Source organism: Schistocerca americana, chromosome 2, assembly GCF_021461395.2.
Source record: "Schistocerca americana isolate TAMUIC-IGC-003095 chromosome 2, iqSchAmer2.1, whole genome shotgun sequence".
NCBI classification, from domain to species: Eukaryota; Metazoa; Arthropoda; class Insecta; order Orthoptera; family Acrididae; genus Schistocerca; species Schistocerca americana.
The window spans coordinates 770,412,139-770,700,496 of record NC_060120.1 but is presented as its reverse complement, the minus strand read 5'-3'; the positions used below and the strand labels follow the sequence as shown (position 1 = coordinate 770,700,496).

General features: G+C 40.9%; 1 protein-coding gene across 1 annotated transcript; it reads left to right on the top strand.

Moving 5' to 3' along the window:
* The first annotated feature begins 79,840 nt into the window (after positions 1 to 79,840).
* On the top strand, positions 79,841 to 278,365 carry LOC124595138 (piwi-like protein Ago3). Its single transcript, XM_047133737.1, has 18 exons — positions 79,841 to 80,125; positions 95,671 to 95,803; positions 110,144 to 110,460; positions 110,806 to 110,952; positions 124,872 to 125,070; positions 152,532 to 152,731; positions 154,605 to 154,718; positions 164,722 to 164,887; positions 182,546 to 182,650; positions 189,410 to 189,575; positions 204,264 to 204,445; positions 211,349 to 211,633; positions 211,716 to 211,832; positions 232,106 to 232,300; positions 239,732 to 239,920; positions 250,508 to 250,612; positions 253,574 to 253,714; positions 274,418 to 278,365. Exons 2-18 carry the CDS (start codon positions 95,687 to 95,689, stop codon positions 274,502 to 274,504), a joined length of 2,832 nt encoding a protein of 943 aa, XP_046989693.1. The 5' UTR covers positions 79,841 to 80,125; positions 95,671 to 95,686; the 3' UTR covers positions 274,505 to 278,365.
* The last annotated feature ends 9,993 nt before the right edge of the window (positions 278,366 to 288,358 follow it).

Here is a 288,358-nt window from a genome sequence, read left to right as displayed (position 1 = left end):
TTTTTGCTCCAGTATCATGTCGTTTTTGGAAACCCAGAATCTACTATGTAGGAATCAACATGGATTCCGGAAACAGCGATCGTGTGAGACCCAACTCGCTTTATTTGTTCATGAGACCCAGAAAATATTAGATACAGGCTCCCAGGTAGATGCTATTCTTCTTGACTTCCGGAAGGCGTTCGATACAGTTCCGCACTGTCGCCTGATAAACAAAGTAAGAGCCTACGGAAAATCAGACCAGCTGTGTGGCTGGATTGAAGAGTTTTTAGCAAACAGAACACAGCATGTTGTTATCAATGGAGAGACGTCTACAGAAGCTAAAGTAACCTCTGGCGTGCCACAGGGAAGTGTTATGGGACCATTGCTTTTCACAATATATATAAATGACCTAGTAGATAGTGTCGGAAGTCCCATGCGGCTTTTCGCGGATGATGCTGTAGTATACAGAGAAGTTGCAGCATTAGAAAATTGTAGCGAAATGCAGGAAGATCTGCAGCGGACAGCACTTGGTGCAGGGAGTGGCAACTGACCCTTAACATAGACAAATGTAATGTATTGCGAATACATAGAAAGAAGGATCCTTTATTGTATGATTATATGATAGCGGAACAAACATTGGTAGCAGTTACTTCTGTAAAATATCTGGGAGTATGCGTGCGGAACGATTTGAAGTGGAATGATCATATAAAATTAATTGTTGGTAAGGCGGGTACCAGGTTGAGATTCATTGGGAAAGTCCTTAGAAAATGTAGTCCATCAACAAAGGAGGTGGCTTACAAAACACTCGTTCGACCTATACTTGAGTATTGCTCATCAGTGTGCGATCCGTACCAGATCGGGTTGACGGAGGAGATAGAGAAGATCCAAAGAAGAGCGGCGCGTTTCGTCACAGGGTTATTTGGTAACCGTGATAGCGTTACGGAGATGTTTAACGAACTCAAGTGGCAGACTCTGCAAGAGAGGCGCTCTGCATCGCGGTGTAGCTTGCTCGCCAGGTTTCGAGAGGGTGCGTTTCTGGATGAGGTATCGAATATATTGCTTCCCCCTACTTATACCTCCCGAGGAGATCACGAATGTAAAATTAGAGAGATTAGAGCGCGCATGGAGGCTTTCAGACAGTCGTTCTTCCCGCGAACCATACGCGATTGGAACAGGAAAGGGAGGTAATGACAATGGCACGTAAAGTGCCCTCCGCCACACACCGTTGGGTGGCTTGCGGAGTATAAATGTAGGTGTAGATGTAGATGTAGACAAGATGAACGTGATCCATCATTCTGTGACGTTTCGTTCGTGATTCTGGTCTGCCAGTCTCACTGATCGTGGGTCTCGTACCAACAGCACCTACATTTTGTTCTGCTGCGGTCTCCCGTTCACTTTCGTCACCTGACTAAGGCAAGTTGTCAAACTCTGCAGATTCTACGTTCGACATTTCTGCCCGGTCTGCATCTGCATTTACCTGAGAATCCGTTGTAATATCTGCCTGGTCACCGCTAATAATCTGACGTGGATCCATGGTTAACAAAACACAATTACTTCCGCTACTCTGTAGCAAACATGCCTTGCTTCTTGTAAGCATGAGCTGTAATTCTGACACAAACGAATTTAAAAACTACACATTCCTGTGCCACACAGACTCTACTCTAAATTACACTCCCTTGAACTACTGATTCCTAGTTCCTGACAACGAATTCAAATAACAGCACTCTTATCTATGCTCCCAAACGAAAATCTCAATCTATCCTAACAAATCAGTACAACGCCATTTGCCCTCAGAAACAAACATTTAAGTGACACAGCAGTACCAACTAAAACATGAATATGCACAATAATTAAATATTAGTACGATGCCTAGAAGCCAGCAACGCGAATATACTCTACCCAGTGCACCACATTAAACATGGGGAACGGAAACTTCACTATTCAACACTATCTGCGATCTGACGGTCGCACAAGGTGCAATCGATTCAAAATTCGGCGCTAGGGAAGTTAAATTGAATGACTACGCTAGTTAACACGATCTGACAGTCACAGAAGGTGCCATGAATCTGAGATCCTGGCAGGGGACGCCACAAAGAAAGTTAAACCTTGTGAACATGTGAGCGCTACTCTGTCATTCTGTGCAACGGATTAATCTGAGATGTACCCTTTTCCCTGTGGCTCCTGCAAGATGCAATTTCCAGCCCCACACTACTATGGAAGTCAGACAGACGCTCCTAAAGCTCTAAAGAGAAATGCCTGAAAAACTTTCAGCAATAAATATCTTCTGGAGTCGTCCGCTGTAAGGAAATGACACAAAAATTCACAAAATTTCTTACGTAACTAGTGGGATACTTGGGTACTGGAGTAGTGCTAGTTAGTGCAAGAAAAACATGAAACTAACGAAAGTTAGTATTTATTTTTGCAAAAATTCTGATAAATCACAACGGCACTTTTAGTTATGAACTTAACACGTTATTTCTGGGTTCTTTTCGGAATGTGAAGTTACCTCTTAAGGATAGGATTCGCGAATGAAATTTCTATACAAAGTTTAAGATTGTTATTGACTTGGCAGAATGGCTGAGAGCTGCGCCTACTCAGCTTGAATAATTATCCGTTAGAATTTTGCTAGGTACGGTCGAGGCTGTCGTGTGTGAAATGCAGTGAAGTGTACTGTCGTGGAGGAAATATGGGGCTCGCAAGAGCTGTAGCACACAATACTGTAAGCTGCGATGACTGCTGTCTGCGCTGTTGGCTGTTGACAAAAAAGATAACTCTTGTTCTATCTGGATTGACCTTCGCCAATCAAACTCTCCCTACGCCTTGATGAAGTCAAGGACTCCTATTCACCCCTAGTCTAACTATTGGTGTGGTACACCGGTCAGGTAACCAGTCCACCACGATGCCACTCAAAAATTCTCTTGCAGGCGTTTAACTATAACTCTGTCCGTTCACACTGCACAATAAGTGTGTCGGCCAACACTTAATCGCAAGGACTCAATATAGAGTCGCACTTCGATTCGCTCTCGACAGAGGTGCTCTCCCAGTGATGCAGTGAGGAGAGACTTGTTCCTTAGTCTTTGACTACACGTACGAGCGCGCACGCACTCGTTACGTGTTCTCGCTCCAAGAGCGACATCGGAACGGCCCCTCTCCACGCCAGACGTGAAGGGGTATATCTTTCGGTCTCTTCCATGACACCTTCAGCTCAAGGCGACAGAAATATCGTCTGCCATTCAACATTGCTCTTGTAAAATGGGAGAATGACGTTTCGTTTAAGGCAACCAATCTGGAAATCCATTGCATTGGCGTTTGGCGTTTTCTGTCTCCCTTTGAAAATCCCTGAAACTGCGTGCTATGTTTAAAGCATGTGTAGGCTGGCCGCTCCCACACAATGTAGCAGAATTTGCTTTTAAGCCGAACACGTTGGTTGTTGCCCTTTCACTCGGGCAACCGCTGTCTGCTCTATGGGCAGTCACCAGCCGACATAGATAGGCTGGGTCATCCTCTGAAGGGACCGGCCCCCTGCCATGCGGTTTGGCTATCCCGAACTAAAAGCAAGCCCCTGTGACCGTTGTGTCTTGAATGTGTGTGTGTACGCCATCCTCGAGTATTTCAACCACGGTGCACTTACTTGTTATTTGCATATCGTTTACATTAATTCATACAACATTGACTTTATCTTTTGGTTCGAATGAAGCGTCTTGATGTGCGGGATATGACTGTGAGGGCGGAATATGTAAGCAATGAAGGTCAGGAGACCACGACGTCTTACATACCTCCCTCCTTCTGACAAAATTTTTGTCTGGGGTTTGTCAATGCTGAGGAAAACATTGACAAAGTCAGACAAAAATTGTTCTTTTAGATTTTCCAATAAACTTTTCTCAGCCATTCTTAACAATTTTTTCTAATGATTTCTTTATAGCTATTGTTTCAATTTTTTTAAATTCTGCAATTTATGTTTTGTTGTTAGGCAAATATAGACTTTACAAAGGTTGTTATCTTTGTCGTTGCCAGTACGTGTCTCAGTTTTTCTTTTTCATTTCCAAACATTTTCTCTTACAATATTAATTTTTCTATACTCGTAAGTGTACAGTTTATTATGTTTTGGTGTGGTTATTTCTTTTCTTCAGTTAGGCTTTGCGTAAATGTTCACAAAAGCTCTGTTGTGTGACTTTGTTTTATTTATTTAGGCATTATCTTTTTCTTTATGTGTCACTGTTTTATTTTTGTTTTTTTGTTTTGGTAAGAATGAAGAAGCATTTCCTCTTAATTCTATCCTTGGTATTAATAATATTACCCCAAAAAGGTGTTTTTGAATGTTGCTTAAAGAAGCAAAATCCTGCATAAATCCTTTTCTAATTTTACATATAAAAGAAATAAATAGACTTTCCATGAGTTTGTGAGATTATATAACTATACTAAGTTTCTTTACAAAAGGTTTTAAGGTACGTATAAATTATGGACTTAACATTCGTAATAAAAATAATTGCCTTTACAGAAAACGAAAAAAAAATATTTTTACAAACATATCATTTTCTTTACTCTACATTTGTATTTTATGAGTTTTTTTGTTTTTTGTTTTGTGCTGTATCGGTTTCTGAGCTCAAAATCCCCACTGAAATACTGGTAGGCGTCGACTCATTTGTATGGGTGTCACAAATCATGAAAGAAGCACTCTAGCATGCGATGCCGGGTCTTAGTTTTTGACATTGTCATCATTGTACTTTTAACCGATGATGATGACTGTGGTTTAGTGCATAGCATGATGTCTTGGTTCTCCCTTGCTGTCACACCTGGGATGGTAGGGCAGTTCGATGATTGTAGTTGACTACCAACGATAGTCACCCAATATTGTGCTGTGATGTCTTGGTTCAGTATGGCAATTTGATGATGTGGTAGGGAGAATACTGTTCATTTTGCTGAATCTATTTCTAGATAATGTTGGTTGGTACTACGTAATATTCCGTTTGCCATTCGCTTGTATTTGTTTGACGATTCAGGGTTTATTTTTGGAGAGGTGGTTGTAGTAGTTTGCATGCCTCAAAGTTCATGGAAAGACGTTTGTAGCAATTTGCTTTGTAGGATAGGAGAGAAAGGTATCTTGCCGGCCGAAGTGGCCGTGCAGTTAAAGGCGCTGCAGTCTGGAACCGCAAGACCGCAACGGTCGCAGGTTCGAATCCTGCCTCGGGCATGGATGTTTGTGATGTCCTTAGGTTAGTTAGGTTTAACTAGTTCTAAGTTCTAGGGGACTAATGACCTCAGAAGTTGAGTCCCATAGTGCTCAGAGCCATTTTGAAAGGTATCTTGCTATCTTCTGCCCTTCATCATCTTGCATCTTCTGTTCTTCTCTTCTTTCTTGCATTCTTCTGTTCTTCTTGGGCTAGGAATATGTGAATTTTAGTGTAGGAGTGATATAGGATTTGTAGGATCTGACTGCCTTTCCAAATGTTACTTGATGAGTTTGTAGGTCTTAGTAATGTTTGTACCGTCATTGTCGTCTCGTCGTATTATGATTCTACCCACGCTCTTCTGTTGTGTAGCAGTGTCATGACATGAAATGTCCAACCTAGTTGCAACCTGCATTTCCAGTGTGGCATTGGTCTTCATGTTGTTGTTATCGCCCTAAGTGCTTTCCACAACATGTCTGTACCCTCTCCATCGCTATCGCAAAGCATCTGGTGTTAAGGGAGCTGGTGATTGGTGTTGGTGGCGATGTCACTCTGACGCGTAGGAATATTTACAATTATTGTTTTACATATATTTGTTATTTACAAAAAAACTCTGATTTTATATAATGCAAAAATTTTGTGATAGTGGTAAAAATTATTGTATATATATGATTTCTTTTCTTTATTCTAATTATGTCCTACCACTTCTTCATTCTTTTAACTGCTATGTACCATTTATTGTTTGTGTGCATGTCGTAGTGTACTTGATACTACAAGAGATTGTTAGTGTGTATTGTGTCTCTTTTTCTTTTATTTAATGTGTTATTTTGTTGATTTTCAATTTATTTTTTGATTTAGTGGTTAGTACACGATTTCCGATTGCCCTTTGTCTGTTTACCTTTCTTCTCTTTCACCATTTCTTTCATTAACATTCTTTTAGGAGGCTCATGCGGTCGATGCCAACACTTTTACCTGTTTTTGGCTTCGTTAGCTCTACGGCATTTTCGTGAGCGATCCTGGAAATTATCATTGGCCCTTTATAGATTGCAAAAAATTTTCTGCATTTATTTTGGCTCTTATGTGAAAGGTAATGAGTTTTTACGAATACCTTTTGGCCAGTGTGAAGTGTTTCTTTGTGGCAGATTTGTCTTGAGTGAGCTTACGTCTCATTGCTGCTGAGCGAATGTTTTGTAGGGCTTTCGGGGAATAACTGGAAATTTAATGATTTTTTTTTCTGGTGGATTTATATTCTTTAATACTGTAATTGGTGGATAAGTCGTGGTACTGTGTGGTGTCTCATTAATTACCTCTTGGAAGTCTCGTAGATATAGGTCCCAAGTACAATGGTTCTTTCTACAAAACAGTCTACTGAGTGTTCCCAAATCTTTCATGGTACATTCGGCCGGGTTTCTATATATGGAAATAAAGGTGGGTTCGGTTTTTAATTTGTCTAATGTGTTTTTCCAATGCACTGATCTGTATTGGGGCCCATTATCTGAGATGATTGTTTCCACTCTCCCAACTTGTTTTATAAAGCCCTTTTGAAGTGCTTTGCTAATTGTAAATACAGTGGCTTTCTTTAAGGGAGTAAATGTAGAGTATTTTGATGTTAGTTCAGTCACAACAAATTAGTAGGTGAAACCTTTCCTTGTTCGTGGAACTGGACCATAAATATCGGTTGGAGCAATCTGTCTTAATTTATCAGGGATAATTGGAAACATTGGGGGTGTGGTCCGATATGTCACATGTTTTGACTGTATGCGTTTTTTACAACTTTTAGAACGCGTCGAATACGTCGCTCCATATTTGGGAAGTGTACTGTGTGTTTCATTTTTAGATAGCATTTCTTGGGTCCAAAATGTCCACTGCTAAAGTGGGTACACCAAATGTATTTATTAATAAGTTCGTCAGGGATGCATGGTAACCATTGTGCAGTATCATTATTACGTTTGAAAAATAGGATATTATCTTTTACTATGTAATTTTTTTTCTGTGTTGGTTTTATCGGTAAGTTGGTGTCTAATCTCGAGGAGGGTCTGATCTTTGTTTTGTTCGTCAGATAATTTTGTGATAAAATTTTCGAATGGTACGTTTTTTAGGTAATGGATAGGCCGTTCCTCATCTTCAATGTTGATTTTCTGGTCCTCTGCCATTGCCTGTGGTCATGGTATGTATGTGATTGAAAAGTCATACTCCTGCAGTACTTGCATCCATCTTGCCAAACGTCCGTGGGTTAATTTGGAGGAGATTAAAGACTCTAATGCTTTATGGTCTGTGTATACTTGTGTTTTTCTGCCAAACAGAAAATGTCGAAATTTTTGAAATGCCCATACTATGGCTAGAGTTTCTAATTCTGTTATAGAATAATTCATTTCTGCTTTCGATAGTACTCTACTTGCAAAGGCTACTGTTTCATGTATTTTCTTACCGTTTTCCTCAATTTGTAGAAATAGTACCGCCCCTAGCCCGGTCTTTGCACTATCAGTTACTAGAGAGAACTCCTGACTTAAACCTGGGTGTGATAAAATTGGAGCATTATTCAATGCCTCCTTCAACTTATGAAATTCTTCATCTGCTTGTTTATCCCATATCCAGGGCGTGTTTTTTCCTGTCAGTGCACACAGTCTCGGTGCTGCAAGTGTGTCTATCCATATAAATTTTTTGTAAAAATTTATCAACCCCAAGAATCCCCATAGACTTTTCTTGTTGTAGGGAGTAGGAATATTACGAATAGCGTCTATCTTCTTCTCGTCTGGCGTTATACTATTTGCACATATGTTATGTCCTAAAAATTTGATTTCTGATTTTCCAAAATGAGATTTAGTAATGTTGACGACGACCCCATGTTTTTTTCATAAATTGTAGGAAATTATCCAGTATATAATTATGTACTGCCCAAGTTGCCCCAGCCACAACAACGTCGTCCACATAGCAAGTAATTTTCTGAAGTATGTCGAGATTCAGTATAGAATTCAGACTGCGAATAAAGGCAGCTGACGAAATTTTGAGGCCAAACGGTAAACGTCTGAATAGGTAGCAACGACCAAAGGCAATAAAGGCTGTGTATTTTCGACATGAAAGCCCCAATTCTATTTGCCAAAAACGCAAATCGATGGATGAAAAAATCTGTACTTCATGAAACTTCTGAATCAACTCTTCCAATTTCTCTGGTCTATCTGTTTCCGAAATTATAATTGTATTTATTTGTCTTGAATCGAGTACCAAACGTATGCTCCCATCCTTCTTACTTACAACGTGTAAGGGTGAATTATATGGTGACTTGGCGGTTTCAATTATGTCATCATCCAACATATTTCTGATTTCAAGAAATACTTGCTCTCGATAACTATATGGTATGGAATAAGGTGGAACACAAAAGGGTTTATGATCTTTAACCTCAAATTTGTATTGAAAATCTTTTGCAAATACCTCCGCATGTGATCTCAATATGCCTTCTAAATTTTTTTATCGTGGAGTGAAATATCATCTATCTCCTCTATCTTCTTACTAATCTCTTGATGAATTTTTCTATTACTTCTGGTGGGAGTGGGTCAAGGTTTCCCTCAAACTTATATCTAGGGTGTCTCTCCTCCTCTATTTCATTCCCTTCGAGACTTAAATGCAATTGCTTTACTTTTACCTGTTCTTTTTCATCGTTCAAAGTTTGAATAAAATATAGTATTACATCATCTATTGTTACGAAGCCTTCTGGTATGCAAATGTGAACCTTACGCTCATTAATGAAATCTGCACCGATTATCATATCAGCCGCAAGTTTTGGTACGATTATAAAATTGTTTTCAGATTCGTAACCTTGGCAGTTCACTGAAAGACGTGTTTCGTGTTTCACCTCTGTTGCATTTTTCCTAAGGCTCCATAAACTCTTATCCTTTTTGTCCTTAAAATCGGCTTTCTGATATAGCCGTCACTTGACTCCCACTATCTATGATTGCTTGTGTCGTGATTTCACCAATGTTTACCTGTAATATGGGTTGTATAATTGTGGGTGTTACGATTTCCTTTTCTTGCATCAAATCCTCTGCTGTAAATTCATAGCTTAACCTGTGGACAATTGTACCTTACCTTTGTGTTTGTGCTTGCTTTGGTATTAACTCCGTGAGCAAAACCGTTTGCGACCTATCTACCTCTTTTCGTCTGTTTTCGAGCTCCTGTCTCTCCTTTTCCTTCATTTCCAAACACTCCCGAATGTACTCTCTCTCTATCGCCTCATAGTCACCCATGTTGTATACATTATACGTCTTTTGTGTTCGTGGCGTCTGTGTTTTGTTTTTATCTAGGATACTCTACTCTGTTTTATCGTGTTCATTTACTTGCTTCTCGTCAAATATATTGCTAAGTCCGGTTAACAATTCTTTGTCGCTTACTTCTTTAATACACGAAAGTGGTGGCAGTTCATCCTCACTTTCAGAATTTTCACATTCTATGCTGTTTTTCCAGGCTATGCAGCGTAATTCAAGTATATCTGGTTCTGACTCTTTATCGGAAATTTTCGTGAATCCCTGTTTGTCTGAATTTTTGCTATTTTCAGTTTTTTTCTAATTTTGATCTAGCTACTTCCAAAACATGAATGTCCTTTTTTGATTGTTTTAATGAATGGACGTCAGTTTGCCTAACCTCTTCCGGATTTTCCCGTCAATTTTTACGTTTTTCAGGATTTAGTGGCCTAATTTCTACTTCTTGTTTCCCTTTGCTGTGTTGTTCTTGTCTCTGTGGACCATAATTTCCTCGGTAATTATTCGCGCCCTGGTCTCGCCAGTTGCTGTTTCTAACATCGTGACCTCTTTCAAAGTACCCTTGACCGTTGGCATTTTGATTCCTAAACCCATATCCGCCACTATGTGAGTGTCCATTACCGTTTCTATTTCGGTACCAATGATTCTGGTTATTGTTTCTATGCCAGTTGTCTCCACTGTGCCACTCTCCTTGTCTGTTAAATTGCCTGAAATTATTGGTGTTAGGATTACGATTATTATTATTAGAATATTCGTTCCTGGTTCTCTCCTTTTGCTGTTGCCTTTCCTTTCTTTTTTCTTTCACCTCGTCTTCTTTAAACACAAATTCAAGTTCCCTTAGAACCTATTTGAATTCTTCGGTATTTTAACTTTTTCCTACTGTCGCCTGTTGATACTTTACCGGTATTTCATTCTACATAGACGTATCATCTCTCCGTTACTGTATGGTTTGTCTAAGCATTGATTCTTTTTGTCCATTGTGTCAAAGAATTTTACCACGCTTTTCTCTCCTGAGCTTTCATATGGTGTCATCTGAAGTAACTCGTATTTAATTTTGTTTTGCGCCTCCTTAGACCGATATCTTTCGAGAAATGCTGTTCTGAACTGTAGGTAAGACGTACAGGTAGCCGCGATCTTTTGCATCACTTCTGCTACTGTCCCTGACATGTGTGCACAAATGAAGTCAAGTTCGTGAGCTACGCTCCAGTGGTTTGGTAAGCCTACTTGAAACTGATCGATGAATGTGCGTGCATGCAAGCTACCGTCTTCTTCCTTGAAATGTTGAAATTTTCTAACTGTAAGGAAGTGGTCTGTATCATATCTACTCATAAATACGGTTTGTGGCTGATTCATGGACTCAAATAATCTGCCACTGCTTGTGTCGTCGTGTTTATTCTCTGGTAACCTCTTGCCTGTCTGCTTGTTCTAAATTTCCTGACCAGGGTACACGTGGTCTAGGGGTAGCCGGCACGGTAGCTCAGCGTGTTCGGTCAGAGGGTTAGCTGCCCTCTGTAATAAAAAAAACTGAGTTAATAGATCAACAACTAACTTAAAAGGGTGTCTTAGGACATCCGCTCCGATCAGATTCAACGAACAAAAACGAACAAAAACGAACAAAATGAGATTAAAAAAAAAAAAAAAAGGGTAGCGTCTTTGATTCATAATCAAAACGTCTTCGGTCCCGGGTTCGATCCCCGCCACTGCCTAAATTTTGATAAATTATCTTCCGGCATAAGAAGCCAGCCTCATTCTGCCAACGGCCTTGTCAAAGAGGGCGGAGGAGCGGAAGGGGTCCAGGGCACTCTCTTGTCCTAGGGGTGGAAAATTGCCCATAAAGGCGGAAGAATCAGCAGTGATCAACGACATGAGGATGCAGAAGGCAATGGAAACCACTGCATTAAAGACACGTAACGTGTATCCACAGGACATGTGGCCTGTAATTGAAGAAGTGTCATGATGATCTCTCCATTGGCAAAAGATTCCGGAATAGTCCCCCATTCCGATCTCCGGGAGGGGACTGCCAAGGGGGAGGTTACCATGAGAAAAAGATTGAATAATCTATGAAAGGATAACGTTCTAAGAGTCGGGGTGTGGAATGTCAGAAGGTTGAACGTGGTAGGGAAACTAGAAAATCTGAAAAGGGAAATGCAAATGCTCAATCTAGATATAGTAGGGGTCAGTGAAGTGGAAGGAAGACAAGGATTTCTGGTCAGATGAGTATCGGGTAATATCAACAGCAGCAGAAAATGGTATAACAGGTGTAGGATTCGTTATGAATAGGAAGGTAGAGCAGAGGGTGTGTTACTGTGAACAGTTCAGTGACCAGGTTGTTCTAATCAGAATCGACAGCAGACCAACACCGACAACGATAGTTCAGGTATACATGCCGACGTCGCAAGCTGAAGATGAACAGATAGAGAAAGTGTATGATGATATTGAAAGGGTAATGCAGTATGTAAAGGGGGACGAAAATCTAATAGTCATGGGCGACTGGAATGCAGTTGTAGGGGAAGGAGTAGAAGAAAAGGTTACTGGAGAATACGGGGTAGGGACAAGGAATGAAAGAGGAGAAAGACTAATTGAGTTCTGTAACAAGTTTCAGCTAGTAATAGCAAATACCCTGTTCAAGAATCACAAGAGGAGGAGGTATACTTGGAAAAGACCGGGAGATACGGGAAGATTTCAATTAGATTACATCATGGTCAGACAGAGATTCCGAAATCAGATACTGGATTGTAAGGCGTACCCAGGAGCAGACATAGACTCAGATCACAATATAGTAGTGATGAAGAGTAGGCTGAAGTTCAAGACATTAGTCAGGAAGAATCAATACGCAAAGAAGTGGGATACAGAAGTACTAAGGAATGACGAGATACGTTTGAAGTTCTCAAACGCTATAGATACAGCAATAAGGAATAGCGCAGTAGGCAGTACAGTTGAAGAGGAATGGACATCTCTAAAAAGGGCCATCACAGAAGATGGGAAGGAAAACATAGGTACAAAGAAGGTAGCTGCGAAGAAACCATGGGTAACAGAAGAAATACTTCAGTTGATTGATGGAAGGAGGAAGTAAAAACACGTTCCGGGAGAATCAGGAATACAGAAATACAAGTCGCTGAGGAATGAAATAAAAAGGAAGTGCAGGGAAGCTAAGACGAAATGGCTGCAGGAAAAATGTGAAGACATCGAAAAAGATATGATTGTCGGAAGGACAGACTCAGCATACAGGAAAGTCAAAACAACCTTTGGTGACATTAAAAGCAACGGTGGTAACATTACGAGTGCAACGGGAATTCCACTGTTAAATGCAGAGGAGAGAGCAGATAGGTGGAAAGAATACATTGAAAGCCTCTATGAGGGTGAACATTTGTCTGATGTGATAGAAGAAGAAACAGGAGTCGATTTAGAAGAGATAGGGGATCCAGTATTAGCATCGGATTTAAAAGAGCTTTGGAGGACTTACGGTCAAATAAAGCAGAAGGGATAGATAACATTCCATCAGAATTTCAAAAATCATTGGGGGAAGTGGCAACTAAACGACTATTCACGTTGGTGTGTAGAATATATGAGTCTGGCGACATACCATCTGACTTTCGGAAATGCATCATCCACACAATTCGGAAGCCGGCAAGAGCTGACAAGTGCGAGAATTATCGCACAATCAGCTTAACAGCTCATGCATCGAAGCTGCGTACAAGAATAATATACAGAAGAATGGAAAAGAAAATTGAGAATGCGCTACGTGACGATCAGTTTGGCTTTAGGAAAAGTAAAGGGACGAGAGAGGCAATTCTGACGTTACGGCTAATAATGGAAGCAAGGCTAAAGAAAAATCAAGACACTTTCATAGGATTTGTCGACCTGGAAAAAGCGTTCGACAATATAAAATGGTGCAAGCTGTTCGAGATTCTGAAAAAAGTAGGGGTAAGCTATAGGGAGAGACGGGTCATATACAATATGTACAACAACCAAGAGGGAATAATAAGAGTGGACGATCAAGAACGAAGTGCTCGTATTAAGAAGGGTGTAAGACAAGGCTGTAGCCTTTCGCCCCTACTCTTCAATCTGTACATCGAGGAAGCAATGATGGAAATAAAAGAAAGGTTCAGGAGTGGAATTAAAATACAAGGTGAAAGGATATCAATGATACGATCCGCTGATGACATTGCTATCCTGAGTGAAAGTGAAGAAGAATTAAATGATCTGCTGAACGGAATGAACAGTCTAATGAGTACACAGTATGGTTTGCGAGTAAATCGGAGAAAGACGAAGGTAATGAGAAGTAGTAGAAATGAGAACAGCGAGAAACTTAACATCAGGATTGATGGTCACGAAGACAATGAAGTTAAGGAATTCTGCTACCTAGGCAGTAAAATAACCAATGACGGACGGAGCAAGGAGGACATCAAAAGCAGACTACTAATATCAAATACTGGCCTTATTTTGGGGAAGAAATTTCTGAGGATGTACGTCTGGAGTACAGCATTGTATGGTAGTGAAATATGGACTGTGGGAAAACCGGAACAGAAGAGAATCGGAGCATTTGAGATGTGGTGCTATAGACGAATGTTGAAAATTAGGTGGACTGATAAGGTAAGGAATGAGGAGGTTCTACGCAGAATCGGAGAGGAAAGGAATATGTGGAAAACACTGATAAGGAGAAGGGACAGGATGATAGGACATCTGCTAAGACATGAGGGAATGACTTCCATGGTACTAGAGGGAGCTGTAGAGGGCAAAAACTGTAGAGGAAGACAGAGATTGGAATACGTCAAGCAAATAATTGAGGACGTAGGTTGCAAGTGCTACTCTGAGATGAAGAGGTTAGCACAGGAAAGGAATTCGTGGCGGGCCGCATCAAACCAGTCAGTAGACTGATGACCAAAAAAAAAAAATCCGCGTCATATCGTATCATTGGTGAACAAAAGTGTTGTTCGTGTGTTTCTACTCTCGTCGTTCGCGGTATAGTACCTGTGCTGTTATTATGTTGTGTCATTGGATTTACTGGTTCAGTTGCCTGTCTTTCGATTGGTATCGGCTGAATGTATGTGTTCAGTTTTTCTAGATACTGTGCCTCGTTCTGTGGCATGCCATGTATTACTTTAATCGGGGTTTTCTGTTTCGATTTCTGTGCGAGTGTTACGTCTAGCCTTGGTTCTACTTGAACTTTCTTAGACGGCGCGTGTTCGTGTACTGAATTAATGCTTGGCGTGTCAGTTGTTTCGCTACAGGTGTAATCGGTCTCGATCTTTTCTTCGATAGTTTGTATCAACTCTGTTCGAAGCTTTTCAAACTGATCTTTGTTTTAAGTTCTATTTTATTCATCCGCTGATCATATTTTTTCAGTGCAACCTTTGCGATCGTGCTTTGAATTGCTTGTTCTTCCGAAATTTGTATTGCTGTTCGAGTGGCTTGTTTCGTAAAACATTCCACCTTTTTCTCAACGTTTACGATGTCCAATAGGACCTTGCCCACGTCAGTGCGTAATTGCTGCTGACCTTGTGTTAGTACCTGAATTCTTTCTCTAGATTATTTCGCGTCTTTGTTTGTCTGAGTGATCTGACTATCAATTCTGGCCATCCCTTCTTCCATCTGGATTTTAACCTGTTCGATCTGTGTCTTAATAGCCTGATTATCCTGTTTCAATTCCTGATACTGTTTTGTTATCTGTGTATTCTGTTTCGATATCTGTGTATTAATATCCTGATTCTGTTTCGTCATACTACCGTTCATTTTTTGTAGCATCTCCATGATCGCGTCCTGTCCTGTAACACTACCTTCTGCTAAACTACGTATTCTCGATCTATTGTTTTCCACTCGGTCAGTTACGTCGTTTACTGGGCTATGCTGTGGCGTTTCTAAGACTGATAACTGCAATAACCCGTACTGTCTGTGTTGAGGACTACTTGCGTTTGTCATTGAACCATTACGTGATGCAAACAAGTCCGCATTCTGCTCTCTCTGTTGTGTATGTCTTGTGTTGGCAGGTACAGTTGCGTCTGTTACGGAACCTTTCCGTGGCGCTCGTAACTCCGCAAAATTCTGTGTCTGTTGTTGGAGCATATTTAGAATGTGTACGATAGGTTCGACGTATTCTAAATGTTCCCCTCTTATATTTAGAATGTGTGCGATAGGTTCGACGTATTCTAAATGTTCCCCTCTTCCTCACTGTCTACTTCTCTTTGAACGTTGGCTAAGTGCCGGTTCATTGACTGTATTGACGCGTATTCTGTCCCCGTATATGCGGCAAACAAACGCGTTTCCTGTGCTCGTTTCGCTTCTAATCTTTGCCATTTCTGGCTGAGAATGTGCCCTACCTGGTATTTCATATTCTGGAAATTCGATATTCTCGTCCCTTCGATTCCCATCTGTCTGATCTGTCTCAATCCTATCCCAGTCTAACTGAGCCTGCTGATTCTGCAGCTGCCCGACTGTCCTATTCTCTGATTCACCGTCTGTTCTATTCTCAGTAAGCTCGTTTACTTGCTGTCTATCTGGTCGATTCTCCTCCATCTCGTCTACTTTCTGTCTCTCACGTAACCTTTTGATTTGTGCTCTCGTTATCATGCAAATTCTTTCAACACACGACAACCCTATCTACAAAACTGTACGACCACTTACCAGTTGGTTGAATCAACAACAACGAGAACGTCGTAACTTCTTGGCTGATGTTCTGTGTGCTCTGCTACAGTTTCCAATCTCCACCTGTGCGCTTCCAAAGGGAGAAAAATGTTATTTCTTAATTCTAACTTATATGATGCTGCGTCACACTGTGTCTCTGCATCACTCTGCGTCTATGCCTATCACCTGAAAATCCTATGCCCTAACAGCTACACAAAAATCGTAAAAAATGCAAAATTTTCCAACACAATAACACATGCCCTTTTCCCTACAATTCTGCTTTCTTCACTACCTGTATCTATTCTGGTCCCAGTCTTTGCAAATAGCTATTTAATACATGAAAGAAAGTTCTTCAAAGTGCTACTGCTGCGACTTGCCGTACCTCACTATCCTGACATTTTCCTATCCTGGTAACTTACCTATTTTACCTATCCTGGCAGGTTACCTATTATACCTATCCTGGCAGGGTCGCCATTTTCTGTGAGCATGTGGGTGCTATTCTGTCATTCTGTGCAACGGATTAATCTGAGATGTACCCTTTTCCCTGTGGCTCCTGCAAGATGCAATTTCCAGCCCCACACTACTATGGAAGTCAGACAGACGCTCCTAAAGATCTAAAGAGAAATGCCTGAAACACTTTCAGCGACAAATATCTTCTGGAGTCGTCCGCTGTAAGGAAATGACACAAAAATTCACAAAATTTCTTATGTAACTAGTGGGATACTTGGGTACTGGAGTAGTGCTAGTCAGTGTAAGAAAAGCATGGAACTAACGAAAGTTAGTATTTATTTTTTCAAAAATTCTGAGAAATCACAATGGCACTTTTAGTTATGAACTTAACACGTTATTTCTGGGTTCTTTTCGGAATGTGAAGTTACCTCTTAAAGATAGGATTCACGAATGAAATTTCTATACAAAGTTTAAGATTGTTATTGACTTGGCAGAATAGCTGAGAGCCGCGCCTACTCAACTTGAATAATTATCCGTTAGAATGTTGCTAGGTACGGTCGAGGCTGTCGTGTGTGAAATGCAGTGAAGTGTACTGTTGTGGAGGAAATATGGGGCTCGCAAGAGCTGTAGCGCAGAATACCGTAAGCTGCGATGACTGCTGTCTGTGCCGCTCGCTGTTGACAAATAAGATAACTTCCGTTCTATCTGGATTGATGTTCGCCAATCAAACTCTCCCTACGCCTTGATGAAGTCAAGGACTCCTATTCGCCCCTAGTATAACTATTGGCATGGTACACCTGTCAGATAACCAGTCCACCGCGATGCCACTCATAAATCCGCTAGCAGGCGTTTAACTATAACTCTTGTCCGTTCTCACTGCACAATAAGTGTGTCGGCCAGCACAGTGAACAACACTTAATCACAAGGATATAGAGTCGCACTTCGATTCGCTCTCGACAGAGGTGCTCTCCCAGTGAAGTACTGAGGAGAGACTTGTTCCTCGCTCTTTGAGTACACGTACGAGCGCGCACGCTCTCGTTACGTGTTCTCGCTCCAAGAGTGACATTGGTTTAAGAATTCAATGGACAAGGATCCTGGGTGACCCTAAAAATGTGGATAACGCAATCTGATTTGATCTGACGCTGAGCAGACTTTGATCGATCAAATATACTGTAATTTCACTACATAGGCAAGTGGCGATTGTGATCAGTACGCGCTGACAATGCCAGAGTGGCAGTATATTACCCTGTTTGCTTCGTGCCTCAATGCAACTTGCAGCTGGTGAGATGTGTGTGGTGGAGGTGAGATGCGAGGCGGCACATGTAAATCGATCGCGGCTACGAAAGAAATGCAAAAATCTCACGGTCTAGCGATCAGGCAGACAGATCGCAATTTGCTCTCTACCAGAGACCTGAAATCATGGTAGTTTTCATCATGTAACACACCTGTTCGCTGGTCGTACCAAGGACCAATTTGGCTCACTTATACGACAGAGCACACAAGGATACCAAACATCAAGACTGGTAAACCAAAAACGAGTAAGTGTGCCCTCGGCAAACGAGTAGTCTGAGACATTTGAAGTCACACTGTCAGTATGATAAGAACTTCACCACAGGCTCCCCAGTCTAAACTACTCGCAAGTGAAGTCAATCTCAAAACAGGTCCCAAGCACATCAGACTATCGTTAAGATAGGAGTTCGTTGCAATGTTATACTCGACTCGGATTGTGCTGACGGTAAGTATGTCCACTGTCTGATCTGACTTGTAAAATTTACTTGGATCCTTCTTCAAAAGCTGCCCTTTTGTGAAACCCAGCAGGCGCCTTATTTAACCTCCCTGGTTAAAGACAATCGTTGCATTTACAGTGTATTGATGTTTGCACTTAGTTCAATACCCTTTCTAGACTGTTTTAAGACTTAGTTTAAATCGTCGCTATCGTATGCACCCAGTTCTATTTCCACAATATCTTTTTCACCATTAATATCCAGATGCAGTTTGTTATTAGTCTCAGTGATATTTGGGATGCTGTTGCACGTCTCCAGTCCAGTCAATGCAATACTCCATTCACCAACGCTCAAATCAATTGGCGGGAAGTAATCTGCACGCAATGCAGACGATCGTTCTTTTAACTTCAAAGTGTACAATATTGCATCTGAACCTCAACTGATGAAGGAATGTTTAAAGCTCCTCCTTATATAATGTGCTTCTTCTTCCTTGCAAACGTCAAGAGAAACATGAGGCTTAGATGTCCACAGAGGTATGCATTAAAGTCCTAATGGCGCGGATAATTCTAGAACACACGTCTTCTGTAAGTGAAGTATCGTTGTAATTCTTCTGGTGGTTGCGGGTCACCAAATGAGTCCAAACAGTAGACGGTATCCGCATTTTTCATAACATATGATACCCAGTGGGTGCCGGGGCCTCCAGCAACATCTAAATTCACAGTGGCACATTAACCAGTTTTCTACATAGTCTTTGGTGATGTATCCCGCATAAACACACCACGGAATCTTGGTATGCTGAATTTGTTTCTAACAAACTTAAAAAGATCAGTATTTGTGAGTGGTCGATCTGGTAGGACCGCTAATGGTTTTTTTTTAAAATTTATGAACAGACGAAGCCCTTTCCTGTACGGTTTCAAGTACAGTCCTTTTCCGATGGCTGCGGCTTCCATCATGCAGTTATGTCTTCTTGCCTCTTCTAACTGCGCTTGGGAGTTTTGCGCGTTCTTGACCGTTCGAGCGACAGTTGCAACACCACTAGCGAGGGAACCTACCGCCGAGTGCGCGGAGAGGGCCGGGATGAGAAATGGAAGAAAACCGCCAGATGTCTTGGGTTTTGATAGAACTCGATGTGATTTAACCGATCCTCTTTTTCTTCTTCTTCATCTTCTTCTTCCCGCATCTTTCTGCTTCAGTGTGTTTGTAGCTGCATACATCGCTGTCAGGATACAGTTCTTCAAACAGCTCTGCTTCCCACCCTTGTCTTTCTTCTTGTTTAGTGCACAACGTGCAGCATTCATAACTCGCTTGAAATTCATCAGTCCTAAACCCAACTTAATTTTTCCTCGCATCGTTTTATCAACTGCAAATGCTGCGATGCGTTGACCTATACCAATATCTTTTCTTCCCCGTATCGCCTTAGCCTTATCAGCTAAAATTCTGTCTGCAATATGTCGGCTTGATAGATCTTTATTTGCAGCGTATGCAATGCCATGTTCCATACACGCCTCGTCGAGCATATTAACTCCCTTATTACCTCGTGCCAGGCGTTTCTGAAGCTTTGTCCCAGGTCCACAGTAGTTATACCCAGGGATGTGTAATTCCACTGGCAGTTTGTCTGGAATAGCACCACCTCCCCTAATGCGTCTCCTAGCACGCATGTTACGCTACTGCGGTGGTTGTGAACCATGCGCCCCCATTATATAGCAAATCGTCGGCATCAGTCCAACTCTTCTGTGTAGCAGGAAAACCAAGCCTTTGACTAGTGCTTTATTTCCACGACGTGTTATGACTCTCTCCACGAGAAATACACTCCTGGAAACTGAAATAAGAACACCGTGAATTCATTGTCCCAGGAAGGGGAAACTTTATTGACACATTCCTGGGGTCAGATACATCACATGATCACACTGACAGAACCACAGGCACATAGACACAGGCAACAGAGCATGCACAATGTCGGCACTAGTACAGTGTATATCCACCTTTCGCAGCAATGCAGGCTGCTATTCTCCCATGGAGACGGTCGTAGAGATGCTGGATGTAGTCCTGTGGAACGGCTTGCCATGCCATTTCCACCTGGCGCCTCAGTTGGACCAGCGTTCGTGCTGGACGTGCAGACCGCGTGAGACGACGCTTCATCCAGTCCCAAACATGCTCAATGGGGGATAGATCTGGAGAGCTTGCTGGCCAGGGTAGTTGACTTACACCTTCTAGAGCACATTGGGTGGCACGGGATACATGCGGACGTGCATTGTCCTGTTGGAACAGCAAGTTCCCTTGCCGGTCTAGGAATGGTAGAACGATGGGTTCGATGACGGTTTGGATGTACCGTGCACTATTCAGTGTCCCCTCGACGATCACCAGTGGTGTACGGCCAGTGTAGGAGATCGCTCCCCACACCATGATGCCGGGTGTTGGCCCTGTGTGCCTCGGTCGTATGCAGTCCTGATTGTGGCACTCACCTGCACGGCGCCAAACACGCATACGACCATCATTGGCACCAAGGCAGAAGCGACTCTCATCGCTGAAGACGACACGTCTCCATTCGTCCCTCCATTCACGCCTGTCGCGACACCACTGGAGGCGGGCTGCACGATGTTGGGGCGTGAGCGGAAGACGGCCTAACGGTGTGCGGGACCGTAGCCCAGCTTCATGGAGACGGTTGCGAATGGTCCTCGCCGATACCCCAGGAGCAACAGTGTCCCTAATTTGCTGGGAAGTGGCGGTGCGGTCCCCTACGGCACTGCGTAGGATCCTACGGTCTTGGCGTGCATCCGTGCGTCGCTGCGGTCCAGTCCCAGGTCGACGGGCACGTGCACCTTCCGCCGACCACTGGCGACAACATCGATGTACTATGGAGACCTCACGCCCCACGTGTTGAGCAATTCGGCGGTACGTCCACCCGGCCTCCCGCATGCCCACTATACGCCCTCGCTCAAAGTCCGTCAACTGCACATACGGTTCACGTCCACGCTGTCGCGGCATGCTACCAGTGTTAAAGACTGCGATGGAACTCCGTATGCCACGGCAAACTGGCAGACACTGACGGCGGCGGTGCACAAATGCTGCGCAGCTAGCGCCATTCGACGGCCAACACCGCGGTTCCTGGTGTGTCCGCTGTGCCGTGCGTGTGATCATTGCTTGTACAGCCCTCTCGCAGTGTCCGGAGCAAGTATGGTGGGTCTGACACACCGGTGTCAATGTGTTCTTTTTTTCCATTTCCAGGAGTGTATATCCGGTTCAGAGCTTTTCTGCAACTCCTCGGTGTAGAAGCAGCCTGAAATTTCTTCATCTTTACTATCCTTCAATATACAAGTTCTAGGATTCGTTCTTTGCACCTTTGAAACTGTAAATATCTCTGTTGACCAGTTTGGCAGGTATGATTTCTCAAATGCCGTCTTGTGTTTTGAGATACGTACCAAATCATCTACATTAAATTTCCGTCTGCATGGATCCAGCATTTTAATGCGATAGTACATCGTATCCATGAGTCCATTATCGCGAACATCGATTGGTCTCATTTTATTGTGCTATGTTTGGTTCGATTATACTGAGTAATTATTTCTGGGAGGATATCTGTCCATTTATATGAGTCGCGAAGGTTAAAACGCATCCACATTCGGCTTCTTATTGTTCTGTTCAGACGCTCCACCATACTTACCTTCAGGTGAGTGAATGTTGAGTAGTGATGTATTCCGTACCGCTACATCACCGTCTTGAAATACCTATTGTATAACTCCCCAACATGATCGGCTTGGAGGTTGTCCGGGCATCGATTCGTCCCTGTCTGTAGCAAACGCCTCGATAGTACGCTGACCAGGACGACACGACGAGCGGCCCCTAGACGAAAAGGTAATAAGCGCCGCTCCGCCTAGCCGCGGCCGCATTAGAAGACGAGCCGTGATAGAAACGCTTTAGCCCTGACTTGTGAACTGTATTATTTGCTTGCATGGAAATTGTACCGGGTGATCAAAAAGTCAGTATAAATTTTAAAACTGAATAAATCATGGAATAATGTAGATAGAGAGGTATAAATTGACACATATGCTTGGAATGACATGGGGTTTTATTAGAACAAAAAAAAAAAATACAAAAGTTCAAAAAATGGCGCTTCATCTGATCAGAATAGCAATAATTAGCATATCAAAGTAAGACAAAGCAAAGATGATGTTCTTCACAGGAAATGCTCAATATTTCCACCATCATTCCTTAACAATAGCTGTAGTCGAGGAATAATGTTGTGAACAGCACTGTAAAGCATGTCCGGAGTTATGGTGAGGCATTGGCGTCGGTTGTTGTCTTTCAGCACCCCAAGAGATGTCGGTCGATCACGATACACTTGCGACTTCAGGCAACCCCAAAGCCAATAATCGCACGGACTGAGGTTTGGGGACCTGGGAGGCCAAGCATGACGAAAGTGGCGGCTGAGCACACGACCCTTCACCAAACGACGCTCGCAAGAGATCTTTCACGAGTCTAGCAATAAGTGGTGGAGCGCCATCCTGCATAAACATCGTATGTTCCAGCAGGTGTTTACCAGACAGGCTGGGGATGATGCGATTCTGTAACATATCGGCGTACCTCTCACCCGTCGCGGTAGTAGTTACAGAACTAGAATCACGCATCTCCTCGAAGAAAAAAGACCCGATAACGGTAGATGTGGTAAATCCAACCCATACCGTGACTTTCTCGTCGTGCAATGGAGTTTCCACGACAGTCTAGGATTTTCGGTAGCCCAAATTCTGCAGTTGTTGGCGTTGACAGACAGACCCTCGGAGCATGAAATGAGCTTCGTCGGTCCACAACACGTTACTCAACCAATCGTTATCTTCCGCCATCTTTTGAAACCCCCACACCGCAAATGCTCTCCGCTTCACTAAATCGCCAGGTAACAGTTCATGATGCCGATGGATTTTGTACGGATAGCATCGGAGGGTAAGCCTCAGCGCCAACCAAACAGTAGTGTATGGAATGCAGGTGCGACGTGCGACTGCACGAGCGCTGACTTCCCCGTGCATAAACGAACCCGCTACAGTCTCCATTTCTTCCTGAACTGTCTCAGCAGCATTACGCCTTGTGCTCGGTCGGCCACTACGGGGTCTATCGTCTAAACAACCCGTGGCTTCGAAATCATTCTCGCCACAGCTGCATTTGTCAGCGGACCTTTACCCGTTCGAATCCCCTTCCTAGCCGGCCGCGGTGGCCGTGCGGTTCTAGGCGCTGCAGTCCGGAACCGCGGGACTGCTACGGTAGCAGGTTCGAATCCCGCCTCGGGCATAGATGTGTGTGATGTCCTTAGGTTAGTTAGGTTTAAGTAGTTCTAAGTTCTAGGGGACTGATGACCTAAGATGTTAAGTCCCATAGTGCTCAGAGCCAATCCCCTTCCTATGGCGATAGGATCGTAACGCTGAACTAGCACATTCCCCATTCTGATAATACAGCTTCACTAAAAGCGCCTTTTCAGGTAACGTCAACATGCTGCGACTGCTGGGGCATCTGATTCTCTCTCTCTCACTACAGCTCCTTTTATACACGATTGTCATGTGCAGTCACTGACGTTTTGCTGTCCAGTCTGACATTTTGTGAACTTTGTTTTTTTTGTTCTAATAAACCCCCATGTCATTCCAAGCACGTGTGTCAATTTTTACTTCTCTATCTACATTATTCGGTGGTTTATTAAGTTTTCAAATTTATACTGACTTTTTGATCACCCTGTATATATCGAAGGACATTAATTATTTGCATGTCGCCATTTACCTGCGACCCATCTTCGTAAATACTGTATTGGCAATTTAATTTACTGTAATAAACTCCATTAATAAGATTTGCTTGAATTGTTGTCCTGCTATCCGAGAAAACATCTTCCTAGGCACCCTATATTCGACGAGTGGGCCAGACACGTCAATTCCGCTGTTGATAAAGTTGGGTACTGCCACAGGCTCTTAGTCCACCACAAAATACAGGGTGTTTAAAAAAGAGTATACGTATTTCTAATGCATACATTTATTAAACTTTAAGACATACGAATATGAAACTTTACACTCACATTAACGAACCTCTCGAGTTGAGATTACAGATGTTCAATATGTCCTCCAACAGCGACACGAATAATATCACATCGATACTCAAATTCCTCCCATATTCGGGCAAGCATGTCCTTCTTTACTGACCTTATGACAGAACGGATCCGGTTCTTCAATCTTCCAGGTTCTGCGGGAGTGGTGGTAAATAAACGTTGTCTTTAACGAAACCCCACAGGAAGAAGTCAGAGGGTGTCAAATCTGGTCACCGTGAAGCCCAGCTGACACATGCTAAGTCGCCAGATCCTTGACGACCAGTCCAACGGTTTGGTAGAGTTCCATTCAGATATTGACGAATTTGGCGACTCCAGTGAGGGAGTGCCCCATCATGTCGAAAAATGAAGTTGTCTTCAAGCAGCCTCGGAAACAACTAGTTTTGTAACATAGCGAGATACTGCTGACAGTTAACCATGTTTCCATCAAAGAAGAATGGGGCGTAAACAGATGATCGGGATATAGCACAAAACACATAGACTTTGGGCGAATCTTGTACATGTTCAATGTCTGCATGTGGTTCTGTAGGCCCTAAATTCGAACATTGTGTTTGTTTACCTGACCACTAACATGGAAAGTCGCTTCAGCACTGAATACCATGCATTGTGAGAAATTGTTATCATTGTCAATAGCATCAAGGATCTCGTTTCAAAATGCCACACGTTTGCGTCTGGCATTAGGGCACAGAGCTCGTAACAGCTGTAGCTTGTACGGCTTCATAACCACCCGACGTCTCAACACACGCCAAATTGTTGTGTAGACAGTTGTAACTCCTGACTGTCACGACGAGTTGATTTTCAAGGACTACGTTCGAAAGCAGTTTGAATTCGTGCAACATTTTCCTCAGGAACACGAGGGCGGCCAGGACTCTTTGCTTTATAAACACATCCTGTATCTAGAAACTGTCGATACCATCTCCGAATGTTCCACCCATTCGGAGGATCAGTTTGGTACCGCAGCCTGAAACGTCTTTGCACTGTAATCACAGAATTGCACTTCGCAAACTCGAGAACACAAAATGATTTCTGCTGCGGAGCAGCCGTTTTAAACATACAATGATTACCAAGGAAAACAGAAGACAATTGACATCTAGCAGCAGACAACTGACATCTAGCAGCTATTAATATAAACTGAACTATGTATACGTTTCTCCAATAGCCGAGACGAGGCGCAGCGATCGATATTTTTTACAAAATAATACTTCGTAATACGTATATTCTTTTTTTTACGACCTGTACAGACCACACGTCTCACCCACTACAAACAGACCTGAAGAATCACAACCACTTTCTACTTAGCCTTGGTTGTTGTTGTTGTGGTCTTCAGTCCTGAGACTGGTTTGATGCAGCTCTCCATGCTACTCTATCCTGTGCAAGCTTTTTCATCTCCCAGTACCTACTGCAACCTACATCCTTCTGAATCTGCTTAGTGTATTCATCTCTTGGTCTCCCTCTACGATTTTTACCCTCCACGCTGCCCTCCAACACTAAATTGGTGATCCCTTGATGCCTCAGAACATTTCCTACCAACCGATCCCTTCTTCTGGTCAAGTTGTGCCACAAACTTCTCTCCTCCCCAATCCTATTCAATACCTCCTCATTAGTTATGTGATCTACCCATCTAATCTTCAGCATTCTTCTGTAGCACCACATTTCGAAAGCTTCTATTCTCTTCTTGTCCAAACTATTTATCGTACATGTTTCACTTCCATACATGGCTACACTCCATACGAATACTTTCAGAAATGACTTCCTGACACTTAAATCAATACTGGATGTTAACAAATTTCTCTTCTTCAGAAACGCTTTCATTGCCATTGCCAGCCTACATTTTATATCCTCTCTACTTCGACCATCATCAGTTATTTTGCTCCCCAAATAGCAAAACTCCTTTACTACTTTAAGTGCCTCATTTCCTAATCTAATTCCCTCAGCATCACCCGACTTAATTAGACTACATTCCATTATCCTTGTTTTGCTTTTGTTGATGTTCATCTTATATCCTCCTTTCAATACACTGTCCATTCCATTCAACTGCTCTTCCAAGTCCTTTGCTGTCTCTGACAGAATTACAATGTCATCGGCGAACCTCAAAGTTTTTATTTCTTCTCCATGAATTTTAATACCTACCCCGAATTTTACTTTTGTTTCCTTTACTGCTTGCTCAATATACAGATTGAACAACATCGGGGAGAGGCTACAACCCTGTCTTACTCCCTTCCCAACCACTGCTTCCCTCTCATGTCCCTCGACTCTTATAACTGCCATCTGGTTTCTGTACAAATTGTAAATAGCCTTTCGCTCCCTGTATTTTACCCCTGCCACCTTTAGAATTTGAAAGAGAGTATTCCAGTCAACATTGTCAAAAGCTTTCTCTAAGTCTACAAATGCTAGAAACGTAGGTTTGCCTTTCCTTAATCTTTCTTCTAAGATAAGTCGTAAGGTCAGTATTGCCTCACGTGTTCCAGTGTTTCTACGGAATCCAAACTGATCTTCCCCGAGGTTGGCTTCTACTAGTTTTTCCATTCGTCTGTAAAGAATTCGTGTTAGTATTTTGCACGGGACCCAAATTAGCAAAATGAAAGTGCCCCCTCATTACACAAACCAATCGAACTGTATTCTGCTCATTGATCTCCCCTCTTGACTGTTCTGCTGGCCTTGTAGCCAGTCTAAACACAGCACCAGGGTTCCCACACTGAGGGGCCAATCAACGCCTTCAAATCTCTGTTGTATCAAAAAGGAAAACTGTAGACGGGGGAAACGTCGTTCTCATGGTAAAAATGGCCATGTTTCGGCAAAAAAATCTAGCTAGACGGGACAACAGTCCCTCATTTATGGAGTGACCTAATCTTTCCAGGCTGACCGCTTCCAATTTCTGAATGAAGGCTGTTAAGCTTCCAAGACAATTGTGCCCGCGAAATATGGGGGGGGGGTTACAGTCCTTCCTGCACTAGACACGAATGCCAGCTGCTCTGTCCATATCGTCTCAGCTTCGAACATGAGAATACATGGAGTATTATGACCTTACTACCACTTGCACAAAAGCTCAGTTTACAGAAGTCTCTCCTAAATAGCTTCCTCAGATGTTACGTCCCATAGTGCTTAGAGCCATTTGAACCTAATAGATAAATATTAATCTGACCGACAAGGTTGTCAAAGTGAGAGAGTGGCATGCCATCTCTCAAACTTTCTTTGGACTTAGTTGCTACTAAGGTCTTCTTACCAAAATTTCAAAACTTACGGCGCTATTATTTTGTTATGGAGGCATTTACAGATATAAACCAAGCATGTCAAACATTTATCTGGATCCGTCTATGCTCCATTTCTACAGGGATAATGGAAAAGCTCTCGTCGCTATGACGGGTTCTTGAAATGTCACTATCACTGTTACTGTCATTGTTGTCATTATCATCTCCTCCACTGAATTTTCCAGAAGAGCTTCATTCTAACACGCTATTTCCATGATGCTCTGCGTATGTTTGATGGCCTTCTTCCAATCTTCAGTGGTGACGTTGCTGACACCGTCTCTTGTGAGTACTTTGATTGCAAAGAGGGTAAATTTATTATTATTCCTGGCAACGTAACCTTTAATTTGGGCCCATATTAACTCTGTTGTGTTGAAATGACAGTCCTAAGATGGTGGCCTAGCAATCTTATGCCCATGTTTTTTTGCCAGTTTGTCGATTTTGTATAGAGGGAACTGTGGCTTATGGAGAGATATTTTTCCCGTAAGCTCCACCTTTTTAAGGTCATCACTTACATCGACGTTGTGACTCTGAAGCCAATCAATCATTTCTTCCACGGTTTGCCAAGGTGCGTGCAATGTTAATAAAAATTGAATGGTAAGGAGCATCACATAGAACAATTGTTGACGGTTTCTCAAGATTTGGTATTAGTGAATCTTCGAACAACTTTCTAAATGTGACATAGTTAATTTATTTGGGATAATCTCGTGTTTTCTTTTATTTAAAAAAGAGGAGACTGTTTGGGAGGGTTTGCGAGGTGCCTGCATGAAGAAGAATGAGTCTGCTCCTTTGGAAGAAGGCATTTGTCAATGTTCCTTTAGCCGTGTCATTTGTCCAACCTCGCTTGGCAACGTTACCAGAACTGACACATGTTTCATCAAGCCACACCTCTTTGTCGATATTTATGCTATGGATGTCCCTTAAAAATTAGCATCACCATGCAGCTATATCCGCCCTCTCCAACAACTGCTTATGGCCACAGAAATGTCTATAGTGAAAGCAAGTAGTAGGGCAAGGGTGGCACGACCCCACTCTGCTTTGTTGCCAAATTCATTCAAGATGACGGATCCAAAATGGCGGTCATAGGTGTGACAATGTCACAATGACACCATGGTGGGAAGTTCAAATTTTGGCAGGAAAATAGGAAAATTGGGCTGCCTCCACCAACCAAACCCCTCCCCTCCCACCTCCTTACCCCAAGAAAAAAGCGGGAAAATTATGGTGGGAAAACAGGTCAGTTGGGCTATCTCCACTAACCTAAGTCATCCAACCACCACCTCTTCCTTGGAATTAGTGGGAAAAGGACTCAATCTGTGTCCACTTACTGGAGAGGAAGGAGTGTACTTTATTTTCGGTGGGAAGCTGGAACAATTAATTTAAGGATGGATTTCACGTAGTTTACTTATTACGTTGATAAAAAACACTCGCCCTGACGTACTTGAGGTCACAATACTAGCCTACAGACCTGCGAACTGCTGGTAAATTACCGAAATAATGCACACTGATGTACAGATCCGCAAACAACTCGTAAAAGATCAAAATAATGCATGTAAAAGGCGCTGAAAACACGCTCACTAATTGTAAACTGTCGAAGTAATGCATTGCACAACCTACAGACCTGCAAACTACTGGTAAATTACCGAAATAATCCAGTACACTGACGTATAACAATGCAAACAACTCATAAATTGTCAAAATAATGCGTGTAAAACAGTATGAAAACAAGCTCATTAATTATAAATTGTCGAAATAATGCATTGCACAGCCTACAGACATGATCACAAAATAATGCAGTTCACTGATGCATATACACAATCACTACATGTAAAACTGTCAAAAAATAACGCATGTATAATGCTCTGCAATCATGCTCACAACGCTTAAACAGCCGAAACTAAGGCAGTGGACAAACACTCAGTGCATGTGAAAGCGCTTTCAAGTTATCGTTAACATATTCGACCACAACATATCAGTGAACTGTTCCCTACAGACGCCCAGGATGGCGAGCGTACGTCACGTCTGTGGTATACTGATGGCACATGTCACTGTAAATAACAGCCTCTTGTCCCTCTGGATGCGCCATAGAAATCTTTTGCAAAGCTTTCAGAAACTGTTTACAAAAATATCGCTGTATAATACAGGATGTGTTCTTCCTAGCCGGCCGTTGTGGCCGAGCGGTTCTAAGCGCTTCAGTCCGAAACCGCGCTGCTGATATGGTCGCAGGTTCGAATCCTGCCTCAGGCATGGATGTGTGTGATGTCCTTAGGTTACTTAGGTTTAAGTAGTTCGAAGTTCTAGGGGACTGATGACCTCAGATGTTAAGTCCCATAGTGCTTAGAGCCATTTGAACCATTTTTGTTCTTGCTGGCGATCCTAATAGGACAGCCTGTCCCACATGTGAGATGCCTCTGCCTAGGCACTTGTTTACGTAGCTGCTCTGGGTACCTACGAGTTCAGTGCTGGCCGAGTGAGATGTTTCCTTACAACGCACCCACGCAGCCACAGATAAAAGGTTGTCAGTGTTATACTGAAATCTCATGTCTGTGTAAAAAAAACACCCAAGTCACCCTCTGGATGCGCTATAGAAATCGTTTGCAATGCTTTCAGAAGCTGTTTACGAAAATATCCCAGAATAATGCAGGAAGCATTCTTTCTAGCGATTCTAAGGGGACAGCCCGTCCATTGTATATCAGTCCCTTCCCAGAAATCGTAAAGTGCCACAGAAAAAGTTAACAGATGCTTTTGTTGTTGTAGGAGACTACATGATATCTCAACTTGTCTGCATGGAAGATCTTGTCCTGACAGGACCTGTTTACGAAAATAGCCCAGAAGAACACTGAACGCATTCTTCCTGATGGTCTTAATGGGGCACCCATTCATCATGTGATACCCTTTCCAGAAATCGTAACGTCCTGCTTTCAACATACATCACAGAAACGATAAACGTTAGCTCATGTTATCACCGCTAAAACCGTTCATCACGTCTGTGTGTGCTTGCGAAAACACCATGAATCATAAAAGCATTATTATTGTTTGGAAAGAAGGCACAGTCTAAGCACAGACGGGAAAATCAGAACAATTACGCATACAGATTTCGAAGCACTGTCCTACAGAAAAATGGCTGGAATTTTCGCTGTCCCTGAGCTGCTGATCTGGAGATGTCGTAATGCCACAATGGCGGGTGAGGGACAGCACCATGGCAGAGACGGATGGTCTGCTTCAACTTGTCTTTGAACACTTGAACGAAGAAGACATCACATTACTCTCAGAACTTCTTGCCCCCATCTTGTTCGAACCAGTCTGTAGAGGCTCCTGTGTCCAGGCACAAAGGACATCTTGTGAACAAATGGAGCATTCTGATTGGCTCTTACTGAATTTACCCACCAAAATGCAGTGGCAAAACTATTTTGCATAGATCGGCATATCGTACTGACAGTTAAATCTGGACAAAGTGGTCTACAGCTCATGAAATATGGGAAGACACTTACGGCAAGAAAAAGGGAATAAAAGTGAGATAGTATTAATACTTTCATCCTTCTTTACCTCCTCTGCGTTACTGCAGATGACGTGTCACTGAGCACGTTTGTACTGTGCATGCAGTACACGTGAGGTGCCTAGTTGTTTCCACTGCCCTGTGTGGAATACGTAAGTTCTTGTACACTTCACTAACCTGCTGTCTTCATGATGATGATGTCCCCAGCGCAGAAAACAGCACGCAGGTCGTGGATTCTTTTTCTTGAGGCTGAAATTAACTTCGCGAGGAACTGCTGCTACGAGTAAACTATAACTCATTTGGGATGCCACTCGCGTTTTTATTGATATAGACACGAGAAACCTTGATCACGACGTATTGGACATATCTTTCCACAGTCATTATATCTGGCTAAAATAACATGAAATACATCCTGCCACAGACAACATGTCTGTCTACTGGAACCGTCAGAACTGGAGAATAAAATTACATGAATCAAATACTATTATTACAGACAACATGTCTGTACCTAGCGACGGTCGGAACTGTAGTAAATAAAATTGCATGAAACAAATACTGCTATAACAGACAACATGTCTGTCTACTGGAATGGTCAGAACTGGAGAGCCGGACTGCCCGACACACTTCGCGCGCCAAGCCAGCAAGGCGTGACCAGAACGCCACCGAAGTGCATCGGCAGTAATATCGTCAGTCTTTTGTTTTAGTAATACTTTGATTTTAATAATTTTGAAATGACTGGTTGATAGCTGGCTGTTGAGAGATGTTTATTTAAGAAATGAAGTAATTTGGATGACAGGTTTAATTAATAATAGCAACTAAAGTTTAACGTTTTGGCGCCCTACCGCCGAACACAGCAGCCAATCACAGAGCAGCAGCATCATGCAGGCGGTCTTTCTCACGGGAATGGTACCGAATCTAACATCTGTCACCGGTACCTCAACCCACATTGCATCATCTCTACGCTTCTTGCATCTCCACTGCCCTGGGAATAGTTCCTGGAGCCTAATATGACTGAATAAGCCAAAAATATTACACACTTCCAGTTACCCCGCTCTGCTACTGTCGAGGAAAGTTCAGTATTTCAGCATGAAGTCAATTTCCAACCCATATATATCACCACATACCATATCGATGTAGTTAACACACAATTCAGAGTCCATGCCATACAAAATCGCCACTTCTGCATCCTGCATATGGCTATCGACCACCGGACACTCGCACTTATACCACGAAGGCAGATAGCATAAGCACATCCACCGTATCCAGGGTGAGTCACCTAACGTTACCGCTGGATATATTTCGTAATCCACATCAAATACTGACGAACCGATTCAAATGGTTCAAATGGCTCTGAGCACTATGGGACTTAACTGCTGTGGTCATCAGTCCCCTAGAACTTAGAACTACTTAAACCTAACTAACCTAAGGACATCACACACATCCATGCCCGAGGCAGGATTCGAACCTACGACCGTAGCAGTCGCGCGGTTCCGGACTGAGCACCTAGAACCGCGAGACCACCGCGGCCGGCGAACCGATTCCACAGACCGAATGTGAGGAGAGAGGCTAGTGTAATTGTTTACTACAAACCATACAAAAATGCACGGAAGTATGTTTTTAACACAAAGCTAGGTTTTTTTAAATGGAATCACTTCAGTTTTGTTAGCACATCTGAACATATAAACAAATACGTAATCAGTGCCATTTGTTGCATTGTAAAATGTTAATTACATCCGGAGATATTGTAACCTAAAGTTGACGCTTGAAACCTCCGACGTTCAGTTGCGTGTTGTAACAGCTGCAACATACATCGCGTTTCTACAGAATGATCTGCCAACTTTGCTCGAAAATGTCCCACTGGAAACGCGTCGACGTATGTGGTATCCGCATGATGGTGCACCTGCACATTCCGCAATTAACACTAGGCTGACTCTTGACAGGATGTTCGACGGGCGTTTCATAGGACGTGGAGGACGCATAAATTGGCCAGTCCGTTCTCCTGATCTTACACCTCTGGACTTCTTTCTGTGGGGTACGTTAATGGAGAATGTGTACCGTGATGTGCCTACAACCCCAGAGGATATGAAACAACGTATTGTGGCAGCCTGCGGCCACATTACACCAGATGTACTGCGACGTGTACGACATTCATTACGCCAGAGATTGCAATTGTGTGCAGCAAATGATGGCCACCACATTGAACATCTATTGGCCTGACATGTCGGGACACACTCTATTCCAATCCGTAGTTGAAAACGGAAACCACGTGTGTACGTGTACCTCACCCCTAACTGTAATGTACATGTGCGTCAGTGAAAAAGACCAATAAAAAGGTGTTAGCATGTGGACGTAATGTGCTGTTCCAGTCTCTTCTGTACCTAAGGTCCATCACTGTTCCCTTTGGATCCCTACGTAATTCGGTGCTCTCCGATACACACGATCGAACAGCTGAGGAGTGGTACTCAAGCGTCAACTTTAGGTTACATTATCTCCGGATGTAATTAACATTTTACAATGCAACAAACGGCACTGATTACGTATTTGTTTATATGTTCAGATGTGCTAACCAAACTGAAGTGGTTCCATTTAAAAAACGTAGGTTTGTGTTAAAAACATACTTACGTGCATTTTTCTATGGTTTGTAGTAAACAATTACACTAGCCCCTCTCCTCACGTTCGGTCTGTGGAATCGGTTCGTCAGTATTTGATGTGGTTTACGAAATATATCCAGCGGTAATGTTAGGTGACTCACCCTGTATACTTCTCGCAGTACTAGATATTTTCCACGTCGTCGGGCGGTCAGTCACCGCAGCTGACATTCACAAGTCATCTGCCCCCACACACACTGGCCCGAAGCGTGACCAGAGCACCCTCAGCAGACCAAGGCCACTCTCCGAACTGTTGTACAAAGGTTGACTCGGTTTTCTTCGGCACAAAGGTGTTACTGTTTCTGATCAGACCTGCTTATATGCTTGGTTTCTACACCCACATCCAGGCTCTGGGATTACAAGAACATACGTATTTTATAAGGTTTGCCAGAATATCATGCCATTTTCGCGATGCTTCTCGATATCAACATCGCTTGTATAGCAGTATCGCTTGCACAGTATAATTCCGAAGATATAGACTTGAAATTATTCCTCTACAAACCTGAAACTTTGGCGAGGTGGAGCGTGCTGTAAAACACAGAGTAACTACAAAACTACAACTGGATCTCGTCTGCGAAGACCTTTACGTGAAAACTCGAAAAAAATAGAGGAAACTGATATTTCCTCTCGCGAATACCGATGTCGGGCATATAACACATTCCAAATCATCCTTGTAATTTAAAAAGTCAACTAAGGTGCTTCTCATGTCTAGAGAACCAGCAAACGTGTCTTCCACCCGTCTTTGACTTGCCAGATGAACACATCACACACCACAATTGATGTTCTGTCGACCCAATAAAGACAAGAAATGTGCTGAAGCAGTCAATCAGGCAATTTACATGGGAAGGAATAACAGTTCACCGCAATCACACGTCCATATAGAATCTTCTCAAATATCCACGGAGAACACACGCGATCACGAGGGCTGTCCAACATATACAGAGTATTAGTTCGCTACACAGCCGTCTAGAGGGCGACACGGTTAGGTCAGCTACATTGCTGTACACCAATTTGCCTTTCCATTCGGATGGTTCCTGCCGTTAGCCGGAACCGTGGATCATTCCCGCCCCAGACCATCACCGCCGCGCGCCACGCAGCCCCAGACAGCTGGTCGCTGTACTTACTATTAAATATTACGATTGCGGTCTCAATTGGACGACATGCGACAATGAGAGAAGTATCAGAAGTACAGCCTGCTGACGACTGTGGTTCTGGAAACAGAAATATTTGTACCATTCTTATATCTTGACATACTTTTTTAAGTAAAGCAAAAGTCTTCCATTACCTTTGCGGCTGTCACAATATTCCACGTCAAATCTATACCTTCCTTACGACTGGACACAGTCATTTCCTTTGCACATGTCGGAACACACACACATACCTTATAAGCCTGATGCTCAAGGTGAACCTATCACGCACCCCCTACCACTAAGTATGGTGCTTCGCCAATAACTGATTGCTGGTGATAAGAAACAATACTGAGCGAAAATCAGGGATGGATGGACATGTCTCATACGTTTGTCTTGCCAATGGTGACGCAGTATCTTAGAAGAGAAACGTAAGTGTCTTACAAGCCATCAGATGTTAAAAACGCTATCGCAACAACTATGTTACTGTCACAAGTGTTCTTGGTTTTACAGTTGCTTCAGGTATCGCAAAGGAAATCCATGTTGAAAACTATACAAGCCTTATAAGTCGAGGTATGGCATTACCTCCGAATGAAGTGATTTTTCCAAACAAATAGGCCTACTGCGTGATTCTATATGGACGGTGATCGCCCGAGTGTATATTAACAGACCGAAAGTGCGGTTACATATCACTGACGGTGTAAGTTAGTAATAAATTCACCGAATTTAGAAAGGAATGTGGTAAGAAGCCGCCATTTGCATAGTCGTCTTGCGGCAACTAGACATTTCTTCAGTATTCGTAACGCATTCTGTCTCGACGCCATGTCAGAGGTTCTGCAATATATCCACTGGTCTGTAGTCGATGGTTGGTTGAGAATGATCACATACAGTAGATGGTGTGCTGATTGAGGTTGTAAGAAATGTTCACTGGCTTTTCAGATCTCTAGTGTTACGCTTTCCGGTAGAAATAATGTCTTCGATTTGGAATCAAGTTTTTCCTTTCAACCACATACTTGAGTTGGATCCTACTGAGAAGTCCTTTAATGATTACAGCCACTAGTGAATCATATTCCTGGCACTCTCATATCTTTTTCGAACCTTTCGGTGGATCCTGGGAGCCGTGTGCTTCACATGCACGGACACAGACGTACAGAAAACAAAGAAAACATCCAGAAAATGTAGAATATGTGGGTGGAGGCGACTGGATGTATTCGAGTACAGTGCCAAACTATGCCTGCCGAAAAGAAAAATAGTGCTAGGTGTTAGCAGCTGTACTACATTTACAAGCAATTTTAGAACACGGAACGAGAAGTGATTTCACGTTTGCATGTGTAGAACTGACATGAAATCTACGGAATTACGAGAAATGACGGAAAATACGTGTAAATTGAGGGGAAAAAACACGGAAATTGAGGAAGTACTTGCGTGTCTTCTGGTTGGTTCAGAACAATTCTTGTACATGGGAACAAGTATGCGACTGCAAGAGGAATCCGAGAAAACGTCGACATGGAAGCGGAGGGAACCGGGGAAACAGTCATTTTTTCCGTTGAGGAAACATTCCACTGCATGCCTATTGAGGTAACAGTGCTACACGCAAGTTGACTACTGTATTGACGCTTTCCAGGAAAAGAGAGGCCGGCCGCGGTGGCCGTGCGGTTCTAGGCGCTGCAGTCTGGAACTGCAGGACTGCTACGGTCGCAGGTTCGAATCCTGCCTCGGGCATGGGTGTGTGTGATGTCCTTAGGTTAGTTAGGTTTAAGTAGTTCTAAGTTCTAGGGGACTGATGACCATAGATGTTAAGTCCCATAGTGCTCAGAGCCATATTTTGGAAAAGAGAGAACCATCTGCCTTTAAACTTACTTGCATCTGCATTAAAGGATGACAGAGAGTGGATGGAGTGATTGGCTGAGATGGGGCTGTAACGAGATACGATTTAATAGTAGACTGATGATGCATTCTAGAGAGAGAGAGGGAGATGCTGCTGCAGGTCATTTGACCATTTTTTCCGTTTTTCTGTCAGGATGCATCAGTTGTGTGATGTAGCCTGCATTCGACTTGTATACAACCTCGTATTCTGCGTGTGACTTACAGTACTGTCTACTTCCGATAGTTAACATCAAACCTCATCAAAAGACTTCCATCTCATGTGTGACTAAACGTGACCATCCTGTTTCCACTCATTCCTCTAAACGAACGAAGATTTACGCAGCGTACTCCATTCGCCTGTCGTATCTTGGGTATAAAATCGAAACTTCAGTATCATAGCTAAGATGATGCTAAGTTAGCAAGAGGTGTTTTTGAGGCACTGAAATCCCCTTGTATACATCCGTTTGACAGGTGTCCTGTTTATAGTGTCAGTGGCGGCATGAGGTGTAATTTCACATGTCAAACGCCGCTGCTGTGCGTTTATCTGTTTCCTTGTAAGAGGTGTTTTCCGTTACTAACGATCACTTTATGCAGGACTGATGCGACCATAGTATAATTTATGAACCGTGATCGGATGTGAACAGTGGACGCTATACATCTCTGGAAAACTATATTGTGCATGTATCATACAGAATCGATGTTTTAAGGAAGTAGTTTTTCAAAAATGGTTCAAATGGCTCTGAGCACTATGGGACTCAACTGCTGAGGTCATTAGTCCCCTAGAACTTAGAACTAGTTAAACCTAACTAACCTAAGGACATCACAAACATCCATGCCCGAGGCAGGATTCGAACCTGCGACCGTAGCTGTCTTGCGGTTCCAGACTGCAGCGCCTTTAACCGCACGGCCACTTCGGCCGGCAAGTAGTTTTTCGTTTTACAGTTTGTTACCATAGTTTATCGTAGAGAAACCTGCAAGAAAGATATATGTCATGCGCTGGAAATATGTTTCTTACATTGGAATATTAACAGCGTTGCATTCCGTACGATTAACAGGTCGGAAACTGCAGTGATCTAACGTTATAGAATGTTTCAAGTGCAGAACAATTTAGTCTGAGGCGTGCGTGTGTTTATGATCCCTCCTACCAATACCTTCCTGGTACTGATCCCAGACACTAGAACAATACTTTAGAATTGATAGCGTAGTTGCTATAAATAAATGCTTCGAAGTCCATCTGTCTGGAGATTCACCATTCATAAAAACCACCCGTTCCTTGTTCGTCTTAACCGTCTGCTATTAAATCACAAAACTTTCATATGTAATAGTACACATCGATAAGGGGTGCCAACCTCCTCGACATGTGGGCATCTGGAGAAATCTTGTGCACTTGGATGGTAGCGGAACAGCAGGTACGCACTTAGCACACTCCATTCATTCACGAGACGCTGAATGTAGCTGTCTACTTCTGCAGATTAAATCGGTAACAGTGCTGCAAGGCGGGTTGGTCAAAGACAGTGCGAGGGAATCTTTCAGACTCAAATGGTTCAAATGGCTCTGAGCACTATGGGACTTAACTTCTGAGGTCATCAGTCCCCTAGAACTTAGAACTACTTAAACCTAACTAACCTAAGGACTTCACACACATTCACGCTCGAGGCAGGATTCGAACCTGCGACCGTAGCGGTCGCGCGGTTCCAGACTGTAGCGCCTAGAACCGCTCGGCCACTTCGGCCGGCTTTCAGACTCACACTTTATCCTAAGAATGCGAGAATGCCCTGTGACTTCCATATGAATAGCTAAAGATTGTAGATTACGTGCTATGCTCAAGGTGCTAGAAATATGTAGATCGCTGTCTGGTATAGTTTGATGATGTATATGTTCTAGAATTAACAATGAATGGACGTACAGCACAGTCATTTATATACATTCACAATGGTACTCGCAAACTAGAGAAGGGGCGATTTAGCAATGATACTGAAACTGGGAAGCATGCTGTCACATCATTGGTCAGAGTTGAAATTACTGTAAAACTGCTAAAATTGTTCGCACTATCAACTGTAATGCTTATTATTATAGTACATCCGTGGTGTCTTTTCCATCCCATCTGTCCACTTGTATGCTGTTGATTACCCCATAATGAATGACTGACATCGCTTGTTTGAGATGGAGGAAGAGTCTTGGTTTCATAACTAAGTTAGCGATAGGTGTTTGTGAGACACTGCAATCCCCTGTGTTTACATCTGCTTGACAGATGTGCTGTTTACAAAGTTAGTGGCAACACGACTTGTAATTTCGCATGTCGGACGCCGCTGCTATGTGTTTATCTGCTTCCTTGTAAGAGGTATTCTCCGTTACTAACGACCATTTTATTTTGGACTGATGTGACCATAGTATAATTTCTGAACTGAGATCGGATGTGAACAATGGAAGCTATACATCTCTGGAAACCTATATTGCCATGTACCACACTGAGGCGATGTTTTAAGGAAGTAATTTTCCATTTTACAGTTTGTTACCACAGTTTATCGTGGAGAAACCTGCATGAAGGATGTATGTCCTGCGATGGAAATATATTTCCTACAGTGGGATATTAACACCACTGCATTCCAAACTACTGATAGGTCGGAAACAGAAGGGATCTAACATTATAGCCTGTTGTAAGTGCAGAAACGTGTAGCCTTAGGAGTGCGTGTTTAATGTTCTGTCTTACCAGTACCCTCTTGATACTGATCCCAGACTCTAGAACAATACTTTAAAACTGATAGCATAGTTGATTTATGTAAAATACCTTGAACTCCATCCATCTGGAGCTCCATCATGCATAAAAACCACCCATTTCTTGTTCTTCTTAATTCTGTGCTATTACAACACTTCCAAATCTGTTATTATACACCGATAAGGAGCGCTAACATCCGCGACATGGGCGCATCTGGAGAAATCTTGTGCACTTGCATGGGCAAGTACTCGGCAAGGTCCATTCATTCACGAGATGCGGAATGTAGCAGTCTACGTCCGTTCAGCTGCAGATTAAATTGGTAACGGTGCTGCAGGGAGGGTTGGTCAAAGACAGTGAGAGGAAAGGAGACCTTTCAGTCTCTAATTTTACCCTAAGACTGCAAGAATGCTTTGAGACTCCCGTCCACATACATATAGATCATAAATTATGCACCATGCTCAAGGTGCTAGAAATATGTAGAACGCTGTCTGGTATACTTTGAAGATGTATATGTTGGTGAATTAACAATGAATGGACACACTGCACAGTCATTTTTCTCCATTTGCAATGACACTCGCATAGTAGAGAATGGGTGGTTTGGTGATGGTACTAGAATTGGGAAACATGCTGTCGCATCATTGGTCGGTGTTGAAATTTCTGTAAAATTGCTAAAATTGTTCACACTATCAACTGTGATGCTTATTATTACAGTAGGTCGACAGTGTCTTTTCCATCCTATCCATCCACTGGTACACTACTGGTTACCACATGATGACTGACTGACATCGATTGTTTGAGATGGATAAAGAGTTCTGGTGAAGGGCCAACACCTCCTGGGGACGGCTAGCACAGAAACATAGATGGCGTACATGACTGCAATATGAGGAATCAGTCAAAACGGAACGCAGAGACATCAGCTATTCCGTTACTCAGACCGATCGTTTAAATTTAGAAGACGGCAGTCGCCTCTGGACAGCAGTTTGGAAACGCTCCACAACGCCGCCAAACTCTTCCAGTTTCCTAATGTTGTAACAGTCTTTTATTTAAAATCATCCAGTGTGTGTGGTGTATTATGGTACAGCAGTAACAACATGATTTACATCGTGCGACGTCTAGTTTTCTGCGTGAGGCTATGGGTCAGAACGTGTTAATGTTAGTTTAGAACCTGATACAGACCTCGAAGTCGTGGCGGTAAAACAAAATGTATGAACAGTCTACAAAGCATGTTCCAGTAGGAAAAAAAGCAATGTTTCAAACAATGACACAGGGTCACATGGCTCGTCTCTTGAAACTTACAGAGTAGTCTGTGGGATACAGTCATCCTCCTACACTACAGGTGATGAAACTTTAAACTGGTCTGTGCAGTGGATCAATACCTGTACATTTAATAGAATTGCCACATACTCTCGGTGCCGGCACGCATACGGTATATGTTTTCAATACAGGGTGAAAAGTATTTAAACCGACAAACTTTGGGAGGTTGTAGGGGACATCAAAACAAATATTTTTCCCTAATGTCATTTTTTCCTCCGAGGAGTATTTAAACCGGTAGAGGAAGATTTCTCTGGCGACAAATTAATTAAAACAACAATCACTTTTCCATTTTTTTATGACCAAGAGACAACACATTAACACAACACAATTTCAATTACAGTAGATTTTCAAAAATATCTCCATTGACACGAAAACAAAGATTACACTGCCGGATCATGTTCTGTCTGACATGGGCAAAAACATCAGGAGTGTCCTGAATTGTTCCCCACACAAAAAAGTGGGAATCGAGCAGGCCACAGTACAGGACCACCTCTGCCAATCCAGGTGTCTGGGAACTGTCGGTCCAGGAATCGACGCACACGACGACTGAAATGTGCCGGCGCCCCGTCATGTTGGAACCAAATGCGTTGTCTTGCAGGGAGCGGGAAGTCTTCCGGAAATTCTGGCAATGCTCTGGCGAGAAAATTGTAATAGTGCCTGCCATTTAATGGCCTAAGTAGCAGATACGGCCCAATTAAACAGTCCCCAACAACACCGACCCACACATAAACGAAGAATCGCACTTGATGAGCGCTAGTAACTGTGGCATGCGGGTTATCCTCACTGTAAACATGCGAACTGTGCATGTTGAAGATTCCATCACGCCCGAACGTTGCTTCATCGGTAAACAACACAGAGGATGGAAATGTAGGATGCATTTCACACTGTTCCAGGTACCACTGCGAAAACTCTGCTCTGGATGGATAATCAACTGGTTCCAGGTTGTGGACACGCTGTAAGTGAGATGGACGTAACAATTGCTCTCGAAGGACTGTTCTTACACTCGTCTGATTCGTCCCCATTTTACGTACAATTGCACGAGTGCTGATTGAAGGATCCCGCTCCACATGCTGCAAGACAGCTTCCTCAAATTGCAGCGCTCTTACCGTGCGACGGCGTCCCTGTCCAGGTAATCTTCTAAATGATCCGGTCTCACGCAGACATTGGTACACAGCAGCAAATGTCGTATGATACGGGATACGACGATTAGGATATTGTTGTTGAGAAACCCGGTGTGCAGCTCGTCCGTTGTGGTGTGCTACGTAGTACGCACCAGCCATATCAGTGTACTCACTCCAAGTGTATCGCTCCATTAGTAAAGAGAGACAATACACTACTACATTGGTGGACAGCAGTTGCCTACAACTGAAGGTCGTAATAGACCTCTAACAACTGAAGAGCGTAATACGGCCTACACCGGTTTAAATAATCCTCATAGGAAAAAATGACATTAGGGAAAAATATTTGTTTTGATGTCCCCTACAACCTCCCGAAGTTTGTCGGTTTAAATACTTTTCACCCTTTATATGGGAGGAGAGAGACATGGAAAAAATCTTATCGAGTTGTCTATCGGATAAGGTTAGTGGAGCATCAGTAGTTCGTAATTTTCTCTGTTGGATGGTACAGAATAACGATAATAGCATGTTGGCGTGATAGACGTGAATGGGCCCTGTGGGACACAAATCTGTAGTACCTGTATGTAGTTTGGAGAAGCACCACAATACAGTAGCAAAATCCTCATTCTTCTCCCAATTCCCATACTGCCTTTTACATTACCTTTTATTGGAGGAGCGGCCGGCCGTGGTGGACGAGCAGTTCTAGGCGCTTCAGTCTGGAACCGCGCGACCGCTGCGGTCGCAGGTTCGAATCCTGTCAAAACACAGTCCTTTCACACTAACTCAGCTTAGCCTGTTTCTTCACGGGTCGAAGAAGGTGGTAGATATAGCTTTCTCCGCCTTCTGCTCAGTTCCGAATTGGAACGACCACAAGCACAAAACTGCGAGGATGGTAGCACAGAGTCTGAGGGGCAGTTGCAAGATGCCACGATGGAAATTTACTGTAGCAGATAGGTTCGAGGAAGGTGTCTCCTTTCGATATATGAGAGTGCCAGAAATATGATTCACTAGTGGCTGTAATCATTGAAGGACGTCTCCATGGGATCCAAGGCAGCTATGTGGTTGAATGGAAAGACTTGATTCGAAATCCTAGACAGCATTTCTACCAGATAGCGTAACCCTAGAGGCCTGAAAACCCTGTGTACGTTTCTTATGACCTCAATCAGCACACCATCTACTGTTTGAGATCCTTCTCAATCAATCTTCATCTATAACTCAGTGGATATATCGCAGAACCTCTGACATGGCATCGAGGCAGAATGCATTACAAATACTGTAGGAATATCTATCAGCGGCATCGCGGAAGGGGTTGCTAATATTGGTTTCATACCGCTTTTCTCAGCTGAATCACTTTCTAAATTCGCTGATCTTATCACAGCGTTGCATCGTTGGCGACGTGTAACCGCACTGTTGCTCTCGTAATACACACTCCAGTGATCACCGTCTATATTCAGGGGTATTTGGATGGAAAACCCTCTTCATTCTGAGGAAATGCAATACCTTAATTTATAAAGCCAGTATAGCTTTTAACATGGATACTTGTGAGGACCTGTAGAACCAAGACCGCTTGTGACAGTAACATACGGTAGTTGTTGTGGTCGAGTTTTTTAACATCTGGTGGTTTGTAAGAGGATTACGTTTCTCTTTCTAAGACACAGTGGTACCACTCGTAACAAAAATTTATCAGACATGTCCACCCATCGCTGATTTTCGATCAGTATTGTTTCGTATCGCGAGCAATCAGTTATTGGCGAAGTATTACGCTTAGTAGTAGGCTATGCATGATAGGTTCGCCTTGCGCATCAGGCTTGTAAAGCATGTGTGTGTGTTCCAACATGTGCAAAGGAAATGACTATGTCCGGTCGTAAGGAAGGTATGGATTGACGTTGAATACTGTGATAGCAAAGGAGAAGTATGTCGAGTCATAAGAATGGTACAGATATTTCTATTTCCAGAGCCACAGCTATCAGCAGGGTGTATTTCCGATACTTCGCTCGTTGTAAATGTCGTCCAATTGATACTGCGATCGTAATATTTAATTGTAAGTACAGTGATAAAATACATATGTGACCAGTTTCCTAGGATGATGCTGTCTGGGGATGCATGGCGCGCAGCACTGATGGTCTGTGACGGGAATGATTCACGTTTCCGGCTAACAGTAGGAGCTGTCAAAATGGAGAGGCCTGTTGGGACACAAGAATGTAGCTGACTTAAAAGTGTTGTCCTCTAGACGGCCGAATAGCGAGCTAATACTTAGTATGTGTTGGATAGCTTTTGTGATCGCGTGGAAATTTGAGGAGATTCAATATGGATGTGTGCTTGCGCTGGACCAATATTCCCTCGCATGTTAATTGTCCGGTTGATTGCTTCTGCACATTTCGAGCCTTTGTTTAGTTGAGAGAACATCGATTGTGGTGGGTGCATCTAGCAGGTAACAGGGTGGGACGCGCGGGATTAGCCGAGCGCTCTAAGGCGCTGCACTTATGGACTTGAGTCCCCCTCGGGCATGGGCGTGTCTGTTTGTCATTAGGATAATTTAGGTTAAACAGTGTGTAAGTTTTGGGACTGATGACCTTAGCAGTTAGGTCCCATAAGATTTCACACACATTTGAACATTTTTTCAACAGATAGGTGGAAGACACGTTTGCTGGTTCTCTAGACATGAGAAACACCTTAGTTGACTTTGTAAGTTTTTGGGATGATTTGGAATCTGTTACATCACTGATATCGGTATTTGCGAGTGGAAATATCAGTTTCCTCTATTTTATTCCAGTTTTCACGTAAAGGTCTTCGCAGACAGGATAAGTTTCTAGTTCCTCAGTGGTTTACTGCACCCTACACCTCGATAAAGTTTCGGGTTTCTAGAGAAATAATTTCCGGTCTATGTCTTCGGAATTATACTGTGTAAGCGATCGGTAGCACACTGCTGTGTGCTTGATATCGAGAAGTATCGCGTAAATGGTATAATATTCTGGCAAACCATGTGAAAATACATGTGTTCTAGTAATCCCAGAGTCTGGAGATGGATATAGAAAGCAAGCAAGCAAAAAAACAGGTCGGCGACAGAAACAGTGATGCCTTTGTGCCGAGGGGAAACGGGCCAGCCTTCGTACAACAGTCTTCGCGGTATATGTACGATTGTCTGGTGGTCGCTACTGCGTGTCCTATCGTGAGGGAGGTATAGATTCAGCACATCAAAGCCATAAGGGGAATGAAAGATTTTTTTTTTTTTTTTTACGTGGAAAATTAACTGCTCTGTAGATACTGATATTCATTCCAGAACTATGACCGTAAAGAGGAGACGTATCCAGTACATGCTCGGTGTTAGACTGCAGCAGCAATCCTAATATTTAATGGTAGTTACACTGATAAATTTGTGCCTAGTTCCCAATATTCTTGTGAGTCTGGAGAAGGCAGTAGAAAGCACAGCAGCAAGCAAGGAGGTCGAGGCCAGAAACAGCGTCTCAGCAGACGCCTTAGTTGCGAGCTGGGGCCTGCCCATTCTTTGTACATCGGTTCAGAGAGTTCGAGAAAGCTTCTGGCTTATGACGATTTGACTCACGGCTCCCCCTGGGCTGGCGAATAGTGAACTAATATCCAGTCGCCTTTGGGACCGCGTGTGTCGCGTGTATACTCCTCGGAAATTTGGGAAGATTTAATACGACGAGTGTTTGCGATGGGAGTATTGATAGCGTTCTAACTCCTACCACTCAGGTCCTCCTGGGGTGTGGGGATTGTCCACGGCCGGCTGGCCTCTCTCTGGCTGAGTTGCACTTCAGCAGCAGCGGTCAAGGGCCGCGTTTACAGCGGCAGCTTCCTCTGTCGGCCCTGCACAGCAGCACGGTGAGTATGTGGGATGTATTTGGTGATATGTAGACCACTTTTGCAGGGTTTAACTGTCAGTGTAACATGGCGATCTGTACAAAATAGTTTTGCCGCTGAAAGTCTCCTCTGCAGAAAGAAAAAGGCAGACAGAACTTCCACACCTGCAGCATCAGTAATTTGACGGGTAAATTGAATGAGATTTACATCCATACTCCGCAAACCACCTGACGGTGTGTGGCGGAGGGTACCTTGAATACCTCTATCGGTTCTCCCTTCGATTCCAGTCTCGTATTGTTCGCGGAAAGAAGGATTGTCGGTATGCCTCTGTGTGGGCTCTGATCTCTCTGATTTTATCCTCATGGTCTCTTCGCGAGATACACGTAGGAGGGAGCAATATACTACTTGACTCCTCGGTGAAGGTATGCTCTCTAAACTACAACAAAAGCCCATACCGAGCTACTGAGCGTCTCTCCTGCAGAGTCTTCCACTAGAGTTTGTCTATCATCTCCGTAACGCTTTCACGATTACTAAATGATCCTGTAACGAAGTGCGCTGCTCTCCGTTGGATCTTCTCTATCCCTTCTATCAACCCTACCTGGTACGGATCCCACATTGTGAGCAATATTCAAGCAGTGGGCGAACAAGTGTACTGTAACCTGCTTCCTTTGTTTTCGGATTGCATTTCCTTAGGATTCTTCCAATGAACCTCAGTCTGGCATCTGTTTTACCGACGATCAACATTATATGATCATTCCATTTTAAATCACTCCTAATGCGTACTCCCAGATAATTTATGGAATTAACTGCTTCCAGTTGCTGACCTGCTATTTTGTAGCTAAATGATAAGGGATCTTTCTTTCTATGTATTGGCAGCACATTACACTTGTCTACATTGAGATTCAATTGCCATTCCCCTGCACCATGCGTCAATTCGCTGCAAACCCTCCTGCATTTCAGTACAATTTTCCATTGTTACAACCTCTCGATATACCACAGCATGACCCGCAAAAAGCCTCAGTGAACTTCCGATGTCATCCACAAGGTCATTTATGTATATTGTGAATAGCAACGGTCCTACGACACTCCCTTGCGGCACACCTGAAATCACTCTTACTTCGGAAGACTTCTCTCCATTGAGAATGACATGCTGCGTTCTGTTATCTAGGAACTCTTCAATCCAATCACGCAATTGGTCTGATAGTCCATATGCTCTTACTTTGTTCATTAAACGATTGTGGGGAACTGTATCGAACGCCTTGCGGAAGTCAAGAAACACGGCATCTACCTAGGAACCCGTGTCTATGGCCCTCTGAGTCCCGTGGACGAATAGCGCGAGCTGGGTTTCACACGATCGTCTTTTTCGAAACCCATGCTGATTCCTACAGAGTAGATTTCTAGTCTCCAGAAAAGTCATTATACTCGAACATAATACGTGTTCCAAAATACTACAACTGATAGAACTTAGAGATATAGGTCTATAGTTCTGCACATCTGTTCGACGTCCCTTCTTGAAAACGGAGATGACCTGTGTCCTTTTCCAATCCTTTGGGACGCTACACTCTTCTAGCGACCTACGGTACACCGCTGCAAGAAAGGGGTCAAGTTCCTTCTCGTACTCTGTGTAAAATCGAACTGATCAGAATGCTTCATTCATCCACAAAACATCCTTTGTGCTGGGACATGGGTGCCTCTACAAACTGATTCGAACAAGATGGGCCGGCCGCTGTGGCCGAGCGGATCCACGCGCTTCAGCCCAGAAACGTGCTGCTGCTGTGGTCGCAGGTTCTAATCCTGTCTCGGGCATGGATGTGTGTGATGTACCTAGGTTAGTTAGGTTTAAGTAGTTCTAAGTCTAGGGGACTGATGACCTCAGATGTTAAGTCCCATAGTGCTTAGAGACATTTTTTGAACAAGATGGAGGCAAAGTATCTACGGGAAGTTCTGAAACAAGTTGATGCAGCCTGGTGTGGACACCGTCTCTCATCCACCACTGTGACATTAGGACACCACCAGACCAGTAGCTGGAGGACACCGAAAATTCCAGCCATTTGTCTCTTCTGTAGGACTGTGTTTCCAGCTCTGTTTGTGTAATTGTTCTGCTTTTCCCGTCTGTGCTTAGACAGTGCTCTCTTTCCAAACAACTAGAATGCTTTTATGATGAACGGTGTTTTTGCGAGTGGCCACAGACATTATGAGGGCTTTTAGAGGTGAGAATGTTTACCGTTTCTGAAACGCATGTTGAAAGCACGACGTCACGATTTTCAGGAAGGGAACACTTGATGTCTCGTTAGGACCATCAGGAAGAATGCATTCGGTGTTATTCTGGGCTATTTTCGTAAACAGGTCCTGTTAGGACGAGAATTTCCATGCAGACAAGCTGAGACATCACGAAAGCTCCTACAAAAGAGACCGTTAACTATTTCTAACTAACGCGTATTCTTTACAGACGAATGGAAAAACTGGTAGAAGCCGACCTCGTGGAAGATAATTTTGGATTCCGTAGAAATGTTGGAACACGTGAGGCAATACTGACCTTACGACTTATCTTAGAAGAAAGATTAAGGAAAGGCAAACCTACGTTTCTGGCATTTGTAGACTTAGAGAAAGCTTTTGACAATGTTGACTGGAATACTCTCCTTCAAATTCTAAAGGTGGCAGGGGTAAAATACAGGGATCGAAAGGCTATTTACAATTGTTACGGAAAGCAGATGGCAGTTTGAGTCGAGGGGTATGAAAGGGAAACAGTGGTTGGGAAGGGGGTGAGACAGGGTTGTAGCCTCTCCCCGATGTTATTACATCTGTATATTGAGCAAGCAGTAAAGGAAAAAAAGAAAAATTCGGAGTAGGTATTAAAATCCACGGAGAAGAAATAAAAACTTTGAGGTTCGCCGATGACATTGCAATTCTGTCAGAGACAGCAAAGGACTTGGAAGAGCAGTTGAACGGAATGGACAGTGTCTTGAAAGGAGGATATAAGATGAACATCAACAAAAGCAAAACGAGGATAATGGAATGTAGTCGAATTAAGTCGAATGTTGCTGAGGGAATTGGATTAGGAAATGAGACACTTAAAGTAGTAAAGGAGTTTTGCTATTTGAGGAGCGAAATAACTGATGATGGTCGAAGTAGGGAAGATATAAAATGTAGACTGGCATTGGAAAGGAAAGCGTTCCTGAAGAAGAGAAATTTGTTAACACCGAGTATAGATTTAAGTGTCAGGAAGTCGTTTCTGAAAGTATTTGTGTGGAGTGTAGCCAGGTATGAAAGTGAAACATGGACGATAAATAGTTCGGACAAAAAGAGAATAGAAGCTTTTGAAATGTGGTGCTACAGAAGAATGCTCAAGATTAGATGCGTAGATCGCATATCTAATGAGGAGGTATTGAATAGCATTGGGGAGATGAGGAGTTTGTGGGACAACTTGACTACAAGAAGGGACCGGTTGGTAGGACATGTTCTGAGGCATCAAGGGATCACAAATTTAGCACTGGAGGGCAGCGAGGAGGGTAAAAATTGTAGAGGGAGACCAAGAGATGAACACACTAAGCAGATTCAGAAGGATGTAGGTTGCAGTAAGTACTGGGAGATGAAGAAGCTTGCACAGGATAGATTAGCATGGAGAGCTGCATCAAACCAGTCTCAGGACTGAAGACCACAACAACAACAACAACAACAACAACAACAACAACTATTTCTGTGACACTTTACAATTTCCGGGAGTGGACTGATATGTAATGGATCGGTCTGTCCCGTTAGGTTCGCTATGAAGAATGCATCCGGTGCTGTTCTGGGGGGCATTGCAGAAGATTTCTATAGCGCATCCAGAGGGAGATTTGGCTGTTCTGTACATAGACGTGTGATGTCAGTATAACACTGACAACCTTTTTAGCTGCACCTGCGAGGGTGAGCCTCTATGCAAACATCCCACTTAGGGTGATCCACTATGGAAACATCTCTCTGGACCACTGGGACAAAGGCTATGCGACGTCGTGCCAGCAACGGTGTCTAGGTAGACACATATTTCGACAGGTACTTCTCAGGTGTCTTGTATGAAAGGGATGCCGCCGCCTCATCCTTGAGGCAGCCGAACTGACACCTGCACGTGGTTCGGCAGCTGACCGTCGCGTCGTCACTTCGCGGGGTCCGCCGCTGCAGCCCGAATCCTGGCAGCATGTGCGGTGTCGTTCTGTGCGGTCCAGTGGAGAGGGGGTGGCGGGCGATGAGTGCTTCGTGATCGAAACATTTTTAACTGGGTAACTACATGAGGTGTGAGTTCCATGATGGTATTCCTTTTGCAGTCGGAATAAAAAAAGGAAAGCGATCGATGTAATTACTTCTTACAAGGCCTGAAAGGCCAGCATCGAATGATGAGCAAGAAAATCTAGCTCCTGAAAACTGAATTTTTATGAATAAACAATATTCCCTTGAATTTCCTGTCATTAGATCCTTCCTCTCCAACACTGAGCAGCTAATTTTCAGGCAGGGGAGGGGAGAGGGGTGGGGGAGGGGGGAGGGTGGGGGTTTACCAGAGGCGGAGGGGTTAATTAATTGATCAATTTAATTAAGTAGTCAATCAAACTGATAAGAGTGAGATGCTCTATTCCAATAACTCAGACCCGAAAGTGTACCCTTAGGGGCTAGGTGGGAAGGGAGTGGGTGGGTTGGAGGTTTCCTGTGGGGGAGGGGTGGGTTGGGGTGTGGGGGACAGTAGGTTAAGGACCTATCAGTCGAAAGGAAGGTTCGTTTTAGGAGAAAAATAGGTTAAGTATCTGTCAGTCAATGGAGAACAATAGGTTAATGACATGTCAGTCCAATGGCCAAGATAATGAAATCGACGCAAGTGCTACTGAAACAAACTAGGATGAATTTTGACATGGTCTGAAGACTCATTCCCTACGTTCCACAGGCACCATATCGCCTGTCGGAACAGACATTTATATGTAAACGTTCGAAGAAACAGCACTCCAGTCTGCACCGTTACGCCCATAATGATGGCTGTGATACATTGACGATATCTTTGTCATCTGGTCACATGAAGAAGAAGAGCTTCAGAACTTCCACCAACATCTCAATCAGCAACACAGCAAAATTCACTTCATCATGGAGACAGAAAAGAACGGGTTATTGCCTTTTCTTGATGTGGAAGTTTACTGTAAGCCAAGAGAGCCTACACGATCAGCTGAATATCTGTATCAGGTCCATTTTTGGAATTAATAGCTACGACATGAGGATGATTCATAAAAATATAGCGCCAAAGGAGGAGGGCAATAGGGAAATATAGAACGAAGCACGGAACACCGTCCTGCTACCAAACGTACAAGGGGTCACTCAACGTCTGGGCAAAATTCTCCGTTGGGCAGGTACTAAGCCGATTTTTCGTAGCAACAACAAAATAAAAGACTGGGCTCAACGAAAGATAGAATTGACAAGTTTCATGCCACCGGCGTTTACGAAATCAGGTGCGAATGTGGAGTGGTGCATGTAGGCGAGACGAGACGTCCAATAAGCACAAGGTTATCTGAAAAGGAGAGATAAACAACAACAATACAACAAATCAGCGGTGGCAGAACTCCAGGAACAGTGCAGGATGAAGACTGAATTTCGAGAGGCCCGCGTACTGGCGAAACAGCCGTTTAGCTTGAGGAGGAAGACCAGAAAAGCTATAGAAACAGCCAAGCGACCCGACAGCATGTATAGAGAGGACGGGTACCCGCTCCCAGCGTCTTGGCTGCCAGCAGTGACAGCCTTGCGGAAGGACAGCTCTCGCAAAGCAACAGGCGTGCGATAGTCCACAGCGACGGAGGGTACACAGTGTGCTGACGCACCCTAGTTGATACTAGGCAGTTAGTAAACAGCGCTACGCTGCAGTAGCTGCTCAGTTTCCTATTCACCGATTTCCACCAATGGCAAGCAATAAAGGAAACTCCAATGGTAAACCCCTATTTCCGCCAATGACAACACTTAATGCAAAGACCAGTAAAAGAACACCTAATACTCTTCCTCATCTCCCTCATATCCAATGACAGCACTCCTCCATACTACACTACTGGCCATTAAAATTGCTACACCAAGAAGAAATGCAGATGATAAACGGATATTCATTGGACAAATATAGTATACTAGAACTGACATGTAATTACATTTTCACGCAATTTGGGTGCATAGATCCTGAGAAATCAGTACCCACAACAACCACCTCTGGCCGTTATAACGGCCTTGATACGCCTGGGCATTGAGTCAAACAGAGCCTCGATGGTGTGTACACGTACAGCTGCCCACGCAGCTTCAACACGATACCACAGTTCATCGAGAGTAGTGACTAGTGTATTGTGACGAGCCGGTTGCTCGGCCATCATTGACCAGACGTTTTCAGTTGCCGAGAGATCTGGAGAATGTGCTGGCCATGGCAGCTGCCCAACATTTTCTGTATTCAGAAAAGCCCATACAGGACCTGCAACATGCGGTCGTGCATTATCCTGCTGAAATGTAGGGTTTCGTAGGGATCGAATGAAGGCTACAGCCACGAGTCGTAACACATCTGAAATGTAACGTCCACTGTTCAAAGTCCCGTCAATGCAAACAAGAGATGACCGAGACGTGTAACCAATGGCACCCCATACCATCACCCCGGGTGATACGCCAGTATGGCGATGACGAATACACACTTCCAATGTGGGTTTATCGCGATGTCGGCAAACACGGATGCGACCATCATGATACTTTAAACAGAACCTGGATTCATCCGAAAAAATGACGTTCTGCCATTCGTGCACCCAGGTTCGTCGTTGAGTACACCATCGCAGGCGCTCCTGTCTGTGATGCAGCGTCAAGGGTAATCGCAGCCGTGGTCTCTGAGCTGATAGTCCATGGTGCTGCAAACATCGCCGAACTGTTCGTGAAGATGGTTGTTGTCTTGCAAACGTCCCCATCTGTTGACTCAGCGATCGAGACGTGGCTGCACGATCCGTTACAGCTATGCGGATAAGATGCCTGTCATCTCGACTGCTAGTGATTCGTGGCCGTTGGGATCCAGCACGGCATTCCGTATTACCCTCCTGAACCCACCGATTCCATATTCTGCTAATAGTCATTGGATCTCGACCAACGCGAGCAGCAATGTCGCGATACGATAAACCGCAATCGCGATAGGCTACAATCCGACATTTATCAAAGTCGGAAAGATGATGGTACGCATTTCTCCTCCTTACACGAGGCATCACAACAACGTTTCACCAAGCAACGCGGGTCAACTGCTGTTTGTGTATGAGAAATCAGTTGGAAACTTTCATCATGTCAGGACGTTGTATGTGTCGCCACCGGCACCAACCTAGTGTGAATGCTCTGAAAAGCTAATCATTTGCATATCACAGCATCTTCTTCCTGTCGGTTAAATTTCGCGTCTGTAGCACGTCATCTTCGTGGTGTAGCAATTTTAATGGCCAGTAGTGTATATAAGTAATCAAACTAGAGCCCATTCAGCAGTAAGCAATACACCCTGAAGAAGGCGTCTTACAATTGCCGCCTTCAGGTCGGAATTTTATGGTTGACAATGCGCTCATAAAGCCAAAAGAATGTTATTTGCTGTGTTAACGTTGGTACACGCCTGGGTCGTCGGCTGTGGAGGCCCATCGTTAATGTTCAGTGCACTTTGCGTTCAGACACACTTGTAATCTGCCCAGAATTATAGTCTGATGTCCGTCCGATCACAGTTCGCTGCCTGTTCTGTTTTACCAGTCTGTTCAAATCAAATGGCTCTAAGCACTATGGGAATCAACATCTGAGGTCATCAGTCCCCTAGAACTTAGAACTACTTAAACCTAACTAACCTAAGTACATCACACAAATCCATGCCCGAGGTAGGATTCGAACCTGCGACCGTAGCGGTCACGCGGTCCAGACTGAAGCGCCTAGAACCGCTCGGTCACATCGGCCGGCTACCAGTCTGTCCAGCCTACAATGTCCGACATTTGTAGTGAGAGGTGGCCATCCAATCCCACGACATCTGGATGTGGTTTCCCCCGTTGAAGACACTCATCATAGCACTCCTCGAACAGCCAGCTAGTCGTACAATTTCCGAAATGCTTATGCCAAACCTCTGGGCCTTCACAGTCTGCCGTTGGTCAAACTCAGATAGATCGCGCGCTCTCCTCATACAGACAGCACACTCATTGACGCTACATGCATCGTTCGTGTGTCTGACAAGCAGACTGGCTGATCTGTGTGTTTGATTCCTTAATAAGAGCAGTTGTCACTATGACAAACACAGACACTGTAATTTTATAAGTTGTGTTTGCTTCGAGCTTAGAAATTTCTCACATTGTGTTGATGCAAAAGATACTGCTAGAATACTTGCACACGATTCTGGCCCATGCCATAATCTTTCATGGTAGTGTAACTAAAATAAAAAAGTATTTATTCTATGGAATAATGCAGTCAGAATATTGTGTTAAATTGATAAAAGAACCTCTTACAGCACTGCCTTCAGGGATATAGTGATTCTTACACGTCTGTGTTAATTCATTTCCTCCCTAATGTAATATGAGGTTCATAACAAGGATGAATTAAAAGTAAACTGTGCAGTTCATTACAACAATATGAAAAGCAAATCTTTTCATATAGACTAAGAATCCTCGTCTAGCGTACTGTATTATCATGCACAAACTTGCAACAGGTTGCTGGTTGGTAGGGGACTGAAAATCCCCAGATAAAAACAGTGTAAAAGAAACCTCATTGGCCAGTCCTATAATTTATTAGACTGTATGGAGCTCAAACAGGTCTAAAATGGAACAGTATTACCAGTGACATGTCACAGTTGATATATTACCGATCTGAGATTCCTTGCTTGTCTTCATGAAATTCATAGCCAGGACAATGTATTTACGTTCACATATGTCAGGTATTATTTTGCACAATGCTTATTTGGGCACTAGCATCGAAAATTCTAAAATCTTATAACTTCTTCCTGTCACCAGGAATCGTAAAGTCACTATTAGCAATTAATGTGGTGAAATCACTCTTCACATACAAGTAATATGCTGTGTTACATGAGGAATTACGAAATTCAATAGATTTTTATATGCTTCCATGTTCATTGTAAATAATTTTGTCAGGTGCCGGTTTCGCTGTGTAACTAGCAATGCAAACTAATTTGTGGAAATTGCCTTTGCTTAAGGATCCACTGCCTTGACCATTTATATAATTCTTTCCGCCTGTGACACTTTGTTGTATTTTGAAGTACAGTTGCATACACAGAGCACAGTAGAATTTTCTGCTTTACGAGCCGGAGTCCTGAACCAACAATCTGGGAGTTCACAGGCACAAACTACTTAGACACACATCTGCACCACCGCTCGTGTAAGCCAACTTACATGCGAATGCCCTAATCGTACACCGTCAAGCAAAGTTACGTTAAGATATGCATGTTAAAAGGCATTGAACTTTCTTCCATAAACTTGCTTCCCTCACCATCGCCTACGAGCTTCAGCAACTGCCGCTAAATGGATCTACTCTCATTCCACCTTAAGCCAGTTTTACATGATCTGCTTTCTGATTACGAAGTACATGCAGCTTTCATGCCTGTATGTAAATCAACAGCCATACACATTAAGAGTGGAGCATGCCGTGCACATTGCATGCACAGAAACAGGTGACTATGGTGTCATCTGCTAACCTCTGCAGTTAACCTATTCTGGTCAAGCTCGCTCCTATTATAGAAATGGGTTTTGTGCTGTCCTTATGCTTTGTTGTGTTGTTTTCTATGGTTTCACGTCACGCTGAAAAGTGCTGAACGAGGTCCTAGTATTTTTACTTGCAGTGTTCTGCTACAAGAGAAACGAAATATCTGAAAACAAAGAGATATTTACGTTTTCCAGATAAAAGTTTACACTGTGTATAAGTAAAGCCAGACATAGATAAATCAAAATTATTTCAAATATGAAATTACGGAATTATTTGACGAGAAAAATAATTTTTGGAATTATTTGGCACTTAGCAAGAAGATAAGAAACAAAAGATACAGTAAAAAGGTGCTTTCATTCTAGATAGTTTGTCGAGGAAAGGAACACGTAATTATACTTGAAAATGTTTTGACGACACTTTTTCTATTCTCACAGTTCTCAGGAGTGTACAGAATTTACGACGTCAGCTTTGAAAAGAACACCCATTATTAGTTTCACTTTGATTATGAATGAGTTGCGTTATCATGGCTTCTTTCTAGATATTATTACTGTATTTCGATTTTTTCGTAAAAAGTGTAGTTCCCTATAACCTCACTTTCGTTTTCCAGTTGCCAAACAGCACAGAAGACATCTCTCTCAACGAGCGCAATTTAGTCACAGATGTGCAAAGAAAAATGACCACTCGAGACAGGAATAAAGGCCTGATGAGCTACAAAAAGAGCTTCAATTTCATAGAGTGGCTAATAACTCTATGTCCCTATACTTCTACTGGATAAGGAAGAGATTAAATTGTTTATAAGAATTAAGTTCATAAAAGTTGTACTAACTATTTTTCCTTACAAGTCTTCATCAACCCTGAAAGTGAGACGACATCCTGGTTCACTGAATACAATGATGCATACACTGATCAGACAGAACATTATTACCACCGACCTACTATCAATGTAAACTCATCCAGGCAATAGCACCGTCACATGGCGAGGACTGACTGCTAGTCAGACACATGCACAGCGCATGTATATTCAGTGAGCGTGTTGTCCATGTGTAGAATGGGGGAGGCACGCGATCTGTCTGAGTTAATCGAGGGCTGATTGTGATGGCCTGGAGGCTCGGGATGAGCATTTCATAAACTGAACCACTTGTTGGGTGTTTGAGTGTCTCCAGCACGTGGCGAAACTAAAGTGAAACCACATCCAGACGTCGTGGAACTGGACAGTCACCACTCATTATAGATGTCAGATGTGATGGGCTAGCAGACTGGTAAAAAAGGACAGGCAGTGAACTGTGGTGAAACTAACATCAGACTTCAATGTTGGGCAGAGTAGAAGTGTGTCTGAACACACAGTGCACCGAACATCAACAACAGGACTCTGCAGTCAACAGTCCACGCATGTGCCAATGTTAACACCACAACATCGGCAACTATGACTGAAACGGGCAAGTAGCCATTGGGACTGGAGATAGGTGCAGTGGCAGAGTGTTGAATGGTCTGATGAATTCCGATACCTTCTTCATCTTGCTGAGGAAAGGCCGCGAATCAGTCGTCTTCCAGGGGAACAGTTCCTTTACACCTGCACAGCAGGATGGAGACAAGCTCTTGACATCTCCATTATGCTCTGGGGGAACATTCACGTGGGTATCCATGGGCCTAGTGGAGCTCGAGCAAGGCACCATGATGGCCAAGGAGAATCGTACACTGGTTTCAGACCAAGTACGTCCCTTCTTGACAATCATATTACCCAGTGGCATTTTTCAACAAGATAATACACTATGTCACAAGGCCGGGAACGTGATGGAATGGTTCAAGGAACACAGTGGCGTATTGCAATTGATGTGCTGGCTCCCCAACTCGCCAGATCTGAACCTGATTGAACACGTCTGGGATGTGATTGAAACTGGTGCCAGAGCTCATCGCCCCCATCCTCGGAATTTACGGAAATTAGTTGACTTGTGTGTATAGATGTGGTGCGAACTCCCATTAGCGACCTACGAAGGCCTTATTGCTGCCATGCCACGACGTAGCACCGTTGTTATCCGTGTCAAAGGTGGACACATCGACTATTAGGTACGTGGTCATAATGTTCTAGCTGACCAGTGTATATTCAACAGTGTTCGTTATGGCATCCCAACAACATGAGTTTATTTTCAGAAACTCGAAAAACTAGTTTAGAGTTAGTATGTAATTAGAAAGGATGGACAGCCATTCTAGCAGCTGAATTACAGCAGCAGCTCATTTATCTTATGTCATATGAATAAATCCTGTTTCAAAACACCAGTTCACTGAGAATGTCTCTTAAACACGTCGGTATTGGTAAAATTTGCTGTAGTAAAATGACGAAAAACGTAATTTTTGTGGCTGAAGATGTACTTTAGTTGAAGATGTTCTTGTTTGGAAAAGAAGTGTCCTAAATGAATTAGCTTGTAAGTGTTCATTTTTTATATTATAGAGGGCGAGACTAAGTTAATATTTAATTTTTTTGCAAATGTGTCATTCTTTTCTATGCTTTACATTCTGAGTGGTAGTTCGTTTTAGCAAATTATCAATGTGTGTTGAATACTTGTTCACATTTGCATATTTCGTTCTTAATTTTTAAATTATTGACACGGTCCGCTCACTCCTGAGAGAGAGGGAGAGAGAGAGAGAGAGAGAGAGCCCTCTCTTATATGTACATAACATCAAATATACAGAACATACTTATATTACAGTATGTGATCAAAAGTATCCGGACACCTGGCTGAGAACGACTTATAAGTTCGTGACACCCTCCATCGGTAACGCTGGAATTCAGTGTGGTGTTGGCCCACCCTTATGCTGGATGACAGCTTCCGCTCTCTCAGGCATACGTTCAATCAGGTGCTGGAAGGTTTCTATGGGAATGGCATCCCATTCTTCTAGGAGTGCTGCTCTGAGGAGAGGCATCGATGTCGATCGGTGAGGCCTGGCACGAAGTCGGTGTTCCAAAACGTCCCATAGGTGTTCTGTAGGATTCAGGTAAGGACTCTGTGCAGGCCAGTCCACTATAGGGATGTTGTTGTCGTGTAACCACTCCGCCACAGGCCATGCATTATGAACAGGTGCTCGATCGTGTTGAGAGATGCAATCGCCATACCAGAATTGCTCGTCAACAGTGGGAAGCAAGAAGGTGGCTAAAACATCTGTGTAGAAATAAGCTGTGATAGTGCCACGCAAAACAACAAGAGGTGCAAGCCCCATTCATGAAAAACACGACCACACCATTACATCACCGCTCCGAATTTTACTGTTAGCACTACATACGCTGGCAGATGACATTCACCGGGCACTCATCGTACCCACACCCTGCCATCGGATCGCCACATTGTGTACCGTGATTAGTCACTCCACACAACGTTTTTCCACTGTTCAATCGTCCAATGTTTACGCTTCTTACACCAAGCGAGGCGTCGTTTGGCATTTACCGGCGTGATGTGTGGCTTTTGAATAGCCACTCGACCATGAAAATGAAGTTTTCTCACCTCCCTCCTAACTGTCATAGTACTTGATCCTGATGCAGTCTGGAATTCTTGTGTGATGGTCTGGGTAGATGTCTACCTACTACAGATTACGACCCTCTTCAACTGTCAGCAGTCTAAAAAATGGTTCAAATGGCACTGAGCACTAAGGGACTTAACATCTGAGGTCATCAGTCCCCTAGAACTTAGAACTACTTAAACCTAACTAACCTAAGGACATCACACACATCCATGTCCGAGGCAGGATTCGAACCTACGACCGTAGCAGTCGCGCGGTTCCGGACTGAAGCGCCTAGAACCGCTCGGCCACCGCAGCTGGTGTGTCAGCAGTCTCTGTCACTCAAAAGACGAGATCTGCCTGTACGCTTTTGTACTGTATGTGTCCCTTCACATTTCCACTTCACTATTACATTGGAAACAGTGGACCTAGGGATTTTTAAGAGTGTGGAAATCTTGCGTACAGATGTATGACACAAATCACATCGTATCACCTGACCACATTCGAAGTCCGTGAGTTCTGCAGAGGGCCCCATTGTGCTCTCTCACAATGTCTAATGACTATTGAGGTCGCTGGTATGGAGTACCTGGCAGTAGGTGGCAGTACAATGTACCTAATATGAAAAACGCATGTTTTTGGGGGTGTCCAGATACTTTTGATCACATAGTGTACATTAATAAGTAAGTCCAATAACATTTTAGCAACGTGAAGACACTGCGGGAAACATAACAGTTACTTAGCTACTTTACTTTGTAACTACGTGCTTGATATCCTTATAGCTCAACACCACAATGAACATTCGAAATTTTGGCCTTTGTGCTACAGATTACGCATTGTTTAAGCTTTAACTCTCAGTGGATCATAATGTGACGTTTAATTATAACAAATCGTAAGAAGAATGACGCATTTTGCGAGGTGCCTGGGCTAGCAGTGTATTTAACACTAAATTCTTCTCGAATCTTCATACGGAAATGATGCTCTAAGGCCCCCCTTTTCTAACTCCTACTTTTGCTGTTGCACATGGATTAAGAACAAAAGCGAACTGACTGTAATCGACCCTGCAAGTGGAGTAGAAAAGAGTTTGGCACCTGCAATAATTTAATTTGATAGAGATTAATTAAATAAAGGAAAGTTTCAGTAACGTAGTGAGAAATGAAAGGGTTGCTCTACTGATTAACAGAATGAAAGTTCTGTCCAAAATAACAATTTGATTTATTATGAATAAACTCAAAATCATAAACAAAACACATGAAACATTTACAATACATCAAATTGGATCAAATTGGATACTCAAATAAATGCTGTGAAGGTGAAGTTGTCCATAAACTAGATTGTGACATTTATGACGAAGTGGTATGTGAAGCCAATCCCTTGCAACTCTAATCTTAATAGAAACACCCAGCCAACCCAACATTAATTGCTGCTACAGTAGTGAGAACTCAGGCAATGAACATCCAAGACAGAACCACGTAAGAAAAGACGGGAACAGGGCGCGCTCTGCTGAGCTCTGATTATCACAGAACAAGTTCCCTAATCTGCCGATGCTGCGGACATACATTACCCAACTGTCTTCTTAACTGCAAGAACACGATCTGGCGTACCGGAAGCGATGGTTGGTCGCTTTGAAGTCCCGTCGTGGTGATGATAATGTCTCGAGTATAGCCCGAAACAAATTGTCCTGGTCTGGTTGTTCCAGACTAAATACTTCCTATCAGTACAAATGCGCCTCTGAGGGAGATGAAGAAGGCTCGTCACACAATCACTGACGGTACAGTGATTGATTTTAACAAGCGAAGTCACACAGTAACTCCGATACAGTCAACTTTAGCCAAAACTGCTCAAGACAGACAACATAGGCCGCTTGTACGCAGAACGCTCAATTGTTAACTGTACTCGGAAAGTTACATTGAAGTCGAAACTTCAGCAACTTCGTCAAACAGTTACAATCAAATAAAAGTATATTAGACAGCCAACGGAAAGCAGGCTGTCCAGAGCAGCGAGAGCTCAGTCTTGTAACCTACTCTGACCGAAAGGCGAGAGCCGACTCTCTCAAGAGCACCTGTACAAGCTGAACACAGAACATTCCCGCCCCCACAACAGTGGCCGTTGTTAAACGTTCCAATCAGCAACTCGAAAACCGGCGGAAAATTCCACTCTATTGCCGAAACACTACCATTCTACCAATGGAGGTTCTTGGCGCCAATTTCTGCGCCGATTTTGATATGTCACGGAGCTATGCCCTGAGCAAGCCAATCACAGTTACGATTTTGCAGAAAACGCGGGAATTTGCCCGCCAAGACTGCCTGGGAACACAAGTCATTCCCACGCCTCGCTGGTAGCCCGCCAGAGACGGTTTTCACTAAGTTTCTGCGAAGTAACGGAATCTCTAGCCCAGCCGCCCCTTCAGGCGCATCTGGGCGTGTCGCTCCCGCTCTTATGACAATGTCAGCTTCTGGAAAGCATCCACTTGACTCCCTCACACCCGTCGGCTTAACCCCTTCAAGCTCAGCGTAACTCGCCTGTCACCGGACCATCCGGGTGACGAGAGACGCGGCATGGGATGTCCGCGTGTGAAAGAATAGCAACTTTTCACCACATGCAATTAGAGAGGAAAATCGAATTACTCAGAGTAAGATAGAAATATGAGAGGGGGCTTCTGCCACCTCTCAATTTTTGTAAATCTTTTACGTGCTGTTGCCTTGAAATGGCATACTTTCGTAGTATACAAGTTATAATACGAAAACTGTCAACTCTGGAAACCAATATGATACTCCCAAGCGCCTCACATCATACCTTAATGGAAGTCGATAGCAATTCCTGCGGTCTTCAATAATTGCAAGATATATCAAAATGATGTCACTTGTGCACCAAGTCTTGTGAAGTGTACATTACTCCCTAGCCTTGCGTAGTCAATTGAGGGAAGAAAATAGCATAAAAGGGGCTTTAATTCATTCAACAGGGCAGCTCTTGAACAGTTTCTTTATGAAGATGAATAGTTACCATCTTCATTTAAGCAATAAATATTTCATAAAGTGATAAAATGTTTTTAAATTTTGCAATGGAACATAGTTGTGGCATCAAGCAATTCTTATAATCACTTGTTTGTAATAAAGCAACACAGAATCATTTGAAGTGAATTCAGAAAGTGATGTAACTGAAAGTGTAGACTTTCTGAGGCTCATATTAGTTTAGAACATTCGCTATAGTAAAGATATTTTTAATTTCAGTACAAAGATTTTTTTGCTGTAGCCACTGAATCTAAATATAACAGTAGTGTGGAAATACAATATTTATTTGTGCTCTTAGAGATTTAAAGCTACTTTTGCACTTAATAAAAATTATATGTAAGTACAACAGTGTTTGAGTTGATGCAATACTGAATAGTGGTTGTTCTGCACAGTAGTACTAATTTTGGTTACAAGATTAATTACCGAACCGAGTAAAGAAAATGTTATATTTACAGCACCTGTAACCTTTCAGAACATTGACAAACTCTTAAAATAAAAACAAATTTGAACTGTTAAGACAAAACATTATTTTCTAATATACCTTAAGTTTTGCTACAGACAACATCCAGTACTTCACATGAAAATATATAATTAATACTCTTTGTAATGTGATATGTGTATTGCAGAAATGACAAAGGGTCGCCACTTGCCACATATCGCGATATTACTTGTAATTTAATGTGAGCTAGAATCTTGCATATGTGTAATACACTTATATACAGAGTTAGGAATGTAGCTCTAAAGGATTTCAGAATTAATTTTACTGGTTTGAGAAAAAATTTCGAACGAAATTCGTCCTCAGCAAATAGTTCCTTTACTAGTGTACTGGGTGACCCCAAACGATCCCTGCAAGATACTCTCTTTCCATACCCATCATTTGTGTGACCATTTTTTCTTCATTGACATCACTCTAAGTCTTATGGTATAAACTCTTCCACTAAAAGTTGCGTAGCCGTATTAATCATGGGTGACTGGAATTCGTCAGTAGGAAAAGGGAGAGAAGGAAACATAGTAGGTGAATATGGATTGGGGGGAAGAAATGAAAGAGGAAGCCGCCTTGTAGAATTTTGCACAGAGCATAACTTAATCATAGCTAACACTTGGTTCAAGAATCTTAAAAGAAGGTTGTATACCTGGAAGAATGCTGGAGATACTAAAAGGTATCAGATAGATTATATAATGGTAAGACAGAGGTTTAGGAACCAGGTTTTAAATTGTAAGACATTTCCAGGGGCAGATGTGGATTCTGACCACAATATATTGGTTATGAACTGCAGATTGAAACTGAAGAAACTGCAAAAAGGTGGGAATTTAAGGGGATGGGACCTGGATAAACTGAAAGAACCAGAGGTTGTACAGAGTTTCAGGGAGAGCATAAGGGAACAATTGACAGGAATGGGGGAAAGAAATGCAGTAGAAGAAGAATGGGTAGCTCTGAGGGATGAAGTAGTGAAGGCAGCAGACGATCAAGTAGGTAAAAAGACGAGGGTTGGTAGAAACCCTTGGGTAACAGAAGAAATATTGAATTTAATTGATGAAAGGAGAAAATATAAAAATGCAGTAAATGAAGCAGGCAAAAAGGAATACAAACGTCTCAAAAATGAGGTCGACAGGAAGTGCAAAATGGCTAAGCAGGGATGGCTAGAGGACAAATGTAAGGATGTAGAGGCTTACTCACTACAGGCAAGATAGATACTGCCCACAGGAATATTAGAGAGACTTTTAGAGAAAAGAGAGCCACTTGTATGAATATCAAGAGCTCAGATGGAAACCCAGTTCTAAGCAAAGAAGAGAAAGCAGAAAGGTGGAAGGAGTATATAGAGTGTCTATACAAGGGCGATGTACTTGAGGAGAATATTATGGAAATGGAAGAGGATGTAAATGAAGACGAAATTGGAGATAAGATACTGCGTGAAGAGTTTGACAGAGCACTGAAAGACTTGAGTCGAAACAAGGCCCCGGGAATAGACAACATTCCATTAGAACTACTGATGGCCTTGGGAGAGCCAGTCATGACAAAACTCTACCATCTGGTGAGCAAGATGTATGAGACAGGCGAAATACCCTCAGACTTCAAGAAGAATATAATAATTCCAATCCCAAAGAAAGCAGGTGTTGACAGTTGTGAAAATTACCGAACTATCAGTTTAATAAGTCACAGCTGCAAAAAACTAACACGAATTCTTTACAGACGAATGGAAAAACTGGTAGAAGCAGACCTCGGGGAAGATCAGTTTGGATTCCATAGAAATGTTGCAACATGTGAGGCAATACTAACCTTACGACTTATCTTAGAAGAAAGATTAAGAAAAGGCAAACCTACGTTTCTAGCATTTGTAGACTTAGAGAAAGCTTTTGACAATGTTAACTGGAATACTCTGTTTCAAATTCTGAAGGTGGCAAGGGTAAAATATAGGAAGCAAAAGGCTATTTACAATTTGTACAGAAACCAGATGGCAGTTACGAAGAGTCGAGGGGCATGAAAGGGAAGCAGTGGTTGGGAAGGGACTGAGACAGGGTTGTAGCCTACCCCCCGTTGTTATTCAATTTGTATATTGAGCAAGCAGTAAAGGAAACAAAAGAAAAGTTCGGAGTAGGTATTAAAATCCATGGAGAAGAAATAAAAACTTTGAGGTTCGCCGATGACATTGTAATTCTGTCAGAGACAGCAAAGGACTTGGAATACCAGTTGAATGAAATGGACAGTGTCTTGAAAAGAGGATATAAGATGAACATCAACAAAAGCAAAACAAGGATAATGGAATGTAGTCAAATTAAATTGGGTGATGCTGAGGGCATTAGATTAGGAAATGAGACACTTAAAGTAGTAAAGGAGTTTTGCTATTTAGGGAGTAAAATAACTGATGATGGTCGAAGTAGAGAGGATATAAAATGTAGACTGGCAATGGCAAGGAAAGCGTTTCTGAAGAAGAGAAATTTGTTAACATCGAGTATAGATTTAAGTGTCAGGAAGTCGTTTCTGAAAGTATTTGTATGGAGTGGAGCCATGTATGGAAGTGAAACATGGACGATAACTAGTCTGCACAAGAAGAGAATAGAAGCTTTTGAAATGTGGTGCTACAGAAGAATGCTGAAGATAAGGTGGGTAGATTACGTAACTAATGAGGAGGTATTGAATAGGATTGGGGAGAAGAGAAGTTTGTGGCACAACTTGACCAGAAGAAGGGATCAGTTGGTAGGACATGTTCTGAGACATCGAGGGATCACAAATTTAGCATTGGAGGGTAGCGTGGAGGGTAAAAATCGTAGAGGGAGACCAAGAGATGAATACACTAAGCAGATTCAGAAGGATGTAGGCTGCAGTAGGTACTGGGAGATGAAGAAGCTTGCACAGGATAGAGTAGCATGGAGAGCTGCATCAAACCAGTCTCAGGACTGAAGACCACAACAACAACAGCCGTATTAACTCCAGTATGACAAACTTCTCTTCTCGCCATCTTGAAAATCGCGTAAGCAGCGTTTCCAACTTAAGCGTGTGGAAACCTTAACTTGGACTTAAATGCAGTGGTAGGAGGACACACATGTGAGTAATTCATGCCACTGGAAATCCAATTTGAAATATACATCACAGTTTTCGAAAGGATTGTCGCTTGCCAGTGAAAGTTCTTTCCTAGATCGACAGATGACACACCAACAGTAGACTGGAACTGTGTCATGTGGACACATGACTTCAGCGAAGATTCATTGCATGCATAGTCGTCTGCACAGACAGATCATTGCATGTGGATCAGCCTTTCTACTGGGGTAAGCGATCTGACGTCTTGACATTCGTTCTAGTGTGAATGCACACCATTTGATGGTGACGTCACCTGCTGTTCCTTTGACATCTAGTGTGAGCCTTTCTTAAAGGCCAGTTCACACTCCCCATATGTCACGTCACATCAAAACGTGTCACAATAAATTTCTAATGGTGGCGTTCATAGGGGCCGTCAACGGACCGTCATATCACGTTACATCAGAGTTCCTAAAGAAGAACTGCTATCATTGCACGTTAACCTATTTTTGCCGCACTCGTCGTGTAGTGGTAGTAGATTTTGTGCTTCTCTTTCTTCTAAACCTTTTTTTTATTATTATCGCGTTTGTTTTCTTGAAAAAATGTCAATGTTCTATGATGACGTTTTCCATTGAGTGTTCTTCCGCAAAACATGTCAGACATCTGAAAGCGAAAAATTATTTGGATTTAACAACAACGAAACAGAGCTGACACACACCACTGTATATAAATAAGAATATAAGCTGATGAAGCAGTCATCATTAAACAAGATTTTTAAGTAAAAATATCAGCTCTTATGATGGAGTAAAATATAGTTGTCTATGATGTTACTAGACACATAAGGAAAAACCATCATGGATAAGGTAAACATACTCTATTTACACTATTATAAATATTGTTTGATGTGTTTATACATACATATTTTCGCTAGCAAGTAAGTGTCGATGTTTTGAAATGCTGTTTCACTTCTGAGCACTCTGCCATACAAAATTGTTCAAAGACATACATTATGAATTTTGCATTGGACATTAATAACCTATTAATAAACTATATTGTGGTTCTTTCCTCAATTCTGATACTATGACTTTGTGTATCATAGATGATAGATCGCAATCTCACTGTTAATATTCTGTACTGGATTGGGCGAACTGACTTGACATGACAGACAGTGTGAATACACTGTCAGGCATAGCTTTGATTCCTGTTGGTGCTATAGGTAGGGGGACTTCACAAGGCATGGCCTGTATCTCTGCAGGAAAGGAAATGGTCAATTGGCTGGGACGATAGCAGACTCTTTAAGGGAACCACAGAAACTCATGGGAGTACCTCTTTTTTAGGCTAAGGCCACTGTCCAATGATTTAACACTGAATGAAGTTAAGCTTAATGAGAAGCTGCAGACAGGCAGGTACTACTGATGTTAAAATATCACAAGATTATCATAAAAGTACAGTGAAAAATAATGTTAGTACATTGCATCAGAGTATCAGGGAAATAGAAAACAAAGTAGATGAGCTTCTTGTTTGTTTAAAAGATTTAGAAACTGAGGGTGCAATAGATGTACTATGCCTGTCTGAATGTCATATAGTCACAGTAATGGAAAAAGTAAATATAGATGGGTATAAGCTTTCAGCGCATGTAAGTAGAGGCACTATGGAGAGAGGAGGAGTTGCCATGTATGTTAAAATTTATCCTAGTGAGAAAAATTTAGAAACTAAAAAATTTTCTGTAGAGCAACACATAGAAGCATGCTCATGTGAACCTAAACTAAGTAATACTACTTTTATAATTGTAGCTGTGTGTAGGTCCCCATTGGGAAATTTTCAACTATTTTTGAAAAACTTGGATTCTTTGTTGTGCTCTCTGTCAGACAAAGAGAAGCAAATTATTGTATTTGGGGATTTCAATGTAGAGTTTTTGAAAGAGTCCGATAGAAGTATTGAAGTATTACTTGGTTCTTTCAATTTGACATCAGTTATTGAGTTTCCTGCCTGGGTGGTACGGGAAAGCAGCACAATGATAAGACCAAGATAAATTTAAATAAACAAAAACTGTCACTGTTAAGAATGGTCCCTCTGATCACGATGTACAGCTAGTTACAGTATATGACATAGCTCCATACAGTAATGCAAAACAGTCCTCCAAAATTGTGTGATCAATTAACGATGTAACAATTATAAATTTTATCTTGCAACAGTTAGACTGGGATGAAGTGTACAGGAAGCCTGATGCTAATTTAAAATTTAACCTATTTCATGACACCTTTATGAGTGTATTTGAAGACAGTTTCTCCGAGAAAACAGTGAAATATAATGGTAAGAAACCATCTGGAAAGCCTTGGCTTCCTAAACGAATAAAAATGTCCTGTAGACAGAAAAAGGAAATGTATCTTATAGCTAGAAGGAGTAATGATCCAGAAACAGTCCAACATTATAGAAACTACTGCTATGTATTAAGAAAAGTTATTGAAAAGTCCAGAAGGATGTGCATTATGAAACTTCCTGGCAGATTAAAACTGTGTGCCCGACCGAGACTCGAACTCGGGACCTTTGCCTTTCGCGGGCAAGCGCTCTACCATCTGAGCCACCGAAGCACGACTCACGCCCAGTGCTCACAGCTGGCAGAAGTAAAGCTGTGAGTACCGGGCACGAGTCGTGCTTCGGTAGCTCAGATGGTAGAGCACTTGCCCGCAAAAGGCAAAGGTCCCGAGTTCGAGTTTCGGTCGGGCACACAGTTTTAATCTGCCAGGAAATTTCATATCAGCGCACACTCCACTGCAGAGTGAAAATATCATTGTATGTGCATTATGTCTGAGATTAGCCCCTCTGATAATAAAATTACAACAAGTGGAAATATTAAAAGAGAAACAGGGCCACTGAGAGCACAGCTGTTGAACAGGTTGCAGCTCGACTTCCGCCAGAATCAGCCGAGGAAATACGTCGTGAAACTTGTCGTGCGTTGACGAAATCCAAGCCGAAGAAGTCAAATATCAGCAGTAAAGAGAGGGCGGCCATTCGTGATCTGAGGGAGCGCTCTGAAATTGTTGTCTTACCGGCTGACAAAGGCAATGCTACAGTTGTTGTCTCCCATAAGGACTACACTGATAAGATGCAGAGCCTGCTAAATGACGATTCCTACCGGAAGATCAGCGTTGACCCTACAAAGAAGGTAGAGAACAAGACGAGGGCGCTTCTCAAGGACGCAGATTTACCGGAGGGTGACGCTAAGAAATTGTTACCCCAAGGTCCGGTACCGCCTAGACTATATGGACTGCCGAAGGTTCACAAAGAGGGGGTACCATTATGCCCCATTGTCAGCAACATCAGGGCACCTACATATTTGTTGGCCAAATACCTGACGGGAATATTAAGTCCTTATGTGGGTAAATGCCCTCATCACATCCGTAATTCCGTGGATTTTGTTAAACGCCTTGATAGCTTCAGGTTGGATGAGTCAGATATCATGGTGAGTTTTGACGTCGTTTCCTTGTTTACGAGGGTACCCCTGCGAGAGTCACTAGAATTGATTAGTCAGAAGTTTGACGAGAAGACCACTGAACTTTTTAGGCATGTCTTGACTTCCACGTATTTTCTTTTTAATGGAGAATACTACGAACAAACGGAGGGAGTCGCCATGGGTAGCCCACTCTCACCGGTGGTAGCGAATTTGTACATGGAGAACTTCGAGGAGGAAGCCCTGTCGTCATCCGTATAGAAACCCACTTGCTTTTTCCGTTACGTGGATGACACGTTCGTCATCTGGCCACATGGTATGGATAAACTCCTTGACTTCCTTACACATCTAAACTCCATACACCCCAACATCAAATTCACTATGGAGACTGAAACGGAGGGTAAATTACCTTTCCTTGACGTCTTGGTCAAGAGAAGGGCTGACGGCACCCTAGGTCATGGGGTGTATCGGAAAGCTACGCACACTGATCTGTATTTGCATGCAGACAGCTGCCATCACCCTTCACAGAGGAATGGGGTACTTAAAACTCTAGTACATAGGGCGCGCACTATCTCTGACGCAGAGAGTCTACCCCAGGAATTGGAACATCTGAGAACTGTATTTCGAAAAAATGGGTACTCAGAGTGGCAGATTCAACGTGCTCTCCGCCCAACCACTGCAGCACAACCTGTTGAGATGGATGAAGTCACGAGGGAGGAGGTAGGCACTGCATTTATTCCATACACAGGCGCACTCTCGGGGAAAATCGCCCGCATTCTGAAGAAACACCGGGTCGGAACTGTGTTTTGTCCTCCAAATAAAACTCGTGCACTGGTGGGGAGCGCCAAAGATGACCTCGGTTTGAGGAAGGCCGGCGTGTACCAGATTCCGTGTCAGTGCGGCAAGTCGTATATTGGTCAGACGATGCGTACCGTCGAGGATCGATGCCGTGAACACCAGAGGCACACTCGACTGATGTATCCGAGCAAGTCGGCGGTCGCTGAACATTGTTTGTCGGAAAATCACGCCATGGAGTATGACCGCACGAGGATTCTGGTACAGACGTCGAGATACTGGGACAGCGTTGTTAGAGAGGCCATCGAAATTCGCACCAATGACGACCTCATAAACCGTGACTGTGGCTATAATCTTAGCAAGGCTTGGGAACCAGCGATCGGGTTAATCAAGAGTAAATCGAGCAGACGTATAGTTGTGACGACCACGGCGGACAGAGCCATCACACCGACGACATCTCAGACGCCGTCGCAATCTGTTCCACCGCGCGACCGTGGCGCTGGGCGCGGACGGCGGAGGGAGCGCGCCGCGGGCGGAGGGTATTTAAATCGGCCGCCGCCGCGACCGAACCCAGTTCCCGCTGAGCAGCCATAGCGTACGGATCTCCGTGCCGGCACGTTCACAGGAGCTCAGTCCGTCAGTTCACCTGATGATGGCGACATGTTTGATCGCCGAAATATTGTACCCGTTGGACACTATAGACCGGCAGCATACCCGTGGATATTTTGATTGTTTAATTCATATTTAATTGAAAGAATGCAGAAGGCTGAAATTAACAGTACAGAGTTCACATAGTCTGCAAAACTCAGCAGAGTCCTCTAACTGGGGAGGTATCAAGAATAGTGATCCACAGAGTTCAGTCTTGGGTCCCTTGTTGTATATATATATATATATATATATATATATATATATATATATATATATATATATATATATATATATATCACTCTATATTCATGAAGATGCAAAACTCATTATTTTTGCTGATGATGCAAGTATAGTAATCACACTCAACAATCAAGAATTATTTGAGGAAATTATAAACAATGTCTATCAAAAAGTTATTAAGTGGGACTCTCACTAAATTTTGAGAAAACTCAGTATATCCCCATTGATAAATATAGACTTTGGACAGAAGTCTGTTGCTAAGTCCGAATATTTAAAATTTCTGGGTGTGTGCCCTGATGAGAAATTAAATTTGAAGAAACACGCTGATGACCTGCTGAAACTGTTGGATTTGGCTACTGATGCTTCTAGGGTTACTGCAAATTTACTATGTATATTTTCATTCACTGCTTTCATATGGCATCATATTTTGTGTAATTTATCGAGGAAAAGTATTCATTGCACAAAAGCATGTAATCAGAATATTAGCTGGAGGCTACCAAAGATCACCTTGCAGACATTTATTTAAGGAACTTGTGATATTCACAGTATCTTTGTAATGCATGAATTCATTTATTAAATTTGTCATTAATAACTCATCCCAATTCAAAAATAATAGCGAAGTGCATAGCTTCAACACTAGAACAAGGCATGATCTTCACTATTCTCGGTTAAATCTTACTTTTGCATAGAAAGGGGTGAATTATGCTGACACAAAAATCTTTGGTCACTTGCCAAATAGCATTAAAAGTCTGATAGATTGACAACCAAAGCCCGAAAACAAATTAAAAGAATTTCTAAATGATAAATCCTTCGACTCAATAGATGAATTTTTAGATATGAAGTAGTAAATGTAAAAAAAACTATAATATTGTGTAATGAAAACTTATGTTCGATTGACACAGTCCACAACATTACGAAATGTCGTATTAATGATCTATTGAACAAGTACTAAAGTAATGTACTCCCTGGCGAGATGATGACGTATCATGATGTGACAGCCAGTGTAATTTTGCTAAATTGGACTTTATGATTAATTCATGACGTCACCTCTGTTATTCTGTATACTTTGACTTCTTTTAAGACAGATGATATCATGTAACTTCATTTTCGCCGTTTCGAGAGTGGTTTTTTCACTTCTCAGATGTGATGTATGACATGTCTGAGTTGGTCTAATTTCTCATGAATTTTTGTGGACATGAGTTTGATAATTTCTACGACAGGTTCCATATTGAGCTCTTTATCCAGCATCTGGATGTGTATGTATCATGAAGCCCAAAGTATTCACTGAAGGACTTTATTTTATAATACCTGAATGTGCTGTGTTTGGCTCTTGCAAGTGAGATGTAATCCTGTAAAGATTTTTTGATAGTACAGCTGCTTCATGGAGTATAACTTTTCTTGAGATTCTGAACTCGCTACTGTGGAATGGTGGCATCAGTTGCCACGCCTTGCCACAGGCCTTAAGTTTTAAGTTTTGTATGTGGCTATGACTCCCAGATACTTGGCAGTTGGGCCCATGGTACCTCTTGCTCTTGGATAGTAAGTTATCCCTCTAGTTGTGGATTTTTTTTGCTAAAGTTTATTGCTGTAGTTTTGCATGGTTTAATTTTAATCTTGATATGTGTGCACCACTCTGTGGTGAGGTTTAATTGTGTCTGTAGTGTTCTGATGTTGGCGTCCACTCGTAAAGTATGCAGTGTTGTCAGCGAAATATGCCAGTTGAAAGATTGCAATTGTTGGCGTGTCGTTGAGGTAGATCGTGAACAGGAGTGATGACAAGACCGAGCCTTGTAGAATTTCAGCCTCTATGAATTTGATGTACGATCTGATGCCTTCAGTTCGCACTCGCATTTTTCTGTTGGAAAGAAACCTGGCTATGAGTTTAATATAGTCGTCGTGGGCTGCTGTTTGGTCTCTCATTTCCCATAAAAAGTTCTCACGCCAGACCTTATCATAGGCCCATTCACGTTTTGAAAAACAACAGTGAACCGATTTGTCATACTGAAATTCTGTGTGATATGTTCTGTAATTCTCAGTACTTCGAGCTATGCAGAAATCTTCCACTGAAACACATATTGTTCTGGTTAGGTAATCCCATCTGCAACTAAAACGTCTTGTAGTCTTTCCTTAATGATCATTTCCAAAGTTTTCCTGGATTGCTCAGTAAACTGATCGGTCTGTGATTGGCAGGTTGAATTAAGTCTTTCCTAGGTTTTGGAATAGGAATGATGTGTACCACGTGCCATTTTTCCAGGAAATAGCAGTTGAGCAGGCAGTTGTAACAACTATTCAATTGGACGAGTGGTTTCGTCTATAGTCTCTTGAGGTGCTCATTTGTTATTGCATCCGGACCAGGTGCTTTGTTGTTCTTAAGATTCTTTAAATTGGTCCTCACTGCACTTTGTGTCCAGTGATGTTAGTCAAGGAGCAATTCCGGTTTCTTTTATGCTTATCCGACCCGCTGTTTGGTTAGTTGTCGATAGTGAGCTAAGTGGCATAACTTTATTTCGTTCCATTTAGTGTGAAGACATCGTTGTTTGATGATGTAGTTCTCATCAGTGCCTTGATATTCCGTTGACATCCAGTGAATCGATCTTACCTCTGCTCGCATTCGGAGGGAAGCCTGAGGATTTATCCCGTTGTGTGTAATAATATCTGCGGTTGTGAATCTCACAGGCGTCTAAAGCTAGCGAAATGAGGGATGCTCAACTACCGGACCTACCGATAGATGGCTCTACCAGCTTATTACTGTCGTCTGTATTGCCCGCCATATTCGAATTTGGCAAGAAGTTTTCTCGGTCTGTACGGTGTATAAGGAATTACGGATTATCGAAATGGTGATTTCTTGTTCCGCTTTCAATTGTACGAACCGATGGAGTAAGGAGAGTGACTTACCATTTCCCAGGTAATACGACTACCGATACAATACGATGAAAATACAGACTTAGTGCGTTGGCTAATTCGATGTTTTTGAACAGGTTTCCTCTAAAGCACCCAGAGCTACTAAAGACGTGGATTACTTCCGTGAAGCGGAAAGATTTTAATCCTACGTCTTGCAGTTTTCTTTGCGGAAAACGTTTCCGACAAGATGATTACGTAGTGAGCCCTGGAACGTGGAAGAAACGTTTCAAACCCGAAGCAGTGCCATCAGTTTCCGACACATTTGATGCACCAAATAAACAGCCACGACGACATGTTGTTAGGATTTTGAGTGACAACGATGATTCTACATTTGACGTAGCTGATTACTTTCCTTGCTGTGTGTGCGCTTTTTACTTTTGTGAATTTATTTCGTACGGTACATAGGTCTAAGCAATGTTGTAATACAGGTCCATATTTTTGTTTTTAGCGTTCTGTCATGGAATCCGGGCTCGATTTGCCGATTGCAGACGCTGCTGATTGCGTGGAGAATGTTGTCAATGAGAATTCTTCCGTGGAAAGCATGTCCCACTTATCCAATGCAGAAGCTGCGAATTGTGTCGAAAACGTTAGTATAAGGATGTTTTCACACCCCCAACGTTTTCTTATAATATTTTTTCATCAAGCCTTGAGTTATTTCAATCGTATATAACGAAATTATTTCCTTATTTAGAGTGCAGTTGGTTCTTCAGTAATTGATTGTGGTATACAGTCGAAAGTAGAAATTGAAGACAAGGCGACCGAAACTTGCATTTTTTTTTTTTTCTCAGACATTGTGCACGAAATAAAACGTAAACTGAAGTGCGTCCGTGAAAAACTTCGAAGAAGAAAGTGTTTTCCGTGGACGACATCATAAGTTCATTGAGGGAGAAGGGGCATCTTTCTGAGAAGTTACATAACTTCTTCAATCATCAGAAAGGAACACAAGTGGAATTAGTGTGCAATTTAGTGAACAACTCTGTCTCATCAAAGGGTAATAGATACACAACAAATGTGAAAATGTTTGCAATGACTGTGTACTTTTATTCACCAGCAGCATATGAATACCTGAAAAAATTAATGCCTCTGCCCCATACATCATTGATTTCAAAATGGGTGGCAAGTGTAGACTGTGAACCTGGCTTCTTAAAAGATGTTTTCAAGTACATTGTAAGGGACCAGTTCAGCGATTCATGTCTAATTGTAGACAGTATGGCAATTAAGAAGCAAGTAGTTTGGTACCAAGGAACTAAGCAGTACACAGGTTTTTTAGACTTTGGTGGGGAAGTGCCTCAGTAAAAGAAGTAATAGAGCCATCTGAGGTTCTGGTTTTCATGATTGTCTCTATTAAAGGCAAATTTAAATGCCTGATTGCATATTTCTTTATCAACGGTGTACAGGTAAATAATCAGGCCACACTGATAAAATCTGCTTTAGAGAGGCTGCATAGATCTGGCATTAGGGTTTGGTGTGTTACATGTGATGGCTGTAAGGTAAATATAAGCACTTTACGTTCACTTGACTGTACTTTAAATTTTTCCAAGGGTGAATTTAAAAGCTACTTTCCTCATCCTGTGGAAAAATACAATGTTTAGTGTATCTTGGACATGTGTCATATGATTAAGTTTGCCAGAAATGCTCTAGCAGAAGTATCTGCTATTGAGTCTCCAACTGGCATTATTAGATGGCATTTCATTGAGCAATTGAACAAGGTACAACAAGAAGAAGGTATGACATTTGCCAAAAAACTCTCAGGACAACATAAGTAGTGTAAATAGAAAAATGAATGTTTCATTAGCTGCACAGACTTTGAGTTCTAGCGTGGCAGATAGTATAGAGTTTTTGAGGAGGGTTGGTGATCCGAATTTTAAAGGAAGTGAAGCAACAGTAGAATTTTTGTATTATGTTGATAGGATTTCTGATATTCTGAACTCCAGAAATCCATTAGGTAAAGGGTATAAGAGCCCCCCTGAGACTTGACAACAAATCTTATTGGCTTGGTATTTTCAGACACTGAAAATTATATCAAAAGCTTAAAAATCATTGGTGTTCCATTGCTGCTCCATGCAAGAAATGTTAAATCTGCATTAGAATGTATTTATCTCTATGCTTTTCCCAAAATGGCCAATAATGCATTTGTAAATTTTGTTAACTAGGGAAAACTGTTTAAAACAAGTGACTGCATGTACTCTGTTGTAGAATCCTCAGAAACTGTTTCAGATGTTTGTGATTGCTGGGGATATGCGTCAGAAATATATACAGGCCAAGATTTTGCATTGTGTTAAAATTAAATTTGTAGATTACCCATTTCCTGCTCCTGCTCATGATTACCATTATGAAATTGGGATTGAGGATTTACATCAGACTCAACTTGTTTGTAAGATTGCATCCCTGTACTCCTGCACATGCTTAAAAACATATGGGAAAAAAGCCCGCTGAGAAAATTTTAAACAACAAATCAAGTATAAGGCAGAAGTTAAATAAACTCATATTGTTTAACCATGTATAGTGCTCAAATTGGAAAAGATTATGTATTGGGACATTTCATGCAGATGGGTGTGACATTTTGACAGATTTTTTAAAACTATTTTGTCCATAGATTTGTTGTTGTATAATGATGAACTTCAAACGATGAATCACATTGAAGTAAAATTAACTCTTTACATCCTGTGTAGATATTGTAACAAAATTATAATTATTTATTATATAAGCTTATTTTAAGATGTTGGGTGTTACAAAATATGCACTTGCATTAAAAACAAGTGATTTGTGTGAAATTAAAGTTCTGAGACTTATTTGACAGTTAGCTTTCAGTGTGAGAAAATATTTCCCTCAATAACTATGTTAACTTGAATTTTTCACTTTAAGAAAACAGTTTAATCACAGAATGGGTGTGATCTAATGGAGTATGCAGTGGCCCTATGTTTCAAACAGTAATGTTTGTGGATACTCTGAAACATAAGAGCAATAAAATTGTTACTCCCTTAATTCTTGTTTTAATACTTTTTAGAATGAACACAATGTTCCAATTGATCGTAAGCATTCTTATTACTTTAGAACCATTCTAGAATAACGGGGCCTGATTCAGGCAAAACCTAATTTTCTTAATTTTGTCTTTATTTTGCTAGGGGGTCTTTCTATTATATTTTCCTGTGTTGAGGGAGGGGGGAGGGGAAGAGAATGCAAATAATCATATAGAATTATCTTTCTAGCACTACAAAGTACTGAATACAGTGATTACAGTTACACTTGGAAATCTAGGAAATTTCAAAAAATGGTTCAAATGGCTCTGAGCACTATGGGACTTAACATCTATGGTCATTAGTCCCCTAGAACTTACAACTACTTAAGCCTAACTAACCTAAGGACATCACACAACACCCAGTCATCACGAGGCAGAGAAAATCCCTGACCCCGCTGGGAACCGAACCCGGGCGCGGGAAGCAAGAATGCTACCAAACGACCACAAGTTGCGGATTAGGAAATTTCAGTACTCATGTTACATGCCTAATTTTCATCAACATTTACCTTAATTATACAGTTACACTTTTTGCTGATTTGAACTGTGTACTACATGTTAAAAAGATTTTGTTTGGTCATAGTAATAAAAGCATTTCACTTTTTTTTTTTAGGTCATGTCCCATATGGAACTGAAATTATCAAGTTACAATGACAAAGGAAGGAATTAACATTAAGGAATCTTACTTCACAGAAATTATGTAACAATGGTTACACTTTTTGCAAGTTAACTTTAACATAAACCATTTAGTTTTCCATTAAGAGTGAAAGCAGTTGCACGAGTCATGTAAAGAACAAAGTTTCCCATAGGGAACTAAAGTATTTTACATTTGAGTTATTGCAGACCCAAAGTATTGTGATCTTCATATTTCTATTTAAAAAAGTTTGTAACTCAAATTCACAGACATTTTGGAATCTGTACATACATGTGTGTAACAACGTACTTTTCATGTGTCATGTGGAACCTTTAATTTTCTGGTTTAAATATAATTTATTTCATGAATTACCTTTAATACCGACAATGTCTGAATGCAATATTTGCCATTTAGAAGAAGAAATATTAGTGTACAGAATAACAAACCTCATGAAAAATGCGAGAGATTGTAATGTACCGAACCTGGAATGGCTCTTTATCAATAGCAGGTAAAAAGAAGGCTTCTATTAGATGTTCAACGAAACCAGTCGGTACCTCTTAATTCACCATACAGGTGATACAGTAATAAAAGAATTTACTTTTTTCAGAATTTCTGCTAAGTATTGAAAGTGTGAAGACCTATTCAATAAGTATTTTCTTTACCAATAACCTGTAGTACAAGCACATGTATAAGCAGGTAATTAAGGGAGTCAAGACTTATGTTAAAATTAAAGATACTGACTGGCATTACTTGCTCACAAAACAGTATAGCTGCTGTTCAGTTTATGCTGTAAGTGGTGTACCCAATGCGATTCCTGGAGGACATAATATTCTGTTATCCTATGGGAATGCACTGCTACCACACCTGTTGAAAGTAAGTTATGCTGTGGAATAGTTGTATCAGACGTCTGTACCAGAAAACAAATCTCCACTGTGACACCCTCATGTTCTTGGTATGCTATTAGCTATTATTACAGGAATACTCTTCACATGGAGGAGGGGGAGAGGGAGGGGGAGGGGGCGAGAGAGAGAGAGAGAGAGAGAGAGAGAGAGAGAGAGAGAGAGAGAGAGAGAGAGAGAGAGATGGGAGAAAATCATGTTCTTAGGAGGAGCAAGCTTTACAGCAGCATATGCTGTTAAAAGCATAGTGAGATTCTCTTTTTCATCATTTCCAACGTTGTGCACAACTTTCTTGCACTTTTATTTTATCACATTTTTCCCTTGAGAAGAGAGAGGAAGAAGAAAAAAAAGAAAAAGTAAGCGAGCGTTCATAAGAACTGAAAACTCTACTTGTGTCATTTGTTATTTTCAAAATGTTACTCTCTTTCCAAATGCTGTTCTATTTTTTCAAACCAATTCTGAATGTCTTAGGTTATTACATATTATTTACTGTCCATTGTCCAGCAATACTTCTGTTGTTACTGGATAGTTTGTAATTTGGCACTACCTTTGTACCACTGGTATTGGCTAGTGTACTTTTGCAGATAAGAAAATCGACTGGACTAGAATGTCCTGTCAGTATAGGACAAATTCAGACAATATGGAACTTTTTACACTAAATTTGCAATATAATGTCACCCTTGTCTAACACAGATTGTAGCAGCCATTGGGGTGCCTGCGTGGCCAGCTTCTACAGCTTTCGCTTTCAGGTTTGTTTTTTGCTTGGGCCATATCATGACAACCACTCATTCCAGTGATTGACACCATGTCAAAGACTGGAACCAAGATTCACAGAAATAAAATTCCATGGTTGTAATTCATAGTGTAATTAATTTTGCTCACTGACATGTTTTGAATTCAATTTTAAAATAAAACCATGATACCAGTCATTATTTGGGTGTCAGACTGGAAAACTACAGTTTTAAGACACCCCAACCTTAAAATTAACAGCTGTGATCAATGTTATTTTCAACAAGTTCCTTCACTTCCTACATCATCATGGATCAGTCCAATATAATATTATTACTACACTTAACTTCCAAATGATACCAGTTATGCATTTAAGAGGAGCCTTAACGTTGGCCTTTCTCATTTAAATGTATTTCTAGTCTCGTATCAAAGACTGAAGCACTGTCAAAAACTGGTGCTTCTACCTTATCACTCAGTTAAAATACACTGTGACATATACAGGCGTTAATAAAATCATGGCATTTAAATTTCTGGTCAAAGAGAGAGCCAAATTCGTAAGTGAATGTTGCAATTACAGTGTCAGCATATATGGAGATCGGTAATGCATCACTTCAGATAAAGAAAAATAACAGTTTTTCCGTTTAGAACTAAGTAATACTTTAATAGTTCAGTTGTAATTTCTGTTGTCAGTAAAGATACGCCAAAGCAAACGATGTCAACTTTTTTTCAAGACACGTCTTCACTATTTTCCACACTTGATTTTCCGAATTATACCTGTAGTTAAAAGCTTTGGCAACCAAGGTAATTTGTTGAGCTCCATTGAATCTTAAATAGTATTTTAAAACGGGCAAATAAGTAAAGCACTCATAAAATTAATAGTAAACAATTTATAGGTCAGCTTGTCAAACTTCCAAAACACACTCGAATTTAGGAATTTCATAGCAGAACTGTCACTGTTTTTTCTCACTAGATTAGAAACACTTCATTATGTTGATGTGTAGATATCTAGAACATCCAATATAAAAGACTTATCAGGGCGCAGAACGAAAAACATTTTCATCCGTGTTTTGACACTTCGTTTTTCGCCAAATTCAGATATGGCGGACACTCAATGATATGATCTTTGGCTGGCACGCGCTAGAGCCATCTGTCGGTAGGTCCGGTAGTTGAGCATCCCTCATTTCGCTAGCTTTAGACGCCTGTGTGAATCTCAAACAGATTGTGGACGCCATGAGTGGTGGGAAGTTAAGTTGTGGTGTTGGTGGTGGTGGTGGTGAAAAATTGGATATTCGTTAGTATTTTTTTTTGGTGTTTTGTTTTCATGACTTGTACAAGGTAGACAGTGGAACTGTATTGATTTTCAACATATGTTGATTATGCCGAAACGGAGAACCTGTTACATTCAAAGTATGCACTAGAAAAATATTTTTTGCTTTGTTGGTCGAGTGACACAAAAGACAAAAGGAATTTCACCCAAAGTCTCCGATATTAGACACCCAAGAGAGAGTAAGTACTTGCAATTTTTCTAGACACCGCCTTTAATGTTATTTCGTAACGTGTTATTTAGTTTGCCAGACGCTGTTTTAGATTTAGTTACGTGGGATTACTCAAATTTTTAGATAACGGAAGATTAAGTACATTAGTACTTCACACTAGCAAGTGTTCTGCTATTGGTACATACTTTGGTAACCAAGGAAAGCCTAATAGAAAATATTTATGAACTTTGAGGAAATCAAAACAAATTAGGATAACATTTCCGTACCGCACACCCCCTCTCCATCTCCCAGTTATTCTGTGATTTTATGTAAATGCATGTATATAACATGATCCAAAATACATGTTGGAGATTTGTGTGCTAACTAATACTGTGTTCTGTAATGTACGTAGCATATACAGTTCTTGTAAAGTGCGTGCGTTAAGTACGCCGGAAAAAAGTCATCGCTGCCTTTATTCCTCTTTCGCATTATTTAACTTCTCCAACACAAATCTAAATGATTATGATTAAGACTATCTAGACCTCTGGTAAGGTGGTTGGGATTTGCACTAACTCTTTAGCCTGAATTTGTCGAAATTATTAAAGATGGCCCTCTTTCATACTTATAACGAGCTATTTGTGCAGTGATTAGATTAAAAAAAACATTTTAAATGTGTTTTATTGTGCATCAATTGCCATTATCTTTTTCTCCAAACAAAATTGTTAGTTAGGCTTATCTTTGTAGTATTCACTAAGAAAGCTTCTTAAACCGTATGTTTTATGACTTCTGGTTATTTTAATGTAACTATATACAACAGTAGAGCTCGCAGTATTGTTTATAGCAACTGAGAGCAATCTTGCAGTATTAGCAGTTTGCTTAGACAAACAATATATAACCATTTCTGCCCTGTCTCCCTTCATCAGTCTGATGTGATTTCTTCGTATGCTAGAATACTTTAATTCTTAGAATATATCATGTGCCACCCAGTTACTCTAGTAAATGGATAATCACAATCAAAATTTGCTTCTCAAGAAGTTCCTATTTATTTACAAGCATCTAGGGCAAGTTTTTAGATGCTTGTTGTATTTAAAGCTTCCCGTAAATGCTGATCCACAGTAAATTCAAAAGCCTTTTTCATTTCAGCAAGTTTCCTAGTCATTCTTTTAGAGACAGCTCTTATGTCTGGCAGACCCTGAAAACTGAAATTAATGATAGGGCCACTGTCATTTAGAGTGCATTGCCAAAAGGAAGTTAATTCTAGATACTATTGAGGAGAGAGTGTTTCTCTTCCCCTGGCATTGAAATTGAAATTGTTCCGTATATTTACACCTGAGAAATTTTTGTTTATGGCTCAACAGCTCCTTCCTATTTGCAACTGCATGACCCTGTTGACCATTGTTGGGTGTGACTGGCTATTGGTGCCTTTCACATTAGGCCCATTGACAGTCTCCACAACAAGTGGGGATTCCCCCTCTGCAAATAAAACGGTTTCTTTTGCATTTGCCATTTCCCTAATTCCCTGACCATACCGTGTACTTTGCCCTCTTTGCTAACGTGGGATGTCTCCCTCCTGGGACCCACCCACAGATGGGATTGCCAGTTGGCATGAGTCTCACTAGAATGCATCCTTTGTCTTTCCTTTCATATGTCCCTTGGATGGTGCCTAGACCGCATATTAGGACAGATCTATTCCAGTGTCCTAAGATCTAGTATGTCACCCCTGTGTTCCAGTGTGCCACCATCTTCCACACTGATGCTTCTAAGATAATCGATAAGGTGGGATACACTTTCACATCTCCTACCAGTTTAGAACACCATTTATTGCTGGGATCGTGTAGTGTGTTCACAACAGAGCTTCTAGCCATTCACAGAGCCCTCCATTTTGTTTCTCAGGCCTCCCTCCACAGTGTTTTAATTTGTTCAGACTGAATGAGCAGTGTGCAGGCTATTGAATGATGCTACTCATCACCCTTTGGTCTCTGCTATCTATGGCCTCCTCTATGCCCTTGGCCATGCCGCCTACTTGGTTTTTCTTTCTCTGGGTCCCAAGTCTTGGGCATCCCAGGGAATGTTCTGGCTGACCATTTGGCTGGAGAAGCAAATACTTACCCCGCATTTTCTTTTATGATTCCAGCTGCAGATCTACGTTAAATCTCTCTTTGCCCAAAAATGGAATGGTGTCTGGTGCACTACTGCTCATAGTAGTAAGCTCCACACAGTCAAGGAGTCTTCTGCAGTTTGGCACTCTTCCTTCCACTCCTCTCAGGAGCAGTCAGTACCGAGCACCTTTATATAGGGGACAATTGGCCTTCAGATCCACCAATTCTGAAACTTACAATTACCCTTTCTCCACGTGCGAGCTGGAATCGACCCTGTGTGAAACTCATGATACTGCACCCAGCCACGACCCAGTCTGGTACTGCATGCTTCGTCATTTTCCAGCAGCATCAAAGAAAATCCTCCTTGAATATTTTAGTTTTATATAGCAGACAGGTAATTCTCAAACTCGTGGAGAGAGGCACTTCTGATACTTCTCCTCAAACCAGGAGAGAAGCACACGTGACCCAGTAGTTATAAGAGTTATTATCTTAATGAGCTGTGTAGGAAAGTCGCTGGAGCAAATGGTTAACTGTTGTCTGATCTGGCTGTTAGAGACCAGACAACTCTTTAGCCGTTCTCAGTGTGGCGTCCGGAGATTTTGTTTCACTGTCGACAACCTGACTACTAGAGGTGGCTATTCAGTGCGCTTCCATACGCAAACATCACTATATTAGCATATTCTTCGATACCATAACGCATATAATACTACTTGTAGACACTGTATTCTTGCACAACTGCATAAGTGGGGCTTCCATGGCCACCTCACCATCTTCATAAAATCTTCCCTGTCTCAGAGTTTTTTAAGACCCGAGTTGGTGCCTTGCTGTCAGCTTGTTTTGAGGAAGAGAATGGTGTTTCTCGGGGCAGTGTTTTAAGTGTTACCCTCTTTTGCCATAGCCATAAACAGTATCACATCTATGACAAGTAGTCCTCTGTACACTGCTCCTTATTTGTGGATGATTTTGCTGTTTTCTGATCCTTCTCAAGTGTTTCAACGGCGAGCAGTTGCAACTTACAGTGCGTTGGTTAGAGGAGTGGACTGTGAAGATGAGGTTTTAGTTTTCTGCAGAAGTGTGTGTGTGTGTGTGTGTGTGTGTGTGTGTGTGTGTTCATTTTAATTGTTCTTGTCATACTTTTAATTTAGCTGACTCGGATGTGGGGGACACCATCCCACATTTTAGAGATTCAGTGAGCTTTCTGGGCCTCATTTTTTACTCCAAATTGTCGTGATTGGCACACCTGAGAGACCTGAAAACCAGAACCATCAAGGCAGTGAAAATCAAGTGCCTTAGCTACAGGTCTCTTGAGTGCAGACAGGGTGCTTCTGCTCCAATTTTATAGGGCTTTCGAGTGTTTGTGGCTGGACTATGGGTGTATGGAGTGGTTAGGCCTTCTTTTTTGAAGATCATTGACACTGTCCACCATGAAAGGATTGACTGGCCATGGGTGCTTATAAGACCAATGGCCCATACCCAGTCTATGTGCTGAGGCTGGGGCACCATCTCACACCATCAGGCAGCAGCTCCTCATGTTGCAGCAGGCGTGTAAGTTCACCCCAGCTCCAACTTAATCCGCATACCATACTGTTGCTTTTCCACCTGCGGAATGCCTTTTCTCCAACCATCCGCGAGCTGCAAAGCCGTTTGGTACCCGTGTGCAGTGTGTGCTGCAGTCACTCGGTGTGAATCATTGATATCCACAAATCCAGGGTTTTAACTGTCTGCCAGTTTGGTTGCTGTAGAAGCCTAGCGTCACTTTAGATTTAGTGCAGTACAGGGGAGATTGCACTCCTACTTCTGTTTTTAATGGGTTTGTTTTCTGACATTTTATTTCAACACCACAACTGTGTAGCTGTCTTTACGGATGTTGTTAAGCAAGGGGACTTTGTTGGTTGCTCTGTGGTTTTCCAGGATCATGTCATGACGGTCCAAATGCCTTAAAAATTTACTGTCTTTGATGCAGTATTGTATGCAATCTTGCGGACCCTGTAGTAGATGGGACGTTCTTCCAGTGCTAAATTTATTTCCTGTTCAGATTCTCTGAGCACCATTCACTCCCTCCAACATTTTCACCCAGCAGATAAGGTAATTCAGAATATCCAGGATGCACTCCTCCAACAATAACTACTTGGGAAGAAGGGTTGTTGTGCTGGGTACCAGGTTACATGGATATTTGCAGGGGAACGAAAGGGTGGATGTAGCAACCAAGGAGGCATGTCGTGATCCTCAGTTATTTCATTGCGTCGTCCTGCTACATGTTGTCACGTCGCTGTTCAGGTACATGGCGTACCTCCTTCCAGCCAGGTCGTTGGGACAAGGTACATCTTACTCGTCTTTTCATAGACCACAGTCCCATGACGCATGGATTCTTACTCTGGTGAGAGGACCCTGCAATGTGTGGTGCTTATGGCATGCAGATCAGTGTGCACTATGTTTTAATTTCTGTCCAGCAGGCCACGGCTAATTTACTGACAGATGTGCCATTTGTTTTAAGTAACATTCAGACGAATGTGGTTCAAGTTTTAAAGTTTTTGAATTTTCCAGTATTTTCAGTATTTTAAAAAGATTTTAACATGATGACTGGCTCATGCAAGCTTTTTGTAAGTTGCCAGCCAGTCTCATTGTCCTGTGCTTTTCTTGTAACTCTTCGGTGTTTTGTTTTCTATGTTTTAGTTTCGTGAGTATCTACTTTCCGTCATTCTAATTTGTTTTAGCAAATGTTGTAAGATAATGTCTGTGAGGTCATTTCGAGCGCGTGAGTGTGCAACAGTTTTAGAATTTGTCTCTACATTCATTTTTTAATGATGATGCCGCCTTTGAGTTCCCTTAAAATCCAAACACACACACACACACACACACACACACACACACACACACACACATACATGAGATGTCCAAGTGAAGGTTTTATGTTTGACAAGGGTCATTCCATGTCAGATTGCCCAGTAGTCTAGGATTCGTAACCTTCCGTCTCAACTTTTCATGAAATTTTGTATATTTGCATATACCTATAGAATAAAAACTACTGGAAATTCTTTTTGGTCTCACACTAAAACTTTTTTGTGTTGAATTTCAGTATAGTGATGTTCTGATAATTTGGCTCTGTGAGAATGTCCATGCAAGAGGTGCTTATCTACAGAAATACTCATAACACAGTTGTATGTGAGACTTGTGATTTGGAATTTTTTTCAGATGTTAAGAGAGGCATGTAGTTAACAAGGACACATATTCAAGCAGGAACGTTAGAAAAAAAAGTAGGTAAGTTTCTAATTTCTGGAAAAATCATGACGGCATTGAAAGACACTTATCACATATCTCCAACCTTCTGGCAACCTAGTTTTGATCTTAAAAAATTCCTAAGGTCATAAGCCTCCTACTAAAATAAAAATATTAATGGGTTTCCTGTGAATGGACACACGAATAAATCAAAGAACTTTTTACTGTAATGAAAAAAGTCATTCCAGGTAAGTTCAGCCATGTCTGACCCACTGCCTCAGACACAGGGGTCTCAAATTAGCATATTTAAATATAAATTATTCTAGGCAGACAAATTAATCTTACGTGTAGTAAATTTATTCATTTTATTAATTAAGTGATTTTGAAAAAATGTAATATACAGCATTTATGTGTGCAGGTAATCACCAGTTCACAGTTATAAACTGTTCTGTGCGTTTGTAGTAGCTCGCTTGAAGCCTGCACATAAATGAAAACTCTGTAGCAATAACTGTCATGTATTGTTGAACACCTCTGACAGCCCGTTCGGCCCAAGGTGCTCTTTTCTTAGTGAAGGTTCATATTTGTTTGTTGTGCAGCCATTTACCATTCTGTTCGTAATGTAGTGTGTTTTTAACTGAAGTAGTGCTCAGTTACTTACAGTATTACTGAATTCGTGTAGTGTCAGAAAATTTCTTACAATGCCATGTCATTTGATGACTTAGATCTCGGTAAAAACTGAGCTGAATGAAGACCAACAAGATTTGGTAATGTTAAGGTCCAATATTAACTTTCCAGATGAACAAGAAACAACTATATGTGGACATAAGTTATTATTAAAGGTTTTTGAAAGCCCTCAAATAACTTGTTGTCCATTCCGGGTTGTGAGTAACTGAATCTACTTTCCCTTCTTCCCTTTCTTTCCCCTCTCTCCTCCCTGATGAAGGAACATTTGTTCCGAAAGCTAGGAACGTAAATTTTTGGTTCTGTTTTTTGTGTATCTATCGGCTGTACTGAGCTGAGGTAAGTACTGGCCAGCCCCTCTATCTCTTTGTTAGTATTTATTCAATATACACAGGCAGACAATTAAAAAAATCCTTGAGGTCAGTAAGTTTGGCTTTGTCTAAATCATTAAGTGCATGGAAAAGTGATGTCAAACCAGGCAGAAAAGATTTGTGAACAGAAAAGTGAAATCAGTGATGGAAATGAAAGTGATGCCAGTGACCTGGAGGTGACATTACGTAAGTGCTAAAAAGTCAAAGTATCAAGAATGCCAATAAAACTTTGTGCGATTCGCCGTGCTCTCCCTTAAAACTTCATTCCATTCCAAATCACAGTAAGGTGTCATATGGCAAACAGGAGCTAGAAAAAGTAAAGCATGTTTTGGAAGAAAAAGTGTACCAGGCATTGGACTGTAGTGTGAAATTTCTGATAGTATGGTTGATAAAATGGATGATGAAATTTTTAAGAAAGCCAAAGATTTTGATGCCACACTGTTGTTAATTAAAGAAAAGTTGGTGCTATTGTAATGAGGCATGAAAAAATTCAGGTTTTAACTTTAGCTCCTCCCTCTTGGTTGAAAGAAAAAAAAATGTCAGAATTGAGTGTTTGTGAGTATTTAGTTTGGCAGGCAAAGAAAATGAAAACAGAGCTGGGTATTTTATCAGTTCCTAAGCCAAAAAGAGATAAAAGATCACTGATGAAGTTGTAAAGTTTGTCACTGATTTTTACCGAAATGATAAATATACCAGGAGCAAAAGACAAAGCTGGCATTCAGAAGAATGCGTATATGCAAAAAAGATTTATTCCTGACAATCTAAGAGCCGTATTATAGCTTAAAATGGGAGAACCCAATCAACATTGGTTTTTTTTGTTCACGAAGAGCAAATGGTGTATTTTCGCTGTTACTGCAGGCACTCATTCTGTGTGTGTTTATGGTATCTGCCAAAATGTGAAACTGCTTTTGGATCCAGAAAACATTCAAGAAAAATATAAATAACTAATAAATATTCTTACAAGTTACTCAGAAAACTATGACTGCATGCTTAATCAGTGTGGTGATTGTCCCAGTGATGAGACATTAGAATTTTTGAAAGAAAACTTATCTTACAAAGATGTTGATGATGAAATTGAGCAAAGCCAGTGGATTAACACAGACAGTCGGACTGAATTGGTAAAACAATCCGCTTATTTGTTGGTAACAAAATTACAGGCACTTAAACCACACTCAATCACTGTAGATTTCCTGCAAAAGAAACTTGAGAAGGGATTTTTGACAATGCACACAACTGCTACCAGAAATTTTCACAGTTACAAACCGCTTTTCTGTGATTCATTAGAAATTAGAAAAGTGGCTTGTTCTGAAAAGCCTTCATCGATTTCCTCAACAAAACGCTCTTGTGGCAGCTGTATATAACAGATGGTACTTTGGCTTTGTCAGGGATGTATTTGATGAAGGAAGAAATTCTGAACTACTTTTCTTCTACCCATCTGGACCATCAGTGTCATTCTTTTGGCCTGAGGAGGAAGGCTCTTGTTTTGTGCCTTTGGAAAACATTTTATGTACTGGTGGTGTTACTGAAGCATGCATATTAGGAATAACTATAATGCAAACTTAACAGAATTTCTCAACACGGATTAAAAACAGGGATACTATAAAAATTTTCTCTTGAGAATTCCAAAGGTCTTCATTGCTGAACATACACATTTTAAATATAAACATATGTCTGCGTAGAATAATTTTCATTTAAATATGCTCATATGATACTCCTAAATAAAGTTAATATTAGTAATGAAAATATTTGGTTAAAATTATAGTTCTTGGCTCTGTACATTAATTATTTTAACAGAATGTGAAATATGTACTAAAGCTTAGCAGTCTACGTAATGTGCTTTAAAAGATCTTTTGAACAATGTTGCAAATACTTTAATATATAAATGAAAATCACATTAAGAGCTCACATGGATAACCAGTCCTAAGCAAAGAAGGGAAAGCAGAAGGGTGGAAGGAGTATATAGAGTGTCTGTACAAGCGAGATGTGCTAGAGGGCAATATTATGGAAATGGAAGAGGACATGGATAAAGATGAGATGGGAGATATAATACTGCATAAAGACTTTGACAAAGCACTGAAAGACTTGAGTCAAAACAAGGCCCCAGGAGTAGACAACATTCCGTGAGAGCTACAGATAGCCTTGGGAGAGCCATCCATGAAAAAGCTCTTTCACCGGTGAGCAAGATGTATGAAACAGGCGAAATACCCTCAGACTTCAAGAAGAATATAATAATTCCAGTTCCAAAGAAAACAGGTGCATACAGGTGTGAAAATTACCAAACTATCAGTTTAATAAGTCACAGCTGCATAATACTAACACGGTTCCTTTACAGCAGAATGGAAAAACTGGTTGAAACACCTCGGGGAAGATCGGTTTGGATTCTGGAGTAATGTAGAAACACGCAAGGCAATACTGACCCCTCGACTTCTCATAGAAGAGAGGTTAAGGAAAGGCAAACCTACATTTGTAGTATTTGTAGACTTAGAGAAAGCTTTTGACAGTGTTAATTCAATAAGAAGCATGAAGTTGCTAGTATTTTTCCAACTGGCTGCAAATCCTACAGATATTTTTATCGTCAGTTTAAGAATTGTACTTGTTTTGTGTTGGTGTCTTTAATATAATAAAATGAATGTTTTAGGTGCCCTGTTTGAGACAGCTTCAAAAAAAAAAGAAAGAAAGAAGGGATGAAAACAATGAATTGAATGGACTGAGACTTTCACATTTATTCAAAACTTAAATGGTCTTCCAACTTGTCTTATTTCTCAGGAAAAATAGACTGATAGTAAAAAAAAAATCAAACTTAGGCACATACTTTACAACCAAATATGCGTCATTTTGTTCTGAATATCCTGTTGGTGATGGAAGGAAGAAAGCAGTTTAGGGTCTTCAGGAGAGAGAAAAAAGTTATAGGTGTAATTACAGGATGCAGTATTCCTGAAATGTTAATACTGCAAGTTTTGTGGTTGGTAGAGAGATTGCTAAGAGAGGAATAATATTTAAGCAACAAATGCATGAATAGTTGTTGTTATAAATGCATCCAAGCGTTATTTTAGGATTTTAAAAAGGAAGCAGATACTCTAAAAAGAAATAGTTATCATGTCTGCCAAAACAGTGAAAGATAGAACAGTCAAAATGTCTTCAAATGTCACAAAGTCAAGCATCTAAAAGATGTTTCATCTTTATCAGTAGCAATTGATGAGTCTTCCCATGTAAAGGGACACCAAAAGTTCCACTTTTGTACAAAAATTTATTTCATCTACAGGTCCTAAAGAACAGCTTTCAGGATTATTGGCACTTAAAGGACAGACACAGGGAGAGGATATAGCAAGTGCTGTAGTTGAATGTATTGAAAAACCTTATTTTCACTCAGTAAAATTCTCAATTTCAGCAGATGGAGCGAAAAATATGACCGGCATAAAAAAGGGGTTTCTTGCTGTTTTGAAAGAAAACATTAATCTCTAGGTACTTACTAACTTATCAATTATTTAGAAGCACTGTGTGCGCCTTTCCGGAAGAAATTTTCTTATTTAAGGAATTAATGATTAAGATTCTCAACTCAATTATAGCTAAAGCTGTCAGTGATCACCAGTTCAAAGATTTTTTTTTATTTTTTTTTTTATTTTCAGTGGAGAGTTAGTATGCAGATTTTCTGCTGCAGGTAACAGAAATTAAAACACCTCTCCTTGGGAATGATAAGCACTATAAAGAACTATTATAAGATGATCCAAAAACTTCATTTCATAGTAGATGTTAAGCCTCTTGTAAATCAGGTTAATAGTGAACTACAGGGAATTTTTTTGTGTTAGAAAGGTTTATTCAAAAATAAATTCTCACTCATTTTCCAAGACTGTTTAAACGAAAATAATTCTGATATTGACACTTGTTATTTCGAAACCACACTTTTCACATGTGATTCAACCTTCTCTGAACAGGTTTCAGGAATTCAGAAAGTGATGTTAGCTTATGGTAGACAACGTCTTGAGGCTTGAGAAACAGAATTAAAATTTTCTCTCTTTAATATTTACATTGGCAATTTTGAAATGCACTTGCTTGATTTAAAAAACAAAGAATTGTGGAGCTTGAAATTTGAACAACTTTGTACTGATAGACAAATATTAGAATAATCAGCAACCAGTTTCATAAAAGAAATTTTGTTTCCTTAATTGGTTTCAGGCACTTCATGCACTTCTACAGAAGGTTATAACTACCACATTATTTGCGAGTGTATTGTGACAGTTGTAACCTGAATGAGGACACTAAGTGCTTGAAACTGAGTACAGAAGTAACTTTTATGTAACTGGTTGCAGATTATTTCGATATATACAACTACAGTTGTTGAAGATGGGTAAAATACTAGAAATAGTGGTGGAAAACAAATGCAAACTCAGTTCACAGCATGAGTGGTCCGCTTTCCAAGACCTCGAGAAGGTATATATATTGATTTCAACACTTGGGGATCTACATACTCATGCAAACAATCATTTTCAAACATGAACCTTGTTGAGAGAAAATTGTGTAGTTAGTTGGTTGCATGTTCCATAGATCATTTGAATTAGTCTTCTATCAAAATGATGTTCAAAAAATTAGTGTACAAGATATGCTTACATGATTAGTGTTAAAATTCATGAAAACCTTGTTTTTCAGTCCTAATCATGGAACTACACTTGAAAACTGTTTTTATTTTTTTATTTTATATAATAGGCTATTGGTTTTTAAAGAGAAAACAACCATTGAATAAGAGTTGTCTAGAAGAAAAGATTTTAAGTTAGGTTTGAAACTTGCCTTCCTACATTTCAGATATTTTGTGATATTGGCAAATAGTCAGTTCTTCTACTTCCTTTTCTTTAAAGTCACTGGTAGCATTAATAGTGGATAATAGAGGTCATTTCTTCCTGTAATGTAGTAAGTATGGATATCATTGTTCTTCCCCAATTGTGATGAATTATTTATGACAAATTTCATTAGGGAATGTGTGTTTTATGGTTGTGCAGTTAGAATGCTGAACTCCTTGAAGAGATACCCACACAATGACCGTGAGTGAACACCACTTATTTTTCTTGCTGATTGGTTTTGTGCAATCAGCTCTTCATTTCTAGGTGGTGAGCTACCTCAGAAAATTACTCGGTAAGATGTTAACTGCATGGAAATATGTAAGGAGGTTGATTTGTTTGTTTTCAAGCCTAGCAGTTATACGAAGAGCAAAAGTAGTTAAACTTAATTGTGTGAAATGCTCATTAATACACTTCTGGTTTAAGTTTTCAGCAGTATGTACACCTAAAAACTTCAAGCATTCTGCCATATTCACTAATTCTTGTTCATGTGGTCCATCAGTTGTTGGTAAGACACTCTTTATTGTACAGTGATTTTTTTTTAAAGGATCTACTTTCAGAGAACCACTTCATAATTCTTTGTAAAACATCATTATCAGTCCCTTCCGTTGCTTTCTCTGTAATGTGAATCATTATAACACTAGTAAAGTTTGCAAAAAGTACCAGTTGTGCTTTGATGAATGTTACGAGGAAGGTCATCCACATATACGGGTTCTCTCTTGTAAGAGTCATCAGGTACACACTTTCTGGTGTATCAGCAGGTATTTGCAGTCTTGTTTTGTCATTTTGTAGCTGGAGTCAGTCCGAAAAATTACTGCTCATCATGTCTTTCATACAGCACCTAGTCCCAGCAAAAAGCGTCAGTTTGTTTCCATTGCGAACAAAATTATTTTTAAATCAGAATTTTACACACTAATTCGATAGATCACTCCCAAATCAGTTTAGTCCCATATTCATTTTGCCAATATTTATTAACAGGGACAGTAAAACTTTAAGAATAAACATCAGGTCAGCAGTGACTCAGTGCCGCAAGCTTCACAGCAGCAGTTAGTGCGCGCCAGGGCACTGCTGTTACACTGCTGGAGTTTTGATTATTCTTAGTGTTTTACCATCCCTGTTAATACATATTGATAAAATGAATATCGGACTAGACTAAGCTGGAACCAATTAGAATTCCAAATTAAAAATCATTTTGTTCGTAACGGGAAACACAGATGCTTTCCCTTGACACTGGGTGTTGCATGAAAGATGTGATGAGCAGTAATTGTTTGGGCCGACTCCAGCTTCACAGTGGGGGGGGGGGGGGGGGGGAAATTGTAAATACCATCTAAAACAGCAGAGAGAATGCAACTGATAACTAAGGAGAGATACCTTGTGCGACTCCCTTTGTAATTTTTCTTCAGTCACTACAAGTTTCTACCTTTCCAACATTGTTTGAATTATTCAGCACAACTTTTTGCATTCTGCAGTAATGATGCAGGCTGAAGCAATGAATCAAAATTTGTACCAGCACCGGGATTCAAACATGAGTCTCCTGCTTATTAGGCAGATGCACTATCCGTTACACCACACTGACACTGTGGCTACCACAGCTGCACAGAATACCTTACTATGTCTCCCCAATACAAATTCCAATTTGCACTTCAGCCCATTGCTACTCCCCTTCTATAAACTCCCATCAGTTTTGCCGAGGCTCTCCAATATTGGAATAGCACCTTAGCAATGAGAAAAATATGGTTGATTCTGCATGTACCTCAGGCGTAGGTCATATATTAATCATATACAGTTAATATTCCTCCTCCTCCTCTCTGTGTCCATTTCCTCCCCTCCCCCCCCCCCCCCCCCCCCCCCTCCTGCCTCTTTGACTTTGAGCCTTGTTTATTGGTGTTGTAAGGGAAACCTGGCTTGGCCACAAGTCGGTTAAAATGAATCAGTAAAATGGTAGGGATCATTGGTATACAAGGTATGAGAGGGACCTCTCCAATTGCTGAATCCGTGAGGGTAGCAGCTTCAAAGACAGTATTTTACATGGTTTTAATGCCAGAAAGGGTAGGACTACAAAGTAGTATTCTAACCATAAGCTGATAAAGCCATATACAACTTTCTGGTTTTCTGTTGAGCTGGCTGCAAGGAATAAAACAAAACTGTACATTGTTGTGTACACTTATGATTAAAAATTGACAGCCAGCAAGAAAACTAATCTGCACGTTTTCACAGCACAGTTTAACTTTTTTTTCAGTTAGTTTTAACAGAAAACCCCTACAGCGTTATTTAAAACATACATTACATAGCCTATGCTCATCTCAATGGTTATTATAGTATCATGCAAAAATTTGAAAGAAACTGGTCTAGAACTTATTGAAATTTTGCTAACAATGTTTCCCTTTTATAAGTGTTTATATAACATATATATTAAAAATATGTAGTCTATGCCCATTTGAATGTGTACTGTAGTGGACTAGTGTATAAGAATTCGAAGTAATCGGTCAAGAACGTTCTGAGATTTTTGTTAACAAAAGTTTCTCTGTTATATGATATATTTATTTGTCTGTTGCAAACATTATAAGGGATGTGGCCTATGTACATCCAAATGTTCATCAGAGTATCTAGTAAAAATTGAAGTAAATCAGTTGAGAACTTTTCAAGATTTTCCTCAGTGACTTATCCCCTTTGTATAGTGTATAGATATTTATGTATTATATACATTAAAATGTGTAGTTTATGTCTGTTGGAATGTTTATTATAGTATTGTGTAAAACTATGAAGTTAATGAGTCAGGAAAATTCAGAGGTTTTTGCTAACTACATTTCCCACAGCCTATAGCCTGAGTCTGTCTGAACATTTATTAGAGTATCGTGTAAAAATTTGAAGTAGATCGGACATGAACTTTCCAAATTTTTGCTATCAAAATTTCATGTAGCGTATATCTGTACATTTATTAGAGTATCATGTAACGATTTGAAGTGAATTGGACAAGAATCGTCAGAGTTTTGGTAACTAAGAATGTCTTTAGATAGAAGCAATTAATTCAAAGTTAATACATGAAAATAAGTAATATCACATGTGTAAAGATTCCAAATGAAAAAGGAATTGGAAGACAAGCTAAGAGCAAATGAAATAGTTAATGATGATTAAAATTATGTGATAAAGGATTAAACATTAGAAAAAATAACAATTAGACCAATTAATTGAAAAAATAATTAAAACAGAATAATAAAGCACCTGATGAGATTCGAACCCACCACCTTCTGTACATCAGGAACGTACCTCAACCACTATGCCACAATTCTACTCTGTGTATTTTTCATCAGTTTTAAGGTTTGGAAAGATGGCGCAAAATTCCAAATTCTTCTGTCAATTACTTGCAAACATGGGTCCACCAGAGTGATCAACTGCAGGGTGCTGTACCTGGGACCCTAAACTACATCACCGTGTAGATGGTTTAAACAGTCAGTCGCACTGCTTGGGTGTTATCCTTGTAAGACTTGTAATATTTGGTGGGTGAATGTGTAGTCGTCTTACTTATGAGAAGCTGGACGTGTGCCTAAAATTAAAATCATCATATTTCCAAGTATATGTGTGGCCAATACTCCTTGTTAGTGTTTGTAAGTCATATCATTATTTTTAATTTTTTTTGTTTGTTACCCTGCACTTTAGTTTTATCAAATAGTAATTCTGTTGTTATGAGAAGTAGTTATTGTACGTACGTGTAGTTTATCTAAGGTTAAAGCTAATAGTTAATTTTAGGGAGCATTGTGGAATGAAAAAAGATGGTACTGACTGTTGACAAAGGTATGTTGAGTTGGTTTGTATGGATAAAGAGGATGAATAAAGAAGATAGACAAAAAATATAGATGAGTGTGAATAAGGTCAATGTCCATGTATGTACATCAATTACATTGATATTTTAACCCAACTTAGGAATACCCCAATGTACCTACTATATAGTTTATTCAAGAAATTAGGTTCTCAAAAAAAGTTCAATTGTTGTGCTGTTGATACTTGATTAACGAGTTGATTTTTTACTAACGAGTTTGCTGACTACTAGTTTAGACCACGGGAATAACATTTAAATTAAGAATATTAACACCAAATAAAAATTTTAAGATTTAACTTCAGTTCTATTTCTTGGAGAACTATTCTCAGTGTGTATTTCCAAGCTTTTCTCATTGCTGAGATTTATGTATTATGTAAATTGTAATTTTAAAATGAAATTAAAACTGTCGATTATGAATATTGTGTACAACTTGTATAATTTAACTCATATCAGCTAATAATACCATGTCAAAGTAACCCATGTAAGAGTTTGATTCTTAAAACTCCTTTGCACTTGCCCATTAATTTTGAAATGTGCTGATGATCATCTTTTTTCATCCTCAGGCTCTATATAAATAATATGGAGGGCATTGGGAGAGGTGGTCGTGGGGCCAAGCTGCTGGAGGCCCTAAGGGCACAGCAGCGCAGACCTGGCAGTGAGGAACCCGAGAGTTCCCAACCAGTTCCAGATGTTAAGGTACAAACATTTTTATAGAAAATGTCTTGTTCATGATTTATAATGTCCTGCCACGATTATGGTTTTAAAATAATGTCGCTTTTCTTAATAACAATATGGAAAGCATAGATCGCTACTCACCACATAGAGGAGGCATTGAGTCACAGACCTTCACAATAAAAAAGACTGCTCAAATATTATAGCTTTCATATAGTCATCTTTCTGCAGTAGAAAACACACACACACACACACACACACACACACACACACACACACACACACACAAACATTCGGCAGGTTTTTTTTACAGAAAAAAGTAGTCTGACTGTGAAGATACATAGCACACAGTGCTATGATTCTTGATGTAATTATTTATCACGAAAATCAACTGGAACAGACGCATGAAGTCCAGAAAGTTTTTGACAAAGAGAAACCCATGGGGCTTATAGTTTTCTATTCTGGAAGAGCTCTATAGTGAAGACAGATGGGATTTCAAGAATTTTGTCAGAAATGCATGCGAACAGAGTTGTGCTGCAAGCATTGGTAAGCACACATTACAATGGAATCAGTTACCAAGTAGCTATGCAAGGAGTAATTCAGATGGTGATGTCTTTAACCGCTTTCAGATGCTTGAGTGTTTTACTAGGGTCTTTTCTTAGAAGACATAAAGAAAGTGCCACATTTACTAACCAACTGGCAGTATTTATGTGAAGGATCCAGAACCAGGGCAAGGCTGCAGATGAGAGTTGCAGAACATCTCCACAAAATAAATGTCTTCAAGAGAAAGGGAGGAAACACAGGAAGAACTGCAAAGAATAAAGGCATGAAATTAAAAGCTGCTTTGTATCAGATGGTGGTGATTTGAAGTGTCAGGAGCAGCAAATAAATATGGGGGGAAAAGACAGTTGTAATTATAACCTTTCGACCAAAAACCTTATAGCTTTAGTTAAGATTTTAAATATTTTTCTCCTTGGCTTGTTCACGCCTTGGAAAAACTTTACATATTTAAGAAACACCCATTTTGTAACACGATAAATCAGCTGTGCTGGACCCACTTTTAGTTTTGACCATTATAGAATGCTCATGATTGTATTGCATATTCACATTGATCCCTTTTCTTCTGAATTCAGCAAGTGGTACAACATTTTTTTTCTGAAACTCCTTCAAACAAATCTTTCCATTTGTATCAGTCTTTGTAGGTGGAATGAGAAAGATCCCACAGTAGTTTCGTAACTTCAGTTTCTTATAAAAACTAAATAGTTTCTTCTGTAAAACACTCTAGAGTTGCCAATATGTAAACACAAGAAAGAAACAAAGCAGACAACACAGCAGTGCACATGTCCAGTAACTCAACTCTGCCATGTTTTTGCTCACTGCCACAAACTACAAACTTGAGAAAAAACTTCTGTCTACCAGTTTATCAAACTCACAGTTTCAACCAACTGTTGACCACAGTTAAAAACTAAGTCAAACAATAAGTTGAAAACACTTGTCAATAAAGTTCGTTGGAGTTGGTTTTTAGTGTGAAGGTACCTCATGCTGGAGTGCATCTGTGTCTGGTATGTCAGCAACTCACTGTCGGACTCCAGCACCCTGGAATGGTGGCTCCTCCATGTGGTGGGTTGCAGTTATCCTTTCAGTATTGTAGTTATTCCATCCTGAACTTGCCTTTGTTTGATGATGCTTTTCTTAGCATCTTTGACTGTATTGCTTTCATGCAGGATAGTTTCTGAAAACACTTACCAAATGTACTTTCTAGGTGGTTTGATGTCCTATCTGAAGACTAACTAAGCTTGTCAGTTGTAGCTTTATCAAAAGGAAAATTTACTTGAGAAAAACTATAAAATTACAAGGAGACAGAATGGCTGGCCAGTACTAAACTTCAGGAGGCAAAATGCAATGATAGACTAACTTTAAAAAAATTAAAAGTACTAATGATTGTCACAAATAAAAGTGGAAAATATTATGCAAACTTTTGGAACTGTAAGTGTCCTGCTCAGGGAGGAAAGGCTCCTGAAAGTGTAGTTCCGTTTATTGTTATGTTGATGACAATTTCGTTGTCTGGTCTCATGGACGTGAAAAGCTGGTAGAATTTGTGGACCACATCAGCGACATCCATTACAGCATCAAATTGACGATTGAAGTAGAGATGGGTAGAGCCTTGCTGTTCCTTGATGTCCTCATCTGCTGTAAAGCAAGTAGGTGTTCCACCTACAGTGTTTACCGGAAACTCGGCCACTTGGACTGATAACTGCATGCTAAAGACTATCACCACCCGCCACAGAAGTGTTTGGTTCTGAGGATCTTGTGACATTGAGTGGAAGCCATCTGACACTGAAAATCTGCCAAAGGAACTAAGCCACTTGCAGAAATTATTCGAGAAAAATGGCTACAGCTACTGTCAGATTTTGCAAGCCATCTTTTGGAAGACATGTAAGCAGAAGGAACCTGTGGCTCAGTAACTGGAAAGATTATCCAGCTACTAAAAAGACAAAAAATCCATTCAGCCTTCAGGGCTTCAGCAACCCAGGTGACCAGTGAAAGACGATATAGCCTCAGAACCCCAGGATTATATAAAATACTGTGTGAGAATGGACGGTTTCATGTCGGTCAGACTGTGTACTATTGAACAGTGCTGTGTAGAACAAGGTGCTTCTCCTTTTGGTTCCCTGAGAAATCGGTCTTTGCTGAGCAAGCTCTAGAAAATGGGCATTGTTGGGTGAGACTTTTGTTATTGCACGGGCTAATAGTTTCTGGGATAGCATCATAAAAAAAGCATTTGGTATAAAAATTTGTGACAACACCCTTAATAAAGATGGCGGCATGCAGCTAAGCATGGCTTGGAACTTGGCCACCCGATAGTTGAAGTGGGGGTGCAACAAAAACATTACCTTCCATGACGCTGGAGTGAGCATTAGTGACATCACAGAAGGCAGTGTGGCTATGTAAGGATGGTAGCAACAACTAGAAGACAGTCACCATGTGACAATAGCTGAGATGTACTGTGTAGAAAGCTCATGGGTCTTAAACTGCTTATCATGGCTGGAATCTGCAGGGAAATTTTCATCAACTCTGGTGTAGGGATTAATTAGTAGGGGCGAAAGACTACATTCCTGTTATACATCTTTTCTAATCTGAGCACATTCTTGGCCTTCCACTTTTTACCCTCTTGGGTCTTGTACACATTGTATATTACCAGACCTTCCCTATAAATTACTTCTACAAAATGAAAATAATAGGTTACTACTCACCACATAAAGGAGGTGGTGAATCCCAGGCAGACACTATGAAAAGACTGCTGAACATTTAAACTTCCCAACAAAAAGTTCTTCAGAAACACACACACAAGCACAAGTGCAACTCAGACACGTGGCTACTAGCTATGTTTGTTTCATAATATTGTTGTCACTCCTACTTATCTCAGAATTTCAAACATATTGTACCATTTTAATTGTTAAATCCTTTTTCAGGTCAACAAATCCTATGAATCTATGGATTTTTCTTCACTCGTGCTTCCATTATCAAGTGCAGTGTCATAACTGCCTCTATGGTGCCTTTATTTTCCAAACTCATCATCATCTAACAGATCTACAGTTTTCTTTTCCATTTTTCTGTATATTATTCTTGCCAGCAACTTGAATGTATGAGCTGTTAAGTTGATTATGTGATAGGTCGCAAACTTATCTGCTTTTGCTGTGATCAGAATTGTGTGGATGACATTTTTCCAACAGTTTGACGGTACTTTGTCTGTATCATACATTCTACACACCCACTTCAATATTAATTTGATTGCCACTTTACCCATTGATTTTAGGTGTTCTGATAGAATGTTCTCTACCCCATCTACCCTATTTGATCTCAAGTGTTCCATAGCTCTTTTAAATTCTGGCTCTTATACTGGATGTCCTATATCACTTTATATCAACTTCAGGTTTCTATTCTTACATGCCATCAGACATTTCATCCCTGTTAGATTATAAACTGACAGTGTAACCAGTCGTTACAGAATAAAAGCTTTTTAAGGCACTCACCATCTTGACATGTGTCAGCCACAGGTCTTGGGGGGAGGAAAGAGCTCATCTGCCTCAGTTTTATAAGGCTTTTATGTGGTCCCAGTTACAATATGGTTGTCAGGTGTACGGATAAACAGTCTTTCAATTTTTGAAGATCAACAATACTATGAGGAACAAGGCTATCCAGTTATGCGCAAGTGCCTTCTCAACCAGCCTCTGTGCTGTAGTTAAGTCCGTACTTATCCATATGGTGGCAATTCATTGAAATGTTATTCACTAATTGCTCATGGATGAAAGTCATTTAGATGCACTTCCTGTATTGGCACTTCCTGTAAAGCTATTCCCAGTAATAGAGCTGGCAGCCACTCAGAACTCTAAAGAGCTTAAAGATAATTTTTTATTTTATGGAGCACAAAAGAGATGATGACTTCAATAATAAAGTGAAATGTAAAATAATGAGAATGGCAACCACTTACTTATAGTGAGTATTGCATGGCCAGAGGAGTGTGCGTTTGGATGCCTATGTGGTTGTGCACTATTGCTGGAAAAAGAGCTAATGCCTAAAAGCTAGTGGGAATGCTGTTTTCTGTTGTGTGTTACTGTCCGTCACAATTGATTGCTATAGGTGAGGGTTGCCTTTCCCTTATTTTACATATTGCTCCATCCAGAAATTTCCATTTTTGCAGTAATAAAATGAAGTTTTATAACAATTTGTGCTAGCGCTGTGATCAACATTATAAACACATGGTCCCAAAAAATGGATACCTTGGCTGCCCTGTAGTTTGTCTAAATGGGGCCCTCGAAATCATACTCTGAAATGAATGTACTCTGTATTGATGTTGAGGTGAGATGTAATTTTGGGGGAACTAGAGCAGATAAGATGTACAGGGTGGGTGACAAGTAAGTGTCCGTTTGAAATGGCTAGTATTTCCCAAAGTAAATGGTGATCTATTTTACTGAAACAAAATTTATTATGATCAGTAGAATGGAAGAAAATGTTTTTACAGTGTAAATTCCACATAGATGCCAGCATTTTCCAACCATTTCTTTACTTGGGATTGTTCTCAACTAACGTCAACTGGAAGCTTTGTGGAATGTTGGTGAGAATATGCAGAATGAGAACCTCATAAGTCATCTAGTGCACTTGGCTTGATCCAATAAACTTCTTTCTTTGGCCATCCCGGCAAGAATTTGCATGATGCAGCTCAGGGCTGTGCACGTGCCACTCATGGGTACTGTGGTGATTCATCCAATATCCTGGAAATGATAGTCTATACATTTGCATGCACTAATTTCAAAATGTGGTTGGCCACCATCTTGCAAGGAAAAAAAGGTCATTGATATTGTAGAAAGTGGGCACATTTGGCAAATCTGATTTTTCAGCATGACTAGGCACTCGTCTGAGTTCCTTGTGTTCTGAAGAAGGAATGAACAGGTAAGTTGATTTCATCTCACAACACACTGAACCACTAATGTGGGGTGATATGGCATTTACTCAGTGGCGGCATGCAGAGAACTTCTTCTTACCTAGTAATGGGATTTATGGTCATTTGTAAATCTTTCATATGAAACACAACTTTGTCATTCTAGATTATGGTTAAAAATAATGGAGGGAAGTTTCTGAAAAAGTCTAGCGCAGTTTCTCTATACTTCTGATGGTGAGAGTCTGGTGCATACACACAGCAGTAATGAAATTTCCATGAAAGAAATTCCACCTCTATCTACATACATACTCCACAATCCACCATATGGTGCATGGTGTAGGGTACCTCGTACCACAACTAGCATCTTCTCTCCCTGTTCCACTCCCAAACAGAACAAGGGGAAAATGACTGCCTATATGCCTCTGTACGAGCCGTAATATCTCTTTATCTTATCTTTGTGGTCTTTCCTCGAAATGTAAGTTGGCGGCAGTAAAATTGTACTGCAGTCAGCCTCAAATGCTGGTTCTCTAAATTTCCTCAGTAGCAATTCACGAAAAGAACGCCTCCTTTCCTCTAGAGACTCCCACCCGAGTTCCTGAAGCATTTCCGTAACACTCGTATGATGATCAAACCTACCAGTAACATATCTAGCATTCCGCCTCTGAATTGCTTCTATGTCCTCCCTCAATCCAACCTGATAGGAATCCCAAACGCTCGAGCAGTACTCAAGAATAGGTCGCACTAGCGTTCTATAAGCGGTCTCCTTTACTGATGAACCACATCTTCCCAAAATTCTACCAATCAACCGAAGACGAATATCCGCCTTCCCCACAGCTGCCATTACATGCTTGTCCCACTTCATATCGCTCTGCAATGTTACACCCAAATATTTAATCGACGTGACTGTGTCAAGTGCTACACTACTAATGGAGTATTGAAACACTACGGGATTCTTTTTCCTATTCATCTGTATTAATTTACATTTATCTATATTTAGTGTTAGTTGCCATTCTTTACACCAATCACAAATCCTGTCCAAGTCATCTTGTTTCCTCCTACAGTCACTCAACGATGACACCTTCCCGTACACCACAGCATCATCAGCAAACAGCCACACATTGGTATCTACCCTATCCAAAAGATCATTTATGTAGATAGAAAACAACAGCGGACCTACCACACTTCCCTGGGGTACTCCAGATGATACCCTCACCTCTGATGAACACTCAACATCGAGTACAACGTACTGGGTTCTATTACGTAAGAAGTCTTCGAGCCACTCACATATTTGGGAACCAATCCCATATGCTCCTACCTAGGTTAGGAGTCTGTAGTGGGGCACCGAGTCAAACGCTTTCCGGACGTCAAGGAATATGGCATCCGTCTGATACCCTTCATCCATGGTTCGCAAGATATCATGTGAAAAAAGGGCGAGTTGCATTTCGCAGGAGCGATGCTTTCTAATGCCGTGCTGATGCATGGACAGCAACTTCTCTGTCTCAAGGAAATTCATTATATTCGAACTGAGAATATGTTTGAGAATCCTGCAACTAACCGATGTTAATGGTATTGGTCTGTAATTTTGAGGATCCGTCCTTTTACCCTTCTTATATACAGGCGCCACCTGCGCTTTTTTTCAGTCGCTCGGGACTTAACGTTGGGCAAGAGATTTGCGATAAATGCATGCTAAGTAAGGAGCCAATGCAGTAGAGTACTCTCTGTAAAACCGAATTGGAATCCCATCAGGACCTGGCGATTTATTTATTTTCAACCCATTCAGCTCCTCCATACGGTAATCTGTACGAGACTCAAACGGCGGTATGTTTGTACGATCATCCTGCGTGAAAGATTTCTCAAATGCTAAATTTAAAATTTGAGCTTTCGTTTTGCTGTCTTCCGTTGCCAGGCTAGACTGACCAATGAGTGATTGGGTGGAAGCCTTCGACCCGCTTACCGATTTAACGTAAGACCAGAATTTCCTTGGGTTTTCAGCAAGATCTTTTGCTAAGGTATGATGGTGGTAGTGATGCTTCGCGCATCGCTCTTTTTACAGCAGCATGAACCTCTACTAACTTTTGCCTGTCCTCATTCTCCCGATCTTTCTTGTACCACCAGTGCAACTGTCTTTGCTTCCTAAGCATTCTCCGAATTGTGCTGTTAAACCACGGTGGGTCTTTTCTGTCCGTAACCCACTTTTTCGGCACATACTTGCCCAATGCGTGATTTACAATGTGTTTAAAATTTGCCCATAATTCTTCCATGTCCATCGTACCGGAAGTAAATGAAGTTGATTCATTTACTAAGTGGGATGCTAACAACTGCTTATTTGTTCTTTCTAGTAAGAATACTCTCGTAGCCTTCTTGACCTACTTTTTAACTTTCGTAACCATAGTCGTAATGACAACATCATGATCACTAATCCCTGTCTCAACACTGACACCGTCGATGAGGTCTGGTCTGTTCGTGGCTACCAGATCTAAAATATTTCCATTACACGTTGGCTGTCGATTTAGTTGCTCAAGACAGTTTTTGGATAATGTGTTCAAAAGTAATTCACACGACGGCTTGTCTGTACCACCTGTAATGAATCCATAGACATCCCAGTCTATACTAGGTAGGTTGAAGTCGCCTCCAACTAATATAGCATGGTCCGGGTACTTCTGCGATACAGAGTGTAGACTCCTTTGAATGATTATAGAACTGTCACGGTGAAACCTGGTGGCCGGTAATAACACCCAACAATTAACTTTATTTCTCCTAGCCCTGTCAAATGTGTCCAGATAACTTCACAATCACACTCTACTTCAACCTCACTCTACTTCAACCTCAGTAGACACAATATTTTTGTCAACTGCAATGAAGACACCACCTCCTACGGTGTCTAATCTGTCTTTCCAATACACGTTCCAACCCTCACTAAATATTTCAGAACTTCCTATCTCAGGTTTAGCCAGGTCTCAGTCCCGAGAATAATTTGCGCGCCACACGCTTCCTGGAGGACAGTAAAATCAGGAACTTTATTCCGAACACTCTGAAAATTTACTGCTAATATCTTGATAGCTGAAGTGTCTTTACACTGAGCGCGTCCTGATTTCCCTGCCTGCACGTCGACTGGTGAGTGTTCATCAGGACACCTCGCACTACTGCCTAGTCTAAAAAAAACCCATGTGCATGCCACAAGTACTCTGCTACCCGAGTAGCCACTTCCTTTGTGTAGTGCACCCCTGACCTATCTAGGGGCATCCTACAATTCCCCACCCAGTAGTGCAAGTCTAGAAATCTGCAACCAAGACCGTCACAGAGTCGATGAAGCCTCTGGTTGAGACCCTCCACTTGGCTCCAAACCAAAGGACTCCGATCCACCCTGGGAACAATGCTGCAAATAGAGAGCTCCTTTTGAATGACATTCTGGATAGTGTATAGCCTTGACCAGTTTCACGGGCTGCCTGACGTGTTGATTTTTTGGAGCTTTATGTGAACAATTCCCACACCAATTGTGCATTTTCCTAGCACTGTCCTGGGATGACCACTTCTTATGATGTCCACCACATATCCTGTGGTCGTCAGTTTTTATGGGGCAATTCTTAATTGTCTTTGGATTTGAAGTAGTTTGAGGCCTACATACAGTTCATTACCATTTCTGTACAAATATCACAGAATGCCACACTTGGATGTTAAGAGGCCATCTGAGTCCACTCACACAAACTTAAGTCTAGCCATGAATAACTCCCATCCAGCCTGAATTTGAACAGTGAAATTCCTCATCTCTTCCAGCACACTGTTTGCAGTGCACCTAGCAGAGAAAAAGAATGCTTGCTGTATGATTGACTGTATCTACAGATTTTGACTTCCCAATAAAGTTATTATATTTAGTATTGAGGTGTATGCAGCATGGAAGACACTGAACAAATGAGGCATCACCAAGGGAAGAAATTTCTTGTGATCAAATTCCCTCAAAACTGCAGATGTGCTGCAACTAATGTGAGCAGCAGAGAGAATGGGCTCTTCGTACACAGGAAAATAACTAGTTCGTATGGAGAAGCGGTATGCTACTGTTGTATTCACCAAAATAGTTTTGGTGTTCAAGATAATGGGTAGCAGTGTGGTGTTCGCTGTTTTATTCAGTGGTTTGGTATTTAACTAATTTGTAAATGAAAATGATAATCTTATTTTATTACATTGAGTAATTACTAAATAATTTTTCTCCTGGCTAAAGATTTGGTCAAGTTGCTAAAGAACTCCAAGTTAATGTCGTGTTAAAGTTTTGTCTGTAAGTTGTGTAAGTGTCACTAAATCACAGTTCATACAACAGATTCTATACAACTATTGATTATGATGGAAATAGTTATCTTCAGCAAAATGATCATTAAAACCACTGAATATCAGCCGTGCACAACACTGACATATGTTACCTGAAACAATATTCTTCGCAACTCGTGCGTAATTAATTTCAGCTCCATACACCAGCTAGAAAAGTTTCTTATAAGGATCGTGCTATGAGCACTGTTTTTAAAGAACAAATCTGATTCGAATTATTTTCATTAAAATGAGTTCGGGACCACCGGTGCACATTTATTTTTACACTTTTGTATTACGTTTGGCATTTATGTCTGCAGAGTTGCGTAATTTGAATTTGCCGCTGAGATAATTGTAAAGATGGCGGCAGACAATTGATAGAGACTTTCTATTGTTAGAGCAAATAAGGAAGTATTTGAAATGCTTATTAAACTCTATAAACTCTACTTGCACTATTTAGACTTCATCAAGCAAACATTTGATTTGTTTCTAAGGAAAACACAGACAAAAATGCGATACAAATCGCTATCATCAATGGCTGCGCTCGTTGCAGCGGAAAGAAATAATTAACACAGATAATGCTTACTGAGAGAGGAATTAAAGTTACAAATAATTATTCACTCATATTTATAATAATAATGAACTCTATTTTCAAGTAATAATTAACAAATAATTACAATTTCTTAACAGACCTCAGTTTGATATGCGTCTGCAACCTACAAAAGCCAACCAACAAAAGGTAAAAACAAAGGAAGACAGACAAACGCAGATCATAAAAGGAATTTACAGTTATCATTGTCTTTGTATTATGATACACATCGATATATCCAATTACATCATAGAATATTATATAAATAATTAATATTTATCATTGTTTTCATTATTTTTTTATATGTCGAATAGATAATGTTTATTACTGTTACAGGCATAATTTCTTCTCGTCGCACTGTAGCTAAAATTTATCTCGTTGATGTTACAGCAGGAAGTGAATCCCCAACCATAGAAGAATAATTGCTGTATTTGGGTGGTGTGCTTGCAAACTTGGTATCAGTCTAGTCACAGTGCACACAATACTAGAACACAAATAATGTGGGCAACACAATAAGCAACAAATTAGTCATATATTAAAAGTATAAACCATGTAAATAATCATCTTTGGTTTCATGCCCAGGCACGGCATTATTGCAAAATTTCTGCACCTAGTTTAGCCTAACTCAGTGTACACTGGCTAAGTAATCTAATAGCTGTTCAGTCTGGACTGCTCATGTTGAGTAGTGATAAACACTGTGACACTCGGCATTGACTATCTGATTTATCGCTCGTTGATAGTTGCTGGCCAATAACTACAGAAACTGTAGATAACGGGATGGCAACTGACACTCTGTGACAACTGATCGGGAACATGTGGCCACGTGAAGCGGCACATATGCGTTTGTCCACAAATGATAGAAGAATGTCCATCTGTGAACTGTTTGACCAATGAGGTAGTTAGCCCTATGTAGCAGCTAACATATGAGGGCATGCTGGAAATTAGTGCCTCTGAATTTTTTATATGAAAACTCTTAAAGCTTCTTTAAACAAAACAAACATTATTAACATATTTATTTTTCATGCCTACGTATTTATTGCTCACAACAAGCACATTTCTGCCAATGAGAGACTACTCTGTTAATACTGTCACTGTAGAATGGTTGACGTTGACAGAGCCACAACCTGACCTCTGCTTACACGGCTTCATCGCTATCAAAGTGAAGTTTCCCAAGGTGCTCATTAAGTTTGGAAACAGATGAAAATAGGATGGGGCCAAGTTAGGACTTGAGGATGCTCAATGACAAAGAATCCAAGGTGACGAATTATTGCAGATGTTGCAGTGCTTGTGTGTGACCTGACATTGTCATGCTGAAGACTAGGGTGCTCGATGTGTGGACAAATTTCATTGAATTTGAAACTTGGTTAAAGCAAGCATTTTCTCACGCAACGACATAGTTAAGTTACACACCACCAATTGTGTGCCACTGTTCAAGCCCTCTAGTGGTAGGGGGTTGCAGATATGTAGACATGATAAATAAAAAGAAGAATGTTAATAACATTGGTTTTCTTTTAAATAAGATTCAAAAGTTTTCACGAAAGTATGGAGGCACTACTTTTCAGCATGCCCTCATAACTAGTTGTGTGATGGAAGTATCAGTAGGTTCCTATTAAGTGCACCATGTATGTGGCAACTGATCATAACTGTGTGGCACCATTCTTGAAACTGCTTGCCTTGTGGTACCCTTTGTTGTTAGAGCTGTGCCCTCTGTGTGAGTGGATACAGGATCAGTGAAGCCAGCAGGGAGTTGTGGCTTGCCTCATAGCAGTCACTTCAGTGAGTCATGAGTTGCCCTGACCTATCTACAAATAGGACCTGCCAATTAACATACATTTTGTTGGGTTTGTGGCCTACTTATCACCATATGCCAAAATATATTTTGTATTTTGATACAAGGATTGAAGAAAATGTTTGGGGACTTGCACACTACGAATGGGTGTGACCATGCTTATAAATTTTTGTTATCTGTTTCAAAGCTGGAAGTTGTTGTGCATTACATAGATTGGCTGGATCTTGTTTAGACCTCCTGTGATTTGTCATGGGTGCTGTATATGACAAGATCTTTTGTGTTCAATTTATCATTTTTAGTGAAAATTTCTTAATTTTATGTTGGGGGGGGGGGGGGGGGGGGCGCATGTGTGGTTCAAATTCCAGTTGAAATCTTCAACATTTCCACTTTTAATCACATTTGCCACACGATTTAATTGTGCACTAAAATCTTCAATATCTTTTACCCCAGCATACCACAATCTTCATTATTCCATGTGACTGTGAAAGCCAAATTTGTTGTACAGAAATAAATCATGAGTCTTGGATTGTGGAACCATTGGAAACATCAAATGTTATCATCAACATTATCGCATCATTTGAAGCTGACAGAAGATAAATATGCAAGCAGCAAACAAAAATGCAGCTAAAGTTTACTTATATGTAAAAAGTTTCTTTGGACGTTAAATTAATTATACATTTCTAGTGAATATTTTGATTTTGATACTAACTACTGTAGTAAATTGGGGAAAAAAGTTCTGAGAAATTGTCTTACTTGTTTTACTGTCATTGTATCCAATGAAGGATGTACAGGGTGGAGCAGAGGAAATGCATGTTTTTTGAACCGCCAGTAAGTGATGACGGGAGAGGGGTATTGATCTTGAATGAATGTTGGCAGACTGCCCATACAATGCAGTTTCAGTTGCTATGGAGCGTTGGAGTGTAGAGCATCATGTGTTCGTTATCAAGCAGTACTTTAGAAACGATGATTCAGTAGTCACAATGCAATGCCTTTTCCGTCAGAATGTTAGAGTTGGATGTCGAGGTGCAGTGCCTGATTGAAATACTGTACTCCGATGGGTTGCAGTGTTTAGAAGTTCTGGATCTGTGATAAAAAAGAAACCGCTTGGTCTTCCCCATTCAGTTTGTATTCTGGAAAATGTAGACTGAGTGAGAACGGTAGTTCTTGCTAGCCCGAAACGATCGGTTAGATGACAGGCTGTAGCGCTGGGTATGTCACGTCGTTCGCTTCACTGCATCTGACATGGGTATCTTAAGTTTCACCCGTACAAGATAATGATCGTCCAGCAGCTTAGTGAAGGGGATTTTGTGCAGCGCAGGGAGTTTTGTTGCGTAATGGACGAAATTGTTACGGAAGATGCAGATGCTATGGTCTTTGAGTGATAAGCACATTTTCATGTAAATGGTTACGTCAATGTTCAGAATTGTCAGTATTGGGTGCCGGAGAACCCACATGGATTACACCTAAGACTTCTCCACAGTTTAAAAGTAACAGTGTGGTGCTGCATTTCAAAGATGGGGATTGTTTGACCCTATTTTTTTTTTGAAGTGGAAGGAACTGCAGTTACTGTGATGTCAGCACGCTACGTTAAAATGTTAAACAACCAGAACTTAAAAGGCGTCAAGTGAACATGAGAGAAATATGGTTTCAGCAGGACAGTGTCACAGCCCACACAGGGAGAGCATCCATGGATGTGGTTCGACAAACGTCCCCAGGACATGTTTCGAGATATGGTGATGTTTACTGGCCCCCTCGTTCACCCGATTTGTCTATATGCCACTTCTTTTTGTGGGAATATTTAAAATCAAAAGTCTACATGATCAAGCCTCGCACAATCGATGACCTGAAGAATTCCATTCGTCAGGAAATTGAAGCTGTGCTGAATGAAATGTGGGACAGAGCCATGCGTAGCTTTTGAGAGAGGATCCAAATTTGTATCCAGCAAGAAGGACGTCATCTCCAAGACATTATTTTTCGAACCTAATTAAAATATGTATATTTCAAAACTGCTTTAAAAATCTGTCACTTAATGCTCTTTTTTATTACTTTTATCACACTGTTTGTCCCGGTCATTCAATACTGAAAAATCTGTTTTTCCACTGCTCCTCCCTGTACATGCTTCCTGGTGTGGATATCACTGTTTAAAAATTTACAGCTAACAAGCTGCATATTGACACACACACACACACACACACACACACACACACACACACACACACATATTAATTCTGAAATTATTGCATTGGACAGTCTGGATTTTCCCGTGGACGTGGAGTGTTGCTTCCTGAACAGCATGTTGCATCTTCACAAGAAACTGCCGAAGCCTCATCCCGTGAAGCACCATTAGTGGGAGGTGGTCGTGGACAAAAACTAATGGCACTTATAAAAACATCACAGCACAGAGTACAAAGTACAACACCAGGACCAGTGTCAACACCTGTTGTTTCTACTACTACTACTACTGCTGCTCCAGCAGCAGCAGCAGCAGCAGCAGCAGCTCCCACTCCTGCAGTAAGGCCAGTGGGCAGGGGTCGTGCGGCACTGTATGAAGCACTTCGTAGTATGCCGTAAGTACATTTGAACTGGCAGTGAATGGAATGTGTTACTTCGTAGGATTTGTTCTTAGACACTGTTGAAAACCTATTTTTTTCCTTTTGAGATTGCTACTTTGTAAGTAGGTAATAGAGAGAATAGAATTGCTAAATATATATGGCTTACTGATATTTAAATAGGCTGTTACTCGGGGTATTGAACTTGCAAAACCAACGAAAAGATGTTCCAAAATGCTAGCATATAGCCACACAATAGATATTACTGTCTGTTCTTTCCAGTTTTCATGTTTGGTATTTATTCAGTTTCTATTAGTTTATGAAAGTGGAGCTATTAAAAGTAATATATTATACAACTTGCAGTGGAACCTCAAGAGGCATACCTGCTCCTGTACCTACACAGAAGCCTCCAGAGACAGCCATACCAGTGGAATCTCTGGCCCAAAAGATGGAGCAGGTGGAAATAGAGCGGAAACCCCCAGTAGTTTGTATGGGACAACAGGGAGAACGGTAAGAATTCATTACAAAGCCTTTTTCTTGACTGACTTACTTACTGTGCAGATTTTCTGTGTATTCATTATTCAATATATTTTGACTGCTTAAAGTTCTTCATATTTTCTGAAGCCTTCAGTTTAACATTAAGTTACTCATGAAAGATTTTTGATACTTGTGATGAATGCAATTAATGACTTTCTTCTGCTTGACTAATAATACCTTTGTTATGGTCACCTATTTCCTACAGTGTGATCTGCAAACATCCACCAGGGCTTAAATATTAATAACCTTGTCTCTTCACTTCTCATATCAGGAAATTTTAGGAATAACTGTGTTTGCTCATCAGCTTACTGAATATATTCGGGGAATGGATCTGTGCGAAACTTAGATTATTACTGCTATTACACAGGTCTGTTGCTTTTAGTGGTAAGGTAGCCACCCACTCCCATTCTATCAGCTTTTTTCTTCTCCTCCTTGTGATGGACACACCTGCTTTCTTTGTCAGTACTTAAAGTACCTGGCATGGAGTGCAGTAAATTCGGTCTAGTATCCAGTATCAAACACTGTTGCCTTACTTAATGCTAGTTGGTTACCAACAAACTTATTTCACTACCTAGATAAGGAAAGGTCATGTAATAAGTCGTGACTGGATTGTGTGTACAGATACTTGTAGTTTTTCAAGTTGGAGAATAAAACACATACAAACACATTTGAGGAAACTGTAACACATGGAATGAATGTTTCAGACCATTCTAGTCAGCAAGTTCATTTATTAAAATGTGCCAGCATTATTATTATTATTATTATTATTATTATTATTATTATCATCATCATCACATCACTGAAAGGTGAATGTTATGTTAAAAGGCAGACTGAGAAATCTGTTATCAACTGTGATTTGTTTCCAAATCACATATTTTTTCAGGCACTTGCTTTACTGCTATACCACCAGGCCCAAGCCTTCAGATTTGCTGAGATAAGCATACATGCAGGTCCAGCAGTGCACCCTGTTGTGCGATCAGAAAGGCCAGTGTTATGACAATCTCGGTCTGTGAAGAGCTCCCAAAAGAAGTGGAAGCATTAAAGCAGGTGTTGCAATGCCTCATAAATATCAAAAGATTCAGTGTGACTTAAGGGGATAGCCCTCTTGGAATGCGTGAAAAATTGATGATGTTCGTTTTTTTTTTTTTTTTTTGCTAAGGTAAAATAAAAAGTTACGCTAAATCTAATTATATAGTTTTATTCCTGATACTTTTGCCTTTAACGAATCCTTTTGTATCTACATCAGACACTCCATATAACCACTGCACCATATTGAAGGACCCCTTGCAGCCAGAACACTGGCCATTGGTGACAATTCCCAAAGCCCTTCCACTGGACTTCTAACAAATTAATTTTGTACAAGTAATTTTCAATCTATTTTCTATCAACATGCGTAGGATAATTCAAAAACATGAAGTTCTAACCAAATGGTGGTATCTTCAGACAAATGTCATTTTGAAACTTCCTGGCAGATTAAAACTGTGTGCTGGAACAAGACTTGAACTCAGGACTTTTGCCTTTCATGGGCAAATGCTTTGCCAACTGACCTATCCAGGCACGACTCACGACCTGTCCTCACAGCTTTACATCTGCCAGTGTGGAAATGTCATTTTCTTTACCCACAAAACCAAGCAGTGAAAGATACCATAAAATGGGTATGTATGTTGATAGAGGACTCAGTTTAGAATGCCGGCATCAAACTGTGATCAAAATGGTATGTACAGTTTTCAAGGTCAGTTACCAACCAATTGGAAAAATAAGGTTATGAAGGAAAAGTGTTTAAAGTTATGGATTAAATTTTTTGTTGTTAAGCAGCGAAACTGAGAACTAACACCTGTGACTTCATAATTTGTATAAAGGCTTTTCTTTTTGACTTTCTGATAACGGGCAGTGCCTGAAATGTGTCAGTGTAATAAATAAATCTTGAACAACAAGTCACCAGTTCATTCTAGTAACCTATTGACCATTGGCATAAGTATCCTCAAGTTTGTCAAGGTCGTAGGCCTCCTACATGACTTTGTCTCCTCTTAAAGGGGATATTAGACAATAATCTGCCACAAATGGTAAAAGTCCAGCACAGCAGCCAGCTGGCAGTAGAGTTGATGTAGCTAAGAGAATTAGCTTTCACATTATCCATGCTCGAAAATAGAAAGCAATTCTAAACTCCCGTCAATTTGCTCAAGTACAGAAGGGTTTATTCAGAGTATGTTTTGTGCTTTTTGTTGTTTATGTTTTACTATTATTGTTGATATTGGTGATAAGCAGATAGCTCAATGTTTTCATATTGGAGATCTGTTGCACATTTTTTAGTGATTAAATTTTTATAAAAGGCAGTAACTAAAGAGGAACAATACTTTCTGCCAACAAACTTACTATACAAGCTGTTTGTGAAAAGCATTTGTTGTACTGGTAGCTTCATGTTCTAGAAATGGATTGGACCAAACAAGCGTTAATTCACGTGTATAGCAAGGAATGGCGTTACTTCCAACTGGGTGAAAATGTCTCATTCATTACTTTGTCACCTAAATAAAATACTTCCTCTATCACTGACAGTAGGTTGTTGAAATGTCATGTCTGTTCTCATGAAGTTCCAGAATTCCTGTGGATCTTGAGGGCCTCAATTCCTTCATTAATAAGAAATATATGCCACTGTCTTTGTCCCTTCTTCCCAGCCAGGGTTGAACCCAACATCAGATTTTTCATCGTCATTATCGTGCCCTAATGCTAAGGGTTACAAACACTGTTAGAGTAGTAGCTTCAAAGTAACAGTATCCTTCATGTGCAGAATGCTGTATAAACATAAATTTATAGAAAGATATAACAATAATTACTTCATCATCACCATCTTGGACAGTTTCCATCATTTGGCCTGGTCTGTATAGAACATAGGCCTTTCAGCCATCTGTCTCTCAGTCTTCCTCTTGGTCTCTTTCCTTCCAGTTTCATCTTGTGTATCCTCCTGGGTATCCTCTTCTCCTCCATTCTCTTAACGTTTCCATACCATCCCAGTCTTGATTTCTCTATTTCCTCCTGTAATGGATCCACCTCTCTGATCCTCTCATTTCTTAACCTGTCTATCTTTGTCACTCTAATACTGTTTCTCAAATATTTCATCTCACTAGTTTGTACTTTGCTTTTCTCTCTTTCTTTCATAACCTAGGTTTCTGATGCATATGTCAGGATCTGGACGTAGTATGACCGGTATATAACCTTTTTACTGATTTGGGGTACATCCTTGCTCCTATCAGGCTTCCAACACTCCTCCGAAATGCATCTGCTTTTCTCCCCCACTCGTTTATGTCTCTGTAATTTTTTCCATCTTCCTGTATCAGGCTTCCTAGTTAGTTGAAACTCTCCACTCTCCTCAACCATTCTCCACCAGTTATTGTTATTTAAGTTGTTCCTTTCTCCATTGTTCTTATTGTGATAATCATCTCACTCTTACTTATACTAAATTTCATCCCATATTCTTGTACTGTTCATTCCCATATGTCCAACTGCTCTTGTACTTCCTTCTCCTTATTCCCCCAAATCATCAGATCATCTGCAAACACCATAGCTCTCATCTTCCTTTCACCAATTACTTGTGCTACTGTACTCATTATATCAACCATCAGTACAGTGAAGAGTAATGGTGAAAGTGCACTTCCCTGCCTCAAGCCATTCTTCTGTTCAATCCAAGCTGATCTCTCTCCTCCCACTTTCACACAGCTCACACTTCCATGGTACATTTCCTTTATCCTCCAAATAATCTGTTTTGCTACTCCTCTGTTCCCCAAGGCTTTCCACACTTTACTTCTACGTGCACTATCATAATGCTTTTTGAATGTCCATGAAGGCCATTAGTAGATCTATTCCATATTCATAGTGCTGTTCCTGCAGTTGTCTTACAGCAAAACTCCGTGGACCTTCCTGTTCTGAATCCATTTTGCACAATGACTCATCAGTGTTATTCCCTGATAGTTCTTGCAATCTTTTCTATTTCCCTTCCTAAAGATTGGGACAAATATTCCCTTCTTCCAGTCTTCTGGGATCATTTTCTGTCTCCAACCAGTTTTCATTGCACGATATCCCCATTGTATCCACACCTCTCCTGCTGCTCTCACCATCTCTACACTTAGCTCATCCTTATCTGTTGACTTCCGTCCCTTCAGTTTCCCCAATGCCTCTTCCACTTCTCCCCATGTAAGGTCTTTTTCTATTTGCGATCCTCCTCTTTTTCTCCTCGGCTCGTTTCTCCTTATCAAGGTCTCCATTCGGGTTCAGGAGTTCTTCAAAATACTCCTTCCACATAGTCTTGAGTTCCTCCTTGTTGTCTACATCTTGTCCACTTTTGTTCACCATTTGAGCATAAGCTGTCATACCATTCTTCCTCTTACTTTTACTCATCCCATATAACTTTTTTTTTGAGCCTTCACTATCCTCCTCCATGATTCTGGTCCACTGTTTCATCTGCTTTCTCTTTCCTTCACCACCACCACTCTTTATGCTTCTTTCTTTCTTACCTGATACTCTTCTTTTGTCTCTACTGTTCTCTTCTGGAACCATACCCTAAAGGCTCTATTCTTCTTCTGTTCTATATCCTTTGATTTCTCATTCCCCCAGGGTGTTTCTTTCCATCTCTTTTTGTTGCTTGTCCTCCCACATATTGCTTCCACCGCACTTATAATGTCCCCTTGAATCTACCCCATTCCTCCACTACCATTTTTGGTTCATCATTTGGGGTGCTTTCCTTTACTACTTGTAGGTACTGTAGCCTGCTTTCTTCCTCCTTCAACTTCCATACCATTATACGTCTTTCCTGGTCATAAAAATTGCTTAATAAATAATAACAACAAACATTTCCTTAATAAATAGGAACCTTGAGCCCTCAGAAATTCGTAATTTAAATGAACAGTCAGCCCCCTTAAGAGATTTGTGCAGTATTTCCATCCAGTGTGCATGTGTGGATTCGCACAAGAAATATGCAGTGTATGTCATGTAATAGAGTGATGTGAACCAGCCTGAGGTGTCAAGCATGTTAGCTTTGGGTGCTGCTGCTTAGGTGCCTATCTTGAGTGCATCGGGTTTGATTACATGTGGTAACAGATGTGCCCTGTGACTGTATTTATTTAAAGTAGTAGAGGGTACAGCAATCAGTTGCAAATAATGTTTATTGCAAATCCAATTTCCGGTCACTGTTTGACCATCTCCTGTGCAGTAATGTTTTAACTTAAATTTACTACAATGAAGGTGGCCACACTGTGACCAAAATCTGGATTTGCGATAAACATTATTTGCAATTGATTGCTGTACCATTTACTATTAGGAAAAATCTTAGCTTCCATTGTTAAATGGAATCAGGCAAACACCAAACATAATAAGCAGACTTCACTAGTTCCCCGGTTCCGCTTGAGATGACACTTGATGACACTTGCGACGTAAGAAAGCACGTGGTACAAAGCCAATTGCAACACAACTCATTCATATATGGCCATAAACTTACATAATGGACAAAAGTGTAGGTTATCTTAACGTACCTTAGTGAAAATATAACCTACTCCAGATTCTCTCTGGGCAGACCTGGACATTTTTGAGGATTTCAGCACCTTTCAGATTTGTTTTCTTTGAAAAACTGACATTTGATGTACCAGTAATGAAAAATCAATAGAGGTGACGTCAATCACATTATCTTTGTGACACCTTACATTGGAAATTGTTCAGATTTTCGTAAGCTGTTAGTAGTAGTTTTACCGTGATGTCATTTTCCATCTGCATAAGAAGATAAAAGACCTCTTTCACAGACACATGTTCATTTCTTCTTCTTCTTCTTCTTCTTCTCCTCCTCCTCCTCCTCCTCCTGGACATAGAGGTTAGGCACTTATGCCTATTCTGTCTTTATGCAGTATATTTTGAAGAGAGCCAGTTTGTATGAAATCCACTGGCCCATTTATTTGTTTCTTTGCTGCCCATACAACAATCAGTTTTCAGACATTACCATATTTTTAGTTCACATATACAAAGGCTTAGTTAACATAATAGGTGAACACATTGATATAAATAGTGGAGGTTGGAAATTATCACCACCTTCTTCTTCTTCTTCTTCTTCTTCTTCTTCTTCTTCTCCCCCCCCCCCCCCTTTTATGCTATATATATAGTTATACGTAAAAGCTTTACAACTTGAAATGTAAATGCAAACATTGGTATAGTGTGTGAAGATCACGAATTACCAATTTTGTGTTGCAAAAACAAATTTACGCTATATACAGTGTTTTACAAAAGGATGTTGTTGTTGTTGTTGTTGTGGTCTTCAGTCCTGAGACTGGTTTGATGCAGCTCTCCATGCTAATCTATCCTGTGCAAGCTCCTTCATCTCCCAGTACCTACTGCAACCTACATCCTTCTGAATCTGCTTAGTGTATTCATCTCTTGGTCTCCCTCTACGATTTTTACCCTCCATGCTGCCCTCCAATGCTAAATTTGTGATCCCTTGATGCCTCAGAACATGTCCTACCAACCGATCCCTTCTTCTAGTCAAGTTGTGCCACAAGCTCCTCTTCTCCCCAATTCTATTCAATACCTCCTCATTAGTTATGTGATCTACCCATCTAATCTTCAACATTCTTCTGTAGCACCACATTTTGAAAGCTTCTATTCTTTTCTTCTCCAAACTATTTATTGTCCATGTTTCACTTCCATACATGGCTACACTCCATACAAATACTTTCAGAAATGACTTCCTGACACTTAAATCTTTGCTCGATGTTAACAAATTTCTCTTCTTCAGAAACGCTTTCCTTGCCATTGTCAGTCTACATTTTATATCCTCTCTACTTCGACCATTGTCAGTTATTTTGCTCCCCAAATAGCAAAACTCCTTTACTACTTTAAGTGTCTCATTTCCTAATCTAATTCCCTCAGCATCACCCGACTTAATTCGACTACATTCCATTATCCTTGTTTTGCTTTTGTTGTTGTTCATCTTATACCCTCCTTTCAAGACACTGTCCATTCCGTTCAGCTGCTCTTCCAAGTCCTTTGCTGTCTCTGACAGAATTACAATGTCATCGGCGAACCTCAAAGTTTTTATTTCTTCTCCATGGGTTTTAATACCTACTCAAATTTTTCTTTTTATTCCTTTACTGCTTGCTCAATATACAGATTTAATAACATCGGGGAGAGGCTACAACCCTGTCTCACTCCCTTCCCAACCGCTGCTTCCCTTTCATGCCCCTCAACTCTTATAACTGCCCTCTGGTTTCTGTACAAATTGTAAATAGCCTTTCGCTCCCTGTATTTCACCCCTGCCACTTTCAGCATTTGAAAGAGAGTATTCCAGTCAACATTGCCAAAAGCTTTCTCCAAGTCTACAAATGTTAAAAACGTAGGTTTGCCATTCCTTAATCTAGCTTCTAAGATAAGTGGTAAGGTCAGTATTGCCTCACGTGTTCCAATATTTCTACGGAATCCAAACTGATCTTCCTCGAGGTCAGCTTCTACCAGTTTTTCCAATCGTCTGTAAAGAATTTGCGTTAGTATTTTGCAGCTGTGACTTATTAAACTGACAGTTCGGTAATTTTCACATCTGTCAACACCAGCTTTTTTTTGGGATTGGAATTATTATATTCTTCTTGAAGTCTGAGGTTATTTCGCTTGTCTCATACATCTTGCTCACCAGGTGGTAGAGTTTTGTCAGGACAGGCTCTCACAAGGCCGTCAGTAGTTCTAATGGAATGTTGTCTACTCCGGGGGCCTTGTTTCGACTCAGGTCTTTCAGTGCTCTGTCTTCATCTACATCCCCTTCCATTTCTATAATATTGTCCTCAAGTACATCGCCCTTGTATAGACACTCTATATACTCCTTCCACCTTTCTGCTTTCTCTTCTTTGCTTAGAACTGGGTTTCCATCTGAGCTCTTGATATTCATACAAGTGGCTCTCTTTTCTCTAAAAGTCTCTCTAATATTCCTGTAGGCAGTATCTATCTTGCCTGTAGTGAGTAAGCCTCTACATCCTTACATTTGTCCTCTAGCCATCCCTGCTTAGCCATTTTGCGCTTCCTGTCGATCTCATTTTTGAGACTTTTGTATTCCTTTTTGCCTGCTTCATTTACTGCATTTTTATATTTTCTCCTTTCATCAATTAAATTCAATATTTCTTCTGTTACCCAAGGGTTTCTACCAACCCTCGTCTTTTTACCTATTTGATCCTCCGCTGCCTTCACTATTTCATCCCTCAAAGCTACCCATTCCTCTTCTACTGTATTTCTTTCCCCCATTCCTGTCAATTGTTCCCTTATGCGCTCCCTGAAACTCTGTACAACCTCTGGTTCTTTCAGTTTATGCAGGTCCCATCTCCTTAAATTCCCACCTTTTTGCAGTTTCTTCGGTTTTAATCTACAGTTCATAACCAATAGATTGTGGTCAGAGTCCACATCTGTCCCTGGAAATGTCTTACAATTTAAAACCTGGTTCCTAAATCTCTGTCTTACCATTATATGATCTATCTGATACCTTTTAGTATCTCCAGGATTATTCCATGTATACAACCTTCTTTCATGATTCTTGATCCAAGTGTTAGCTATGATTAAGTTATGCTCTGTGCAAAATTCTACCAGGCGGCTTCCTCTTTCATTTCTGAACCCCAATCCATATTCACCTACTATGTCTCCTTCTCTCCCTTTTCCTACTCTCGAATTCCAGTCACCCATGACTATTAAATTTTTGTCTCCCTTCACTACCTGAATAATTTCATTTATCTCATCATACATTTCATCAATTTCGTCATCCTCTGCAGAGCTAGTTGGCATATAAACTTGTAATACTGTAGTAGGCATGGGCTTCGTGTCTATCTTAGCCACAATAATGCGTTCACTATGCTGTTTGTGGTAGCTTACCCGCACTCCTATTTTTTTTTTTATTCATTATTAAACCTACTCCTGCATTACCCCTATTTGATTTTTTATTTATAACCCTGTATTCACCTGACCAAAAGTCTTGTTCCTCCTGCCACCGAACTTCACTAATTCCCACTATATCTAACTTTAACCTATCCATTTCCCTTTTTAAACTTTCTAATCTACCTGCCTGATTAAGGGATCTGACATTCCACGCTCTGATCCGTAGAACACCAGTTTTCTTTCTCGTGATAACGATGTCCTCCTGAGTAGTCCCCGCCCGGATATCCGAATCGGGGACTATTTTACCTCCGGAATATTTTACCCAAGAGGACACCATCATCATTTAACCATACAGAAAAGCTGCATGCCCTCGGGAAAAATTATGGCTGTAGTTTACCCTTGCTTTCAGCCGTTCACAGTACCAACACAGCAAGGCCGTTTTGGTTAGTGTTGCAAGGCCAGATCAGCCAATCATCCAGACTGTTGCCCCTGCAACTACTGAAAAGGCTGCTGCCCCTCTTCAGGAACCACACGTTTGTCTGGCCTCTCAACAGATACCCCTCCGTTGCACCTACGGTATGGCTATCTGTATTGCTGAGGCACGCAAGCCTCCCCACCAACGGCAAGGTCCATGGTTCATCCTATTGCATATGGACTACAATCTGCAGCTTCCCCCATCCCCCCTCCCCCAATCCCCACCCCCCCGCCATGTATTGTACCTATGTACATTACTGTTTGTTACATTATATTTTGAATTTTGTTTCACAAACATTATCACCTGTAGGATTTACATAGAATAGATGGTTAGTATTTTATATTGTCTAAAGGCTTCTCTTCAGGGTTCTCTCTAGTTTACCTTAGCTACTACTCTTACTGCCTTTTTTTTGTGATCTGAAGAGCCTTTCCATACAGACAGCTGGTGCCCCACCCCATATCTCCCACTGAAGAAGTGAATGTCTCACTCCAGAGTATATTTATCGGAAGCTATCATGGTCCATGAAGGCTGAAACCTTTTTCAGCAGACACACATTTGTACTGATTTTCATACAAATATGGTCTACGTGTTCTTTCCATGATGTACATTCATTAACAATTATACCCATAAAGTGGTGTTTGTGTAGCTAAGGGCCAATGGAGGTGTAAATAGCATTCTGTTTATGTTCTGACTGTAGCTAAGCATGAATTGCATTGTCTCTGACTTCTTGTTATTTATGAGTAGCTTACTTGCAGTAAGATAACTTGACCGAAAATTATAATTGATTTCACTACTGTTTGCATATCATGGCCCAACCCAACAAAAGTTGTTTCATCAGCATACCTTAAAACCCTGCAGTCTTGGGCTTCAATTAAATTGTTAATGTACACAAGAAATAGAAAAGGCCCTAATATACTTCCGTGGGGCACACCACATTGAAGTATCTTGTGTGATTTGGTTGTTACTAACTGAGCCATTTCTTTTATATGTTAACTTGACACACTGTATCCTGTCTTTCATTTAGGAAGTAATTAGTTGTAAGACTACCCTTCTCATCCCATATGCTTCTAATTTATGCAATAGAATTGTATGATGCACAGTATCAAAAGTTTTACTCATATCCAAGAAGGTGCCAGTCTCCTTCGTTTAGCTGCATTAATGTTTTATGTATAAAAATTACTGCTGCTGTTACAGTAGCTCTTCCTTTTCTAAAACCATGTTCTAGATTTTTAAATAGATTATGTTTGATGAAAATGCCTTAAATTGATTTAATATTACCTTCTCTAATAATATCCCAAGCTGTGAAGTTAATGATATTGGCCTATAGTTTTTCATGTCAGATTTTATTTCCTTCATGTACACCAGTAGGATTTCAGTGATTTTCAAAAGATCAGGCAATTCTCTGTGGCAGTAAGAGAGATTTATTAGATGTGTGAGAGGCTTCACTAACTCTCCTTTGTAGTCTTTTAACAGCTTAGGTGAAATGTGATCCCAGCCACGAGACATTTTAGCTTGAAGTAAATATGTATGTTAATTTCCCACACACTTCTTTTGGGTCATTTGTTAATTTCCCACACACTTCTTTTGGGTCATTTGTTGTATTATCATTTTCTTTTGATGTTATGCTGGTGTGTTCATGAGACTGCTGTTTTCCACATTCTCTATACATTATTTTCCAGGCTATTTTGGTAATACAGGTTGAGTTGCTTATTTGATAGGCATATTTCTGAACTTTAAGGTTAGTCAAGCAATCTCTGTATTTTTTTCTGAGCAGTTAGTATTTTGTTAAATAATAATGTAATTTAGTATCTCTAAAGAGTATGTAATGGTCTTCCACATTCTTTCTCTGTTTATTATAATAAAAATTTCTTTTATGCATAAACATATTGCTTTTATTCTAACTGCATTCCCTACATAAATTTCCATAGTCAGGACTGTGTGGTCAGATATGTAGTTTTCTACTGTGGTTAAGTTTATGTTCTCCTTTACGTTTGTGAGAATGTGGTCAATGCATGTCTGTGTCTCTACAGTAATTCTTGTAGTTTCTTAGTTTATGTGATAATAGCTATAACACTGCGGTAAGTCAATGCAAATAATTATTGCTGTTATTTAGTGTGTCTATGTTGTGGTCTCCAACAAACAGTACATGTTTTTTATATGGTGATGTCTTCTCCAAAAGGTCCTCCAGACAGTTGAAAAATTCTTCATTACTGCTTTCAGGTGACCTATACAGAGCTGGTGCAATCAGGCTATTGTTCCCTAATTTAAAATTTTTGCTGCAACCTCAAGTACCATTTCTGTACTCACATCATCAACCCATTTGACTTTTTCACATGCTACTTCATTTCTGCTATAAATGCTTACCCCTCCATCTTTACATGTTGTTCTACAGAACAAGTTTATGAGTTTGTAATTTGTTCGCCTGTATCTATATGCTTCGTCTTCCTGGCAAACTAATTCCCGAGGGCATGCAGCTTTACTGTATGGTTAAATGATGATGGCGTTCTCTTGGGTAAAATACTCCGGAGGTAAAATAGTCCCCCATTCGGATCTCCAGGTGGGGACTACTCAAGAGGATGTCGTTATCAGGAGAGAAAAAACTGGCGTTCTACGGATCGGAGCGTGAGAGTTTGACAGAGCACTGAAAGACCTGAGTCGAAACAAGGCCCCCGGAGTAGACAACATTCCATTGGAACTACTGACAGCCTTGGGAGAGCCAGTCCTGACAAAACTCTACCATCTGGTGAGCAAGATGTATGAAACAGGTGAAATACCCTCAGACTTCAAGAAGAATATAATAATTCCAATCCCAAAGAAAGCAGGTGTTGACAGACGTGAAAATTACTGAACTATCAGTTTAATAAGTCACAGCTGCAAAATACTAACGCGAATTCTTTACAGACGAATGGAAAAACTAGTAAAAGCCGACCTCGGGAAAGATCAGTTTGGATTCCGTAGAAATGTTGTAACACGTGAGGCAATACTGACCTTACGACTTATCTTAGAAGCTAGATTAAGGAAGGGCAAACCTACGTTTCTAGCATTTGTAGACTTACAGAAAGCTTTGGACAATGTTGACTATGGACGATAAATAGTTTGGACAAGAAGAGAATAGAAGCTTTCGAAATGTGGTGCTACAGAAGAATGCTGAAGATTAGATGGGTAGATCACATAACTAATGAGGAGGTATTGAATGGAATTGGGGAGAAGAGGAGTTTGTGGCACAACTTGACAAGAAGAAGGGATCGGTTGGGAGGACATATTCTGAGGCATCAAGGGATCACCAATTTAGTATTGGAGGGCAGTGTGGAGGATAAAAATCATAGAGGAAGACCAAGAGATGAATACACTAAGCAGATTCAGAAGGATGTAGGTTGCAGTAGGTACTGGGAGATGAAGAAGCTTGCACAGGATAGAGTAGCATGGAGAGCTGCATCAAACCAGTCTCAGGACTGAAGACAACAACAACAACAACAACAACAACAAAGAAATGTGGTTTTGATTCATTTAGGTATATTCAAAATGCTCTGTTTTATTTGTTTTATACTGAAAACTGTGGTATGTAAGAGTGGTGCACAGATTAAGCTTGGTGGACTGTCATCTGAAAAGTGTGCATGCGTGCAGTTAAAAAAATCACTGTCCTATGCTACTTGTAATGTGTAGCATGTCAATACACTTTCTCTCTTCTGCTTGGTATTAATCAAGAATGATGGCTTGAGGCTCCATTGAACACAATGTTCAATATTAACTCTTAAAATACTGCAGATGATTTGAACGCCAATTGCTGTTTTTAAAGGATTTGGAGCTATGTGTGTACGTCCATCAGCAAACTTTACATCCATATTTCAATAGGATAATGCCTTGAACCATGGGATTGACTTCTTTGATGAATCAAATTCCACTACGCAGAGTGGCTGCGTAGTTAGAGGTGCCATGTCACGGATTGCATGGCCCCTCCCGCTGGAGGTTTTGAGTCCTCCCTCGGGCTTGGGTGTACGTTTTGTTCGTAGTATAAATAAGTTTAAGTAGTGTGTAAGTGTAGGGACTGATGACCTAAGCAGTTGGGTCCCTTAGGAATTCATGCACATTTGAAAATTTTTAATAAAATTCCTCTGCGTCATTGTCCCTAATGTTCACATTAGATGTCCATCAAACATTTCGGAGAATTTTCCGTTTGATTTACTGTATCAGTGGAAAGAGAGTGCAGTGTGTCCACTTGTGAAACATCTTGAATTAAAACTGTTGACCACATTAGGGCTCATACCTTGTGTCTGGGTTAGAGTGCCAGTGGCCCAAGGTTGTAATCTATGAACAATTTTCAGTTGAATAGATACCTGGGATTAATAAAAATTTGCTTACCTCATTGGCAGTTGTATGGGATACTTTTCACTTCCTTCCCTGTTCCTTAAACCTTATTGCTCACCATGTCCCACAAATTTAAATTGCAAGAGAAGTTTATAAAATATGATATTCATCCTAAATGTTTCACTTTTAGTTGAGGAAGACAGTATATTAGATTGCAACAATTTATATTTTACAGTATACCAGCAACAGCGAATTACATAAGGTTAGCAGTGCAACCAGACAAAGGAGTATTTGAATATGAAGTACGTTTCTCTCCTACTGTTGATTCCAAAAGTATAAGAAGCAAGATACTGAACAGTCTTGCAGATAGCATTGGGCGCTGCAAGACCTTCGATGGTGTAACACTTTATTTACCCATAAAATTGACAGAAGAGGTAAGTGAAATGTCAGCTGATGTTTCAGCTATACTTAAGATACAAATCTGATAAGTCTGTTTTAAGAGATTCAGGAAAAAATAGGTACATGTTCACGTAACATTTTCTGCCATATATGTGGGATTTATGTGTGTGGGGGGCATGGGGGGGGGGGGGGGGGGTAAGACGCTGGCAGTGCACCAATGATGCTTGAATATGGGAAACAAATAAATAACATCTCTCCCCCCTCCCCCCCCCCCCCCCCCCCCCCCCCCCCCCCCCCCCCCCCCCCCCCCCCCCCCCCCCCCCCCCCCTCCCCCCCCCCCCCCCCCCCCCCACCACACACACACACACACACACACACACGCGCAAACTATCTCCATATTTGAAGAGTTGAAAAAAAATCACTTTCATGTCTGTACTCCTGTTCTTGCCATGCTGCAGTATAGATTTTGTTAAGCTATCCATATAATCTAGCTTTGATTAAAACCAGCACTTACTGAATGTTGACACTCATAGTCCGCCTGCATTAAAAAGGGAGCAAGTTTATGCATCATCATTTACAGGGGCCTGCACACCATCAGTTAAACTAAGCTGGTAACTATCAAAGTCAAAATCCTTACGGTATCTGAATTTAAAGGTGTGTGCCCTATGTTCAGTTTTCCCTTCAGTTCCATTCCTAGTTCTCTCAATTCTTGCATTCCATGCAGTGTTTGTGACAACAGAAAAATGAGATCTTTGGATTGCTGTGATGTTGCGCAGCTGTGTTGCTTCTTTCTTCCTGAAAAATGGATTGAATGTTATTTTATTCACTACACTGTCACAAGTTGTGTAAGGCCCCAGAAAGTTGTGGCTTGCAGATTAAAACATAGTACATGGCCATTTTTTAAATACACAATCAAAATAGGAAACACATTTTGTATCCCAAGGTTACAGAAGCCTACAACAAAATTAAAAAGCACATTTTTTTTTGTGACAACTTGTTGAGATTCAGGTAACTGGTGATGACAAATCAATGAAAAAGTGTACAATTATTGGACAAAACTTCACAGTATATCATTATTAAAGACTAGTAAATCATGCACATGAACAACCTGCCGGAACTGTACAGTTACATCTAATGATTATACAGTTTCCCTCAAACATGACATCATGTGATAAAACTGTGCAGTTAAACTAAAGGTACGTATTTCCTTTGAGGGGGAATGTGCGAAAAATTTGTCAAATTTTGAAATTATTTTTACCACCACATAGTTCTGTAGCATGTTAGAAAATTGCTTCCAATCTTCGGAGAGTAATTCATGCTACAAATGATGTAAAAGCCATCTTGCTTCAAACAAGATAGTGGCACATCCTCTTTACTATGTGACTCCATCCTTGTTTATGACGCTTTTAATATTTCCTGCTGTCAGAGAAGCATCTGGAGAGTATAGAAGGCTGTGAGCCTGGGTACGATATGATCAATGATGCTGTATTAAAGAAACTCACACATGGCGGAACACAAACCTGAAAAAAAGCTTTGATAACCTCTTTTGGAAGAGACGCCCAAAGACAACATACTATTGTTAAAATTGCATTATACAATGCTTGTCTGGTGTTCAGTGATGGTAACATTGGAAGTATGAGGCCCTTAAGAGACAAAGATGTGATGCAGTTTGCTTCCCTGCAAATGCATTGAAGAAGATTGATAATGTGCTTATTGCTAATTATGAAATGCCGGTGATGGATGTGTCGAAAGAGCATGCCAGCAGGATCGTGCTAGAAGAACAGAGCTGCAGAAAGTCAGTTCAACCACATATAGGGCTGTGATTATCATTAAATATTGGTTTATGGTATAAATGGTGATAAAATCTTATTTTGCAATTCCCACAACTTTCATTAATCAGTGTGTAAGGAACATTTTCTGTTGAATCATTGCAGTACATTAACGTGGGTTCCTGTGATATGAAATATTTCAAAGTACATTACTGCTAAGTTTATTTAAATTTTTGTGAAACAAAAATTGCTCTGTATCATGCACGCCAATCTAAAAAATTATGTTGTGAGAGTTCTAAGGCTGATACTAAAAAACCGTTACATAGATCTGTTTATCTGATTACTAAGAATAACGTACCTCATTATGTAAGTGATAAGTATTATTATACTTTTCGAGGAAGTGTTCCTCAGATGATAGTGCATTTTAAAAATATCCAGCAACATCCAGATCAAATTATTTGACATAAAAATTGAAAAAATCTAGATTGTAACCAGTAGCATGAGGATGACAAGTGCAAAATTTGGTTCAATTCTGTCTGAAAAGTTAGATTAGCTTATGCATACCTGTGTATTGTCTAATATTTCCCTCTTTAAGGACATTGAAACTATGCACCTTCATGAAATGAAATGAAACATTTCTGTAGGTGGAAACTGATCATGAGAGAATCCCAAAGCAATCACCCTGAAGCTGAGATTGAAAGATTCACAGTCTTGAAGGGCTGGATAGATTGAAATATGATGGAGAGACGAAATCTGTAATGTCTTGCCAAACTTTGGAGAAAGTGTGACAGTGGAAGTGGAAAGTACTGAACACTGTAAGAATGTTTTCTAACCGTTGGTAATGGATACAAGCTGAGAGTTATTTTCATTGCTGATGAATCTGGGTTCTTAATCTACTTCCCTGATATACATATTGTGTTTGGGAGGAAATGCCAGGAGAAAAAAGTGAAACAAAATAGTGTTCAGGTCCTGCTGTGTTTTAAAGTGACAACGTGATACGGTGCCACAATGAATACTGGTAAAATTTTAAACTCGTAATGTTTTAAAGAAACAAAACACCGCTGCAAGTTTCAGATTTTTGTGGCAGTGACTGCTGAAACTCTGTACAAAGTTTAGCTGCCGTGATGTAGGTATCATTTGTTTCTTCCTGCCAACTGTCCAAGCCACCTGCAGCCTGTAGACATGAGCATAATTCATCCCGTGAAAGCCAAATATAGAATGACTGTTGTGCAGAGGTCAATTTCATTCCTTGAAAGGACATATTGAGAATGAACGTTATTACAATCTATGCCCATGTTCGTTGTTGCCTAGCATGTTGTAACCCAATAAATTGTGTTGAACTGTTTTATAAGTGATAGCACGTTTAGTATCAGTTGCCGTATAAAAAAAATAATGATTAAACTGAATATTGGCTGAGATATTCCACAACTGAGTTATTTCAGACTTTACATGTTCATGTTTTAGTGGCAACTTCTGACACCAAATGTAACAGCAACACCAAATGTAGTGGGAAGAGGTAGAAGGCACTGTGTTAAAACTCGTCTGAGCTTTCCAAGCGATTTATTGTTTCCAACTACAGTGCTGGGTTCCCCTCTGTCTGCATCACTGGGTCCCGCAATGCTGAGGACACGACTTTGCTGACTGTGAAATGTCTTGGCGTGGAATGGCTGCCTCAGCGACCTGTGCACACACTGCTGTATGTCAGCCTTGTATGGCCGTGACGTCAGGATGTGCCGACAGTCGACTCGGCGATCTTCACCCCTGCCGCCTCAGTGCCACTTGCCAGGCCGTCGTGGTTCAGATTGCGGATGACAACAAGCGCCTGCAATGCGACATCCGAATCTGCAGCCCTCGCCTCGGGATGCCTCTGGCGTTTTTTGGGATCCAACAAGTCTGCCCGCAGTAGCGAGCCGTGGTGTGGCCCGCGTTGGCCTCAGAGGTTCGAACCAGCAACCTGCCGTGGACTGAAACGCTGGCGCCCCATCTGCTGCTGTGTGTAGCCAGTTGTGTTACATGCCCCGCCATCCAGGAGAGCCCCCACACTTGAATTATTTGTTAGTGAACCGGCACCTATTTATATGCGGCTGTGTGCTTCTGTTTTGCTAAACGCACTGCTCTGTGTCACGTACTCGTATCACTTAGGTTGGCCACTGGGCCCCTTCTGCCTGTGACATGGCACAATGCAAACCACTGCGTGTACTTTTCCCGGCGGTTCTATGCCCCTGTGGCCTCTAATTTACTTCGCAACTGCTGGTGAGTGCAACTCACTGTAAAGAGGCTCGCGCGTGGCTGTAAATATTGCACCGAAGCTAACCTTTTCCCATCTTAAACGGTGGTGCCTCTACATTATTCCCCCCTTCGGAAAGACCCGGTCCCCGGGGTGACCTTTAACTAATGCTTAACTTGTTTGGGTTGGCACCTAGGACATACTCCTTTACTTTTAGAAAACCTAGATGTGGTCTAGTGCCCCTTAAAACAGGACATGAAACAAAACATAAAAATTCCCTACTGGATGACCACTGCTCGGTCAACCACTTACCTACTTGTCTCACGCCCTCCGTATCTAATCCACTGGGACTTGGACTACCCTTGGTTCCTTCTTGGAATTGGCTCTCTGCCTGATCAGAATGAAAAAAACACATAACAAAGTTGAGACTGCGGAGACACTTGGCACAGAAGTGCTCAAAATGAATGTTATTTGCCGTTGCTTTTCCCTATACTCAGCGACATGTTGCACAAGCTGTTCAGCTGATATGCACCCCTATTGCTCTAAAATGAACAGGTTTACAGGTCTCAACAGACCTGGCTCCAGAGTTTGATTTAATAAGGTCACATTCTGCCTTGACAAAAACTCTGAAGTGGCTTTTGGCCATTACAGCTGTGGCTGCGAAGCTCCTGAAATTGACGGTGGCAGATGGAAGATTGGTCCTATTATGTTACACGCAATTCCATTGATTAAAATTCTGGTCCTCTCTAGCTCTATACATTTCGCTTTGGCAAATACTCCCTGCTCAAAACAACTTACTACTACTATCAAATTTCTGTAGGTGAAGAAGATCCAATGCATTCCGACCCGTTGCAGCTAAACTTGGGGCTCCACGATGTTACTTGGACAGTCTATTCCGTCCGCCCTAGCTAAAAATAACCATATCATGCACGTGTCCGGATTGGTGCTTACCATCCTGGCTGGACACACCGTTACCTTTCCTCTATGGCAGCTTCGTAATTCCTCCCTTGTCATCTCGGCATACCGGTTGCTAGATGCCGAAATCAGCCAGGCCTCTTTAGTTTTCACTTCCACAAACTTGCTCAACGCTCCCTTTTTCAGTGACCTGAGGACAGGAATCACCATCACCCTTCCTCCCTCTTCAAAAGACTGCTGTCCCTAGCAGGCTCACAATACTCGAAAACACATTCAACATAAGAAAATACAATGCCTAATTAATCTACGCAAATGAATAAATGGCACATAACAAGAAAACAAAAAAAAACTACAAATACTCCACTACTTTCTGGATCGCAAAGCATACGGTACTTCTTGCTCTACTCTATTTTCCTGGTTTTCTCTGTGCTTAGCACCTGCCTTCACTCTCTCTTTTTTCCTCTTTCCTTCCTGCAACACACCTGGTATCACATTCAGGCAACCCTTAAATTGCCGCAACCGCCCAGTGTGTACTATCATTGTTCTAGTTGGCAGCTGAAACTTAACGTTAACGGAGGATGTGGTGTCAACAATTTGGTATGGCCCTTGATACCTTGTGATGAACTTCATTTTCCCTTTTTGCGTACAGGGACTGGACAGCGTTACCCATTGCCCCCACTCTATACTGTGGTAAACTTGCTTTCCACTTCACTGCATCTTCCTGCCTCTCCAAAGCCTTCATATTTGCCTTTTGTACTCGTTTTCTAACATCCCGAATTGTTCTCATGAACTGACATACAGAATCACCGGTCCTTCCTTTCTGTGGCCTCACTAAATCAAATGGTGATGGCATTTTTTGCCTGCACATTACCTCATATGGAGATAAACCAGTATTGGTATGGACTTTTGCATTGTATGTGCATACAATATGCTTCAAATACTTGCCCCACTGACAGTGATGAGAATCCACATAAAAACTCACTATCTTCTTGATTGTTCTGCGTACCCGCTCTGTTCTTCCGTTCACTTGTGGATGCAATGCACTCGTCCTCAACTTCTTTATGTTCAACAATTTACACAGTTCCTTCATTAAACCCAACATGAAGCTGGTCCCTTGCTCAGTAATTATTGTCTCTGATACAACAGACTACAAAATTGAGTTGTTTACTAATGCTTGCACGACCATTGCTACCTGTTGATTTGGGATAGCCACCATCTCCACATACCTCGAAAAATGGTATATTATTGTCAGAACAAATCCGTTCCCCGATGGTGTTTGCCTGAAAGGTCCTAAGACATCAATACCCAACATAGGGAATGGACATGTTGCTTCCGGTAATCGTTGTAGCTGTATCTGTTTCCGATTCAAATCTGCTCTCTGCGCACATGGTATACAATTCTTGACGTACTGATCCACATCTAGTTTCTTACCTCTCCACCAATACGTCTCCACCACTATCCTATTTGTCTCTATACACCCGCCATGACCAGATAACACGTGATCATGTGCTTCCTTTAAAACATAAAACCTCAGCTTCGCTGGCCTTACTACCCTCGGCCCTAACTTCATTTCTCTGCACGAAGACTGTCATGCATATTAAATTGTGGCTGTGTCCGATACACTTTACAATCGTTGTCAGCATCCTGTAATTATTTCCATACTGCTATATCACAACCTATGACTTCTACTTTATCCACCTTCCTACTCAGTGCATCCCCATTGCTGTGCTTCTTCCCTGGCTTGTGCGCCACCTTGTAGTCAATTCCACTAAGCCTCACAGCCCATCTAGTGACTCTAGTGGATAGATCCTTCAACCTCAACAACCACTTCAATGCAGCGTGATCTGCCACTACCCGAAATCTTATCCCATATAAATAACATTTAAAATATGTGATTACATAGATTACACTAAGCATTCCCCCTCTGTTGTTGAGTAATTCTTCTCTGCTGCATTCAACCACCTAGATACATAGGCTACAGGCTGTTCTTTCCCATCAATTTCCTAACTAAGAACACACCCTAATGCTCGATTCAATGCATCGCATGCTAGTATAAACTCCTTCTCAAAGTCTGGAAACACAAGAACTGGACTTGATGTGTACACTTCTTTCAGTTTGTCAAATGCTTTCTGGCACTCTTCTGTCCACTGAAATTTCACACCCTTCCGTAACAATCGCGTCAACGGCTGTGCTAAATCTGCAAAACCCTTCATGAACTTCCGATAGAAATTGCAAATTCCGATGAATGACTGCACTTCCTTAACTATTTTCTGTTCCTGAAAATCCCTTACAGCTTGTACCAACCTCAGATCTGTTCACACTCCATCCTTACTAATAATATGACCCAAATATTTCACTTCTTCCAACGCAAAATGACACTTCTCCAGGCTCAACGTCAAACGAGCTGCTCTTAACCTCATAAAGACTTCCCTTAACTGCTGTCTATGTTGCTCCATACTACTTGAAAACGCTATAATGTCATCCGAATGGACTAGACACTACTGTGGTTTGTTTCAAACCCCTCAAGACACTGCGTGACAACCTCTGAAATGTTGCCGGAGCATTTTTCAAACCGAATGGCATTCTGATGTACTGGTAATGGGCTCCAGGAGTAGAGAAAGCAGTTTTTGGACGATCCTGTGCAGCCACTTCTAACTGATGATAACCACTTGTCAAATCCATCGTAGAAAAGTACTGGCACTGTCCTAAGTGATCCAAAGTCTCCGATATGTTATGGAATGGGGTATACATCCATTACTGTCTTATTATTGAGGTATCAGTAGCCACAACAGAACCTGTATTTCTTAGTTCCATTCATAGATTTTTTTAGGCACAAAGACAATGCCCACTCCCCAGCAACTATTACTATGCTCTATAATACCGCCCGCAAGCTGCTGATCAATGAAATCCTCCACAATCAGCTGCAAATACTTTGCTATTCTGTATGGTTTACGGTAAACAGCTGCTTCATTCCCTGTTGGTATCCTACGTTGAACTAATGGAGTTGCTGGCAACGGCCCTTGCGGAAAAAACAAATCCTTAAATTCCTACAATAATTCTTCCTTTTACTCTCTTTCTCCTTCTTTCAACTGCTTAATTTTGTCACGCAATTCACACACACACATGTGAATTAAGCCCTAATGCTACTGTACGCGGTTCAATTGGTTTGTTCATTACGTTGAACACCCCTCATGACAGCTCTGCTTTGACAACAGTTTCTAGTTTCTCCTAGTGGAAATAACATTCCACTAAGTTCCACAGTTCGTTGTCCAAGGTTAATTTTGGCATCATGTTGATACAAGAAATCTACTCCTAGGATCATGTTGTAGCCCTCGATTACCCATGGTACTACTTCCATGCATGCATTAAGTCGGACTTTCCCTATGCGGAAGTCAACTTTTTAGTTCCTACGGATCCCACCACTGAACATTCCACCTCTGCATACATATTTGTTGTATTGAAATTAAACAAGAGCTCCCTTAGGTGGGTCTTGGGCCCCCTCTGTCATTTAAAGATTGTCCACCTCTCCAATTTCCACTTCTCCATCGTCCACACTGCTGATTTCCACCCCTTGCTGTATTCCTGGGTGACTGAGTACATTGCCTCTGCATATGTCCCATACGACCAGACTTAACATTTTATACCCGCTGTAAACACTGTTTGTCTATCACGTACCCCTGTTGCCACGTCTATTTCCTCACATTGGATTGCCAGCTGAATGGCTGAATCCAAATCTTTCGGGGTCCCTTCATGCACTTCCCACGATATATGCACCAGTAACCCCCTCAAAAATACATAAGTGCCCCTTGCTCAGCTTCCTGCAACAGAACACCATTTGCTTCATCGCTCTGACTCAACTCTCAAGTGTACTCACTGATTTCTATTATTCTGTCTTTAAATTATCTACTGTCTCCCTGTCTCTTCGTCATTGTACTCAACCTCTCCCTGAAGTACTGAGTGCTATTCTGTTTCTTGTACCTCTGTAAAAGCCCCTCCTTTGACTGCTTAAACTGTCCTGCCTTGCTCAAGGCCTCAGAACACCTTACATACATTTTTGCTTCACCTGTTAAGCTAATCTTGGCTACATGTAACATCTGTTCATCCGACCAGTCATTCATCACAGCTGAAGTTTCCAAGTCCTCCACAAACGAATGCACATCCTCAGATTCCTTGCCAGACAACAGAGTAATCAAACTCGCGGCAGCTGGATCAGTTTCCTGCTGCGGCATGCTGCTTGGCAACAATGACTGATCCGATGCGGTTTCCCGCTCACTTCTAGATGTTAATTCATTTCTCAGCTGTATATTGTCCGCTGTCAACTGTGCTACCTTTTCCAACAAAATGCGTGCCGCTTCCAGTTCCGACACACCTCGCGTTCCTGACTCTGCCATTGTGTTGCTTTCTTTCCCCTTTAATCCTGAAACAAAACAGTTAAGTACAAAAATAACCTGACTACCTACACCTCAGTACCATCATACTCAAACCAATACAAAAGTAATTACGTGCCATGAAAAAAAATAAATAAATAAAAGAAAATAAATCTTACTGCCCCAGATACACTAACACAGGGTGTATACAACCGGGAGATCCGGGAAAAACTCGGGAATTTTTTCATCCGGGAGAAAACCGGAAAAAACACGAGATATTTGTAGAATTCCGGGAATTTTTCATTGTTTGAGTTTCTTGTTAAATTTTTGTAATTTTGACTGGTAAGAACCGATCTCTAACAAAGGATATTACTGTATCCCGCTACTGCAGAATAATTCTTCAACAATAAAACATAAAAGAGAGAAAAAAATGAAAATAACTTAAATTGCAAAGGAAATGCGCTATATACAACAACGATACACAGTGCTCGTGCAAACGTCTGCCAATTGAAAATGTGTCAAAGGCTTCGTAACAACAAATTGCCTCCAATGAGCGTGAAGTCGCAACTGTTTACATTCGATTTGTTTTAGCAGTTACGTGCGGGCTCATGTGCACGCGCAGTTGAGTCGCATTTGAGTAGTAGATTCTCCCGCTTCTGGCTACAGGAATGTGGCTGTTGGGTGTGCAAGCAGTCGCAGCAAGCAGATAGATGCTACTGGAAATAGGGGGTGCCAAATTCATATTCTTGAGGAAAAAAAACTTGTTTCACAAAGTGCCTAGCATTCAGGGCACGTTTGTCTATAGATTATTCATATGATTTTGAAACGCTTTCCTCTTGGTTTTTTAACATTTTTGAACACATTTTAAGTTGATTTCTGAATGAATTATAAGTTGGCTTGAATGCATGCATAGTGTACGTGATGTCTCTATCAGGAGAATCATCGTCACATCTAGAAATAAACTTTCCGCAGACAAAAGGGGGCGGGGCAATACGAGCTGAGGGAGTAAATGGATGAATGCCAATTGCTCTCTGATTATGTGGTTGACTGGGTTTGCGAATGATCAGCATTGTTATAATTACTAGAGAAATCCATAAATTCAGACTACCAGAATGGAAATAAACGACTTACAGGAATAACAGGTGAGAAAGATTACGTATTATCTTCTCGGTGTATCCAAGAAAATGAAATTTTGACAGAAAATTTTGGGCCAGATCGCTACACTAGTAAGGACCAGTTGTACAGTCCCCGACTAGCAGACGCGTAAGTTCTATTCTGGAAGCAACGCGGAAAACATGTTGTTCGAACACGTAATAACGTCCAACCGGAAAATAATCGCGGGATAACTTAACCTGTGACTCTGACAGGGTTAGTGAAGTTAATCGGCGAACAAATTTTGACAATGGCAGCAATAGCTACAGAATTGGTGATGACAAGATTGTTAGAACGAGGAAGGGGAAGAAACAGGGATATGACACAAATTATGGAAGAATAAGACGATTCCATATTTATATAAAAATTTCGTAATACTGCTTTTCGATCTCATGCTTGAGAAGCTGGTGCGTATGAATGAAATATGAAATTATTTCCTAAGATAAAGCTTTTTGCTTGTGGTAGGCCTACTAATAGGCATTTGATATTGGTACTTCGTGGATTATATTCTGTAGTGTTATAAAAATGGCCATTTGTGCCAAAACAGTTTCGTTTATTTGGTGTGCTGCAAAATTGCTGCCATATTAGAAGGGCCTATTTTGTTTTATGTAGCAGACAGTGACAAAATAGACGTAATCAGATCGAGAAACCACACCAGTCTTGGGTATTATATGTATTAACAGCGTTTTAAGTATTAAATAACATTTCGATTTTTCATGTAGCAAAACGTTTGACGAACTTTGATGAGGTAATAGATTCTTTCACAGAAAGGAAAGCACGCCATGTAAAGCTGTAGCAAGATTAGAGAGAGAAAAAAAACGCTAGGAGCTAAGGTTTGAAGAAATGTGTAATTTCTTGCTTATCTCTTGTCAGTATTGGTTTTATATATTCTATATTTAATTGTATGTCACAAAACAGCATGTTATTAACTAATAGGCAATAAAGAGTTCAGATTTTGTGAAGAGTTCTTGTTCTCTCGATTACAAATAATCCCATCCGCTATTAATTGCGATATTTTTTTTTAAGAGGGGCAGGCTGTCAAACGGGCCGACTGGGAACAGGAGAGGCACCACAGGACATTTCAATTTCCACTCGGCTGAATATAGTTTGGACGTGCGGTAGAAAAATGCTTTATGAAGAGGCATGGCACTGCACTTTTGCGTACTTAAGACCAAATAATATATCTTACATTTCCTCGAATACATATGCTTTGTGTTTCAGACTTTTCAGAAAGATGTGCGCTACAAGATGAACATATTTTGAAAATTCGATTTTTTTAGTATTGACCCGGTTCGCAAATGTCGTAGATCCAGGGCTGATGCGCAGAGCAGTCTGAGTTATAGTGGGTAGTCTCCACATGCCCCGTGTTTACATTTAGTGATTTTGCTGTTTCCCCTTCATTTACTCTCACGTCAAATGAAAACAAAATGGGTATCTGTGGCTGGGAGCTATCAAGTGAATTAAAACACATTCACCTAATTACGAAAGGCTAAAATATGTCATTAGTTACAGATTTAATTTTATTTCCACCTTTCTGACAGTCAACCATTAATCACCTTACGGAACAATGAAGTTGTTTTTGTCTGTTTGCTAAAGAAATTTGACTTTTGTTAACCTTTTCCGCAGAGGCAGTCACTGTATTTGAAACGAAATGTTTAATTCCACAGTACTGGCTAATTTCAACTGTTCGATGGATTTGAAGTGCACGTTTTCATTTTCTAGCACAGACGGCATTATGTCATAATAAAGAACCAAACATGATATAATACAGTACTGGTGCTCCAAGAAAATTTACAACCCGAAAACCACACTGGAAAGCTTAATATCAGGTTGAGATCTAAATCATAGGGAATCCGGACACACGAATGTGCACTTTAAGTATGCACTTTAAATGTGCACATTTTAATATTGTTCACGAAATTCCGATGCTCTTGCAGTATCCTCTGATACTATCCGGATATTGTACGCCCGAGTATAAAACCGTAACCATTCAATGGATTGATAAGGGAAAATATACTGTCACCCGAGAGAAAACATATTTTTAACCGGGAAATCTGGGAAAAATCCGGGAATTTTTTTTCCTTGTCCACGTATACACCCTGTAAGACTTACTCTGACAACAAAAAATACTATGTCCACGCAAAACATCTACAATGGCGTGCCATGACCCATACTCAAAAACACAAAAAAGAAAGAAAAGTCCAACACTCAAAAGAAAACTGGTGAAAATTCACCACTTCTTGTGACTGCAATGCAGGTGGTGGGCTCGAACGTCGTATTGTACAGATGACGTCCGCTATTCTGACACCAAATGTAGTGGGATCTTCTGACACCAAATGTAACAGCAACACCAAATGTAGCGGTAAGAGGTAGAAGGCACCGTATTAAGACTCGTCTGAACTTTCCAAGCGATTTATTGTTTCCAACTACAGTGTCGCATTCCCCTTGGTCTGCGTCACAGGGTCCCGCAATGCTGAGGACACCACTTTGTTGACTGCGAAATGGCTTGGTGTGGAATGGCTACCTCAGTGACCTGTGCACACACTGCTGTGTGTTGGCCTTGTACAGCCACAACGTCAGGATGCGCCGACAATCGACTCAGTGGTCTTTGCCCCTGCTGCCTCAGTGCCGCTCGCCGGGGGCTGCATGTGACGCACTGCACGCTTCTTCACCATCGTGGTTCAGATCGCAGGCGACAATAAGCGCCTGCGATCCAACGTCTGAATCTGCGGCCCTCACCTCGGGATGCCTCTGGCATGTGTTAGGAGCCAACAAGTCTGCCCGCGGTAGTGAGCCGTGGCATGGCCCGCCGCTGGTTGGCTGCAGGCCTCGGAGAGTTGAACCAGTGACCCGACGTGGACTGGAACGCTGGCGCCCCATCTGCTGCTGTGTGTAGCCGGTAGTGTGACACGATCTGCCATCCAGGAGAGCTGCCACACTTTAATGCTTTCTTAGTGAACCAGCACCTATTTATATGCGGATGTGTGCATCTGTTTTGCTAAGCGCGCCGCTCCGTATCAGGTACTCATAATACTTATGTTGGCCAGTGGGCCCCTTCTGCTTGTGACTTGCACCATGGAAACCGCTGCGTGTACTTTCCCCGGCAGTTATACGCCCCTGTGGCCTCTATTTTACTTCACAACTGCTGGTGAGTGTAACTCACGGTAAACATTTCCGCACCTGGCTGTAACTTTCGCACTCCAAAATATTGCACTGAAGCTAACCTTTTCCCATCTTAAACGGTGGTGCTGCTACAATGTGTTTGCACACCAGGGAGGTACAAATTAGTGCATGACACTTTCCTAAACAACCAAGCAGAGGTGGGAGGAGGAGGAGGAGGACGAGGAGGAGGAGCAGCAGCCAGTATCAGTAAGGCAATGGGTCAGTGTGTAATGCTGGTGGGAAAAAGCAAATTGCACTTCTTGTTTTTTTTGAGGAATAAAGGGCGTTTAAGGATTCATACTTCTGATGTGATCATATTTATCTACACTATTAGTTGAATAAAATGAGTTTTGAATATAAACAGTTTCATCTTTTTCCTGGATAATGCCTATAAATCAAGACACCAGCTTGTGATTTTACATGTGTCTTTAAAATGAGTGTATATAGTGTTTATGAAAAGTGATTACCTTGATGTGTATGGAGAACTAGAAATCTATTGCAATACGTCTCTGCAAACAATGTTCTCAAAGAAATAAATACCCTCTTTTCCACTGTGCACATTACAGTTTTTAAAGTTTGCCTTTGCTCTGGAAATAGATTCAGCTCAGTGTGGGTGAATTGAGCTCTCAAAACTGGTGGTGTAACTGAGTTTCCTGAACAAATCAGTGGACAACTCATCCATTCATTGTGCCAAAATCAGCCATTTTCCCCACCTTTGAGATAACTTTGTCCTCAACAAATTTCAGCAGTTCGTTAAAATATATGTCATTGATGGTCTGTGCTGTCCCTTGGCAACTGTATGTGATCTCTTCATATTATGTGGCTTGATATTTGTCCCAAAGTCGCAGGGGTTTGAGAGTCCACGGACACTCGACATTGAAGAGCCCTCTGAATTTGGCTTCTGACAGGCACACAATGCTGTCCTCCTTTGCAATGTCCCGTTGGCCATCATCATCCAAAACTCCCGTTCCGTCCAGGGCATCTTGTCACCTTCACACCGTATGGATTTTGCGGGGGGGGGGGGGGGGGGGGGGGGGGGGAGAGAGAGAGAGAGAGAGAGAGAGAGAGGGGGGGGGGGGGGAGGGGAGGGGAGGGGGGATTGCCCTGCACGAGATGATTCCATTTGTTCTATGATGTGTTCTGTGTTTAACATTTTGACACCATACAGCAATATTTGGGTGAAGTTTGTCCTGGCACAGACGGAAAAATTTGGTGAAGGTGGTTGTGGGTGGTATCACTACTTGAGTGCACAAGTTGGCCTCTGTGAAGTAAACACACTTACTATTCAGAAGGTGCACTGAAAAATTGTCATTGTTGGTTGCCTCTCGTGAGTTAGCAAGCCCTATATCCACCGTGCTGCTTCGTTGCTGCTAACATATCGATCTGCTCTGAACATATGCACTTCAAGTATTGAGTCAATAATTAGCATAGTTCTGCTACTGCATGGTAAATATTGCCTTGTCACTGCCTTTGTTTATGTACTTCGAAGGCTGTCTAATAGCCTGGGCTGAGTAACAAACCTCCAAATAAATGTGAGAATTAAAGATTTTGGAAAGCGGAGGTGAGTACGGTATATCCCAGGTGATGTCCACTACTAAGTCTCGCACAGTATCTCTCTTTGTGACAGTATGTCCCCCATCCTTGGATACTCAGCATCTGTATAAATGGATACCCATTCTTGTTCGTTGGAGCCTCTTTTATCACAGGTACCAGCTTTTTATCCATGGCTTCGCAAACATATTCCTATATCACATTTATTGGACACATCCAGGTCTGAATCTCTGCTGTTTTACGCTATACAACCCAAGAGTAAATGCTAAATTTATCTGCAGTAACCAGCCCTATGTCACACCTTTGGTCACATATTTGTTGACAAAAAATGGCTAGCTGCAGCGCTCATTCTTGTGATTTGAGCATACACTGAAGAGTGTAAATAAGAGGCAAATTGCACTAAATATTTTAAAGTACTCAGCCACCTAAATCTGTGATGGACGCAGTTACCTATGGTTTCATAAATATAATGCAAAATATTTTAATCTCTTCCTCTAATATAATGTGACTCTTCTGTTGCTCTATCTCACCTTCCACCTGCTTCATCACATCTCGTTCCTCTTCGACATGCCTCATACAACCCCACCCTCCTCCCACATCTCTCTGTCCCCTCTCCTCCTCCCACTACACCCCTCTCTTGTCTGCGTCCTGCTCCCTCGTCTCTCTGTGACTGCGTCCTGCTCCCTCGTCTCTCTGTGACTGCCTCCTGCTCCCTCATCTCTCTGTGACTACCTCCTGCTCCCTCGTCTCTCTGTGACTACCTCCTGCTCCCTCGTCTCTCTGTGACTACCTCCTGCTCCCTCATCTCTCTGTGACTACCTCCTGCTCCCTCATCTCTCTGTGACTACCTCCTGCTCCCTCGTCTCTCTGTGACTGCCTCCGGCTCTCTTCCGCCGCCCGCCTCCTGCTCCGTCCTCTCCCTCCCGCCGCCCACCTCCTGCTCTGTCCTCTCCCTCCCGCCGCCCGCCGCTCTGCTCTGTCGGCACCTCTGTTCATCCCTAGTCTCTCCCCATGTCTCTGCTCATCTCTCCCCCCTCTTTGGTCTCTGCTGCCTCCCTTCCTCCCCTCCCACTTCTCTTTGCCCATTTCCTGCCCTGCCCTGCCTTGCCCTGCCCTGCCCTGCCCCCCCCCCCCCATCCTCCCCACCCCACGTATTTGGGTCCACCCCTTGCCCCTTACTCATCACACCCACTTTTTATGTCCACTTCGCTCCATGTGTCATGGGGGTGATTTCATCTCAAATCATACAGGTCAAGTCAATTCGTGGTCATGAAGTTCTCTTGAAAAATTATATATTAGACCTTTGTATTGTCAGTATTAAGAAATAAACTAATTTCGTTTTACCTTAATTTTTGTAAATGGTATGGCCCTTTGAAAAATGGATATTTTGTGAATAACTCGTAAAACAGTAAAGAACAGTAAAATACAACTAATAAACCGAAAGTACCATATTTACTCGAATTTTAACCACACTTGAATCTAAGCCGCACCTGAAAAATGAGACTCGAAGACAAGGAAAAAAAAAAATTCCCGAATCTAAGTCCCACCTGAAATTTGAGACTCGAAATTCAAGGGGAGATAAAAGACCGCACCTCCAAATCAAAACAATATTGATCCATTGTAACATGAGACACAATTTAGATCGAATGGCAGAAGATACAGCTACAGTAGTTTGGTTCGAGTCGCAAGCTTAGCAGTTAAGCTTTACCAGGTAGCCATTGCTATGCGTCAGATGCTCCGTCCTTATTTGTATGGGTACCCTTCCTTTTTCATGTGCTTTGTCTCGTTTGAATTGATTGCTTATTTTGCTTTGATCTGATAAGTGCCATTCTCTTTGTTATAGGTGTTTACGTCACTCTAAGCTGAAAATGCATCATTGTACTGTGTCATGCATTGTTTGTCACATTCTGATAATGAGTGTTTACAACCTGTCACCGCTCGCGACATGGCTTGCTTTTGTGCGTGCTACTGCTGCTTACAATAAAAAAAAATTAAAAAAAAAAAAAGAGAGAGAAATTGTCTCATTAGGGAAACAATGACAAGAGACTGCTATTTGTTGTTACTTCAACAAGAACCAAATAACAGACTGTTCTGAACGAGTGTTTAGCGAAAATTTTTCTCTGTTTGAAAATATTTGCAGACGCCTCTTTAGTACATTACATTCTGCACAGAAATTAGTCATCTTAGATTTAAAAATCTTGTCAGTTACCGTGCTTCATTTCTGACTTTATCACTATTCAGCATAAGAATAATATGAATATAAACATGATATGATATGTATATTCTTCTGCGTTTGCTGTTGTCTCACTCTTAGTTTCGTAGTTTATTAGGCAGACAGGATTTAAATGAGATAGTGGCAAACATGAAAGAACACGTGGTATAATGTTTACATTCGTATTATTATTATTATTATTATTATGGTGAAGAGAATACTGCATGTGATTCATGATTCATAAAAGTTCCAATTAGCAACCATCTCTCGTCACAGGTAGGAAAAAATTCAGAACGTAGAGTTGGCCATATTGACATACATGGCAAAGAGTCTTGCCAGTCTGGTTTTCGTAATAGATTTTTACTGATGACTTCAAATGCAGTGTGTGTTGTCGTCTTCAGTCTGTAGACTGGTTTGATGCAGTTCTCCACGCTTTTCTATGCTGTGCAATGCAGAGTAGCAACACTTATAAAATAAGAACGAAAATAACCTAGAAATTAAACGCTGAAATTTAAAACAAAAATTTGTTAGGTTTTTAATACATCTTATACAAAATGTTTAAAATATCAGCCATGATTCTGAATGACTATCACTTGATTCATTGTTGCTCATTTCTTCATACAGAGCATCGTCCTCCGTACCATCTAGTGCATTGGATATCGAACATTTTTTAAATTCTGATTTGCAACACACTTCCATGCATCATAAATCCATTGGCACACTTGTAACAAACTTGCGCGTTTTACACATCCTGTTGGTGTCAGTTGTCTGTCGCTTTTTGAAAGCCAGTCTGTGTACATGTGTTTAAGCTTGTACTTAAATGGTTTAGTCAAACAGATGTCAAATGGTTGCAGAATTGACATCATCCCGTCTGGAATAACTGCCAAGTCCATTTTGCTTTCCTCTAATTTTCGTTTTACTAGAGGTGTTGTTTGGCCTGCGTATGCATCTAGTACCAACAGACTTCGTAAACCAAGCATGACGCCAGGACAATGATTCCATACACGCCTAATCCATTCCAGCACCATGTCCTCCGAAGGCCACCCAGTTTCGTTTGCTCGTGCAATTACAGTTTTTGGAAACACTTCCAATTTCGATATAGTCTTTCGCTTGAAAACTATGAATGGGGGTAATTTATGTCCATCTGCTGTGCAAGCAAGCATGACGGACATCCGCTGTTTTTCACCCCCTGATGTAAGAACACTTATGTCTTTCTTTCCTTTGACGTCAACCGTAGAATTCGATGGCATGTCAGAATATACGGGAATTTGGTCAGCATTTCCTATCTGACCAAGAAGGTATTGCTTTTCTGTGCGCCACCTAATCATGAAGCGCTGAAATTCCACAAGTTTTTCTTCATAATTTTTTGGCAGCTTCTGTGCAACTGAAGTTCGCCTCCAAAGTGAAAAACCCCAGCACATCATAAACAGATCAATCCAGCTGCCACTAGCCTTAAAATTTTTGATTTTTTGCCCTATAGCAATTTCATGTGCCTTAATTTTTAAAATTTTGGTGTTCACAGGCAGGAATTTCTGACGCTGTTCCTCAACAAATTCATTTAAAATCACTTCTAGTGTATGATATCGGCCACACTTTGGCCCACTAAATGCTTTCCTGCTACTTGAACATTCAACTACTATGTTTCTCTGCAGTCACCATCACCCGACATTGCTCTTGTCAATCCCGTATCGCAGACCTGCAGTACAATTAGAACTTTGTTCTGCAAAAGAAAGAACTCCCCTCTTGAATTTGGCACTATAATGAAAGTGCTTCGTTATGGTTCACTAACACCAACAAGCATGTCACAAAATTCCACGAAGCAATAGGTGCCGCTATGTGAAATCTTAATGAGCCCCAGCGTATCAAAACTCGTGCAGCAATCCTAAAGCATTGTGCATTGTTGGTATTTTTGTGTAAAGAATTTTTTTTTTTTTTTTTTTTTTTTTTTTTTTTTTTTTGAAAGTCTGCTACATTCGAAGATGAAAAATATGAAATTTCTATTTACCTCGTTGGATAATGTATGAAAATGCTGTGGTCCAAACTTGGGGCAGAGAAAAAAAGCTTGTCTTCTACCTTTTTTTAAAAAAAATTATTTACTGACGCAGAGGTTTTGGCGCCAGTATTTATCTTTGTGCCTGCAAAGCATGTCTGTGTAGTGCTACATATATTCAACAGCAGAAGTGAGTTGTGCTGGCACCTACCAACATTTTTCAGAACCTCCGCTTACTTTGCACTCGATTCTAAGCTGCAGGCGGTTTTTTGGAGTACAGAAACCAGAAAAAAAGTGAATCTTAGATTCGAGTAAATACGGTAGTGGAGACCTGGTGGATGTTTTGCATTAAAGTTTCCTCTTAATGCGTTGAAATTTAGTTGTCACCCGCACATTTATGAGCTTCCTTTAAGTTACAAATTTAAGATGAAAATACAAAATTTAAGTTAATTTTCCCTTTAATTTTTCTGCTATAGCCCCTACTTACATCCCCCCTCCCCCCCCCCCCCCCCCCCCCCCCGCCCCCCCTTTAACATCCAGGAAAGATAAGCACAGGTAAGCACAAGAAGAAAACAGTATGTAAAAAGAAAAGTGGAAGAAATTGAAACACGTTTTACACAAGCAACATCTTTAAGACTTTGTGAAATGTATAATGAAGATGCACTTGGTGCAGAACATGAAGATAGTGATATGTGTATGAAATGTGATGTGTGATTTCAAAACCTAAATACTGCCATCTCAGCAGCCACCTATACTGAGAAGGTACAGTTACTGACACTGATACCCAGTAGCTACTGTAAGCAGCAGATACAGAAATACATACCCACTTCCTCACATTATTTGATTTCAAAATCTCCTAAAATAAAGAACAAGAAAGATATTCGTGCCTGCCCAAATTCGTACTGTGGGCATCCATTGCAAGATGATAGCTTACTGTTGCTGTGAGATATTACCTAAGTGATGACAGAGATTGCAGCAGACAAAGTCGTAAGCAGGCTTATGTTATCTCTGTTAGTGAAAATGGTGAAAAAGGTAAAAAGATATGTGACTAAATCAATAAGAGAAGCATATCTCCTAATGAAAAAGAAAAACCGAAATTTAAAAATTGGCATTACAAAATTATACTCCTTACGACCAAAGTAGATAAAATGCCAGCCAGTTAAGGAAGTGTGCACATGTATTTACTGCACTAATTTGAAACTTCTATTTCACTATAAGCAGTTTCACAGGAAAGAAGTACACAGAGATGGACCTGATGCTTTTGTATATATGTTAAGAGCCACAAGACAAGTGTTGGTTGCAGGAGAGTGCAATGTGTCCTGGTGGTGAAGTGGTGCCTGTTGAAGTAATTCACAATCAGGATACTAACAATGACATAACTTATGCATTGTGTGAGGGAGGAGGTTGGTGAAAAAGACAGTAGAGCCAGAGAAGTTTGTTACAGAGGTTTGGCCATGGGTCATGAAAGCCATAGCTCATCATCATATCCAGAGGATTCAGAGACAAGTGATAGCAGAAGTAAAATCAGCCACATCCTAGAGTACTGACACACTGGTTCTTAATTTTGACTTTGCTGAGAACTGGTCTGTTGCTTTGCAGAAAGAAATTCAAAGTTATCACTGGCACACATCTCAGGTATCAATATTCATATGTGTTGCTCACTTCCTTGGAACATCACACTGTTGTGCTACTGTCAGTGATGATCTCATTCATGACAGTGTACATACATGCTATGCTGTCAGCATGATAATTGATGACATAGCATAGGCTGTGGATTTCCTAAACATGTGTATGTGACTGATGGTGCAGCATCTCATTTTAAAAACTACTTTCAGCTTTATAAGCTTGGTCAACACTGTAGTACAGGAATTAAGACAAAAATAAGGATATTTTCAGCAACAAATCATGAAAAAAGTGCATGTGATGGGCTAGGAGGTATCTGTGAACATCTTGTAACAAGTACATTCAGGGAATTTCGTTAAAAAGGGGGAAGGGTGGTCTGCTATGAAGCCTGTGGTAGGAATTCAATCAAGTCACTACTGGGTTGCATCCTGGAGTGGCACATGCATAGAAAGAACGCTTCTGCATGAAATGCAGTCTGTTACTCTGTGTGCGATGCAGACGCAATGGTATACATTAGCAGACCTTGTAGTGAGCTACTTCATTTCTTGTGTGTGTATGGCAATCGGTGGTGGGTGGGACATATAATAAGTATCGCTCATCAGCTAATGCTTTCAAATGTTCGTTATCAAAAGACCAATGTGCAATTCCCATTTCCCAAGTACTGCTCTTGTTAGGTCATCCTTGTCCCATTCACTTACAGTGTTGTAAAATAATTATTTTGATTCAGAAAGATCGGATTTACATGACATTTACTTAAAATCAATGATCAGTTTAAATATTCAAGTGCTTATGAGTTTTTGACCTTGAGAGTAGAGCTAGGTCTACTTAAAAAATTTCTCACATTTTGTAGAGATAAGTATTGCTCACTTTGATTCTACGTTCCCTAAGTACAATGACCAGTGAACATATCATGAAATTTTTAGAACATTAGGATGGGGGTTTTGGAGAAAATAATTTCTAAATATCCAGAAAATTTCATATTCTTTCATCTTTATGTACAAATATTTTGACAGTTTATTGATTTTATGCATTAGTGACATAGCAGACAATTAGCAGTCCTCCCACTTTATCATTTCTCAAGACATTTAACATCCTATGACTATACATATTTTCCAAACATAATTTTGAAATGCACAAAAATTTTTATATTTTATTAAAAAAAAAAAAGCTCGTGTGTGTGTGTGTGTGTGTGTGTGTGTGTGTGTGTGTGTGTGCGCTCGCTCGCTCTAATCCTGTCTCATAGTATTGGAAATAAATTCAGATATCTATCACTTTTGGTTCCTATATTACAATTTTTCAATTTTAGCTTTGATAACGGCATTTTCACAAGTACTCTCACTTAGAGAGGTCTATAGCATTTTAACAAATCATCAGAAATTTAAAATATTGTAGCTTTGGAGAGGTATCATGTGGAACTTGAACATATATCTTTTTCAGCAAACTTTGAAGTGGTAATATGACACATTCTCTCTTGACCTGTACGATTTGAGATGAAATCGCCCATGCGTTATTTTGATGCCTACATAGCAGAATTCCTTAACTTAAGTCTGATACATGATCACTAATTCTGATTTTAATTTTTTTAATGTTCGTATTTCTGCTACTTCTGATTACTTTAATCTTTCTTTGGTTTACTCTCAAACTATCTTCTGTAATCAAGAGACTGTTAATTCCATTCAACAGATTTCTTCACTTTCACTGAGGATAGCAAAGTCCTCAATGAATTTTACCTTTGGTATCCATTCACCTTCAATTTTAATCCCACTCTGTCTTTGCTTCTTTGGTGTATAGATTGAATAGTAGTAGCAGAAGACTACATCTTTGGCTTACTCCCATTTTAATCTGAGCACTTTGTCTTTGGCTTGCTCCAGCTTGGTTTTTGTATTTATTACATATTACCTCTCATTCCCTATAAATTACCCATAGTTTTCTCAGAATTTTGACCATCCTGCACCATTTTACATTCTGTAACACTTTATCAAGGGCTACAAATACTCTGAAAGTGTCATTATTTTTCTTAAGTTTTGCTTCCATTATCAGCTGCTATGTCAGAATTGCCTTTCTGGTGCCTTTACTTCCTAAAGCCAAAGTGACCATCACCTTACTGATGGTCAGTTTCCTTTTACATTCTTCTGTGTATTATTCTCTGCACCAACATGGATCCATGAGCTGTTAAGCTGACTGTGCGATAATTCTCACACTTGTCCTTTCAACAATCATTTCTCTGGATTTCTTCACGTTTTTCTTGTAGCCATTTGACTTTAGTTTCCCTGCACTTTGTGTTTATTTGATTCCTAAGTGACTTTTCTTTGTTTATTCCCAAATTTCCTTCTTTCATCAATCAACTGAAGTATTTATCCTGTTACCCATCGTTTCCTCACAATTGCTTTGCTTTGTACATATATTTTTTTCTTTTCAACTACTGTGATTGACTTTTTTAAAGACATGCATTCCGCTATTCAGCTGAACTGTCTACTGAGCTATCCCTTATCCCAGTATCTACAGCCTTAGAGAACTTCAAGCAAATTTCTTTATTTCTTAGCACTCCCGTAGCCCACTTCTTTGCAAACTGATTTTTCCTGACTACACTTCAGCACACTCTTCATCACTAGTAAATTGTGATTTGAGTCTGTATCTGCTCCTGGGTACACCTTACAATCCAGTATCTGATTTCGGACTCTCTGCCTGACCGAGATGTAATCTAACAGAAATCATCTCGTATCTCCCAGCCTTTTCCAAATTTAGTTCTTGAACAGATTATTTGATATTACTAGGTGAAATTTATTGCAGAATTCTATTAGTCTTTCTCCTCTCTTTCTTGTTGCTAAATTCATATTCCTCCATAACCTCCTCTTCTTCTCTGCCTGCAGCTGCATTCCGTTTCCCCATGAGTATTAGATTTTCATGATCCTTTGTGTTCTGGATTACCCAGTGAGCATTAGCATTTCACTTTTCTGATTTTCTAGCTTCCGTGTCACGTTCAGACTTACAGCACTCCAAGCCCCAACTCGTAGAATATTATGCTTTCATTGGTTATTCAATGTTTTTCTTACAGTCACCTCCCCCTTGGCAGTGCCTTTTCACTGTGTATTAACAAATTTCAAAATCTCTAGTCAGGGGTATATTTCAACTGTCATCTACAAACATTTACAGTGCAGTTAAAATAACTTGGAAATTATGGTATTTTGGCACGGCGGATGAACAGACGTCATTAGCCAGCTAACACTGACTAGCCAGTTTCACTTTGTAGTACCAACAGGTTGGCAGAGATACTGGAATCTGTTTGAATAGATATGGTGCCATACATGGTTTGCTTCAGTGTTCAACTCTCATTGTGAAGTGTAGTACTTTAAAGCATTGGAGTGTTGGTCGTTCATTTGCTGTTGTAAACTTTTGTTTCTGTATTAGTCTTGTCTTGGTATCAGTGTGATAAATTACAATGTGAGGTGGGCCATAAGAGGCCATCTATGAACATGTTAATGATCTTCAAAGTTATGAACAGTTGGAAGGCAGAATTCTCAATCTGTGGACCAGGCTGCAAAATTGTGTTCTGTGCAGAATGAATACTTGGAACTGGAGTGCAAGTGTGGTGAAATTTCAAGAGTGGAGGACAGAATAGCTGCTGCACATACCTTTTATAGATCTGTGGTGCTGAGAATTATAAAGGAGAAGGAAAGAGGAGGCGGTTAAAATTTTGAAGTATTGCCGGGTTGTTATCTTCTTCTGAGCAAGAAGCACTCTAGCAAGATGCAGTCTGCGATGTGTGTGGTTGTCGTCTCGTCAAAACTTTGTTCAAGATCTTGGCTTCTGGCAGAAAAAAATTGTGTTTTGGAAATTTATTGGTGAAAGAAGGGATGCAGTGACTTGGAGTTGTCAGTATCTGTATGCTATGAAGAGTTTTTCATTTGAAAGCATCATATGGCTTGACGAAATGTGGGTTGAGGAATGTCACATGTTGACGTACAGCTGGAAGAACCAACCAGCTGAAGTAACAGTTACAATTAAAAGGAAAACAGCCCTAGGTCACTATTTTTAACAAATTAACCTGGTTTCAACACTGCTAGGAGTGTCTCCCTCAGAATTTAAATCAAAGAATGGTCTATATTCTATAACATGGTCACAGAATTATAACTAAAAACATGTGATAGGGTATAAGTATGGAATCATCGTAAAAGACTGGCAGTACTAATATGTCATTTATAGAATAATAAATATACCAAAAGGGCATTAGTCACAAAGATATTTAAAATAAAGAAAACTGTGATGGCGAGCCACTAAGGGCTGCTTGTTACTTGCGTGGTGCAAGTTGCAAAATTCTGTGACCATGTTATGGAATATAGACCATTCTTTGATTTAAATTCTGAGGAAGACACTCCTAGCAGTGTTGAAACCAGGGTAATTTGTTAAAAATAGTGACAGAGGGCTGTTTTCTGTTCAATTGTAACTATTCAGTCTGAACGTGCAGCCATGTACAAAATTTTGAAGTAACAGTGAAAGCACAGGTAGAAAAGGGTAGTAGGGTAATGATCCTTTGTATCAGACTTTTGTTGCTATTCTGTTCAAGAAAGCAAGATGATTATCAGGAGGAAATAAACACTGTTTTTCGCAGAGTGTTTACCTAATTTTTTGCTCCAGAAATTTGGTGATAGCAATGGACAATGTGTCACATCACTCCATTGTCTTAAATAAAGAGAAATGTCTCATTAGAGAAGATAGAATCTGCCATTAATAAGGTCGGTTCAGTGGAACCTGAAAACTCTACAAGCCAAAAACCATGCACTACAGAATCAACAAACTGACTGAGGGGGTATAGTGAAATCAAGCCTTTTCCATAACATTCCATTTCAGCTTGTCAGTATTTACATGGATCAGGGTGAAAAGTAATGACTTGAGAAACAAAAGAAACTATATTTTCAGTGATGCGGAAGTGCTAACGAAAGAGGCAATTGAGAACATTGCACCATGGGACAGGTCTAGAGTTGTGAGCAATACGAAGAAAGTAATAAAGGAAGTATGGATCTGTTGATTACTGGACAAACAGATTAAAGAGATAATAAATTTTATGTAACAATTTACATTAAATTAAGAATCACAATAAAAAAATTAGTACTTGAAGAACTACTTGAATAGGTGTTAGATATGGAAACTGAGGAAAAGAAATAATTAATGTTTGAATGACTGCAAATTGAAATTGTAAAAAACAGAGTACAGGGAGTACTTAGACGATCACAATAAAATAATAAGTAAAAGTAAATGAATAAATAGGAAGATTGAAGTGAAGGAACAGAGTGTGTGGGAAGTAATGGAAACCTGAGAGGATTATGTGAATGGAACTAATAACAGTTTGAAACTGTAATATAATTGAATAGATAAATAATCTGCTTACCAAGCAGCAGGAGAAAAACACATACATAGGATAGGGAAACGTGCAAGCTTTCGGAGCCAGTCGCTCCTTCTGGGAGAATGATCGAAGGGAAAGGAAGAAGGAGGAAGGAAAAAGACCATTTTGATAAGATTTAGCAAATGGGGGGGGGGGGGTAGTTATTTAGAAGTAACCAAGAACCTCAGGTCAGGAGAGACGTAATGGACAAGATGACAGAGAAATCCTGATTGTTTTTGCCTGCGCTGGAAAGAGACTTGAAAATTTAAGAACTTAAAGGTTGATGATAAGGTAATAACAGAGATATGAATTACCACTTCTGGAGTTCTGACAAAAAAGTGTCAAAGGGAGATCCAGATGGGATGTATGGTGAAATAGGCTCAGCAATAGGATATTGTGTGTTGTCAGTATAAACCCTCTGCCTATGGCTCTGAGCACTATGGGACTTAACTTCTGAGGTCATCAGTCCCCTAGAACTTAGAACTACTTAAACCTAACTAACCTAAGGACATCACACACATCCATGCCCGAGGCAGGGTTCGAACCTGTGACCGTAGCGGTCTCCAAACTGTAGCGCTTAGAACCGCTCGGCCACTCCGGCTGGCCTTCTGCCTATGCCCATTCATCCTAATTGATATCTTAGATGGTAGGCATACCTATATAGAAGGCTGAATGGTGTTTACATAACAGCTGGTACATGACCTGTCATTTCACAGGTGGCTCTCCCTGTGATAGTGTATGTTTCGCCAATTACAGGACTGGTGTAGGTGGTGGTAGGAGAGTACATCAGACGTAGTCTAGCAGCAGTGACAGTCACTGCAATAATAACTATAGGGCACCCTCTCCCCCGAGAAGGTAACTTGTCACCTATATATTATTTATTATTTGCTTGTACTTGCATTTCTACAAATACCTAACTTTTTCCTATTTAATGCTATTTCCTGAAAGGTAAGTATCAATTTCTGGTTAATATCATGTCAAGCTCATACTTTTAATGTTACAGTGCCAGAGAAAACAATGTTATAGTCAGTGGTGTAGATGAACAGGTCTGAAATATTGTTTTCTTTAGTTATGTCCTTAAAAAAAACTCCTTTTGTTCGGCCATTTTATGAGGTCTTTTTTTAAAATGCAGTCTTCCTCTATTTTAGGTTACAACATTGACATCTAATCATCCAGTCGACAACTCGTCAGTAACAGTCAGAATAATATTTAAGAGAAAAAAAAAGATTCATGAATGTATCCATTTATACAATGTCCTCTTTAAGAGGATTATGGGTATATTGGAATTAGCGAGGGTTGGAAGAGATACATATGACCCACATGCTGCCCGTGTAATACCCCAGCACAAGTAAGTTTATTCTTAAGTAAATGATATTATAATTGTAAGAATTATCATTTAATACGGCTCATTGGTCTGATTCAAATCTTTCAGTTGGACACTGCTTTAGTGAATTGAATGCCCGTAACATAACCCAGTTTCCATCCAGGGAAATGGAGCATGCACTTTAAAGTGGATTTGGCGACGTATCCTTTTGGCTCGACAGGCGCTGAAAATTTCAGCATCACCTCAGTCATTGGCATTTAGTTCAGTGATCCAACCCACCTTCGAACGACTGTTCAGGAATCAGCCCCAAGCGACCCAGCGATTTGGTGTACATGCTACAGACTGTCTCAAGGATCTGGATCTCTCGGGCATGAAAATACATACCCGGGGATGGAACACACTGCTGCCTTGGTGTCCTCAGAGGCCCAAAGTGATTTTAAGCTTGGCACAGTACAAGAAAAGTTGTACTCCAGATACGGTTTTTACAACTTTGTTTTTGTCTGTTTTAAGTATGTACCATAGTTTTATCGATATTTATACAGATAGATCCCAGCAGGAGAATTCTCTCGGTTGTTCAGTGGTTTTCACTGATAGCGTTTTTAAAGTGCAACTTCCAGAACAATTTACAAATTATGATGTGGAGTTATATGGCGTTCTGATGGCACTGGAGAGGGTTCGTAGACATCACCGGACGGGTTTTCTTGTCTGTTCTAACTCTCCTAGAGCACTGCAAGAAATTCACCAAATGTATCCAGTAGACCTGCTGATTCAGCTTATCCATAACGCCTTATAGCGGTTCCAACGCCGTGGCAAGGAGATGATCTTTTGCTGGGTACCTGGCCACTGGGATACAGGGTAACGACATGGCTGACAAAGTTGCCAAGGAAGCATGTTGGGATGGTGCTGTCCATCAATGTCCCATCCCGTTGCACACCATTGTCTCACTTTCTGACAGATGCATCATGCGTCAGTGGGAGACTGAATGGTTGCAGGTGTCAGACAACAAACTACGGTCGCTCAAATCGACCACAAAAGCTTGGCAGACTTCATGTCAGCCTCGCCGCTGGAAGGAGATATTGCTTACTAGACTGCACATCGGGCATAGCCCTTTCACACATGGTTTCCTCCTCCGGCAGCAGGATCCACCATTCTGTGAAGTTTGTGGTGTGCCGCCTTCAGTTCAGCATATTGTGGCTACGTTTGTCCTGTATACTGATATTAGGGCAGCCCTTGGTCTCACTGGAGATCTGTGCACCATCCTCGCAGATACCGATACCAGTGTTACGAGTTGTGAAATTTTGTGAACTGTCAGGCCTCATCCCTGAATTGGTGGGGAAGGGCGGCAGACTTTAGCACGTTACAAACCGCTCCGTACGTGGGGACAGCCTTCGTCCCCCACCCATTAGATTTCATGATGACTTTTCATCAGGGTGCTGATGACCACGATGTTGAGCGCCCCCTCAACCCAAATCATCATCATCCATGGTGGATTGAATTTGATTATATATATATATATATATATGTGTGTGTGTGTGTGTGTGTGTGTGTGTGTGTGTGTGTGTGTGTGTCGGTCAGCAAGAGCAACCTGATCACTTATGCCACGTTAAATTCAGCTGCACGGTTAAGAAACTTTCGAACAGCATATTCGCCAGGAAAGTCTATGAACACACACATACTTCATCCTGCTTTCCTTTCCTGAATGTGTTACAGATATGCTGCTGGTATGTTTTATGTATTATTTACATGAAGTAAAACAATGTGTTTATTAGTAGTCCAGAAGAACAAATTGGTAATATTTGAGCTGCTCAGTTAGATAAATTGTTCTGTTACCATTGTGCTTTCTTGTATAGATATTGCAACTCTGCATTTTGCAACAACATATATTTATTTCTTTCAGACTGGAGGTTTGGCCAGGCTACGTGACGGCCATAGATGAATATGAGGGAGGTATACAGTTGTGCTGCGATACATCGCACCGAGTACTGAGAACACAGACTGTTTTGGATGTAATGTAAGTTGTCTTCCTGTAAAGACAGAGACAAGAATCAAGTTAAATTTTAAATTACCAAGTAACTTGAGTAGCATTGTACTTTGTAGGAGGTATTGAGTACAGGTATGTTCATTTAAATTGAAATAAATAGCTGCATATGCAAAATATTACAGTAAGAGAATTGCCTTTAAAGAAACTTCCTGGCAGATTAAAACTGTGTGCCCGACCGAGACTCGAACTCGGGACCTTAGCCTTTCGTGGGCAAGTGCTCTACCATCTGAGCTACCGAAGCACGACTCACGCCCGGTCCTCACAGCTTTACTTCTGCCAGCTCAGATGGTAGAGCACTTGCCCGCGAAAGGCAAAGGTCCTGTGTTCGAGTCTCGGTCGGGCACGCAGTTTTAATCTGCCAGGAAGTTTCATATCAGCGCACACTCCGCTGCAGAGTGAAAATCTCATTCTGGATTGCCTTTTAAGTTTTTATGAACTCCCTCCAGATGCGCTACTGAGGTGTGTCATTAAAATAATGTCAGAGTAGTTTGTTTAAAGTGAGTAATTGAAGGAATAGTGTTGGGGAAAAATTGAAGGTTTTCATTGAATGAAGTTCTATGATTTTTTGTCAGGGCCTGACTCAACAAGTGTGCCGTATTGATTCACTCAACTTTTGGTAGCCATTTTTCCACAGAAAGGACTACTTACATCTGGTTTACAGAATGTTGTCATTCTCATGCTTCTGTAGGTAGTGAATTTCATAAAGCTAGACCAGAATTGGTTGTCATTCCAAAAAAACATCAACATGTGACTTACTATGAGATAAATGCATCCTTAGGCATATTGAATAAGGAAGCTTGTTGAGTTATCCACGAACATTTAACTATGAAAAAAATGTTTTGCTAATGGATCTGCATATTTTGGAAGAAGCTAAAGAACAGGCTGGTGTCAGCAAGAGTTAAGTAAACACAAAAAAATTTTTGTACCCTGGAAATGCAAAATTCGTAACAGGAGATGAACTTTGGAAATATTTGTGTGAACTGGAAACTTGGCAGCAGTCAACTGTTTGGGGGGAGGGGCTGTCCAGGATAAATTGAAAACATCAACTCATTTTTCTGATTACACTTGACATAGCATGGCAGTGTTCTTAAAGGATGGAAGAACAGTTAATGCTGACTGATATACAACAATTTGTTTAATAGAAGCCATCAGAGAAATCAGGAAAAAACAACTGACAACCTTGCACCATTCTTGATGACAGTGACAGCTATCACATAGCAAGTCAAACAATTGATTACTTGATACTCAGAAAAATGTGGAATGGGTGTATTGTTGCTCTTATTTGCTTCATTTACCACCTGAATAACTCCGTTTATTTCTTAAAATAAGGGAAAGGCTCCCACTCACTTAAAGTGGCACTTTGCTTGGCACACAGAAACACTTAACAAGAAACAGTATTTGCACAAGCTTTCGAGTTCTTGCTATCTTCCTATACTCTCGCAGTAGCAGCAGGACTGATTATTGAGAACAGTTACCTGGGCAGATTGAGGTGGATAGGGATAGAGAAGGATTGCACTTAACAAGGAGGAAGTAGCAGATCTTCCAACAGATGATTTAGTGGCTGCTGGATTTGGAACCACAGAAACCATCAGGGGCCCAGTAAGCCATCTCCACTACCCATGTTACCTACTCTTCCCATAATTTAGGAAAAAGTCACATAAAAAGTAATTCAAAATCAAAGACAGTGGCAGCTAAGCCATCCTATCAGCAAGCTCGCTCCCTTTCTGGTGGAGATATTACTGTTGATGAGGATATTGATATCTATGTTGGATCCACCACTCTGTGAAGTATGTGGTGGGCTGCTTTTAGTTTAATGTGCTTCAGCTACATGCATTTTATGTATTTCCATTAGAGTAATTCTCAGTTTGGCTGGAGATAAGCCCACCGTCCTCACTGACACCGACACCAGTGTAATATGAGTTTTGAAAATTTGTGAACTGTTGGCCCCATTCATAGAGTGCTATTGTAGGGAAAGTCAGCAAGCTCTGGATGGCTAGCTTACCCAGGCAGTTTGGCGATTTTTATTAATCGGTTTTCAGTGTAATAATTTCGTGCATCCTGACGGCGATTTTTTTATAATTGCTTGGTGGACTTGCATTGTAAGCAAATCTGCCTGTGGGTACGACTTTCGTTCTCCCAAGCAAATGGGATGCTGACACTTCATAAGGTGTTGGTTACCTTGCTGTTGAGTGCCCCAGATCCATCATCATCATCATCATCACTGTCATCATAAGTCAATATCAAGAAGCTGTCCAATCCTTCCAAAAATGTTCTATTGAACTATCATCAGATTAATTTGAATGCATGTAAAAGTACATAAATTTGATTAAAAATGACTATTTTGAGAAACTATTTATAGCAGAAAAAGTTTTTCTTTCATTTTTCTTGGTTCTTGTGTAGGCACTTATGGAACAGTATGGGAACAAAAGCAGTTCCAAGGCAGTCAACTGCAGTTTTGTAGCATTCTGTGTTGTGAAGAATAAACAATAAGGTAAGAGTAACAAGACATTGAATCAACATCAGAAAGTGGACAGTGACTTTAAATTGTATAAATTTAAAATGAAAGTGCTGTGCACATACTACTTCAGAGCAAGAAGAGAACACGCTTGTTACAGGCTAAGGAACTTCAAACACTACATAATAAGGTCAATCCAGAAAGTGTATCAGCCAACAATAAAATGATATGGTCAAATAGTGTGTCTCAAGTGCCACATTTTCAGTTTGTATGGAGCACATTAATTAGAGAAGATTGTTCTAAATTCTTCTGTCCACACAGGTTTCATGTTTTGCACCCAGATTACTAATTCAGTTGATGTATTGCGTTGTTTTTGGAAGTGTGATTGGTGCTTATCAGGGATGTTAGTAATTTGTCAACTGTTTACTGACACTGCACTCAAAGAGTTTAGGTACTGCAGATAATATGGTGATCAGTCTGTCACCTGGTGACTTTGGGTTGTCATTCTTGGATATTGGTTGAATTAAGTTTTGTTTGTAATCAAAAGGACGTGTGCCACTAACAAAGGTTGGCGTTGTGTCAAGGAACTGGAACAATTGTGTTGACAACATATCTAATCATACCTGTGTTCATTCCATCATTACGTATTGCCCCTGAAAAGATTCTCGTAAGTGTGTTCTGTATTGTGTCTAGAAACATGTTTCATGAAAATCCATCTGTGTTGAGAATATACTATCTTGCGGTTGATAATTTATTGTGACTTGAGATTTGAGTGCTGTTGAGAAAAGTAGAGGCTTGAAAAATAGTACCAGAGTTTGCCTTTCCTGTGCTGAAGTTGTGCAGTTTTTTTCTGCAGTGCTGCAGGATTCAACAAGCTGCATAAAAAAGACTGGGCTTGCCTGATTTTGATGGTTGTGCATGTTTTGCTTTTCTTTTCTTTCATAACTTCCTGTGTACTTGGTAAAATCAACTTGACTCGATATTTCGGCGATCCAGCTGTTCGCCATCTTCCGGAAATGCTGCTTCTGCTGATGAGTCCCGCTGAGAACTGACGCAAGATTGCAATTCGACGTCCTATATAGGCCACCGTTCAGTACATGGCGCATGCGCTGCCCATCACGGTTTCTGCCTTACAAAACAGGGAGGTGGCGCCACCCTTAGTGAAACACTGCTGGCAACAATATATCGCAATCAAGGCCGCACCGAAGAACGGTCAGTTTTGATGCGAGATAATACAGGATTCCACGTTTTGCTAAGAGGAAACCCATTGTCTCTGTTGATTAAATTATCAGCCAACCTAATTTCAGTCGCCTCTTTATAGACACTATTCCAAAAACCGGAAATGTTGACAATCACAACAGTTTCCTCGAATTTCATTTTGTGTCCCTCATTTAGGCAGTGTTCCACACACCTGTCATGCACTGTGCGAATAGAACAGCCAATGTAAGCTTTCCCACATTGACACGGGATTTTGTACACCCCGGGTTTCCTAAGTCCCAAATCATCCTTCACAGAGCTGAGAAGAGCCCTAATCTTAGAAGGTGGACGGAACACACTCTTAATGTTAAAATTCCTTAAAATTCGTCCAATCTTAAACGATAAGCCTCCAGAACAAGGAAGAAAAGACCTATGTTCCTCTTCGTACGCCTCCAGAGATGGTCCAAATTCCATAGCCCGACGAATCTGTTTCTCGGTGTATCCATTTTCCTTAAAAACAGTCATCAAATGCTCAAGTTCTTGGGTTAAGCTGTCTGCGTCGGAAATGGCATATGCTCTCCGTACCAAAGTCCTAAGGACGCCACTACGTTGGTGTGGTGGATGAAAACTCTTAGGGTGCAGATACCAATCTGTGTGTGTCGGCTTTCGGTGAACACTGTGTCCCAAAGTTCCATCTGGTTTTTTATAAACCATTACGTCTAAAAATGGAAGCATCCCATCATTTTCAACCTCCATAGTAAATTTGATTCGGGGATGAAGACAGTTGAAGTGGTCCAAAAATCTGTTACGAGCATCACATCCACGCGGCCAGACGAAGAAGGTATCGTCCACGTATCTCCAGAAGCACGTTGGTTGCAAAGCTGAAGTCCTCAGTGCCATGGCCTCGAAGCCCTCTATAAATAAATTGACGACTATGGGTGACAAAGGACTACCCATAGCCACTCCATCATTCTGTTAAAAAATGTTACCATTAAATAAAAAATACGTGGAGGTCAGCACATGACAACAAAGCTTCACCAGCTCTTCATCCAGTTTTTCACTGATCAAGCTAAGGGACTCTTCCAGAGGAACTCGTGTAAATAGGGATACCACATCGAAACTCACTAACAGATCTGAAGGACTCAACTTCAAAGATCCCAATCGTCGAATAAAATCCACCAAACTGGATATATGGTGCTCACACTTGCCAAAAAATGGACTGAGGGCAGATGATAAGTACTTTGCCAGGTTATAAGTGGGTGCACCCAAATTACTAACAATAGAGCCCCTTCCTTATGCAACTTAGGCAGACCATAAAACCTAGGCGGAACGGCAGCACCAGGATGAAGTTTCTTACGTAAATCATCTGACAACGAACTCTTTTTCAACAGTGAAAGTGTCTTGCGTTTGATCCTTTCTGTGGGGTCATTAGATAGTCTTCTGTACGCCGGGTCGTTGAGAAGTGAATCCATTTTTAGGACATAATCATTCCATGTCATTACAGCCGTGGCATTCCCCTTGTCAGCTGGTAAAACTACTACTTCGTCATCATTCTTAAGGGAACGAATGGCTGCTCTCTCTGCGGAAGAGATGTTATCCTGCGGTGGTCGAGCCCGACGTAATGTGTGCGACACTTCTTGCCTTATTTCCTCTGCTTGATCCTCGGGTAGGCTGTGTACTGCTTGTTCTACAGAGCATATGAACTCTGTGATAGGAAGTCTCTTGGGAGTGGGCGAAAAATTTAAACCTTTCTCCAATATCGACACTATGGCCCATCCAACACCTTGTTAGAGAGATTAATCACAGTACGCCGACGTTTATCCACTTTTGATGCTGTAGAACGAGAAAGAAGCCATTCAAATTTCGAGGATTGTCTGGTAACGGCGCTCCTATGTGTCCAATCTAATAGCGCCCACGTAGAATCATCAACCCACTGCCAATCATCCCTTGAAAACTGCGAGGACAAGTTCAAATGAAAATAAAATAAATCTTTGGAAACAGTATCCAGCTGTCTACGGGTAAAACAAATGTGTTCTCTTAAAAGTGCTTGGCTTCATGTTCCTTAATCCTGTTAACTCTCTTACTATTAATAAAATGAATAAATCTGGCGAAATTAGGAAACCCGGGGTGTACAAAATCCAGTGTCAATGTGGGAAAGCTTACGTTGGCCGTTCTATTCGCACAGTGCATGACAGGTGTGTGGAACATCGCCGTCACACGAGGCTACAATAGCCGGAAAAATTGGCCGTAGCAGAACACTGCCTAAATGAGGGACACAAAATGAAATTCGGGGAAACTGTTGTGATTGCCAACATTTCCGGTTTTTGGAATAGTGTCTATAAAGAGGCGATTGAAATTAGGTTGGCTGATAATTTAATCAACAGAGACAATGGGTTTCCTCTTAGCAAAACGTGGAATCCTGTATTATCTCGCATCAAAACTGACCGTTCTTCGGTGCGACCTCGATTGCGATATATCGTTGCCAGCAGTGTTTCACTAAGGGCGGTGCCACCTCCCTGTTTTGTAAGGCAGAAACCGTGATGGGCGACGCATGCGCCGTGTACTGAACGGTGGCCTATATAGGACGTCAAATTGCAATCTTGCGTCAGTTCTCAGCGGGACTCATCAGCAGAAGCAGCATTTCCTGCAGATGGCGAACAGTTGGATCGCCAAAATATCGAGTCAAGTTGATTTTAGGATCTGGCAGCAAACCCGGAGAGACTTTCATGATAGTTAAGCTTCTAAATTTTTATATGTTACTAAGTGAGATTTTTTCTGCTGGTCTGCACTGAGTACATTAAAAATAAAACATCATGAACAGTGTCCCAAGACAATTATGATACATGCTCATACTCTGAGATTATGAAGGACAAAGCTGATTCGAAGGATGATTTGGAGATTTGCTTGAATTGAAGAATTTCTGAATAGATAAATCTATTTTGAGAAACAAGAACTCTGCTTCTCTGTGATCATTTGTATAGATGTACTTGTTGTATTTGGTTTTAGATCAGAAAGAACACACGCACTCACTCCACCTCCATGATGGGTTATACAATCAGCTCGTAGAAGCTTAGTGGTATTCGGTTAGAGTCACATTTGTAAGAGGAGAATAACTTTGAAATGTGATGGGAAACAAGTCTTAAAACCTGTCAGTCAGCTGTCAACAGGTTTAAATTGGTGTGAGCAACACACAGCTCAAAGGTATGTCCCTTTGTAGCCACGTGGGGTTTGAAATGCGCTATTGCTACTAGCCACAAGGAACGCAAAGGCTGGTAGCACTAAGGTAGACATTCTGCAGTGGTTTCAGCTGTCATGATTGTAGGGTTGGATGAAAATGGACTGGCTAAGGGAAAGTGTTTAAAAAAAGTGAAATGGTTCATTGGTGAATAGTAGTTCTCAACAAGGAGGGATTATAAATTCCATGTCATCATAAGCAACAATTGAAAAGTTGTGAAGGGAAAGATGTACATAAAACTGACGATAGGATTCAGGAAGAATACATTGGAAATCTGTGATGATGCTAGTAAATGTATACCAAACGAAAGCATAAATTCACTTGTGATGCTTGAAGCAATTCATATCCATTCAGTATTGAAACACAGTTAAAGTAGTAGACAATAGTAGTGAGGAAAATGAAAATTGAGGAATTGTAAAGGTAAATTAAGGTGATTTTTGTTAATGTAGTATGTCAGTACCCATTAGACTGAAATTTGAATATACATTAAAAAAAAAACTTGGAAGATAGTAATATAATGGAGTAAAATAGTTGAGGAAACTGATACATAAAAAACAAATGAACAACAAACTAAGGTGAGTCATCCTTGTTTCTTGTAAGGTGTCACATTATGTCTATCAGTTCAGATTGTGTGTTAATGACTTTTGTCCTTACGCCATGTTCACTATGATCTTGCTATCCAGTCCATACATTTTGTAAACCAAAATGTGAACTGAGACATCCAGCAGCTGGTAGTCCACATACTGCATGACAGCTTCTATTGGCGCCAGCCACAGTTGCTTGCACACCAATTTTCTCGTAGTGGTTATGGGGATGAACAGGTCATTGGTGTTCTCCCAATTGTAAGCTCTAGTTCATCAGTGACTACAGACAGTTTCTTTTGTGGATCAACAGACATTTTTTTCAAATTCAGCTAAGGTCTTCCTTGTCAGAAACTAGGGTGCCAGAGAAATGTGGGTGTCTCATTGGCTGCTCTGTTCACTTAGTAGTGATTGACCTTCAAGGAAGTCAGTGCTGACGGACAACAATGAAACTCTGCAAACCACTTGCAAACAGTATTTTGTGAAGGTTAATGCCGAATGCTGCCTGGAGTGATTCGAGGCGGCGTTTTTTAGTTAAGTCTTTAAGGAAATTGTAAAATATCGCCAACAAAAAAAACCTGCACGTGAAGAGCTTAACTTTCTTCACCAAATTGATTCTTTAAACAAACTACTGCTGCAGTTGCTGATCTGCCTTTGTTTATCTATAGGAAATAACATTAAAAAGTATCATAGTAATGTCATGTTCCAATAGCATCATCTACTGGTAATTTGTAAAATATTAAAAAGGTGACCCTCATAACTATAAATAAAGTCACAAACCTATTGATTGATGCCCTGTGATTGCTCGATGTGTTCTTCAGGGTTGATAAAATAAAACGTGTTCACAATTTACATTTGAAGCTGCAAGGAAATAGTCTTATATAAGCTGCTTAAAAAATTTTGCACTGCGCTCTTGACTAGCTTAGTTTGTCCTTTTGTTCGGAAATCTTTCTCAGTCGTTTCACCTTAGGAAATCACTGTGTAGCTGTTTGTAGCTGCTATTGCACATGTAACAGGTTTCCACCAGAAAGATTGACTCCATTCACCTGCACTGATACCTTGGTGGTAGTTCTATCGATATAAAATGCTGAAGACTGATTGGAAACCTGGTATATTATTGGTGCAGCAAGAGTTGGTTGTAAGAGGATTGTGAGGCCAAGTTTTGGAGTGGTATTTCTTGGTGATATGAATCCTCGAGCAAGCACCATGTAGGGTTTGAGAAGGCTATTGCAGATCTTTGGAGGGTGATAAAAAGCTGTTGCAGATTTTATGGGGAGAAGAATGAATTAGATGAGGCCTTGTTCCAACTATTGACTTCAAAGAGCATTTTAACTTCGATGAAGAAGTTAGTTTTGCATTTCAAGCTCAGGTAGTATTGTGCGACAAAAGACAAACTCCTTAGTTAATGATGTGCTTCTGGATGTTCAGACAACTCAACAGAACACCTGGCAGCATGCTGTTAATCAGTCACACTAAGGAAATGTGAAAAATCCAACTTCTTGTTTTTGGAGGATTCAGGTTGTCAGAAGAAAGTGCATGTGACATTGCTGGGTTTTCTTTTCGTCTAGATTTGATTTCATGTACAGGTCACTTTTGGATAAATTGATTTATTTTGCTTTTTATCACATGCATACTTTGAAAGTAATGTGTGATTATTCTCATTTTGTCACCTTTTTTCCACTGAAATTGTTTACGTAAATCAAGGTTTTCCATTGCTGCAGAACAATTTTAAAATTACTTGTTATCATGTTTTACATTCAGTTTTTTCACACCTTTTTTTCTTACTGTACTTCTCACCATTCCCCGACAATGCTCTGATTGTGTCTTGTCATTGTTTCCTTTACAATATTCGTCACTGTGCAGCAAGGGTTAGGGGAGCGCAGCAGAAATTTGCAGAAAGCTAGAACATGTAAAGGATGTTGACCAGTAACTATTGTACCTTGAGGTATTTGTGATGAATCCTAAAAACTATTTTGTCATTCACCATGAAACTAGTATTAGTTAACACCCCCCCACCTCCACCCCCACCCCCTCTCCGGGTATGCTCTAACTGTGCAGTGTTCGATGATGGGAAGGTGTTAAAGTATCATGCTTTTATGCAGATTTGTGGATGTTTAATTCCTTCACAAAAAAATTCCAAAGCATGTGCATAGCTAACCCGAACAACAAATACAATTCAAACTGTATATCCATCCAGTATTGTAAACATCTTTGTGAATGCTTTGTATTAAAAATTGTTGCTATAAAACATTCCAAAAGAAAGTAACTGCATCTCCTTAGCTGAAAGTGAGGATGGTTTAGCCTGTGCAATGCCTTTTCACCACCCAATAATTACTGCAGTGTACACCACTGCTTTCCATTGTCAAACCTTGATGTCCCTCTACAATTTTTTTATTATTATAGCTTTTCACGTGTGTAATTTTACTATAATGCAGTGCATGTCAGAGATGTAGTATAAAAACTCTGTAGTTATATATTCTGCTTGTAATTACATGTTCTTTCCAGTGCAGATATATCAACTCGGAATCCAACTGCTTTTAAGGAGCATATTATGAAAACAGTAATAGGTGCTTCAGTCCTGACTCGATACAACAACAAAATTTATCGAGTTGATGACATAGCATGGAACAGAAGCCCACGTGACACATTTGACACAACCAGTGGTGATACGGTATGAAACAATTACTTTGCAGAGCATTTTGTAGTGTCACCTAATTTTATTTTTGTGGAGGGCATGTAAACTACTGTTATTATTTTTAGTATGAGGAATAAATTATAATGGGGTATATAGATTGGTAGTTTGAAAAGTGTTACTCTTTGTAAAGTTAATTTTAATAATGTGTTCATGCACACTATAGCATTCATTCTAATATTTACCTCTGTGTGCTATAGATATTTGTATTTTACTGGGAGAGTGATCACGACATTGCTCAATAGAATTGGCTAGTGTGCAAAGCTTACCTGCACAGATGTTCTATCAATGGATCAAATGGAAAATTCAGTTCTGAAAATCGTTGCTGTTGCAGAAAGATTGTAAGGTTAGCTCTATTCTTAGTACTGCTGATATAAATACTGGGAAGTATAGAATAATAATCCTAGCTTTCAAACTGTATGTTCTTTCTTCAAAGAGGGTAGAGGATTTAGTTGGGTAAGATTTTGTAAATTCAGGTTGAATGGGAACCACTTGCTGCGAGGGCAAGGCAGGTCTTCCCAAGGGAGTATTATTTTCCTCTTTTAAGTGTTGTTGGTGGCGGTAATAAGGAATGCACATCTTGAAGGTAAGTACTATTTATTTAAGTATTTATTTATTTATTTATTTAATGGTCCTGTGAATCTAGGACTGTACAGTGTACTTGCTAGTCTCCCAACATAATACCATTAGAGAATGTTGTCCCAGCAGTATCAGCTCGTATACTGGAAAATAGTGCAGAAATGGAATAATGAGGAAAGAACATTCTGGTGCAGATGAGAGAGGAAAGAATTGCTTATACAGTTTGGTAGCTGTACAAAATATAGACAACCATGGAGACAATATGATTGGTTTAGAAGACAACAGAAGTAATAATTTCTACCGTTACAAAACTTTGCATTATTTTTTAAAACAGTGTTCATTATATTGCTAGCTGGTTTTGTTTTTCTTTGTTAATTGTTTCGTGAGTATAGCTATATGTTTCGCGCCTCAAATTTCACTAATGAAAACATAATCTCATATTGCTGTAATGATAACATAAGAATTACCATACGAAATGTAAGTCAAAAAGAAATTTTTAAATTGTAAATAAGTGTTCACACCTTGTCAATACAATGAACTGCTTTAGAATGGAAGATATTATCAAATTGTGTCTAGTCAAGTCCAAAATATATTAATTACGAACAGCAGCACATAGCCAGAATAACTCATGGAAGGAAAGTGCCACTATTTATACAAATGTTGAATATACTGATCAGCCAGAACATTATGACCACATACGTACTAGCCAGTATATCCACCTTTGGCACAGAAAACAGCAGCAATGTGTCATGGCATGGAAGCAGTGAGGCCTGGGTAGGTCAGTGGAGGGGGTTGGCAGTACATCTGTGCACACAAGTCACCTACCTCACTTTACGAACTATAAGACACTATGGACTAAAACATGCACTTTAGTTTCTAAGCAGTTTTTTAAATAACACTTTATCATTTTTATTATTAGATTGCAAAGCCATTAAAAAAAAAAAAAAAAAAATCTTAGTGTACAAAATCAAAGTGACCTTCAAAATCCATGAAATCCATAATATTGGACTGTTGGCATTTTGCATTCAGTCCTCTGTCTGCACATTTAGTCGTCCCCCCCCCCCCCCCCTCTCTCTCTCTCTCTCTCTCTCTCTCTCTCTCTCTCTCTCTCTCTCTCTCTCTCTCTCTCCCCCCCCCCCCCCCCCTTCCTGTACTATCCCGCCAATCATTGTAGCCGCCCTCCATTGAACTGCTGTCGTCGACTTATCAGACATAAGATATTGATGTTATCATTTACTTCATATGCCTGACTTTTCACTTTATCTACACAGCAGATGGAGCAGCCACAGACATTTTCACTGTAATGGCGACTAAATTTTGGGTTTTCTTAATAATAAGTAATGTTGACTTTTTGCACAGTGGATCACTCTTCATTTGTTGCTGCGTTACCGAAGACTAGATAGTTAATAACGTCTTTGGATGTTAGTTGTTATTTCAACTTCCTATTTCCAACGGTACTACTTATCCACACTGTTTCTGATTTTGTATTATTTCTGTCCTATTGGAAATTAAGTGTTAAATAACTTTTAAGTCACAATTTACACTACGTAATATTTATAATCAAACCTTTCACCATCCAGAGATAGTGTTTGCCGCTTGCCTGTGATTATTGTTGACTAATACACACACTATTGTGGAAATCACTTTAATTTTTTCTAACAACACGTAATAATAATTAAATGATCATGAATGATGTGTTTTGTATATAGAAAAAAGGAGGGTTGATCCTACTATTATTCACAGCAATTATGGCAACTAAAATGTCCGTGATTTGTATAATTTGGCACTCGGACATACTATCGCGGGGACTATGGTCCATTACTAGACTTCGATACAGTCATTCAAACTTTGTGTGCTTTTACTTTCACAGAGCTAAGTGCCCAATTCTGTTCTTATATTCAATTTAACGTCCCTTCGTGTAGCCCACAAATCCTATTATCAGTTATTCGGCATGGAATAGAGCTTAATATTGAGCGCTACTTTCTCTCACGCACACAATTCCTCAAATATTCTTAGCCTGTGACCTTACAGCAAAAGTCCATCCCGTGTAAATGGACTAAAGTCACTTTTCTTGCACTTTAACAGAAATGCCCTGATCTCTTCCATAGCATATCACACGGAAATGCCAGCTATATCGCACGCCGCAGCTACATAGACTTAATCAGAGCTCAGAAAACAAGGCAAGAAAACTAACACAGGGTGTATACGACCCGGGACATCCGGGAAAAACCTGGGAATTTTGTCGTCCGGGAACTTTTCCTTGTTTTAGTTACCAGTTAAATTTTTGTTATTTTAACTGGTAAGAACCAATACTCCAACAAAGGATATTACTGTATTCCACGTCTGCAGGATAATATTGCAGCAACAAAACATTAACAAGAGGAAGAAAAACGAAAATAAAACTTCAGCGGCAAAGGAATTGCGCCATATACAACAAAACACAGTGCTCATACAAGCGTCTGCCAACCAAAGTGTGTCAAAGGCTTTAGGAAGAATATGCAGTGCTTCCTAACAACAAATTGCCTCCGATGAGTGTGGCATGACAGCTGTTTACATTTGATTCATTTGAGCAGTTGCGGGCGGGCTCTTGCGCATGCGCAGTTGAGTCGCCTATGGGTAGTACTTTCTCCCGTTTCTGGCTACAGATGTGTGGCTAAGCGCCACTATCTAAATTGCTCCGGTTCGGAAATATCGTAGATCCATGGCTGATGCACAGAGCAGTCTGAGTTGTAGTGGGGAGGTGGGTAGTCTCCACGTGACCTGTGTTTACGTTTAGTGATTTTGCTGTTTCTGTGATTTTTCTGTTTCTGTTGGCAGAAGAGCCAACACTGTGTTTCTAGAGGAGGCCGAAATGCACGCGTTTAATTACACGCTGACTGGCGTGAGGTCTGGAACAGGACAATATCTTGAGAATTGCAAATAAAGTACGTAGATGATGTAATACTTAACTTTAATCCACAATTGTAGAACATCTCTCTTGATGGTACATGTTATAACCACAATATATATAGCAAAGAATTATGGCGCCTTGCTAGGTCGTAGCAATTGACGTAGCTGAAGGCTATGCTAACTATCGTCTCGGCAAATGAGAGCGTATCGGCCAGTGTAGCTTCGCTAGCAAAGTCGGCTGTACAACTGGGGCGAGTGCCAGTACGTCTCTCTTGACCTGCCGTGTGGTGGCGCTCGGTCTGCTATCACTGACAGTGGCGACACCCGGGTCCGATGTATACTAATGGACCGAGGCCGATTTAAAGGCTACCACCTAGCAAGTGTGGTGTCTGGCGGTGACACCACATTTTCCTCTTCATTTATTGCTCTCACATTAAATGAAAACAAAACTGATTTCTGTGGCCGGGAGCTACCAAATCAATTAAAATACGTTCGCATGATTACAGAAGGCTAAAATATGTTGTTAGTTCCAGGTTTTATTTCCACCTTTCTGACAACAAGCATTAATCACCTTGCAGAACAATGAAGTTATTTTTGTCGGTTTGCTAAAGAGATTGGGCTTTTATTAATATTTTGCGCTCAGGAAGTTTATTTTAAACGAAGTGTTTAATCTCACGCTGTTGGCTAGTTTCAACTATTCGCTGCATTTCGAGTGCACGTTTTCCATCTGCTAGCTCGTATGACATTATGCCATAATAAAGAACCAAACATGAGATAATACAGTACTGGTACTCTAGAAAATTTACATCCGAATCTGGACATACGATTGTGCACTTTAAGCCAAATTACGCATTTTAGTATGGTTCACAAAATTACGATGCTCCTGAAGTATCCTTTGATGTCTTGTTTCTTTTATGACATAATGCAAGATCGCATGTACGAACATACGGGCTTCCTGCGTCATCGTAGCTGCGCTGGCGCGGTGACGCCTGTTATCTGGCGCTCTCTGCCAACTGCTGAAACGAACCAGTTTCTAACAGGTCACGGGAAAATATTGCGAATGATGGTTTGAAAAGTGTTACTTTCAAAGTAAATTTCCTTTTACGTAAGATGAACTACGTGCGAGAATATACGATGAATTTCTTAAACCACAGAGCGTTTGACTCTCATGTAAAAATCAACTCCTTGAGGACGACCATCTAGAATAATTTAGAGCCCAGAAGATCAGACATTTACGTCGTTATCAAAAATTTTACTGGCACATTTGTGTCATGTATCTTAAAGTGTAACACGCGCAAAATGATCAGCATTATATGTGGAAGCTTAGCTTCTCTTGCAGCTTATTAATCTTAGAGACCGACATTATTTGTGAAAGCTTTGTTTTTCTTCTATCAAATGGCTCTGAGCACTATGGGACTTAACATCTATGGTCATCAGTCCCCTAGAGCTTAGAACTACTTAAACCTAACTAACCTAAGGACATCACACAACACCCAGTCATCACGAGGCAGAGAAAATGCCTGACCCCGTCAGGAATCGAACCCGGGAACTCGGGTGCGGAAAGCGAGAACGCTACCGCACGACCAGGAGCTGCGGACTTTTCTTCTATCAAAACTATGTGTACTAGTTTAAACCATTAACTTTTCTTTTTGTGTGTTCGCGCTACTTAAGAGTGATCTTGCTATTGGTTGACTACACTACGTGTCTTGTACTGTCATCAGCTGTCGAGATCACGTGACATGAGCTATGACTGGCTTACAAAAGCGTGTCGCAATCTTGATTTCATTGCTTCGGAAAGTAACATGCAGTGTTTGGTGGAATTCGAATTTATACCTCCGTAAAATGAAGAAATGCAGCGTACATGTTGCTGCACATCAAAGATCTTTCCAAAACGTGTTTTTTCCCCTGGGTTTCGTTTTCTAAAGTGCCGGTAAATTCTACGTCTGTTTAGAAAACCATAAACATTCCAATGATTGATAAGTTTTACAGTGCCGAGGAAAAGTATACTGTCATTTAACACGGAAAAAGTGTATTTTCATCCGGGAGAAAGTGTATTTTCAACCGGGAAATCCGGGAATTTTTTTTCCTTGTCCACGTACACACCCTGTAACAACACCCGCGCATGGTCTATATAGTAGAATTTAGAGACAAAAGTAGCCACGTTAAACCCTCAATGATTTCCCTGAGGCACTCCTTTGCTGTGGGCTTTATTCTGATGAGAGATTATGTATCGATAATTTTAATTAAAACTTTTTCAGTGCTATTAATTATATCCGATATTATTGATCACCTCTCTCCTATGTGAGAATAAGCCTGATAATATTGTCCTCAGTTAAAATAGCGGTTATATCATGAATGGTTTTTTCTGTTGGTGGAGGGCTGAAATCATGCTCAGCTGCTCTGTTTCCATGTTCTTCTGTATATGCTATTACTTTGTCTGGTCTGTCATAAGAATACCTTTTATTTTTTTGCATTACGAATCTTATATTGTATGGTTACCAATCACACAAATCACTTTCTGTTTAAGTTCACTAGCACTGAAGACTGCAATGATGCATCACAGGCTAGACAGTGTTCTTTTTGTGTTTGTCATGCTGGGGTGGGAGGGAGTCTGTGTTAGCAAGCTTGTGAGTCCCCGCAACTAATTTTCATTGAATCAGTACACTGCTGCAGCTGGTTGAATACAGTGTTGCCAGATATAGGTTTCCTGCGACATCAAATATATGGCCATTTTTAAGACTTACAGTCTATAAGATAGGGAGAGGAGTGATTAGCTGTGACGCCTCATTGTCACATCCCAAATGTTTTTGATTGGGTTCAGATCTGTTGAGATGGGGACCACCCCATTAATTGGAACTTGCCACTGTATTCCTCAAACCACTATTGTCACATTCCTGGCCCTGTGACGTGGTGAATTATCTTGTTGAAAACTACCACTGCCATTGGGAAACTTGATCGCAATGAAGGGGTGTATGTGGTCTGCAACCATTGTATGATACTCCTTGGCCATCATGGTGCCTTGCACGAGCTCAACTGGACTCACGGATGCCTATGTGAATGTTCCTCAGAGCATAATGGAGCCGCTGCCAGCATGTGCTCGTCCCACAGTACAGGTGTCAAGGAGCTGTTCCCCTGAAAGATGACAGATTCGTGCCCTTGAATCGGCATGGTGAAGAATGTATTGGGATTGATCAGACCATGCAGGCTCTGCCACTTTGCCAATGTCCAGTGCCGGTGGCCACATGCCCATTTGTCATAGTTGGCGATGTTGTGGTGTTAACATTGGCACATGCATGGGTCATCAGCTGTGGAGGCCAATCACTACGAGTGTTCGGTACACTTTGTGTTCAGACACACTTCCAGTCTGCCAAGCATTAAAGTCTGACATTAGTTGCGCTATAGTTCACCACCTGTCCTGTTTTACCATTCTGCCTAGTCTACAACATCCAGCATCTGTAAGGAGGGGTGGCCACAGAACCCGACGTCTGGATATGGTTTCACCTTGGTTTCGTCACGTGTTGAAGACACTCATCACAGCATTCCTCAAACACCCGACACGTCATGCAGTTCCCGAAATGCTTGTGTCGAGCCTTTGGGTCTTCACAATCTGCCCTCGGTCAGACTCCAGACTCGTGTGCCTTCCCCATTCTACACATGGACAGCACGCTATTGATACTACATGCCTCGTGTGTGTCTGACTAGCAATCGTTCCTTGCCATGTGACAGTGCTAATGCCTGGACAGGTTTATATCGATAGTAGGTCAGTGGTCATATTGTTCTGGTTGATCAATGGATTTCAAAGTTTATGGACATTACCCTCTACACTCTTGGAGAAAGAAAAGAGACCAAGCGGCCCATGTTAAAACACGGTATCAACACTAGGATCATCCACCAATTGGCCAGCACTCGCATAGGATGTGTGCCTGAATGACAGAGAAGGATGGTGGACAATCAGGGAGGAACAGGAGAAGATATATCATTGAACTTACACTGCTCATTGAAAGCATCCGGAATTTGGGGCAGGATGGGTAACATTCGTGGACATTGTTCTCCAGACAGACTAGATCCAATTGGCAGTTCAATAGTAGCTTTCTCCACTGTTTTGTATGTAGTGGTAGAGGAGCAAGTCTTAATTGATGGCACTGAGCTGCCCTTCCCAGACTGGTTTGGCACCTTATGCACGCACGTCTAGGAATGTGTTGTGGCTGTTCGTGACAGCCGGTGATGTAAAGTTCTCCTTGACCACTTACAACGCTCATGATAGTCGCTGGCAAGTAGATTTCTTTCGTGAGCCTGGGTAGCTTTTTGCAGTTGAGAAAAGTTTCATAGTTTCACTTAGCATCTCGCTTGATGACTGGAATTCATCTTGTTCGTGATAGCAGGGTAGCAATATCTTCAACAGTAAACAACTGCACCAAGAAATCTTTTTTATGTGCACTTTTTGCAATAGCTTTGTCCATATAGAGCTCTGATATTTCATAGTCAAAGATTGCTTGTGATTCTCACAAGAAATCTCTCAGGAGTAATATCACATCTGAAACAATAAATTAGAAGTGCTGCGTACTGTCATTGACAGTTATTTTTACAATACATGTTCCTGTTGGCTGGGCATATTTCCCATTTGCAACTTTCAGTACAATCGCTTTCTTATGGGGGAACATAGTCTTCTTTAGCTGTCAACAATAAACATTGAACATTACAGGAAAGGAAGCTCCTGAGTTGACTCACCAGAAGGTTGCCATTGATGATATAAATGGACTTCCTGATGCCTTGGTAACTATGGTCCATGGAGGATTTTAATCTGTTTTGTTCTCATCTCCATTTGTTGTAACCTTGCTTAGTTTTCACGAATTCAGGGGGTAGCCAGTGGCTGGTATCTCTGTATGGTGGTGGGGAATGGTTGCAGCATGTTGGTGACTGACCTTGTCCAGGATATGGCAATGGTCTTCATCCCACAGGTTGACTATAATGGTCTCCAATGGCCCGTTATGATAGTTGGCATCTTGCAGCATGATAGTCTTCAAACATTTATTTTCTTTCTCCGAAGTAGTTAACATGTGCAAGGCAGTCACAGTGAAAACAGAATGGCATGTTGTCCTCCATCCTCCAAATCCCGGTCCTTCTGCAGGCGTTATACTTGGCAGAGAAGGTGGTTGTGCCTGAATTGGGTGCTTGGTGTTTGTTTGACAGCTGCAGCATATGTCAGAATGAGCAGAATCCATACTTCCTGATGCATTTGACTAGTGGCAGAGATTTGTGCTAAATATTAATACCGTGCACTTCTCTACAACATTCTCTATTATCTCCTGATGTTTGGGATTGGCATTCATCCTTGCTACCTCCTGTGTACTCAATTCAGCCGTTCAGGCTGTCATAAAATGCTGAATCACTTCTCTCACTACCTTGCAGAAGAGAGGGGCAAGACCATGGTGATCTTCCAAAACTACCATTGGGGCCACATTTGGGTGTCAGTCATACACTTCTTTTGTCTGACCATCCAACTACCCCCCCCCCCCCCCCCCCCCCCCCCCCCCCCCCCCCCGCTCTCCTCCACTATGTACTAGCACCATTTGATGTGTTCCTCAGTTACCATGATAATATTCACCAGAAGAGCCTAGTAAATGTTTTCTGCGATTGCTTTCATCGAATATGAGAGTTTGTTGGCTTCTCTCATGTTCAGATTCACAATGTGTCCTTGGGCCAAACCGTATTGTGTGTAGGGCTCTATTGTTTCTTAGTGACATTAGGCTATGTTCTTCTGGTAAACAGACAAACTGCTGATTGTCACCTAATGTTTTCTTCAGTTTGGCCTGGAATTTATCCCAGCTATTGAGCTGCTCTTAGTTGTCAAACCACTGCTGGGCAGTGCCGTCCAAGTAAAAGTAAAAATTTGCCAAAAGCATCATACTATCCCACCTGTTGCATTTGGCATCTAAGTCAAATCCTTTCGGATTCCTGAGCGGCATTGGTGGAAAACACTGATGGTTGCCTGATGTGCAACTGACTTGTCACTGTTTTGTAATCCATTTGTATCCTGAATATATTGACCTTGGAATGATGTAATACTTGTAGGAGTCATGGTGGTGTAGACATTTTGAAGTACCTAACTCGCATCTCCAACAAACAATGTCACATCATGACTATGTTAAAGTCCACATCGGAAAGCAGGCTTGTCAGTGTAGTACAACACTTAGCACTAAAAGCACTTGTATTAAGGTCAACAATGTAAAACCAGAATTGAACTCCAGGGTGGGGAGAACAGCTTTTATAGAAATATCAGATATTCCAGAATATACAGACTTGAAAAAAAGAAAAAAAAATTTGAGAAAATTCTCAGAAGTAGTTAAGAATTAACAAATGATTGGTCATGGTCATGTTCCAACTGGCACCATGCCAGCCAGCAGCACAAACGGGTATTTCACACTGCATGTGCTGCAGCTTGCGGGTCAATATTAATAAGCTGCTGAGAACACACAGCCATAGGGACAAGCAAAGAAAGAGGCCAGAGAAAATCTTTCGTACCACATGCTGGCACATCCTGATCATCTGAAATCTAAATAAGAAACTAATAAAGCCCATATTTTGCGCATGCAAAAATAAGAAAGACATCTTTGCTGTTCCTACTGGGATCTCTTACGTGAGGTCTACCACAGACCAATGTGGCAAGGTCATCCATTGGACTACAGTAGTGCATCTCCTGACAAAGCACTGAACAGATGAATAATGTAAGATTCTGCCAGGAAAGTAAATTGATACTTGCTGAGCATAGCTTAATGGAGGAGTTCACACTTGATTTAGAGGAGATGTCGATTAGCTGCCCAGCGATAGGTTTTATGGTACGTTATTAGGAAGGAGCCAATTTAAGTAAGTCTGACACTAAATCCTGTTAATTGTGATAGGTTTTTTTGCCGTTAGTGCCGTTGGCAACCTGTGTTGGAAGCAATAATACTGTACCGACTTGCTGCGTTGTACGGAGTGCTGATACACCGAGTCTCAGCTGCCGGCTATGTAAACACAGGCATGGATGATGGGTGAAAATTGTTGAGGAACAGTTGTTGTGATTATTTAAAAGGCGACCATTGCCAAAACTGATACACTGAGGTGACAAAAATCATGGGACAGTGATATGCACATATACAGACGGCGGCGGTATCGCATACACGAGGTATGAAAGGGCAGTGTATTGGCAGAGCAGTCATTTGTACTCAGATGATTCATGTTAAAAGGAGGTTGATGTGATAATGGTCGCCTCATGGGAATTAATAGACTTGGGGGAATGCAGAATGGTAATTGGAACTAGACACATGGGACATTCCATTTTGGAAAATGTTAGGGAATTCGATATTTCAAGATTCACAGTGTCAAGAGTGTGTCGAGAGTGCCAGATTTTGAGCATAATCTCTCACCACGGACAATGTAGTGGCCAATGGCCTTCACTTAACGCATGAGAGTAGCAGCAGCAGCATTTGCAGAGTTGTCAGTGCTAATCGTCAAGCAATACTGCTTGAAATAACTGTAAAAATCACTGTGAGACATATGATGAACATATCTGTTACAACAGTGCAATGAAATTAGGTTTTAGTGGGCTACGGCAGCAGATTACAAATTAACTGCCTTTGCTAACAGCATGATATCACCTGCAACGCCTATCCTGTGCTGGCGACCTTATCAGTTGGTCCCTTGACAACTCGAAAACCATGGCCTGGTCATATGAGTCCCAGTCTTAGCTGGTAAGCACTGATTGTATGGTTTGGATGTGGTGCAGGCCTCACGAAACTGTGGACCCAGGTTGTCAGCGAGACACTGTGCAAGCTGGTGATGGCTCAGTAGTGATGTGAGCTGTGCTTGCGTGGAATGGACTGGGTCCTCTGGTCCAACTGAACCAGCCGTTGACTTGACTGGAAATGTTATGTCCGGCTACATGAAGACCATTTGCAGCCATTCATGGACTTACGTTCCCAAACAACGATGGAATTTGTATGGCGTGCCATGTCACTGGACCACAGTTGTTCATGATTGGCTTGAAGAATGTTTTGGACAATTCAGGCGAATGATTTGGCCATCCAGATCACCTGACATGAATTCCATCCAAACATTCATGAGACATAATCAAGAGGTCAGTTCATTTACAAATATCCTGAACCGGCAACTCTTGCTTAACTATACACAACTATAGATGCAACATTTCACGATTTCTGCTGGGTAATTCCATGGAGTTGTTGAATCCATGCTACGTTAAGGAGGTCTGACACAATATTAGGTGGTATCGCATGACTCTTGTCACCTCATCATACAATGAATGCTTTCATGACCAAATGTTTCAGCTGCTGAGAACTCTTCCAGTTGAATGGAACTCTTCTATCCCTGACATTTCGTCCAAGGCTATGTTGGACATTTTCGGAGGTGCTCCTGGTTGTGCTGAGTCTTGCTGACTGAAGAGTCGGACATCGAAGAGCGGCCTAATTCCCGTGGAAAGTGGGTGTTGTCTGGATTTCATGTGATAGCAGAGATAAACCTTGTCAAATATAAAACGTAACTATCGATCACAGTTAATCAAAGATAAAAACATCTCATCAATTCTGTAGTGCCACTGTCCATATATCGCTGAGTTTCATAGCTTCTGTACCACCCCAAATATGGAAACCCTAATGAAATCCCTTTGGTAGTAAAAGAAATAGCAAAATTAATTATCCTGACATTGATGGGAGCTACTGACAACAAAATTAACACTATTGCAAGTTTCACTAACAGGAATACTATGTAACTAATAACATTTTTATAAAGAAAGGACTAAATGAAAGACAGATGATACAAAGCCTGAAACTTCAAATAAATAAATCAAAATATATTTTTTACGAAGGTTAAAACCTAGACCGTAAATACACTCCTGGAAATGGAAAAAAGAACACATTGACACCAGTGTGTCAGACCCACCATACTTGCTCCGGACACTGCGAGAGGGCTGTACGCGCAATGATCACACGCACGGCACAGCGGGCACACCAGGAACCGCGGTGTTGGCCGTCGAATGGCGCTAGCTGCGCAGCATTTGTGCACCGCTGCCGTCAGTGTCAGCCAGTTTGCCGTGGCATACGGAGCTCCATCGCAGTCTTTAACACTGGTAGCATGCCGCGACAGCGTGGACGTGAACCGTATGTGCAGTTGACGGACTTTGAGCGAGGGCGTATAGTGGGCATGCGGGAGGCCGAGTGGACGTACCGCCGAATTGCTCAACACGTGGGGCGTGAGGTCTCCACAGTACATCGATGTTGTCGCCAGTGGTCGGCGGAAGGTGCACGTGCCCGTCGACCTGGGACCGGAACGCAGCGACGCACGGATGCACGCCAAGACCGTGGGATCCTACGCAGTGCCGTAGGGGACCGCACCGCCACTTCCCAGCAAATTAGGGACACTGTTGCTCCTGGGGTATCGGCGAGGACCATTCGCAACCGTCTCCATGAAGCTGGGCTACGGTCCCGCACACCGTTAGGCCGTCTTCCGCTCACGCCCCGAACATCGTGCAGCCCGGCTCCAGTGGTGTCACGACAGGCGTGAATGGAGGGACGAATGGAGACGTGTCGTCTTCAGCGATGAGAGTCGCTTCTGCCTTGGTGCCAATGATGGTCGTATGCGTGTTTGGCGCCGTGCAGGTGAGCGCCACAATCAGGACTGCATACGACCGGGGCACACAGGGCAAACACCCGGCATCACGGTGTGGGGAGCGATCTCCTACACTGGCCGTACACCACTGGTGATCGTCGAGGGGACACTGAGTAGTGCACGGTACATCCAAACCATCATCGAACCCATCGTTCTACCATTCCTAGACCGGCAAGGGAACTTGCTGTTCCAACAGGACAATGCACGTCCGCATGTATCCTGTGCCACCCAACGTGCTCTAGAAGGTGTAAGTCAACTACCCTGGCCAGCAAGATCTCCGGATCTGTCCCCCATTGAGCATGTTTGGGAGTGGATGAAGCGTCGTCTCACGCGGTCTGCACGTCCAGCACGAACGCTGGTCCAACTGAGGCGCCAGCTGGAAATGGCATGGCAAGCCGTTCCACAGTACTACATCCAGCATCTCTACGATCGTCTCCATGGGAGAATAGCAGCCTGCATTGCTGCGAAAGGTGGATATACACTGTACTAGTGCCGACATTGTGCATGCTCTGTTGCCTGTGACTATGTGCCTGTGGTTCTGTCAGTGTGATCATGTGATGTATCTGACCCCAGGAATGTGTCAATAAAGTTTCCCCTTCCTGGGACAATGAATTCACGGTGTTCTTATTTCAATTTCCAGGAGTGTAGATCAGAGATAACATTTATCCAAGAAGAGAGTTGTAGCCGCATTGAGCTGTAAGTTCACTGCGACTACAATGTAACACTGCAGTGAAGGTGTTAATTCAGTCTCTCTTGTAGATGTCGCAATAGTAGTAAGCCTATTGAACACTGTTAGAGTGTTTCAAACCGATCCGAAGTTTTAAAAGTTTTCTAGTATCGACTTGACGTACTAGTCAGAATTTCGAACTGAAGTAAAATAACATTTACGGTTTAGCCAGACAGCGGAGCAGTTATTATATGTGGAAGAAGAGTAAATCATGTGATGCCTGATTAACACTGGGGCTTAGCCTTCATGATCTGTGATTGACATGAACATCAAAGGACACAGCAATATACCAACCGCCAACATAAACTCTATTATTAGCCTTGAGTAGGAAACAGCTGCACGCGATCACGAAGAACTAACAGTTACGCCGTGTTGTCGGAAGCTGTAGCCAAAGTCAGAATCGCTGATGCAAATAGATTCAAGACCCTGAATGACAGAGCAGTGTATTTTCAGTACAGGATTAAATAATTATGAAGTTCAATAAACTCCAATACGCAGAAGTTAAAGGTGATTTAGTGATTTTATTAACAGTGAACAGCAAGTCTGCACTGAAATACGACACTTTCTGTACGTTGTCCGAAGAGTATTTTATCTCTAGAATTTCATTGTATTAGTTGTTGAATTAAACCGTAGTGACACCTTCACGATGCTGTATTAATTAATAAATCAGCATCCTCGCAAAACTATGATGTTACATTGGCTTGAGTGATGGACTCTATAATTCAAGATATCCTATTATCTGCGTTTGAACACTCATTTGCAAACCGGGCATAAGAGCTACAGTTACCAAGTTCGCCTAAGCTTATCAGCCTGTCGCGAACACGCGAAGCATATTTGGTTAATTGTTTTAGATCAAAGGAGTTGTTGCGGTACCAAGTGATAATGACTGTGGATTCGGAGTAAAGGAGACCGACATACTTCGAACACCAGTGCTTCAATTTTAAACAAGGGCTGCTTACACATTCCGGCATGCTGCTCCATTGGTACGCTGATGTCAGTCTAAGGGAGATAGTGCCTGAAACTAATCAACCAAGCGAGGAGTTTGTTTTTAACAGTTACCGATCGGAGCCGTTGTGATTGATGGACACCGTTCCATGTCACCCGGACTGGGACAACAATCACCATCGAGCCAACACAAATAAAACGCCACATTTCTTTTTTTCTGTTAAAATTATTCCCATGTTCATATATTTCGATGGCTTCTCTGTATAGCCGTGGATAATAGTTTGTCACAGTACCTAAAACTTCAGTTTCCGAAAATTTCACTACGTGATCACCTGACTGAAGAGCACGTTCTGCCAAGGCTGACTTGTCTGTTTTCCCTAGTCGGCAGAGACTTTTATGTTCCTTCAACCGTGTATTCACACTTTTCCTTGTAGTTCCAATGTAGTCCTTACCACATGTACACAGGATTTTGTATAGACCACTTTTGACAGAGGGGGGAGGGGGGGGCATTTTTATCCTTAACAGAATGAAGTGCTTGGCCTATTTTCTTAGTTGGTCTGAGAATCGTTCAAACGTTAGGTTTTCTTAAAATCTTGCCAATTTGATCCATTACTTTTTTGATGAAGGGTTCTTCCATTGCTGTGTCCTATCATCATTAGACCTTCTGTTGTTTGGTCTCAAAACTCACTCTATTTCCTTGCTAAAGTACCCATTCTTCTCAAAAGCCTGCTTTAGATGTTTTAACTCGCCATCCAGGTATTCCAGCGTACAAATCCTTTTAGCTCTGTCCACTAGACCTTTAATTACACCTCTTTTCTGTTGTGGATGATGATTGGAATCCTTATGCAAGTATCTGTTGGTATGTGTAACCTTCTGAAAGACATTATGTTTCAAGCTGCCATCAGTCTGTCTCATAATGAAGACACCCAAGAGGGATATTGCATTGTCTTTCTCCAATTCCATGGTAAACTGGATTTTAGGATGTAGACTATTTAAATAACAAAAGAATTCCTCTAAAGCTTTTTTGCCATGTGACCAAACCACAAATGTACCATCCATGTATCGGTACCATCGACATGGTTTCTTCTTCACTTTTTCCAGAGCTACTTGTTCGAATTTTTCTTTGTAAAAATTAGCGATCGTAGGACTCAATGGGTTACCCATGGCCACACCATCATCGTGCTCATAAAACTCATCTTCCTACTGGAACTGACTCGAGGTAAGGCAATGTCTGAACAGAGCAGTCAGATCTGCTGGGAAAAAATCCGCTATGTAAACTTCTTTAAGCAGAATCATAGTAAATAAAGAAACTATATGAAAACTGACAAGAATATCCTCAGGAGCCAAAAGTAGTCCCTCAAGTTTCTCAATGAAATGACGTCTTTTACATAAGAATCAGTTTTGCCAATATGAGGTTGATTCAGTTTTGCCAATATGTGGTTGTAAACAAGTTGCCGGATATCTTGCTATTTGGTACTTTGGAGAATTAATAGCACTGACAATGGGTCACAGAGGAAGGTTAATCTTATGAACTTTAGGTAGGCCATAAAGTCTGGGACACACAGCTTCACTCTTCAACAAACCTTTCTTCTCCTCCTCTTAAATTGAAGTAGATGACTTTATCAGTGTGTTTGTTTTCCTTATTATGCTAGCTGTAGGGTCTTTCTTAAGTTTATTATATTCTCCTGATGTTACAAGATCCAAAATCTTAATTCTGTAATCCTATTTATTCATAACAACACTAGCATTGCCTTTTTCAGAAGAAAGAACCACTATCACTTCGTCTGCATTTAAATATCTGAAAGCCCTTCCCTCACCTGTCATTAGGTTACTTTCCAAAGGTTTACTGCAGCACAAGGCCCTGGTGGTTTCGATTCGAACTGCATTTGCAGTTTCTTTGGGGAGGGTTTGTATCCCTGCTACTACGTTCACAATTATCTCCTCGACTGGTACTTTTGTAGATGTAATAGCAAAGTTTCCTCCTTTTGCAAGGACAAAAATTTCATCTTGAGACAATACACCCTGTGATTTATTAATAACAATTGAGACAACATGCTGTTGAGAAAAATCGTAAAGTTATTATTACTTTGCAACGATTATAGTTAATTTGCATTGTTTTGGGTGGGAAAGATCCTCATCATTGATGGAAAAATGTCTGGTGTTTTCACAGAGATGCTTAAAATAGTAACTGAATGAAAAGGAATGTGTAACAGTTAAATTGGGTGTATGGAATTTTGATTACAGGACACATCTCAAAAATAAATAAAAATGAAGTCTTGAATGATAAACAAATGTTGCTGGTAGTCAAGCTGTTAGAAATTCTTTCTTTCATAATTGCTCACATAAACTGTTAATGACCATGTTTACAGTTTGTAGTTGCAAGCGGTGCAGTCAGGAGAGGAAAATTATATTAAGTTAGATAAGAAGGCATAAGAGCGGAGAGATTGCTTGTGATGGCAAGTGACGCTCCTAATGAAATATAAAATCCCCTTTAGCACATTAATCTTGTGTAGTCTGTGGTGGACACTTGAGCTGTTCATTATTGACAAGTGATTTAAGAGTTAATGTGGCACCTACTGTTGTTGTTTTTGTCAAGCATTTGTGAAATTGCACAGACATTATCATCTTGAAGTTTATACTTGCAACACCTAAGACTTGTTAAGGGAGACACATTTGGATGTTGAATATTACTCGTTGTATTAATGTCTGTGTGAATTGTGTATAGTATATATAATTATTTTGCAGTAATTTGTATTAATTATGATAGTTACACTTATTGAGGTTAGTTTGTAGATTCCCATTTTCTCCTGCATGATGCAACATGGTTGTTTTTTCAGATTACTTATTGTTATTACTACAAGAAGCAGTATGGCCTTGACATCAGTGACTTACAGCAGCCATTGCTTGTCAGCAAAGTAAAGAAAAGGTTGCAGAACCAAGAGGTAATTCAGACATTTTCTTATAGAATTTTGTTTTAGCCTTGGCATTAGTAATTGACACAGTTTATTGTGGTGAAAATATTCGTCTTTATATTAGAGAGTAATTATCCCAGCAATGCTAAGCAATTGCTAAATACGAATATGGAATTGTACATACATCCTAATCTCATTTGCCGCTATCTATCTATCCCTCTCCTCCTCTCCCCTCTCTCTATCCCCCCCTCTCCCCTCTCTCTTTCCCCCCCTCTCCCCTCTCTCTATCCCCCCCTCTCCCCTCTCTCTATCCCCCCCTCTCCCCTCTCTCTATCCCCCCCTCTCCCCTCTCTCTATCCCCCCCTCTCCCCTCTCTCTATCCCCCCCTCTCCCCTCTCTCTATCCCCCCCTCTCCCCTCTCTCTATCCCTCCCTCTCCCCTCTCTCTATCCCTCCCTCCCCCCTCTCTCTATCCCCCCCCTCTCCCCTCTCTCTATCCCCCCCCTCTCCCCTCTCTCTATCCCCCCCCTCTCCCCTCTCTCTATCCCCCCCTCTCCCCTCTCTCTATCCCCCCTCTCTCTATCCCCCCTCTCCCCTCTCTCTATCCCCCCCTCTCCCCTCTCTCTATCCCCCCCTCTCCCCTCTCTCTATCCACCCCCTCCCCCCTCTCTCTATCCACCCCCTCCCCCCTCTCTCTATCCCCCCTCTCCCCTCTCTCTATCCCCCCTCTCCCCTCTCTCTATCCTCCCCCTCTCCCCTCTCTCTATCCTCCCCTCTCCCCTCTCTCTATCCTCCCCTCTCCCCTCTCTCTATCCCCCCTCTCCCCTCTCTCCTCTCTCTATCCCCCCTCTCCCCTCTCTCCTCTCTCTATCCCCCCTCTCCCCTCTCTCTATCCCCCCCTCTCTATCCCCCTCTCCCCCTCTCTATCCCCCCTCTCCATCCCCCCTCCCCCTCTCTATCCCCCCTCCCCCTCTCTATCCCCTCTCCCCCTCTCTATCCCCCCTCTCTCCATCCCCCCCTCTCCCCTCTCTCTATCCCCCCTCTCCCCTCTCTCTTATCACCCCCCTCTCCCCTCCCACTCCACCTCCCCCTACTCCCTCTCCCTCTCCCTCTCTGTCCACCACCATCGCCCAGTCCATGTACATTGCTTATATCATACTGACCTTTTGTTTGTTTCTTGACCTATAACTATACAATGGACTTCTGTTAGGAATCAAATTTAAAGATTATTAGCAATATGTCTATGTACCAGTTAATGGATTAATCATCATACTGGTTAATGGATGAACTGTTTAATGAATTAATCATCTTGATAAAAAAAGTGGTGTCCATCTTTTCCTCGAAAAAATATCAGCGGGTATTGTAATGCATTGTAAGAACGATGGGTTTCGGAGATAAGCTGAAGGTTGTCACCATCATACCATCAAGCCACAATGTCACAAGACACCAAATTTTTGCCAACAACCACAATGGCAACTTCATTCAGTGTCTGTGCATTGAAGCATCTTTCATGTTCACCTGCTGGTCTTTTCTCTGTTCTGATCACTACCTTGCGATCGTGCGAAGTTATCATTTCTAGTCCAGCCTTGAATTATTTTACCAACTGATTGTGCTCATGTAAGAGTAGTTGTAGATGTGCAGTAATCTCTCACTTAATCACACAACTGATGGCACAACACTGATTTGATGTCATCATCAGAATTGTGAAAAAATAAATCTGAAGAAATTTGTGATCAGTATTTTCTAGCAGCAACAGTACTCCAGCACAGTGGTGGATTTGTCCTTGAATCTGTGAAAACGAATAGGGAATGGTTAAGCCACTGTCATATGATGAAGTGTCGTACAAGCAGTAATTGATTTTTGTGAGAAGTTTAAAGTTTTTTTCTGGTTCTTACAGTAAAATATCGCTTGGTTTCTTTCATGTTTTTACCCTAAAGTGCATGTTACTGGTGACTGGCAACATTTTGATGGCACTAGGTACCCCCTGCGGGCCAGAATAGGCCTGAGGTATTCCTGCCTGTCGTAAGAGGCGACAAAAAGGAGTCTCACACCTTTCAGCCTTTATTTAGTGGTCCCCTGTAGGGTTTGACCTCCATTTTTCAAAATTTTCCCAAAGAGCGAGCCAATTAGGGAAGGGCGCCTTACATGGCGCATCGTGTCCATCGTGCATTGAGATCATTAGCCCACTTTCTCGTCGAGGCATTGCAGTTCCGCTCATCCTCCATCTTCAGTCCAAGGCCACTTTCCTGGGTGTGTTTTCTTCCACCCACTATGCAGTGTTGTTTTCTGCACCGACAATGACCATGGAATTCCTTGCACCTCATATCCAGCACAGTGTCCAGTCCTTTGTGGTGGGGCTGCCATGTACTCTGTTGGTTGTAGCCCCTTAACTACACAGGGATCGCTCTGCTGATTGCTACACCGTTAACTCCCCACGTATGTCAAGTAGTAGATGCTCATCACCCTGGGGCCTCAGGACTCCCAGCAAGGGCCACCCTGCCAGCTGGCCTTTGCTGCGGCTGGGTGGTGCCCATGGGGAAGACCCGTGGTTCGAGTGGGTAGCATCAGGGTGGATGACAGGCGATGAAGCATACCATGTCATCACTTGCTGGTGACCAAATACCAGCAGTGTCTAAGAGTTCCAAGTCTCAGTACAATAAAAGGAAGTATGATCCTAAATTGTTCCCCTCCCCAGCCACACCATGGGAGGAATGCCAGGCTAAGGGTGGCAGCAAACCTTATGCGCCCTGAGGACTCCTTTGTCTCGATGAAACCTCAGTTTTTTTGTAGAGCATTTAGAGGACAAGTTTGGGGAGGTGGAGGGCTTGTCCAAATGGCATCCTGTGCCCAGTCATGGGCATTACTCGATTGTGACAAGCTGGGAGATATTTCCGTTACCATCACGCCTCATAAGAACTTAAATGTGGTCCAGAGTATTACAATCCACAGGGACCTGATTTTGCAGTCCGATGACGAGCTGCGCGCCAACTTAGGGCGACGAGGAGCTCATTTCGTCTGGTGCATCCATCGGGGTCTGAGGGATGATCAGGTTGCTACCAGTGCCTTCATCTTGGCCTTCAAGGGAGACACATTACCCAATAAGGTCAAGGTGATGGTCTACTGCTGTGATGGCAAGCCATATATCCCTCCCCCAATGTGGTGCTTTAAGTGCCGGAAGTTCGGCCATATGTCTTCCTGCTGTACTTCCAGCATCACGTGTCAGGATTGTGGACGTCCATCCCATCCCAATACTCCATGTGCACCGCCTCCCATCTGTGTCAACTGAGGAGAGCATTATTCCTCTTGCTCACCAGACTGCAGAATTTTACAGCTAGAAAGGAAAATCATGGAAAACGAGACCCTGGACCGACTGACCTACACTGAGGCTAAGAGGAAATTTGTGTGTCTACATCCTGTGGCTATGACCACCTCGTATGCCATCACTACGAGAACAGTTGTAGCCCCCAACAGTTCTGCGAGTTCCAGTCGACTCTCGGAGCCAGAAGACTACGCCTGCCCCCTTGATGGTGGGGGGCCACTTCCCTCCCTGTTGCTGTCGCACCACGTACCTTGGGAGCTCTGTCATTCCAACCACCAGAGACACCAGTCCCCACTTCTCAGTCAGAGAAGTGTAAGTCTTTGTTGGCTCCTCTCGCTAGGAAGGGGTCCCTTGGGTCACTTCCACGTTTCTGATAGTGGGAAAGATGACACCCATCAGTGGCTGAAGTGCCCAAAAGCTGCTGGTCATAGGGATTCATTATCATCCTCCGTCCCGGAGAAACCCAGGGATCAGCGAGAGAAATCCAGAAAGAAGACTCCCAAAACCAAGGGAATTGCGGTGGCGGAGGACCTAAATCTTGCCAGACCCTCAGACACAATGGATATAACCTGTTCAGGAAATAAGTCGCTGGCAGCAGGTGACCCTGAGGCTTAGACTGCCTCATTGAGTGTTTCATGCCTTCAGTCTCACGATCACATCATCCTCCAGTGGAATTGTGGCAGTTTTTCCACCACCTGGCTGAGCTATGGCAACTGTTAAGCTTTACACTTGCTTTCTTCATTGCCCTCCAGGAAATCTGGTTCCCGGCAATGCGGCCCCATGCCCTTCACGGCTACAGGGGGATTTACAAGAGCTGTAGTGAATATAATAGAGTGTCGGGTGGAGTTTGTGTTTATGTCCTGAACTCTGTATCTAGTGAACCTGTGCCCTTTCAAACGCATCTTGAAGCTGTGGCTGTCAGAATACGGATGATGCAGGAAATAACTGTCAGCAATGTATATCTCCCTCCAGGTGGTGCGGTACCCCTGAATGTATTGGCTGCACCGATTGATCAACTTCCTTAACCTTTCCTACTTTTGGCACATTTTAACGCCCATAAACCCTTGTCGGGTAGCACCATGCTTACTGGCCATGGCAGAGATGTCGAAAATTTACTGCCTCTTAAATACTATGGCTGCCACCAATTTCAGTGTGGCTTATGGTAATTACTCGGCCATTGATTTATCAATTTGCAGTCCAGGACTTCTCCCATCTATACACTGCAGAGCACATGATGATCTGTGTAGTAGTGACCACTTCCCCACCTTCCTGTCACTCCACCAGCATCGTGTCCATGGGTGCCTGCCCAGATGGGCTTTAAACAAGGCAGACAGGGTAGCCTTCACCTCTGCTGTCACTCCCAATTCCCCCCCACACTGTGCCGTTGATGTCGTGATAGAACAGGTCACTACGACGATCGCTTCTGCAGCGGAAAACACGATCCTCGTTCTCTAGGGTGCTTCCGGCGAAAGACAGTCCTTTGGTGGTCGCCTTGAGTCGCTGAGGCAATTAAAGAGCATAGGAGAACTCTACAGTGACCTAAGCGGCACCCTTCCCTAGAGCACCTAATAGCCTTTAAGCCGGTCCGTGCCCGCGTTTGCCCGCCTATAAAACAACGGAAACAGAGTGTTGGGAGAGGTACGTGTCGACCATCGGGTGCCATACGTCACCTTCCCAAGTCTGGACAAAGATCAGACGTCTTTTTGGGCACCAGACCCCAACAAGTGTTCCTGGCATTAACATAAATGGCATGCTCTCTACTAACAAAGACGCGGTTGCTGAGCAATTTGCAAAGCACAGTGCTCGAGCCTCTGTGTCAGAGAACTACCTCCCACCCCCAGCCTTTCGCATCCTCGGCCGATGGAAAGTGAAGTCCTCTCGTTCACTACACGCCACAGTGAACCCTATAATGCCCTGACATAGCTCCTGGACTGGATCGGATTTACAGTCAGATGATTAAACATCTCTCGTCTGACTACAAGCAATAACTCCTCGCCATCTTCAACCGGATCTGGTGCAATGGTGTCTTCCTGTCGCAGTTGTGGGAGGGCACCATCATTCCGGTGCTAAAACCCGGTAAAAATCTGCTTGATGTGGATAGCTATCGGCTCATCAGCCTCACCAAAGTTCTCTGTAAACTGCTGAAATGTATGGTGTGTCGGCAGTTGGGTTGGGGCCTGGATTCATGTGGCCTACTGGCTCCATGTCAGGGCGGCTTCTGCCAGGGTAACTCTACCACAGATAATCTTGTGTCCCTCGAGTCTGCCATCCGAACAGCCTTTTCCAGATGCCAAGACCAGGTTGCCGTCTCTCTTGACTTGCGTAAAGCATACAAGAAGACCTGGTGACATCATATCTTTGCCACATTGTATGAGTGGGGTCTCCGGGGCCTGCTCCCGATTGTTATCCAAAACGTCTTGTCGCTCCGTACTTTCCGTTTCCAAGCTATTGCCTTCCATAGTTCCCCCGTATTAAGGAGAATGGCGTTCCCCAGGGTGCCATATTGAGTGTGTGTCTATTTTCAGTGATCATTAGTGGCCTAGCAGCAGCTGTAGGGCTGTCGGTCTCCCCTTCTCTGTATGTGGATGACTTTTGCATTTTGTATTGCTCCTCCAGTACTGGTGTTGCTGAGCAGCGCCTACAGGGAGCCATTCACAAAGCGCAGTCAAGGACTATAGTCCACCGCTTACAGTTTTCAGTAGCGAAGTCTTGTGTCGTGCACTTCTGTCGGCATTGTACAGTTCATCCGGAACCAGAACTTTATCTTAATGACGAACCACTCACTGTAGTGGAGACATATCAATTCTTAGGATTGGTTTTTGATGCCCTGTTGACTTGGCTACCTCACCTTCGTCAGCTTAAGCAGAAGTGCTCGCAGCACCTCAGTGCCCTCCGCTGCCTGACAACACTAACTGGGGTGGAGATTGCCCTACGCTGCTGCAGCTCTACAGAGCCCTTGTTCAATGCCGCATTGACTTGGGAGCCTGGTTTACGGTTCGGGGGCACCCTCAGTGTTGCGTTTACTGGAGCCAGTGCACCACTGTATCGTTCGCCTAGTGACGGGAGCTTTTAGAACGAGTCTGGTGACCAGTGTCCTGGTGGAGGCCAGAGTCCCTCCATTGCGGATCCGACGTGCACAACTGCTTGCCAGTTATATTGCACACATTCGTAGTCCTTCTGAGAGCATCCAAATTACCATTTCCTTCCCCACCTGCGGCAGTTCATCTCCTGCATCGGCGGCCCAGTTCAGGGCTCACAATTGCGGTTCATGTGCGGAAAAAATTAACTTCAGTGTTTCTCTTAAATTCATGTACATTATTTGCTGAAGGTTTAAATTTTGTTTGCTGTATAAATTTAAAAAGACCTTACATTGTCATTACCTTTTTGTGCAGAACTAATTTTAGTTGATTGTTCTATTGTACCAGAAATTCTAAAGTGACACTAAAGTTTGTTTGTCTTTGTACTTTGTAGAAAACTGAACAGCTTATATGTCTCATACCTGAGTTGTGCTTCATGACTGGACTTACTGATGAAATGAGAAATGATTTTAGAGTGATGAAAGATATTGCAACATACACACGTGTAACCCCAAATCAAAGACAGGCATCACTGAAAACTTTCATCAACAGAGTAATGTGTGAGTATTAGAAATATAAAAACAATTCATAATTTTCATTTAAATAGTAGTGCAGCAATATATAAATGAACATAATTAATATGGTATTGGGCAATCTTTATAGATGTCATACAGCTATTGTTTGGCGTGGAATGGAAGCATGCAGCTCATACATTGTTATCTGAAAAATTTGGTACTGTTTCTCTTTCTTTGCATTAGTTTGGTTCACTGTTGGTGACACAGGCAATCTGTAACAGATTCTCTACTGTAAAATAAATTGCGTAGGTTTGACTTTATTAAAATTAGATGATTAAGCAGTCAATGAAAATACTGAATTTTATCAGCTTTTTTAATGCTGCTTGAAGGGAGTTGTCATTGGGAACTCAGAAATTACCATGTAGGAAAGCAGTTTGCTTGGTGACCACATCTGTCCCATTTTTGGTTAGCTAAGGTATTTACATAATCGATTCTCATGAGTCATGGTCATAGAATGACAAACCAATTAACAAAATAGAATAAGTTGTATTACATTCCATCCAGTGTAGTTGCCTCCATATTTAATAGCTGCAGGTGTGATAGGACCACTGTTGTTCTCTGCTTACAGAGGATGGATAGCAATATGCGGTTGTTTGCTGATGATGCTGTGGTGTACGGTAAGGTGTCAAAGTTGAGTGACTGTAGGAAGATACAAGATGACTTGGACAGAGTTTCTGGTTGTTGTTCTGAATGACGGCTATCTCTGAATGTGGAAAAATGTAAGTTAATATGGATGAGTAGGAAGAACAAACCTTTAATGCTCGGTTACAGTATTACTAATGGCCTGCTTGGCACACTCAAGTTGTTTAGATATCTGGGTGTAACACTGCAAAGTGATATGAAATGAAATGAGAATGTCAGATCAGTGATAGGGAAGGCGAATGGTTGTCTTCAGTTTATTGGGAAATTCTGGGAAAGATTGGTTCACCTGTAAAGGAGACCATGTATAGGGTGCTGGTGCGACCTATTCTTGAGTACTGCTTGAGTGTTCAGGATCCATACCAGGCATCGAAGACATCGAAACAATTCAGAATTGGGCGGCTAGATTTGTTACCAGTAGGTTTGAACAAAATGTGTTACGAGGATGCTTCAGGACCTTAAATGGGGTTCCCGGGAGGGAAGGCAATGTTCTTTTTGAGAAACACTATTGAGAAAATTTAGAGAACCAGCATTTGAAGCTGACTGCTGAACGATTCTACTGCCACCAATATATATTGCATGTAAGGACCACAAAGATAAGATTTGAGAAATTATGGCTCATATGGAGGCATATAGATAGTCGTTTTCTCCCTCGCTCTATTAGTGAGTGGAATAGGAAAAGAAATTAGTAGTGGTACAGGGTACCCTCCACCACGCACTGTACGGTGGCTTGCAGAGTCTCTATGAAGAAGTAGATGTAGATATAGAAACAGGATTAACCAAAGGTTTCTACCAAGTGAGATGGCACAACGATTTAGGCATTTGACACTTATTTGGGAGGAATCAGTATCTGCTTTATTTGACTACCCAGATTAAAGTTTGCTACGGCCGTGAATTTATTAAGGTGAACCCTTAAGTATTTCCTATAAGAAAGACAGTACCAATTCCATTCTCCAGCCACTTCCTGTCTGATTTTGTGTTCTATCTCTTTTAGCATGCTGGGAATGAGTGAGTGGTGGTGACAGTTTGTGGGGCCAGTGCAAATACTTGAGAACTACAAAGAACCTTACTGATGTCGTTACATGACGTAGCAAGGCAGGCATGCCTCTGCTTGCTGACCCTGGCTGCGACTGTTGTATGGTTGGCAGCTTCCTCCTGGTGTTACTGCTGAGCAAGTCTCTCTTGCTGCTGAGGCTGGCAGTCTCTTGGCCATGAGCATAGACCTCAGCAGCTCGTCTTGTTGTGCTGCGATTCCGCCCTACCCAAAGACGGTCCCTTGGCTCCTTATTGGAGACTTTCATTACTACTTCCCGTGGCGTTGTGTAGGCCCAGCAGCCCCTTGCCCCGTTTATGTCACCACAACTGAACACCAAGACAGCTGTGTGCAAGGTACGACTAGATGCCCATGGACTGAAGTCGGCCGGTGGCTGGCACTGGTGCCAAGTCCCACTAGGGGTACAGCGTCAGTGGCAGCAGGCACAGACGGCAGATTGGCAGGGCGATGACACTGAGTCCCATGAAAGACTTACTATAGACGGCAAGGGCAGCCCGGTCTCAAACTCAGTTCTGCCGGTGGTGGAGCCCAGTCATCTCACTGTCCAGCATTGCTCTGGCATCACTTTGGTACTGCTGGATTTCAGTGATAAGTGCTCCTTGCCTTAAAATCCAGACTTATCTGCATGTGTCTGGTGTTCATTTGTTTCACTAAACCCTGGCACCTATTCAAGTTGCCATCACAAGAGACTCGCCATAGTGTGGTGACACCTCTCCACCTGCTACACAGTGACTGCTGTGCGGTGCTATTTTCCACTGAGCTCGGCTGTCTTTGCTGCGTGAATCACTGGCATGTCTGCCATTGTGACCCGCATGTCGCTGCACTAGTGGCTACTGACCTTCGGCAATTAACACAATGCAATATGGCACTTCCATGCTACTTCTCCTAACTTCTGTTGAAGACTAATAATTTTGTGAAGAAATACTGGGTCGTGGTACTACACTGACTTCTCCTACAGAGAAGACCAGGTTCCTCAGGTCTTTACAGAGCCCAAAACTCTATTGTAATTCCTTTTACACTTAATCCGTAGAATTACTACGTAATATTTGCCTGCCACCACTATTTCCACAGATACATACAATTGTGTGCTATCCACCGTTACACCCACTGTTGTGCCGCAGTAGTAGAATGGCAAGTTCTGGCTGCTTGGTTAACCCATAAGCTGTAATTCCAGTGGAAATTCTCCTTTCACCTTCGTCAATCCTTTCAAATACTGTCCAGGTGCCAATGAGACAGGACTTAACTGCCCAAGTAGCACTTGGTGGATGGCTTCCTGCAGACTCGTTATCTCCACTCTTTGGTCCCAGATATTATTCCTCAGGGACTGCAATAATGTCACCAACATTAGTCTTGCATCAAATACCTACATTCGAACTTGTATTCTTCCAGATCCTTTAGAGTGCTAGCTGAGGCCCTTGCATAATCCACAACTTCCATAGATTTCAGAGCATCCATGTGTTATTTAGCGTGCCGCTCTCCGAGTTCACAATCTGCGTGGAATGCCATATGAGAACCTGGGGACAGGGACCAGTATAACCTCCCCTCCCCACCAGAAGGCTGCTGTCTACAGAGAGCACGTCTCAGTAACTTACGATAAAAACTGCCCTAACACGAACATACAACTTTATCTAAAACAATGTTAATACCATATACCAATATTATGAAAAGGATAATTGCTACTAACCTTATAGCAGAGACACTGAGCTGCTGATAGGCACAACAAAAAGACTGTCACAAAATAAGCTTAGTTGAAAATACACACACACACACACACACACACACACACACACACACACAGTGACTACAGTCTGGCAACAATAAGTGTGGGTGTGGTACTGAGTCATACTTTTTGGAAATCAAAAAATACTGCGTCAGCTGCCTTGATCCAAAGCTTTCAGTATGTCACGTGAGAAAAGTGCGAGTTGGGTCTCACATGATAGATGTTTCTGTTGTATATCCCTCGAACAAATTTCCACTGGAATATAGTTGACAGAGGGGGCAAACTCAGCTGTGAATCTTCTATAGACTCTGATAGGGATACCATCAGGCCATGGACCTTTGTTTAGTTCAACGATATCAGCTGTTTCTCAACATCACTGACACTAACGGTCATTTCACTTTTCATTTGTGCAGGGATTAAATTAGGGCAATTCTCTTGGATTTTTCTTTGTAAAGGAACATTGGAAGATGTAATTAAGCATTTCAACTTTTGCTCTGCTACCCTCAATTTCAGTTCTTGTCTCATTCACTAGGGACTGGACACTAACTTTGGTGCCACTAACAGCCTTTACATATGGCCAGAATTTCCTTTGGCTTTGCTTTGATAGAATTTTGCTAAGGTAGTCATCAAAGACTTCACACATTGCTCTCTTAACAGCCAAACATGTTTCATTCAATGTCTCTCTCTCTCTCTCTCTCTCTCTCTCTCTCTCTCTCTCTCTCTCTCTGTCTATAGCCATGGGCCATGTTTTACACCTACTATGCAGTGATATCTGTTTCCTTAGAAATTTCTTTACAGTGACTTTATACCACGGAGGGTCCCTCCCATTATGAACTGTTCTACTGGGTACACATCTCTCCAGTGCATGGCCAATTATTCTTGTAAACTTAAGGCATAGTTCCTCTACATACTCCTGCCCTCAGCTGGAAGTATGGTGTTACTGGATTTTTGTATCTAGTTTACTTGAACATATACAACTTTCTGCTTGTTTTAGTTCCTGTGATGTTTGGAATTGGGTAGGCATTTTGTTGTAGTCTTGCTATTCAAATGGCGGTAATCGCAACAAAACTGACATTTCTTTGAGCTGTCCAGTCTTTTTCAGTACAATCACAATTCCTGACCAAGCGCGCCCCCCCCCCCCCCCCTCAAAACACACACACACACACACACACACACACACACACACACACACACACACAAAATTGTTGATTTATAGATTCCTCTGAAACTGGTTTGCAGCAGTCGTGGAATTCTGTACAGCCTCCAGTTTTTAAACCAATGCTTTGTTTTCCTGTCAGACTCTTGTGTTGTATTACTGGTGTAGCAGGCAATGGCCTTTACAGGAGAAACAAATCCTGGAGTTCCAGCAACAGTTTCTCCATCTGTGTCCTTTCTGTCACTTTTAAGCGCTTCAATTTCCCGCGAAATGCAGTCGTAGCAGCATCTTGTGTCCCATCATAGCCAACACACCCTGATTGGAAATCCTCTTCATCTGGAAACTCTAGTGGAGTCATTAATGTTCCCTTTGACAACTTACATTCTTTGGCGCCAAAATTATTCACATTGACGGGCTCTACTTTGCCTCTGTCCCTTTCATGCACACCTATGAGACTGTTTTTCAACATACAACTCACCACATTCAATATTTTTTCTACCCTTGAGCAGTTGCTATTACACATAACATGCCAACTGGTGAAATTTTGAGGCTTAACATTCATTCATAGTGACTTTCTGGTGCTTCCTGACACACAATCAGGCCAAATTAAGCCTTAATATCATTGCTCAAAGTTTAACTGGATTTGTTTGTACATTATAAATTCTACATGGCTGATCGACATTGACAACAGTTTCCCCTAGTTGGGATGTTTGTCTCACAAAGTTCTACTACATGTGATCGAAGGTAAATAATGGTGTGATGTTGATGCAGGAAACCCAATCCTAGGATTGTACTGTTGCCCCACACATACGCGAAACACCACTTTTACACACTGCTTAAACCTGGTTGCCTCAAACAAAAAAAAACTCATGGCTACTGATTCCAATATTTGTATATCACTATACTCTATCCCACACAAATTATAACATGGTGGGTTCAATGCCTGCTTCCTTCAAATTATCTTGAGGCCACTGATGCAGGCACCCTTTGTCCAACAAAACTTTAATATTTCCTACCATTTATCACACCTATTATGATAAATTCCGCCTCTGCATTCATTCTTACAGAAACTTACTTTTACTGGGAACTCCTGTTAGTAACCCCTGGTGTTCCCTCCTGAGGTTAGTGAGACCTTTCCTTCCCCCCTGGACCTACTCTAATGTCAGTGATCTACACCACTCCTACTAACATTCCCCATTAAATTGTTTGCCTATTAACTGGATCTCTTCTCTGTGGTAGCACTGCCTCTGTATTTGTTGCGTTCATTCACAATCACAGCACTTCACGTTCAAAGGAAATAGACGTCTTCGATCCCCCATTCCTGTTTATATGTCAGCTTCCTTGTACTCCCAGCACCAACCTAAAACCCATCTCCCATATGTACTGTCCTAGCCATCTCTGGTACCAACCCCTGAGTAAAGCATAAAATGCTTGCTGCTTGTTCTCCTGCAGCACCACTTTGTTCACCTTGTCATTCTGTGATACCTTGTAGATGTGAACACTCAACTTCCTAATCCTATCTGCAAAGTCTTCCCTTGCCTTAATATATTTCTTGGACACAGTACCCAATGGCTTCCCAAAAAAAAAAAAAATTAAAAAAAAGTGTATTTCTGCTTCTTGTACCATTGTTCCAATTCATATCTTCATTGATCAAGTAGTCTCTGCATTGCATAACATTTCTGTGCATCTTACAAGCTACTTAGCCCCCCCCCCCCCCCCCCCCCCCCCCCCCCGTATGACCTGTTGTTGGACATAGGTCTCTCTCTCTCTCTCTCTCTCTCTCTCTCTCTCTCTCTCTCTCTCTCTCTCTCTCTCTCTCTCTCCTCTCCTCTCCCCCCCCCCCCCCCCCCCCCCCCCCCCCTCACCTCTGGCTGTTTCCTTCCCTTCTCCCCCTCTGGGAGTATGGTTTGTGCCTACGTCCGGAGACGGACGCTCGTAAATGTAATGCATTCTTCGCCTTCTCTGCTTGTATTTCTTCATCCTTCCTTTATCCTTCTCTTTTCCTTACCTCTTCTCTTTACCCTTTTCTCCGCTGCGGCGTTTGAGACCTCTCTTCTTTCCTTTCCCTTTCTTTGTTTTTCCCTTTCTTCCTCCCTGTGCGTGTCTGAAGGCCGACCCATGCATTTTTGTGCGTAGCCGGTGACGGGGTAACGCGTAATTCCCCGCCCCGGGTAGACAGGTAGGACACGTACGCACCCCCTGGTAACGGCCAGGCCCAGGGAGGGGTGATTACCTGAGCTGATACCTTCCGAAAGTGCCGATTGGTCCCTCCGTCCGTTTGTCGGGAGGTGTGAACAATCACCTAAGGTGGGAGTGCCCTCAGAGAGGGCGCCCACAAGGGAGGAGCGCGCCATGGGAGACGCCGGTAATCATGGGGGATTCTTCTGCAATGGTTTCCTCACCTTCCACCATGTCTGCTCACAAGCGTAAGTTCACTGAGTCTCAGCCACAGACAGTTCTTCCATCGTTGCCACAGTTCCTTGTTGTTTCTCGGTCTGATGAAGGTCACGACTTCTCCACAGCCAACCTTTTCATTATTCAGAAAGGTGCCGACGCAATTGCAGGTCCTGTAAAGTCTTGTTCCAGATTACGGAATGGTACCCTGTTGTTAGAAACAGTCAGTGCCCTCCAGGCACAAAAATTGCTGCGTACTTCACTGCTCCACACCTTCCCTGTCCGGGTTGAAGCGCACCACACTTTAAATTCCTCGTGTGGAGTCGTTCATACACGCTCCCTCGATGGATTGTATGACAAAGAAATACAGCACTACCTGTCTGACCAGGGCGTAATGGCTGTTCATAGAGTTATGAAAAGGGTTGACACGAACATCATTCCAGCCCTCACTGTCTTCTTGACATTTGACAAAGTTCAACTCCCATCAAAAATCAAAGCAGGCTATGAGATAATTTCCGTTCGCCCTTACGTCCCAAACCCTACGCGTTGCTATCGGTGTCAGCGGTTCAATCACACCAGCCAGTCCTGTTCCAATCCGGCCAAATGTGTTACATGTGGCAAGGATGCCCATGAGGGCGCTTGTCCACCTCCATTCTCTCGCTGCATCAACTGTATGGGTGACCATGCTGCTTCCTCTCGAGATTGCCCCGTTTTTAAAGACGAAAAGCTCATCCAGGAAATCAGAGTGAAGGAAAAGGTGTCGACCTTTGCTGCTCGAAAATTATTCGCCAGTCGACAGCCTATCGTGCCTCAGGCAGGAAAATACAGCACTGTCCTTGCTTCTCCTCGGCCAACCAAGGAGGCGGCCATGCAGACTTGTGACCTCACCTTTAGTGCCACGGCCGTCAGATCGGCCAGCGCAAAGATCGCCTGTTCAACTTCACCACTTTCGCCTGCCCACTCTATGGCTCACCCTTCATCGGGTTCTGCTAAATCTCGAGCCCAAAAGTCAGACACCAAGACTTCCAAAAAAGAGCATACTCGTGAAGATTTTTTACGTACCCCGACTTCACAACCATCGGTTCCTCCTTCATCTAAACACCATATTTCCAAGAAGGCTACTAAGAAACTCAGTTCATCTCCTTCTCCGCCAAGGCGTGTCCCATCTACAGCACCACCTGGCGGAAATCGCCCTTGGCCGTCTTCTGTGTCGCCGAGGCGCACTGCTGGCGGCTGATCAACCGGCCGATCGCTGGTGGCAGGAGCTGCTCCTGAACCACCTATGGATCAGGATCTTCTGCCATTCCATGCTGTCGGTAGCAAGCTCTGAGCAGTCGTTGAGTTGATGGCAACCTTGGTCACATTCCTCCATTTTCTGTTCACCCTATGTCCATTATCCACTGGAATATCCGCGGCATTCGAGCCAATCGGGATGAATTGTCGATCCTCTTACGATCCTACTTGCCGGTCATCTTCTGTCTTCAGGAAACAAAGCTGCGTCCCCATGACCGCTTTGTTCTCACCCCATTTTCAGTCCGTCCGATTTGATCTCCCCTCTGTTGAAGGCACTCCAGCCCATGGAGGACTCATGATTCTTCTCCATGATACTCTCCATTATCACCCAATCCACTTAAACACTTCCTTCCAAGCTGTCGCTGTCAGTCTTTCCCTTTCTGGATATACCTTTTCTCTTTGTACTGTATACATTCCATCGTCCACACCAATGGCACGAGCTGATCTCTTTCATCTTCTTGGTCAGCTTCCACCCCCCTATTTGCTGGTTGGGGACTTCAATGCCCATCACCCGCTTTGGGGATCTCCACATCCTTGTCCACGTGGCTCACTATTGCTAGACGTCTTCCACCAAGCGGATCTAGTTTGCCTCAACACTGGGGTCCCTACATTTTTGTCTGCCTCCACGACAAAATTATCTCCTTTGGACCTTTCGGTCGGTACTGTTCCGCTAGCTCGGCGTTTTGAATGGTTCGCCCCTTGATGATACACACTCGAGTGACCACTTTCCATGTGTCCTTAGACTGCAGCCTCAACTGCCATATATGCGCCCGCGACGCTGGAAGTTTGCCCAAGCTGATTGGACACTTTTTTCATCTCTAGCGACATCCGATGACCGACACTTTCCCAGCGTCAACGATGAGGGCACACATATTACCGACGTTACAGCTGTGGAACGTTCAATACCACGCACCTCCGAATTGCCCCGGCGCCCCCCCAGTTCCTTGGTGGAATGAGGCGTGCCGTGACGCAATACGTGAGCGGCGATGTGCTCTTCGCGTTTTCCACAACCATCCTACTTTGGCCAACTGTATCCGCTATAAGCAGTTCCGTGCGCGATGCCGTCGCGTCATCTGCGATAGCAAGAAGGCAAGCTGGAAATTCTTTATTAGCTCATTTAACACCTTCACTCCCTCCTCGGATGTTTGGAGTCGGCTTCGACGGTTATCAGGCGCGCCTAGTTTCTCCCCGGTCTCTGGGCTCACTGTCGCGCATGATACATTTGTGGACCCCGTCGCAATTTCTAACTCATTGAGTCAACACTTTGCTGAGATTTCGAGCTCTTCAAATTACCCGCCAGCATTTCTCCCCGAAGAAACGTGCAGCGGAAGTGCGACCTCTTGCTTTCTCCTCTCAAAATCGCGAAAGCTACAATACTGTTTTCTCCATGCGGGAACTCCAACATGCACTCTCTTCTTCTCGCTCCTCCGCCCCAGGACCGGATGGTATCCACGTCCAAATGTTGCTGCATTTATCAACCCATAGTCTGCGTTACCTCCTTCGCCTTTATTATCGAATTTGGACCGACAGTACTTTACCCAGACGATGGCGGGAAGCTATCGTCGTTCCTGTTCCGAAACCTGGAAAGGATAAACATCTCCCCTCTAGCTATCGCCCCATTTCTCTCACGAGTAGTGTATGTAAGGTTTTGGAGCGTATGGTGAATTGCCGTTTCGCTTGGTGGCTGGAGTCCCGCAGTCTTTTTAACACCTGCCCAATGCGGATTCCGAAAGCATCGTTCTGCAGTTGACCATCTTGTTGCTCTCTCCACTTATATCATGAACAATTTTCTTCGGAAACGCCAAACAGTAGCAATATTTTTTGATCTGGAGAGAGCATACGATACCTGCTGGAGGACAGGCATCCTCCGCACACTGTTCTCTTGGGGCTTTCGAGGTTGGCTGCCCCTGTTTCTTCGCGAATTTATGGCAGAGCGCACATTTAGAGTGCGGGTGAACACTACTCTCTCCTGTACTTTCTCCCAAGAAAACGGGGTACCCCAGGGCTCCGTGCTGAGTGTTGTACTGTTTGCCATTGCCATAAATCCAATTATGGATTGTCTCCTTCGTGATGTCTCGGGCTCCCTCTTTGTGGACGATTTTGCAATCTACTACAGCTTTCAGTGGACCAGCCTTTTTGAACGATGTCTTCAAGGATGTCTCGATCGCCTCCACTCTTGGAGCATCGAAACCGGCTTCCGTTTTTCTCCCAGTAAGACCATTTGTGTTAATTTTTGGCGACGTAAGGAGTTTCTTCCACCCTCCTTACATCTAGGACCTGTCAACCTTCCGTTTTCGGACGTCGCTAAATTCTTGGGTCTTATGTTTGACAGAAAACTATGCTGGTCCTCCCACGTTTCCTATCTTTCGGCTCGCTGTCTGCGACCCCTCAACACCCTCCGTGTCCTGAATGGTACCTCCTGGGGAGCGGACCGAGTGGTCCTTCTCCGCCTCTATCGCGCCTTTGTGCACTCGAAATTGGACTATGGAAGCATAGTCTACTCCTCTGCTCGGCCGTCTATTCTTCGGCGTCTCGACTCTATCCACCACCGTGGATTACGTTTAGTGTCTGGAGCTTTTTACACCAGCCCTGTGGAAAGCCTTCATGCTGAGACTGCTGAACCTCCGCTGTCCAATCGGCGAGCAGTCCTTCTGAGTCGTTATGCTAGCCATCTGTCTTCCATGCCTGCTAATCCAGCCCCTGACATTTTTTTCGACACCTCCTTTAATGTAGGGTATGCAGGCCGCCCCTCCTCCCTACTACCACCGGGAGTCCGCTTCCGTCAACTGCTCCATTCTCTTTCCTTCCGCTTTCCTAAAACCTTCTTGACAACTTGGGGTACAGCACCGCCTTGGCTCCGTCCCCGGATCTGCCTGCTCCGTGACCTTTGTCAGTTTCCCAAGGATGGTACCCCTTCACTTGTTTATCGTCGGGCTTTTCTGATCTATGTGCACAAATGAAGGAAGCCACATTTATTTACACTGTTGGCTCAAAAATATTGTTTGGTGTAGGGAGTGCCTATATTGTTGGCGACACCCCAAATCAATTTCGGCTTCCCGACCAGTGTTCGATTTATACTGCGGAGCTTTACACTGTTCTCCAGGCCGTCCACCACATCCGCCGCCATCAGCGGATACAGTATGTTATCTGTTCAGATTCTCTCAGATCTCTCCTCAGTATCCAAGCTCTTTACCCTGTCCACCCTCTGGACTGTCTGCGCTTGCTCCACCTGGGGGGCGTCTCGGTGGCGTTCCTCTGGCTCCTGGGACACGTTGGTATCTGTGGAAATGAGGCGGCCGATATAGCGGCCAAGGCTGCAGTCTCTCTCCTTCAGCCAGCTATTCAATCAATTCCCTTCGCCGATATACGGAGCATTTTATGTCGTCGTGTTGTTCTTTTATGGCACGCACATTGGTCGACACTTCCCCATAATAAATTGCGGGGCATGAAAGTTCTTCCTTGTGTTTGGACCTCTTCATCCCGAACGCGTTGTCGGGAGGAGGTAATTTTAACTAGACTCCAGATAGGGCACTGTCTTTTTAGCCATCGACATCTTTTAAGCGACGATGCTTCCCCACTCTGTCCCCACTGCTCTCAGCTGTGGACGGTAAGACACCTTTTAATTGAGTGCCCCTATTTTACTCCGTTACGCGCCCGTCTACAGCTGTCGCCTGATATACCGTCAATTTTAGCAGATGACACGCGCTCGGCCGATCGCGTTCTCGAGTTTATTAGTGCCAGTGAAATTACGTCAGTCATTTGAAGCTTTTTTTTGGGGACAACCAACCCCTTTCTGTAGTGGATTTTTAAGCCTTCCTTCTGCTTTTAGTTTCTCCAATTTTTTGAGTTTCGTTCCCATTGCTGCTGGTTTCCATTTTCGGTTTTTTACTGTTTCCTAAGTCACGGACCATAGCAGTTTTGCGTCTCTCTCTCTCTCTCTCTCTCTCTCTCTCTCTCTCTCTCTCTCTCTCTCTCTCAATGAAAGCCATCAAATCAGTGCTGAAGTCTGTTTCTTCCCATATTGTTATTGTTAGCATTGGTAACCATTGCTCTATCTGCCACCTGGCGAGGCACCCAACGGGAGACTAGCAACTCCACACAGGAGTATCTTCTGCCTAGCATCTCTACTCAGTGCCGCCTCCTTGTGTATCCCACAATGCTCCATTGTTCTGTTGTTGTGGTTATTCCAAGAACATCATGGTCTCCCACCTTTACAGCTGCCAGGTAGTTTCCATTCAGAAATTTTCTTTGACCATCGATGATGTGGCATTTTGGACAGGTGTCATAGCACTTGAGACATTCTCTTTCAGTTCTGTGTATCAGTGTTGCATACGCCTTCATTTGAGCTTTCACTTTTCATTTAGTTTTCTTTTTGATTCTTGATATTTTTGCACCTCTCTGTAAATAATCCATTTCCACAGCTATTATTCTAAATAATCCATTTCCACAGCTATTATTCTGCTTTTCAGGTCAGCATTTAAAATCCATCGTTCTGACCCGCAGTGTAGAACAGATTCAACCATTAGCCTACTCGCACTTTTCTTATTGTTGTTAGAGATGTTCATGTCCCGCAAAACAGAATTCATACACTCTAATACGTTTCTGCTATGTTGTATTCTGAATTTTATTTCTGTAGTATCTAGTCCATTTTTGTCATTAATTACCCCTAGATGTTTAAATTCTTCTGTTTCATAACTGTTCCCTCATTGATGTGGACATCAAATTTAGTGTCACTGTCCTCTACAAGGTATTCAATTTTTATCATATTCATTTGCAGTCCCAATTTATCATATTCTGGATGTAAACGCCCTATCATGAAATCAAAATCGAATTCATTTTGTGCTAGCAAAACTTAAAGAAAACAGATGTACATTGTTAATAGTAATTCCCATTCCTCCACAACTTCCTCATAGGGAAGGGAGGTCTCTTTAGGCGTAGGGAAGCCAACCCTCCTAGGGGAGTAAATCCTGGTTCTCCAAGTTGGTGTTTGGTCAGTGGGCCAGCACCCCATTATCCGTAAAAAGTCTCCAAGGCTTGAGAATCTAAAGTGAAGCCTCGGAACGTAGATGGAAAAACATTATGACACCTATTGGCAAGGAAACAGACACTGAGAGTACATGGAAAGTTCAGAGCATGACAAATAGATAGACTGAAATAGAGAATGAACTGTATCGAGTGAATATGGACATAACTGTTTTGTCCAAAACTAAAAAAGGGACAAGGAAATTAAAAATTTGAATATTTTATTAACTTTCGGTCCAGAGTTGATATACATAAATGGGAAGAAGCTGGGGTTTCCATTCTAATTAACAAAACTCCGAGCACTTACAACCAGGACTACACTTTTTTGTTTAAAAGAATTGTCACTGCCACCATTAAATTTTATGGAACTGAAACAGTTATAATAGGATATGAAACTTCCTGACAGATTAAAACTGTGTGGCGGACCAAGACTCAAACTTGGGACCTTTGCCTTTTGCGGGCAAGTGCTCTACCACCTGAGCTACCCAAGCACGACTCACGCCCCGTCGTCACAGCTTTACTGCTGCCAGTACCTCGTCTCCTACCTTCCAAACTTTACAGAAGCTCTCCTGTGAAACTTGCACAACTAGCACTCCTGAAAGAAATGATATTGCGGAGACATGGCTTAGCCACAGCCTGGGCGATGTTTCCAGAATGGAAAGCTTCTGTAAAGTTTGGAAGGTAGAAGAGGAGGTACTGGCAGAAGTAAAGCTGTGAGGACAGGGCGTGAGTCGTGCTTGGGTAGCTCAGATGGTATAGCACTTGCCCACAGAAGGCAAAGGTCCCGAGTTCGAGTCTTGGTCCGGCACACAGTTTTAATCTGCCAGGAAGTTTCATATCAGCACACAATCCGCTGCAGAGTGAAAATCTCATTCTGGTTATAATAGGAGTATATGCACTGAATGATGATACGTCACAGCAAACCAAAGATCATTTCTACCAGAAATTACGCCACCTACTCAACCAAGTTAAAAGCCACCAAGCAGTAATAACAGCAGGAGATTTTAATGCAAAAGTGGGCTCACAGGTAAATGCAGTGGTAGGAAGATCAAAGAAAGTGCTGTTAGTAGTTCTAGAGAAAATCTCTGAGAATTCTGTAAGCAGTATAATTTTGAGAATTTTGAACACACATTTTTCATATAAATATAATCACAGCTATATGCAAGAAAGACCCTCATTACAGCAGAAATCGTTAATTGATGACAACATTATTAAGCAAGGATCCAAAGTGGTAGTTCAAGACTATAGAGCCATGTGGGAAACCAATTGTGGATCTGATCGCTATTCAGTTTTTCCTCCCATATTAAGAACTGTTAACACAGCAAAGTGATGGTTATAATCATAAAATTACTTTGGAAAGTATGTATTTTAAAGTGCAATAAATATTTTCTGTAGCAAATGATCGAGCAAAGTCTTTGTTGGAAGACTGGGGTCTTAATTTGGAGCCATCAACAGTAGAACTCACAGCAAGAGTCGTCAAGAATGAAGAAATAATTTTTGGTGGTAACAGGACGGTTCCTGGCACCCCACAGGCTGAATGGAGCGGTGCATTGTCTCGAAATATGGTCATATCAGCAGTAAGTGTGATTATATTTGTTCCTGAAATATCATTACAATTAAATTGTTGCAGATGATAGAACAGATATACAGGGTGCATCAAAAAAATGTATACACACTTTGAAGCGTCATAGAAAATTTATTTCCTGTTCTACAGTGTTAAATTTCTGGAAATGGAAAGCTTAAAGTCCAGTTGGAAAAATAAATGTACTTTCCAAATGTGATTAATGTTCAAACTGATGGCCTTCAGCATCAATATATTTCTGAGTACGAGTCCCCACTGATTCCGTACATCATACCAAAGTGTCCAATGAGATTTCTGCGCACACTGCCTGAATCTCATTCCAAAGTGTGTCCAGGTTACGTGGTTTACGTTTGTACACCTTATCTTTTACTGTGCCCCATAAGAAGAAATCCAGCGGTGTGAGGTCTGGAGAGCGTGCAGGAAACTAGATTGGTCCCCTGTGTCCTGTCCACTGGCCTGGCACATTGTAATCCAAGTATGCTCGTACGTCCCTATGATAGTGCGGCGGGGCACCATATTGTAGGAAATAAAACTCATCATTACCGTATAATGCACGAATGGCAGGGAATATGGAGTCAGCAAGTATTTTTCGGTATGTTCCTCCAGTAACAGTACCTTCAAAGCGGAAGGGCCCAATGAGTGCCCTTGCAGAGAAACCACACCACACATTTACACCAGGAAAATTCACAGCCTTTTCAACTGTGATGTGAGGATTATCTTCAGCCCAGTACACACAATTGTGCCTATTGACAGTTCCATTGAGTTTGAATTGGGCTTCATCCGACCAAATTATGCTGCCCATAAATCTCGGTTCACGTCTCACAATCTCCCGAACCCATTCACAAAATTCTAATCTTCGATCTGGATCGTCGTCACTTAGCTGTTGCACCAGCCTTGGAATGTACACACGAAACTTTCCTTTCTTCAGAAGGCGTAGCACACTACTAGCACTTACATCACTCTCACATGCCACTTGCCTCGAAGATTTTTGAGGCGAACGCTGAAACAGTTCCAAGACCGCAGTTGTGGAATCATCACTTGTAACTGTACAAGGTCGCCCTGATCGACCTTTATGCACATCACATACTGTTCCACGAATTTCGAATTTTTCTCGTAGACGTGTAATTGTTAACCTTGAAGGTGGTTCTGTACCATACTCACTTCTCCACTGTCTTCAAACCACAGCTACATTCTCAAACTTCCAGTACCACTTAATTATCTGCTTCCGCGCTTCAAAGCTCAAACACACGTCCGCCATGTTGCAGTTACTTCCTTGCCAATACTGCCACCTGTTGAAGTAACGTAACATTACTTTCTCACAGATATTTAACGTTGTAGAACGGGAAATAAATTGTCTATGACAGTTCAAAGTGTGTATACATTTTTTTGATGCACACTGTATAAAAATTAAATTTGAGTAAGCCATTATTTTGTGTGTCACTTATCTGGTAAGTATATGTATAAGCATGTCTCATTATAGATAAAATGTATTTTATTGGGATTTGTTGCTTTAACTTTTAGTTGGAAGTGGGAAAAGTGCGTATCAAACTTCATGGACGAAACAATGAGAATGTATAAGGTCTCTCACATAAAAGTGGTATGCCTCATGCCCGAGATTGAAGTAATAGTGAACTAACTAAAAAAGAATATATGATAGTAATATTAAAAAGAAGTGTACTTACCCGTATATGAGAGGTACTAGAAGCAGTAGCTACAGGCATCCAGACTTGCTGACTTTTTCAGATGACACTACCAGTAACATTGTGTAATTCTACAGGCATGATGTTGTTAAATTCTCTAGTAATGTTCCATTTAAGATCATCCATTATGCAAGGATTGTCAGCGTACACTTTGCTTTTTTGTGTGCCCTTCACAGTACATTAAATCTGTGGATTTTTGGGAGACCAGAGGTCTCTACCGACAAGTCTGCTTTCAGGTAACACATTGGTAATGTGGCCCATACTTTGTGAGTGTTCAGTTAGTGTATAAATTACCTTATTGGTGGTCTTCAGCAGTCTGTGAACATGCAGCTCATTAATGAACTGTTCTTATGTCTGTCGAAGGTTTCTACTTAAGTCAAAACCAGAACTCACAAATTTTGATTTGTATGAAGCTTTCATTGTGCCTTTGATTACAAGCATGGTCTGAAGTTAATCAGGTAGGTACATTTCATCTTGAACAAAACTGCAAGTCCCCAAAGCGGAAAACAAGAATGTATACATTAGTATTTATATTATAGTTTGTATTCCATGACTTCATCTTTCACGCAGAAGATTCTTTGCTACCAGTGATCACGCCGCCTGCCACAATGCCATTCACCACTTTATTGTTTCTGGGATGGCACAAAGCTCATGCAGAACATCTTAGGCAAAAATAACAAAACATACAAACAAGACCTGTGACTCACCAAATCTTCCCACAAAACAATTAAACTTTTAACCTCTGTACAACTTTTTCCAGATAAATTAATGAAGACGTCTTCTGCTAATGGAGCTTCTTCACTTATCTTCAAAACTGGCACAAGATCGCCCCTGTAATAAACAAAATGACTCATTTTCAAAAACACCAGCCAGAAAACATCTGAGAAATCTTATACCCTGATAACTTTCATTGGATGTATGAGTAGTTGCTCCATCTTGTTGGACTACTGCATGCTGCTTCTCTGCATCTGTTAATTGTGCATAGAAAGAGTCAGAAGTAACCCTTAGTAACTGATGTTAACAGCCAGTTACAATTATGAATGCTTTCTTTTTCTGATCCTCAAATTTCAACTGTTGCACCACACTCACGTGATAGACTTCTAGCTATGTTTATTTTAGTACACAATATACGAGATACACCAGCCTCTTGCGATAACCTCCTTTACAGACTTGTGGGGATTTCTCATAATGCCACGCGAATTCTGTCTATAGTTCCAAGGGTCCTCACTTTCTGTCACATATTCCTCTACACATTCTGAACAGATCCTTACAGACCTCAATTTCTTGTACAGAACTTGAATAGTGCTGGTTGTGGGGAGTTTCATACCAGGATACTTCACTTGGAACATCTCTTTACAGCTTTTAATGGAGCCTGTCTTTTTGTAACACTCTACAATATCAATTCACTGTTCTAAGCAAACTGCCCACTTCTGTAACAACCTAACACTATGAGCTTCTCACAATACCTGAGGCAGGAACACACAATTGCCCTCAACTTTCTAATAAAATGCAGTGCAGCCAACTTTCAAGACAGTGTTGCTACTTCACAAGCAGTTCTGGTGTGTGAGGCATACTGGCTTAGTGGGATACCCTATAGATAGACAGTTAGCATAACTTGTAAGAGAGAAAGCATTCTTTGCTTCTGATGAGATCGTTGTTCTAGTCTGGGTGCCAACTTTTTATTTAAAGTGGTTTTTTTTTTTTTTTTAGACAAGTGGAAGAAACACCTAGTGATTTGATGTGAACAGTTTTAATATTTTAAGACCAATCCACATTGTTTGGACAGAGAGCTAACTGGCAGTTTGGATTTTGGTGTATGAGCCCAACATCAGAAAACAAAGTGCTGTGTTGCATCCGCTTTCGCTAAGCTATCAAATGAACACTTAATCAGCCGTCAACGTTCAAAACTTCTTGTACCTTAACTACATCTCCATCATATTGGGATGACATCAGATACACAATACAGTGTCTTAGACATATTCCCAGCAGTTATTGAGCTTTTTATGACACTTTCAAACATTTCTGGATATTGTTTCCTTCTTGTAAGCTGCACAGGTTGTACTTCAATTGTTCAGTTTGTCATGAAATTAGGTGGCACTCTACTGCTCAATGGTTAGTAGCGTTATACCCACTTTCACTTCACAACAAAGTTAAGATGCAAGCAATTTTCCTCACTGAACCACCACCTTTATTCTGACCTCCACCTCCATCTCTTGCCTTTGGTTGGAAAAAAATCAGTCTCAAGAAGGTTTTTAATATGCTTCCCAGCCTGAATACATTCTTTCTTGCACAAATATTTCTTCAAGTTTTGAAGATAGGCTTTCAAGACAGCTTCAAAACATAAGTTGACTGGTTATATAAAAGTACTATAGTCTGCATCTAGCATAGTGTGTTGGTATATTAATTTGGTGCTGAATGCATCATATTTTCAATATTCATATGTGTATTACTGCTTCTGAAGTCGCGTGCGCATGTGTGCGTGTGTGTGTGTGTGTGTGTGTGTGTGTGTGTGTGTGTTTTGGGGGAGGAGTCAGTAGTGAAGATAATTTTTTTCTTCAGAATTTTTTTCTTCAGGTGGAGGGTGTTTCAGTTCTGTTCTGGCAGAAGATCTTTATTCAGATCATCATCCCTAAAAATTAGCAGCTGAACTGTTATAAACTGTTCCAACACTTAGAATTAGAACACAGGTTGCATCTACTGAAAATTCTACGACAAGTGAGTGGAAACGAAAGCACTGTAGTAAAGAAATTGTGATGCTTGTTGATGTTGACGAAATTGCTCCATAAACAACGAGTATTTAGTGTCTACAAACTGTATGTTATGTGAAAGTGCACTTCAGTTTTCTCAGTGTAATTGATCTGGAAAAAAGTGTTTTACAAAACACAGCCTACGTCTGTGTAAATGGGCAGATCGTTAGTCAGCCTGAGGATTACTGTTTCTGAAAAGTGCTAGAAGTGTTTATGGCTAAATTTAAGGAGCATTATACGAAGTGTTGCTGACATCCATACTAAGTGTATAGTCCTACAGATGGATTTGTGTACCTGGGATCTCTCTCCAAACCCCTGGATCGATTTCAATCAAATGTGGTACACAAACAGCAAAATTCTAATAACCTCCAAGCTCCAGTAGGAGCGAAAATAAGGGTTAAAACTCCCATGATTTCTATTTCTGGCAAATTGTTGAAATTTTCACCATATATTCTGAGGTTGATTGGTGGGAACTTTGAAACCTTTCTTCTATGTCATTACCGTTTCTGAGATCCAGAGGATCAAAGTTACCGTACTTATGCACGTAAAATGTACACATAATATCTGGTCTGAGGTGTAAATGTAGTTTTTTCTTCACTTAGTGAACGCATGACAAGGGCTCTAGAATCGTTGCAAGGGTTCTGAGATCAACAAACTATTTTTAGTCAGCGTTTCTTTCACCAGTTAATCTGACTTATTGTCCCAGTGTAATGGGCATCTCATGCCTATACAAATATGCCCAAAACAGTACTGCAGTGACAAAACTTGGGCTAAAAGGGGTCTTAACATGACTGAAAAGAACTTAAAGTGACTGTCAAAAATTATGTGCAACTGGAAAGACCGCATAGTCAATGAAATGTTTCCATAACAACATTTTTACTCTTTTAAGATTTGAATCATATGTTAGGCATTTTCTATTAATTGCGATCTGTAAGCAAAATATTCAGAAAAATTTGTAAGGCAAATGATTTTGTGTTAATCTTATATTACACCATAATCTTATATTATACTTAAATTACACTTTGTCCCTGCATCTCCCCTCCTCCATGGGTGGGTTTGTCCATTGTCTATTTTCAAGAAAGGCCGTGTTGGCCAAGAGCTCATTTTGTGGCAGTCTTTTTGTTGTGCCCATCTGCGACTCAACATCTCCACTATAGGGTGAGTTGCAACTAATATTGTTAGGTATATGAGATGACGCATTTTTGACTGAAATTAGAAATGTGTGGGTATAGGGGAAAAAATAAGGTGTGCACCCCCTCCCCCTTGCTCCTCAGAAATTTTAAACTGTCGTGATGATGATGATGATGATGATGATGACAGTGGAAAAGAAAGACACAAGGAGGCAGTTGGCAAAGAGATTCAGAATATTCTGTATTAAAAGAACATGAATATTATTTGATGGAAGGCAGAATTAGGACTGAGGCAGCTTGTTCCCCACTTTCCTGTCAGCTGTTTAAAGAAAGACATATTTTCGTTTTATGTGCTCCGACTGAAGTATTTTTCTGTCGATTTGATAAAACTTTGCTCTTCCAAAATGTAACTAAAGAAATTTAACATGAAATGTGACTTCAGTTAAACTGGACAAACAACACAATCTCAGACATGCTAAGTACTGCAACTCGCTTCTTGCAATCGGCAATCAATAGGACGAAACATTTTAAAACTTGCACGGGCTCTATTCATCATTTAACCCTAATGTAAACAAACACATGCTCGGTGATTTGTCAGTGTTCCGAGGACACAGCCAATGGATTTTGCTACCCTGTTGGATATAAGTCCAGCTTATGTATTATGTATACTCTTGTTACGTTACTACGAATGAAATGAGAGACTGAAAACTGTAAAATTTTGAAAGCCTTAAAGTTCTTGGTAATCACTATGTTGTTTAAGCAAAGTTTCTTGTACTTTAAAGTTTTAGTGGTCTCAGATGCCACTCTGTAGATGTCAGTAGAAATCAATGCAAGTTGTCTGTGCTAATTCAAGCTTCGACCTCAGTGAAGTGAAGTGCGAGGTGCAGAGAAAGAAGGAAGGGGAACTTTGTTGCTACATTGAGGAAGGATGTAGTAGGGGGAATGTTAGCTGTGTGCTAAACAATGATACCACTTTATGCATATGTGTGTGCTGATAATCAGGAGCCGAGGCATAAATTACACATGGAAGTAACAAAGGTATTTGAAAGACTGTCATTGAGTTTTTCATGTTAAAGCACACTTGTTACACTACTACTTTTTCAGTTGATTCACACATGACTTTGTCATGCTACTATTGTACTACATATGTTACATCACTTAAGTTGGTAGGAATCGTAAACATAAGACAGTCAATACAAAGTGTACTGACATGTACCGGTAACAGGTAGGGAGCCAGAACTCAACATAGCATTAATTCAAACACATTGTGCCACTTATAATTTGACAAATATCTTTATAATAGCAAATTTTTATTTTTTAGATTGACTTGATGAGTTGGGTTCTTTTGAGAACAACTCGAGATTCTCGATTTGGAAATGATTTTATGGAGACGATGCAGAAAGTGGGTCCACAGATGGGCATTCAGGTAGCACAGCCTTCTGTGGTGGAACTTCGTGATGATAGAACGGAATCATATGTCCGTGCTCTTCGTGAGAGCATAAGACCTAATGTACAGATAGTTGTTGTTATTTGTCCAACAGCAAGAGATGATCGGTACTCTGCAATAAAAAGGATATGTTGCAGTGAAATGCCTGTAGCTTCACAGGTATGTGACAATATATTAATTCTTATCTACTATCTAAACTTATTGGTTGAGTTAAACAAAATACATTTTTTTATTTTTCCAGGTAATAAATTCCAGAACATTATCAAAGAGAGATAAGTTGAGGAATATAGTGCAGAAGATAGCACTTCAAATCAATTGTAAATTAGGCGGCACACTGTGGGCTGTCAAAGTGCCCTTGGTGAGTATCTTTGTTTGTCAATGCATTGAATTACTGTCTTTTAGTGTATATTAATAATGGTCAGATGAGCACTGATTGCAATAAATACCAATTTAGTTGATACATTTGTTGAGATTATTTATGGTTGTTGCTACTGTCATAAATATTACTTCATAATTAAAGTCATTTTGATGTTCTTTGTACTTGAAAACTTGAAATATCTAGCAGAGGGAAAGTCGCAAGTCCCTTTTTTTCAGAATTGCATGTCTAGCATTGCACGGAGAGGGTTAAAGTAATGGTTTTGTGCTCATCACCTCTTTGTATTGCTTATTTGCAACACGAGTGAATATAAACAAAACTTGTGGAAATACTCAGGCTGGAATAATGACAATGTTATGAAAAAGATAGATTGCTGCTCACCAGGATGTGACCACTGCCTCTGGCTGTCAAGGCCAGACTGCAAGGAACTGTGCATGATGGAAGAAACGATCTTGGTGGTTGGGAGCAAGGAGCAGGCTGGGGTGGGGAGGAAGAGGGAGAGCAATGTACAGCTGGGGGACAGTGTACAGGGACAAGGTGGAGGTAGGGTGTGGTTACAGCAGCTAGGTGCAGTCAGGAGGTTAGGCAGAGGGTGGGGCAAGGGGGTAAGGAATAGAACTAAAATAAAGGGGGGAGGGGGGTACACTCGTAGAATAGAAGATTGCAGAGTCGGAACAGGGAAGGGATAGGTCGGTGAAGGACAATGACTAACGAAGGTTGAGGCCATGAGGGTTATGGGAATGTAGGATAAATTGCAAAGAGAGCTCCCACCTGCACAATTGAGAAAAGCAAAGCTGTTGCTGGTAGCTAGGATCCAGATAGCACAGGCTGTGAAGCACTCATTAAAATGAAGAACTTCGTGATGGGCAGCATGCTTAACAATTGGGTGGTCCAGTTGTTTCTTGGCCACAGTTTGTTGGTGGCCATTCTTGCAATCAGGCAGTTTGTTGGTTGTCACGGCCACATAGAATGCAACATAGTGGTTGCAGCTTAGCTTGTAAACAAGCTTGGCTTGTAAATCACATCACTGGTTTCACAGGTAGCCCTGCCTTCGATGGGATAGGTGATGCTTGTGATCCCAAACTGCATAACTAGTGGTGGGAGAATGTGTGGGACAGATCATGCATTGAGGTCTATTACAGGGATACAATTCATGAGGCAAGGAGCAGGGTGGCAAGGGATGGACAAGAATATTGTGTAGGTTTGGTAGGCAGCAGAATACCACCGTGGGAGGGTTGGGGAGGATACTGGGTTGGACAGCCCTCATTTCAGGGCACGGTCTGTAAAGGCCTCATTGAGACCACTGGTATATTCGAGATGGTCTGTATATCACTGGTGAAGCAACATCCATGGGTGGTTTGGCTGTATGGAAGTGACTTGTTGGTGTGGAAAGGGTGGAAGCTGTCGAAGTGGAGGTATTGCTGGTGGTTGGTAGGTTTGATATTAATGGAGATAATGATGTCGTGATCTTTGAGGTGGAGGTCAACATTAATGAAGGTGGCTTGTTGGGTTAAGGAGGACCAGATGAGGCGAATGGGACAGGAGGTCCTGGAAGAATGTGGATATAAAGTCCTCACCTCTCAATTCATATCCCAAAAATTTCATCAGTTAATCTGAACCAGGTGAGAAGTTTGGGATTCTATGTGTTTAGGAAGATTTCCTCCAAACCCCCCTTTGATAAGTTAGCATAGAATAGTACCGTGCAGGTGACCATTGCCAAACTCCAGATTTTTTTTTGTAGGTCACACCTTAGAAGAAACTTAATTGTGGTTGAGAGCATAGTGATGGTGACCAGGAAAGAAGTACTCGGAGAGAGAGACAGAGACAGAGAGAGAGGTAGGTTCTGGGATGGGCCTTAGGATTTGAGGAGAGACTGGAGATCTTGCTGTATTTCTGGAATGGGGTCACTTTGTCAGAGTTTGTAGATGGAGGAATCTGACAGCTGCTGGAGTCCTTCCGCCAGGTAACCCTTGTGGTTCGAAACAACAGTGCTGGAGCCTTTGTCAGCAGGTAATATAATAAGATCAGGATGAGATTTTAGGTGGTGGATTTCGCTTCTTTCTTCAGATATTGGTTAAGGAGAGAAGGTCTTTAACAAGTCCAGCATGATAGAGTTTGGGAGTGGGGCAAAAGGTGAGGACTTCAGAAAGGCTAAGGCTTTTGGAGGAAAGATTTGACTGTGTTTCAGGTTTGTTTAGGCTCTGGATTCTTTACGGTGAGGTTCTGGATTTTGTGTTGTGGTGGGAGGAAAGTTTCAAGGGTGGATTTAAGTTAGTAGGTATGCAAGGGAGGGTTTGTCTGCTATGAGGGGATGTGGGGAGGTTTGGAAGCTGTCATAGAGGTGGTGGATAGTGGTGGTCAAGGGCGGGAGGAGGATGTGGACAGATTGGAGAGTTTTTTTGAAGTGGTGTGTTTCCACATAGGTTTGTTCATTTTTTTGCCTTTCCGTATTGGCCTACTCCCTCATGTTTCATCTTGTGTCCCCATGCGTCATCCATTCCATCCTTTTTGTGATTTTTCCAATGTATGTTGGTGTATTTTTGTGAATTTTTTCACGTGTATTTCTACGTTATTTAAGTATTTTCACGCATATTTCTACGTTATTTAAGTATTTTCACGCGTTTTTATCCTCCACCATGTATCCTTCCGCCTCCCGTCCGCACCAATACTGAAAAGTTTTCTTACCCCTAGCCAGAAACCAGTCCCACATACTGTTCCTGCATTGTTACTTGGGTCATCTGATCCCGGTCTTATTATCCTACCTGCTGACAAAGGCCTCACCAATGTTGTTTTGAACTGCAAGGATTACCTGGCAGAATGACTCCCCCGTGTGTCAGATTCGTCGACCAACAAACTCTGCCATGCTGACCCCATTTACCACACACCTACCTCCTATATGCTTCTGTAAGTCCATAAACACAAACACCCAGGACTTCCCATTGTAGTTAGTTAACACGCTCACCACTGAGAGAATCTGCTCTCATAGACCAATACCTTCAGCATGCTTGCCATCATATATGAAAGATAACAAATTCCTGTTCCTTTATGACATGCTGCCCTGCTCACCACTATTGATGCCATCTACCTCCACACAACTGTCTCTAATGCTCATGACCTTGCCGCTATTGAGCAGTACCTTTTGCACTGCCTGAGGTATTACAAACCTACAATCTCCTTCCCAGTCACCAACACCAACTATGTCTTCAACCACAATTATTTCTCCTTTGAAGGAATCACCTATATAAGGTATGGCAGTGGGCACCAGTGTGGCACTATCCTTTGCCAACTGACCTTTTCATGGCCATATAGAGGAATCCCAAACCCATCTCGAAATGTACCAAAGATCCTACTGAGGCCTTTACAGACAGTAATTACCCTCCAGTCTTGTACAGAAACAGATCTCCCATGCCTTCTCTCCAGTCACCCACCACCTCCCAAAGTCCCACAGAGGAGCATTCTGCTTGTGACTGTGTCACACAGGACTGGAGCAATTGAATCATACTGTCCACCAGGGTCTTGACTCTTTCTCGTTGTGACCCGAAATGAGGAATGTCCTATCCACTATCCTTCCCACCACTCCCATAGTCGGTATTCTGCCACCCACTGAACCTACACACTATCCTTTTCCATCCCTACACAACGCTTGCTTCCGAAGCCCTTGCCTCTTGGCTCGTATCTCTGTAATAGATCTAGATGCATGACCTATCCCACACATCCTCCCACCACCACGTATCCAATTTGGTCACAAGCATCATATATCCTATCGAAGGGAGGGCTACCTTTGAAAACCAGTTATGTGATCTGAAAGGTAAGCTGTGTTCTGTGCATCCATGACAACCAACAAGCTGTTTGCATGAATGGCCAGTGACAAACTGTGGCCAAGGAAAAGCTGGCACACCCAGTTGCTGAGCATGCTGACCATTGCAGCGGTCTTTATTTTAATAACTACTTCACAGTTGTGTCCCCTGGATCCTCGCTATCAACAAGTACTTTTCTGAATTGCACAGTTGGGAATTCTCCCTGCAAATTATCCCATGTTCCTGTAACCCTCCTGGCCTCAGCCTTCATTAGATATTATCCTTCACCCATCTATCCTTTACTTTTTCTGACTCCACAGACTTTTGTTTTACAAGTGTGCCCACTGTCTTTTTAATTCTCTGATTTACCCCATCCCGCCCTCTGTCTGACCTCCTAAAAGTACCTAGTTGCCGAAGCCACACCCTCCATCCGTCTCGTCCCTGTATGCTCCCACAAATACGATTTTACTGTCCCCCACTCATACCCTGCTCTCCCTAGCCGCCACAGCTGCCTCCTTACCCCCACCACCCAGATTGCTTCTCCCATACTGCACAGTTGCTCACAGCCTGGCGTTGGCTGCGAGAGGCAGTGGTCACGTGTGTGAGCTATGTTTGCGTGAATTTCTGTGTGTGTGTGTGTGTGTGTGTGTGTGTGTGTGTGTGTGTGTGTTTTTGGTGTCTATTTCAGAAGAAGGCCTTCTTGTGTGTTTAGTAGTCTGTCTGTTGTGCCTGTCTATGACTCAACATATCAGCTATATGGTGAGTAGCAGTCTATTATTTTCATAATACTGTCATTAAACGAAACTTTCAAAATAAAATATATAATTTCTTGCTACTTGTAAAGTTGAAGGTGTTTAGTGAATAACAAGAAGCAAACTTGCACAATATGTAATTAATCTATGAAGTAAATAAATAAATAAAAAAAAAGAGGAGCTTATTTTTCATGATAAGCTTTGTGCAGTGACTCATTGCTGGTCTTCTTTCTCCCCCAGTTTTTTTATAGCTTGTAAGGAAAATATCAACATAATAAATCTTTCTATCTTCCTGTAATTCATGCTGTGATGGCATTTTCAACCTTTTACCGCTTTATTCATTGATAGTTGATGCAATCCAGAATGTGATTTCAGAAGTTTTCCTATCATGTTTGATGAAAGTGACACTTTTAGGTGTCCTTTCTGTGTACGGTATTTTGATATGTTAGTCTTCTTTTATGTTATTTGTTGGTCACTGGTCACACAAATATCAAGATTGGTTTTGACTTCGTAGTGAATCATCATCATATGATCTGAATATGTTACATATATCTAAAAACAAAGATGATGTGACTTACCAAACTAAAGCGCTGACAGGTCGATAGACACACAAACATACACACAAAATTCAAGCTTTCGCAACAAACTGTTGCCTCATCAGGAAAGAGGGAAGGAGAGGGAAAGACGAAAGGATGTGGGTTTTAAGGGAGAGGGTAAGGAGTCATTCCAATCCCGGGAGCGGAAAGACTTACCTTAGGGGGAAAAAAGGACGGGTATATACACACACACACACACACACACACACACACACACACACACACACACACACACACACATATATATATCCATCCACACATATACAGACACAAGCAGACATATTTAAAAACAAAGAGTTTGGGCAGAGATGTCAGTCGAGGCGGAAGTGCAGAGGCAAAGATGTTGTTGAAAGACAGGTGAGGTATGAGTGGCGGCAACTTGAAATTAGCAGAGATTGAGGCCTGGTGGGTAACGGGAAGAGAGGATATATTGAAGAGGAAGTTCCCATCTCCGAAGTTCGGATAGGTTGGTGTTGGTGGGAAGTATCCAGATAACCCGGATGGTGTAACACTGTGCCAAGATGTGCTGGCCGTGCACCAAGGCATGTTTAGCCACAGGGAGATCCTCATTACCAACAAACACTGTCTGCCTGTGTCCATTCATGCGAATGGACAGTTTGTTGCTTGTCATTCCCACATAGAATGCATCACAGTGTAGGCAGGTCAGTTGGTAAATCACGTGGGTGCTTTCACACATGGCTCTCCATTATGACAGCTGCCACCCATTCCACATCAAACGGTCCCTTCCCTACAGCCTAGGTCTTCGTGGCAAACGAATCTGCTCCAGTCCGGAATCCCTGAACCATTACACCAACAACCTGACAACAGCTTTCACATCCCGTAACTACCCTCCCGACCTGGTACAGAAGCAAATAACCAGAGCCACTTCCTCATCCCCTCAAACCCAGAACCTCCCACAGAAGAACCACAAAAGTGCCCCACTTGTGACAGGATACTTTCCGGGACTGGACCAGACTCTGAATGTGGCTCTCCAGCAGGGATACGACTTCCTCAAATCCTGCCCTGAAATGAGATCCATCCTTCATGAAATCCTCCCCACTCCACCAAGAGTGTAATTCCGCCGTCCACCTAACCTACGTAACATGTTAGTTCATCCCTATGAAATCCCCAAACCACCTTCCCTACCCTCTGGCTCCTATCCTTGTAACTGCCCCCGGTGTAAAATCTGTCCCATGCACCCTCCCACCACCACCTACTCCAGTCCTGTAACCTGGAAGGTGTACACAATCAAAGGCAGAGCCACGCGTGAAAGCATCCACGTGATTTACCAACTGACCTGCCTACACTGTGAAGCTTTCTATGTGGGAATGACCAGCAACAAACTGCCCATTCACATGAATGGACACAGGCAGACAGTGTTTGTTGGTAATGAGGATCTCCCTGTGGCTAAACATGCCTTGGTGTACGGCCAGCACATCTTGGCACAGTGTTACACCATCCGGGTTATCTGGATACTTCCCACCAACACCAACCTATCCGAACTCCGTAGATGGGAACTTCCTCTTCAATATATCCTCTCTTCCCGTTACCCACCAGGCCTCAATCTCTGCTAATTTCAAGTTGCCGCCACTCATACCTCACCTGTCTTTCAACAACATCTTTGCCTCTGCACTTCCGCCTCGACTGACATCTCTGCCCAGACTCTTTGTTTTTAAATATGTCTGCTTGTGTCTGTATATGTGTGTGTGTGTGCGAGTGTATACCCGTCTTTTTTTCCCCCTAAGGTAAGTCTTTCCGCTCCCAGCATTGGAATGACTCCTTACCCTCTCCCTTAAAACCCACATACTTTCGTCTTTCCCTCTCCTTCCCTCTTTCCTGATGAGGCAACAGTTTGTTGCGAAAGCTTGAATTTTGTGTGTATGTTTGTGTGTCTATCGACCTGTCAGCGCTTTAGTTTGGTAAGTCACATCATCTTTGTTTTTAGATATATTTTTCCCACGTGGAATGTTTCCCTCTATTATATGAATATGTTACGTAGTTAGAAGTCAAATGAACAAACCAGGAGAGGTACCATTCTCAGCTTGTTCTGTTGATGAGTTACTATGTATCTCATTCAGGCCATCCCCCCTTCCCCATTTTTCTTTATGGTTGCCTCCGTCCCCTTTCCTAATTCATCAAAACTTAGTCAGATGATCCAAAAACGTTGCATAGTTAGTAGTAAACTGGACAGGCCAGGAGGGGCACAGTTTCTGGCTTGTTCTGTTGGTTTACTTTCTTTTCAGTACTTCTTCATTTGATCAGTGTGTTGTTGTTTCTGAACTTTTGACTACTGATCTCAAATTTTTCTTTTTTTGGTTCACTCTGGAGATGAGAACCTAAAATCTGTAAAAATGTATCTCTGAACAGAATTTCATTTTCTTCACCTGTTTCAGATTACTAGTGATTCCTTGGGGCAACCAGAGGGACTTCTTTTATGGTTGACATATTCAAAAATTCTGTTGCATATCCTATTTTTATTCATTTGAACCAGATGGTTATAAAACATCATTCTACATTTTCCCACCATTACATCTATTCATTCAATTTTTTTGTACAGATCTTCATTACTCTTATTCGTATATTCTTCGTGTTTTATTGGCCCCATTATTTTGCTTAGGACTTTCCTCTTTCTTTTCCTTGTTTTGTATTTCTGGTCTCACTCAAATGCAGGCATTCGGCTGAGTATAAACATTTTATTACCATAACATAGTGTTGTAACTTTGCTACAAAGGAGATGGATCTTATTGTGCGCAACTTTGCTGAGGAGGAGATGGATCTTATTGTGCACATCCTTAGTTACCGGTAACTGAAAGGCCATTTCCATCTTCCTTGTTCTGAGTTTATTAGCCCCATGTCTCACAGCCGTTCTTCTGTATTACCTCACCAAGATATTTACTTTTATTGACTATTTTAATTTTTCTGTAATGTAAAATAGGCAACAGAGCATCTCCTTGTGTAACGCTTGTTTGTACATCAAAAGTTTCAGACATATTAGCTAAAACTTTAGCTTCATATTATGTATTCATTAGTAGTTATCAAATTATATTTCTTGTTTTATATCTACACCAAATTCTTCCCATATTTGAATTGTTGATGTTCTGTCAACAGAGTGGTATGCCTCTGTACTGTCAACAGAGTGGTATGCCTTTGTAAAGTCCAGTAACACAGTGACAAAGGGCATGTATCTTGTTATTCTGTTTTGTATTATGAGCTTAAGATGCAGGATGTGTTCCACAAATGACCTTCCCTCCTGAAATCCACCTCAATACTCTTCAATCTTGTCATCTGTGTGCACCTGTAACCTATTATGCAGTGTTTTAGAAAGGATCTTGTATGAACAGGGAACATTGATATTCCTCTGTAGTTGATGGCATCAGTTTAATCTCCTTTCTTACGTAAAACCTGAATTTACGCTTCCAACCCTCTGGAATTTCTTATGATTAGCCACATAGTCTGCTTTACTTGTTTTAATGTTTGCAATAGATTTCCTTCAGCTAGTTTCCACAACTCTGTGACAACTCTATCTTCGCCAGCTGCTTTGTTGTTATTCACATCTTGAATGATTCCTTCTTACCTGGTGACTTCACTTCAGAAATTTAGATGTAAACACACTTTTGGGTTATCACAGTTTAATAGTTTCTCAAAATATTTAGCTAATAATTCAGTCCTCTTTGTTGAACGCTGGCTTTCCATTTTCTTTTCAATAACTAAGTTTTGGTTGGTTATACTTAGAGAAGTTGTATTGAAACACTTTGTAGAATTCTTGAGTCTTGTTTTTTCTGAATATCCTTTTCAAGTTCAACTGATTTGGTCTTCTATCATATATACACTTAATGTTTCATGTCGCTTTTGCTGTTTGTCATCGAACTACCTTAAATTTTAAAAATATGTGTTCTTTGTTGTGCAAACGCCACTCTTGGCATTCCTGCTTCCATTTTGTCAAGGCATCCACCATGGTTTGACCACCTATATTTCTTAGTTCCTCTTGTTGAACATGTTCCCACAGCAATCTTCATCATCCTGTCCTCTGTCTTTTTCAGTGTTTGGGGTATATTGTCTCCGAGTTTTGAAAGGAGCCTTTCATGTATTACTATGGTGTGTGAATCAAGTCTAGCTATAGTGTAATCTATTCCATTATTCGTCCCTTTCTTAACCTTCACATTCATGATCGTTTAGATTTTTCTTGAACATTTCAACATTTACATCTACATCAGTACACAGCAAGCCACCTGATGGTAAGTCTTTGAGGGTACTTCCGGTACCTCCATTTGATCACCCACTTTTCCTTTCCATTTGCAAATGGCATTTGTGAAGAATGATTGTCGGTAAATCTCCATATTAGCTTTAATTTCTCAAATTTCCTCATTGCCATTTTGCTAGATGTATGTGGGAGGATGTAATATTTTGTTAAACGCTTCCCAGAACAGCTATCAGAATTTCAGTAGTAAACCTCTCTGTAATGAACAGTGCTTTTCTTTTAGAGTCAGTATCTGCAGTCCATTGAGTGTCTCTGTAATGCTCACATGCTGACTAAATGTTCCTGTGATGAAACACACTACACTTTGTGTGATCTTATCTCTGTCTTCTGGTAATGCAACGTGCTAAGGATCCCACACTGATAAGCAATACCCAAGAATTGTGAATAATAGTTTCGTAAGCTGCCACTTGTGTGGATAAATTATTAGTTTTATGTTGTCACTCTGTTGAAAGTTACTCCTGATGATGGTAGGTCCTAGGTATATTACAATAATTACTTTTTATAGCAATTTGTTTGCCCCTAGTACAGTTGTACAGTATTGGTTTCTTCTCCTGTGTATGTGCAGTAGGTTATATTTTATTTACATTCAGGGACAATTGACGGTCAGTGTACCATTCATGTATCGTCTGCAGGTCCTCCTGCAAATTGCTGCAGTCTTTTGATGCAACCTTCTTATGTACAACAGCGTCATCCGCAAATACCTCGTGGAGCTTCCAACATTATCCACTAGATTATTCATATATGTTTTTAATGAAAACAGTCTCATTTGCCAATCTGCTTTTATTAATAAGTATTACGCATTTCACCCTTGTAAGGCATCACCAAATTATCTGGAAACGGAACAAAAATAATGCCACAATATAGTAAAATGAATGAGGCATCGTTCTAAGCCGTGCAGCCATGCATACAAGGGACAGAAATATATGCATAAACTACAGTAAAAATGTTGTAGGATACCTTCATCTCTCATTTGCCAGTGAAGGGCAGACACTAATTTGCAGGCTCATCAGAATGATATCCAGCATGCTAATGTAGAGGAATGACAAGCAGAAGGTAACACAGCTGCTGTAATCTTTTCTTGCAACAGTATAGTGTTGAGCAAGATGAGTCAGATGATAAAGAAAAGGAACAAGATAAGAACAACAACCACTTTCCAGCATATGATGTATTCAAAAACTGCCCTTAAATATTTTGAACAACAGCCAACCACCACAGCTATGGACATAATGTTGGCGAAGAAATAGCATGGTGCAGCCGCTAAGTCAAAGATTAAGAAATTAATACAAGAAAACATTTCACTCTTCTTGAAATCATTGTGTCTACCTTCTTTTGTTTGCCCTTCCTTTAATTAGAAATGTAATTTTTCTTACTTAATTATAATTTATTACAATGTGCGGAGCTCTGTAAATGAGAACTGCATTCCCCTCTGGTAATCTGATCACCATAGCAATCTGACCACCACCTGGTCCCAAAAGTTATGGTTAGTTGAGGTTCTTCTGTACTTAAGTTCTGCAATAAATTCAGCTAGTTGCAGCAGTTACATTGCTTACAAATCAATAGAGCAGGTCATAACTACTGTAAAACCCCATTTTTATGTTACTGCATTTTTCCCCCAGCAGAAGTCCTATTCTATCAATAAAACACTTTCCTGTAATTACCGTATTTACTCGAATCTAAGGCGCACTTTCTTTCCGGTTTTTGTAATCCAAAAAATCGCCTGCAGCTTAGAATCGAGTGCAAAGTAAGCGAAAGTTCTGAAAAATGTTGGTAGGTGCCGCCACAATTAACGTCTGCCGTCGAATATATGTAGCGCTACACAGGCATGCTTTGCAGGCACAAAGATAAATACTGGCACCATAACCTCTGCGTCAGTAAATAAATTTAAAAAAAAAAAAAAAAAAAGTGGAAGACGAGCTGTTTTCTCCGCCCCGAGTTTCGACCACTGCATTTTCATACATTATCCAATGAAGTAAATACAAATTCCGTATTGTTGATCTTCGAATGTAGCAGCCTTTCAATGTACTACGAAAATCCGACTGGCAAGACTGTTTGGGATATTTGTCTGTCAATATGGCTAAATCTACGTTCTGAATTTTTTCCTACCTGTGACAAGAGATGGTTGCTAATAGGAACTTTTATGAATTGTGAATCACATGCAGTATTCTCTTCACCATAAGAATAATACGAATGTAAAGATTTTGCCATGTATTCTTTCATGTTTGCTGCTATCTCACTTAAATCCTGTCTGCCTAATAAACTACGAAACTAAGAGTGAGACAACAGCAAACGTGGAAGGATATACATATCATGTCATGTTTATATTTCTATTATTCTTGTGCCGAATAGTGATACAGTCAGAAATGAAGCACGGCAACTGACTAGATTTGTAAATCTAAGATGACTCTAATTTCTGTGCAGGATGTAATGTACTAAAGAAGCGTCTGCAAAGATTTTCAAACTGAAAAAAATGTTTGATAAACTCTCGTTTAGAACATCTTCTATCATACGCAGTCTATTATTTGGTTCTTGTTTATCATTATCAAAGAAAGCAGCAGTGTAAGTGACAACAAATAGCAGTCTCTTGCCATTGTTTCGCTAATGAGATGATTCGTCTCTTTTCTTTTAATTGTAAGCGGCAGTAGCGCACACAAAACCAAGTCATGCCGTGAGTGGCGACAGGCCGTAAACACTCATTATCAGAATGCGACAAACAATGCATGACACAGTACAATAATGCATTTTCAGATTAGAGTGACGTAAAAACCTATACCAAAGAGAACGGCACTTATCAGATCAAAGAAAAATAAGCAATCACTTCAAACCAGACGAAGCATGTGAAAAAGGAAGGGTAGCTGTATAAATGCGGACGGAGCGCCTGACGCATAGCAATGCCTACCTGGTAAAGCTTAACTGCTAAGCTTACGACTCGAACCAAACTACTGTAACTGTATCGCCATTCATTTGACCTAAATTGTGTCTCATATTACAATGGACCAACTTTTTTTCGATTTGGAGGTGCGGTCTAAAACTTTTCTCTCCCCTTGAATTTCGAGTCTCAAATTTCAGGTGCAGCTTAGATTCGAGTGTGGCTTAGATTCGAATAAATACGGTAATGATTCTGTCTTACAACATTTCCCGCATTTTAAGTTTTCTTTGACATTATCACGACTTTTAACATTGGTTCTCATACAGATTTCTTAAAAAAAAAATGCTTCGTTTTCCTGTTCAAAATTAAATTGGAACAAAGCAGAAAATCTAGATTATACGCAAAGTTAATGGTCATGTAACATAGCATTAGCAAAGTAAGCAAGATTTTCATTGTAAATAGTCTTCATGGGTTTGCTGCCGAATCACATTGTGTGAATTCCACAATATTTCCTCGGAGCAACTGTCCAACATTATCAGGTGGTTCAACCTTGCTCGTGGCTAGGTATGACTGACGGTATCCGCACACAGATGTCCAGTTTTTAGAACACGTGCACGTAGAATGTGCACCCATAGAAATCACGCATGCGCAATGATTTGCCCTGTTCAAATTCCCTGTGCCGAAAATCGAAGAGTGGCTTTCCCGCATGTGTGCTGTACGCTGCGTTTGTCAACAGTGCGGCCAAATGTTTCTCACCAACGGCCGTACTAGGCCAGTGTTATGACGGGCCTTTTATAGAAGAATCTTGATTTTCACATTGTGATTTAATAGCAGCAAATGCAGGGTTCCAGGCTGTGCTCAGTTGAAATCCCGTATCCTTGTTGATGAGATTATCAACTGTATTGATATGTGTTGATTCCTTAATGACGCAGTCCCAGAAAGACGATGCCGGGACTAAAACTTCTGTCTTTTCATAAATCATACGATGTTCTGTATTCAGGCAGGGTTCCGCAATTGCCGACTTTTCCAGTTGACGAAGGCGTGTATGACGCTGATGTTCATCGCAGCATTCTTGTACTGTGCGGCATGTCTGGCCTATATACACTGCCCCACACTGACAAAGAATCTTGTACACACCACATTTGCTCAGTCCAAGGTCATCCTTAAGCGAACCCAAAAGGTTTCTCAATTTTGCGGATGGTTGAAAAACACACTTAATTCCGTATCTTTCGAGGACTCTTCCGATTCTTGACGACATGGCACCAAAATATGCGAAAAAAAGCCAAAGTGGTGGGTGTCTTCATGTCTTCATTCAACTCCATGGATTGGACTCGCCTAGGCCTGAATGCACTACGTATCTGTATCTCAGAATAACCGTTTTGTTGGAACACTGTCTTCACATGTTGAATTTAACTTGACAGGCTCTCAGGATGCTCTATGAACTAACATACGTAATGCACTACCGCATTGTGCAGGATGATGGCAGCTTGTGGCCTGCAGATATAGATCTGTATGCGTTGGCTTGCGGAAGACGCTGTGTCCCAAGGTTCCACCTGCTTTCCTTTGTACCAACACACCAAAAAACGGTAAAGTACCATCTTTTTCCACTTCCATTGTGAAGTTTATATTCGGATGGAGCGAATTCAGATGCTGAAGAAATGTAGGTAGAGTATCAAGTCCATGTGGCCACACCACAAATGTATCATCCACATACCGCAAAAAACGAGAGGGTTTGAGAGTGGCTGACTGTAGTGCTTTTTCTTCAAAGTCCTCCATAAAATAATTGGCCACCACAGTAGACAGAGGGCTTCCCATGGCGACACCGTCCATTTGTTCAAAATATTGGTTTTGAAATAAGAAGTATATTGAAGTGAGCACATGTTTGAATAATGCTACTATGTCCTCCTCAAACTTGTTCTAACGAGCTCCAAAGAGTCCTGCAAGGGCACCTTAATAAATAAAGACACAACATCAAAACTTACGTGGGAAGCCCTCTGTCTCCTGTGGTGGCCAATTATTTTATGGAGGACTTTGGAGAAAAAGCACTATAGTCAGCCACTGTCAAATCCTCTTGTTTTTTGCAGTATGTGGATGATACATTTGTGGTGTGGCCACATGGACTTGATACTCTACCTACATTTCTTCAGCATCTGAATTCGCCCCATCCGAATATAAACTTCACAATGGAAGTGGAAAAAGATGGTACTTTACCGTTTTTTGGTGTGTTGGTACAAAGGAAAGCAGGTGGAACCTTGGGACACAGCGTCTTCCGCAAGCCAACGCATACAGATCTATATCTGCAGGCCACAAGCTGCCATCATCCTGCACAATGCGGTAGTGCATTACGTATGTTAGTTCATAGAGCATCCTGAGAGCCTGTCAAGTTAAATTCAACATGTGAAGACAGTGTTCCAACAAAACGGTTATTCTGAGATACAGATACGTAGTGCATTCAGGCCTAGGCGAGTCCAATCCATGGAGTTGAATGAAGACATGAAGACACCCACCACTTTGGCTTTTTTTCGCATATTTTGGTGCCATGTCGTCAAGAATCGGAAGAGTCCTCGAAAGATACGGAATTAAGTGTGTTTTTCAACCATCCGCAAAATTGAGAAACCTTTTGGGTTCGCTTAAGGATGACCTTGGACTGAGCAAATGTGGTGTGTACAAGATTCCTTGTCAGTGTGGGGCAGCGTATATAGGCCAGACATGCCGCACAGTACAAGACTGCTGTGATGGACAACAGCGTCAAACACGCCGTTGTCAACCGGAAAAGTCGACAATTGCGGAACACTGCCTGAATACAGGACATCGTATGATTTATGAAAAGACGGAAGTTTTACCCCGGCATCATCTTTCTGGGACTGCGTCATTAAGAAAGCAATATATATCCGCACAGCCGATAATCTCATCAACAAGGATATGGGATTTCAACTGAGCACAGCCTAGAACCCTGCATTGGCTGCTATTAAATCAAGATGCGAAAATCAAGGTTATTCGATAACAGTCCCGTCATAACACTGGCCTAGTACGGCTGTTGGTGAGAAACATGAGGCCGCACTGTTGACAAATGCAGTGTACAAAGCACGTGCAGGAGAGCCACTCTGCGATTTTTGGCCGTGAGAGCTTGAATAGGGCAAATCACTGCGCATGCTCGATTTCTGTGGCTGCGCATTCTTCACGCACATGTTCTATGTGCAGATACTGTCAGTCTTACCTAGCCACGAGCAAAGTTGAACCACCTGATGATGTCGGACAGTTGCTCCGAGGAATTATTGTGGAATTTGCACAATGTGATCCGGCGGCAAATCCATGAAGACTATTTACAACACATCCACCAGGAAGCTTGAAGAGTCACAACAAGATTTTCATTGTCGGTGTGCTGGGTCACAGCCCCCTGTATTATAAAATTGCTGTGTTTGAAAGGGTGGGAAAGTCTGCTGAGTCAATGCATTAATGATAATCATGATCTGACAATAGTCACTCTAATAGCAACGTTCCTTCTGCTCACAATGTTGTATTATAACAGTTTTAATTTAATTTGACTCTCATTTATACAAATAAACACTGCGTTTGAAGAGGGCCCTGTCTACAATGGGCTCTCACTGTTCGCTGTTATTTCGTGTGAAATACATTAATCGTAGTAAGCATGAAGTCTTAGTGTAGTACAACCTGATGTCAGGTGTAAACATTGCTCCTCCAGATGCTCCATAACATGACAGTTTCCGCCCTCCATCCAGAATGTGTGTGACCGAGTGATATTGTCAGCAAGAAGCTGTAGATTTTGTGCCTATTGTTCTCAGTTTAGGAAGGCTGCCAACTTTAGTGTTTTAACCACTATTGTGTTACTTTACTGTAATTTTATTATGCTTATCAATAATAAATCTCACATTAGAACACTAATATCTTTTTAATGTGGCTTCACGAAAGACTTTTTCTTCTGCGATTTATTTACACCTTTGAATATGATTGACACAAAGAGATATACCCACATGTGTGTTTGTGCGTCTGTCAGATCTTGGACACTGCCTTTGTAATTGTCACAAAGGCAGTGGTTGAGTGCTGACATGTGCAAATGTGCGTTTCCTTCTTCATTCTGATCATGTTCAGTGTTGTAAATAAAGTACGTAACCAAAAGTCTTTCGTATAACCTGTTAAAAAGATAATCATGTTCTAATGTGTTCCTCTTAATTTTCAACTAGGTCGTCCTGAAATTCAAGAGATGTTCACAGTTTTCTCCACGATTTTCTCAGAGTATTTTCTGAAATATTCTGTCATGCCTCAGTGGCCCAATAAACAACATCCTTCCCATTGGTCTTTTTTTTTATATTTTGTCCGCTAAAGGAATGCTATCATCTTGGATCAGCATTCTTAAAAATTTTTTTTTTTCTGTATATCAGTTTTAATGTTTGCGGTACACCCTGGTCCATCGACTGTAGAAGTGATGTAACATTCGGCAGCAAAAACTTCGCCACAATTTCTCCATCACATAATTCCTCAGTGCTGGTGTGAGATGGTGCGTTATCAATCAAAAGGATTGCATGGGGAGACAAATGATTTTCCTTGAAAAACCGTCAAACAGAGAGAACAAACCATCCGTGAAACCATTCTTTGAACAGCTTACCATCCATCCATGCTTTTCTCTGGTTGCGATACTATACAGGCAGGGACTTCATGTTGCAGTTTTTAAAAGCTCTGGGCATAGCAGATTCGCCGATCAGCGTTAAAGGCAGCTTGTGATTACCAGCAGCATTGCTGCATGCTAATAAAGTCACACAATCTTTGCACATTTTGAAACCAGGAGCATGGTGGTCTGCTTTTGATGCTAGGCTTTTTGTTGGCAATGCCCTAAAATTCAGGCCAGTCTCGCCAGTGTTATAAATTTGTTGGAAAGAATACTTTCCCTCTCTTATCATTTTTTATAAACTCCCCAAGTCTTCCTTCACTGCATCACAGTCAGGAGAAAGCTTCTCTCCAGTAATTGTTAGCTGATGGATTCCATGACGTTTTTTTGAGTCGGTGCAACCAACCCTTACTCGCACTAAAAGGCTTATCACTATTATTAACTTGTTCAGGTAAACAGGCTTCTCCTGAACCAGTGCTCCACTCAAATGAGTTCCCCTTTCTCTTTCCTGTGTAAGCCAAAGGAAAAGAGCTTCATCCGCTTTATCGTACTGTGACTGTTTCAAAGTCTGTCGAATTTCGAGTGTTTTTTCCAAAGACATTGCACAGGACTGTTCAAGCTTCACTTGGTTCTTCTTCCAATCACAAATGGTTGCTTTGCCAACACCCAGTTCCGTTGCTAGTTGAGATACATTCTCACCAATGTCTATCCGCTTCAAAGCATTAAGTTTTTCTTTGAGAGTTAACGTTGTATGTTTCTGTTTACTCGTGACGAAAATACATACGCCACTATAGCTGATCGAATACAATACAACTTTTACGCCTGCCAGCGATTGATTACTAACGTAACCAAGCACTTTGCGAGCCAACTGACAGTGCACTGACTTCAAACACCACAAAGGTCTCAACAATGCACAAGAACAAGGGCAGCGAGTGAGAGTGAGTCATTGTTCCCACACTTGTTCCCATTTGTTACCATGATGTACCTACTTATCTGATTGGCATACTTCATTCTAGAAACTCGTCACCGTAATTCCGGCTAATTCGAACAAATCGTAATCCGAACAGGGTCCGGTCCTAATTAGTTCAGATTAACGGCACTCTACTGTACTTTGGTGTTCCTTTTCTTTCCACTTGCTCTTACGTATACCTTACAGTTTAATAATTGAGTTTGAAAACTTTATGACCATGATGTAATCCTGCTTGACTCTTCCCTTATCTCCATGCTTTTTCTAAGCATACTACTGCCATATTTCAACAGTGTGTTCTCTATTACTATTTGACATTTACCACAGGATTCAGTTATTCTTCTTTCTTTCTCGTTCCTACTTCCAAGCCCATATTCTTTTGTAACCCTTTCTTCTAGTCCTTCTCCTACTACTGCTTATCGTTATTAGATCATCATCTCCCGTTACCCACTGAATTACCTATTCAGTATCCTCATATTCTCTCCCTAACTCTTCAACTTGTTCTTGTGACATCAGCATGTATGCCAGTACTATTATTGTTCGTAGCGGTTTACTTCTGATTCTGTTGAGAATAATCGTATCACTGAACTGTTCACAGAAACTCGCTCTCTTGGTGTCTTCCTGTCCATAACAAATCCTGCTCGTGTTATACCATTTCCTGTTGCTGTTTATATTCTTCTGACCAGAAATCCTTGAATCATTTCTCTTTCATTTCACTGACCAACAACAATATCTAGACAGTATTTACATTCCTCTCTGGATTTACTAGCATCCCTATTACATAAAACTTTTAGCATTCCACACTATATCTACAACAGGAAACCACTGTGAGGTGCGTGGCAGAGGGTCCATCCTCTTGTACCAGTTACTAGGGTTTCTTCCTTTCATTCACATGTGGAGTGCAGGAAGAATGGTTGTTTGAATGCTCTTGTGCATGCAGTAATTATTCTAATCTTAGCCTCACAATCCCTATGTGAGTGATATGTGGGTGATTGTAGTGCTTGCCTAGAGTCATCATTTCATAAAGCCGGTTCTTGAATCTTTGTTAATAGACTTTCTCAGATAATTTACTTCTATCTTCAAGAATCTTCCAGTTCAGTTTCTTCAGTATCGTTGTGGCACTGCCACAGATCAAACAAACCTGTGGACACTCATGCTATCCTATTCTGTATACATTCAATATCCCCTGTTAGTTCTATATGATACGGGCCCCACACAGTTCAGCAGTATTCTAGAGTTGGTCGCATGAGTGATTTGTAAGCAGTCTCCTTTGAAGACTGATTGCACTTCCCAGTATTCTACCAATAAATCGAAGTCTGCAACCTGCTTTACCCATGACTGAGTGTATGTGATCATTCCATTTCATATCCCTATAAAGTGTTATTCCCAGGTATTCCAACAGTGACTCATTTATATTATAGTCGTAGACTACTGTGTTTTTTTGTTTTTTGTTTTGTGAAGTAACAAGTCTTATACAGTGTTATACTCTTTTGTTAATTATTCAGTCTTTATCTCTTATTTACCTCCCCTTTGGCAGTACCCTTCTGGAGATCAGAATGGAGGACTAATCCGGAATCTTTTGCCAGTGGAGAGGTTATCATGATACCTTTTCAGTTAAAGGTCACAATTCCTGTGGATACACATTATGCATCTTAAATGTAGTGGTTTCCATTCCCTTCTTCATACCCTTTGCATTGACTGTTGCTGATTTTTCTGCCTTGTAAGAACGTTTCCCACCCCCAGGGGCAAGATGTTCTGAAATTCTGTCCGCTCCCCTGCCCCCCTTTGATTAGGCTGTTGACAGGAGGAGGGTGACTCCTTATATGGAAGCCTTTGGCTGCTGTTGCTGATGATTTTTATTCATTGTTAAGCTAAGGCTGGGTTTAGACCCAGGACGCTGTGGTTGTTACTCAAAGATTCTACACGTAGACCTCGGCTGATTACATCACATCATTCCTGCAAGCAGTAGTCCATTAACTAGTGTTGATTCAGTCAGATAATGGATACTGCATGTAAGTCATTAGCTGTAGTATGCACCAGATCATTCCTTATGTAACTTTATCTGGCACACTGTGTTAGAGAAAAGGCATTTAAAAGGTGGAAAAGTGATTTCTATTATTTATACAATCCCAGGAGATGACGTTATGAAGCATTCTTTTATGGATTTTTCAGCTGGAAAAAATTGTTCTGCTTTTACTTATATCACCATTGAAAGTAGCTTAAGTGCAGCTCTGTAACGAGCTCTTACAGTATTTTTTTCTTTAAAGCTATGTTCAGTGAGTAGTTATTATTGCCCTTAAAGCCCTTTCATTACCTCCAGGTGTTTTAAAATTACTCTTTCATATTGATGATTGGCTTTGTTTTACTTTTTTTATCCTTCTTTGTTTTTCTTCAGGATAATTTAATGGTGATAGGAATTGATTCCTACCATGACACACTCAGGAAAGGAAGCAGTGTTGCTGCATTTGTATCATCTTTGAACAAGTCTGTTACTAGATGGTACAGCCAAGTTTGTATTCAAGGTCCTGCCCAAGAATGGGTAGATAGTTTGCGAGCTTGCTTCATATCATCTTTGAAGAAATATCATGAGGTAATAAAGGACTAATATCAGTTTCATTCATGGTGCAATATCTAATATAATACTAATTTTGAAATTTTAAGAACAGAGTTGGCTTCAGTGAGATACAGGTAGTGATATCGCTTACTGTAGTTGTTACATTGTAGTCTGTAAATTTTGTTTTATAGAAATATTTTAAAAATCTCAATAATCATACATTGTTACAGACTAAACACACAGAAATGAGCATGCTGTAAAACGACATCAGAGCTTATTCCCTAGATACTAATACTTGCTAGTTGCCCAATCCTTGCACAGAGCTGTCATTTTATTAAGTGAATCACATGTTTTTAAAAGGGACAATCTTAGATTGATAAATTATTAATGAGGAAAAGAAAACTTGCCGCAACCATGTTTAATAATTTAATAGTGAATTTCCTTCTGTGAAGTGAAACAGTTCATTTTCTAGAATGCGTAAGGATAATATTACCTAATTTGGAAAATATTCGTAGCTGCTATGCTGATTTTTATGAACTGGAGTTCTTCCCTTGAATAATAGCAATAAATGAGGAAGCAAATTGAAATTGCATGAAAGTAAGAACGTACAATTAGTGATGGACAGTATTTAGAGTGCAATAAATTTAAAATGAGGTGTGACTGGAAAGTTTTAAGAATGGATCCGCTACAGCTTACTGGTTTGGTGGGCAGGTACACAGAGGGTGAGTAGTGAGTCTTTGCCTTGTCCTTGAACGCCCTCTGACAGGAAACTGTGTTTCCTTTATTCAGTTTGTTGTGGCAACTGGTTGAGTGCAGGTCTGTTAGGGCTTGTTGCCATATTCTGTCTGCGTGAAAATGGATGTAAAAACAGAGCAACGAGTTCGTGTGAAATTTTGTTTTAAAATCGGGAAATCAGCTTCTGAGACTTATGAACTGTTAAAAACAGCTTTTGGAGATAATTGAATGAGCCAGTCAAATGTTTTGGTCTGGTTCTACAGATTTAAAAATGGCCACGAATCATTTGAAGATGACCCAAGGTCTAGCCGTCCTTCCACTTCAGAAACGAATGAAAATGTTGCGAAAGTTGACGATTTGGTGCACTCTGATCATAGACTTACAATTGGGGAGATGGCTGGTTTCTATGCAGTTCAGTCAATTTTAACTGAAGATCTGAACATGCATAGTTTTCATTGAAAATTTGTACAATCCAATTTGTGAAGCCAAAAAATAGCATGTTGTGTTGGGAGGCCATTTTGGAATCCAAATCGAGACTAATTATCTTATTGTAGAAGAGGCAGGTGACAAGCAGTGAAACTGATTGGGAAGTGTTAGTATCTGACAATAGCATATTTCAGTCTGTTAGGAAGTATGTCTGGCAGTGATGTGTTGCATATGTAGCTGAATGCATTAACTATATGTGAAGAACAGGGTTTTAGTAATGCTTTCTCCCTTCAGCTGCCCATGTCAACCTTCTGAACCACTTACGGGATATGATTGTTAAATATATTGGCTACCTGACTATCAATTGCCATTTTAGTGTTTTTTTTTTAATACCAAAGGTCTCATTTTTCTGAACTAATTTTCTGATTTCTCTTTTAACAGTTGCAAATATGGATTTAAATTTATCATCTGAATTATTAATTTCAGACTGTATAGAGAAGTTTACTTTTAATTTTTAATTGATTTACATAAGACAGCACAGTATTTTTTTGTAATAGGAAATCAGTTTTATTCTGATTTTCCTAACAATTTCATGTAATGCCCTGTCCCTTGTACATGGTGTTGTGATTTCTTTTAGTGTATTCATGCTGTACTGCATTTTTCTTTCCCTTGGAAAAGCAGCTGTTAAAGATTAATAAAACCAACTACAAGTAAATTTAACTTGGAATTAACACCCATAATGTTTTACACACCAAGTAAATTTTTTTGCACACCAAGTAAATTTTTTTACACACCAAGTAAATTTCCTGTGTGACAGCCTAGAAATCTGATGTGTGTTCATTAATCACACTTTTTTCCTGTGATAGCACTTAATTGTGATAAGTAAGTTTATAAATATGACTGTTAGTACATCATGATCGAAGGGGTCATTCACTACCGGATAAACAGCTGTATCTCTAAGTGTTCACCTATGATTTGTGCTCTGTTATTTTACTGCTTTTCTGTGCAACTCTGGATGGAAAAGCAACAACAGAAATAATATTTCCAATAATTTATTTTGCCTGAATCTTAAGAAACAGAATCTAAGAATTATAAAGCCAAGGTCAAACAATGATATGGACATTGGAATGCTGGGTGTGTTTGACAAATTGACAGTGAACAAAGATACCACTAAGGCACAAGCCTAGTACAGAAAGTTTGGTCTCTCACTTCTCCGTGGAAGGAGTGTGGGACATCCGAAGGTATGGAGGGAAGCTACTGTAGTTTCCTGGTATCAGCCTATTGTAATGCCTGATGATAGCTTGCCCTGGCCTCAAAATATTGTTTATATTTTTCTTCGAAAAACTGAGGATTCAGTCAAGAACTTTAAGTTATGGATTAGTTTTCATGAAATTATCCATATCTTTAATAATAATAATAAAAATAATAATAATAAACCCCGTGGAGGCCCGAGAAAAGAATAGGCCTCCGGTATGTTCTGCCAGTCGTAAAAGGCGACGAAAAGAACAAACCACTAATAGGGCTAACCCCCCTTTTAGTGTGATTAGTTGGTTCAGGACAGAACTAAAGAAGCCTCGGACAAGTGCCGTCGTGGTCGGGGACAACGTTTGAACCCTACGCCCACCCATAATGGTAATGACATTGCTAGCCAACTGGAAAATGATTTAAATTCAAATAGAGGTGTTTTGCAGGATATGCTTCCTGCAACCACCCTAGAGGGAAAACTAAGACAGAGGATGAGATGGTCAGATGAAATTAATCGACACATCCTGTTCTGTTATTACCAAGCAACAAACCTAGGAATTAACACAACTGGATACAGATCACAAGTATACACAACATTTATTATCAGATACCCAGAATTAAAATTTTTAACAGAACGACGACTAGCTGATCAGATCCGTGTAATAATAAAAAATAACAGGATACCCCAGTCAGAATTAGAAAACATCAAACAAATCAAACAACAAGTACAACAAATACTGGAACAAAATAATGTGCAATCAGAAGAAGAAGAAAATACAGCAATGGACTCAAACATCCCATAGTAAACAAACAAAGAACAACACGCATCAATTAAACAATCAGAGAAAAACGAAATCTTAAGACAGCCACCAGAACAAGCACAAGTAGAACTCGAAGTACACACTTGAAGTAACACACATGTTAGATATAGAAGAAAAATTTCAGCTAACATACATAGAATACAAAGGCACAAATACAGACATTAGATCATTCTTGCATAGACCGCCAAATAACCCCCAAGTCGAAACAACAATAAAAACTATCAACACAATCATACACAACAAAATAAATGAAAACACAACTATGGAAGAGTTACAACTACTGGTTTATATAGGAGCACTCACTCTACTAAATATACACACTAGGCAGAGATCAGAACCAACCAACACACGGAAGAAACCCACAAAACCAGCATGGCAACACAGGCTACAGATCAGAATAGAACAACTGAGAAAAGACATCGGGCAGCTAACACAATTTATAGGAAATGAAATATCAGACAAAAAACGAAAAAGGTTAGGTAATATCTCACAACAAGAAGCGATAGAGCAGTTAGATGAAAAGAAGCAGAAATTGCAAGCATTGGCCAAATGACTTAGAAAATACAAAAAAAATGAAAATAGAAGGAAACAAAACCAAACATTCAACACAAACCAAAAGATATTTTACCAGACAATAGACAACCCACCAAACATAACAGACATGGAACACTTCTGGAGCAACATATGGTCAAACCCGGTACAACATAACAGGCATGCACGGTGGATACAAGCAGAAACAGACACATACAAGATGATACCACAAATGCCTGAAGTGATAATTTTGCAACATTAAGTCACTCAAGCAATTAATTCTACTCACAATTGGAAATCCCCTGGAAAAGATAAAATAGCAAATTTCTGGCTAAAGAAGTTCACCTCAACACATTCACATCTAACTAAATTATTTAACAGTTACATTGCAGACCCGTACACATTCCATGATACACTTACACATGGAATAACTTATCTGAAACCTAAATATCAAGCAGACACAGCAAACCCAGCTAAATATCGCCCCATAACATGCCTACCAGCAATATACAAAATGCTAACTTCAGTCATTACACAGAAATTAATGACACATACAACACAGAACAAAATTATAAATGAAGAACAAGAAGGCTGTTGCAAAGGAGCACGAGGATGTAAAGAGCAACTGATAATAGATGCAGAAGTGACATATCAAGCTAAAACGAAACAAAGGTCACTACACTACGCGTACATTGATTACCAAAAAGCTTTTGATAGTGTACCCCATTCATGGTTACTACAAATATTGGAAATATACAAAGTAAATCCTAAATTGATCCAGTTCCTAAACATAGTAATGAAAAATTGGAAAACCACACTTAATATCCAAACAAATTCAAATAATATCACATCACAGCCAATACAGATTAAGCATGGAATACACCAAGGAGACTCGTTAAGTCCTTTCTGGTTCTGCCTTGCTCTGAACCCACTATCCAACATGCTAAATAAAACAAATTATGGATACAATATTACTGGAACATACCAACACAAAATCACACATTTGCTATACATGGATGATCTAAAACTATTGGCAGCAACAAATCAACAACTCAACCAATTACTAAAGATAACAGAAGTATTCAGCATTGATATAAATATGGCTTTTGGAACAGACAAACGTAAGAAAAATAGCATAGTGAAGGGAAAACACACTAAACAAGAAGATTACATATTGGATAACCACAGCAACTGCATAGAAGCGATGGAAAAAACAGATGCCTATAAATATCTAGGGTACAGACAAAAAATAGGAATAGATAATACAAATATTAAAGAAGAACTAAAAGAAAAATATAGACAAAGACTAACAAAAATACTGAAAACAGAATTGACAGCAAGAAACAAGACAAAAGCTATAAATACTTATGCTATACCAATATTGACCTACTCATTTATAGTAGTGAAATGGTGTAACACAGACCTAGAAGCACTCAATACACTTACACAATCACAATGCCACAAATATAGAATACATCACATACATTCAGCAACTGAAAGATTCACAGTAAGCAGAAAGGAAGGAGGAAGGGGATTTATCGACATAAAAAACCTACGCTATGGACAGGTAGACAATTTAAGAAAATTCTTTCTAGAACGAGCAGAAACTAGCAAAATACACAAAGCAATCACTCATATAAATACATCGGCTACACCACTACAATTTCATAACCACTTCTACAACCCTTTAGATCACATAACATCAACAGATACGAAGAAAGTAAATTGGAAAAAGAAAACACTACATGGCAAGCACCCGTATCATCTAACACAGGGGACTGATGACCATAGCTGTTAAGTCCCATAGTGCTGAGAGCCATTTGAACCATCTAACACAGCCACACATCGATCAAGACGCATCCAACACATGGCTAAGAAAAGGCAATATATACAGTGAGACGGAAGGATTCATGATTGCAATACAGGATCAAACAATAAACACCAGATATTACAGCAAGCATATTATTAAAGATCCCAATACCACAACAGATAAATGCAGACTTTGCAAACAACAAATAGAAACAGTAGATCACATCACAAGCGGATGTACAATACTAGCAAATACAGAATACCCCAGAAGACATGACAATGTAGCAAAAATAAAACATCAACAACTTGCCATACAACATAAACTAATAAAACAACACGTTCCCACATACAAATATGCACCACAAAATGTACTGGAGAATGATGAATACAAATTATACTGGAACAGAACCATTATAACAGATAAAACACCACCACATAACAAATCTGACATCATACTCACCAATAAAAAGAAGAAATTAACACAACTAATTGAAATATCCATACCCAATACAACAAATATACAAAAGAAAACGGGGAAAAAAATTGAAAAATACATCCAACTGGCTGAGGAAGTCAAGGACATGTGGCATCAGGATAAAGTTAACATTATACCAATTATACTATCAACTACAGGAGTCATACCACACAATATCCACCAGTACATCAATGCAATACAGCTACATCACCCGAAAGTTCCTAAATGCAATATAACATATACCGTACAGTTAAAAGGAAGTCACGCTTGATCAAGGTCCGCCTCACTTTCCATTTTTGACCAGACATAACGTCTGAGAAAAGAAAGAAATAATAATAATAATAATAATAATAATAATAATATTTTAAGTATGGGGTAGACTATTCATTTGAGTGCACTGAATGCTATAAGAAAATCATGGTAAATTTAAATCATGAAAACAAGTTAAGCAAGTTGACTCATATTTTAATTAGAATCTGAATTTGGGTAAAAACACTGTTAAGAACTTTTTAAATCACTAACTTCAGCCATATTTACATTTTGTGTCATTGCAATTTTTGGAAAAAAACAAATCAGTTAACATACGCTCATTACTTACATTTTTTTAGTATTCTCATGTGGACTTTTATGCAGAGATCCACAAAAAAATGTGCTATCAGAATGTTTTGCTTATCCATGACTGTTCTGTAGACATCTGCGAATAATTGACAGTTGGCAAAGCTGAACTTATTAAAGCTTCTGGCGTATTCCTTCCATGCCGTAGATATTTACCACTTAAACAGTGCAGAAATGCTACACTCTTGCGTCTATGTTGTCACACTCTTACATCTGTGTCATGACTCTTTTGCTTCACTTCTGTGTCACACTCTTACTTCTGTTCATAAACTAAAAATTAATTTCTGGTGTGTGAACTCAGCTGTAAAAGGACAGCATATAGATATACTAAAATACAAATTTAGTTATTAACTGTAACTCAACGCATTCTATCATAGACATACCTTGAACTCCTTGATGTTCTGGTTTGCAGTCAGTCATTGTTTACTATTAAACACACTATTTCATTTGGATGCGTACTTGGTGTCCTCAAGTGAGCTGTGGGCGACTGAATTGGCTACCCGCATTGGATAATTTTTCTGTGCTCTGTGTATTTTGTGCATGTGTCAAGGTGGTAATAGCTAGCTCAACCATGCTTCCAGTTGTCAGCATCTGCAGTAATGAAAGTGGCAACCTCAGCTGCTGGTGGGTTGCCACTATGTCCATTGGTGCAGTTGTATCATCTACTGCTACTGCAACACTGTTTAGTGATTCCATTATTAGTGTATCGTTTGTGATAACTGTGAGTTAATGTCCTATCAGATTTCATTTAAGTAAAACATAGCGTAAGTGTAGTTAATTTGTGCAACTACAATATTTATATTGTTTCAGGTGAATCACAGGTTTCCTGATAGGATAATAATCTATCGGGATGGCATAGGTGATGGGCAGTTATCTGTGTGTCGAGATTATGAAGTGCCACAATTCATAAGTTGTTTTCCAAATATCAATCCATCTTACAGCCCAAAATTGACGTTTGTTGTCTGTCAGAAGAGGATAAATACTAGAATTTTTGCACAGGTACTAGCAATATTTTAAATATCAGTAATGAAGTATTGCAGCACTGTAATCCAAAGTCACATAGCTTATTACAAGTGTTTTTTATTACTTAAAGAATAATTTTAGTCCTGAAATATTTTCGTATGTGGACTCACTGTGCATCTGCACTGTTACATCAAACAGCAAGATGCCCATGCAGTGGAGCATGTCTTTGTGTTTTGAGTATTTTTATCAGAGAATGAACCCAAAGGGGTCAATATTTGATACAAAATAGCACTATGGTTGTCAATAAGTACACATTTCAAGTTCTTACAGAAAACTGTCTGTAACTTTTTCTTTACTTGTAGTTTGGTTGAGCATAGACTATATCAGTTGTCCAATACTTTAGATTCTAAGATCAGATTAGTTGCAGGATGTTCTTTTACCCAACTCTTAATTCAAATTTAGATTTTTGCACTGTTTCTGTATAAAATGTCTGACTATCTGCCTCGTGAATTTGAGATTCCACAGTTGTGCAAAATTAATGCATGTTTTTCGTGCAGGTAGTAATTCAAGAAAGGGTTTTCTCCACCTCTGGCCACAACATACAGTTAGGACTCAAGAAAATATTGAGATTGGCAGTTTGAGAAGTTCTTGGCAGTCAACTAATTACTGTCAACTGCTTCCTAGGTGTATTGGTCAGGGTCACTGGCTACTAATGCAGCAGCCCTGGTTTATGACATGGGACCTGTTGTGTACTGTAGTATGATGCAGCAGCTGTCACCATAGGGAAACTGGACTGGAGCAGAAATGATTAGTGAGCACATAAATACAATAAACAGGACTTTTACTTAACTTGTCTTTCTCCAAACATTGGGAAGAAACAAACAGCAATAAAATCAAAGTATTACAAAAAGCAAACTAAACTGCATCATGCAGATGAGGCTCCAATTATTAATGTAGGAGTGAACTGTCAAAAGCTGAAAGAGGGCTGTCGACGACTGGGACTGAGATTGGCTGTGCAACTGCCGCCGAAGATCCTGTAGCAGCAGCACAAGGCGTGGCTCAGCGGGCGCACATCATTGAATCTGCTGGGTCCTTGTGTGACTGCTATAGGTGTCTTTTGGATATGTGCATTTTCATTGTCACCTGTGAGATGGCAGTGAGGCTGATATTGATCTATGATACCACAGTACCCCCTCAAGTGTTTGAAGCCAAATAGGCAACTGGCTATAAATAGCCATTGAAATGTTTCAAATTGAAAAGTCTTTGCCGTGCTGGGATCCATACAACATTGGCTGATAAAACTTCGCACAACTAGATGTACATTTACATTTGTACTTCACACACACACACACACACACACACACACACGCACACACACACACACACACACACGAAATATCGACTGGGCCAACTGTATTTTCTATTGATGTGTAAACCAAACAATAACTTTTTCTTTTCAGTATCTGTTAAATCTTTTGATGAACAGCCAAAATGCAGTGTACAATCTCCATCTTATGAAGAAACTAAAATAAAATTGCAGATATAAAAATAAAATAATTCACTACTCAGCTGCTGATGATCTGGTGTTGGACTGTTCCTGAAATACACCTATGTCAAATATGTCACTCTACTGTTATGTTACACATTCACCTAGGAAGATGAACAAACAAAACATGATAAAATGACACAAGAACATACATTAACATAAACCATAAGGCCCACTCACGTTTGTTAAGTGTACACAACATAAATGAATCATAAGCCTTTAACTTATGATGTTAGACAGGGAATACAGAAAAGCATATACATTAGAACACAGCATTTGTGTGTCGAAGCCAGTTGAGTGGTTGTCATTCCTTGTCAATTGTCATCCATGTGGTTCAGTCTCACTTGTTCCCACAAAGGCAATCAATCAGTGATTGAGATTCAAGTTAATGGCCCCTTCAAGTGGCTAAAGAAACATGGCAGTTAGCTACATGATAATGCAGCTTGAGACGTAGAAGGAGAGCATCAAGCCTGCACACACTACAGTTCTGCGAGCTGTGTGCATCTGCAAGAGTTCCACATTAATATGCTTGCCATGCAGTCAGCTGTGTCATCTTTGGCAACTTCTGCCCAGTTATACAAAGTTTATTCACCTTCTCGCTTACACACTGTGGTAAAGTAAACACCATGTGCTGTAATATTCATTTCTATAGCATGGCACAGTATATGATTAAATAGTGGAAGAGCTGATTGCCTGCCCAATGGTATAACAGAGGGGCACAAACATGAACACGAAATTAGTAGTCTGAGTTGTAATTTTCTAAGATTTTTTTTAACAAATTAAAGTTTTTCTTCAGAAACATTGATATATCTAAACAACATGCACTTCAATTTGGTGCCGGTCTGAAGCTTTAAGCCAGAATCTTTTTTCAGCTAGGAATCATATCTACAGAGGTTACTCTGTCGGTGTTGTATAAAGGCCCATTCTCAATACCTCATGGTCTTCTGTGTACATTTTATAAACCATCCTCTAGAGAAGTCAAGCACTGTTCTACCCCCACAAAAAATCTGTACCCTTAAATGGAATACATCACCAACCCAGGCACCACAAAATGAGCATTTTGCTTCACAAATCACTGTATCATAAACAAACCAATTGTTTGTCAAACTTGTGTTCATATAGGCAGTATATAAACTGCACACGTTAGATGCTATACCCCCACTGCCCCATCCCCCGCCCATGACACTTTTGACTAGTTGTTTGGGTACTCTCATGTATTCATCTACTTGCTTAGGCCAACCCTGGTTATTAGTGTAGCATTACTCTTATGAGAGGTGGCATCATGACAGTTGATACACCACAGCACTGTGAGCCTCCTTTGTCATGTGAAACCATGAACATTACCATTACCCCTTTCATTTAGGGGACCCCTATCACCTTGGATACACCTATCATATCCGTCATTTGCATGGGTATTTTGATAAGCCATTGATCATCTCTCTCTGCCAGTGAGAATTCCAGGTTGTTTATCACAACAAGAAATTTATTGACATCTTGATTTTGCAGTAATAACTGTTATAAATAAGTTTAAGCTCTAGGGAAAGTGTATGCAAGACCCAAGAGGGAACAACAGTAAGAGTGGGAAAACAAGAGAAGTATAAGGTAAGTATGCAGCCATTCTCCCCTACTGCTGAACCTCTGCAGGGGAGAAGCTATGACTGATGAAGAAGAAAGTTTGAAGAGTGGAATTAAAGTTCAATGTGAAAGGATATCAGTGATACAATTCACTGATGACATTGCTATCCTCAGTGAAAGTGTGGGGCAACTACAAATGTGATAAATGGAAATGAATGCAGACACAGGGCATCTCTGTGCGCTCTTATTTAAATTGCCACTGCTAGGGTGGGGAGCATGCCGCAAAGAATTGGGAGGACAGGGCATCTCTGTGCGCTCTTATTTAAATTGCCACTGCTAGGGTGGGGAGCATGCCGCAAAGAATTGGGAGGCCACTGACCAACAATTACAGTATACATTAAAACAAAAAGTGCACATTAATTCAAGTATGTTTCCATAAGCATTACAGTACAAAACTTCTCATTGTATGCTAATTTTTAAAGCTTCTCGTGGTGGACTGTTTCCACAAATGAATCACTGTCATCATCCAAATCATTGTCATCCTCTTTTTCTCTTAGACATTCCTCTAAAGGCTCTACAATCTGTTCCTAAGAAAGGACTACACGTCGAGAACTAACCATTTCACGCCTACTAACTTGAATGTAATAACTGCGAAAGCAAAATTCATAATGTGTGCCACTCACTGTTGAAATGGAAGGGGTTAATGAGCACACATTATAGGGAAAGACGGAGGGAACAGTAAGAATGGAAGACAAAGAACGAAATGCGTAGATTAAAAAGGGTGTAAGGTAGGGATGTAGTCTTTCGCGCCTGCTGTTCAATCTGTGTAGCAATAAAGCAATTACGGAAAGAAAAGAAAAGTTCAAGAGTGTGATTAAAATTAAAGGTGAAAGGATACCAATGTTAAGATTCGCTGATGACATCGTTATTGTCTGTGAAGGTGAAGAAGAATTGCAGGACCTGTTGAATGGAATGAACAGTCTAATTTGTACAGAATATGGATTTAGAGTAAACGAAGACAAAACAAAAGTAACGAGAAGTAGCAGAAATAACAATGTGAGAAATTTATCATAATCAGTCATTATGAAGTAAATGAAGTTAAGTAATTGTGCTACCTACTCAGCAAAATAACCCATGACGAATGGAGCAAGGACAACATAAAATGCAGACAGCACTGAGAATGTACATTTGGAGCACCAGCACAGCATTGTATGGCAGTGACACATTATGGTGGGAGGACCGGAACAGAAGCATTTGAGATGTGGTGCTATAGGAGGATGGTTAAAAATTAGGGGACTGATGAGGTAAGAAATGAAGTGGTTCTCCACAGAATCAAAGAGGAAAGGAATATATGGAAAACACTGACAAGGAGGAGGTACAGGATGATAGGACATCTGTTAAGACATAAGGAATAGCTTCCATGGTATTAGAGGAAGATGTAGGTGGTAACAATTGTAGAGGAAGACAGAGATTGGAATACGTCCAGCAAATAATGGAGGGTGTAGGTTACAAGTGCTACAAGATGAAAAGGCTGGTCAGAAGCCTCATAAAGAAACAGAAGTGAGATTATCAGCAAACTTAATGAAATTGTGATGAAGTACAGAAGATGAAGGAATTCTGTTATATTGGGAACAAAGTAATGCTTGACAAAGTCAAGCGAAGACCATATAAGAAGCAGACTAACACAAGCAAAGAGGGCATTCCTAGCTAATAGAAGTCTGCTGGTATCATCATAAACTTTGATCAAAAGAAAATATTTCGGAGACTGCGTGAAGCTATCTCTCTCTCTAGACCACGACTGTTTTATCTACTATCTCGCTTGTTTGATTGTAGGTTATTTTAAAGCTCCCTTCGGTGTGAATTCATGTTTGGTTTCATCCATCATCCATTTGCTCCGTTCCTCTCTCATGTTGTGAAATTTGTTGTTGTTGTTGTTGTTGTTGTTGTTGTAGTAGTCTTCAGTCCAGAGATTGATTTGATGCAGCTCTCCATGCTACTCTATCCCGTGCAAGGTTCTTCATCTCCCAGTACCTACTTCAAACCAAAATCTTCTGAATCAGTTTAGTGTATTCATCTCTTGGTCTCCCTCTATGATTTTTACCCTTCATGCTGCCCTCCAATATTAAATTGGTAATCCCTTGATGCCTCAGAATATGCCCTACCAACTGAGCCCTTCTTCTAGTCATGTTGTGCCACAAATTCCTCTTCTCCCCAATTCTATTCAATACCTCCTCATTAGTTATGTGATCTACCCATCTAATCTTCAGCATTCTTCTGTAGCACCACATTTCGAAAGCTTCTATTCTCATATTGTCTAAACTATTTATCGTCCATATTTCACTTCCATACACGTCTACACTCCATACAAATACTTTCAGAAATGACTTCCTGACACTAAAATCTATACTCTATGTTAACAAATTCCTCTTCTTCAGAAACGCTTTCCTTGCCATTGCCAGTCTACAATGTATATCCTCTCTACTTCGACCATCATCAGTTATTTTGCTCCCCAAATTGCAGAACTCATCTACTGCTTTAAGTGTCTCATTTACCAGTCTAATTCCCTCAGCATTACCCGATTCGATTCGACTGCATTCCAAAATGCTTGTTTTGCTTTTGTTGATGTTTATCTTATATCCCTCTTACAAGACACAGCCCATTCCATTCAGTTGCTCTTCCAGGTCCTTTGCTGCCTCTGACAGAATTACAATGTCATCGGCGAACCTCAAATTTTTTTTTTTCTTCTCCATGGATTTTAATTCCTACTCAGAATTTTTCTCTTGTTTCCTTTACTGCTTGCTCAATATACAAATTGAATAACAACGGGGGGTAGGCTACAACCCTGTCTCAGTCCCTTCCCAACCACTGCTTCCCTTTCATGCCCCTCGACTCTTCGTAACTGCCATCTGGTTTCTGTACAAATTGTAAATAGCCTTTTGCTTCCTATATTTTACCCCTGCCACCTTCAGAATTTGAAAGTGAGTATTCCAGTCAACATTGTCAAAAGCTTTCTCTAAGTCTACAAATGCTCGAAACGTAGATATGCTTTCCTTAATCTATTTTCTAAGATAAGTCGTAGGGTCAGTATTGCCTCACGTGTTCCAACATTTCTACGGAATCCAAACTGATCTTTCCCGAGGTTGGCTTCTACCAGTTTGTCCATTCGTCTGTAAAGAATTCGTGTTAGTATTTTGCAGCCGTGGATTATTAAACTGATAGTTCGGTAATTTTCACATCTGTCAACACCTGCTTTCTTTGGGATTGGAATTATTATACTCTTCTTGAAGTCTGACGGTATTTTGCCTGTCTCATACTTCTTGCTCACTAGATGGTAGAGTTTTGTTAGGCCTGGCTCTCCCAAGGCTGTCAGTAGTTCTAATGGAATGTTGTCTACTCCCGGGGCCTTGTTTCGACTCAGGTCTTTCAGTGCTCTGTCAAACACTTCATGCAGTATCATATCTCTTATTTCATCTTCATATACATTCTCTTCCATTCCTATAATATTTTCCTCAAGGACATCGCCCTTGTATAGACCCTCTATATACCCCTTCCACCTTTTTGCTTTCCCTTCTTTCCTTAGAACTAGGTTTCCATCTGAGCTCTTGATATTCATGCAAGTGGTCCTCTTTCCTCTCTTTAATTTTCCTGTAGGCAGTATCTATCTTACTCCTAGTGATATGTGCCTCTACATCCTTGCATTTGTCCTCTAGCCATCCCTGCTTAGCCATTTTGCACTTCCTGTCGATCTCATTTTTTGAGACGTTTGTATTCCTTTTTGCCTGCTTCACTTACTGCACTTTTATATTTTCTCTCTTCACCAATTAAATTCAGTATCTCTTCTGTTACCCAAAGATTTCTATTAGTCCTCGTCTTTTTATCTACTTGATCTTCTGCTACCTTCACTATTTCGTCTCTCAAAGCTGCCCATTCTTCTCCTACTGTATTTCTTTCCCCCAGTCTTGTCATACGTTCCCTAATGCTCTCCCTGAAGCTCTGTACAACCTCTGGTTCTTTCAGTTTATCCAGGTCCCATCTCCTTTAATTCCCACCTTTTTGCAGTTTCTTCAGTTTTAATCTACAGTTCATAACCAATAGATTGTGGTGGGATGTCCACATCTGTCCCTGGAAATGTATTACAATTTAAAACCTGGTTCCTGAATCTCTGTCTTACCATTATATAATCTGTCTGAGACCTTCCAGTATCTCCAGGCTTCTTCCATGTATACAACCTTCTTTCATGATTCTTGAACCAAGTGTTAGCTATGATTAAGTTATGCTCTGTGCAAAATTCTATCAGGCGGCTTCCTCTTTTATTCCTTGCTCCCATTCCATATTCACCTACTATGTTTCCTTCTCTTCCTTTTCCTACTATCGAGTTCCATTCACCCATGACTATTAAATTTTCGTCTCCCTTCACTATCTGACTAATTTCTTTTATCTCATCATACATTTCATCAATCTTTTCGTCATCTGCGGAGCTAGTTGGCATATAAACTTGTACTACTATGGTAGTCATGGGATTCATATCTATCTTTGCCACAATAATGCATTCACTATGCTGTTTGTAGTAGCTTACCCGCGCTCCTATTTTTTTTATTTATTATTAAACCTACTCCTGCATTACCCCTATTTGCTTTTGTATTTATAACCCTGTATTCGCCTGACAAGAAGTCTTGTTCCTCCTGCCACCGAACTTCACTAATTCCCTCTATATCTAACTTTAACCTATCCATTTCCCTTTTTAAACTTTCTAACCTACCTGCCCGATTAAGAGATCTGACATTCCATGCTCCGATCCGTAGAAGGCCAGTTTTCTTTCTCCTGATAACGACGTCCTCCTGAGTAGTCTCCGCCCGGAGATGCAAATGGGGGAATATTTTACCCAAGAGGACACCATCATCATTTAATCATACAGTAAAGCTGCATGCCCTTGGGAAAAATTACGGCTGTAGTTTCCCCTTGCTTTCAGCCGTTCCCAGTACCGGCACAGCAAGGCCGTTTCGGTTGATGTTACAAGGCCAGATCAGTCAATCATCCAGACTGTTGCCCCTGCAACTACTGAGAAGGCTGCTGCCCCTCTTCAGGAACCACACGTTTGTCTGGCCTCTCAACAGATACCGCTCCGCTGTGGTTGCACCTACGGTACGGCTATATATATCGTTGAGGCACGCAAGCCTCCCCACCAATGACAAGGTCCATGGTTCGTGGGGGGGTGTTTCCACATATGTTTGTACATTTTTTGCCTTTCCGTATTGGCCTACTCCCTCATGTTTCATCGTTTCATCTTGTGTCCCCATACATCAAGAGGTTGCAATCGTTAAGTAAGTGGTCCTTGAATAAAAGCAAGCCCTGTATTTCCCTGTCTCAGTTTCTCTCGCAGTATTCTGATCTGTCACAAGAAGAGACCTTTTCTTCAATAAATCACCTTTCCTTCTCTCCCACACTCTATTAGTCTGTAATTTCACGCCAGCCTCATTCATCCAACCCTTATCACGTATGTGAACACCACCACCTGACTGTATTGCAGAAGATTTTGGCATTGAAAATGATGATTGGATTAAATTTAGTACCATCAGCACAACATGAAAGAACAACATGTAGTGCATTTTTTCATGTCCACTTGTTTTTATAGTTACAGTTTTAGCACTTTTCATGGCAATAGTTCCCTTGCTTGGCATATCAAATATTCGCTATTTGGCATAGTTCCACAGTGACTTTCTTTTGATGTTGAATAATAAAGTGATGGGAAAATAAAATATTATTTTCATAATCTTGTGACATTTTCTGAGATATTTTGGTGTTGATTCGCATGCTAAGTTCATGATGCTTCATAAACCTGTAGCACCAACCAACTCCACCCTTAAAGCTCATTAAGTTCGACTGTAGCGCTAGCTTATGAGCATGTATTTGAATATTTTTGTATTAATTCCAGTGCCATTTTGATAGTGTCCTAGAATCCATGTCAATACATCTTCTAGTTTTTTCTGTTGTTGGAAGTGTGAAATGCTGCTCAGCTGTCCTGTTTCCATGTTTGTCTGCTTGTGCTATTACTTTCAATTTGTAGCCCACATCATGTGAATACCTTGCATTTTTTTCCATTATGAAACTAACTACTAACAAAATTGTTGCACTGTTACCAATAACATAAATCTCTTCAAATTCAGGTTCACTGGAATCATAGATTGCAGTGATGTATCATAGGCTAGAAAGTGTTCTGGGTTTGCGATGGTGGTGAGGGAGGGCAAGCTTGTGAATCCCCACAACTCATGTTCGTCACATCAGTGCACTGCTGCTGCCAGTTGAATCCAGTGTTGACAGATAGAGATAGGTTTTCCAGATTTCCCTAGGCATCAAATATATCACCATTTTTAAGACTGGTGGGTATTTTAAATCAAACACTGGACTTATAATTAATTTCAATTATGAGACACACTTGAATTTCGGAGGCAATTTTTCAAAGAAATAAGTGTTTCTTATAGTCCAGAAAATTGATATTAAGTGAGATTGTGTGATAGGATGCGTGTTAAGACGTTAAGGAATGAGTTCCATTGTACCAGAGCCTGCTTTGGAGGTCAAAAACTGTAGATAAAGATATATAGTGAAATGTATTGAAAAAATAATTTAGGATGTTTGGTACTCTTCAGATGAAGACTCAAGAAAGGGAGTAATGCCTGGTCTCACCAAGTCAGAAGATTGATGATTCTAACAAAGAAATAGGCTCACTGCTCAGTTGAGTCAGGAGCCTATTCTGTAGTATATTACTCTATAGCAGTTCTGTGGAGTAACCCATGTAGCAAATCCTAGCTACCCATGATTTTAGAACAGGTCTTTGTTAGTCAGATGCCAGAGTCTTAAGAGGAAATGAGTATTCATCTTGCTGTAATTTCCTAGACCATACCCAGTCTGCTGATTTGAAGGTGCCCTTTTTAAAAATGCATAGGTGGCAACATATCTAAGATAAGTAACGGGGAATACACTAAGAGCTGATGACTGCTCAAACCTCGTTTTAGTGTCGAATGAGTGCAGTACTGAAGCTGGTTGGGTAGGGCTGGTGTAACTCATTGGTCTACATTACTAGTAAACAGAGTCCTCATTTTTGCATGCTGTAGTAAGCTTTTCCATTCATTGAAATTTGTAACATTTATTGCTGTCTGAATGTTTGCTGTCATGGTACTTGTAAACAGATAGGAAGCTGTTTCCACTGTTGTCCAGTAATCCAGATCAGTTGTGAAAACGCAATTCTAATTCTATGGAAAAATAATGTTACATGGAAATTCTCTCTTGCAGTTGAACTGTATGGGTAAAAAAAAGTGTTGCTACTGATATCACTTATAGATAACAGTAATACAATGAGCATAGTTCCTGTTTCACCAGTTTTTTGTATAAGTCTTCCATTGTTTTTAAAGTGTGTATTTCTCACATACCTGTATAATTATGTTGTATTTACTTAACATTTTGTGGTGTTCAGTTTGTGTTAATGGTGCCTTCTTTTATCGTAACAGACAAATGGTTCATTGGACAATCCACCTCCTGGAACAGTGATGGACAACACTATCACGCGACGTGACTGGTCTGACTTCTTCCTAGTTTCTCAAAATGTGAGACAGGTGAGACAACACTTAAACTGTTGGAGTCCAGCTAATTAAATGGTGGAGACAGAGTCAACATACAGATACACTAAACAAGGGGTTCAGTTCAGCATGTTTTAGTTTAGTTCAGAATATTTTACTCTTACAACAAGTTTTCTTTATTTTAGAATTACTTCAATCATTGGAACTACTTAAATTTTTCATAAATCATCTACCCATGAGGTTAGTAGAAACAAATACTAAGAAACTGTGTAAAGTAAAGAATTGTATGGTTTGAAGAGACCTAAGTAGAGCCTCACAGTGTTCTTAAGATTTCAAGTTTTTACTATATCTCCCCCCCCCCCCCCCTACTCCCCCCCCCACCCACTCCCCCCCCCCCCCCCCCCCCCGACACACACACCGAAGTAAAAGAAATTAATCTATGGTTATTTTAATTAATCTCAGTAGAAGTAACAATACAAAATATTTCTCATCGTATTGTTCTTAAACAATGGCAGTGGAATGAATGAACATCCTATATTTTCATTAACATCACAAATTTTCAGAAGAGCGTGTTGATCATAATTCTGATTCCTAATATGATGTTTTAATGAATGCAATTGATTTTTAAAAATTTAATTGTATAGATTTAAAAAAAATTATATTCATCAAACCGCAGCGAGAGAAAACACACACAAAATTTAAGGAAATGGGCAAGCTTTCAGAGTGAGTGGCTCCTCCTCCTTGTAGAAAGGTTGAAGGGGAAGGAAGTGGATGAAAGAAAAGACCTGGGAAGGTTTATAAAACGGAGAGAATAACAGTAAAGTCAGCCAGAACCCTGGGTGAGGGGAGACTTATCAGATGGAATGAAAAGGAAAGTATCATCCTGTCCACTAAGCCTCCTGACCCAGCATTCTGGGCAACTGTTGCATAACTCTGCTGATTTCCTAAACTTTGCCAGTCCTTTTCCTTCATCCTCTTCCTTCCCTTTCTACACCCCTGCCAGGAGGAGGAGAAGCCACTGGCTCCAAGAGCTTGCACATGTCCTCATTTTTACATATTTTCTCCTTTTGATGCTTGATTAGTAAATAGATTGTTCAAAAATTAAAAAAAAAAGTGAAAAAGGTGTTTCATTGCTTCATGCAAATTTGAGTGTCTCACGTCCAGTCACATGGATCCTCCTACTTGTGGTATGGTTTGAAACAGTTTTTGCACAAAACATTTTAACACATGGTAAAGAAGTTCTCTGAGTTCCCTTCTTTCACTTAGCACCTCCTGCTCACCACCTTGTTTCATCTTCAGAAGAAAATTAAAAATGGCTGTGGAGGCCCTCTCTTCTTGTCAATTAGGTGATAAATTGGATTCGAGAAGAAAAATCCTATTATTTGTGTTGCAGGTTGCATTGTTCATTGTAAAGCTGCATGATAAGTAGCAATATATAGGAAACTGCGCTATTGTTACATATTTAGGTAACTATTTTCTTTGAAAACATGTTGATGTATTCCTGTAAATATTAAACAGCAACTATTTAGTGTATCTGAGGAAGCAGCAGCTTTTTTCCAGAGTAACAACGTCCTGCTAATTTACTAGCTTACATTTCGCTAACAGAAGTGCGCAAGGTATCAAGAAGTATTGTGATTGTTTTGCTGTTAATGAAGCATACGAATTTTTTTTGCAATATACACTTCTTCCACATAAATTCTGTTTCACAAAGGTTGTTTAGCACAGTTTTTGTTAAATTAAATCAAAGACTTTCTCAGAGTCTCTGAATGTCAAAGTGTTAATTCATGCTTGGTACTTCATTCTATAATTTTGCTCACAACTAGCAAATAGTCAATTGAGCTACACCTACCTCTAAAACCAATTTGTTCATATCCTTCATAAAAAACAAATGCTTTTTATTATTACGGTTTTAATGGATAGCTTGTACATTACAGAGAGAATACTGATGAGCCAGTACTTTTTCTTCCGTTGTCTCGAAGTGGAACATATTACACATTGTTCCAATTGTGGGAACTGTTTTTAGTAGAGATGCTGAAAATAATTTTGTTAGTTTCTCTTTGCATTACTTTGCTACCAGCCTTAACTATTCTTATTGAAAAACTTTCTTGCATACCTTTCTGTTCATTCAATGAATGGTGTTACAGTCCACATCTGACATTACTTTGGGATTGTAATTATTTTCATTAGTAACTGAGTGTGTTTGTGATTTACTTATTGAACCATAACAATATTTTTAGAAATAGTCCATTGATTTTATAATTTTCTTTCTGTTACTAGTTAGTGTTCTGTCTGTGACCTTGACTGATGGAATGTGACAGTTGCACAACGAAAGTTTATTTTTATTACGTATACTTGCTGCTATTTAGTTTTTTCTTCTATCAGATTTTTGTTGTCTCTTCTCCACATCTTCTCAGAGACTTTTTAAATAGTTTTGGTAGTTCAGCACATTTTGTCAAACTACTCTTAATGTTTAAGCTGTATGTGTATCCAGGACTCAACACTGAAATGGGAAGTAGGGGGAAACCAGTAAATAAAGTATGTTTGTAATACTTAAGCTGGACTTACTAATTTGTGATTAAGTAAATCAGCTGGTGCTGCTCCTTATTTCCTTAAGAAAGGCTGTACTAATAGCTCTGCAAATTAACTGTTGAATATATAAAACCGTAGCCTGCTGCATATAAGACTAATGGTTTTGAATGTGCTGGGCTTTATCATTCAAAGTTTGGTCCAGGATTAAAGTAAATACCTGCAATACCACCCATTTTGCACACTGTTGACAAGTCTTGCAACTTTCCTCTACATTCCTCAGTTGCTCCTCATTGTTTGGGGGGAGGGGAGAGCAGGAGTAATTTACAAAGAAAACGTTAAATTATTCCATTTTTTCTAATAATTTTATATTTGTTAGTGATCAGAACTATTTATTTCTTAGCAGTGTACTTATTTTAAATTTTCTGTTGTTCTATGCTGTTATTTACAATTATTAACAATTGTTAACAGGGAACAGTTTCACCAACACATTACGTTGTCATCTATGACACAAGCAGCATGCAGGCTGACCACGTCCAGCGTATGACCTACAAGATGTGCCACCTATATTATAACTGGCCTGGCACTGTACGAGTACCAGCCCCTTGTCAAGTATGGTTAATTGTAATTTCCATAATTTTATTTCTTCTTAGTGGGCATCACTATAAAGGTGACCTTTTCACCACTTAGTGTGTAATATTACTTAGTGGTCACGTGATGTGACCTTTGTAGCTGATATCACTAGCTAAACAACACTGCATACTTGTCCTTGGGTTCCAAGTCAATGTGCTTGTCTGTCATTTTTCATTCGCTATATGTAAAAACATATTAACCTGACTATCATTCACCCCTCTTACACACACACACACACACACACACACACACACACACACACACACACACACACACACGTACGCACGCCACAAGAGCTCGTGACTTACTGTCAGAACTGTGGCACTGCCTTTGAGTCGTGAGAAGCAATGACGAATGCCACACATGCAGTGGAATGAGTTTGTTTCACTGCACCCTCCACCGACCGACTTTTGAAGAGGGATATTGTAAATAGACCTTTGAAGAAGTCAGTGCAAACCTTAAACTAACAACCAGAACATGCAAAAATGTTAATTAGTTGTCTGCTGAAAATTTAATTCAATGATAAATTGAAATCTGATTGGTAGTTTACAATAACAGAATTGAGCATACCCATCTACAGCTCCTCATCATAATCTTATTAAACTAGTACATAAGCAAATCCCTGAAGTACAGAAACAGTTGCGTACATGTACAGTTAAATATTAGAATGGAAAGATTACATTAACATCATTGGTTTGTGGAATCTCCATTTCCATAGCAGTCCACCTCCATCATTTCAGCACAAGAGTCTCTCGACTCTTACAGGTCTGCGTGGCACTTGATGGCTATCCCATATTCACACTTAACAAGCACCTTTAAGTTCTTGGCTTCCATCTGGCATCTTTCCACTCATGAATTCATGTGCAACAGAAAATTAAGTGCCACCAGGCATTAGAGATTGAACCTCACTCAGGTTCCCCTAGCACAAACTGCACCTTGCAGTCTTGCCTTCATCAAAAATTCACTTATCAAGTACATAAAATGTGGTAATATTTTCACAAATTCAGTTCTCTCAAATGCAAAGCAACATAAATCACTGTAAAACCTTTTTTCCATCCCAAGCTTAGTAATGATTCTCACAATTGGCTCAAAATAAATGTTATTACTATTATTATTATTATTATTATTATATCTAAAAACAAAGATGATGTGACTTAACAAACGAAAGTGCTGGCAGGTTGATAGACACACAAACAAACACATACACACAAAATTCAAGCTTTTGCAACCAACGGTTGCTTCATCAGGAAAGAGGGGAGGAGAGGGAAAGACGAAAGGATGTGGGTTTTAAGGGAGAGGATAAGGAGTCATTCCAATCCCGGGAGCGGAAAGACTTACCTTAGGGGGAAAAAGGGACAGGTATACACTCGCAGGCGCGCGCGCGCGCGCACACGCGCACTCGCACTCGCACACGCACACACACACTCGCACACACACACACACACACACACACACACACAGACACAAGCAGACATTTGTAAAGGCAAAGAGTTTGGGCAGAGATGTCATTCGAGGCGGAAGTACAGAGGCAAAGATGTTGCTGAATGACAGGTGAGGTATGAGTGGCGGCAACTTGAAATTAGCAGAGGTTGAGGCCTGGCGGCTAACGAGAAGAGAGGATATACTGAAGGGCAAGTTCCAATCTCCGGAGTTCTGACAGGTTGGTGTTAGTGGGAAGTATCCAGATAACCCAGACGGTGTAACACTGTGCCAAGATGTGCTGGCCGTGCACCAAGGCATGTTTAGCCACAGGGTGATCCTCATTACCAACAAACACTGTCTGCCTGTGTCCATTCATGCGAATGGACAGTTTGTTGCTGGTCATTCCCACATAGAAAGCTTCACAGTGTAGGCAGGTCTGTTGGTAAATCACGTGGGTGCTTTCACACGTGGCTCTGCCTTTGATCGTGTACACCTTCCGGGTTACAGGACTGGAGTAGGTGGTGGTGGGAGGGTGCATGGGACAGGTTTTACTCCGGGGGCGGTTACAAGGGTAGGAGCCAGAGGGTAGGGAAGGTGGTTTGGGGATTTCATAGGGATGAACTAAGAGGTTACGAAGGTTAGGTGGACAGCGGAAAGACACTCTTGGTGGAGTGGGGAGGATTTCATGAAGGATGGATCTCATTTCAGGGCAGGATTTGAGGAAGTCATATCCCTGCTGGAGAGCCACATTCAGAGTCTGATCCAGTCCCGGAAAGTATCCTGTCACAAGTGGGGCACTTTTGTGGTTCTTCTGTGGGAGGTTCTGGGTGATGAGGAAGTGGCTCTGGTAATTTGCTTCTGTACCATGTCGGGAGGGTAGTTGCGGGATGCGAAAGCTGTTTTCAGGTTGTTGGTGTAATGGTTCAGGGATTCCGGACTGGAGCAGATTCGTTTGCCACGAAGACCTAGGCTGTAGGGAAGGGACCGTTTGATGTGGAATGGGTGGCAGCTGTCATAATGGAGGTACTGTTGCTTGTTGGTGGGTTTGATGTGGACGGACGTGTGAAGCTGGCCATTGGACAGATGGAGGTCAACGTCAAGGAAAGTGGCATGGGATTTGGAGTAGGACCAGGTGAATCTGATGGAACCAAAGGTTTGGAGAGGAAATTCTGGAGTTCTTCTTCACTGTGAGTCCAGATCATGAAGATTTCATCAATAAATCTGTACCAAACTTTGGGTTGGCAGGCCTGGGTAACCAAGAAGGCTTCCTCTAAGCGACCCATAAATAGGGTGGCGTACGAGGGGGCCATCCTGGTACCCATGGCTGTTCCCTTTAATTGTTGGTATGTCTGGCCTTTGAAAGTGAAGAAGTTGTGGGTCAGGATGAAGCTGGCTAAGGTAATGAGGAAAGGGGTTTTAGGTAGGGTGGCGGGTGATCGGCATGAAAGGAAGTGCTCCATCGCAGCAAGGCCCTGGACGTGCGGAATATTTGTGTATAAGGAAGTGGCATCAATGGTTACAAGGATGGTTTCCGGGGGTAACAAATTGGGTAAGGATTCCAGGCGTTCGAGAAAGTGGTTGGTGTCTTTGATGAAGGATGGGAGACTGCATGTAATGGGTTGAAGGTGGTGATCTACGTAGGCAGAGATACGTTATGTGGGGGCTTGGTAACCAGATACAATGGGGCGGCTGGGATGATTGGGTTTGTGAATATTAGGTAGAAGGTAGAAGGTAGGGGTGTGGGGTGTCGGTGGGGTCAGGAGGTTGATGGAGTCAGGTGAAAGGTTTTGTAGGAGGCCTAAGGTTCTGAGGATTCCTTGAAGCTCCGCCTGGACATCAGGAGTGGGATTGCCTTGGCAAACTTTGTATGCAGTGCTGTCTGAAAGCTGACGCAGTCCCTCAGCCACATACCCCTGACGATCAAGTACCACGGTCGTGGAACCCTTGTCCGCCGGAAGAATGACGATGGATCGGTCAGCCTTCAGATCACGGATAGCCTGGGCTTCAGCAGTGGTGATGTTGGGAGTAAGATTAAGGTTTTTTAAGGAGGATTGAGAGGCAAGGCTGGAAGTCATAAATTCCTGGAAGGTTCGGAGAGGGTGATTTTGAGGAAGAGGAGGTGGGTCCCGCTGTGACGGAGGACGGAACTGTTATTATTATTATTATTATTATTATTATAGATATTGCATTATCCACTTGATATGAACTTCTCTCTTAAGTACAAAGTCATGGCAAATAAAATATGTGAATACAGAGTAATCCACATATTTGTATATATTCTATACACGGTGTGTTCCAATTCTGTTAGGCCTGCTTGTGAGAAATTCCAAACTGCAATGCTTTCTTGTGGTAAGTTGTCTAGCATTGCTGCAGCAGGCATTCTGGCCGCGACTGTAGCAGTACCTGCTGGACACTCATCGGAAAAAGCTGGTAGAGCTCCATCATTTGTGGTCAAGAATTCATCGCATTCCACCTGAATACCGAGAAGTAGGCATCCTTGTTGCTCCTTCACACCACCACCCCAGCCCCCAAAGTGAAGATCATGCACAAGTGTTTGGCCAGAAGATGGATCACAGTCCTGGATCATCTGCTATATTCACTGGATTTGCTCCCAGCTGACTTCTGCTACTTCCTCAACTCAAAATGAAGTTGGCAATGAGACAAAACCGTTATAACACACTTACGGACATCCAAGAAAATTGTACTGCAGTACTAAATGCAATTCCAAAAAAGAATACAGTGACTGTTTCAAAACAATTTCAAATAATTTTCAATTGTTTATTGATTCAGGGGGAGATTATTTTGAGTAAGTACAGTGATTCAGTGAATATCATCCATGACTTGGTTGCCTTAGCCACAATCCTAACAGAACTGGGACACACAGTGAAAGCAAAACTTAAATAAGAGCCATTATTGTATAATTCTAAACTACAGGTATGCACTTTCTGTGTTGCCGTCTTTGTTTACAGATCACTTTCAAGTTACTTCCATCAGTGGGTATGCAATCCTGTTAATACAATACTAGCTACAACCATTAGTTTTGTTACTAAGCTGCTCCACACTCACCATTAGGCAGATTTTCACAAAAGCTCGTCTTATCTTTCCCCCATCAAAGGAAACTTTACATATATCTGTAGACTCGTATATGACAATTTTCCCTTAATAGCTTACTCCTAAACAGCAATTAGACTTGTTGTTGTTGTTGTTGTTGTTGTTGTGGTCTTCAGTCCTGAGACTGGTTTGATGCAGCTCTCCATGCTACTCTATCCTGTGCAAGCTTCTTCATCTCCCAGTACCTACTGCAGCCTACATCCTTCTGAATCTGCTTAGTGTATTCATCTCTTGGTCTCCCTCTACGATTTTTACCCTCCACGCTACCCTCCAATGCTAAATTTGTGATCCCTCGATTTCTCAGAACATGTCCTACCAACCGATCCCTTCTTCTAGTCAAGTTGTGCCACAAGCTCCTCTTCTTCCCAATTCTATTCAAAACCTCCTCATTAGTTATGTGATCTACCCATCTAATCTTCAGCATACTTCTGTAGCACCACATTTCGAAAGCTTCTATTTTCTTCTTGCCTAAAGTATTTATCGTCCACGTTTCACTTCCATACATGGCTACACTCCATACAAATACTTTCAGAAACGACTTCCTTACATTTAAATCTATACACGATGTTAACAAATTTCTCTTCTTCAGAAACGCTTTCCTTGCCATTGCCAGTCTACATTTTATATCCTCTCTACTTCGACCATTGTCAGTTATTTTGCTCCCCAAATAGCAAAACTCCTTTACTACTTTAAGTGTCTCATTTCCTAATCTAATTCCCTCAGCATCACCCGACTTAATTCGACTACATTCCATTATCCTCGTTTTGCTTTTGTTGATGTTCATCTTACACCCTCCTTTCAAGACACTGTCCATTCCGTTCAGCTGCTCTTCCAAGTCCTTTGCTGTCTCTGACAGAATTACAATGTCATCGTCGAACCTCAGTTTTTATTTCTTCTCCATGGATTTTAATACCTACTCCGAACTTTTCTTTTGTTTCCTTTATTGCTTGCTCAATATACAGATTGAATGACATCGGGGATAGGCTACAACCCTGTCTCACTCCCCAACCAGTGCTTCCCTTTCATACCCCTCGACTCTTATAACTGCCATCTGCTTTCTATACAAATTGTAAATAGCCTTTCGCTCCCTGTATGGAAAAACTGGTAGAAGCCGACCTCGGGGAAGATCAGTTTGAATTCCGTAGAAATGTTGGAACACGTGAGGCAATACTGACCCTACGACTTATCTTAGAAGAAAGATTAAGGAAAGGCAAACCTACGTTTCTAGCATTTGTAGGCTTAGAGAAAGCATTTGACGATGTTGATTGTAATACTCTCGATTACACTTATTTATTCATAAAAAAAGAAAATTTATCTAGACTATGACTCTCAATAGAAACTTCTGTAGATCCCACAAACTTCTCCTCCTCCAGTACAAGTTCAGCCTTCAATAACATATTCGTACTTGCTTGTATTGAATATAGTATACCATAATTCCAAATACTTTTGCATCACCTACTTCCAATCCAACTTATCACATTTCCTTTCTCTTTGACTTTAGCAAATAATTCTTATTCTCAGCACTGTCTTGCTTTGATAAGTATTATTGTTTTTACTAGCTCTCTCAATTTCCATAGATAATTTTCCCTCATTACCATTGCAGTAGATCCTTTAATTCTCTCTTTCTGTTATTATATGTATAACAAAATCCATTATTTTTTCCTTAAATAGGCATTCTTTCTTAAATGGGGGTTTTGCCTAGGTACGTGGAAGGAGTGATCCGAAATCATAATTCAAGCATGTTTAGGTGATGTAAGAGCTATTTAATCACAAACTTACCAATAATCTGCTACAAATTTAAATACAGCATGCACATATACACACTCTTTGCAAAACATGTTCTTTAGTTTTTTTAAAAAAATCAGCAAGAATTAATTATTTCCTCTTTCCAGTGTACTGTAATGACAGAAGTTGTTGCTCTGGTTGATTGATGTTTGTTATAATTTACTCCTCTTCATTAAACGATGAAAATTAGTTCCTGACATATCCAGCCCTTGTACAGCAGCTGCGAAACTTGGTGCAGCAGCCTCTGCCTCTTCCTTTTCTTCTTCCTCTTCCTTGGCTTCTTCATGATCTTTGCCATCACCATATCATACCTCACGGTGTTTCTTCACTAAAATTTCACACATCTCATTCACATTCATCTCAGGTGTCGTAGTTAAAACTTCGTCATCACAAGAAATAAAGTCCTGGAATGTCACATTTTCAGGAACATCTGTGATTCTACTTCATTCTTCATGGTGAACCATGTCGTATTTATCAGCATCCGATGTACCACAGCCACCAGCCTTTGCAAAACAATTTAACACAAGTCTGTTATGTTACACAATCCCATGCAGCAACAAACATATGCATGGCCTGTAAAATGTTCACTTCCTTCCTCTCAAGGTATATAATTGATTTCTGGATGACTGCCATCCTGTATTTTGCTGTAATAGAGTGTATCACATCCAGGTTCAAAGGCTGCAGATGACTTGTGCAGTTCGGCATTTAACAATGCTTCCTTGTTTTTGAGAATGCCATACAATGAAGATGGCGCAAAATAGTACTTTTTTGCCATGTTTGTCTTCAACATCGTGGATGATTGTCAGCTTTTGCTCAATCGTGGAATTCCTACTTTTGCATGCCAAAGCTCCACAAAAGTATAAAACTAATAAAGTCGACAACAACGAAGACAACACTTCACCGCTTCCATTTTGTTTGACTGTGACACCTGATCGCATTACCAGAATCACATGGTGGCATGACAAAATTTGCTTTCCTATTTGTTAACCTCTGTTGCTGGTTATGGCTACAATGGAATTTGATCTAGATACGTGTTGACTGAAAGACTCAATTACCTTATACTGCCATCACATGACACATAGTGTGACCAGTGTAAAACTGAAATAATTCAGAAACTCACTCGGTCATGTCAGGAATTGCGTAAAAACTGGATTTTAATGTTATGGATGTTCCATGTTTATTCCTTAAAAGCGGACTTTTTCTTAAAGCATGATTTGTTAAAAGCGGGTAAGAACAACATTGTTTTTATGGGAGTTTCACCAGGACCAATGGAAACATTTGTTAAAAGCAGGCTTTCCTTAAAAGCGGGTTTGTTAATTTGAGGTCAAAATAGAGTACTCTTCTCCTCATCCTAACAACCGATAGAAAAGTAGTTAACAACAGGCCAAGAGGAATAAAGCCATGCCCAGCTTGAGGTTCAGTGTATGCTACATGCTTTCTCACCAAGAATATGAGTGCTCTGAAGGATGAATGCCTTCAGCCCCCTTTTTACCATTTATAACTAATGCCCAAACAAAAATAGCTCTCTGTTAATCTTGGTAACAGTTACCCAAAAACAAAGCTTCCTTAACTAATGAAACCAATACCATTTTACTTTAGAATCTCACCAAGTGAATGCATACTAACAATCCGTAACTGTTTGTAATTAAATTTACACCTACATTCATCCAGTTAGTACTATCTTTAAATGCATTCAGCAAAGATTGTAGTAAGATGTCTACACAAGTAAAAATAGAAAGAATTACCTCAATCAGATCCTTATTTTTCTCTGTAAGCCAACAATATTCCTTATTCACAACTGTTTCCTCTATCTTGAATACATCAACCAGTAAATACTATCATGTAGCACAATGCCAATTTCAAATGGTCAGTGATACACATGCCACAGTTTCTTCATTTCAAAGTCAGTTTACTTGAACCTATTCTTTTATCTTTACAAGTACCAAGCCTCCAGTTATGAATATATTTGATTTTGCACTGGTGCCAATTAAAACTTTTATTTAACTGTCAATCTTCCTACAACACACAGATGACAGTACCGCATGCACAAATTTTTTCTTCCATTACTCTCTCCTCCTCACAGGTTTTTGCCCTGGCAACTATCCCTTATCTTATCATCATCAAATATAAATGCTTGTATTTTGTTTCTTGAATCCACCTCATCAACAGTTTTCACTGTGTCATTTTCCTCAACAGATTCTGCCTCAGTACTTGAATAAAAATCCCTTAACATCTCCTCCACATAACCCTTACTAGTCCATAAGTCAAAAAGTTCAATGGCATTACTTGATTTAGTTGCAACTGCCTCCCTAGTCTTCACATCGTGCTCAAATCTCCTTTCATATTTTATCTGCATGCTCTCTTCTGCAAGTTTGTGTATGTTGTCTATCTCTTTAATCTGTGAACGAGTACCATCTGTTTCCATAATTGGCTGCTCACCACTCTGCTGAACCACTACTTCGTGCTCCATTACCCAAACACTCATGGGTTTCTTTTTATTTTCCTCTTTGTCTCCACTCACATTGAGCATTCCAAAGATTCCTGATAAAACAGACCTAAAACTATAATTTTGTTCATGATTTGCAAGTGGTCCACATTGTACTATAACTTCTGACGCAAAGCCAGCCCCCCCCTCTGTCCCCCCCCCCCCCCTCTCTCTCTCTCTCTCTCTCTCTCTCTCTCTCTCTCTCTCTCTCTCTCTCTCTGTCTGCTTGTCTGCTGACCGGTTTGATGCTTGAGACAACCACCATGAATTCCTTTACTCTTCACCTCAGAGTAGCATGTGCACCATACGTCCTCAATTAATTGTTGGATCTATTCCAAACTCTTATCTTCCCCTACAGAACTTTTTTACTCTCAACAGCTTGTACCTTGGAATTGTTTCCCTGATGTTGTCAAATGTCCTATCGTCCTGTCCCTTCTTCTTGTCAATGTTTTCCATATGTTCCTTTATCTGCCAATTCTGTGGTGAACCTCCTCATTTCTTATCTTACCAGTTCACATAATGTTCAACAATCTTCTGTAACATCACATCTCAAATGCTTTGATTCTCTTTTGTTCCTGTCTCCCCACTGTACACGTTTCGTACTACGCTGTGCTCCAAGTCTAGTCTCTCAGAAGTTTCGTTCTCGAGTTAAGGTCTATGTTTGATATCAGTAGATTTCCCTTAGCTAGGAATGCCGCCTTTGCCTGTGCTAGTCCGCTTTTTATGGTGCCCTTGCTTCATCCATCATGGATTATTTTATTTCCAAGGTAGTAGAAGTCCCCAGATTTGTTTACTTTTTCACTATTCTCATGTCTGCTACTTCCTATTACTTTTTTCTTTCTTCAGTTTGCTCTAAGACCATATTCCATGCTCAGTAGACTGTTCATTCCATTCAGCAGATCCTGTTTAATTGTTCTTCACTTTCATTGAAGATAGCAATCTCATCAACAAATCTTATCATTGGTATCCTTTCACCCTGGATTTCAATCCCACTTTTGAACCATTCGTTTATTGCTGTTGTAGGGGTGAAAACTGCATCCCTGACTTGTCTGTTGTTCCCTTTTGATTATTGTGTATATTACAAATTACCTGTCTTTATACCTTAACCTTATTTTTCTCGGAATTTTGAACACTGTCCATCATTTTACATTGTTGAATGCTTTTTCAAAGTAGAAAAATTCAATGTGTCTTGATTTTTCTTCGGTCTTGCTTCCATTATCAAGTGCATGCCAGAACTGCCTATCTGGTGCCCTTATCTTTCCTAAAGCCACACTGATTGTCATGTAACAGATCCTCAATTCTCTATTCCATTCATATGTTTATTATTCTGGTCAGCAGCTTGGATCCATGATCTGTTACGCTGATCATCTGATAGTTGTCACACCGATCTACCCTTGCTGTCATTGGAATTGTAAGGATGACATTTTTCCGAAAGTCTGATGGTATGTTGCCAGTGTCATACATTATAAACACCAATGTGAATAGTAGTTTCGTTGCCACTTCACCCAGTGATTTCAGAAATTACAGTTGGGTGTTATCTATCCCTTGTGCCTTATTTTAACTCTTTCAAATTCTGATTCTAATACTGGATCCCATACGTTTTACATACTGACTCTTAATTTCTCCTTCTATCATGTCATCAGACAATTCCGCCCCCTGATAGAGGCTTTCAGGGTACTCATTCCACTTATCTGCTCTCTCATCTGCATTTAATAGTGGAATTCCCATTACACTCTCTGTGTGCTGAGCCAGTCCTTCCTAAGATCATATGTATAATTTTTTGCCCTGCAGCCATTTCACCTGACTTTCCTGCACTTTCTATTTATTTGATTCCTGAGACATTTGTGAAGCTGTTATTCCCCTTGATCAGCTGAAGCAATTCTTCTACTGCTCAATGTTTCTTCACATTTACTTTCCTTGTATCTGTGCTTCTGTGCAATCTCTTCGTAGAGATGACCACTCCTCTTCAACTGAAATGCCTGCTCTGTGTCCCAAATCACAGTATCCATATTCTTAGTGAACTTCAAAAGCATCTTGTCTTCTTTAGTACTTCAGGTATCCCACTTTCTTCCACATCGATTACTCTGGACAGTTTTCTAAAACTCCTGTCTACTTTTCATCATTACTGATTTTTGATCTGAATATATGTCTGTACCTGGATATGCCTTACAGTCCAATATCTGATATCAAAATTTGTGTCTCACTATGATGTAAACCAGCTGGAATCTTCCTGTATCTCCAGGTTTTTTCCAAGTATGATTTTCATCTTCCTTTACATACCGAATTACTATACATGAGATTGTTGTTGGCATTGGTTTGCTCTTGGTTGTGTTGAGAACAACCCTATTATTGAACTGTTCACAGAAACTCATTCGCTGCCGTACATTCCTATTCAACCTTCTCCTGTTATATCATTTTCTGCTGCTGTTGATATTACCCTATGTTCTTCTGACCAGAAATCTTTACCTTGTTTCCATTTCACTTCATTGACGACCCCCCCGCCCACTATATTGAGACTGAGGCTTTGCATTTCCCTTTTCAGATTTCCTATACTCCCTTCACTTTCAGACTTCCAACATTCTTCTCTTCTACTGGTAGGTTGTTATCCATAGGTTATTTCATGTTTTTCTCATGGTTCTCCTCCTTGGCAGTCTCCTCCCAGAGATCTAGATGGGGGACTAATCAAGAGTCTTTTGCCATCATGACACCTATCAATTGCAGGCCACATGCCCTATGGATACACATTGTGTGTTTTAGATGCAGTAATTGCCATTGTTCTGCATCCTCATGCTGCTAATTTTTTGCCTTTTAGAAGCAATTGCACATCCCAAGGGCAAAGGAGTGCCCTGAACCTGTGTCCACTCCTCCACCGTTTGTATACCTGTTTTTAAAACTGTCTTGTTCCTCTATCATAATTTGCCACAGTCTAAACTGGTACTGAAGCTTCATTCAGTTTCCCTATTCTTGTTTGTGGTAGTGATTGTCTGCTATCAGGTGTTACTACCTCCTCTTCAACCCCCTTCACTACAAACCAAGCCACTGTGAGCACGTTCATTTACATTATTGGTTGTCAGTGCCTCTTGCCAATTTACTGCTACTTTCAACATGTGACCCTCACTTTAAAAACCCTCTTTGCTTCCATAGTGACATTAGAAACAAACACTGGCAAATCACTACAACCCCCTGAACCATAGGCAGCTCATTTCCTGTTTTGCTCATTTCCATAGACTTTTCCATCGTCTATGCCAGCTGCTGTCAGTAGCTGTCTGGCCCAGGTGACTATATCAAGATGGCAGCTGCCCCTCTGCACACGTTCTGAGAGCTTTTCCTTGATATGCTTCTTTATCCGACAAACCTGTGTGACACGCTTCTGGTCAGCTGACTGAATGTCAGGCATGTCTCTTGTACTATTTCAGATGCCATCAGCTGCATTCAGAGTGAAGTTGTCCATTTTTTGAGTGATGTAATCACACTTGGAAAATTTCATTGCGGCTGTTTTTTCTGCAGTTAGCCAATATACTGCATTTCACTAGCATCTTTTAGTTGTTTCTTAGTGCTCATTGTCCTCTACCAAAAGGTAAAGAGATGCCAACTTAGTACAAGAGGTAAATAATTCAATTTTTTGCACTTCCTGAGGTCTTTATATGACTCTCCTTACTTGATGTGTTCTGTTCAATGCTACAGTTGGGTATCTCTCAGGATTTACTGTTGGGAAAAAATATGTATTTCAACAACCAGGATGTATTTCTTTCCTACAAATGGATATCTTGAGTTGTGGCTTAATACGAACGGCTAGTGATTAGATAACTATAATGCTAGAAGTCGATATCTTGACATGTCATGTTAGATATTTCTGTAGCCTGTAAGTTAATAATATTGTCCGCATTGTAAACAATGTTTGGTGAGTATAGTTTCCCCCATTATTTATGCATTTGTCCAGTTTATGTTGTAAAGCATGAACATCTTTCATAATTGCCAAATATACTGAGCTGGATTTCATTTCACTATGACCAATAACCATAAATTTCAAATCAATCATTTTTACATTAGGTAGTTCCAAACAATGGTGAAGCACATTGCAACAACAAATTTGTTTGATTCTGTCCTCCACAGTGATTACTAAGATGTACCATTGTAGGGAGAGGTCTGAAATATTCATACAAATGGCTTGCTATCTTACAGTGTCCTCGTTTCCCCCTCAATTTCTGCCACATCAATGTGGTTGTTTTGGTTTTAGGTCATACAGTATGGAAAGAAGATTTGAATAGTTACTTATAAAACAAGTTGTTGTTGGTAGGATCATTTGGTGCCAACAAAACATGCTGGAGATTGAATTTGCAACTTACAGAAGTCCCATCTGAGTTTGGTTCTCGCTCCATGTCTTGGTTCTTTTCCTCTCCAACCCTGTCTTTTACTGATGAGCATTATAATTAAGTGCAAGTTCATCTGTATTGTCCCAGAGTCCCAGAGGTGTTGTAGGACATGCATAGAAGACCTGGTCTTTTTCAGGAAGATGAAAACAGAACTTCCTGTATGTAAGTATCAGATTTAGCTGCTTCAAGATTGTTTCATGTGGCCAAAAATAGAGGAAAAACGAGGAAACTGTAAGATAGCAAACCATTCATATGAATATTTCAAATCTGTTCTTGCAACAGTAAATCACATTTCCTAATTTAGCGAACACTTTGGAGGACAGAAATTAAACAAATTTATTGTTGCAATGTGCTTGATCATTGTCTTGGAAATATCTAACATTAGTTTAAAATTCATAGTTGCTGGTATAGTGAAATTGAATGTGATTCATTGCGTTTGGCAAACTCTACAGAAGAAAAAAATAATCAGAAAAGCAAACTATCCTGCTGACTAGAAGACTCTAGTCAGCAGTGCAAGAAGAAAGGGTGACAAACCGTATGTTGTTCACGAAATAACCCATGAGAAGATTAGCAGCTGGAAGGATCATCTAAGTCACCGCATGACTATTAGGAATGATGATCTGAATGGGAAGCCAGTCAGATGGCAGAGGATTTGCTGGCTAAACTTACAAAACACCATCCATTTGTTACACAATTTAAAGAATACTTGGACGAGAAGCTTAGAGGTCTGAACTATAACAAGAAAAATCAATAAAATCTCATTGTCTGACATCATATATTTATACGTGTCCATCATGTCTATAATAAATGAAAAGGACAACTATTTGATGTCCCTGTCCATGTCAGTGTTTCCTGCACTAGAATTGGAATATTGGCTATTTTACAAAAACTTGCCTTCTCAAAGATATCCAGAAGCATGTGGCTCATCACCTGAAGATGCAGTGAACGACTTCTGACAATAATTGCTTTGAAATTTTGTGGTATTTGTGGAGGTGAGAAAGTGAATGACCAATAGTGTTTTTCAAAATATTTGACATTGTTGTGTATGGTTAAAACAACTCTTGCATATCTCAACATTAATATGTATTTCTTTGTAAATAAATATTTTTATCATCATTAGCAGTTAGTTTATTTTGCAAATCATAAGTGGGTAACGTACCATCTGGACCAGTGCAACAAGTAGATATCTCATTTTTTAATTAATCAAACAATGGAAAATCCAGGATGGAATGTAACAATACCAGAGAGGGAAAGTTGCTACTAACTATATAGTGGAGTTGTGAGTCGCGATAGGCACAACAAAAACATTCACACAATTATAGCTTTCGGCCATTAAGGCCTTTGTCAGCAGTATACACACACACACACACACACACACACACACACACACACACACACACACATGCAAATGCAACTTGCACACACGTCTGCAGTATCAGAGAACTGAAACCATTTAAAAATAAATCAATAACCAAATAAATTTTGAAAGGAGGATGAGAAAAAACTGACATTACTGACTTTTCTGAGCTAAATAAGCACTTAATATTGAAATTTTTTCAAACACTTTGTGAACAGTGAAGCTTCAAAATCCTGAGAGATTTTCAAGTGTGTTTCTTTTAGTGACAGCTATTGAACTTAGCCAATCAGGCTGTTGCTCTTGCAAATTCAAGTTGCCTACCATATAAAATAGTGTAAGTTGTTCTCCTAGCATAGATAGAAGTGTATGAGACTACTCCGCCTTTAGCTCAGATTCGGTTCTCACTATTGCCCCATGTTGAACTTTGTATTCCTCTCTCTTTAGATTTTAGGAAACCAAACGAAGAACGTGTTTGGTGACACCATCTCTGGTGGGCCTTTTGAATTTGCTTGCACAATGGCCTGATTAGCTAACTTGTATGCTAATTGACATGGAACATAAAGAATGCATCTCCCCCTCCCTCTCCCCCTCCCTCTCCCCCTCCCCCTCCCCCTCCCCCTCCCCTCCCTCCAAACTCGGCCAGACCTCAGACCTTACCACAACACACGTCTGTGTGGCTCAAGAGCTAATGACACACTGCCAGAGCTGTATTGCTACCTCAAAGTGAGATGCAGTGCCATGTATGAAATGTGCTACCAATATGTTTCAACCTCTTTAATTGCATAATCAAAAAGTGGAAAGTCCATGTTGGAATATCAACAATTTTTTGAAAAGGATTGGTTGCTAATCACTGTAAAGATGATACATGTAGTGGCAGACAGGCACAACGAAAAAACTGTCACATATGAGCTTTTGAACAAGGCCTTCTTCAGAAAACAAAACACCACACATTCATGCAAGCAAGCACACCTCAAGTGCACACAAGACTGCTATCTCTAGCCCTGCCAGACACACGTGTGTGTGTGTGTGTGTGTGTGTGTGTGTGTGTGTGTGTGTGTGTGGTGGGGGCCTTTGCTTAAGAATGGTTTTGCCAAAAGTTCAAGTGGTAAAAGTCTTCGTTGTGCCTGTGTGCAACTCGGCGTGTAATTTTTATGGTAAGTAGCATAATATTCTTTCGTAACATTAATGGTTTCAGTTTAAAAGGTCATTGTGGTGAAATAGAGGTGAACTGAAGACAGCAACAAATTCGTGCTGTGCTACTGTATGTGATGGTTTAATTGCTTAAAATAGAAATGCTTCTGTTTGCGATGGTTTGATAGTCAGGTAGGTCAGTCGTATTCCACCTTTTTTTCTCTCTAGATCATAGAGACAGTTTTCCATTCCAGCCAGTACCCCAAGATCCCGGGCTTTGCCCTAGAGTAATCTTTAATTAAAGTTATACGTAACTATATACAAAATAAATTGTAAAATTTATAACTTACCAAATACAAAAAGGAGGATTATCGTATAAATGTATGAAATAAGTACAGGAACTGTATTACAGTTTCTCCCTCCCTCCCTCCCTCCCTCACACGCAGTTCATGGCTGAATATTTGTTAACGCAAGTATCAATGGTGATTCTGGATTCAAGCATTTTTTTGTTTTGGTTTTATTGTTGTCAGTGCAGAGGAACACTGCCCACAAAAATGAGTAGAGGGCAATGGAAGAAGGTGTGTAAAGGCATTGTGTGCTTAACACCAGAAATTACAAATTGATATGATTCTGATTTTTATTTTCAGTGAACTGGCATTTCCAAAAGACTTTATTCTAATTTTATGGGAAGATCAGAGGAATTGATGGCTTTTATGCAAAATGGATTTGTAATTAGTTTGTGTGTGTTATGGCCCCCCCCCCCCCCCCCCCCCCCCATGAACCATGGACCTTGTCGTTGGTGGGGAGGCTTGCGTGCCTCAGCGATGCAGATAGCCGTACCGTAGGTGCAACCACAATGGAGCGGTATCTGTTGAGAGGCCAGACAAACGAGGGGCAGCAGCCTTTTGAGTAGTTGCAGAGGCAACAGTCTGGATGATGGACTGATCTGGCCTTGTAACACTAACCAAAACGGCCTTGCTGTGCTGGTACTACGAACGGCAGAAAGCAAGGGGAAACTACAGCCGTAATTTTTCCCGAGGGCATGCAGCTTTACTGTATGGTTAAATGATGATGGAGTCCTCTTGGGTAAAATATTCCGGAGGTAAAGTAGTCCCCCATTCAGATCTCCAGGCGGGGACTATTCAAGAGGATGTCGTTGTCAGGAGAAAGAAAACTGGTGTTCTACAGATCGGAGCATGGAATGTCAGATCCCTTAATGGGGCAGGTAGGCTAGAAAATTTAAAACGGGAAATGGATAGGTTAAAGTTAGATATAGTGGGAATTATTGAAGTTCGGTGGCAGGAGGAATAAGACTTTTGGTCAGGTGAATACAGGGTTATAAATACAAAATCAAATAGGGGTTATGCAGGAGTAGGTTTAATAATGAATAAAAAGATAGTGCGGGTAAGCTACTACAAACAGCATAGTGAACGCATTATTGTGGCCAAGATAGACACGAAGCCCATGCCTACTACAGTAGTACAAGTTTATATACAAACTACCTTTGCAGATGATGAAATTGATGAAATGTATGATGAGATAAAAGAAATTATTCAGGTAGTGAAGGGAGACGAAAATTTGATAGTCATGGGTGACTGGAATTCGGCAGTAGGAAGGGAGAGAAGGAAACGTAGTAGTTGAATATGGATTGGGGGTAAGAAATGAAAGAGGAAGCCGCCTGGTAGAATTTTGCACAGAGCACAACTTAATCATAGCTAACACTTGGTTCAAAAATCATAAAAGAAGGTTGTATAAATTGAAGAAGCCCGGAAATAGTGACAGGTTTCAAATAGATTATATAATGGTAAGACAGAGATTTAGGAACCAGGTTTTAAATTGTAAGACATTTCCAGGAGTAGATGTGGACTCTGACCACAATCTATTGGTTATGAACTGTAGGTTAAAACTGAAGAAACTGCAGAAAGGTGGGAATTTAAGATGATGGGACCTGGATAAACTGAAAGAACCTGAGGTTGTAGAGTTTCAGGGAGACCATAAGGGAACAATTGACAGGAATGGAGGGAAGAAATACAGTAGAAGAAGAATGGGTAGCTTTGAGGGATGAAGTAGTGAAGGCAGCAGAGGATCAAGTAGGTAAGAAGACGAGGGCTATTAGAAATCCTTGGGTAACAGAAGAAATATTGAATTTAATTGATGAAAGGAGAAAATATAAAAAAGCAGTAAATGAAGCAGGCAAAAAGGAATACAAACGTCTCAAAAATGAGATCGACAGGAAGTACAAACTGGCTAAGCAGGGATGGCTAGAGGACAAATTTAAGGCTGTAGAGGCTTATCTCACTAGGGGTAAGATAGGTACTGCCTACAGGAAAATTAAAGAGACCTTTGGAGAGAAGAGAACCACTTGTATGAATATCAAGAGCTCAGATGGAAACTCAGTTCCAAGCAAAGAAAGGAAAGCAGAAAGGTGGAAGGATTATATAGAGGGTCTATACAAGGGCGATGTACTTGAGGAAAATATTATGGAAATGGAAGAGGATGTAGATGGAGATGAAGTGGAAGATATGATACTGCGTGAAAAGTTTGACAAAGCACTGAAAGACCTGAGTCGAAATGAGGCCCCGGGAGTAGACAACATTCCATCAGAACTACTGACGGCCTTGGGAGAGCCATTCCTGACAATACTCTACCATCTGGTGAGCAAGATATATGAGACAGGCGGAATTCCCTCAGACTTCAAGAAGAATATAATAATTCCAATCCTAAAGAAAGCAGGTGTTGACAGATGTGAAAATTACTGAACTATCAGTTTAATAAGTCACAGCTGCAAAATACTAACACGAATTCTTTACAGACGAATGGAAACACTGGTAGAAGCCGACCTCGGGGAAGATCAGTTTGGATTCCGTAGAAATATTGGAACACGTGAGGCAGTACTGACTCTACGACTTATCTGAGAAGAAAGATTAAGGAAAGGAAAACCTACGTTTCTAGCATTTGTAGACTTGGAGAAAGCTTTTGATAATGTTGACTGGAATACTCTCTTTCAAATTCGACAGGGGTAAAATACAGGGATCGAAAGGCTATTTACAATTTTTACGGAAAGCAGATGGCAGTTTGAGTCGAGGGGTATGAAAGGTAAACAGTGGTTGGGAAGGCAGTGAGACAGGGTTGTAGCCTATCCCTGATGTTATTCAAACTATATATTGAGCAACCAGTAAAGGAAACAAAAGAAAAATTCGGAGTAAGTATTAAAATCCATGGAGAAGAAATAAAAACTTTGAGGTTTGCCGATGACATTGTAATTCTGTCAGAGACAGCAAAGGACTTGGAGAAGCAGTTGAACGGAATGGACAGTGTCTTGAAAGGAGGATATAAGATGAACATCAACAAAAGCAAAATGAGGATAATGGAATGTATGTAGTCGAATTAAGTTGGGTGATGCTGAGGCAATTAGATTAGGAAATGAGACACTTAAAGTAGTGAGTTAGTTTTGCTGTTTGGGGAGCAAAATAACTGATAATGGTCGAAGTAGAGAGGATATAAAATGTAGACTGGCAATGGCAAGGAAAGCGTTTCTGAAGAAGAGAAATTTGTTAATATCGAGTATAGATTTATGTTCAGGAAGTTGTTTCTGAAAGTATTTACATGGAGTGTAGCCATGTATGGAAGTGAAACGTGGACAATAAACAGTTTGGACAAGAGGAGAATAGTAGCTTTCGAAATGTGGTGCTACAGAAGAATGCTGAAGATCAGATGGATAGATCACATGACTAATGAGGAGGTATTGAATAGAACAGGCGAGAAGAGGAGCTTGTGGCACAACTTGACAAAACGAAGAGACCGGTTGGTAGGACATGTTCTGAGGCATCAAGGGATCACAAATTTAGCATGGGAGGGCAGCGTGGAAGGTAAAAATCGTAGAGGGAGACCAAGAGATGAATACACCAAGCAGATTCAGAAGGATGTAGGTTGCAGTAGGTACTGGGAGATGAAGAAACTTGCACAGGATAGAGTAGCATGGAGAGCTGCATCAAACCAGTCTCAGGACTGAAGACCACAACAACAACAACAACAACAACAACACCATTAGTTTTGCTGCAAAACTTATCTGCAGCTTTGTAGTTGCCCATTTTGTAAAATAATTCCCTTGGCATTCATCTCATTTTGAGTCGACTGCGCTGAATTGCCCTTTTTTATTATGTTGGTGTACACCTTCTGACATATTTTCTAGATACTATTCATATCATTCGACTGATTTTTCTAGGTTATTTTCCATCTGTGACGGAATTACAATCTTATTGACAAACTGTAAACTGTTTATTTCTTCCCCCGAGCTTTAATTCCCTCGCCAAATTTCTCCTTGGTTTTCTTTACTGTTTGTGCAGGGTACAGATTAAATAACATGGAGTTAGTCTCTCCAACCCTGTCTCATTCACTTTTCAGCTACTGACTCCCTTTCACGTCCTTAAACTGTTATACTGGCAGTCTCGTTTTTGCACAAGTTGTCGAGAAATTTTGCTTATTGTATTTTATCTGTGGTAACTTCAAAATTCTGAATAATGCATTCCAGTCATCACTGTTATAGGCTTTAAGAAATCAACAAATGATTTGAAGAAAAGTCATTGGTTTGCATCATGTTCCACCAGTCTTTCTTGCTGACTTTGTGTTGGAGATTAATGTAAAAATATGCTTGTCAGTATGAATTTGAGTCTGATGGTAATGATGATCTCGAACAACTCCATACACTCTTTTTATTTCTAACTGATGAAACTGCTGCATCCGTTTTCCACTGTATTCATTGAACAGTTATCCACATTAAATATAGCTTTAACATATTACATTACCCTGTTTCATTCACATGTTGGTTTCATGGTTTGTTTTATGCCTGTGTAATTTGAGTAAGTAGAAGTGTTTTATTTGTATTTCTTTTATTGTATTTTCATTAAGATCCTTCTCCTTACTGACATTTTCTTGTTATGTTGCATTATACATGAAACTTTGAAATTTATTTATTCTGTTGAAAATGACTGATGATTTTTTTTTTCTTTTTACTACAGTATGCACACAAGCTTGCCCATCTTGTAGGACAGAATATCAGAAAGGAGCCGTCTGACAAATTGTCAGACAGGCTGTTCTTTCTGTAGAATGTGGCAATCTGTTCTGGAACCACTTTAAATAAAGTGCTCTCAGGAAAAGCAAACAACACAGCACAGTGTGGTGTTACTGTTGTGAATAATGTGGAAGTATTTTTTTCTGTAGAGATAGTATGATCCAGTGAAAAACTGAATATGTTGTGTGTTAATTTTAGAAAATAGATTTGTAGGGAAGTTACAGTCATACAGCTACTGTGTCCATCAGAAAATTGTGTAATATTGTGTAAAGACATACTTTATTCTATCGGACCGTGTATTTGAAAATATTAATGCACGTGAGTATGGGCAATTCCATACTGGTAACGTTTAAGTTTTGCTTCTTTTGCATTGATCAGTATTGCTGATTTTCAGTATATTCTCAACAAAATTGTTTCAGCTATCCCACAACATACTCCATTCAGGTTAAGCAAAATGCTCTGCTCCCCGTACCCTTTCATTTTTTTTTTTTTTATTATACCTCTGTGAATTGTGTTGATTCTTTGTCATAACACTTATGTAACAATTTGTATAAGTAGCAGCCTTGATTTAAGGCTCTCTGTCATTATATTATAGAATTGCTGCTGTATGATTGACGATTCTGCAACAGCACTTGCAGAAAATAATGTGACAGAAATACCCAATGTATGACGTACTGAACATGACTTGCAAGGTGCAGATTGCTTAAACTATGTTTTAGTTTTTGTACAGCTGGAACACTTGTTCTGGTTCTTTGCAGTATTTGTGAAAACGAGGTCATGTTTAACATTCCACTGTGTAATTATTACATTTTATTGCTTCAGTGAAGGTAACTTGTGTGACTCCAAGCTACATAACTCGGTTGTTGATTTGAAACTTGTCATATTGCTGTTCTGGGCAAGAATAGAAATTTGAAATTGTTGCAGTCATGATTTTATGTGTTTTCATTATTTTAGCCCATGTGCTTTAAATATTTAGGTTGTTAAAACTTTTAGTACATATTTAACATAACTTGTACAGTTCTTTGCCTTTATTTTATCTGTAATGGACATTGAGAATCAGTCATTATTATTTAATGCTAATAGTGCTGAGTTAAGACAATTGTCAGCACCATGAAATATAGTTCCTATAGTATTATTTCACTTATTAATGTATCATCTCCATTTTCCTAGGAACAGTTCCTGGAACCCACCTCAATTACAATTTATTGTACATAGTAATGAAAATTAAAAAAAACTTGTTAAATATATACCCATTTAATAGTGGTGAATGGAGACACATTCCATTTCTTGCTTAAGAGTGCAATTTTATTTGACAGGGTAATTTCTACTTAATATCATAAATTTGGAAGTTAACAGAGAACAGCTGCGTTGTCCACAAATCATAGCTTCCATTCCATTATGGTATGTGTGCAAAGAACTGTAAATATAAATCGTAATGACTGCTCAAGTTGTGTGCCTTTCGGATAATGGGAATCTTATTTTTAAACAAAGAATAATTTTGTCTTAAAATCTTTAAACTACATTGAAATACAGTCACTTTATCATATTAAAAATTACACCTGTTGTTGATTGACATATTCTTTATTGATTGTCAAGCACAGAGAGCAGTTCACTTTGACAAATTTACTATCAGATTTTTGATCACTTGTCATAATCTGATCATACCAAAGTCATAATCCTAAAGCTCAGGACTTAACCGGGAACTATTGTATTACTACCCAAATTCCATATTACATCCATAGCCGTGGAGCAAGCCGATCCAGGCATTTGACCGATGGCTGCGAGAATGATGTCTGATACTTCAAATCCTCTTTGCCGCTCTCCCTTGCAATAAAAGTTGAAGAATCTAATTAAAACTTGTTTCTGAACAGAGCAGGTTCGAAGAGAGCTTGGGAAATTCCGTTGTTTGGCTATCTCCTTGCACTTATCATCGTTCCATCCTTCCTTTTTGGCGAATGTGGACCTGGATATCGTGGGGTTGGTTTCATCTCTGATAGTGGCGAAGGATTCTAAGAGTTGATTTAATTCTTGCCTAGTTTCCTTCTCATCTGATGAGTGTGCCATCGTGGTGTAGTGGTAATCGTCGGTATAGACTCACGTGTGTTATCGGGTTACAAGGATAGTGACTATGTATATGTACTATTAATTCCGCTATTAATGTTAGCTTGTCTGTTAGATGTTAAATTGTCTGCTTTCAAATTTCCAGCCCATCACTACAGTCTTCCAGCTTGTTTTACTTTTCTTCTCTACTTATGAGCTAACTTTTGTGAACATTGATGGTCTTTTCTCAACGTATATTGATGCAGTTGTTTCTTTCAATTTCATCACCAGCAAACTTTTCAGTTGTTGAACTGCTAATTTCTGTTGGATTCATGTCTTGCATGTCCCTAAAGCCCCAAAGATAAATCATTTCAGCCACCTGGATTTTACTTCATCCTTAGTTTTTCGTAACCAACATTCACTGTTTTGTTTAGGTGTATGACCAGCTTATAAATTTTCAGTTGCATATCTTTTCATTGTAATCATTTCATAGTTCTTCCAAACCTGCAGTGTTCAAAATTTATCTAGTTTATTTTTATTATTCTATATGTATTTGCTATAGCATTACATTCAAGTTGTTTAATCTCCATTACTTACTCTGATAACCTAATCCACCCATGTTTTATTGTAATACCTCTTCCATAGAATTGAGTTTTGAGTAACACAAGAATGCTGACAGTACACACAATAACAATGATCCTGCAGGCAAACAGTTCTAAAATACACATTATACTGTTTTGGATTTGTGTTATAATCTTGCTTGGATGACATTTTTCCAAAAGGCAGTTTTCAGTACATTGTATCGCAGTCCAGTCTTGGAATTGCGCTTATTCACAAATGGTTGTGCATTTGTGCAAATTTCCTAGATCAAATCTGGATGCATTTTAAACTACTTAATAATAACAGTCAACCAAACAAATAAAATTGCATTCTGCAGTTAATGGTATGTACAGCCATTATGATTACTGTGCAGAGTAGGAATGTACAAACTGGAGTCTTCAGGGCATTCTAAAATGACCAGATCACAGCCCAAAACAGTCATCTGTATTTCCCTTACAAATGTGCACAAATAAAAGCGTGTACTAATAAAAGTGAACCTTATAAATAAGTTACCATGCGGTAATGAATTGTGTTATTTTTCTGATCTAATGTACATACATTACACAAGATCACTGTAAATGAACATGCTGTACAGTGGGCATGATTATGTACGTACTTTATTCTTGTATTAATATTCCATAGTCCTTGGTATGACGTAAGCTATCTTTACTAGCGTTTTCATTATTGAACATTGTACATCACGATATTCCTATTTCTCAACACGGTGCCGTATGCAGTCTGTAACAGTAGTTACCTCTCATAACCTCATCTGAAGATCAGATACCAAAGTTTTAAAAATTGAAGTTGATATAAGATGACTTCTGATCGGGTAGTACTAGTGTTGAGTTGCAGATGTTCTATGCATGGGTTTACAAGCACAAAGGGAAAGGATGTTCCTTCCTGCCCTCCCCCCCTGTGTGTGTGTGTGTGTGTGTGTGTTTGCAATTGTTCTGATTTGTCCACTATGTGTGATCCTAGTGCACTTTGAGAGATGAGTTATTTACATTTCTTCAAATTGTAATGAAGAGTGATGATGATCTAAACTGCTAGATTATTTTTTGTGTTTGACTAAAGTTACATATTCAGGAGCATCTATCTATTTGTATTAAATGTTTAAAAGAAGAAAAATTAGGTTTCTTATTAATGAATAGTGTGTTGTCTGGCTAAGAGAATAAATGTTAAAGGCATTTCTCATTTATTTTCAAAGACTTTGAGTATTTGTTATGAGAATATTTTTATATTGCTATTTGTTTTGTACAGGTTAATAAATTTTTGTACTTTTATACAAAACATTTGTTTTAATTAACACTTTGAAGCGAATGACACTTGGCGCTTAAATTAGCATGTTTATTTAACTGTATTATGGTTTTCAGGATTTTTTGTACACATTCGCTAACACCATGAGTGTAAGTTTGTGAGTGTCATGCAAGGATGGTTAGGGTTTCTATGTACGTCACAGGTTTTAAATTTTCCAGGGTGTAAACAACTGATAGCAAAATTTGAATTCAGAAAGCTATTTAAATGCTTACTTTGAAGTATTAGATAAAAGCTTTAGCTAAATATTGTAAGGGGGAGAGCAGGCCAAGTAGCTACTTTTCTACTGCTGCATATAAAATTCTTATTGTAACACATTTCAAAAAAATAATTCAGAAATAACTCTCATAATTAACGAGATGAATAGATCAATATTCATTGTTCAGAGGTATGCAACAACAGTTTCTGCAAGTTAATGGATAGCTACACGAAAAGGCGCTTCTCCTTAGTGGGATTTATGGAGCATAAAATGTGAATGAATATGAGAACTTATCTATTTTCTGAAGAATATATTTCTTTCCAAACAAAGTAGTTGACTAAATCTGTTAATTTCCTTAACGCTCTAAATCTATATATAACTTTATAAAACATGGTAAATGCAAGGTAGAGGGTATTTTGTGCCAATACTACCCACTCTCTACTGCTCCATTTGTGTATGGAATGAAAAGAAAAATGACTGGCTCCGTACATATCCTAATGTGTCTTTTATTCTCATGGTACTTACGCAAGAGGAATGTGAAGGTCACTGTCAATGTTACAGTGTTCCACTAAGCATGGATCACAGTGCAGGTGTTAGATTTTCATTTTACTTCTTCTCCTCCATGGACTAGTTTATGCAGGCATTCATGGGAAATCTGCTGTTTAACCTTGCTGCTCTGTACGAATTTACTACAGAAGTATACTGCTCAGATTTGTTAAAGTAGAGCACAAAGCAGAAAATAAATTTCAAAACATTCTGTTAATAGGAGAATTGGGTAATCTTCGTGTAGAACTGCATATAACTTCTTGTAATAATAATAATAATAATAATACATGTTACTTTCACACAGTGAATAAGCTTTTTAATTTAAGAAAGTGATGAAGACATGAGGCATATAAAAATCCAATTGCTATTCATTGCTTTCAGTTTGGACACAAATGTGTGAGTGAAATTTACAAATTCATCTGTTACTGTCTACATATGTTAATCTTATTGTCATTGTTTGACAGGCAGAATTTACAGCACACACATTCTACAATTTTTTTCTGTTGTTGCACACACCTATTGTATTTTCAGGTTTTTGGGTATTCTTCAAAATCCTCAAGTGATTCAGCTGATTGTAGAAAATGTGATCTTGATACAGTATATTGCTTTATGAGTGACTTTTCACGATATTCTAAGAATGCTCTCCTCTTCATCAATTTGTTTACATTACAACAGGCTCTACTGAACTGTACAAAACATAAATGTCACATGCAGAAACATATGGCATATTTTGGAAAATAACTGGCCATTGGTTTGTGTTTTGTTTTTAGGTATACTAGCTAGCTGATAAGTGTGTCAACAGACCCTTAAAATTTATAGTTACTGGAGTCTACTCATATTTATTTTCTGAAACAGTGTGTAAGTTTCTTTTGTTACAACCATGTGTGGCATTTGAGAGCAGAATGATTGTGTAGAAGTTTCACTGGTATCAGTTTGAATGGAATTATTTATGACTGCCATTTTGGGCGAACATCAGTTTTTTCATCTGTGACATTGCCTCTGCATGAGATGCTGTTTCTTGTCCTGAAATGCCATTTTTATTGTCCAGTGCATTATCTCTTTCACTCTGTCATAGAACATGGGCAATACAAATTTTGTCAACAATTGTCATGCTGTAGTCAGCATCACTGTCATTATACAACTATGCACTATTTCCTACATCCAAACAACCAGGAATGGTTACTAACACTTCAAGGAATTTGGAGGTGTTGCCGACTTTTCAAGCTTCAGCAGTGGAATCACAAATGTATGTCTGTTAAACAGTTCAGTTACTTGATCTCATGGAAATATAACCAGAAAAATATGTCTTTGATATTTACTGATTTCAATTCAGTTATCACATTAGTTTCCTACTCTTTTTGAATAAATTTACCCAGTAGCTGTTTTCTGTATATATGTCTGATGTTCTCCAGCACACCTTGTTCTATTGTTTGGAGAAGAGCCATTACACTAGGATGGAAGAACTTCTCTCTGAAGTCACCACTGACAAGCTGCTCCACTCCTTCATATGACGGTGCGTTGCCAGAAGATCCAGCTCCAGGGATTGCCACCCTGTGCGAGAATTTCAAGCCCATCCCCCTAATAGTCAATCTTTCACATTCTCTCATCCATGATATCTTATTTTCACACATTACAGGTACTTGTTCATGTTTCTAACATGAATATATCTTTAAGACCAGAGCTAGATATGGGGGCGTGAGTCAGTGAAGAAATGAAACATTTAGAGTGCATATTTTATTTATTCTTCAATTATTATTAAGTGTTTTCTCACAAGGGAACCTCCCCATTGCACCCCCCCCCCCCCCCCCTCAGATTTAGTTATAAGTTGGCACAGTAGATAGGCCTTGAAAAACTGAACACAGATCAATCGAGAAAACAGGAAGAAGTTGTGTGGAACTATGAAAAAAATTAGTAAAATATACAAATTGAGTAGTCCATGGGCAACATAGGCAACATCAAGGAGAATGTGACCTCAGGAGCGTCGTGGTCCCGTTGTTAGCATGAGTAGCTGCGGAACAAGAAGTCCTTGGTTCAAGTCTTCCCTCGACTGAAAATTTTACTTTCTTTATTTTCGCAAAGTTTTGATCTGTCCGTTTGTTCATTGACGTCTCTGTTCACGGTAATAAGTTTAGTGTCTGTGTTTTGCGACTGCACAGCAAAACCGTGCGATTAGTAGACGAAAGGACGTGCCTCTCCAATGGCAACCGAAAACATTTGATCGCAAAGTCATAGGTCAACCGATTCCTCCACAGGAAAACACGTCTCATATATTCTATATGACACTGGTGACGGCATGTGCGTCACATGACAGGAATATGTTGTCGACCCACCTAACTTGTACACTTGGCGAATGGGTAAAAAGATTCTTCTACCTTGCCCGATTTAGGTTTCCTTGTGGATGTGATAACACTCCCAAAAAAGTGATGAAAACATAAAGAGTTTTCACATAAACTGAAAATAAAAAAAATTAAAATTTTCACTGGAAGGAAGACTTGAACCTAGGACCTCTCGTTCCGTAGCTACTCTTGCTAACCACGGGACCACGGCGCTATTTGACTCCCACTGTCCTTGATGTTGCCTATCTTCACATGGACTACTCAGTTTGTATATTTTACTAATTTTTTTCATAGTTCCACACAACTTCTTCCTGTTGTCTCGATTGATCTGTGTTCAGTTTTTCAAGGCCTATCCACTGTGCCAACTTATAACTAAATCTGAGGGGGGTGCGATGGGGAGGTTCCCTTGTCAGCAATACTGCTATAGATGTTTAAGGTTGGTGTGTAGGAACTGTTGTGTCATCATAAGGTTTTTCGCTTCTGTAGGAGCTTTCAAGCTACGTTCAAAGTGTTGTGTAGGTGCATGCTAGAAACTGAGTTGGCAACACTGCTACTAGCAAGCTTTGCTATTTTGAGATATAACTTAGGTGACAAAATGTAGTGCTTCATTTGTCATCTTTTTGACAGTTCCGTAGATAATTTACTGCAAGACATTAGATTTTATGAGTGATACATTTTTCCAACTTATTGTCATACTTAATTTATGTAAAAAAAAATTTATTGTTTAATTTATCCATTTGGAACCGTATTAAAATTTAAGATTTTGCTGCCATGGGCAGTGTTGTGGTACAACTCCCCTCCCCCATCAGAGCTGGCCCTGACTGTCGGTAAACAATACGGTCTTAGACAGAAGACCCCCTTCCTCCAAATATCTTCACACTTGGTGCAAGATTATCATGAAATCACTTTTTTTAAAAATAATGCTGTCCATATAACTGATCAACATGTTTCAAAGCACAAAATTGTTTTGATTTTCCTATCAACAGGGGAGAGAATTTTTGTCTTTCAGGCCCATTGCTACAAACCACAATTGTGATTCAACCTCTACAACAGTTATAATCTCTTGCTGAGTCTTCTGATTTGAAACTGAGCATTTCAAGAGGTTCATAGGCGTATGCAAGGGGGGCATGTGAGAGGGGGCACTTGCTCTTTTTAGAATCTGGATATCTATTACAGAATTCCCACGAATGTGCTGGAATGAGTCTCTGATAATGTACTGAACTGCAGATCTAACATTGCCAAGCATGACAGAAATTACTGTAACTTGAGCAATCACCTCCCCCCCCCCCTCCCCCCCGCCCCATTCCCTCCGTCTTTTGTGGGGGGGGGGGGGGTGTTTCAGCATCGTCTGCAGCCAGGATGAATAACAGAATGGGACGAAATATTTTCCAGTCATTTCTCTGTTGCTTCTTTGTACTGCTATTATCAAGCTACAGAAAGGGACAAGTCAAATAACCAAGCACGCAGGTTCCCAGCATATCCTAAATATGACAGCAGTATATATGCTCTTAATCAGAAGAATGCCTTCATTTAGTCTAAGGATGTTAATAGTCAATTGTACTGGCAAATTTTAGGGTGTTTTTGTAAGACTTCTGACTATCATTTATTCGTATATTGGCCCTGGTTTCACTCAATGTAATTGTAGCTTTCAAAACGTTTTGTTGAACATGTTACAACAGTCAACATAAAAAAATAGAAATCATGGAAGTAATGAAATACATTCATTCGCATGATCAGATGTAAAGTTTCGTTGGACATTCTGAATTTAATTGTTGGAGGATTTAATGTCAAATTGCTGAATTAAAATGATGGCATTAATGTTCATATAAATAACATAAAAATCTGTACTTTGCCTATGCTATTGAAATATGAATCCACCTTAAAAATACTAAGCTCTCAGTTGTTTGAGGTGCTGTCAGTTTTGTGTTACTTCTTTTCAGATTTAGTTCATGAAGCATGACAAGTGGTTTGGACCCACTGAATCATGCTGTCAGTTTTGTGTTACTTCTTTTCAGATTTAGTTCATGAAGCATGACTAGTGGTTTGGACCCACTGAATCATTTATATCAGAAGCCATAATTTAAGAATCTTGCCCCATCTTGGATAAATTTTTGAGTGCCCAAGAATGGATAGCATCACTTAGTCCAGATCCATTTCAACACTTTAGTCAAAGTCTAGTGAATGGTTCTTCGAGAAACCTCGGAAACAACAATGCAGAGCTCATCGAGAGTCATATGCCGATTCTGAAGCACGATTTGTTCAACCTTTGTGATTGTGTCTTCGGGAACTTGGCAGTCTCTCGCTTCTTTCCTTGTAATGAATTTCAGTACGACCACCCACAAACTCTCTACATCACTTGCCGACATTTTGGACATCCATTCACAACTTTCCTTATACATCCGTCAAATGTCGATCAGTTTAAGTTGTGGGGTTTTTTTTCCCCTCAAAAACTAAATAAATATGCTAACTTCCCACCTGGGGGTAGTGGCTGAAAGCAGGTATGAGGCCTGTCTAAAAATTATCCGACCTTTGGCCAGAAAAAATATTTCGAATATCTGACATGGTTGTGACCCTAATCAACTTCCAAGGAGGCACCTTGTGCTTGCACACACTTAGCACACCGACCATTCCACTGCCGGAAACACCTCTGGAAGTCTTCGTTTTGAATGGTGTTCAGCTCTGTCGTCGTGTTCCACATTATCTCTTTTCTACTCTCAAAATGGGATCCTTTCAGTGGTGTCTTCAATTTTGGAAGCAACCAGAAGTTGCAAGGAGCCATGTCTGGAGAGTTGGGAGGTTGGTGAATGGCTGTAATTCCATATTTGGCCAAGAAATTTCGAATCGAGTGGGATGAATGTTCGGGGGCACTATTGTGATGCAGTTTCCAGTTTTTTGCCATCCATATGTCAGGTCTTTTGCGCCGAACTGCGTCACGGAGTCGCCAGAAAACATCTTGATAGTACTCCTTTGTCACTGTTTGTCCTTCCGGTGCATATTAGTAATGCACAATTCCACAGACATCAAAGAAGACAGTCATCACCTTGATTTTGCTTTACAACTGGTGCACTTTCTTCAGCCTTGGAGACTCGGGATACTTCCATTGCGACGCCTGTCTTTTTGTTTCTTGGTTATACCCGTACACCCATGACTCATCTCCAGTTATCATGGTGTTCAGAAACCCAGGATCAGTGTTGCTGGTGTCCAGAAGGTCCTGTGCAACGTCAAAACAGAGGTCTTTTTGTTCTAGCAACAACAACTTGGGCACGAATTTGGCAGCCACTCGGTGCATGTTCAGATTATCATGCAAAATTGCATGTGCAGAATCTTTACTCACTTCAACCTCTTGCACATCTTAGAACTACCTGTCATCACCGAATCTTGCACCCCATCAACAACAGCTGCACTCCAACAGTTTGAGGCCCGCCAGAACGCTGGTCACTCTCAGCTGATGTGCGGCCATTTTTGAATCGGTTGAACCACTTCTTAATTTGAGTTACACCCATCGCATCTTCCCCAAACACCTGTTTTGAGAATCACCAAGCTTTTTACCCAGATTTGATGCAGTATCTTTGCTCAACATGTTTATTCGTCTTGAGAGAATCGATAATCCGACAAACACGTTTTGTAGCACCTCACTCAGCGACCGACAGGCAGTGACTGACGCGCTGGAAGACGAGGCGAGGACAAATTTCACGCATGTTCATTAAGGTCTCTTCCTTTACTGTGTACAGTGGCGCCGCGCTATCGTCTCTGTTTTGTGTGCAAAAATCAAAGGTCGGGTACTTTTTAGACAGACCTCATACATTAGAACTGGCTGCCAAGCCAAGTCTGAAAGCTCCAGCCGATATGCGGTAGTTTCTGTAGAGAGTGGAAAGGGCAAGGAGAAAAAAAAAACAGTGTGGCCAACAGCCACGCAAACAGTTTACCTGCAGCCCCAGTGCTTTGGAGACCTACACTCCTGGAACATGCAGTAGATGCTACTGGCGCCGGATCATGCAAATTCACACGGAAGATGCCGCAGTCGCCACCGAAAACAGCTTGCTCTGTGAAAATCAGCGGCATTTCACACACGTCAGTACCCACAAACAAAACTTATTTTTACAAAGAACAGAACTTTGACAGAAATTGACGTGCTTCATGTAATAAGACAACTTGGTATTAGTTTCCCCAAAAAGTTTAGACACACTGCAAGTCAATGCCGTGTGATTATCCAAATGAGAACGATAAGCGTTAGTGGCTCATCATGCAGATAACAGCAAAAACAACCAGTGAAACAGTGCTACAGTCGCAGTGTTAAGACAATCTCACCAGCTGTTTATTACAGACAGAAATACCAGATGTACATTCCTGGTAAATTTTGATTCAGAAATTTGTGTTTTTCCATGGTACTTGTGCACTGAACCAACATGAGTCACTTGCCATAACTTGACACCGGTAAGCAACACATGCATCAAACGGTTCAAATGGCTCTGAGCACTATGGGACTCAACTTCTGAGGTCATTAGTCCCCTAGAACTTAGAACTAGTTAAACCTAACTAACCTAAGGACATCACACACATCCATGCCTGAGGCAGGATTCGAACCTGCGACCGTAGCGGTCTCGCGGTTCCAGACTGCAGCGCCTAGAACCGCACGGCCACTTCGGCCGGCTAACACATGCATCAAATGTACAGTGAACAGGAGATCTCATTACATTTTTGTCCTGTTTTAATGACAACGTGGAAGTTCGTCATCGCTGATATCATCAGCCCAATCATAGTAGTGGACTTTCTAAGATTTTTTGAAGGTGATTCCAGACCTGGTTAACGGCTATTAAGTGAGTGCTAATATAAACAATTTTCTACCTGTCATGTCAACCATGCCAGCTCATGAAGAGTATGCAGAGCCCACCCGAAGATTTTCGCAGCGCATCCAACAGATGCACAAGTCTCATTCTTCAGGAAATGCGGACTGCACACGTATGCGGTAAGAAGCAACCCATTTCTTCCGCTTCTGTATCCATGACAGGTAAATTATATGCCATCTCCAGTGACGCCATCTGTACACAGTTACTGAATGAATTTCCTTGCGCTGACAGACCCGGTTAAAGCACAGGGAAAACACTGTCACAGCATCACATCAAGGCCATATCCAGACAGCCTGTATTTTTTCGTGCATGTCGCATACCTCCAGAGAAACCTGCAACAGCACAAAAAGAAATGAACAAGATCTTTGCAGTAGGCACTGTGTCTGTGTTGGATAGCGACTGGCCATATCCCCTCTGCATAGTGGAAAAGAAATATGATACATGGACATTCTGCAGCGATTACCAAGCATTAAATGCTCACACAATACCGAACTGCTATCCAGTAACAAACAGTACCAATTTTAACAATGCCATTAAGGGTGCATCTCTAATTAGTGTTGTCAGTAGTGCTAAGGCGTTCTCACAGCTTACAAAGGCCAAAGAGGACCTAAAGCCTTCACACACCATTCAGACTATATCATTACTATTTTATGCTGTGTGGATTAATAATTGCCACACAGATGTGGCTGAGATCCATGCACAATGTTTTATGTGATCTCCCATTTGTCTTTCACCACCTTGTCGATGTTTTGATTTTTCCTAATTCCTAGCAAGAACATTTACAACGTTTGTAGCAACTCTTTCAATGGATTGAAGATTTTGGTATCTTGATTACTGCACGGGAACATGTGTCTGCAAAAGCAGAGGTTTCTTTTCTGGGCTACAAGGTCTCCTGCACAGGATTGGCACCACTGCAATAAAAGGTTTCAGCTATTCAAAATGTGCCACACTATACAACATACAGAAACTTTTGGTTATTTATTGGCATGGTGAACCTTTATCACTGTCGTTTATCACATGTTTCAGTTGTGCAACAGCCTCTTGATCTGCTTCTCACTGGAAAAAACACTTCTGGCAACAAGAAAATTGAGTGGTCAGTGGAAACATCTAAATCATTCGAAGCTGCAAGGCAACACTGCTAACACATCTGAAGTGCAGTGCACCAATCCGAGTGTTTTTAGATGCCAACCCAGCATTGGTCATTGCCTTACAGCAAGAGATTCACAGATCTGGCAACCCATGGAATTTTTCTGTAGGCATGTTACAGAGGCACTACAGAAATCGAGTGCTATGGATAGAAATCTTCTCGCAGTCTACCTGCCCATCAACACTTCCAACTTATTTTGAATGCCAAGACTTTGCATTGCTTACAGACCATTACTTCTATTTTACAGTGGCCAGCTGAACTTATTTCCCCACACCAATGCAGACCTGCAGAATTTATGTCACCATTTATAATGGATTTCGAACACACCAAAGGCAGAGACAGTACTGTGGCTGATTGCCCTTTGAGAAATATAGCCAGTATGAGAATGGTGGTTTGGGTAAAGATTGCAGATAGCCACCTGACAGCCCCACTGATTCAACAGTTCATCCTCAAGGGAGCACCTACCTCACTTCACCTGACATATACCAGTTGATGAATCTGCAGATGAAATGTGGTGTCACTACAGAAGTGATTGTTTAAAGTCTCTAATGCCACAGAGACACCACCAAGAGATCTACAATTCCATTCACAACATGTCACACTCTGGCATAAAAAAAAAAACAGTCTACTTCTGGCACGTAAACTGGTCTGGCCAGGTGCCAAGAAAGACAACTGGATGGAGACTCCTTCCTGTGTTTCATGCCATTTGGGATTTTCCTCTACTGATGGCATGTTTTGCACATACCCACCTGGACCATATAGGGCTCTTACCATGTATAGGCATTCATTGTTGCCTACTAACAATCGTTGACCATTATACCAGGTGACCAGAAGCCATACCTCTAGCAGACGTCATGGC

Excerpts from the sequence above, each read along its gene's own strand:
- LOC124595138 (XM_047133737.1), top strand. The coding sequence starts at position 95,687 with ATGGAGGGCATTGGGAGAGGTGGTCGTGGGGCCAAGCTGCTGGAGGCC. Across the intron at positions 154,719-164,721 it reads CAGACTGTTTTGGATGTAAT|TGCAGATATATCAACTCGGA; the intron begins GTAAGTTGTCTT and ends TGTTCTTTCCAG. Across the intron at positions 253,715-274,417 it reads GAGTACCAGCCCCTTGTCAA|TATGCACACAAGCTTGCCCA; the intron begins GTATGGTTAATT and ends TTTTTACTACAG.